Here is a 280,955-nt window from a genome sequence, read left to right on the forward strand (position 1 = left end):
TTAAGAGTCGATGCAAAGATACCAAGATGAAGGCCAGGTTATGTATGAATTCTCCGTAATAATTCACTATCCCAAAGAAAGACCTCAGCTCTAGGACAGACGTGGGAAACAGGCACCTTTGTCACCCTCACTTTGTATTGGAAAATGTGCACACAGTTTTTTCTATCATTTGACCCTGATCAATGTAAACTTCCAAAGGGTGTAATCTGTTTTTGTTGACTCTGGAGCCAGAGTAGATCACAGGGTGCCTGGAACACACATTTTTCCCTTCTAAGGCAGATGCCCACATGGGAGGAATGTATAAGGACTATGTTCAAGTACTCTAAGTGTTCCTTATTGGTTTTCTCTGTTACTAGCACGTCATCCAGATAAATGGTGAGCTGGGATAGACCCTGTAAAATGTTCTCAGACGTACTGAAAAATTGCACAGGCTGACAGTATCACAAATGACAGTCTCATATCTTGGTACAAACCCTTATGGGTATAAATTGTAGCATACTTCTGGGAATCCACACTTAACCGCAATTGCAGGTTTGCATGGCTCCTGTCCTGCTGCATGAAGGACAGCACCTCCCCCACCCCACCACCACCACCACCACCCCACCTCACCAGGTCTGTGTACAAGCAAGGGATTGGGTAGTTATTCAGTTGTGAAAAGCAGTTTACCTTTTGTTTAGCATCCCCACAAAGACAAACTGACAGTCTACCTTTACAGTTGGTATGACCATTCCACAAATTGTCCTGGATGAGTGCTTTGCTTTCCAGCCTTCTGCCCATAAGACAAATGGCACTGGGTGGGCCTTGCAGAATCATGGAATTGCCTTTGGCTCCTTTGATAGTCCCAAGACCTGCAGATGCTGAAGATCAGAGCTGAAAATGTGTTGCTGGAAAAGCGCAGCAGGTCAGGCAGCATCCAAGGAGCAGGAGAATCGACGTTTCGGGCACGAGCCCTTCTTCAGGAATGAGGAAAGTGTGTCCAGCAGGCTAAGGTAAAAGGTAGGGAGGAGAGCCTTGGGGGAGGGGCGTTGGAAATGCAATAGGTGGAAGGAGGTCAAGGTGAGGGTGATAGGCCAGAGTGGGGTGGGGGCGGAGAGGTCAGGAAGAAGATTGCAGGTTAGGAAGGTGGTGCTGAGTTCGAGGGATTTGACTGACACAAGGTGGAGGGAGGGGAAATGAGGAAACTGGAGAAATCTGAGTTCATCCCTTGTGGTTGGAGGGTTCCTAGGCGGAAGATGAGGCGCTCTTCCTCCAACCGTCGTGTTGCTATGGTCTGGTGATGGAGGAGTCCAAGGACCTGCATGTCCTTGGTGGAGTGGGAGGGGGAGTTGAAGTGTTGAGCCACGGGGTAGCTGGGTTGGTTGGTCCGGGTGTCCCAGAGGTGTTCTCTGAAACGTTCCGCAAGTAGGCAGCCTGTCTCCCCAATATAGAGGAGGCCACATCGGGTGCAGTGGATGCAGTAAATGATGTGTGTGGAGGTGTAGGTGAATTTGTGGCGGATATGGAAGGATCCCTTGGGGCCTTGGAGGGAAGTAAGGGGGGAGGTGTGGGCGCACATTTTGTATTTCTTGCGGTTGCAGGGGAAGGTGCCAGGAGTGGAGGTTGGGTTGGTGGGGGGGGTGTGGACCTGACAAGGGAGTCACAGAGGGAGTGGTCTTTTCGGAATGCTGATAGGGGAGGGGAGGGGAGGGAAATATATCCCTGGTGGTGGGGTCCGTTTGGAGGTGGCGGAAATGACGATGGATGATACGATGTAAATGGAGGTTGGTGGGGTGGTAGGTGAGGACCAGTGGGGTTCTGTCCTGGTGGCAATTGGAGGGGCGGGGGTCAAGTGCGGAGGAGCGGGAAGTGGAGGAGATGCGGTGGAGGGCATTGTCGATCACGTCTGGGGGGAAATTGCGGTCTTTGAAGAAGGAGGCCATCTGGGTTGTACGGTATTGGAACTGATCCTCCTGGGAGCAGATGTGGACTTCACTCAGGTAGTCATTTTCTAATTGAAAAATTGAGCCAATCAAGGTGAATCTTCTTCAATCAATTTTGTCCCATCATACTCGGCCCGAGCCTTTTACTACAATCAATGGTAACTGAACCAGCTTCTCAAAGTTGATTCTGTGAAATTTCACTGGTACAAGTTCTCAGTCTAGCTGAGGTCATGTGTTAACTTAGGGGTCGAATCCCAGAGTATATTAAAGACTGGTTTTTGCGATAGCATCTCAGGATTAGAGGAGGCTTGGGTCACGATATTCTTTACTAAATCCATCAATTCTTGAAAGGTTTTTGCACATGATGCCTCAGGGAGTTAGGCTCCTAATAACCAAAAAAGCTACGGCTCCACATGTTGTCATGAGACTTATTTGTTGCTTTTCATCTAGCTTACTGTCATTTTCCAGAAAAAAAACACATTTTTTCCATGTACTGGGCCCAATCTTCAATTGCAGCATCGAATGAGTCAAGCTTCCCAAATAATGGCATGACGCCAGAAATGCTTCCCCTAAGTCAAAGAAAACTGTTGCCAATGAATTATTTTATTCTTTTCTCTCTCCACTACTGAAATAACTCCACAGAGGCTGGTATCCCATCACCAAGTCACCCTTTATTTACACGTGGAGAGCTCTTGACACTGATCCAGCTCCCTCAGAGCCAGCTCTCAGAATGAACAGAACCCTTGACATTCCTGTTTATGTCTGTCAGTGAGGGCTCCCTGATTGGACCAGGTTAACAGCCCAAATCAGGGAACTCAGATTCTGAGGTCCACCTGGCTGACATCACCGTAATCACTACATGGTTAAAAAGATTTGACTATTGGTGAGGGCTTTTTGAATAGAATAGTTGGTATTTGGAATCAGCTGTCCAATGTGGCAGTGTATACCAGGTTTAATAGTTGCCCTTCAGCAGAGAATCCTTGAAAGTAAGAAAAAATGCTGGTATGGGGGACATGAGGAAATGGGTTGGGAGTTGCCAAGCTACTCTACAAAATAGCTAGGAGGAAGGGATAAACCAGGGAATTACAGGCCAGTCGGTCTAACCTCAGTCTTGGTGTGAAGTAACTAGAAAGAATTGAGGGTTGGAATATATTTGTACTTGGAGAGACAGGGATTAATGAGGGATAGTCAGCATGGATTTGTAATAGGACTGTCATGAATAGAAAGATATTTGGCCTTCTAGTGGTAGTGGTATTATCACTAGACTATTAATCCAGAAACCCAGTTAATGTTCTAGGGATCTGGGTTTGAATCCCAGCACATCAGATGGTGGAATTTGAATTCAATAAAGCAAAATTCAAGAATTAAGAATCTACCAATATTGATTGTCATAAAAACCCAGCTGGTTCGCTAATGTCCTTTAGGGAAGGAAACTGCCATCCCTACCTGGTCTGGCCTACTTGTGACTCCAGACCCACAGCAATATGGTTGACTCTAAACTACCTTCTGTGCAGCTAGGGACGGGCAGTAAATGCCCACATCCTGTGAATGAATAACATTGATTGACAAATCTGAATCATTTAAGGAGGTAACTAGAAGTGTTGTTGAGGGAAATGTATTTGATGGACTTTAACAAGGCTTTTCGTAAAGGTCCTTTTGGCAGACCGGTTAAGAAAGTAAGAGTCCATGGGAAAAGTGACACATTGGATCCAAACTTGGCTGAAAGGCAGGAAGCAGAGGATGATGCTAGAGGGACGTTTCTGTGACTGGAAGTCTGTTTCCAGTGGGGTTTGACAGCGCTTGGTGCTGGGGCTTTTGCTGTTTGTGGTGTATGTTAATTTGAAATCAAATGTAGGGGGTTTTATCAAGTAATTTATGGGTGACATGAAAATTAAGTCAGGTAGTATAAAGTGAGGAGGATAGCTGTGAAGCTGCAGGAGACTGCTCAGCTGGCCAGATCAGTGACTAATAGAAGTCAGTCTGGAAAATGGTGACATTTTGCAGGGGCCGAACAAGGCAAGAGATTACACTATGAGTCATACAGCACTGAAACAGACCATTCGACCCAACTCTTCCAGGCCAACCAAGTTTCCCAAAACTAGTCCCATTTGCCTACATTTGGCCCATATGCCTCTAAACCTTTCCTATTCATGTACCTGCCCAAATGTCTTTTAAATGCTGTCATTGTACAACCCCCTCTAGTCCCGGCAACATCCTTAGAAATCTTTTCTGAGCCCTCTCCAATCTAGTATCTTTTCTATAGCAGGAAACCGTGAGGATGGCTCAGTGGTTAGCACTGCTGCCTCACAGTGCCAGGGACCTGGATTTGATTCCAGCTTCTGTGTGGAGTTTGCACATTCTCCCTGTGTCTGCATGGGTTTCCTCCCACAACCCAAAGATGTGCAGGTTGGGTGGACTGGCCATGCGAAATTGCCCATAGTGTTCAGAGGTGTGTAGGTTAGGTACATTAGTCAGGGGAAATGTAGAATACTAGAGTAGTGGAATGAGTGTGGGTGGGTTACTCTTCGGAGGGTCGGTGTGGACTTATTGGTCCTAATGGCCTGTTCCACACTTGTAGGGATTCTATCTGAAAACCAGACCAGAACTGTACACAGTACCCAAAGTGCATAATATCCTGTACAACCAAAACATGACATCCCAACTCCTCTACTCAATGGTCTGAGCAATGAAGGGAAGAGTGCTAAATACCTTCCTAACCACCCTGTCTACCTGTGACACAACTTTCAAAGAACTATGTACCTGAACCCCAGGTTCCTGTTCAACAACACTACCCCAGGCCTTACCATTAACTGTGTAAGTCCTGCCCTTGTTTGTTTTACCAAAATGCAATAGCTCACATTTATCCAAATTAACCTGCATCTGCCACTCCTCAGCCCATTGGTCCAATTGATCAAGAGTCCTTTGTACTCTTAGATACCTTCTTCATTGTCGACTACACCACCAATTTTGGTGTCATCTGCAAACTTACTAACCATATCTCCTAAATTCTTGTCCAAATTATTTTTATAAATTACAAACAAAAGTGGACCCAGCACCAATCCCTGTAGAACACCACTGGACACAGGTCTCTAGTCCAAACACCTGTCTACCACCATCCTCTGTCTCCTACCATCAAGCTAATTGTGTATACAGTTGGCAAGCTCTCCCTGAATCCCGTGTGATCTAAGTTTACTAATTAGTCTACCATGTTAAACCTTGTCAAAGGCTTTACTACTCTCCATGTGGACAACATATACTGCTCTGCTCTCATCAATTATTTTGGCTATATTCTCAAAAAAATTCAATCAAGATTGTGAGACATGATTTCCCGTTCACAAAGCCATGTTATCCCTAATCAGTCCTTGCCTCACCAAATGCATGTAAATTTCATGTTTCAGAATCCCCTCCAACAACTTACCCACCACTGATGTAGTCTTGAAAAGTTCTAAGATCACAGGGACATTGGTGTGTATATCTGCAGATCTCTGAAGATTGTAGGGCAGGTAGACAAGGTGGATACGAAGGTGTGTGGGATACTTGTCTTGATGAGCTGAGGCATGGAATACAAGAGTGCGTTGGTTATGCTGTAAGTGTATAAAACACTGGTTAGGCCATAACTAGTGCACTGTGTATAGTTATGGTCACCACATTGCAGGATTTCACTGAACAGGGTGCAGAAGAGATTCATCTGGATGCTGCCTGGGCTGGAGGGTCTGTGGTTTGAAGATAGACTGGCGCTGCTTTCCTTACAGCAGCGAGGTTTGAGAGGGAACCAGGCAGAAGTGTATACTATTACGAGGAGCAGATAAGAAGACACTTTTCCAATTAGTAGAGAGTGCAGGAGGTAGATATATGAGGCTAAGAGGAGAACTGAGGTAAATTGTTTTCACGTAGAGGATGGTGGGATCTGGAACTACTGTCTGAAAGGTTGATTGAAACAGCAACTCTTGTAACATTAAAAGCAGTATTTAAGTATTCACTTGCATTGCACCAAGAGATGAAAAATGGGATTAGTCAGATCTTTGTTGACAAGTGCAGATATGACAGGTCAAATGGCCTCCTTCTGTTCTGCAAATGTCGATGACTGCGATAAGGCCTCCTTCTACAAAGCACTATTTAATCCAAATGGAAAATTATTCTGCAGGTGTTCCCACCATAGCAAAGAATTTCAAGAGGGAAATGGCTTTTCAATTTCAAAAATATTCACTCAAAGCATGTATGTGTTGCTCGTTATGCCATGAATTATTGCCCAAGGTACACTTAAGAGTCAACCACATTTCTGTGGTTCTGGAGTCACATGTCACAGCTCCAGGGACCCAGGTTTGATTCCCGCCTCGGACAACTGTCAGTGTGGAGTTTGCACATTCTCCCCGTGTTTGTGTGGGTTTCCTCCGAGTGCTCTGGTTTTCTCCCACAATCCAAAAATGCGCAAGTTAGGTGAATTAGCCATGCTAAATTGCCATAGGTTAGGCGCATTAGTCAGGGGTAAACAAAGGGTAGGGGAATGGGTCTGGGCGGGTACTCTTCAGAGGGTCGGTGTGGACTTGTTGGGCCAAATGGCCTTTTCCACACTGTGGGTATCTAATCTATAGCATAGATGGAGGCTCTTTGGCCCATCAAGTCTGGATAGTTAAAAACAGCCACCTAATATTCTAAACCCATTTTCCAGCACTTACCATAGCCTTGTATGCCTTGGTATCACAAGTGCACACCTAAATATTTGTTCAATGTGATGAAAGTTTCTGCCTCTCCAAGCCTTACAGGCAGGGAGTTCCAGATTCCCAGCACCATCTGGGGGAAAACAAGACTTTCCCTCACCATCCCCCTTTAAACCTCCTGGTCCTTACCTTAAATCTATCATCCCTCCATCAAGGTGAAAAGTTACTTCCTGTCTACTATGTCTCTCATAATTTAATATACCTCAATCATGGCCCTCTCAATCTCCTCTGCTCCAAGGAAAGCTACCTCAGTCTGTCTAGCCTCTTTTCATCACTGAAATTCTCCAGCCCAGGCAACATTCTGGTAAATCTCCTCTACACCCTCGCCAGCGCTGTCACATCCCTCCTATAGTGCAGACCAGACCCGGGAAGGACAGCAGTCTCGTTCCCTAAAGAATGCAGTGAACCAGTTGGGCTTTCATGACAATCGACAATGGCTACATTGTCGACATTAGGTAAGCTTTCCCTTCCCTTCAGACTTACATTGAATTCAAATTCCATCTGCCAAGTGAGATTCAAACCTGAAGCCCCTAGAACAATCATCTGGGTCTCTGGATTAATTGTCTAGCAATTGTCCTCCCATAATATACTCAAAAAGCTGAGCTACACACTGGAGAGGAAATTGCAACCAGTTCTCCTGATCAATATTCATTCCTCAGTCAACATCACAGATTATCCATTTATTATTACATCATTCTTTGTGGGAGCTTGCTGTGCATAGATTGGCCACTGCACTTCCTTCAATCCAACAGTGACTCCACTATAAACTATTTCATTGGCTTGAAAGTGCTTTGAAGCATCTGATGGCTGGTAAAACTAAAGCCCTGATATACTCAATAAATCCAAAAGAAATCTAATCATTACTTGGCTGTACAGAACTTCAACATTGTTAAAAGGAAACAGTGAGTTGCATTGTTTTGGACTAGGACACAAGAAAAGAGATTTGAGGAAAAGTATGCTAATTAATCCACCCCAAAAAGTGGATACTGATTGGTTACCAATTGGGTAATCCCATAGATCATGAGTTTTGTTAGCACATCTGAATGAGTGTTCATTGAACTCATGAACTTAGCAATTAATGTAGTTGAGTTCAGTTTCAATGAAAGCATGTTTGCCTAAATTATACCTGCCGAGTCAAGTTTATCCCAAAGTCTGGTTATTGCATCCTAACACATAACAAAAAGTTTCAGCTTCCTGTCTGTTTTAGTGATGTTTAACATTGATACAAAACACTGAAAGATTCAGGCCTTATTGGAATTGCAAACCTTCGTTTCCAAGTAAGCCAAGTTTTCCATAAAATGAGCCATAGCTACATGAGCACAAAATCCTTTTGGGTAGGGTGGAAGACAAAGAACTGGGTGGGAGACCCACGGGATTGGATGGAGGACTGAATTTCCATGGTTTTTGACAGTTTGTTTTGTTAACCGTTGGTAAGAATGGAATTGAGGGAGTCGTGAAATCAGTGTCATCCCCTGGAAACCCCAACATCACCCCTGTAATTCCAACAATTGGTATACTAAGAGCACGTTCTCATTGTATGTGCCAATGCAGCTTATCCCCCTCTATTTTTTTAATAACTACACAGAGGTTGGTATCCTGCCACCAAGTCTAATCCTCCTCCATCAGGAAATAGCACAATGATGCTCTAATAAAGATCTATATGCATCAACAGCAAAAGACATTTTTTTTTAACAAAAACAATGCAACCTGATAGTATTTAAAAAAAAACTTATTTTCCACGCAGTAAAATTCAATAAACTGGGAGCTGCTATTAGCAAGGAGAGTGCTTCATTGGCCTTGAGCAGTTAAATCTGAGACCTGGATGAAGTCGGTGATATTTTCTCAAGATGACATTTACCCTAGATGTTTCCCTCAGGCACAGAAAGCATTATTAGTACAGCTGTGGAAATAAAACGCACAGGCACACCAGAGATTGGAGCAGGAAGAGGCCATTCAGCTCTATGAGCCTGGCCTGCTACATACTACAATCAAGGCTGATTGGATCACGGCCTCAACTAGCCCTGTTCACTTGAACCTCGCCACGTGACCCATGAATCTTAGACCTGTCCCTGCTTCACATGGGCTGATGCGCCTGTGATTTATTTATCAGTTTTCCTCTCTGCTTGAACACACAGTAACCATATTCCGAAGTTGTCTGAATGACAAAAGAGAAAAATCAAAAGGGAAAAGTTTTGGGAATGAATTGCATCAATGCAAAAGCTTTTGACTTTTTTGGTGGGGCGAGCGCTGGGTGGAGGGACGAGGAGAGAAATGTTGCCAATTCGCTTCCAGGAACAAAAAAAAACCCTCCTTCCAACAAACCAATAAATATTTCGTGGATATTCCACAAGTTTCAAATGTGGATTTAGATGCAGTCTTGGAAAATAGTGCATCACCCAACATTTAGTTCAGGAACCAACAGTCAACATCTTTAACCAAATGCATGGATAATGTGTTTTTTTAAAATGTATTTATTTTTTAAAATTTTTTTAAATTTTTGCTCTCTCTCTCTCTCTCTCGCGACAAGTATGTCAGTTCAGTCCAGGGGTTCCTGTTTTATTCGAATGACAGGTGGTACACGGGATAGTCGCTTGATTTCCCGCCTTAGTACATATTCACTAAACTGGGAGGAGTCAACTCCACCGCCGCTGGATCCGACAATTTCAAATCCCTTCAGCTGTAATCGTTCCAGGACCTAGCAAAGGAAATCAGACAATGTGAAGCATACGAGCACATTAAAGTTTTATGTCCTCATCTCAGCAAGGGCAGCAGAGTGGATCTCATAGTCAGGTTCCACTTGCCAAGACCACCACTGCTGCTTTGGGGCCACCCAAAACGATTCACTTGTGTTTCAACAATTTCTATTATTCATTTCGTGTCTGGGAAGGCTGTCAGCTTTAACTGACTTTTGGCAGCTCACAGAACGTAATGAATCTAATCTGCTGTTTTCTGAAACAGACACTGAAATTTCCCTGTTGAGAAACCACACAAGACTTTGAATGCATTCCCCAGAGATTAACAACAAATGTTACAAACATCAATTTATACAGAAATACTTTGACCAAAATCTCTTAATTGGTGACCGAATATTCTCCTGAATCTATTTAGCATTCTGGTCCTGGTGCCAGTAGATGGGTCATTGTACTATGTTTGAAACATGCTGCCTGAAAGGGCGGGTTCAATAGTAGCCTTCAAATAGGGATTGGATAAATATTCAGTTGTCAGAAAAATTGCAAAAATTGGAAGGGTGCAACTAATTTGATTGAAAGGGTTGGGGCAATCACCACCAACTGAAATGCATCCTTTTAACTCATTCAAGCTACCTATCACTGGCAAGGAAGGATTTCTGACCTATCCATAGATGCAGCCTTGAGAAGGTGCTGGTGAACTACTGCAGCCTATGTATTGTCCATGGACCATGATGGAGAGAGTTCCAGGGTTTTGATTTTTTAAAACTTCATTTGGAATGGATAGCCCAGCATTCACTGCCAATCCCTAATTGCTTGGAAACACAGGAATAGGAGTATGCCATTCAGTCCTTTAAATGTTTCACCATTCAATGAGATCTGTGGCCTAACTTCATAGACTTGCCTTTGCTCCTTATCCCTTAATAGTTTTATTTAGCAAAAAATTATCTACCCTCAGATTTAAAATTAACTACTGTTTGTGGAAGAGAGTTCCAAACTCTACTGGGAGTCACATGTAGGCAAGGCCAGGCAAGCATGGTAGATGTCCTTCCCTAAAGGACATTAATGACTCAGTGCTATTAGACTAGGAGGTTTTTAAAAAAATTATTCCAAATATTTATTGATTCAAATTTTTCTATCCACCATTGGTGGGATGTGAACCCATGACTACAGGCCATTAGGCTGGGTCTCTGGATTACTAGTCCATTGTCAATATCACTATGCTACCATCTGCCCTTTATAAAGCAATGTAACCCAGTGAGTCACATGAGGAAATACTAGGGTAGGTGACCAAAAACTTGGTCAAAGGAAAAGACGATGCAAGGAGGGAGGGGGTAATACCATAATGGGATCGCAGAAGATGGATGAGAATTGTAAAATGAAAGATTCACTTGACTGAGAGCCAGGGTACGTTAGTGAGCAAGGAAGTGGGGTAAAGGACTTCATGCCATTTAAGACAGAGAGTGACAGAGACAGTGTGCCTGAGAGAGGAGAGAAACAGACAGACAATTTTAGAGAGAAGAGAAAGTGAGAGAGAGAAAAAGAGAGTGAGGGTCAATGAGAGAGAAACAGAGGTGGAGAGAAGCAGAGATAGAGAGAGAGAAAGACAGAGACAGAGAGAAAGAGAGTGACAATGAGACAGAGACAGACAGTGGGAGGAAGAGAGATAGACAGCATGTGTGAGAGAGAGAGGAAGACAGAGACAAAAAGAGAGAAATGTGTGTGAAAACTTTAATCTATTACCTGAACAGAGTTGAGGTGGCAGTAGCCATTGAGGGGGAATCGGATGACATGCGTTGAGTCATGATTCCAGCCAGCATTGATTGAGTTACACATCACATCCCCAATTTCTGGGAACACCTCTTCGATCAGGGCCTTGTCTCCGCTCAGAGTGATCCGCTCCCCTAAGTCAGGGGCCACCCGCACCACCAGACACTCGCACGGCCTCGAGACCCGGCCCAGCTCCCTCTCCTGTTTCCAGCGCTCCAGTTCGATCAGCATGGGCTGCAACTGGAAATATTTGGCCTCTTCGAATAACAAGCTGTAATCCTGAACGCAACACAAGCAACAAAAGGCGCTCTCACGTGTTTGTACTACACACAGTGACAGCCTCACAGACACCACAGAAAAACATGCACTGGTGTTACAGTTTGTTATTTGTTTTAGTCTTTCATGGAATGTGGGCATCACTGTCACAACCATCAATTCTTCTATTCAGCCCCTAACTGCCCTTGCATTTATTGCCCATGCCAAACTGCCCATAAATGGCCTCTGCAAACCACCTAAGGGAAATCAAGAGTCAGCCGTATTGCTATGGGTCTGAAGTCACATGTGGGCCAGACCAGGTCAGGGTGGCAGATTTCCCTCCCTGAAGGAACCAGATGGGTTTTTACAACAATTGAAGATGGTCATCATCACCGATACTAACTGTGAAATCCAGATTACAAGTAACCTGTTCAGATTTGTTATGACATACCTCTGTAGTAACTGGGACATGAACTAAGTTTTCCAGGACAGAGGTAGGAATACTACCACTGTGACCCCAAAAGTCTTCTTTTATAAATTAAAAAAATTTATGTTTGTAATCAACCTGCTCAGAGATGTTACTGCACACCTGTGGAGCAGGTGGGACTTGAACCCAGGCCTCCAGGCCCTGGGGTAGGATCACTACCTCTGTGCCATAAAAGCCCACTTTTTTTCACTTCAGTGACAATAATAGTCCAAGCTGACTAGAGGTAATTGGATAATTAAGAGTGAGAAAAGAGAGAGACGTGCATTTATAAATTGTTTTGACATCCTAAAGTGGTCTGCAGCCACTTAGGTCCCGTTGAAGTGTAGTCAATGTAGGAAAAAGGTCAACTGAATGGTGTGCAGCCACAAACAAGAGACTGACAGATCTTTAATCAGGAAGGGAACATAGAACATAGAACATTACAGCATAGTACAGGCCCTTCGGCCCTCGATGTTGCGCTGACCTGTGGAACCAATCTGAAGCCCATCTAACCTTCATGATTCCATTTTCATCCATATGTTTATCCAATGACCATTAAAGTTGGTGAGTCTACTCCTTTTGCAGGCAGTGCATTTCATGCCCTACTACTATTCTGAGTAACGAAGCTATCTCTGACATCTGTCCTATATCTATCACCCCTCAACTTAAAGCTATGTCCCCTCATGCTAGTCATCACCATCCGAGGAAAAAGGCTCTCACTATAATCGAGGGTAATGGGGAAAAGGCAGGAAAGTGGAGTTGAGGATTATCAGAATCAGCCATCATCTCACTGAATGGTCTACTTCTGCTCCTACACAGAATCTTGGAATTTTACAGTGCAGGAAGAGGCCATTCAATCCATTGTGTCTGTACTGGCTCCTGAAAGAGGCTACCAAGCTATTCCCACTCTCCAGCTGTATTTCCAGAATCCTCTAACTCCATCCCTTTCAAATACATACCCAGCTCTCTTTTGAAACCTCCTATGGAATCCGCCTCCGCCACTCTCCAAGGGAGCGCTTTCCAAATCCAAACAACTCTTTGCGTAAGGACTTTTCTCCTCATCTCATTCCTAGCTGTCATGCTGACAGTCTTGAAGTTATGACCTCCAGTTACTGACATACTAGTTAAAGGTAAGAAAACATTTTTCTTTACCTTGTCAAAATTTTTCATAACCATGAATACCTCAATAAGGTCACCTCTTAATCTTCTCTGCTCCAAGGAGGATAAACCCAATCTCTCTAACCTTACTTTGTATCTAAAATCCCTCATTCCTGGGATCTACCTAGTAAATCTCCTTTGTACTGTCTCTAGGGCTTTAGCATCCTTCGTTATATGAAGTTCCCCAGTGCAATGATTGTAACAAGGTCAACCGAGTGGACCTCACCGAATAGGGGTTCCCTGAGTGGGGCTGTTAACCTGGTCCCATCAGGGAGCCCTGGCTAACAGATATAAACAAGACTGTTCGGCAGTAGTGTGGAGGAAAAATTTAAAAAAAACAGGAAAAGGGAGTAGTGTGTTAGGGGTTCTGTTCACTCTGAGGGAGCTGGCTCAGTGTCAGGGACTCTCCACATGTAAATAAAGGGGGACTTGGTGATGCAATACTGTCCTCTGTGGAGTTATTTCACCCAGGAGTGAACACAATACTTCAAATATGGTCTGACAAATGATTTGTAGAGATGTAGCATCTCTTCCTTGCTTTTTACTCTATGCCTCTATTTATACATAATCATCCTATAAATCTTCTTAACAACTGTTTCAACTCCAGAGAATCATGTGCATGAACCTTGAGGTCCTTCTGCTGCTGGACCCCTCTCAGAGTTGTGCCATTGAGTCTGTATTGTGACTCCATTTTTTTTCTACCAAAGTATATTACCTCACATTTCTCTGCATTAAAATTCATCTGCAAGGTGTCTGCCTACTTGTCAATGTCCCTCTGAAATCGCTCAGGTATTAACCTCACAATTTACTGGTCTCCCTACCTTAGTGTCATCTGCAAATTTAGGGATTTTGCCCTCAACACCCACGTCCAAATCATTTCTGTGAATCAGAAAAAACAAGGGTCCCAACATTGATCCTTGGGGAACACCACTTTCAACTCATCTCCAGTCTAAGAAATACCCATCTCTCTCCACCCTCTTTTTCCTATTTTTTAGCCAACATCTAATTGATGCTGTCAAGGATCCATCAATCCAAAATATTTCAAATCTGCCCATCAACCTGCCAAGTGGCCCTGTATCATCTTTTGGTATTATCTGCCTGAGCATTCAGATGGGGTGTGGAGTCATGTTCGACCCAACACATGGTAGCTTCAGTAAGAGTTTAGTGTCAGTGCTGTTGCTGGAATTTGTTGGGAGCTTTATACACTTGTGGAAGTGGTTAAGCCAATCAACTTACTTTGAAATCGTCAGGAATAAGGAGTTTTGAAGTGCGCAGAAAGTTTAAAATGTAACGAAACATCTGACCGTCTCTGTCAATGAAGTAATGTTGCTTCAGGCTGTCCAGGACAATGGGCTCAGTTCCATCAAAGAGACGACCAATTCTGCAACAAGGCAACAGAAAACACAAGTGTCAGGTATCTGGGTAAACAAAAACAAATTTTTGGACTGGAGGCACCACGTAACAGAAACTAGGAGCAGGAGTAGGCTATTCAGCCTTTCAAGCCTGTTCCATCATTCAGTATGATCATGGCAGATCCTTTATCTCAATGCCATCGCTGAATTCTGCATTATCGACATCCTGGGGGTTATCAGTGATCAGAAATTGGTCTAGACCATCCATATAACTATAGTGGCTACAAGGGCAGGTCAGAGGCTCGGAAAACCATGGTGAATAAATCACCTTCTGACTCCCCAAAGCCTGTCTACCATATACAAAGTACAAGTCAGGGGTGTAATGGAATACTCCCCACATGCCTGGATGTGTGCAGCTCCAACAACACTCAAGAAGCTCGACACCATCCAGGACAAAGCAGTCTGTTTGAATGGCACCACATCCACAAACATGGAAAAAAGATTTTATGCAAAATTTTGTGATTTACATCAAACTACCTGAAATGGTTTATTTAAAATAGATCTCTGAAGGTTCATGGAGACTTTTTTTTAAAAACAAGGCTTCCTAGAAATCACATGATTGTCGAGAACTTCTTGAAGACTCTGCTGGGCCTGTCTTGAACACTGACTGGCTTGGACAGGGCCTTGTTTTATCTGGTTGATATGGAAGGCAGCCTCTTAAGAACAAGCTGAGCAGGAGGAAAGCCCGCGAAGAGAAAGCTGCCCAGCTGATCTCTTTCATTACTGAAAAGAAAACTCTCTTGTTGAGTTCAGGATAAGACCTACTTGTTCTTTTGAAAGAGTAATTGAAGAAATACCCCATGGTTTTTTTCTTCTGCCTTCATGAGTAGCCCCAATGGCCAAAGCGTTTTTTTTCAGAAAGTCAATCTTTTCAGAAATCTGATTTGATTCTGTTCTCTTCAAATGTGTAAGTGTGTTTTGGGGATAAACATTTATACTTCCTTATCACTGATTGTGTCTGTTCACCAATTATTGCAACTTTGTTGGGGATCGGTTGGCTCGGTTGGCTGGACAGCTACGTTGCAATGCCAAGAAATGTCACCAGTGGGGGTTCAATTCCTACTCTGGCTGAGGTTACCATGAAGGACTCTCCTTCTCAATGTCTCTGTTCACCTGAAGTATGGTGGCCTTCAGGTTAAACCAACAACAGTCGACTCTCTCCCTAATGAGAGAGGAGCCTGATGGGTCTGGTAGGACTATGGCAACTTTACCTTTTATGGCATCTTTGTGTCATAAATCTGATTGAGAAATTGCTTTTGTAAAATTCATTCACAGGATGAAAATGTCACTGGCTAGGACAGGGTTTATTGCCCATCCCTAGTTTACCAGAGGGCAGTTAAGTGTCAACCACATTGCCATTTGTTTCAAATGTGATTGAGATGAGGTGCTGAATTGGTCACGAGAAGCATTTTAGTTTTGTGCTGTGACCAGGGATGACTGGGATTAGAGACATTATACACTTGTTGGTCAAAACACAGGATGGTACCACAGAATATTCACAGCCACCGGAGAGTGCACTCAGGGTCTTCACTTAAAATCTTAGCAACTCCTTGACAGTGTAACTCTCACTCAGTACCAGCTCTGTGATCGTCTAGAAAACGTCTCTTGAACTCATGACCTAACTCAGAGATTTGGGTACTATCCACTGAGACAAGGCTGACCACTTGCCTGGATGGGGACAGCTCCAACAGCACTCTAGAAGCTTGACACCATCCAGGACAAAGCAGCCCACTTGACTGGCACTGCATTCACAAACATCCACTCCCTCTAATACGGACGTTCAGTAGCAGCAGTGTGTACTATCTAGAAGATGAGTTGCAGAAATTGACAAAGATCTTTAAATAGCACCTTCCAAACCCACAACCACTTCCATCTGGAAGGACAAGGGCAACAGATACATGGAAACACCACCCCCTGCAAGTTCCCCTCCAAGCCATTCACCACCCTGACTTGGAAATATAACACCGTTCCTTCACTGTCACTGGGTTAAATTCCTGGAATTCTCTCCCTAACGGCATGTGGACTGCAGCGGTTCAAGAAGGCAGCTCAACCCAACCTTCTCAAGGGGCAACTAGGGATGGGTAATAAATAGTGGCCAGGATTTAATATGCTACAATAAGGTCACCTGTTACTTATTTCTAAACGGCAATGAGTATAGGCCTAACCTGTTCAACCTATTCTCATTAGAGGTGCTGTATAATAATTGCACCTGTGATGATTTAAAATGTTAAAGGTGCTCTATGAATGCAAGAAGCTGTTGTTGTAAATCCCACACTCAGTGAGAAGAGGAAAATGGTCCTGGGTGTTACAATCACATCGTATTGATACTTCTGGCCTGAAAGAGAGAGAGAGAGAGAGAGAGACAGAGATAGAGAGAGAGAGAGAGAGAGTGTGTGCACATGCGCGAGAGATAATGGGTGTGGGGGGGGGTCGTGTGTGAGAGAGAGAGAGGGTGTGTGCAAGAGAGTGTGTGATAGAGGGTGTGAGACAGAGAGAGTGTGTATGAGGGAGACGGAGGGAGGGCAGGAGAGAGAGGTAGCGAGAGATAGAAAGAGAGAGAGACAGAAAGTGTGTGTGTGTGTGCTTGCGCGAGAGTGTGTGTGTGAGGGTGGGTCTTGTGAGAGAGAGAGGGTATGTGTGTGTGAGAGAGAGTGTGTGTGTGTGTGTGTGTGTGTGTGTGAAAGAGAGAGAGAGAGTGTGCGTGGTATGCGAGAGAGACGGAGGGAGGGAGATAGAGAGAGAGCGAGAGAGAGAGAATCAAAATGATACTGGGACTCGAAGGGTAAAACTACACAAATTAGGGCTGTAGTTCCTAGAATTTAGAAGTTCACAGGATGATTTGATCAAAGTTTACGAGTGGAACTGATGGCCTAGACAAACAGAATCCATTTTGACTGACTGAGGGGAGTCCAGAATTAGGGGTCAGAGCCTAATAGATGGAGCCAGACTTTTCAGCAGTGACATCGGGAAACATTTTGGGCACAAAGAAGGGCAGACAGTTGGAACTCTCTTCCACAACTGAGCACTTATGCAAATTATTTGTCAAGTTTAAAACTGAGATTGATAGGAATTTTGTTAACCAATGGATGGGACAATGGAGTTAGATCACAGATTGGCCATGATCTCATTTAATAGTTAAATGAGTTTAAACTTGTGGATTAGGAGCATGATAGGGCATTCATCCTCTCTAGACTGCTGTGTTATTTAATATAATTGTGGCTGATCTAATTGTCACCTTAACACTACATTCCCACCTGTCCCCGAAAAGCTTTCACCCTTGTGTCCATCCATCTATCCAACTCTGCTTCAAAAATGCTTCCACTGTCATTAAATGACGATAGTCCCAAAGTTCATGATCCTGACAGAAAAAAATTCTCATCTCTGTCTTAAAAGGGCAACCCCTTATTTTTAAAAAGTGACCTCTGGTTTCAGAGTATCTCACAGGAAGAGAGGTAATATGGGGACATGGGTTCGGATCTTACTGTGAAATCTGAACTCAATTAAATCAAAATTTGGAATAAAGAGATGACCCAATGTGATGACTTGTTGTTAATATCCCACCTGGTTCATGAATGTCCTTTAGGGAATCCTTACCTGGTTTGGTCTACATGTTTCACAGAAGATGTGAGGGGCAGGTTTTTTACACAGGGAGTGATGGGTGCCTGGAACGCGCTGTCAGGGTAGTGGTGGAGGCAGGTATGATGGGGCACTTAGGGGATTTTTTAGATAGGCACATGAATAAGCACGAAATGGAGGGATATGAACCATGGGCAGCCAGAAGGGATTAGTTTCATTTGGTGTCATGTTCGGCACAACATCATGGGCTGAATGGCCTGTTCCTGTGCTGTACTGTTCTATGTGACTCCAGACCCAAAGTAATGTTACTGCCCTCTGGGTAATCAGACTTGGACAATAAATGCCAGCCCGGCCAGCACATCCCATGAGTGAAGTTTTAAAAATCTGCAAAATTCTGATAGATACGGGTCCAACATTTCCTCATGAAATAACATCTGCTGTTCCCCTTGAATCCCAGGTATCAGTTGAGCAAATCTCCTTAGCAATACTCTGGCTCTACACTACTGATTGGCTAATCTTAGAAATAAGTTTATGTTATGTCACCAGATTTACCTTGAGTCAGAAAACTTAGTTAGCGTTGCCAAGCTACTGGTATACATGTGACCTCCCACATCAATGTGCACTGGGGCATTGGATTTAGTGAGCTGTGCTGGTGTTGGGATTCCCTGATTAGTCAGCGGAGATACAGGAGACCTGGTCAGCAAGGGTCTTGACATGTTGTGCCAGCTGTCCTGTAAAGAAATGGTCAAATATTAGTCAGCAAAAACCCACTTGACTAAGTCAGAACCACAAACAACAATGAGTCTGTAAAGCATATGAACCCAACATTGGAATTGTTATTTAAACAGAAGGGAAGAATAAACTTGTGAGGTGAACTGTGAAATATTATTCAATACTGCCTAAAACTACTGTTTAGCATTAGGGAACCTTTTAAAATTGTTTTTTTAGAAAGCCTGACTACAGCCATTGACACATTTACTTCTTTAGAATTGTAGAAACTCTTTGAACTGTACACGTGAGCAGGTTTAATCTCATTAAGCAAACAGGCAACTTGAGAAAGGGTAAGTTTTAAAATGGGGAACACAAGTTCACATGCAAAGTTGAGCAACTTTCTGGCAAACGTAAGATGACTGCACTTTTGGCGCTTTTTATTTTGTAAAACAGAAAATTGGGTCAATTAAAAATAACATCCAAGCACATTAATAAAACAAAAACAGAATTATATGGTGCCTTTCACAATCCCCCAAACCTTTTCACAGCCAACGAAGGACTTCTGAAATGCATTCACTGTCATTACAGGAAATGTTGCTGACGTGTGCATAGAAAGATCCCACATTTAGAAGCACGGAAATGACTGGGTACCTAGTAAGAATGCAATCAGGGCCACTGTTTCCCATCTCACCCCAAAATGGCATGTCCAACCAGTGCAGCACACCCTCAGGACTGCACCAGGACTGAATTCATCCTCAAATTTAAAGTATGACTTAAATCCACAACTTTCCAAACTGAGCCAGGAGTTATAACAGAAAAATAGGTGATCTCTTCAGTGAAGTAGATTTACTGAGCCATGGGGCTAGAGTGAACAGTGAGGAGGGTGAGAAGCGAAAAGGACTGACAGGCTGGTGATACACACTGGCCACCATGAGTACTATTAATAAGGTGCACTGTAATAAAGCACTGAGCTGTCACAGCACCTTCTAATCCCATGGTCACTTCCATCAAGAAGGCCATAGGCAACAAATACATGAGTGCACCACCCCCTGCAAGTTCCTCTCCTAGTCACTCACAAACCTGACTTGGAAATATATCACTGGTCTGTCAGTGTCACCATGTCAAAATCTTGGAATTACCTCCTGAACAGCATTGAGTGTCCCTACATGGTTCAAGGCAGCAACACACCACCACCTACTATGGGTAGGTGAAAGATGGTGGCCTAGCCAGCTATGACCATACTTTGTGAATGAATTAGGAAAACGAGACTGACAGAGAGCCAACTTGGATGTGATGGGCTGAACAGCCTCTTCCTCTTCTGTAGAGACTTTATGACTCCACACAGAATTGAGCTCTTTCCCTTAAAGAATATGGACAATGCAACTAAATAGCTGAGGTGACTAAGGTAGATGGCTTTAAAGGGAAGGTACATAAGCACGAGGGAGATGGGGATGGAAGTGAATGCTGATGCAGGTGGGTGAGGAGTCCTTAGGCTTTGTCAGTGTCTATGACACACACATGTGGCTGTTTCTTTGTACACTCAGATTAATTCAATCAATATTACCATGTAGTACCTTGCATTTGCAAAATAGTCACACAACTTGTCTGCACTGATCAGATATCCCAGTTTGACCTTGCACCATTTGCCAGCATTTAGCCCATATCCCTCTAAACCCTTCTTGTTTGTATCACCACCCTGATGCCATTTAAATATTATAATTGTACCAGCCTCCATCACTTCCTCTGGCAGTTCATTCCAGACACTCACCACCTTCTGCATGATGAAGTTGCCCCTTAGGTCCCTTTTAAATCTTTCCAATTTAACCGAAAACCTATACCCTCTAGTTTTGGAGTCTTCCAACCCTAGAAAAATACCTTGGCTACTCAACCCATCCATACTTCTCACAATTTTATAAACCTCTATAAGGTCACCCCTCAGCCTCCAATGCACCAGGGAAAAAAGACCCAGCCTATTCTGCTTCCCCCAATAACTCAAACCCTCCAGTCCTGGCAACACCTTTGGAAACCTTTTCTGCACCGTTTCAGGTTTAACAACATCCTTCCTATAGAAGGGCGACCAGAATTGTACACAGTATTCTAAAATTGGCTTCAGCAATGTCTTGCACAGCTGCAACATGATGTCCCATCTCCGACACAGAATGTACTGACCAATGAAGACAAGCATGGCAAATGCCTTCTTCACCACCTTGTCTTCCTGCGACTGCATTTTCAAGGAACTTTGTACCTGCACCCCTAGGTTTCTTTCCTTGGCAACACTCCCCAGGGTCCTATCATTATCTGTGCAATCCCTACCCCAGCTTGCCTTACTAAAATGCAACATCTCACATTTACTTAAATTCCATCTGCCACTCCTCGACTGATCGGATCAAGGTCCCGTTGTACTCTGAGATAACCTTCTTCGCTGACTACACCACCAGTTTTGGTGTCATCTGTAAACTTACTAATCATTCTTCATGTATTTACATCCAAATCATTTTATAAATGATGAAAAGCAGTGGACCCAGCACTGATCCTTGTGGCACACCACTGGTTGCAGGCCTCCAGTCTGAAAAGCATTCTTTACCACCAACCTCTGTCTCCTACCTTCAAACCAATTTTATATCCAACAGGCTAACTCTCATGTGATCTAAACTTGCTTGCCAATCTAACGTGTGGAACCTTGTTGAAAGCCTTGCTAACGCCCATATAGACAACATCTACCACTCTGTCTTCATTAATCTTCTTTGTCACTTCTTCAAAAAACTCAATCAGTTTGCGAGACCGGATTTCCCATGCACAAAGCCATGTTGACGATCCCTAATCATTTCGGAGAAAGTGAGGACTGCAGATGCTGGAGATCAGAGCTGAAAAATGTGTTGCTGGAAAAGCGCAGCAGGTCAGGCAGCATCCAAGGAGCAGGAGAATCGAGGTTTCGGGCATGAGCCCTTCTTCAGGAATCAACAAGGTAAAAACAATGACTGCAGATGCTGGAAACCAAATACTGGATTAGTGGTGCTGGAAGAGCACAGCAGTTCAGGCAGCATCCAAGGAGCAGCAAAATCGACGTTTCGGGGAAAAGCCTGAAGAAGGGCTCATGCCCGAAATGTCGATTCTCCTGCTCCTTGGATGATCCCTAATCATTACTTGCCTTTCCAAATGGATGTACATCCAACCCTTCAGAATCCCCTCTAACAACTTACTCATCACTGACATAAGGCTCACACATCCATAGTTCCCTGGCTTCCCTAAATATTAACCAACATTAGCCAACCTCCAGTCTTCTGGCACTTCATCTCTGGCTGTCGATGATACAAATATCTCAAAGAGGAGCCCAGCAATCCCTTCTCCAGCTTCCGACAAAGTTCTAGGAAACAGCTGACCAGGTGTTTACCCGATTTATCTACTTCTGTGCATTTTAAGACCTCCAGCACCACCTCCTCTGTAATATGAACTCAAAAGGCAGATGCAAAAGTAGTGTAATCGTAACATTATTTGACTAGTAATCTATGCCAATTCTGGAGGCCTCACCAATACCTATTTAAATCTCACTATGGCAGCTAGTGAAATTTAATTTCAAGTGAAACAATTTGCCTGGATGGGTGCAGCCAACAACACTCAAGAACTCAACACCATCCAGGATAAAGCATCCTGCTTGCCTGACACCCCACATCCACAAACACTCACTCCCTCCAACATGGACACTCAGTGGCAGCAACGTGTACCATCTACAAGATGCCCTGCAGAAATTCACCAAAGATCCTCAGACAGCACCTTCCAAACCCATAGCCACTTCCACCTAGAAGGTCAAGGGCAGCAGATATATGGGAACTGACTAGATGGACAGATGACCACAAGATCCCCTACAAGCCACTCACCAGCCTGACTTGGAAATATATCACCATTCCTTCAGTGTTGCTGGGTCAACAGCCCTCCTTAAGGGCATTGTGGGTGTACCTGCAGCACGTCACTGCAAGAGTTGAAGAAGACAGCTCATCCCCACCAAATGGCAACTAAAGACAGGCAATAAATGCTGGCTGAGCCAGCAACAGCCATGTTCAGTAAGTGAAGAATGAAAAAAACATTTGGAACACAGCTAATATTAATAACAAGGCAACCGCAAGTATTATCCATTGTTGTGAAAAATCATCTAGTTCAATTAATGTCCTTTAGGGAAGGAAATGTGTCGTTCTTACCTGGTCTGACCTACATGTGCCTCCAGATCCCTAGCAATGTGACTGGCCTCAGAAATGGCCTCTCAGCCATTTCTCAGGGTGATTAGGAATGAGCCACAAATGATGGCCATTCCAGTGACACCCACAATTCCAGGAATTAATTTTTAAAAACTCACTGAAGATTTAATATGCCAAGTATTTATTCAGATGGTCTTTTGAAGTGCCATGACATACAAGGGTAGAAATGGGAGTAGAGAAGATAGATATCCGATGACCAGTGTTGTTAACATGATGGGTTGAAGGGCCTCATTCTGCGCTGTAAAAACTCTATGAATCTTCTAAGAAACCAGATGTTTGAAAAATATTAACAAAGGAAGCAAGCTGTCTCGTGCTGCTACTATGCAGTAAATCCACGAACAGGATGTCGTTGTCAAACCAAAACGATGCTTTGCCTCCTACACAAACCAGTTAAGTGTGATATATGAATTTCAATACCAGTGTGATGCCAGCTGTGCAGGCTATATGTCCCAATATCAACATCACATTCACAGTGGGCAGCATTGTAATCATGCTCGACCAGCCTATGTTTACAAGTCTCAGAATATGTCCACCATTAGATGTGATTCTGATTTTAGGTACCATTTGTTAATCTAGACTACGCCAAGAGTTACATCAGAAACCAATTTGAGAGATGCTGGATCCAACATACATTGATAAACAGTTCATGTAGACAAGAAAAATTTGCTAAATACATTGTATATCTTTTTCACTGAGGAAAAAAAAGGATCATGGAGTCTGCCAATTGTGACTGTATTCCCATGCCAACATGTGACCAATCAGAATCTACCTGCCTTGTCTGAGAATTACGATTGACAGTTAACAGCTCTTGACAGTACGATTGACAGTCATCAGTCCTCATTCCTGCTCCTCGGATGCTGCCAGACCAGCTGTGCTTTTCCAGCACCACATTCTCTGCAGTCCTCACTTTCGCCTAGTTAACAGTTCTTGTATCGTTTTTTCAGGCCAGCATTTATAGCCCATTCCAGATGAAAGTTAAGAGCCAACCATTGTGGGCTTGGAGTCACAAACCAGGTAAGGACATTAGCGATCCAGATGGGTTTTTCATTGTACTCTTAATTCCAGATTTTTATTGAATTCAAATTCAACCATCTGCCATGGTGGGATTTGAACCAAGGTCCCCAGAACATTTTCTGCATCCCTGTATTAACAGTTCAGTGACAATACCACCAGGCCATCGCCTCCCCCGGCAATAACAGCCCAACCAATCAGCACCCTCTTCACATTCATAAGAGCCCAAAACCCTGTGGATGCCGGAAATCTAAAATCTATCTCAGTCTTCAATATAATTAATAACCCAGCCTTGACAGCACTCTGCAGTAAAGAATTCAACAGATTCACCTCCCCCACCCCGACAAAATTCTGCCAAACTCAGAATACTGGAGAAACTCAGCAGGTCTGGCAGCATCCGTGGAGACAAAGCAGGGTTAGTGTCATGTCCAATACAACTCTTCCTCAGATTGGTTCTGAATGAGAGACATATGGGTCTCGAAACGTTAACTCTTTTCCTCTCTCCAGTTATACGCAGTTTCTCCAACATTCTCTGTGTTTGTTTCTATCTTCATGTGTTTCTTACACGCTAATCCTGATCAGGGTAAGATAAAAAGCTTTGACCTCAAGTTATCCTTTTAGCTGTGATTTTATGACAATCAGTGTTAGGCTTAGTGATGGTGACCATGAGACCTATCTTTGATTCCCAGATTTATTAACTGGATTTGGGATTTGAGCGCATGTTCCCACAACATTAGTCTGAGCATAGTGACTTGATCAGGGTACCATTGCCTGCTCTTTGTGATAAGACCCATTGTTGATTTCCGTAATGAGAGTTTCAGAAGGAAGCAAGAAAGGCCAGGAAAAGGACTTGAAAACTCCACCCCCACCACTGAACTCGCAACTCACAGCATTTACACCTACCTAGTCACTGACTAGATGGACAGAGCTGACCACAAAGGATCCTTAACTGATTGAGAGCACGAGAAAAACAGAGCAAGAGGAGACATAAGGTGTAAAGAACAAAAACAAATGACATGGTATTTTGAAACATGGTAAATACAGAAACATGCAATGCTGACCCAAAGTAACTACTTCCTAAGCTTTGAAGATGCAAATATTGTCACAATAAAATGGAATGAGCCTCAAGGGGCCTCTGTTGTTTCCAATGATTAGAGCTGAAACGATTAGTATTCTGAAAACCAACTCTCCAGCAAAATGTCTACACACTTGCCAAATCCACCAGGCATGCACTGTCCACATTCAGTGGCATGCTCTGGTGATAGCTGCATCATGACCAATGCATCAGTGACAGCAAGGGTGGAAAGCAAGTGTATCTTGATGATTCTGATGAAAATCCCTTTCTTTTTGGTGCTGGATATATTCCTAATGTGCAAACGTAAGAAATGCTTATCGATGAACAACACTGTCAGTTGTATTGTTGGCACACACGTTTCCCCGTATGATTCATTTCCAATCTCACATCCTAATGGCTGGTAGCTCAGCAACTGAAGACTGCTGAGCAGATAGATAATGTTGGTGAAGCTTTCCATCTCGTGCTCAACAGGAACACAAGGGAATGCCAGCAGTTCAGAAAACAGTTCACAACATTTTTTACTGAGAAAAAGACGCTGATGAGTTGGCAAGTCAGCTTTGACTGGCTGAGGCGTTGCCATGGAGAAAACAATAGGGCTCCAAGGATCTGAGTAAGGGTGTGAGGCTTGAACATACTCCTTTTGTTTGCAGAGAATGGGTGCCTGCGTATGAATGCAAACCATGCCTAGCAAGCCACGTTGAGTCAATAACCCTGATGCACTTTGTGTGGTACAATCTGCCTGTCTAGCACGCACAACACTTTTCACTGCATCTCGGTACACGTGACAACAATAAATAAATCAAATCTAATGTTTGTCTGCTCAACCCATGAGATTTACCAAACAAAAATAAACAGTGGCAGAACAGAGAATGAGGATGCAGAGAGAGAAAGAAACAAGGCAAGGAAAAGCTGATCTAAGAGGGAGAGAAGAGAAATTAAAGAGAACAAAAGTCAATAATTGAAATTTTTAACACCTCTGACAACAATTCACAACCTGAAAGAACACATTCCGTTTTCTGGTCTTTATTGCAAGGAAATGGAATATAGAAGTAGGGAGGCTTTGCTAAAACCATGTAAGACACTAATCAGATGACAGCAGGAATTCAGTAAACAGTTTTGGGTCCTGTATCTAACAAAAAATATACTGGCATCAGAGCCAGTCCACAGAATGTTCACTAGGCTGATACAAGGTAAAAACAATGACTGCAGATGCTGGAAACCAGATTCTGTATTAGTGGTGCTGGAAGAGCACAGCAGTTCAGGCAGCATCCAAGTAGCTTCGAAATCGACGTTTCGGGCAAAAGCCCTTCATCAGGAATAAACAGAGGGACTGTCTTAAGTGGTTGGCTGGTTGGGCCTGTATCCATCGGAGTTCAGACAAATAGAAAGTGGTCTACTGGAAGATGGAAGATTCTTCAGGGATTTGACAGGATAGATGTGGAAAGGTTGTTTTCCCTTGAGGGAGAGTCTAGGACTAGGAGCCAGAATAAGCAGGTCACCTGGTTAGAACGGAAACTAGGAAGAATTTTGTCTTAGAGGGCTATGAATCTGTCAAATTCCTTACCACAGAGGACTACTGAGGCTAGGTTGCTATGTATATTGAGGACAGAGAGAGATTTTTAAGCAGGAAGGAAATCGAGGGTTATGGGGAAAAACCAGGAAAGTGGAGTTGAGGATGATCAGATCAGCCATGATCCCATTGAATGGTGGGGCAGACTCAATGGGTTGAATGGTCTGTTTCTGCTCATGTTGTACTTTCTGAGTCAGAGATTAATTAATAGTCATGAACAATGACCACATCATTCAAAGAATACTTAACACAGTTAATCAGGAAAATAATCAGATTGTGGGCAGCATGGTGGCACAGTGGTTAGCACTGCTGCCTCACAGCGCCAGAGACACGGGTTCAATTCCTGCCTCAGGTGACTCTCTGTGTGGAGTTTGCACATTCTCCCCGTGTCTGCGTGGGTGTGCTCCAGTTTCCTCCCACAATCCAAAAAATGTGCAGGCTAGGTGAATTCGTGTTAGGTGAAGGGATAAATATAGGAGTATGGGTCTGGGTGGTATATGCTTTGGCGGGTCAGTGTGGACTTGTTGGGCCGAAGGGCCTGTTTCCACACTGTAAGAAATCTAAATAAACTTTTCTCTGGCAAATCCTGGAGTTCCATCCCTATCCCGTCTGTCTCTACCTCATTAATGTTGTTTCATAAATTCTATAAACCACTTTCACCAAGCTTTTCTTTGACCTAATACCTCCTTATGTGGCTCAGTGGACTTGTATTACATTAAAAATGCAACATAAACAGAAGTTGTTGTTAAGCAGATAACAATTGAGCAAACGTAGCAGTTCATGAAATTCGTGAAGCGGTTTGTAGTTTTTGAGAGCTGAAATTATCCAGCAACATTCCACACTTCCCCCCCCCCCCCCCCACACACCCCCCACCACACACATGCACACACACAGCCCCTAAACCCCTCTCTATCCCCGTAAATACAATCCCGATAGTCCGCACACCCTTCCCTATCTCCGTAACTCTACCCGAGTCTGTACACCGCTCCCCGTCTCTGTAACTCCAACCCCCAACAGTCCGTACACCGCTCCCCGTCTCTGTAACTCCAACCCCCGACAGTCCGTACACCCCTCCCCGTCTCTGTAACTCCAACCCCCGACAGTCCGTACACCCCTCCCCGTCTCTGTAACTCCAACCCCCGACAGTCCGTACACCGCTCCCCGTCTCTGTAACTCCAACCCCCGACAGTCCGTACACCGCTCCCCGTCTCTGTAACTCCAACCCCCGACAGTCCGTACACCGCTCCCCGTCTCTGTAACTCCAACCCCTGACAGTCCGTACACCGCTCCCTGTCTCTGTAACTCCAACCCCTGACAGTCCCTATACTCTCCAAATCTCCGTACAGCCAACACCTCCCTATCTCTCTAACACCGACCTGCAGCAGTCCCTACACCCCTCCCTATCTCTGTAACTCCACCCCGACAGTCCGTACATCCCTCCCTATCTAACACCGACCTCCGCAGTCCTTACATCCCTATCTTTGTGACTCCACCCGCGACAGTCCATACACCTCTCCCTATCTAACACCGACCTCCAGCAGTCCCTACACCCCTCCTTATCTCTGTAACTCCCCCCCCCGACAGTCCCTACACCCCTCCTTATCTCTGTAACTCCCCCCCCGACAGTCCGTACACCCCTCCCTATCTCTCTAACACCGACCTCCAGCAGTCCCTACATCCCTCCCTATCTCTGTAACTCAACAGTCACTACACCCCTTCCTATCTCTGTAACTCCAACTCCCAACAGTCCCTACACCCCACCCTGTAACTCCAACCCCCGACAGTCCGTACATCCCTCCCTCTCTGTAACTCCAACCCTCAACAATCCCTACACTCCTCCCTATCTCTGTAACTCCATCCCGCCAGTCCTACACTCTTTCGTATTTCTGTAACTCCAACCCCATCCCCCACCCCCACAGCCGCTACAAGGTCTCCATAATGCCTTCCTTCCAACTGTTCCTATCTCTGTATTGCAGTTGTTACAGAATACAGTCTATTCTTTATTCCAGATCTTTACATTTTGCACTTTCACTCTACTGGCCTATGCACTGCAGCTTTCCTCTTGGGTGCCCAATCTCACAAGTGTGATGCTGCCAGACACCAGCAGCCCCATTTAATCCTGTGCACCCATCCCCACTCAGAGACGAAACATCCTCAGTCCTGTAAACCCCTCTCTCAAACTCACATCTCTCCTACACCTGCTCTCTCAATTTTGCCAGTAAACTCCCCCTCTCCCCCCATCCTTCCACTATCCACACCTCCGTCTTACATCTGCCCAATCGTACAGCCCAAGTATCTGGCCTCCATGTCAGTAATGGAAATCTTTATAATGCTCCTGAGGCTAGAGGCCAATTAAAAAAATTCAAAGTAGAGACCAACAAATATTTTGGTAGGTGAGGGTATTGAGGTTTATAGAACCAAAGCAGGTAGGTGGAATTGAGATACTGTGATCAGCTGTGATCTCAATCAATGGTCATTCAGTTTTGAGTTGCACTCTGTCCATGTGATTTCAATCAAGGATCAAAATCCTTTTCATTTCAATTAAATGGAAGTCATATATGCAAGACTAGGTGCATGTAAATCATCTGCTGCCATTATCCCATCAGCATAGGGTGCTTCTTTGTATTTCAATGGAATTTGCTTGCTCAGTTTGAAAGGGTTATGAGTTGGGTATAGGTTTGCTCGCTGAGCTAGAAGGTTTGGTTTCAGATGTTTTGTCACCATACTAGGTAACAAATTAAGTTAGCCTCCAGAACACCACATTGATTTGGATCCCATTTACCAGCCCTAGAAAAAGAACAGGAAATGACATCACCACAGGAAATGATGACACCAACCCAAGCAAACCTAAACACATAAATAAAATGCTAGCCATACCACCAGTGCTTCATCCGGAGGCTCACTGATGATGGTGTAGGGTGACGAAACGTCTGAAACTGAACCTTCCAGCTCAGCGAACAAACCTGCATCCAGAACCTCAATCTGAGCTACAAATCTTCTCAAAACTCACTAGGGTTATTAGTCTTCACAACTCTTTTTTCACAAAAGAATGAATACAGAATTTTTCAATATTTTTAAGCCAATACCATAAAGGATTATGGGGTGTGTGCAGGAATGTAGAGTTGAGGTTAAAATCAGATTAGCTGTGAGCTTATTGAATGGCGGAGCAGACTTCAATGGTTGAGCGGCCTGGTCTAGTCCTTTTCTCATATGTTTGTAACGTTGTTCATAAAGAGCAATCAACATATTTCAATGAGGCAAAGGCTGGGAATTTTGTGAGATTTACCTCCTGACTCCCCAAAGCCTGCCCACCATCTACAAGACACAACTCAGGAGTGTGATAAATTACTCCCCACTTGCCTGGATGGGTGCAGCTCCAATAACACTTAAGAAGCTCGACACCATCCAGGACAAAGCAGTCCAGCTGAATGGCACCACATCCATCAGCTTAGACATTTGCGCTCTCCAGTACCGACACAGTTTCAGATGGACAACAAATACTGGCCTAGCCAGTAATGTGGATGGATAACATAACCTGAGACATGTTCACAATTAACCAGGGGGGTTACAATCTAAGGATACAGGATAGGCCATTTCGGACTGAGATGAGGAGAAAAATCTTCACGCAGAGAGTGGTGAGCCTGTGGAATTGTCTGCTACAGAAAATGGTTGAGGCTAAAACAGAGAAAGTTTTCAAGGAGTTAGATACAGTCCTTAGGGTTAAAGGGATCAAAGAATATGGAGGAGAAAGCAACAACAGAGTGCAGAGTTAGGTGATCTGTCATGATCATACTGAATGGTGATGCAAATCTCAAAGGGCTGAATGGTCTCTTCCTACTCCTATTTTCTCATGTTGAAAATAAACTGGTGATTTTCCTACACACAGAATTCTCCAGCAATTAAATAATTTTATATAGCTAGCTGTTCACAGTAGTGAAAAAAAGTGAAAGTCACCAAAGTCCTAGACTGTCTACAGGTTGCACAGAGAGAGAGAGATGGCGGTGAGTATAATTTGAGGGTCACTATGCTTCAAATAGCAGGTGTGACCTTCGAAGTAACCTCAGCCAGTGTGGGGATGGAATCTGTGCATTTGACAAAACTGCATCGCAAACCAGCCAACTGAACTAACCAAACCCCTAGTTCAGAGAACAATTCAATGGCTGTGAAACAATTTGGAAACCCTGAGGACATGAAGGAAGTTATATCAATGTAACTTTCTTCTTTTAGATTAGATTACTTACAGTGTGGAAACAAGCCCTTCAGCCCATCAAGTCCACGCCGACCCTCTAAAATGCAACCCACCCAGACCCATTCCCCTACACGTAGCCCTTCACCTAACACTACGGGCAATTTAGCATGGCCAATTCACCTAACCTGCACATTTTTTGGATTGTGGGAGGAAACCCACACAGACACGGAGAGAATGTGCAAACTCCACACAGTCAATTGCTTGATGCAGGAATTGAACCCGGGTCTCTGGCGCTGTGAGGCAGCAGTGCTAGCCACTGTGCTGCTCTCTCTTCCATAGACCAGCTGCAGCAAGATCAAAGGGAAGATGAGTTTATGCATATAGGAAGATGGAATGGAGGGAAATGCTGACAGAGTTTGATGAACTAGGGCATGAGACAGCACATGTGAACACTTTCACAGTTCAAGTGCAATGCTGAGAACCTGATGCAATTCAATGTGAGCATGTGTATTGCCCTCGAGAGGAGATGGTGGTGTAGTGGTAATGTCATGGACTAGTAACCCAAAACTAATTTCCTGGGGAATGTAGATTCAAATCCCACTCAAGAGGATGGTAATATTCAAATTTGATAAGGACCTGGAATTAAAAGCTGACCTCACAGTGGCCATTGTTGTAAAAACTCATTTGGGTCACTCATGCCCTTTGGGGAAGAAAATCTGTTATGCTTATATGTCACTCAATAGCAATGTGGTTGACTCTTAACTGCCCTCTGGGCAATAAACGTTGACCCAAACAGCGAACACCCACATCCCATGACAAATAAGAAAAAAAGTGCTATTCTGTACACCTTAAATTATAAACAGTTTAACAGGATCATTTCACTGAAGATAAAGTACCAGGAGTGATGGAAAAGTGTGTCATGAAAAGTTGGTACAGCCATTTTTTCAGAAACAGGAGTCAATTTACTTTGCTTTTGAATCTTCCCAGTTGCAGCATATCTGCATTTGCATTCTCTGTGGTACAGAGACAATGAAGAATATGTGGAAAAACACGCAGTTCAACACACAACAGCCTGTTCAATATTCTCACCATGAGTTACAGTGAACTTCACACAAGGACCTTTCTTTAAAAAAAAATTCATGGTGGCCCCACTTCAGTCAAAATGTTTTGCTGATGCCTAAATATCCCTGAAGTTCAGATATTATTAAGCTCTACATCATGCCTTTATTAATGAAGAGAGAGGCATGCTGCTGAAGCGTTCTGTCTTGCAATCATCAGGACCAATGCAAGAATGCCAAATTTCATTACAGTTTATACTGCAGGGGAAAAGGATGCTGAATGGTTGGCAAGTTGTCTCTGATTGGCTGAAGTGTAGCCATGGAGCAAGGAACAGTGAACTAACCACAGCTCCTCATGTTCCTGGGCGATTTGTAAATATTTTAAGGCTAGAGCATATACCTTTTGCTTGTAGAGGATGGATCCCTTTTTCTAAAGGTAGATATCAATCTTTCCAGAGATATTATTACACACCTCTACAGAAGGTGGGACTTGAATCTGGGTTTTGTAGCTCAGAAGTTGTGATACTGCCTCTATGCCACAAGAACCCCTCTATCACTGAATGTAGATAATTTCAAATCAACCTCCTCAAAGAGTGTGTCACACCCCACTAGAGTAGGTGTGACTTGAACCCAGGCCTTCTGGATGATAGGGAGGGACACTACTGTGCTACAAGAGCCTCTCTACCTATGATTATAAACTGTTTCCAGCAAGCGTAACAGGTGTATTTCTCCATTGGTTTTACCATGGTAACATCTTGACCAATCAGACTTGACCTCCTAACCAATCAGCTTTCTTTGTTCTTGCAATATAAATTGTTGCGATCGTCTGAAATTTGGCATTCTTGCATTTGTCCTGATGAGTGCAAGCTAAGAAACCGAATTGACATGTCTCCTTTTTCAGTAAGGCTCAAGATAGTGCCTTTAATATAACAAAATATTCCCCACGTTGCTTCACAGGAGCATTATCAAAGTGTGATATCAAAACACGTTGAGATATATCAGGAACTGTGATCCAATGTTTGGTTTAGGAGGGAAGTTCTAACAGACATCTTAAACAGAGCATGAGGGAGGGAGCAAGTTTTAGGAGATTAAGAAGCTGGAGTAAATAGTACATTGTATTTTCCAGTGCTGAGCATTAATTGGAGTACATATTCAGAGGCACTTACTAAAACTGTGGGCTGCCCCAGTTAGGTGTATATTTATATAGCTTTGCTCCATAAATAAATGCAAGACCAAATAAAAATGGACTCCAACATATTGTCTGACCAACCGGTTTTCCAGAACAAAATACTGCAGCTATCAGTGGTGAAGAAATGACAAGAGGATTTTGTACAAGAAGCCAGAATTGAGCAAGTCCTGGTATTCCAGAGGACTGTTGGGCTGTTAAAGGTTACAGGTATACGAAGGAGGCGAGGAAAGCTTTTGAAACAAGGATGAGAAATTTTATAATATTTAGATTAGATTAGATTCCCAACAGTGTGGAAACAGGCCCTACGGTCGAACAAGTCCACTTCAACTCTCCAAAGAGCAATCCACCCAGAGCCATTCCCCTACATTTACCCCGACTAATACACCTAACACTAGGGGCAATTTAGCATGGCCAATTCACCTGACCTGCACATCTTTGGACTGGGGGAGGAAACCCACGCAGACACGGGGAGAATGTGCAAACTCCACACAGACAGTTGCCCAAGGCGGGAATTGAACCCGAGTCCCTGGCGCTGTGAGGCAGCAGTGCTAACCACTGAGCCACCACGTAGAACAGGAAATGGTGGTGGTCAAGGATTTCAGGCATACGACTGGGATTGAGAGTAAATTAGGACAACAAGAGAATGGGAGGGGAGGTGGGTGGGGGAAGCAACAAGGAGTACCTCCCCCTACTCCCTCCTCCCGGAGGCCAGCCGTACCCATTGATGGTTTGAAGTGAGTGCAATGAGGATGTCATTCATTCTTAACACTAGAACACTGTCAATGAGACACAATGAGGCCCTGGAAACAGAGAGCACCTGAAATTCACACTAGGAGATAAGTGACCAAAATAAATGAAACCATACACTTGAAACAAAACTTGTTAATTCTTCAAATTCCTCATGTTTGTAAGTCAGGCTGGTTCGTATATTTCTGCTCACACTGATCCATGTCTCTCTTTTAATTTAAAATGTACAAGTTGACAATTTACATTGTGCAGAACAAAGTAAGCCAACATTCATTTACAATAAATTGTACAGACAGGAGGAGGCCCCTGAGCCTATCATGCCTGCAGTTCTTTGGAAGAACTACCTAATTAGTCATACTACCAACAACCCCCCTGCTTTATCCCTGTACACCTTTAAATTATGCATTGAAAATCGCCAGTCATTTTCAATCTTGTTAACAAAGTGCACCCAAGCTCAGTTTAATACTCTGGTGTGCCTCCTCTAGTCTCTTGAATGGAGTCACTGCTGCAATGTACGAAACACAGTAACCAATTTGTACACAGCAAGCTCTCGCAAGCAGTTATGTAATTCAAACTGGATATTCTGCTTTACTGCTGACGACTGAGGTTAGCTGGGATGCCGAGGAACCTCGAACCTGGACCATGAGACCTCTTTTCATCCTTGAAGAGGCAAGCGGCTCCTTTGTTCAGGACACCACCTGAACGACAGCTCCTCCGGCAGTGCAGCACTCCGTCAGCCTGGATTATATGCTCAAGTGGGGGACTTGAACGCACAAACTCCCAACTCAGTAGGCATGGGTGCTACCCAGCAAGTCCCGGCTCACACTAAGACCAAATTTACCCAGCCTCATTAAAAATGCTCCATTTACTTCTCCAGAGATGGTTTAGTGCATCTATTGTGCAGCACTGTAATCCAATTTATGCTCTTATTGCCAAGGGAGCTGAGTTATAAAATGCTGGTTGCTGCGCACATAACCCCATTGGCTTTGTTATTCTGAGCCTCCGAGAACACAGGCACACAGGCTTACTTGGCCTGAAGGGATGAATGCCCTTTGGAAAGAACATTTATGCATTCAGCAATTTATGGGATAATGGAAACAGAATGTTTCTTGCTTTTTCTGTTCAAACTAAAGCTTATCAGGACATTGGAGGTAAACATGTTTATTCTGTTACAGTTTGAACATGGACAGACTGGGAACAGGCTCAGGCTGTTATGGGAATAGTGAACAGTTTTAACTCTGGCTTGATTTCAAGTTTATAAACCAGGCTATTGCAAACAAAAAGCAGGTAAAAGATGCAGAAAGGACTCGCACTGATATTGCATCGTACAACATTTGATGACGAAAGATACAGTAGGCCAAGTGGCCCATCCAACCAGCTCAGCTATCTGCTAAGATTGTGGCAGAGTCAATGGTGGTGTCAATCCTACCCTCCCGTTGGTCCCCATTAAAAACCTTCATGCTCCCCACCCCACCCCTAAATCGAACAAAAATCTGCCTGTTGGCTGTCTGGAGAAGAGAATCACTGGGAACACTGGGATCTACGATGTCCACTTGAAATTGAAGGTGAAGGGGTCAGAGCTCTGCCTGAACGCAGATGCAGCAGTTCTAACAGAAACATAGAAAATAGTAAAAGAGTGGGACCAGAAATGTCCATCTATTAAGGCAAATAGAAAAAAATTTCTAAAATCCAAGAAACTACGAATCTCCCTGAAAACTGAAGTGACAGTAGGCCATTCGGCTCTTCAAGCCTGCTCTGTTATTCAATATAATTTTGGCTGATTATCCAACTCAGTACCCCTACTCCTTCTTTCTCCCCGTTCCCTTTGAACTGTATCTATCTCTTTCTTGAAAAGATTCAGTGTCTTGATCTCAATCGCTTTCTGTATCAGAGAATTCCACAGGCTCTCCACTCTCTGGGTGAAGACATTTCTCCTCATCGCAGACCGAAATGGCTTCCCCATATCCTTAGACTGTGACCCCCTGGTTCGAGACTTCCTGGTCAACCTCTCTCTTCACCTGAAGCAAGTGGGACCCTCCGGTTAAACCACCACCAGTTGTCTCTATCTAATAAGATATGTTTTCCCCTCATGGAGGAGTCTAGGACCAGAAGGCCCAGTCTCATAATAAAGGGGCACCAATTTAAGACTGACATGAGGAGGAATTTTTCTCTCCGAGGGTTGAATGTCTTTGGAAGTCCTTACCACAGAAAGCTATGACGGCAGAGTCCTTGTGTATATTTAAGGCTGAGGTATAGATTCTTGATCAGTAGGAGATCCAAGGCTCACAGGGAAAAGGCAGGAAAGTGGATGTGCGGAATGTTGGATCAGCCATGATCCTCGTGAATGGCACAGCAGGCTCAAGGGGCCAAACGGCCTACTCCTGTTCCTATTTCTAATGATTGTATGGAAACAGCAGCCCTCTAGATGGTTTACCATAGCCAGACCTTCTTTCCTCAGATGACGAGGCCAAAACCACATATAAACCTCCAGGTGTGTGGTCTCACCGAAGCCCTGTACAATTACAGCAAGATATCCCTGGTCCTGGCAGTGCGGCAGTCCTGTCATGCTGAATGTCAGCCTGGATTTCAAACACTCTAAACCCTGGATTGAAACCCAAACCCTTTTAACTTGGGGGTTAAGAGCTCTACTCACTGAGACAAGTTTTAAAGCGAGTGTGTCATGGAGTCATAGAGATGTACAGTATGAAAACAGATCCTTCAGTCCATACTGACCAGATATCCTCGATTGATCAAGTCCTATTTGCCAGCATTTGGCCCATATCCCTCTAAACCCTTCTTATTCATATACCCATCCGGATGCCTTTTAAGCATTTACAGTGGGAGCTACTACAGAACAGGCTTTTTAAAAAAATAAAATCCTATTTTAACTTGTCAGGTTCAAAAATTAAAACATAAATTTGAACAAGTTACTAATGCTGAAAAAGACAGTTTTCTGAATTCTATTTCAGGCCTGCTGTGTGGTGATATTAATTATTGACGTGTTAGGCTTTTTAATTCATCAGGAAACATAATCCGCCCCTGTTGTCATTAAAAGCCTTTATCTCAAACACTAATCTACCTTTCTTTTTCAAATGCTGCTAATTATCTCAACGTATTCGGTTTTCAATTTAGATTTCCAGACTTTACCCTATGTATTTCTCAGCACGTAAGGGAAGACCCCCACATCCTGTCCTATCGAAAAAAAAGGGCTGAACTTTCCTGATATCTTCACCACTCTCCCCTAACCCACCCTTGGGAGATAGAGGCTTTGAAGCAACTAAAATGGGGTTGGAGTGAAGAGGAAAAGTCTTGGGAATTGTTCCCAGATTTGTTCTTGCATGTGGTGAATGGCAAGATGTCAATTTTGCAACAACATAGTAAGTGAGAGCAGGAGCAGACCGTTCATCCTGTAAAATCTGCTCTGTTGTTAAAAGATTGTGGTTGATTTCAGAATTCAACTCTACTTTCTCACTCACTCACTCATATCCCTCATTTTCCCGACAGAGTAGAAATCTACCATTTCACTGATGGAGACTCCATAATCCTCTGGTGTACACGCAGAACAGGCCCTTCGGCCCTCGATGTTGTGCCGACCTGTGAACTATTCTCAGCTCATCCCCCTACACTATCCCATCATCAGCCATGTGTTTATCTAAGGATTGTTTAAATCTCCCTAAAGTGGCTGAGTTGACTACATTGGCAGGTAGGGCGTTCCACGTCCTTACCACTCTCTGAGTAAAGAACCTGCCTCTGACATCTGTCTTAAATCTATCACCCCTCAATTTGTAGTTATGTCCCCTCGTACAAGCTGATGTCATCATCCTAGGAAAAAGAATTTCACTAACTACCCTATCTAATCCTCTGATCATCTTGTATGTCTCTATCAAATCCCCTCTTAGCCTTCTTCTTTCCAATGAGAACAGACACAAGTCTCTCAGCCTTTCCTCATAAGAATTTCCCTCCAGACCAGGCAACATCCTGGTAAATCTCCTCTGCACCTTGTCCAATGCTTCCACATCCATATGGCAACCAGAACTGTACACAATATTCCAAGTGCGGCCACACTAGCATTTGTATAGTTGCATTATGATATTGTGGCTCTGGAACTCAATCCCTCTACGAATGAAACCTAACGCACCGTATGCCTTCTTAACAGCACTATCAACCTGGGTGGCAACTTTCAGGGATCTATTTCATAGACTCCAAGAACCCTCTGCACATCTACACTACCAAGAATCTTCCCATTGACCCAGTACTCTGCCTTCCTGTTATTCTTACCAAAGTGCATCACCTCACATTTAGCTGCATTGAACTCCATTTGCCACCTCTCAGCCCAATTCTGCAGTTTATCCAAGTTCCCCTGCAACCTGTAACATTCTTCCAAACTGTCTACTACTACACCGACTTTAGTGTTGTCTGCAAATTTACTAATCCATCCACCTATACCTGCGTCCAAGTCATTTATAAAAATGTCCACAGGGTCCACAGCAGTGGTCCCAAAACAGATCCTTGTGGTACACCTCTAGTAACCGGACTCCAGGCTGAATATCTTCCATCAACAACCACTCGCTGCCTTTTTTCAGAAAGCCAATTTCTAATCCAAACTGCTAAATCATCCTCAATTCCATGCCTCTGCATTTTCTCCAACAGCCTACCATATGGAACCTTATCAAAGGCTTTACTGAAGTCCATGTATACCATGTCAACTGCCCTATCCTCATCTACATGCTTGGTCACCTTCTCAAAAAACTCAATGAGGTTTGTGAGACACGACCTACCCTTGACGAAACCATGTTGACTATCTGAAATAAAATTGTTGCTTGTTAGATGATTATAAATCTTATCTCTTATAATCCTTTCCAAAACCTTTCCTACAACAGAAGTAAGGCTCACTGGTGTATGTCTCTACTGCCCTTTTGGAACAAGGGCACGACATTTGCAATCCTCCAGTCCTCTAGTACCAATCCTATAGACAATGACGACTCAAATATCAAAGCCAAAGGCTCTGCTATCTCCTCCCTAGCTTCCCAGAGAATCCTCAGATAAATTTCATCCGGCCAAGGGGACTTGTCTACTTTCACTCCTTCTAGAATTGATGACACCTGTTCGTAACTAACCTCGATCCTTTCCAGCCTAATATCTCGTACCTCATTCTTCTCCTATACAATATTCTCCTTTTCCTGAGTGAAAACAAAGGAGAAATGTTCGTTTAGCACCTCTCCGATGTCCACAGGGCCCACACACAACTTCCATTTCTGTCTTTGACTGGCCCTATTCCTACCCTAGTCATCCTTTTATTCCTCACATACCTATGGAAAGCTTTAGGGTTCTCCTTTATTCTATTTGCTAAAGACTGCTCATGTCCTCTTTTTGTCGTCTTAACTCTCTCTTTAAATCCTTCCTAGCTGATCTGTAACTCTCCATCGCCTCATCTGAACCATCTTGCCTCATCAACACATAAGCCTCCTTCTTCTGCTTAATAAGAGTTGAAATTTCTGTCGTAAACCCCGGTTCCCTTACCTTATCACTTCCTCCCTGTCTGACTGGGACATACCTATCAAGGACACGCAATATCTGTTCCTTAAACCAGCTCCACATTTTCATTGTCTGCATCCCATGCATTTTGCTACCCAATTCTATGCATCCTAATTCTTGCCTAATTGCAGTATAATTGCCCTTGCCCCATCGATAACTCCTGACCTGTGGCATGTACCTATCCCTTTCCATCGCTAAACTAAATGTAACTGAATTATGGTCACTCTCTCCAAAGTGCTCACCTACCACTAAATCAAACACCTGGCCTGGTTCATTAGCAAGCACCAGATCCAGTGTAGCCTCCCATCTTGTTGGCTCTTCGACATACTGTGTCAGGAAGCCCTCCTGCACACATTGGACAAAAACTGATCCATTCGACATACGAGAGTTATAGCATTTCCAGTCAATGTTGGGGAAGTTAAAGTCCCTCATAATGACCACCCTGTTCTTTTCACTTCTGTCCAGAATAATTTTGCCAATCCTCTCCTCCACCTCCTTGGAGCTCTGCAGAGGCCTATACAAAACTCCAAGCAGTATGACCTCTCCTCTCCTATTTCTAACCTCAACCCCACTACCTCAGTAGACAAGTCCTTGTCAAAAGTTCTCTCAGCCACTGTTATACTATCCTTGACTAACAAGGCCACACCTGTCCCTCTTCTACCACCTTGCCTGTTCTTAATGAAAGATCTAAACCCTGGAACCTGCAACATCCATTCCTCACCCTGCTCTTTCCAAGTCTCCGAAATGGCAACAACATCGAAGTCCCAGGTACCTATCCATGCTGCAAGCTCACCTACCTTATTTCAGATACTTCTGGCGTTGAAGTAAACACACTTAAAACCACTTCGATGTCTGCCAGCACATTCCTGTGACCCTGAAATCCTGTCCATCCTCCCTACTCTCATCCTCCTGCGCACTACAACTGCACCTCCGGTTCCCATCCCCCTGCTGAGCTAGTTTAAACCTACCCAAATAGCACCAGCAAATTTCCACCCAGGTATAGGTCCCACCTTCCCCAGAATGAGCCCCAATTATCCAAGTATCTGAAACCCTTCCCCCTGCACTATCTTTGCAGCCACATGTTCAGCTGATGGCTCTCCCTATTTTTTGCCTATCACGTGGCACGGGTAACAAACCAGAAATAACAACTCTGTACAGAATTGAAAAGATTTATGACCCCTTTTGAGTCAAAAGGATTTCTCCTTAGAATGGCTGAGTCTAGCATTCAGTTTGAGAAAGAAAAACTCAGGTTATAAATAACTGCTCAACTTAGGGGTAAAGTTGCCACAGTCTCACTAGACCACAGGGCCCATTACAGAGAGACGACTGGCGGTGGTTTAACTTGATGGTCACCACGCCTCAGGTGAGGGGAGACGTTGAGAAGGAGAGTCCTTCATGGTAACCTCAGGCAGTGAGGGAACTGAGCACCTGAAAGTGTTACTCTGTATCAAAACCAGCCATCCGGCCACAAAAACAGAAAACGTTGGAAAAGCTCAGCTGGTCTGGTAGCACAAGTGGAGAGAAATCAGAGTTAATGTTTCAGGTTCAGTGACCCTTCCTCAGAACCATCTAGTTAACTGACCCTCACCTCCCAAATCCCTTCAATTCAAATAAGGATAATTACATAGTGTTGAGGTCTGAGTTGGCTGAAGTGGACTGGGGGAAAAAAGTTCAGCAACACAGATGATTGAAGAACAATTGCAAACATTTAAGACAGTAACTCATGACCGGCAGCAAAGATATGAGTGAAGAAGATAAACAACCACAGTAAATTGTGGAAGTTAAGGATACTATCAAATGAAAATAAAAATCATGCAACATGGCCAGGATTTGTGGTAAACCGGAAGACTGGGAAAGCCTTAAAAGTAACTAGAGATTACCAAAAAAGAAACTGAGAGAAAATAAACTGAGGGTAAACTAGCAGTAATAGAAACCAGATAGTAGGAGCTTCTTTTAATACAGAGGAACCTCAATTATCCTGCATTTGATTATCTGAATATTGGATTATCCAGCAAGATTACAAGGTCATGATGCTTGGTTAAACTATGTTATCCAGAATTCAATTAACCAAACGAGATACTGTCCCCCGTGTCCCTCAGATAATTGAAGTTCCTCTGTACATGAAAAGAAAGAGAGAGCGTAAAGTAAATATAGGCTGAGGAAATAATAAGGGGTACCAGGAAATAGCAGGAGAGTTTAACAAAAAGTTTGCATGTGACTTCACTAGAGGGCATAAAACTAAAGGGGCTAATGGTCAATACATCCTACTTAATGGATTGCATCCTAGGATTTTGATGGGAGTAGCTACAGAGATAGTGGTTCCACTAGTGGTACTTCCAATGATCCATAATTCTGGGAAAGTCCCAGAGAATTGGAGAACTGCCAATCTAACACCTTTATTCAATAAGGCTGGGAGTCAGAAAAAAAACTTGGTCAGTTAACCTAACATTTATTATTGGGAAAATGTTAGAATCTATTATAAAGAATGAAATAGCAGAACATTTAGAAATAAGTAATAAAATCAAGCAGAGTCAGCATGGATCATGAAAGGTAAATTTATTATAGCTCTTTAAAGGATAAAGAGGACTAACAGATGTAATGTATTTGGATTTTGAAAGGTATTTGATAAGGTACTGTATATAAGGCCATTTAATAAGATAAGAGTCCATGTTGTTGGAGGAAGTGTATTAACACGCTTAGAGGATTGGCTAACTAATAGAAAACAGAGGCGAAAATGAGGACTGCAGATGCTAGAGATTAGTGTCAAGATTAGAGTGGTGCTGGAAAAGCACAGTGGGTCAGGCAGCATCCGAGGAGCAGGAAAATTGATTCCTGGACTTTCAAACCTTTATAGAAAACAGAATTCATTTTCAGGACAGCAACCTGTAACTAGTGGAGTGTCACAGGGATCAGTGGTGTAGCAATAAGTATTTACAATATATATGAATGAATTGGATTGCAGAATAAATGTTCTATCGCCGAAGTAATGAGGATGGCATTAACAGTCTAAAGTCATAAAGTCTAAAGCAAATAAAGAGGCCCTTTGGCCCACTGTATCCATGCTGGCCAGCAAGTACCTATCTATTCCAGTCCCAAAGCCTTGTACGCAATGGTGCTTCAAGTCATCATCGGTAATAATATAAAGGAGGATAGTAAAAGTTTTTTTAGGTATGTGAAAGGCAAAAAAATGGTTAAGACTAAAATTAGGCCCTTGAAGACAGAAACAGGGGAATATATTACGGGGAACAAAGAAATGGCAGAAGAATTGAATTGGTACTTCAGATCTGTGTTCACTGGAGAAGACACAAGCAATCTCCCTGAGGTAACAGTGGCTGAAGGACCTGAATTTAAGGGAATTTATATTTGCCAGGAATTGGTGTTGGAGAGACTGTTAGGTCAATAAGTCCTGGGGCCTGATGGTCTACATCCCAGGGTACTGAAGGAGGTGGCTCGAGAAATCGTGGATGCGTTGGTGATTATTTTCCAGAGTTCGATAGATTCGGGATCAGTTCCTGCGGATTAGAGGGTGGCTAATGTTGTGCCACTTTTTAAGAAAGGTGGGAGAGAGAAAGCAGGAAATTATAGACCAGTTAGTCTGACCTCAGTGGTGCGAAAGATGCTGGAGTCTATTATAAAGGATGAAATTACGACACATCTGGATAGTAGTAACACGATAGGTCAGAGTCAGCATGGATTTATGAAGGGGAAATCATGCTTGACTAATCTTCTGGAATTTTTTGAGGATGTAACTCTGAAGATGGACGAGGGAGATCCAGTAGATGTAGTGTACCTGGACTTTCAGAAAGCTTTTGATAAAGTCCCACATAGGAGGTTAGTGAGCAAAGTTAGGGCGCATGGTATTGGGGGCAAAGTACTAACTTGGATTGAAAGTTGGTTGTCTGATTGGAAACAAAGATTTGTGATAAACAGCTCCATTTCGGAATGGCAGGCAGTGACCAGTGGGGTACCGCAGGGATCAGTACTGGGACCGCAGCTTTTTACAATAGATGTTAATGATATAGAAGATGGTATTAGCAATAACATTAGCAAATAAGCTGGGTGGCAGGGTGAAATGTGATGAGGATGTTAGGAAATTACAGGGTGACCTGGACAAGTTAGGTGAGTGGTCAGATGCATGGCAGATGCAGTTTAATGTGGATAAATGTATGTTTATCCACTTTGGTGGCAAGAACAGGAAGGCAGATTACTACCTAAATGGAATCAATTTAGGTAAAGGGGCAGTAGAGAGAGATCTGGGTGTTCTTGTACACCAGTCAATGAAGGTAAGCATGCAGGTACAGCAGGTAGTGAAGAAGGCTAATAGCATGCTGGCCTTCATAACAAGAGGGATTGAGTATAGAAGCAATGAGGTTCTTCTGCAGCTGCACAGGGCCCTGGTGAGACCACACCTGGAGTACTGTGTGCAGTTCTGGTCTCCAAATTTGAGGAAAGACATTCTGGCTATTGAGGGAGTGCAGCGTAGGTTCACGAGGTCAATTCCTGGAATGGCGGGACTACCTTACACTGAAAGACTGGAGCGACTGGGCTTGTATACCCTTGAGTTTAGAAGACTGAGAGGGGATCTGATTGAGACATAAGATTATTAAAGGATTGGACACTCTGGAGGCAGGAAACATGTTTCCGCTGATGGGTGAGTGCCGAACCAGAGGACACAGCTTAAAAATACGGGGTAGACCATTTAGGACAGAGATGAGGAGAAACTTCTTCACCCAGAGTGTGATGGCTGTATGGAATGCTCTGCCCTAGAGGACAGTGGAGGCCCAGTCTCTGGATTAATTTAAGAAAGAGTTGGATAGAGCTCTCAAGGATTGTGGAATCAAGGGTTATGGAGATAAGGCAGGAACAGGATACTGATTAAGGATGATCAGCCATGATCATATTGAATGGTGGCGCAGGCTCGAAGGACAGAATGGCCTGCACCTATTGTCTATTATCTAAGTGAGGGGGATGTGGATAGGTTTTGCCCACTTGCTTAACCTTCACAGATTAAATACAATGTGGGAAAATGTGAGGTTATACACTTTGGCAGGCCGAAGAGCTGAATATTAAACAGGGAAAGAGAGCAGCAAGCTACAGACCACACAATCATAAAAAGCTAAATTCCAAGTTCAGCGGTTAATAAGGAAAGCAAATGGAATGTTGGTCTTTATTTCAAAGGGAATGGAGTATAAAAACAGGGACCAATGTTCTCATCCCAATCAGAGGAACATAGGACCAAGAGTAGGCTATTCAGCCCCTCCAGCCTGTTCCACCATTCAATGAGTTCATGGCTGATCTTTGGCCTAACTCCATATACCTGTCTTGGGCCCACATTCCTTTGCTTAACAAAACTTTGTCTACCTCACATTTAAAATTAACAGCTGATCCAAAATCCACTGCCATTTATGGAAGAGTGTGCCAAACCTCTCCGATCCTTTGTGTGTCGAAGTGTTTAAGAACATCTCTCCTGAACAGTCTGGCCCTAATTCTCAGACTATGTTTCTTAGTTCTAGAATTCGCAGTGGAAATTATTTATCTTTAACAGGAAAAGAGAGAGGAGATAATGTCTTGGAGACTTCAATCAGATTGCCCTTAACCTTCTAAATTCCAGACAGAGCACTCCTAATTTGTATAATCTCTCCTTGCAACATCTAAGAAACCACCAGCACTCCCCCACCCCACCACCCCCTGATAACTGTGATGCCTGCAAGTGTGAACTGTAGACATCCATTTCACCTAGACTTTTTTTTTAAAGGAAAGGATAAAATTCTGCCCTTAGTCTTAATTAAGAGGGACATTTGGAAATACGTTCACAGAATCATTACAGTGCAGGAGGAACAGGTCACTGAGTCTGCATTGATGAATGAGCAATTTATTGAGTGCCCCACTTTTCGTAATGCTGCATGCTACTATAACAGTTTAATTCCCCTTCAAGAACCCATACTGACCCTGCCTCCACCACACACAGGCAGTGCATTCCCCAACCTTACCACTTGGTATGTACAGGTTTTCCCTCATTTTGCTTTTGCTTTTTTTTTTGCCAATGACATTATATCCTTGCCTTATCAATCTTAATCCTTTCACGAATGGGAATGACTTGTCACTGTCTACGCTGTCCAGTCTCGATGTGATGCTCAAGACCTCAATCAGATCTCCTCCCAGTCACGTATTCTCCAGGGAAAGAGTGGGAGGTTGCTGCACATTTCTTTGGAAATCAATTCATAGAAAGAAACTGTCAAAAAGTAATTTAGAATCTCATGCTGGCTCTTTGAAGAGCCATTGAATTAATAAAATGAGCAGACTGGGTCCCTTTTCATTTGAGAAATAAAAATTTTGAGGTGCTTACAGAGTTTTTAAAATGATGAATGCTTCCTCTTATGGAGAACAGCATAACTCGAGGCTGTCGATTGAAGATGGTCACCAAGAAATCCAATAGAGAATTCAGGATAAGATGCTTTACCTAAAGACTGGTGGGAATATGGGACTCATTCTCACAGGATGAGTTTAGTGAGTACTGCTAAAAGATAAAGAAATCACAAAGTCGTTCATTTTGCACTCATTAAGACAGAATGGCAAGAATACCAAAATTTCAAGTGAAACAATTCATACAGTATAAGAAAAGGAAGTTGATTGGTTGGTAAATGGACACTGGCTGTACTATCATGCAAAACAGTTATCCACCAAGCCTTTGTTTTCATTCAATAAGGGTAAGTTGACTCTGATTGGATGAGGTGGGGTCAAGAGGACTGAAACTGGAAAATGGCTTCCAGTCTCTTGTTTAATTTGAAAAGATTCAATGATTGGACATGGTGCACTTGCAGAGGACAGGGCTCCACATAGCTCCTATCATTTGTCAACCGATAATCCTTTGATTATATCATTCTTCGTAGAGTGGGGAGAAATGGCAGCTTCTGCTACATGGAGTGGTTTAGATAAACAGCACAGATATATTTAAGAGGAAGCTAGATATTGCATGAGGGAGAAAGGAACAGAAGGATATCTTGGTTTAATTTGTTCACGGAATGTGCATGTTGCAGGCTGGGCCAGTATTAATTTCCCATTCCCCGGGAATGGAAAGCAGACACTTAATAGGGAGTTAAGAGCCAATCACATTGCTGTGTGTCTGGAGTAATATATCGACCAGACAGGTAAGGAGAGCAGATTTCCTTCCGTAAAGGAAATCCTTGATTCCTGACAATCAGCAGATTGACATCAGGCTAGTATTTCTCTTCGTTCCATATTTTTATTAAATTTGATTTTCAGCATTTGCCATGGTGAGATTGGAACCTATCTCCCCAGAGCATTAATCCTGGGCTTCTGGTTTACTAGGTCAGTGACATTACCATTAGACCACTGCCATCTCCCCCCAGCCCAATTAATCTTGATGGGGTGAGATGGAGTGGGGTGAGAGGAAATGCGGGGCAGCACAACGGCCATCATGGGCCAAATGGTCTGCTTCCGTCGTGTAGACTCCAAGTCTTTGCTCTATAACCAATCTTTGAATATGAGGGAAATGGAGTTAAATCATGTACTTAAAAAGCAGTTAAGTTTAACAGTTAGCCCGAAGAGCAGTTTGTGGTTCACAGTAAGAGCCCAAGTTCAATTCCCGCTGCAGTGGAGGTAGCTGCCCATTCATTCTGCCCCAGAAAAGTGAAAGGCAAAGGAAAACAAAATTATTGCTCAGGAAAACAGCTGAGAGTGAAGTGTCTGCAGATGAGCCAAGGACTTGCCTTCTGGCACAGCATGTGTGAATGAATCAAACAAAACACAGTACATCATAGTAGGAAAACTCCAAAAATAAAATTCTCACACAAGGGCACGGTATGGTTAGGGTAAGGTCCTGTGGTAATGCGTAGCGAGGAATACTGTAAATACTTTAGACTGTTAGCAATGACCTTGGAAGGTGATCTTCAGATAGTTTCCCAGGAGTCAGCTCCAGAGCCTATACATTCAATTAATACACGTGGTTGCTCTGCGTTGGTTTGCCTGGATATGCAGAGACGTGCATTTGTATAATGCTTTTAAGGCTGCAAACCCTCCCAAACTGCACACAGTATCAAGCCAAATGTGCGAGTCACGCAAGGGGTCACTAGGGCAGGTGACCAAAAGTGTGGTCAAAGTGACAGGTATTAAGCACCAGTGGAGAGTTTCAGGGAAAGAATTCCAGAGTACAAGGTTGAGGTGGCTAATGATGCAGCCACCAATAGTGCAGAATAGTAAAGTGCTTGACTGCCTTGGTTATGTAACCCTTCACATCCATTAGTCAAAAGAAATCCATCTGAAATTTGAATGTGTAGGTCTCCCTGGAGAGCAATGGGAATAGCTGACATTCTGCCACCAGGGTCATTTTCCAACCAAGTGATGAAACATGGATCAGTTGCCCAGTTGCAAGAGCCTATTAAAACAATTAAACTGCCCTCTTACGGGAATCCATTCAGGCCACTGGATTGCAAGTAGCATCCTGGTGTCTGGGGAGGCTGGAAGGCAAAGGGAGTACATTGGTAATACCACTGAACTAGGAAACCTGTCCTCAGCTCTCAGTCAGTAGCGTAATGGAATACTCCCCACTTGCTTGGATGGATGCAGCTCCAACTACACTCCAGAGACTTGACACCATCCAGGACAAAAGCAGCCGTTTCATTAGTGCCATACCCACAAACATTCACTCCCTCCACCATAGATGCTCAGTCACAGCAACAGGAGCCACCTACAAGATGCACTGCAGAAATTCACCAAAGATCTTGAGACAGCACCTCCCAAACCCATGATCACTCCCATCTAAAAGGATAAGGGCAGCAGGTACGTAGAAACATCGCCCCCCCCACTGTAACTTCGTCTCCAAGCCCCTCACCATCCTGACTTGGAAACATATCGTCATTCCTTCAGTGTCAGTGGGTTAAAATCCTGGAATTCCCTCCATAAGGGGCATTGAGAGTCTACCTAGAGCACATGGACTGCAGCAGTTCAAGAAGGCAACTCACCCCCACTTTCTCAAGGGCAACTAGAGATGGGCAATAAATGCTGGATAGCCAGCAACACCCTGTCCTGCAAGAGAATTTTTGAAAAAAAATTTCAGAGACCCAAACTAATGTGCTTGAGATCACAGATGGTGGAATTCACATATTTAACTAATGAATCAATTAATAAACCTGGAAGATTGAGTTAGTGTTAATGATCACCATCACGTGTCCCTTTAGAGGAAGGAAACCAGTTATCCTTACCCGGTCTGGTCTACATGTGACTCCAGACCCACAGCATTATGGTTGATTCATAACTGCCCTCAGAAATGGCCGTGCAAGCCACACAGTTCAAAGGCAATTAGGATAGGCATCAAATGTTAGACTTCAAGGGAGTCAATGGCGTAGTGTTATTGTTACTAGACTGGTTATCCAGACATCCAGCTAATGTTCCAGGGATTCAGGTTCAAATCCTGCCACATTGAGATGGTGGAACTTGAATGTAATAAAACTCAGGAATTCAATAAAACTCAAGAAACTACTAATGACTTCAATTATTGGAAAATCCCAACAGTTTTCACAAACTCAAACATCTACTGCAAAAAAGGAGGCCATTTGGCCCATTGTGCTTGTGCTCGTCAACAAAGATGTGAATTCACTAATCTCATTTTTCAGTTCTTAGCCCATAGCCACAGAGTCATGCAGCATGGAAACAGACCCTTAGGTCCAACCAGTCTGTGCTGACCATGTTCCTAAACTAAACCAGTCCCACTTGCCTGTGCTTGGCCCTCATCCCTCCAAACATTTCCTGTACATGGCACTTCTCCAAATATCTTTTAAACATTAACTGTAGCTGCATCCACCAGTTTCTCTGGCAGTTCATTCTACACATTGTACCTCATGCCTTTTTAACATTTTTCTCCTCTCACCTTAAGAATCTAGTTTTGAACTAGCTCAGCCTATGGAAAAGACCCTTGACATTTACCCTATCTATGCCCCTCATGATTTTAAAAACTTCAGTAAGATCACCCCTCAACCTACTATACTCCAGTGAAAAGGTCCCAGCATTCTCAGACTATTTTTATACCTCAAACCCTCCATTCCTGGTAAATCTTTTCTGAAACCAAAGGTTATGGCAATGTAAGTGAATATTTAAATGAATGTTCCTGACTCAACTACTTTGGGGTGGCATGGTGGCTCATTGGTTAGCACTGCTGCCTCACAGCACTAGGGTCCCAGGTTCAATTCCAGCCTTGGGCGACTGTCTGTGTGGAGTTAGCACATTCCCCCAGATTTCCTCCCACATTCCAAAGATGTGCAGGTCACGTGAATTGGCCATGCTAAATTGTCCATTGCGTTAGTCGGGGGTGGGTCCCTCGTCGGAGTGGACTTGTTGGGCTGAAGGGCCTGTAGCCACACTGTAGGGAATGGAATCTAATCTACTCTTCCAAGCAAAAAAATTTCAGTTTCCACCACTTTGAGTGAAAAGACTTCTTAACTCTCCTCCTAATCTCTAACTCTTCCTTTAAATCTATGCTCCCTGGTTACTGACCTCTTGACTAATGGAGAAAGTGCCTTCTTATCTATGCCTCTCAACTTCCCATATCTCTGTTGGGCTCCCTCTCAACCCTCGCTGCACCAAGGAAAGCAACCCCAACCTATTCACTATTTCCTCATTGCTCAGAACTTCCAACCCAGCCAGCATCACCTCTGCACCCTGTCTAGCGCAATCCCATGTGGTGACCAGAACTGCACACAGTATTCCGGTTGTAGTCTACTTAGCATCTTATATTGCTGCTGCATAAACTCCCTGTTCTTGTACTCTATGCCTAAGCTAATTAAAGGAGGTACCCTATATAAAAACAGAATCGCTAGCGGTTCTGAAGAGGAGCCACTGGACTGGAAATGTTAATTCCACTTTCTTTTCACAGATGCTACCAGACCTGCTGAGCCTTACCAGCAATTTCTCTTTTTGTTTCAGATCTCCAGCATCCGTTGTTCTTCAATTCAATTAAATATCTCATTATGCCTTCTGAAACCACCTCGATGACCTGCCCTCCAACCTTCACGGATCAGTGGACAGGAAACCAAGTACTTTCTGGGGTCCTGTCATTCCTAATGTAATCTCTTGTCTTGTTAGCCTTACCCAAGTCTCTCACTTTTCTGGGACAAATTCCATTGGCCACTGCTGTGCCCAGCTGACCAGCCCGTTGATATCCCCCTGCAGCTTCACAGCTCTCCTCCTCACTATTTACCACCCAACCAATCTTTGTGTCACCCTTCAACTTCTTGAATAAACCCCCTACAAATACAGAAAAGAATGCTCAAGGTTTAAGCTTCATCATGTTTAATGTTTAAAGAAAAGAAGCAAAAGGAAAATTATACATCCTGGCTCAATGAGGGTATGAAAGGAGCAGCACCAGACAAACCTAAAACGGAGATGTCAACCTGCTCAAGCTACCTAACAAGACCACTTGCTTGCCAACCAGCATAAGTCAGTCATAGACAAAGCTAAGCAATCCCACAATCATCAGATCAAAGCTGTGCAGTCCTGCTAGATCCATAGTGGTGAATGGTGAGGGACAATTAAACAGCTCAATGGAAGAGCAGGCTCCACAATCATTCCCATCGATGGAAGAGTCCAACAAATCATGGCCAAAAATGTAGCTGAAGTATCTGCAGTAATCTTCAGCCAAAAGTTCGGAATGGAGGATCCATCTCAGCCTCCTCCAGTGGTCTCCTGCTTTACAGATACTAGTCATCAGCCAATTTAATTCACTTCTCATAATATCATCAATTGATTAGAAAGACTATAGGCGCTGACAACATTCTGGCCATAGTACTGAAGATCTGTGCTCCAGAACTTGCCCCTCCCCAAACCAAGCTCTTCCAGTAGTTACAACACTGGCATCTACTTTACAACATGGAAAATTTCTCAGGTATGCCCTGTATAAAAGAGCAGGACAAATCCAACATAGCCAATTGCCACCTCATCAGACTGTTCTCGATCACCAATAAAGTGATGGAAGGTGCTGTCAACAGTGCTATCAAGCAGCACCTGCTCAACAATACCATGCTCAGTGATGCCCAGTTTGGGTTCCGCCAGGGCCACTCAGCTCCTGACCTCATCACAGCCTTGGTTCAGACATGGACATAAGAGCTGGATTCCAGAGGGGAGAGGAGACTGACAGCGAGAGATCATTGAAGAGGATAGCACCGATGCACTTAAGGGAAAACGTTAAGTACATAGAAACAAGTCATTCAGCCTAAATGAGACAAGCCAGTATTTGTGCTCTATAGCAGCCTCCACCCATCCCTTCCTTATTTAGCCTTATCCACATATTCTTTCATTAACTTTCTTTCTTTTCGACTTCTTTAGCTTTCCCTCAAAACATACAGACACCATCATTTCAACCATCAAAAGCAGTCGCAAGTTCCACATTCCCAGCATTCCCTGGCTGTAGAGGCTTCTGACAAAGTCCTTATTGAACGTATTAGCAATTAACTTTGAACTAAGATAAGGCTGGAATGTACATGAGGGAGATAGAAACAGAAGGATATGTTGAGAAAGAAGAGGGTCTCTTGTTCAAGGACCTGCTGCACCCCCAGCCAAACTGTATCAAAACAGCTACAACACCAGCTATCAACTTTGGACAAAGCAGCCTACTAGATTGGCACCCCATCCACAAACATTTACTAGCCAGATGAACACAGAGTATAACAGCAAGTCAGAGGCTAGGAATCCTACAGTGAGTAACCCACCTCCTGTTTTCCTCAAGCCTGTCCACCATCTACATCTGCAAGTCAGGAGTTGTGAAGGAAAACTTCCCACTTACCTGGGATAGGTGCAGCTCCAATAACACTCAAGAAGCTTAACACAATTCAAGACAAAGCAACCTGCTTGATTGGCACTACATTCACAATAACCAACTCCTTCCAGCACCAAAGCTCAGCAGCAGCAGTGTGCACCACTGAGAAAATGCACTGCAGAAATTCACCAAGTATCCTTAGATAGCATTTCTCAAATCTGCAATCTCTACCACCTAGAAGGACAAGGACAGCAAACATTCCTTCAGTGGTGCTGGGTCAAAATCCTGGAGCTCCCTTCCTCAGAGTAATGTGGATCTACTACAATACATGGACTGCAGCAGTTCAAGAAGGCAGCTCACCGCCATCCCCTTGAGGACAATTAGGTATGGGCAATAAATGCTGATTCACCCAGTGATGCACATTTGCCAATCAGGAAAAAGTTTAAGAAGTCACGGGAGTTGCAGGAGGCACATATGGACCAAAAACAATGGCTTTGATAAGCTGGCTGAATGGCCTGTTCCTTTACAGTTTTCTATGTCAATAGTTGGCCTCATTTCCCGCAATGTCTGAAGTCTGGTCTAGGTTTTATTTTTATACAACCAATAGATTACTTGCATGCCTTCGGGCATGTACACAATATGAATGTCAAAACCTGGATGCTGTTTGCTTTTGGTTTTGCTACTGTTATAAATAGCTGGTGTAATGAAAAATAGATGTAATTTTTCACAATTCAAAGAAAACAGTTATTGCAAGGATGAAATAAGTTGAGGCACTGTCTTAAACAAAAAGACTTTCTTGCTGTGTTCTGGCGTCCTTGATCGAGTATTACTTTCACACATAGCCAGGATATGTGAGCACATCCCCAGGAGATAGGAGAGCTGTACATTGTGTACAGTACAATTTCTTGAAAAGTGTGATTTCCCTTTCACAACTCACAGCTGCAGGACAACTCGATAGTCCAAACTGCAACTTACTTCTCTCCCTTGCTTTATTTGAAACCACAGTTACAGTGCCAGATTGTGGCGAACATAATTATTTGAAAATGGCAAACAGCACCATTAAGTTCCTCGAGTCTTATTTGAGTGAGACACTGTAAAACAAATTGCAAACTTTGCAGAACATGAAGTTCACTGTTAAGTACAGACACTGTGCAAATGTACCGCTTTTGAAGAAAACTCTAAAATAAATGAAGGAAGAGCCAGTCAATGGCCAGATATGCCATTGTAGCTCTGACCCACTATTATCGCATGAGATAATAGTTACCACTGAGTATTCCTCACTGCTTTATTTCACCATCCAGGACCATGACTAGAAGTTTCCTGGGGGACTGACAGCCCTTTCAAACAAAAGAATCAAGCTTCCACCCAACCACTCAATAAACCGAAACCAGCAGGACGAGAGAAAACTTTACAAATGTGAGATACGATTGCTTTCGAGTGCACTCTGGCCAGTGCTACCCCTGGGGCACTCATTACCCAGCTGAGCAAAGCAAAGGACAGTAATGAGACTCGAGGATTGAGAGAGATCATAAACACTGCAGCAGCTTGATCTTGCTGTTGTATTATCAATACAGGTGGTCAAACAATGGCTTTGCCCATGCACTGATAAAATATTTCGGGGAGGGAGGAGATCAATAATTTTAAGTGCAGCACGTTTTAATGATTGCTAGAATGCAGAATTTTTATAGTATATGGGAGGGTAAAAACAAATAACATTAATTAATGGGAAAGTTAAGGGCACAAGGGAGAAAAGAATAGAAAAACATGCAAGTGGGGTGACAGTTAAAAGGTTGAGCGAAAACTCATGTGGCCCTCATGTGTATCAGCTGAGCCAAATGGATTCATTTGCGCTTCAGATTCTACATAACATAGGAGATTGTTGGTACAGGGTACTGTCACTGACCTAGTCATCCAGAGGCCTAGGCTACTGCTCTGTGGGTGGGTGTTCAAATCGTACCACAGCAAATAAACTAATGAACCTGGATATGATAAAAGTCCATTTGACACTCTAAAGTCCTTGACGGAAGGAAATGTGCCAGACTTACTCAGCCTGAACTACACGTGACTCCATACCCATATAGCAAGTAACATTTGTGCCAGGCAATGACCATCTCCAACAAGAGAGAATCTAACCATCGCCCCTTTACAGTCAATGGAATTACCTTCAATGAATCCCACACTATCAACATCCTTACCAGAAACTGAACTAGACTTGCCACATAAATACAGCTGCTACAACAGCAGGTCAGAAGCTAAGAACCCTGCAGTGAATAACTTACCTCCTGACTCCCAAAGTTTGTCCATCAGCCACAAGGCACAAGTCAGGTGATAGAATACTCCCTACGTGCTTGGATGGGTACAGCTCCTAAAACATTCAAGAAACTCGACACCGTGCTGGGGCAGAGCAGCCTGCTTGATGAGTGGACTTGATGGACTGATTGGGCTACTTCTGTTTTTAGAGGTCAGAGGTAGACAGATTCTCGATAAGGGTGTGAACCGTTAGTCAGGGTAGATGGGAAGGTGGGATGAGATGAGTCTCAATCTTACTGACTGATGGAACCAGCACAAGTAGAGGAGTGGTCTACTTCTGCTCCTAATTGCTACGTAAGATGGCACTGTTTCTGCCACAACCAGCTGCCATTCATTCTAGTATTAAAAACCTGAGGGAATGGTGGTGACAGAGGCTCCTAAAACAATGCAGTATTCTCCATTACCAATCTTCGTCAAGAAGTGTGCTTAAAAGTACAGGTTAAACATTAATTACACAGAATCCAGACAAATACTGTTTTGGTCTTAGGTATCCTTCCCGATCCTATAGATGATAAAGGTTTAGTTCAAATGCGGACTCAGATTCCCTTTTAAATTAGATCTTTCCCATTCTAATTCTGCTTTATTCCAATCTGCAGGTTGGTGCATTAGCGATGTTTAAATGAAATAATTAACCAGATACAATATAATCAGTTGGAACCATTTCTTACATATTTAGCCAAGCACAAGTTGTATGTTCAAATCATTCTTCCTGGCTTACAAGAATTATAGTACCTCAACACTGGAGAGGTTTACCAGACTGATAACTGGGATGGTAGGACTAATGTATGAAGAGAGATTGGATCAGTTAGGACTAGATTCACTGGAGTTTATAAGAATGATGGAGGAATCTCATAGGAAGCTATACAATTCCAACAGGACTACACAGGGTAAGTGCAGAGAAGGATGGTCCCGATGACCAGATAATCCAGAAGCAAGGGTCACAGTCTGAAGAAATGGGTAGGCCATTTAGGACAGAGATGAGGTGAAATGTCTTCCCCCAGAGAGTGGGGAGCCTACGGAATTCACTATCATGAAAAGAGGTTGAAGCCAAAACATTGAATGCTTTTAAGAAGGAATTGATTTAGTTCTTAGGGCTAAAGGGATCAAATGGGGAGAAAATGGGGAGAAAATGGGAACATGGGGGCTGAGTTGGATGATCAGCCATAATTACACTGAACAGTGGGCCAATGGTGAAGCCTAAATGGCCCACTCCTGCTCCTAGTTTCTACGTTTCTATAAGCGTCGTGGTTCTTGGATTTTCAACATTTTTTTTGCCCCATTTACCTTTGCAGATGGGCACTTCTGGCCCCACTCCACAATAAAAAGGGGCTCGCTTGGCCAATTTCCAAATCAACCATGTTGCTGCGGATCTGAAATCATGTCTAGACCAGCCAGGTGAGGGTGGCAGATTTTGTTTCCTAATGGACATTATGAATCAGATGGGTTTTTAGGAGAATCCATTTGTATAATGGTAATCATGATTGAAACGGAGTTAATGAGAGCGGAATTCAAATTCCTTAACCATCATGAAGGAATTTGAGCTCTAGCTTCCAGAGCGTTAGACCTGGCCACACATTTCTAGTCTGTAGCATAACCCTCCTACTGCAGGAACTCCAAAATATTCTGATGTCCTGTAGGTTGCATGTAGAATTATTTTTAATTAATAAATGCAGCCAAGTGACAGCCTCTGCATTGGCTTAGATCAAGGTGAAACTTCCATCACTTAATCTGCAGTGTGTAATATTGTTTGCATCGCAAACTGGTGGAAGAATTTGTACTGGAGTCCCACTGGTAGAAGCCAGCTGTTCAAAGGGCCCAGTTCATCAAAAACCTGTTTGGCAAGGACCACTCTCACTGCTGTCATTCAAAGCTTGCCACTTGACAGACAAGACGAAGACGTAGGAGCAATAGGCCATTCAGCCTTATCAGGTCTGCTCAGCCATTCAGTGAGATCATGGCGGATTTGATAACCCTCAACTCCACTGTCCTCCTGCCTTTATCCCAAAGATGTAGAATGGATAGCTACATGAATGGTGATATTGCCTTTCTCTCCTTTGAGTGTTGAAGTTGCCTTTGTGTGACATTCTGGAGTGTACCCCCGCCCCCAAACTCTGATATTCTCCCTTCAACAGCACACCCTTCCTTCAACTCTAATTCTGTTACAACTCAGGAGAAAAACTCATTATGGAAAGAGCACAGAATTACAGAATTGTAAGTGAGCAGGTGGTGGCTATTTGGCCCACTGTGACTATTATCTAGTGCCGATTTCTAGTGTATATGTTTGAAGTTCCATGGTTTTTCTCAAGAGTTACCTCATAGCAGTGTCCAGGAGACTGTCATCCATGATTCTTGCAGGATTATTAACAGTGTTGTTACTTTGACAAGTTGCTGCAGTGCATTCTATAATGTATCTTTGACAATGTCTTTTAAACATATGAACTCCAGCATCTTGATGGACAAGAGCAATAAATGCAAGGAAACACTATCTCTAAGCCGCTAATCATCCTGTCTTGGATCTACAACAGCATTCCTTCACATTGTCATTCAATCAAAATATCTGGAACTCCTGCCCTAACAACGCACTGTGTGTACATGTACCTCAAGGAATGCAGTGATGCAAGAAGGCAGTTCACCACCGCTTTTCTAGGTAATTAAAGATGTTCAGCCAATGACCCATCCACCAGCTATGAATGAATTTTAAAAGTTGTATGCATTGTGGAAATTAAAGTGATAAGACAGATATCAGAACTAGGAGGCTACGCCCAGGGATATTGAATAGGCTGGAGCACTTTTCTCTAGAAAGAGGCGGCTATAAGGTCATTAATGCACAAGACTATAAGAAACATGGACAGGAGTAGGCTGTTCTGCTCCTTGGGGTAAAAACAATGACTGCAGATGCTGGAAATCAGATTCTGGATTAGTGGTGCTGGAAGAGCACAGCAGCTCAGGCAGCATCCAAGCAGCTTCGATATCAACGTTTCGGGCAAAAGCCCTTCATAAAGGAATAAAGGCAGTGAGCCTGAAGCGTGGAGAGATAAGCTAGAGCCCTTCTGCTCCTTGCCTGATTTGCCATTCAATAGGATCATGGCTGATCTGACATTCCTCCCGTCCACTTTCCTGCCCTTTCCCCATAACCCTGATCAAGAATTTATCAATCTCAGCCTTAACTATATACAAGGACTTTGCCCCCCCAACTCTGTGGCAAGGAGTTCCAAAGACACTCAACACTCAGAAGAAAGCTCATCTCAGTCTGAAATTGGTGCCCTTGTATTCAGAGACTATGCCCTCTGGTCCTAAACTCTCCCATAAGGGACAACACCCTTTCAGCATTTACTCTGTCAAGCTCCTTACCAGGAAGCAGACTGAGCTGAAGTGTTGCAGCTGTGAAGGGAGCCTAGGTAGACTAGGTTTGTTTCCCTTAAGAGTAGAGAAAGCTGAATTGTGGTGGTGGTGGAGGGGGGCAAAGAGGCAGAAGCTGACTGAAGTGTGCACTTTATGGAGGTGCTACGGATAGGAACCTTTCCCCTTAGTGGAGAGGTCAATACCGGGGCATGGTTTTAAGGGACGGGGCAGGTTTAGTGGGGATTTGAGGAAAAGACTTTTTACCTAGAGGGTTGTGGGTATCTAGACCAAACTGCCTGAAAGGGTGGAATGGACAGGAGCCTGAAAAATATTTTAAGTAGTAGTTTTAGATGAGCACTTGAAGTGCCAAAGCATAACAGACCAAGTGCTAGAAATGGGGTTAGGATTGATGGATGTTTGATGACTGATATGAACACAGACTGAAGGGTTTCTTTTGCACTGTAAAAACACAGACTCTATATCTGTAGCTTGGTTTGTTTGTTTGTTTTCCTTATGTATTAACATTATTTAGCACAATATTTTCAGTGATTTAACCACCATATTAATTAACTGAACAAATGAAAAATATGATCAATCAGGTTTCAGCTTGGAATCTGACCTATTGAGGTCATTAGCTGGGAGCATAACAATTCTAAACCGGAACCACATAATCATTCTTTAATTGTACTGGGTCAAAATCCTGGACTCCCTTCATAACTGAGCTATCCATAGATAGACTGCAGTTCAAGGTAGGTAGGTTACGACAGGAACATTAGTCTTTGGAACACAAGTCTGCTCCTTCCAGCCTGCCTGTACTGCAATTAAAAAAAAACCCCAATCACTTTCTGAAGGGCAATAACTGCTGCTCTTGCCAGCAACAGCCATTCCCCTGAACACATTTTTTAAAAATTGTGTCACAGTTGACAGAAAGACCTAAACTTAAAAAGGAAATGGGTTTCTGAGTCTTGCTTTCTTTTCCTTAATGAAGCCCAAAATGCAATTGCTTGTTAATTTTCCATATATATACACCAGTCCAGCAAGTGCACACACCGCTTATTATTTCATAGGAGGAGAAAGTACTCCAAAGGGAATGTCTAAATTTCAGTAGTAATTTCCTCATCACCACCTTGCATGGTCTGCATTAAATTGGTCAATGACTACATCATGTATCACGCATCAATCAAGCTGTGGTTCACTGGGGATCACTTTTGCCTTTTAGTCAGACATTTCTGGGTTTAAGATACAAAGCAGAGACTTAAGCACAAAATCCAGGTTGACTCATCCAGTACACTACTGAGGGAGAGCTGCACGGTCAGAGATGCTGGCTTCCAAATGTTAAACGGACATCCTGACGGCTCTCTTTCAGATAGCTGGAACAGGGAAGTTCTGCCTGGTATGCCAATATTTATCTCTCATCCAAAAACATCTTTCTAAGTTAAAAAGAAATTACTATCAACACATTGCTATTTGTGGGATCTTGCTGTGTACAAGCCTTGCTATGTTGGTTGCCACACTTCCTGCATTACAACTGTGACCACACTTTTAAGTATTTTCCTGGTTGTGGTGTGTTTTGGAATATCCTGAAGTCATGAAAGGTGCAATAGAAATGCAATTTTTTTTAATTGCCGTTAACAAACAGACACTGATGTGAGTTCATTATTCTCATAATTATACAGGAATGATTTACGGCCACAATAAAGATGTAGAAGATTCTGACCCATTAAAGGAGACCTGAACTGAAGTTATTCATCACCTCCTTCTCAAATCAACTTCCAGTGTAAACATTGGTAAAACTAATTAAATCGTTGCTACAAAATGCTGCTTTTTTTTAAAACAAGTCAATATCTCAATTGTTATTAAAGGTAGATTTCACACTTCGGAATGCTGCAGGTGTTAGTAAAGGCACCAAAATCTTTGTTGATGCAGCAGTACTTACAGAAATTGAGCTTCTGTTGTGGTTCCATTTAATGTTTTCGGGTTCAGATAAGAACAGTAGCCCAGAATAATTGGGGTGAGAGCAGCTATGGACATACAGGTGGTTATGTCTCGTTAGCAGTGACATCTCTCCATTATGTGGCATTCAGCAGAAAAATAGCAACTTTATTTACAAAATCCATTTACAGCAACTGGGTGCAAAATTCTGCAGAATTGTATTTGCAGATACATTCTATTTTGTTCAGAAAGCACACTGTCAATATTTTTTATAATCCATATGACATTTTATAAATTCCGACTTTGAAAACAGAACAAGTCTCACTCAAGATTAGAATACATCGATTCTAACCTCCACCTTCAATGCATTGTCTGAGTGGTGATGTCAGGTTTTATTTTAACCTTAAGTTATCTCAAGATGTGACTTGAAAGAAGTTCTGGGATTTACATATTAATGAACTGAAACCTGCAACCCATTCTAAAAGACTTTACAGCAATCTAGGTTTGTTCAATATTTTGCATCAGTGTAATGATACTATGATCTTTTGCTTTACATTCTGTGACCTCTGATCCTACTCCACTAGCTAACTAACGAAGGAGCAGCACTCCGAAAGCTCGTACTTCCAAATAAACTTGTTGGATCATAACCTGGTGGCGTGTATTTTTAACTTTGTCCACCCCAGTCCAACACCGGCATCTCCACATCTTGTCCTGGATGGTAGGGAGAAAGTTCTCAAAAAGAGATTTTGTTATCTGAAGAGAAGCATTTGCAGGGCTTGAGGAAAGGGCAGGGTAGTTGCACTTTCAGACAGCTGGCAGAAATATGGCCTCCTTCCGTTCTACAAACAGTCTATGACTCTAAGAACACTCTTCAAAATAGTGGCTTTGGTTATGCCTTATCTGAAAGTTGGCAGCGCCTACAGTACAGAGGTTCCTCAGTCCTTCGCTAGGATTAAATGCTCACATCTCTGGAGTGGGACGCGAACCCACAAACTTGGAGTCTGAGATCAGTGTCTGTCAGATCAGTGTCTGTCAGACAGTGGCTCTCCCCATACTGTTTGACAATGGACAACTTATGATTCCATTTCAAGGTACCTGATCAATAGCAAATGTCTTGGAATGCTATGATCTGCCTATACTGCATACAAAACAAAACTTTTCACCGTACCTAGGTAGCATCAACAATAAATCAAATCATTAACACTGTCTTTGATGAAACTTGTGAATCAATTGGGAGGGCAAAGAAGCAGTAGCTTCCTTCGATACTCAGAGAAGCAACAATCTCATGTCAGCAGAGATGGAGGAAATATGTCTAACCAGAGACTGAATGATCAGATGCTCTACTCAGAGCTACGGAAGGGAGCCTGTTGCCATGAGGCTCAAAGGAAGTGTGTCTCAGAGCCTCCATGAAGGTCTGCCTTGTCAACACCAATACAAGGGAAACAGATGTCCAAGCACCAACAAAATGGTGATCCATCAACAAAAAGTGTCAACAAGAGCAGCCACAGAGGAAGATGGAAAGAGAGGACAGTTTCTCAGGCAAACAATTCACCGTTACCTCTCCTACCATCAACCCAATGTGGAGTGCCAAGATAGGGATCAGAAACTAACACAGACATCCCTCAGTTAAACCCAACCATCCACAAGGAAGAACTTGCTCAACCACAGCTAACATTAAATTGGCCCAACATTAGAGATAAAGCTGTCAGATCACATATTGCATAACATGTTCAGAAGTGGTTATAACAAAGTATCATAAATTAGAACTGTCTTTCATCAGCTCTCAATCTCAATGATGGAGCATTTCTTGCAACACGTAATTGAGTTTAACCAGAGACTCTCTGGAGTTCAACCATTAATTAGTAAAGATTTATTTTAAAACCAATTTCATACAAAATGCTCAAAGTGGAATAGAAGCACAGAATTAGATTAGATTCCCTACAATGTGGAAACAGGCCCTTCGGCCCAACAAGTCCACACCCTCTGCAGAGTAACCCACCCAGACCCATTTCCCTCTGACCAGTGAGCCTAACACTATGGGCAATTTAACATGGCTAATTCACCTGACCTGCACATCTTTGGACTGTGGGAGGAAACAGGAGCACCCGGAGGAAACCCACGCAGACACAGGGAGAATGTGCAAACTCCACACAGTCACTCAAGGCTGAAATCGAACCCAGATCCCTGGCGCTGTGAGACTGTAGTGCTAACCACTGAGCCTCCGAGATGTTCTTTGAAACAATCCACAAGGTGTCCTGTCTCCCCGACGTACAGCAGACCACACGGGTGCAACGGATGTAGAAGATGACATTGGTAGAGGTGCAGGTAAATTTCTGATGGATCACAGTAACAGCCAATTTTCAGCTTTCAATCAGAAGCATCTATACCGATAAAGAAAAGGCTTCATGTTCTTAATGCGTAAAAAAAAAAAAGGCCATGGCCCAGGCACTGTTCATTACTCTAAAGGGAAACTGAATGATGTTGAATGAAACATGATAAATATTTTCTAATCGACTTGTTCCGATGTGTTTTGATCGGCCACTCTGGTGCAGGTTAGACTTAAACCTGGGCCTTCTAACTCAGCCCCCTAAGGATGCAGTATGGGCATGTGTCAACTACAGAAAATGCTGTGATTTAGGCAGTAGTATTCAGGCCCAGTAAACCTGCTTCTGTAAACAACTAAGGTGTACATGTAAGTCCTCTGTTCCATCACTCCTGTACATGAATACCCAACCATTCCAAAGCGATTCAGTTTGAAATGCCTACCCTCGACAAGCTGCTACATGTGACATAAACCCCAGGACCACTCACCTCAACTGCACCAAGCGCAACATCGACCACTTCCCCCACACACAAATCAAGCTGTGGGTCTCACTCTTCCCTTCTTCAAATCACTAATAGCCTTGAACCCCTTCCAAAATGCTGGCTGCTAGCTGCACCTTCAACCATCTCAGCTCCAGGCTCAAGGGAATCCTTAAATCTCCCTCAAGACATTCACATGAGCAAGTTGCAAGAGAGGGGCACTCAGTTCATTCAACAGACCATGGCTGATCTGACTTTAACCTCAATTCTACATTCCTACATATCCCTGATAATCTTTCTTCTCATTGGTAATCTAGTTACTTCTGACTTAAAAATATTTATAGTTTAGGTATCCACTCCCTTTCCAGGAAGAGAATTCTTATGATTCAAAACTCTAAGAAAGCTTCCTCATGCCTATTTTAAGTGAGTGAGTGGTTATTTTTCTAATTATGATCCTGAGTTTAGATTCTCCCATAATTAAAACATCTTTTCCCCATCCAGCCAGTCAAGAAGTAAGCCAACATGTCTGGATCTAGCACAGAATTATGTAATGGATGCTTTTCAAATAGTCATTTTTGAACAAGTTTTCAGACTTGTGCTCATCAGAACAATGCGCAAGAAATGCCAAAGTAAACTGAAACAACATTCGCACTTAATGACAGGACAGTGTTAATATGGTGTCAAGTGGACTCTAACTGATGGAGTCACTGCCTTGGATAACGCAGTTAGATGACGACTGACAATTAACTGTCAAGCTTTATTTACATTTTAAACTAGATAGATCGACTTTGCATGGTCGAGGCACAGCTATTTTCTGGTTCATTATACAGGATGGTCATCAACATTGAGGAGCTGAAACACTGCGTTTCCTCTGTCTGGAAAGAATAGAGACCTGCGTGTCAATGTATGTAGCTTCCAGTACATGCAATTTCCCACCAGTGGGAGCTCAACTGATAATACTAAATTGGTTAAAAATGCAATTCTTCACACACACAGGATAATGTAGCCCAATCTCAGAATCACATCTAATATTGGGCACAGCCAAAGTGATATGCTAGTTGATATTCTGCCAGCTGTTTTAATCTAACATACTTGGCATCACACTGGCACTGAAACTCCCACTACATTATTCTTTTGAGATATTGCCAGAACATCTAGTACCATGCACCTGTCTTCCCCAATAACCCTTCAAATTATTTCCTAAAATAAAGAACACACAAATCAGGAGCAGAATTTGGTCATTCAGCTTCCAAGTTTGCTCCGCCATTCACAGATCATACGGGATCTCATCTTGGCCTCAACTCAATGTTCCTGCAGGCTCCCCATAACCACTGACACACCAACAATACGAGAACCTGATGGTCTCAGCCTTGACTTAGCCCCCACTGCTCTCAGGGTTAGAGAATTTCAAAGATTCATGACTCCAAAACAGAAGCAATTCTTTCTCAAAAATTCCATGATCTTCGCCTTCATAAAGCAATATTGAATACAACAGCAGGGAAGTTATATTGAATCATTATAGAGCTGTGGTAAGGCCCCAGAGAGAGTACTAGCCACAGCTCTATGTATCATACTTTGGGAAGGATGCGATTTATTTTTTGTTCGTGGGATGTGGGTGTTGGTGACTTGGCCAGAACTCATTCCCCTCCCAGTTGCATTTGAGAAGGTGTTGATTATCTGCTTCTTCAAACACAGCAATTATTGGAATGTAGGGACACCCATAATACTGTTAGGGAGGGAGTTCCAGGTTTTGACCCAGCGGTACTAAAGGAATGGCTATATATTTCCAAGTCAGGATGGTGAGTGGCTTGGGAGGGGAACTTCCAAGTGGGTGTGTTCCAATGTATCTGCTGCCCTTGCCCTTCTAAATGCTAGTGGTTGTGGTATGGGCTTTCAAAGATCTTTGATGGAATTCTGCAGTGCATCTTGTAGTTGGCATACACTTGCTACTGAGTGTTGGTAGAAGGAATGGATTTTTGTGGATGTGGTCGCAGTCAAATTTTGGTGTCAAGCTTCTTGAGTGCTTTTAGAGCTGCACATATCCATGGAATTGAGGTACGTTTCATCACACTCCAGACTTGTGCCTTGTAAATGGCAGACAGGCTTTGGGAGTCAGGAAGGGAGTTATTCATTGCAGCATACCTAATTCCTGACTTGCTCTTGCAGCCACAATATTCATATAGTGTGTCCAGGGTCAATGGTAACCCCAGGATCTTGACAGTGGGAGATTCAGCGATGGCAATGCCATGAAATGTCAAAGGATAATGACTAAATTCTCTCTTTGTGCAAGTGCTCATAGCCCAGCTTGTGGTGCAAATGTTACTTGCCAAATATCAGTCTAAGCCTGATATCGTCCAGATCTTGCTGCATTTGGACATGGACTGTTTCACTACGAGGAGTTGTGAATAGCGCTGAACACTTTGCAACCATCCGTGAATATCCCCATTTCTCATCTTATGATGGTGGGAAGGTCATTTATAAAGCGACTGAAGACAGTTGGGCCAAGGTCACTACCTTGAACTCCTGCAGAAATGTCCTGGAGCTGAGATGACTGACCTCCAAAAACCACAACCATCTTCTTTTGTATCAGATATGACTCCAACCAGCAGAGTTTCCCTCTGATCCCAGTTTTGCTAACCTCGTTGATGCCACACTCTGTCAAATGTGGCTTTGATTTCAAGGGCTGTCACCCTCACCTAGCCTCTAGAATTCAGTTCTTTTGCCTGTGTTTGAACCAAGGCTGTAATGAAGTCAGGAGCTGAGTGACTTTGGCAGAACTTAAACTGAGCATCACTGAGTAGGTGCTGCTTGTTAGCACTGTTAATGACACCTTCCATCACTTTACTGATGATAAAGAGCAGACGGATGGGACAGTAATTCTCTGGTTTGGTTTTCCATGCGCCAGGACAATTTTACAAATTCCTGGATAGATGCCAGTGTTGTAACTGTAGTGGAACCATTGGCTAGGGGTGCAGCAAGTCCTGGAGGACAAGTCTTCAACGCTACTGCTAGAATTTTGTCAAAATTCAATGTCTTCAACTATTTCTTGATATCATGTGAAGTGAATCAAATTGGCTGAAGACTGGAGTATGTGATGCTGGGGACCACTGGAGGGAGGTTGAGATGGATCATTGGCAGTTCTGACTAAAGATTGTTTTAAATACTTCAGCTGGTCTTTTCCACCGATTTGCTGAGCTCCCCAACACAAGAGGATGGGGATATTTGTGGATCCCCCTGCTCCAACGAGTTCTCAAATTGTTCATTCCTCATCTACGACTGGATGTAACATTTACCAGAATGATTCTGAGGATCTTAGTTCCAAGGACATTTTAAATATTTGCTGTTTGCCTTGAAGCAGAGTGTACAAGATTACAACATGTCAGGGCAAGACAGACAAGAAAAAAAACTCTTCCCATGAGCTGTTGGCACAAAGTCATGGGGATACAGATTTAAGGTTTCAGCCAGGCATACAGGGCCAATTGAAGAACAGCTTTTTAAGCAGCAAGTAGTGATGACATGGTCCTTTTCCCCAGCTTAAAGTGGGGAAAATGTTGGCATAACATTGTGGGCTGAAGGGCCTGTTCTGTGCTGTACTGTTCTATGTTCTATGAACTGTTTTCAATGCAAGTAGATCCTTCCTTTAATAGATTATAAATATAGATTGCAAATTAGCTGTGGGCAACCAGCATGGTACTGAGTCAACCAGGAAGTGCTTACATAACTTGCAGTGTCCAATGTTAAATGTAATTACACAACTGGACAACATTTGTTGGGTAATCCCGAGTGTGTGAAGAATCATACTAATAACCAATTGAGAATTCCCAACCAGGCTCGTGCACTTGCATAACCAGGAGTTGTGTCTATGAGCCTGCCCTTTGCAGACAGAAGGAAAATGCAGATACTTGTTACAAACTAAATAGGTGACAAACATTTACTTTTTTGGATTTTTTTCAGGGCAATGCCTTGGCCAAGTAGAGTCAATCTGCCTGGTTTAAAATTTGATCAAAATCTGCCAGTTAACTGTCAGTCATCACTTGGTGCTGCCTTCTAAACGTCAATGCCTGTACAAATCTCAGTCCACTTGCCTCCCACAGTATATAGCTTAATTTCCCCATTAAATTGATATCTCTTGCAAACTGTCCTGATGAGTGCAAGACAAAAAGCTTTGAGAAAATGCATTTTCTCAGCAATACTAAAGACTAAAACATTTTAGCCCCACTGCTGGTCCGGGCACCACTTGTCTAATTTCAGTTCATCCTGATATAACGTGAATCTATCCGAAACCTTGTTTCCCTACAACAAAACTACTGAATCGGCTTCAGACAAGCCACTGCAAGTTACAACAAATACCTCATCTCACCCTGGCATAAACAATAATCTGCACTGCTGTGAAGTGATTTTTCAGAACATTCCTTTAAACAATAATTCTCTAATCCTTGTTGAGCTAGGATGCAGATACTGCTGCCTTTACAGGTGGTGGATACCAGCCATTGTTTCAGCTATTCCATTTTATCCAACTCAGCTTCCTCCTCGGGACGTCCACAGTATCAAAGATATCAGTCTTCACCTCATTCAATTTGCTCTATGTGATAAGAAGAAATATTGGAGACACTGGACACTGTGAAGGTTATAGGCCCTGACGATACTCCAGAAATAGCATGGAAGACTTCTTAGAATCACTGAGTTCCTACAGTGTGGAAGCAGGCCACTCAACCTAAGGATTCCACACTGATCCTCCGAAGAACATAGCAGCATAGAAAATAGGTGGAGTAGGCCATTCGGCCCTTCAAGCTTGCACCAACCATTCAATATAGAACATAGAACAGTACAGCACAGAACAGGCCCTTCAGCCCACGATGTTGTACCGACCATTGATCCTCATGTAAGGTAAACCTAATGTACGAACCCTAAAATTTCTGTGACCATATGCATGTCTAGCAGTCTCTTAAATATCCCCAATGACCTCGCTTCCACAACTGCTGCTGGCAACGCATTCCATGCTCTCTCAACTCTGTGTAAAGAACCCACCTCTGACATCCCCTCTATGCCTTCCGCCAAACAGCTTAAAATTATGACCCCTCGTATTAACAATTTCTGCCCTGGGAAAAAGTCTCTGGCTATCAACTCTATCTATGACTCTCATTGCCTTGTACACCTCAATTAAGTCCCCTCTCTTCCTTCTTTTTTCCAATGAAAATAGTCCGAGCTCAGTTAACCTCTCTTCGTAAGATAAGCCCTCCATTCCAGGCAGCATCCTGATAAACCTCCTCTGAACCATCTCAAAGCATCCACATCTTTCCTATGATAGGGCGACTAGAACTGGACACAGTATTCCAAGTACGGTCTAACCAAAGTTTTATAGAGCTGCAACAAGATCTCACAGCTCCTAAACTCAATCCTCCTGTCAATGAAAGGCAAAAGACCATATGCTTTCTTAACAACCCTGTCCACTTGGGTGGCAATTTTAAGGGATCTATGTACCTGCATACCAAGATCCCACTGTTCCTCTACACTGCCAAGAATCCTGTCTTTAACCCTGTACTCAACTTTCAAGTTCGACCTTCCAAAATGCATCACTTTGCATTTATCCAGGTTGAACTCCATCTGCCACCTCTCAGCCCATCTCTGCATCCTGTCAAGTCACACTGCAGCCTACAACAGTCCTCTATACTGTCAACACCTCCAACCTTTGTGTCATCTGCAAACTTGCTGACCCATCCTTCAATTTCCTCATCAAAGTCATTAATAAAAATTACAAAGAGTAGAGGCCCAAGGACAGAGCCCTGAGGAACACCATTCACCACTGACTTCCAGTTAGAATTCTTTCCTTCCACTACCACTCGCTGTCATCTGAAAACCAGCCAATTCTGTATCCAGACAGCTAAATTGCCCTGTATCCCATTCCTCCTGACCGAGCCTACCATGGGGAACCTTATCAAATGCCTTGCTGAAGTTTATATACACCACATCCACAGCTCGACCCTCATGAACTTGTCTAGTAACATCCTCAAAGAACTCAATAAGATTTGTGAGGCATGACCTGCCCCTCACAAAGCCGTGCTGACTGCCTTTAATCAAGCCATGCTCTTCCAGATGGTCATAAATCCTATCCCTCAGAATCCTAACACCTTGCAGACAACAGACGTGAGACTGACTGGTCTGTAATTGCCAGGGATCTCCCTATTTCCTTTCTTGAAGAGAGGAATTACACTTGCCTCCCTCCAGTCCTCAGGTATGACTCCGGTGGAGAGCGAGGATGCAAAGATCTTCGCAAGCGGTGAAGCAATCACATTTCTCGCTTCCCAAAGCAGCCGAGGACAAATCTGGTCTGGCCCTAGCGACTTGTCAATCTTAATGTTTGTCAAAATTTTCAGCACATCAGCTTCCTCAATCTCTATCCATTCCAGCATGCACACCTGCTCCTCAATGGTTTCAGTCACTACAAGGTCCTTTTCTTTAGTAAAGACAGAAGCAAAAAACCATTTAGGGCTTCCCCTACCTCCTCAGACCCTATACACAAGTTCCCTATGCTATCCCTGATCGGCCCTACTCTTTCCTTGATCATTCTCTTATTCTTCACATACTTGTAAAATGCCTTTGAATTCTCCCTAATCCTTCCTGCCAAGCATTTTTCGTGCCCCCTCTTGGCTCGCCTCAGACCATTTTCGAGCTCCTTCCTCACCTGCCTGTAATCCTCTAGAGCTGAGCAAGACCCTTGCTTCCTCCACCTTACATAAGCTACCTTCTTCCTTTTGACGAGAAGCTCCTCCGTTCTTGGCATCCAAGGTTCCTTTATCTTACCCCTTCTTGCCTGTCTCAGAGGAACACATTTATGCATCACTCGCAACAACTGCTCTTTAAACAGTCTCAACATGTCTATAGTGCCCCCCTCCCCCACCATACTAGTTTAAACCCTCCTGAACCACTCGAGCAAACCTTCCACCCAGGACATTGGTCCCCTTCCAGTTCAGGTGCAACCCGTCGTTCATGTACAGGTCCCACCTTCCCCAGAAGGCATCCCAATTATCAACATATCTGAAGCCCTCCCTCCTACACCAGCTGCGCAGCCACATGTTAAGCTGCGCCCGCTCCCTGTTCCTCACCTCACTATCTCGTGGCACCGGTAGTAAACCCGAGAACACTACTCTGTTCATCCTGCTCTGCAGCTTCCACCCTAACTCCCTAAAATCACTTTTTATATCCTCAATCCTTTTCCTGGCTATATCATTGGTGCCAATATGTAACACGATTTCTGGCTGTTCGCCCTCCCCCTTTCAGAATCTTATACACCCGATCGGAGACTTCCAGGACCCTGGCACCAGGGAGGCAACATACCTTCCGGGAATCCCGATCCTGACCACAAAATCTCCCGTCGCTTCCCCTAACTATCGAGTCCCCTACCACGAGTACTCTTCTATTCTGCCCCCTTCCCTTCTTTGTCACAGTGTCAGGCTCAGTGCCAGAGAACTGACTACTATGGCTTTCCTCTGGTAGGTCATCCCCCCCAGCAGTATCCAAAACAATATACTTATTGCTGGAGGGGAATGTCCACAAGGGATCTCTGCACTGTCTGGCTGTCCCCTTTCCTCCCCCTAACTGTAACCTATCTATCCTTATCCTGACCCTCAGGAGTGACCAACTGCCAGTAACTCCTCTCAATTACCCCCTCAGCCTCCCGAATGATCCGTAGTTCATCCAGCTCCAGCTCCAATTCCCTAACACGGTTGGTACACTTCCTGCAGATGTAGCCAGCGGAGACATGTGTCATGTCTCTCACCTGCCACATTCTGCAGGAGGAGCAAGCAACTGCCCTAGCATCCATACCCCACTTATCTGAACGCCCACACAATACTAAACAAGAAAGCTTAATTCAATTGCTATAAAATCATTCACTTTCAGTATCCCACTCCTGCGTTCTATCCACACTCCTTGTTCTATTTAGCCGCAAGGGCCACGCCCAGCTCTCTCTTGAATCTATCCAATGAACCGTGGTAAAGTTTTCTGTGGTGGAGAATTCCACCGGTTTACAACTGAATGAAGAAATTCTTCATCTCAGTTCTGAATGGCTTACCTCTTATTCTTAGACTGTGACCCCTAGGTCTGGACTTCCTCAATACCAGGAACTTACATCCCACATCTAGCCTGTGCAGTCCCATCAGAATTTTATGTTTCTATGAGATCCCACCCACCTACACTATTCCCGTCACCCTGCATTTCCCATGGCTAATCCACTTGGTTTGCACATTCCTGGACACTATGGCTAGGTGGATGACTAGACTATGGCTAAATGTTTACTCCACAACTTTCCACACCCCTAATAAAGCTGTTCCAACACAGCTATAATATTGGCATCTACCAAACAAAGCAGAAACTTGCTCAAGTATGTCCTGGACTTTACGCTAATAATATCTAAACTGGTCCATTACTGTCCTATCAGACTATTCTGTTTTAAAGTGATGAGTGGGTCATCAATAGTGCTGTCAAATGGACTTGCTTCTAATTTTGAAAGAATTCTTAAAACCGTGCAAGAACTCCTTTGTCCTTGGACTGTAACAGCACTTGGCCTTGCACTGCTGGTAAAATAATTGGAGCGTGTGACTTTTGTTTTTGCTCATGGAATGTGGGCATCATTAGCTTGACCAGCATTTATTACCCATTCCTCATACCTCTAGAAAAAGTGGCGAGCTGTTTTATTCAACCAGTACACACTCAGTTGTAGATGTTCACAGTGCAGATACAAAGGGAGTTTTAGGATTTTGACTCAGCAACACTTAAGGAACGGTAATATATTTCCAAGTCAGGATGGCAAGTGGATTGGAGGAAGCTTGCAGGTGGGATTGTTCCCATGTATCTGCTGCTCATATCCTTCAAGTGTGCAGACATCGCAGGTTTTGAAGTGATGTTAAACGATCCTTGGGAGTTTCTACAGTGCATCTTGTAAATGCTGCCCTTGTCCTTCTAGATGGAACTAGTAATGGATTTGGAAGGTGCTGTCTAAGGATCTTTGGTAAATTTCTGCAGTGTATCTTGTCGAAAGCACACACTGATGATGAGTGTTGGTGGAGGAGAGAGTGAATGTTCGTGGATGCTCTGCCAATCAAGCAGGGGCTTCTTTGTCAAGCTTCTTGTGTTGTTGGAGCCACACTCATCCAGGCAAGTGGGGAGTATTCCAACACACTCCTGGCTTGTGCCTTGTCGATGGTAGACAGGCTTTGAAGTGAGATGAACTGGCTTGCCCACTTCATAATTCTTAACTGGCTCTCTTTGTTTTTAAATTCACTCATAGGACATGGGCAACATTGGCTGGACACCTGGTCAGTGGTAAGCAGGACATGAACCATCCAGTCTAATCACAGTTCTCAGTGTTTGGTCTGTGGCCTTACAATTACTGTACTTGAGATGCAATCTCAGAGACCCGTGAATGAATAAAAAGAAATGTTTTCAGCATAAAAATTCCAAAGGTGAGTGTCTTCCTTTGACATCAGGGCTGTATTTGACCAAGTTGGGCATTGTCCTAGTAAAAAATGGGCAAAGCAGCTCGCTTGACTGGCACCATAATCCACAAACGTCCACTCCCTCCACCACCGATGCTCTGCAGCAGCATCTATTTTAAAAATACGCTGAAGAAAACACTTTCCAAATCCACACCCACTTCCATCGAGAAAAAAAGCAGCTGATACACTTTTCGTCTCCAAACCACACTCAATTCTGACTTTGAAATAAATCACATTCCTTCAGTATCGCTGGGTCAAAATCCTGGAATTCCTGCTGTAAGGACATTGTGAATCAACTTACAATACACGGACTGCAGCAGTTCAAGAAAGCAGCTCACCCTCACCTTCTCAAGGGGCAACTAGAGATTAGCTAACCATACTCTCAATCCCTCGAATTAAAACAAAAATTGGAAATACCAGTAACACAAAGTCTTTGCTCTTTCCTGGGATGTGGACGTCCTTGGGAGGGTCAGCATTTGATGCCCATCTCCAATTCTTGAACAGAGTGTCTTGTTCAGCCATTTTTGAGGGCAGTTAGGAGTTACTGTAGGCCTGGTGTCACACCTCAGGCAGACCAGGTAAGGATGACAGAGTGCTCTCACTAAACGATAGCAGTGAAGCAGAAAGGTTTTGACAACAATCCGACAATTACCCCTTTCTGACTATCACCAGGACAACTGTTCAATTCCAGCTCCACTTATTAATTGAATTCAAATTCCACCAGGTGCCGAAGTGGGATTCAAACTCATGTTTCCAGAGGATTAACCTGGGCTTCTGGATTACTGCAGCAGAGACATTATTGTTCTGTCACTGCCTCCCCTAAAGTGACATTGAAAAGGCAGGTGCAACAGAGATGGAGAACCTGGGAGAATGGGACAGAAATCAGGATGTGGAGAAGTGCAGTCAGGGTAGCTGTGGGAGGTCATGGGTTTACAGAATCTAACTTAATGAAGAATGTTTTCAGAACAACTGCATAGCTTCTTTTTCTGCATTAACGCCTGCACATTTAACGAGCTCCTGGCGAATGAGGTGCATGAATACATTCTTGATGTTATATTTTGCTCTCCAAAACACAGAATTCCTCACAAAGTGAAGGGGACTGGGTTGTGAAATGGGTATGCACTGCCAGAGGAAATGACACTTCCCATTGATAATTACTTTCATTAATCTGTGGCTGGTGCATCCAAGTGGGCATTGGATGATTATTTAGATATAAATAGTGTGCAAGTGTATTGGGAGAAAGTAGGAGATTGGGATGAGGTAATGATGCTTATTTGAAGAGCGGTTGGAGGCATGATTGACCAAAAGTCCTCTTCAGTGCACTAAGAGTTCTGTGACAAGGACAGCAAATTCTACCTGCAAATTCTCTCACCAGCACCACTCTCCCCTGAGTATTTATGAGAGTTTAGAAGAATGAGGGGCCACCTTATTCTAAAAAAGATTCCCTTGACAGGGTAAATGTGGAAAGGTTATTTCCCCTTGTGGAGAGCCTAGGACCAGAAGGCATAATCTCAGAGTAAGGTTCACACATTTAAGACAGGAATGCCTTCTCTCAAAGGGGACTGAATATGTGGAATTCTTTACTGCAGAGGGCTGCTGAGGCTGACACAGACAAATTTTTAATTAGAAATGGAATCAAGGGTTATGGGGAAAAGGCAGGGAAGTGGAGCTGAGGATTATCAGATCAGACATGATCTTGATGAATGGCAGAGCAGACTTGATGGGTTGAACAGCCAACTTATGCTCCTCCATTTTCCAGGTGCTGGATCGTTTGAAGTTTTCAGGATTAAAATTTGCATCAGGATGAGGACTGCTGCTGATATGGACCAAAAGCCAGTAAACACAATCAAGATGCCTAAAAGAAAATCTGATTGACTGGCAGAGTGGACTCGAAAGGCTGAATGAACAACTTCGACTACAATGCAAAATTCTCTCAGAATTTAAAGATTTCTCCTCGACTACAAGCTGGAAAAATAGCCCCTCATCAAAATTCAACTGACAATAGGTTTGTGCGATCGAGTTACTGACATCACAAAACTTAGGTATTTTCCAATCAACCTGTTCAGGGATTTATTACACACCTCTGGAGGAGGAGTTCTGGATCCTGAACCCAGATCCCTGGCTCAGAGGCAGGGACACTGCCACAATAGCCCTCTTCACCACAAAACGTAACATGGATCTACGACATTCTCAGACCTGCTGAAAAAAAATCATTCTTCAAACTTCCAATGGCCAAAGACCCAACCCACTCAATCTGCTCTTGTAAGATGAGCAGGGAACTGAGTCGGGTAAAACTTCTCTGAACTGCTTCCAGGAAAATTCCACACACGGATCATATAATTAGGATGTTGTGGTATGCTCCTCAGAGCAGGGGAAAATAGAGGCTATCCCAGGAAATCAGTTTTGCTTCATAGGAACTGCTCTCCACTCTGAACTCATTCTCATATTGTGTGTTTTAGACACAGTGGAAAAAAGGACTTTTAAGATAGAGAAGAAGAAAGATTATTTTCTCTAAAATGGTCATGTGACTACGGAACTTTCCTCCCTGGTGAGCAGTGGAGGTTGGGCCATTGAATATATTCAAGTCTGAATTGGACAGATCTTTGATAGACAAAGAAGGTTGGCGGGGTGCTCAACAGCGTGGGTTCAATTCCCACACAGGCTGAGGTTACCATGAAGGACTCTCCTTATCAATCTCTCCCCTCACCCAAGGGGTAGTGATCCTTAGGTTAAACCACGACCAATCATCTGTCTCTCTATTCTAGTAGGACTATGGCAACTTGATAAGAGACACGAACGGGCAGGCAGGGGGGAATCACGACCAGATTAGTCATGAAAAGAGAAGCAGTATGGATGGGCTGAAAGGCCTACTCTTTTGCCCAAGTCCCATGCTCCTATTTATGAAAAGAGGCTTCAAAATCGCATCTCACTGCCTGTCAGGTGCTTTGAGCTTCCTAGGGGCTGTGCAAGGAGAATATATTAAATTTAATTAGGGCAGAGGATGGAATAAAGCAATAACACACTTAAAACTAACACTTCAAAAAGTGATTGCCCTAAAATAAATAGACATGGTAATTTCCTAAATGCTTTTAAACTGACAGCGACTTTGACAAAGCACAAGTCATATCACAGGTGTTTTTTTCTTAAATTCAAAAGTTGGTTGTCGAACTCGGTGATGAACTTATCAACCTATGATTGCAAAGCATTACCTGGTTTGTTGAAATGGTTATTGATGGAGTGGTCTCAAGCTGATCAGCAGATTCCTGAACCAAGGATTCCTGAAAATCGGTTCTATGCAGAATCACAGTCTGGGAACCTACAGGATTAGAGGAGCGAACACAGAGTCTTTTTGATGATGGAGGAACCGTTTCATCCGGGTGCAAATGTTCACAAAGACTGGAGTTGACGACTTGCTCCACTTTCACCCCCACAATCTCTTTGTCATGGTGTTGCAGTGCGTACGGGCATGATTGCTGCTGGCGTGGCCCGTTAGCATCTTGGGGAGATCGGTGAGGAGCCAGCCTGCTGCCAATACCTGCAACGCTGCTGAGTGTGGCTATGGAAACTGCCCCTATGCAGTGATTGGTGTACGTCTTAGAGAGCTTGGCAGCCTTGGACAGCATCTGCATACGAGTGCCCAACAAGTTCTTGCCGATAGCTTTGTTCTCATACCAAGTCACGTCAACTTCACTGCAATGATCTCTGGGTCTTTGAAAGAAAGCCTTACAGAGGGGGTTGCGTTTCGAAACATACTTGACAAAACTCGCATAAGGGCAAAACTCTGTGCCTGTTTCATACATCCTAGGGAAGTTCTCCTCATCGTTCACCATTCTCTTCTTGCTCCAGGTTATGGAGCGAGATTTATGGTATGGTCCACAAGCTTTGTAATAGACAAATCTTCGCCCATCCTCATCAGTGGCCAAGCCAAAGGAATCCTCCTCCAATTCTCTCTGGTTCTCCCTCCCCCTTGTGCAGAAGTACATGCAGATCTCGAACCAGACTTTATTGAGCAACCCAAACGGGGTGTTGGTATCGAAGGCGCTGGATGTGTAGAGTTTCCTCAGATCGGACCTGGTGATAGGGATTTCACGACATGATTGGTCTTGATGACATGATACAGTAATTGTTGGGAAAAAGATAAGAGTTCTTTTTTTCTAAAAAAAGATAATCACTAGGTGCTAATCAATACTTGTGCTACACCATCTCACTTTCCTGCACAGGTCCATGTAGTGTGCTTGTAAATAGGTGCCTACAGGAGGGAACATTACAACGCTTTAGGTACACTATTGCAGATTGCAGTTTGATTCTGACAGAACCACTCAATGTACAACAAAGGCACCCATTAGCATCCAAAATGGCCATCGTAGACTGACACCCATCCCAGTTTCCCTTGAACATCCATAAACCTGCGCATTTATTATAGAGAAGCAGTATTTGGCCAGGTGCTAATGGGTTAAGGAGAAAGAATACTTTGAAATCATGGTACTTCACGCATTGTCATGTGTTGATCTGGCATGATAATCACATCTTATGATTATCACAAAACAGAAACAAAGGTTGACCTTGGCTGGCGTATCACGGTATTGGAATACTTGGATTTTACAGGGACGTTTATAAAAGAATAAAAATCAGCCAATTATGGATGCATCTCTGGAACAGTTTTAATATCAAAATTTCTGTAACTATTCCATGATTAATCTCAATGTTACTTCCCACAAACTCTGGGGTTTTTATCTTGCACATTTCCACCAGGACTCAAAAGGTATCAGTTGTCTATTTTTCCCCTTGACACCATTTTTGGGAGGGAAGGGAATTAATACTTTTGACAATTTGAAGACTCATTATAAAACTTTGTAGGTGGTCAGAGATTCTCGTATACATTAATGCTAAAACTATTCAAAATATTTAAACCCCATCTATTAAATGCTTGTTTCTCGCCTGCAGACAAAGAGTAATCCAATATTTCTCATTTCAATAATAGTAGCAAACTGCGTTGATTCAATACCGAGAAAAAAAAAGAAACCTTCAAATTTCAATCCCACTCAAACGACTTTATTAGAAGTGAATTGGACAGACGGTTAGAGGTTGTGTCTCCTTCATGTAACAAAAGATTTTTTTTAAATTGTCTAAAAAAGGGCAGAACAAAAGAAAACCATTAGCTCACAAATCGTATCATGATGGAACACCGAATGATTAGCACTAATTTGCACTGAGGGCGAGGATTGGCAATCAAGTACTGGCATAAAATCAATAAGGTTCACCACAACAGAGAATGGTCAGGGTTAAAGTTAGGGAGTCAGTGCACAGGCTGAACTTAGCAGTTGGAATTTATTGTCTGCACGTGTGTTATTATTAATCTGTGCGCCCACAATTAACTCAGGGCAATTTAAAAAAGAAAAAAAAAACATGCAGACAGAGCCAAAGGTTCAACTGCTTAATAGTACCACAGAATCCTAGGAGGCCATTTGTCCCATCAAGTGAAATGTGTGGCCAGACAAGTAAGCATCCAAACCAATCCTACGTTCCAGCTCTCTGTCCACCATCAAAGGTTTTTTGAACCACCAGGAGGGTACCTGTCTTCATTACCACCTGCAGGCAGTAGTGTTCTAGAACCTGCTAGGTGGGGGAGGGGAGAGAAACAAAACTCCACTCAAAACCTGTCATCGTTAATCCATGCAGCCCTCAAAACCCTTTACCCTGAGATTTATACCAATGGCTCTGAGCTCACGCAAAGAGTGACCCTTCCCAATTTGACGTCAACTACTTTTCTTTTGTGACTACTTTGCAGGGGCAATAACAAAAGCAAAAGCTTTCCAGAATCATCCCTAGATGTGTGAAGTACACATGAAAAAGAAAGAAGTGTCGCATGTTCCCTTTTTAAGATTGGGGAGGGGGGAAATAAGCAGCTCTCAATATTTAATAAAGCCAGGCGGCAAGGGTTAATCACCCTGAGGGAGATTTGGACCCAAAAATGAGGAAGGGATTGGAGGGGATAACCAAGGGGCTTGGTTGAAAAGGGATGGTGGAGGTGGGGAATGGATGGGGTGGGCGATTAGATGGAGAGGGTGACAGGGAGTGAGGGGGGGAATGGGATTAGGATGAATGGGTCGCACGGGGGGGTGGGGGAATGAGGGGGTGTACCTGCCGATGGCCTGTTTCTCGAAGTTTCTGTGGGTGAGGGAGTGCCACTATGGGGGAGGTTCCTCGCTGTGTGTGCACGAGATTTTTTTCCCGCGGGGAGAGTGTGTGTGGGTGTGGGTGTGGGTGTGGGTGTGGGTGTGGGTGTGGGTGTGGGTGTGGGTGGGGGGGCCAGGGGGTGTGAGAGAGGCGGGGGTCTGTGCTAGGGGGGGACGGGCAGCCTGTGTGGGGGCGCGGGGGTCTGCATGGGGGGACAGGGGGTGGGGAGACAGGGGTCTGCGGTCGGTGTCTGATGTTGGGTGGTTGTGTACCTGCTGATCGCCTGCACCTGGAAGTTTCCGGGGGGGTTCTCACTATGGGGGATGTCAGTGTGAGGGAGGGGTGTCTCTGTGTGAGGGTGGGAGGTGCGTACCAGCTGATAGCCTATTTCTGGAAGTTTCTGTGGGTGAGAGAGTGGCACAATGGGGGATACTCCTCTCTGAGTGTGCACGAGGGGGTTTTTCCCTCTCTGTGTGGGCGGGGGTGTGGGGGAGACCGTGTACCTGCCGATCTGTGTGTGTGTGATCTGTGCGGGCGAGGGTCTATGTGAGGGGTCCGGGGGGGGGCTGGGGTCCATGGGGGGAGGTGGGGGTATCTGTGTAGGGGGGAAAGGGGATCGGGGGGAGGGGGGGCAGGGTGCGCGAGCATGTTGGGGGGGGGGGGGGGGAGAAAGTGAGTGGGGGCAGTGAGTGCGTGGGGGGGGGGCGGTCGTGCGTGGGGGGGAGGGGGGCGAGTGTGTGGCGGGGGGCGAGTGCGTGGGGGGGGGGGCGAGTGCGTGGGGGGGGGGGGCGAGTGCGTGGGGGGGGGGCGAGTGCGTGGGGGGGGGGGCGAGTGCGTGGGGGGGGGGGGCGAGTGCGTGGGGGGGGGGCGAGTGCGTGGGGGGGGGGGGGCGAGTGCGTGGGGGGGGGGCGAGTGCGTGGGGGGGGCGAGTGCGTGGGGGGGGGGCGAGTGCGTGGGGGGGGGGGCGAGTGCGTGGGGGGGGGGGCGAGTGCGTGGGGGGGGGGGCGAGTGCGTGGGGGGGGGGGCGAGTGCGTGGGGGGGGGGCGAGTGCGTGGGGGGGGGGCGAGTGCGTGGGGGGGGGGCGAGTGCGTGGGGGGGGGGCGAGTGCGTGGGGGGGGGGCGAGTGCGTGGGGGGGGGGCGAGTGCGTGGGGGGGGGGGCGAGTGCGTGGGGGGGGGCGAGTGCGTGGGGGGGGGCGAGTGCGTGGGGGGGGGCGAGTGCGTGGGGGGGGGGGCGAGTGCGTGGGGGGGGGGGCGAGTGCGTGGGGGGGGGGGCGAGTGCGTGGGGGGGGGGGCGAGTGCGTGGGGGGGGGCGAGTGCGTGGGGGGGGGGCGAGTGCGTGGGGGGGGGGCGAGTGCGTGGGGGGGGGGCGAGTGCGTGGGGGGGGGGAGTGCGTGGGGGGGGGGGGAGGGTGCGTGGGGGGGGGGAGTGCGTGCGGGGGGGGGGGGGGAGTGCGTGGGGGGGGGGGGGAGTGCGTGGGGGGGGGCGAGTGCGTGGGGGGGGGGCGAGTGCGTGGGGGGGGGGCGAGTGCGTGGGGGGAGGCGAGTGCGTGGGGGGGGGCGAGTGCGTGGGGGGGGGCGAGTGCGTGGGGGGGGGCGAGTGCGTGGGGGGGGGCGAGTGCGTGGGGGGGGGCGAGTGCGTGGGGGGGGGCGAGTGCGTGGGGGGGGGCGAGTGCGTGGGGGGGGGCGAGTGCGTGGGGTGGTGGCGAGTGCGTGGGGTGGTGGTGCGTGGGTGGGGTGGTGGTGCGTGGGTGGGGTGGTGCATGTGTGTGGGTGGGTGTGCGCGTGCGTGCGGGGGTGAGGGTGTGTGTGTGTTTCTCTGTCTGTGTGTGTGTGTGTGTTTCTCTGTCTGTGTGTGTGGGTGTGTATGTGTGGCGGGGGGTGTTTTGTGGGTGTGTGTGGGGGGGTGTGTGTGGGGGGGTGTGTGTGGGGGGGTGTGTGTGGGGGGGTGTGTGTGGGGGGGTGTGTGTGGGGGGGTGTGTGTGGGGGGGTGTGTGTGGGGGGGTGTGTGTGGGGGGGTGTGTGTGGGGGGGTGTGTGTGGGGGGGTGTGTGTGGGGGGGTGTGTGGGGGGGGGTGTGTGGGGGGGGGGTGTGTGGGGGGGGGTGTGTGGGGGGGGGTGTGTGGGGGGGGGTGTGTGGGGGGGGGTGTGTGGGGGGGGGTGTGTGGGGGGGGGTGTGTGGGGGGGGGTGTGTGGGGGGGGGTGTGTGGGGGGGGGGTGTGTGGGGGGGGGTGTGTGGGGGGGGGTGTGTGGGGGGGGGTGTGTGGGGGGGGGTGTGTGTGGGGGGGTGTGTGTGGGGGGGTGTGTGTGGGGGGGTGTGTGTGGGGGGGTGTGTGTGGGGGGGTGTGTGTGGGGGGGTGTGTGTCGGGGGGTGTGTGTCTGGGGGTGTGTGTCTGGGGGTGTGTGTCTGGGGGTGTGTGTCTGGGGGTGTGTGTCTGGGGGTGTGTGTGTGTCTGGGGGTGTGTGTGTGTCTGGGGGTGTGTGTGGGGGTGTGTCTGGGGGTGGGTGTGGGGGTGGGTGTGGGGGTGGGGGTGGGGGTGGGGGTGGGGGTGGGGGTGGGGGTGGGGGTGGGTGTGGGGGTGGGTGTGGGGGTGGGTGTGGGGGTGGGTGTGGGGGTGGGGGTGGGGGTGGGGGTGGGGGTGGGGGTGGGGGTGGGGGTGGGTGTGGGGGTGGGGGTGGGTGTGGGGGTGGGTGTGTCTGGGTGTGGGGGGGGTGTGTGTGTGTGTCTGGGTGTGGGGGTGTGTGTGTGGGTGTGTGTCTGGGGGGGGTGTCTGGGTGTGGGGGGGTGGGTGTGGGGGTGGGTGTGGAGGTGGGTGTGTCTGGGTGTGGGTCTGGGTGTGGGTCTGGGTGTGGGTCTGGGGGGGGGTGTGTGTCTGGGGTGTGTGTGTGTCTGGGGTGTGTGTGTGTCTGGGGTGTGTGTGCGTCTGGGTGTATGTGCGTCTGGGGGGGGGTGCGTCTGGGGGGGGGTGCGTCTGGGGGGGGGTGCGTCTGGGGGGGGGTGCGTCTGGGGGGGGGTGCGTCTGGGGGGGGGTGCGTCTGGGGGGGGTGCGTCTGGGGGGGGTGCGTCTGGGGGGGGTGCGTCTGGGGGGGGTGCGTCTGGGGGGGGTGCGTCTGGGGGGGGGTGCGTCTGGGGGGGGTGCGTCTGGGGGGGGTGCGTCTGGGGGGGGTGCGTCTGGGGGGGGTGCGTCTGGGGGGGGTGCGTCTGGGGGGGGTGCGTCTGGGGGGGGTGCGTCTGGGGGGGGTGCGTCTGGGGGGGGTGCGTCTGGGGGGGGTGCGTCTGGGGGGGGTGCGTCTGGGGGGGGTGCGTCTGGGGGGGGTGCGTCTGGGGGGGGTGCGTCTGGGGGGGTGCGTCTGGGGGGGTGCGTCTGGGGGGGTGCGTCTGGGGGGGGTGCGTCTGGGGGGGGTGCGTCTGGGGGGGGTGTGTACGGGGTGTGTGTGTGTGTGTGTGCGGGGTTGTGTGTGGGTGTGTGTCTGGGGGGGGGTGTGTGTCTGGGGGGGGTGTGTGTCTGGGGGGGGTGTGTCTGGGGGGGGTGTGTGTCTGGGGGGGGTGTGTCTGGGGGGGGGGGTGTCTGGGGGGGGGTGTCTGGGGGGGGGGTGTCTGGGGGGGGGGTGTCTGGGGGGGGTGTGTCTGGGGGGGGTGTGTCTGGGGGGGGTGTGTCTGGGGGGGTGTGTCTGGGGGGGTGTGTGTCTGGGGGGGGTGTCTGGGGGGGGGGGTGTCTGGGGGGGGGTGTCTGGGGGGGGGGTGTCTGGGGGGGGGGTGTCTGGGGGGGGGGTGTCTGGGGGGGGGGTGTCTGGGGGGGGGGTGTCTGGGGGGGGGTGTGTCTGGGGGGGGTGTGTCTGGGGGGGTGTGTCTGGGGGTGTGTCTGGGGGGGGGTGTGTGTGGGGTTGTGTGTGGGTGTGTGTCTGGGTGTGTGTCTGGGTGTGTGTGTGGGGTTGTGTCTGGGGGGTGCGTGTCGGGGGGGGTGTGTGTCTGGGGGGGGTGTGTCTGGGGGGGGTGTGTCTGGGGGGGGGTGTGTCTGGGGGGGGTGTGTCTGGGGGGGGTGTGTCTGGGGGGGGTGTGTCTGGGGGGGGGTGTCTGGGGGGGGGGGTGTCTGGGGGGGGGGTGTCTGGGGGGGGGTGTCTGGGGGGGGGTGTCTGGGGGGGGGTGTCTGGGGGGGGTGGGTCTGGGGGGGTGGGTCTGGGGGGTGGGTCTGGGGGGGGTGGGTCGGGGGGGGTGGGTCTGGGGGGGTGGGTCTGGGGGGGGTGTGTCTGGGGGTGTGTCTGGGGGTGTGTCTGGGGGGTTGTGTGTGGGGGTGTGTCTGGGTGTGTGTCTGGGGGGGGTGTGTGTGGGGTTGTGTGTGGGTGTGGGGGATGTGTCTGGGTGTGTGTCTGGGGGGGGTGTGTGTCTGGGGGGGGTGTGTGGGGGGTTGTGTGTGGGGTTGTGTCTGGGTGTGTGTGTGTGTGTGTGTGTGTCTCGGTGTGTGTGGGTGTGTGTCTGGGGGGGTGTGTGGGGTTGTGTGTGGGTGTGTGTCTGGGGGGGGTGTGTGGGGTTGTGTGTGGGGTTGTGTCTGGGTGTGTGTCTGGGTGTGTGTCTGGGTGTGTGTCTGGGTGTGTGTCTGGGTGTGTGTCTGGGGGGGTGTGTGTGGGGTTGTGTGTGGGTGTGTGTCTGGGGGGGGGGTGTGTGGGGTTGTGTGTGGGGTTGTGTGTGGGTGTGTGTCTGGGTGTGTGTCTGGGGGGGTGTGTGGGGTTGTGTGTGGGTGTGTGTCTGGGGGGGGTGTGTGGGGTTGTGTGTGGGGTTGTGTGTGGGGTTGTGTCTGGGTGTGTGTCTGGGTGTGTGTCTGGGTGTGTGTCTGGGTGTGTGTCTGGGTGTGTGTCTGGGGGGGGTGTGTGTGGGGTTGTGTGTGGGGTTGTGTGTGGGTGTGTGTCTGGGGGGGGGGTGTGTGGGGTTGTGTGTGGGGTTGTGTGTGGGGTTGTGTGTGGGTGTGTGTGTGTCTGGGTGTGTGTGGGTGTGTGTGGGTGTGTGTGTGTGTCTGGGTGTGTGTGGGTGTGTGTCTGGGGGGGGTGTGTGTGGGGTTGTGTGTGGGTGTGTGTCTGGGGTTGTGTCTGGGGTTGTGTCTGGGGTTGTGTGTGGGGGTGTGTGTGTGGGGTTGTGTGTGGGGTTGTGTGTGGGGTTGTGTGTGGGGTTGTGTGTGGGGTTGTGTGTGGGGTTGTGTGTGGGGTTGTGTGTGGGTGTGTGTCTGGGGGGGGGGGTGTACCTGCCGATGGCCTGTTTCTGGATGACGGGCCCCGCTCCCCGCTCCTCGAGTTTCCTGATGACCGAGGCGAGTGTGAGGTTGGCGCTCCTCAGCTCCGGGTCCTTGCTCAGGTCCAGGGTGCGGCTGTACGGAGGTTCATTGAGATAGCGGTTCAGGGATGAGCGGATACTGATCAGGGACGACTTGCTGTAGACCTGGCCGCTCTTGGAGCGGGCCTCGGCGTAGAAGGAGCGCAGCGCCCGGCACAGCTCCTCTTTACCCAGCAGCTCGAAGTCGGCCGGCTGCTCCTTCTCGCTCAGGTACTCCCGGAAAATCTTCACCGCGTACCGGGTGGCCAGCCGGGTGTTCTCACTCAGACCCAGGGTCAGACCCAGAGCCGCCCCGGGCACCCGGGCAGCCGCCAGCTCCGACACCATCTCCCCCTCCCCCTCCTCCCCCACCGCCGCCCGCTCCCCTCTCCGCCCCGGACCCCGCCGCCGCCGCCGCCGCCGCCGCCGCCCTAACTCAGGGAGACCGGCCAGGCCGCCCGCCGACACCGGGACCGCCGCCGCCGCCGCCTCCTGCCCGCTCGCCGGCATCACACCATCATCACCGGCTCAGGGAGGGAGGGAGCATGCGCGGGATTGGGGGCGGGAGAGTATGGGGAGAGTATGGGGAGGGTGGAGGGGGGGAGAGTATGGGGAGGGTGGGGGGGGGGGGGGAGAGTATGGGGAGGGTGGGGGGGGGGGAGAGTATGGGGAGGGTGGAGGGGGGGAGAGTATGGGGAGGGTGGGGGGGGGGGGAGAGTATGGGGAGGGGGGGGGGGGGGAGAGTATGGGGAGGGTGGGGGGGGGGGGGAGAGTATGGGGAGGGTGGGGGGGGGGGGGAGAGTATGGGGAGGGTGGGGGGGGGGGGAGAGTATGGGGAGGGTGGGGGGGGGGGAGAGTATGGGGAGGGTGGGGGGGGGGAGAGTATGGGGAGGGTGGGGGGGGGGGGGAGAGTATGGGGAGGGTGGGGGGGGGGGGAGAGTATGGGGAGGGTGGGGGGGGGGGGAGAGTATGGGGAGGGTGGGGGGGGGGGAGAGTATGGGGAGGGGGGGGGGGGGAGAGTATGGGGAGGGGGGGGGGAGAGAATGTGGGGTGGGAGAGAATGTGGGGTGGGAGAGAATGTGGGGGGGGGAGAATGTGGGGGGGGGGAGAATGTGGGGGGGGGGGGGAGAATGTGGGGAGGGGGGGAGAATGTGGGGGGGGCGGGGAGAATGGGGGGGAAGAATGTGGTGGGGGGGAGAATGTGGGGGGGGGCGGGGAGAATGGGGGGGAAGAATGTGGTGGGGGGGAAGAATGTGGTGGGGGGGGAATGTGGGGGGGGAGGGGAAATGTGGGGGGGGGGTAGTGTGGGGAATGTGGGGGGGGGGAGAATGTGGGGGGGGAAGTATGGGGAATGGGGTAGTGTGGGGAATGTGGGGGGGGGTAGTGTGGGGAATGTGTGGGGGGGGTAGTGTGGGGAATGTGGGGGGGGGGTAGTGTGGGGAATGTGGGGGGGGGGTAGTGTGGGGAATGTGGGGGGGGGGGTAGTGTGGGGAATGTGGGGGGGGGGGAGTGAGGGGAATGTGGGGGGGTGGGGGGAGGGGAATGTGGGGGGGTGGGGGGAGGGGAATGTGGGGGGGTGGGGGGCGGGGAATGTGGGGGGTGGGGGCGGGGAAGGTGGGGGGTGGGGGGGTGGGGAATGTGGGGGGTGGGGGGTGGGGAATGTGGGGGGTGGGGGGGGGAATGTGGGTGGGGGGGAGAATGTGGGTGGGGGGAGAATGTGGGGGGGGGAGAATGTGGGGGGGGCGGGGAGAATGTGGGGGGGGAAGAATGTGGGGGGGAAGAATGTGGTGGGGGGGGGAGAATGTGGGGGGGGGGGGAGAATGTGGGGGGGGGGGGAGAATGTGGGGAGGGGGGGAGAATGTGGGGAGGGGGGGAGAATGTGGGGGGGGCGGGGAGAATGGGGGGGAAGAATGTGGTGGGGGGGAAGAATGTGGTGGGGGGGAGAATGTGGGGGGGGGGCGGGGAGAATGGGGGGGAAGAATGTGGTGGGGGGGAAGAATGTGGTGGGGGGGGAATGTGGGGGGGGAGGGGAAATGTGGGGGGGGGGTAGTGTGGGGAATGTGGGGGGGGGGGAGTAATGTGGGGGGGGGGAGAATGTGGGGGGGGGAAGTATGGGGAATGGGGTAGTGTGGGGAATGTGGGGGGGGGTAGTGTGGGGAATGTGTGGGGGGGGTAGTGTGGGGAATGTGGGGGGGGGGGTAGTGTGGGGAATGTGGGGGGGGGTAGTGTGGGGAATGTGTGGGGGGGGTAGTGTGGGGAATGTGGGGGGGGGGGTAGTGTGGGGAATGTGGGGGGGGGGGTAGTGTGGGGAATGTGGGGGGGGGGAGTGAGGGGAATGTGGGGGGGTGGGGGGAGGGGAATGTGGGGGGGTGGGGGGCGGGGAATGTGGGGGGTGGGGGCGGGGAAGGTGGGGGGTGGGGGGTGGGGAATGTGGGGGGTGGGGGGTGGGGAATGTGGGGGGTGGGGGGGGAATGTGGGTGGGGGGGAGAATGTGGGTGGGGGGAGAATGTGGGGGGGGGAGAATGTGGGGGGGGCGGGGAGAATGTGGGGGGGGGGAATGTGGGGGGGGGAGGAATGTGGGGGGGGAAGAATGTGGGGGGGGAAGAATGTGGGGGGGGAAGAATGTGGTGGGGGGGGAGAATGTGGGGGGGGGAATGTGGGGCGGGGGAGGGGAAATGTGGGGGGGGGGGGTAGTGTGGGGAATGTGGGGGGGGGGAGTAATGTGGGGGGGGGAGAATGTGGGGGGGGGGGGGGAGTATGGGGAATGGGGTAGTGTGGGGAATGTGTGGGGGGGGGTAGTGTGGGGAATGTGGGGGGGGGTAGTGTGGGGAATGTGGGGGGGGGGGAGTGTGGGGAATGGGGGGGGGGAGTGTGGGGAATGTGGGGGGGGGGGAGTGTGGGGAATGTGGGGTGGGGGGGAGTGTGGGGATGTGGGGGGGGGGGGAGTGTGGGGAATGGGGGGGGGGGAGTGTGGGGAATGTGGGGGGGAGTGTGGGGAATGTGGGGGGGGGGGGGAGTGTGGGGAATGGGGATGGGGGTGGGGGGCGGAGTGTGGGGAATGGGGGTGGGGGGGCGGAGTGTGAGGAATGTGGGGGGGGGAAGGAAGGGAGTGTGGGGAATATGGCGGGGGGAGTGTGGGGGAGGGGGGGGAGTGTGGGGGAGGGGGGGGAGTGTGTGGGGGGGGAGTGTGGGGGAGGGGGGGGGAAGTGTGGGGTATGGGGAGGGGAGTGTGTGGGAGGGGGGAGGGGAGTGTGGGTGTGGGGTGTGTGGGGGAGGGGGAGTGTGGGTTGTGTGGGGGGGTAGGGAGTGTGGGGGGGTAGGGAGTGTGGGGGGGAGGGGAGTGTGGGAGGGAGGGGAGTGTGGGGGTGGGCAGTATGGGGGAGGGGAGTATGGGGGGGTGTATGGGGAGTGGGGGGTGTATGGAGAGTGTTGAGGGAGTATGGGGGAGGGGAGTATGGGTATATGGGAGTGGGGTTGGGGAGTATGGGGGGGGGGTGTTGGGGGGGGGAGGGGGCTGTGGGGAGTGTGGAGGAGGGGAGTGGAGGGGAGGGGAGTGGAGGAGTGTGGGGGAGGGGGCTGTGGGGGAGTGTGGGGTAGGGGAGTGTGGGTAGTGGGGGAAGTATGGGGTGTGTGTGTAGGGGGGGGAGTATGGGGAATGTTGGGGAGGGAATATGGGGAGTGTGGGGGTGGGGAGATGGGAGAGAGAGTGGGTTGGGGAGGGGTGATGAGGAAAGGTGGGAGGGGAGGGAGGATATGAGAGTGGCAGGAGGGAATGGGAGGGGAGGGGGCAGGTGAGAGGAGTGTGGGGGGAGTATGAATGTGGCGGAGGGGAGTATGGGGAATGTGGGGAGTGGAATATGGGGAATGTGGGAAGTATGGGGGGGGGGGGGGGAGTGTGGGGAATGTGGGGGAGGGGAGTATAGGGAATGTGGGGAGTGTGGGGGAATGTGGGGGGGGGAGTATGGGGAATGTGGGGGAGGGGAGTATAGGGAATGTGGGGAGTGTGGGGGAATGTGGGGGGGGGGAGTATGGGGAATGTGGGGGAGGGGAGTATAGGGAATGTGGGGGGGGGAGTATGGGGAATGTGGGGGGGGGGGAGTATGGGGAATGTGGGGGGGGGTAGTGTGGGGAATGTGGGGGGGGGGGTATGGGGAATGTGGGTGGGGGGGGGGGAGTGTGGGGAATGTGGGGGGGGGTGTGTGGGGAATGTGGGGGGGGGGGTGTGGGGAGTGTGGGGAATGTGGGGGGGGGTGTGGGGAATGTGGGGGGGGGTGGGGAACGTGGGGGGGGAGTGTGGGGAATGTGGGGGGGGGGGGAGTGTGGGGAATGTGGGGGGGGGATTGGGGAATGTGGGGGGGGCGGATTGGGGAATGTGGGGGGGGGGATTGGGGAATGTGGGGGGGGGATTGGGGAATGTGGGGGGGGGGGGGGAGTGTGGGGAATGTGGGCGGGGGGGGAGTGTGGGGAATGTGGGGGGGGGAGTATGGGGAATGTGGGGGGGGGGGAGTGTGGGGAATGTGGGGGGGGGGGGGGGAGTGTGGGGAATGTGGGGGGGGGAGTGTGGGGAAGGTGTGGAGGGGGGGGGAGTGTGGGGGGGGGAGTGTGGGGGGGGGGGGAGTGTGGGGAATGTGGGGGGGGGGGGGGGAGTGTGGGGAATGTGGGGGGGGGGGGGAGTGTGGGGAATGTGGGGGGGGGGGAGTGTGGGGAATGTGGGGGGGGGAGTGTGGGGAAGGTGTGGAGGGGGGGGAGTGTGGGGGGGGGAGTGTGGGGAGTGTGGGGAATGTGGGGGGGGGGAGTGTGGGGAATGTGGGGGGGGGGGGAGTGTGGGGAATGTGGGGGGGGGGGGAGTGTGGGGAATGTGGGGGGGGGGGGGGAGTGTGGGGAATGTGGGGGGGGGAAGAGTGTGGGGAATGTGGGGGGGGGGGGGAAGTGTGGGGAACGTGGGTGGGTGTGGGGGGAGTGAGGGGAACGTGGGTGGGTGGGTGGGTGTGGGGGGAGTGAGGGGAACGTGGGTGGGTGGGTGGGTGTGGGGGGAGTGAGGGGAACGTGGGTGAGTGTGGGGGGAGTGTTGGGAATGTGGGGGTGGGGGAGTATGGGGAATGTGGGGGGGGTGTGGGGAATGTGGGGGGGGGGTGTGGGGAATGTGGGGGGGGGGGGGAGTGTGGGGAATGTGGGGGGGGGGGGGGGAGTGTGGGGAATGTGGGGGGGGGGGAGTGTGGGGAATGTGGGGGGGGGGGGGGGAGTATGGGGAACGTGGGGGGGGGGGGGAGTATGGGGAACGTGGGGGGGGGGAGTATGGGGAACGTGGGGGGGGGGGGAGTGTGGGGAACGTGGGGGGGTGTGGGGGGGAACGTGGGGGGGTGTGGGGGGGAGTGTGGGGAACGTGGGTGGGTGTGGGGGGAGTGTGGGGAACGTGGGTGGATGGGGGGGGAGTGTGGGGGGTGGGGGTGGGGGGGGGGGGAGTGTGGGGAATGTGGGGGGGGGTGTGGGGGGGGGGGAGTGTGGGGGGGGAGTGTGGGGAATGTGGGGAATGTGGGTGGGTGGGGGAGGGAAATGTCGGGGGGGGGGGATGTGGGGAATGTGGGGGGAGGTCGGGAAGGTGGGGGGTGGGGGGAGTGTGGGGAATGGGGGTGGGGGGAGTGTGGGGAATGGGGGTGGGGGGAGTGTGGGGAATGGGGGTGGGGGGCGGCGTGTGAGGAATGTTGGGGGGGGGAAGGGAGTGTGGGGAATGTGACGGGGGAGTGTGGGGGAGGGGGGAGGGGGAGTGTGGGTGTGGGGAGTGTGGGGGAGGGGGGGAGTGTGGGGGAGGGGGGAGGGGAATGTGGGTGTGGGGAGTGTGGGTGTGGGGAGTGTGGGGGAGGGGAGTGTGGGGAGTAAGGGGAGTGTGGACGTGGGGGAGGGGAGTGTGGGGAGTGTGGACGTGGGGGAGGGGAGTGTGGGGAGTGTGGGGAGTGTGGGGGGGGAGGGGAGTGTGAGGTGTAAGGGGAGTGGGGGTGTGGGTGGGGGGGAGGGGAGTGTGGGGTGGGTGGGGGGGAGGGGAGTGTGTGGGGGGGGAAAGGGAGTGTGGGGGGGGGAGGGGAGTGTGGGGGGGGGAGGGGGAGTGTGGGGGGGGGAGGGGAGTGTGGGGGGGGGAGGGGGAGTGTGGGGGGGGAGGGGCGTGGGGGGGGAGGGGAGTGTGGGGAACGTGGGTGGGTGTGGGGGGAGTGTGGGGAATGTGGGGGGGGGGGGGGGAGTATGGGGAATGTGGGGGGGGGGGGGAGTATGGGGAATGTGGGGGGGGGGAGTATGGGGAATGTGGGGGGGGGGGGAGTATGGGGAATGTGGGGGGGGGGAGTATGGGGAATGTGGGGGGGGAGTATGGGGAATGTGGGGGGGGTATGGGGAATGTGGGGGGAATGGGGGTGGGGGGCGGAGTGTGAGGAATGTGGGGGGGGGGAGAAGGGAGTGTGGGGAATGTGACGGGGGAGTGTGGGGGAGGGGGGAGGGGAGTGTGGGTGTGGGGAGTGTGGGGGAGGGGAGTGTGGGTGTGGGGAGTGTGGGGGAGGGGAGTGTGGGGAGTAAGGGGAGTGTGGGGGGGAAGGGGAGTGTGGGGGGGAAGGGGAGTATGGGGGGGAGGGGAGTGTGGGGGGGAGGGGAGTGTGGGGGGGAGTGGGGGGGGGAGTGTGGGGGGGAGGGGAGTGGGGGGGGGAGGGGAGTGTGGGGAGGGAGGGGGGAGGGGAGTGTGGGGGGGGAGGGGAGTGTGGGTGTGGGGGAGGGGAGTGTGGGGGGGGAGGGGAGTGTGGGGGGGGAGGGGAGTGTGGGGGGGAGGGGAGTGTGGGGGGGAGGGGAGTGTGGGGGGGAGGGCAGTGTGGGGGGGGGAGGGCAGTGTGGGGGGGAGGGCAGTGTGGGGAGTGTGGGGGGGGAGGGCAGTGTGGGGAGTGTGGGGGGGGGGGGGAAGTGTGGGGGGGGGGGAGTGTGGGGAGTGTGGGGCGGAGAGTGGAGTGTGGGGAGTGTGGGGGGGGGAGGTGAGTGTGGGGAGTGTGGGGGGGGGGAGGTGAGTGTGGGGGGGGGAGGTGAGTGTGGGGAGTATGGGGGAGGGGAGTTTTGGGGGGGTGTATGGGAATTGGGGGGAGTATGGGGAGTGGGGGGGGGAGTATGGGGAGTGGGGGGGAGTATGGGGAGTGGGGGGGAGTATGGAGAGTGTTGAGGGAGTATGGGGGAGGGGAGTATGGGTATGTGGGAGTGTGGGAGGGGGGTTGGGGAGTATGGGGGGTGTTGGGGAGTATGAGGGGTGTGGGGGGGGAGTGTGGGGGAGGGGAATGCGGGGAGTGTGGGGGAGGGGAGTGTGGGTAGTGGGGGCAGTATGGGGTGTGTGTGTGGGGGGGGAGTATGGGGAATGTTGGGGAGGGAATATGGGGAGTGTGGGGGTGGGGACATGGGAGAGAGTGGGTTGGGGAGGGGTGATGAGGAAAGGTGGGAGGAAAGGTGGGAGGGGAGGGAGGATATGAGAGTGGCAGGAGGGAATGGGAGGGGAGGGGGCAGGTGAGAGGAGTGTGGGGGGAGTATGAATGTGGGGGAGGGGAGTATGGGGAATGTGGGGGAGGGGAATGTGGGGGCGGGTAGTATGGGGAGTGTAGGGAATGTGGGGGAGGGGAATGTGGGGGAGGGAAGTATGGAGAGTGTAGGGAATGTGGGGGAGGGGAATGTGGGGGCGGGTAGTATGGGGAATGTAGGGAATGTGGGGGAGGGGGTATGGGGAATGTGGGGGCGGAAAGTATGGGGAGTGTAGGGAATGTGGGGGAGGGGAATGTGGGGGAGGGAAGTATGGGGAGTGTAGGGAATGTGGGGGAGGGGAGTATGGGGAATATGGGGGAAGGGGTGTAAGGGGAATGTAGCGGAGGGGAATGTGGGGAATGTGGCGGTGGGGAGTGTGGGGTAGGGGAGTGTGTGGGGTAGGGGAGTGTGGGGGTGGGGAGTACGGGGGGTATGGGGGTGAGGAGTATGGGGGAGAGGAGTATGGGGAGTGGGGGAGGGGGGGGAGAGGAGTATGGGGAGTGGGGGAGGGGAGGGAGGGGAGTGTGGGGAATGTGGAGGAGGGGAGTATTGGGAAGGGGAGTATGGGGAATGTGGGGAGTGTGGGGGTAGGGAAGGGGAAGTGGGGAGATGGGAGAGAGTGGGTTGGGGGAGAGGTGATGAGGAAAGGTGGGGGGGATGATGAGAGTGGCAGGAGGAGATGGGAGGGGAGGGAGGTGGGGGAGGGGAGGGGGGAGGTGAGAGGAGATGGGGGTTGTGGGGGGGAGGGGGAGAGGAGATGGTGGGATGGGGTAGATGGGGGAAATGTGGGGGAGAGACGGGATATGGGGAGAGGGGGAGTGGAAAGGGGGGGATGGGTGAGAGGAGGTGGTGAGATGGGGAGGGAGGAGGGTGGGGGGAATGGGAAGGGAAGGTGGGTTGAGAGGTGGGAAGGGGGAAAATGGAGGAGTAAGGTGGAGGGGGAAACGGTTGATGGGATGGGAGTGGAGGGGAGGGGGATTGATGGAGATGGGGAGGCGGAAATGAGATGGGGTTGGTTGGATATGGGGAAGGGAGATGGGAGGGGTAGGGTGAGGGGAGATGAAGGGTGGGTAAGGGAGGAAGGTGAGGCCAAGTGAGGGGGAGGGGTTTGAGGGGAGGGTGAAGGGAGTGGAGGGGGGGATAAACGGGAGAGGGTGGAGATAGGATGGATGGGGGAGGAAGGGAGATGGGGGTAGGAGGAGAGTTGGGGGTAGGTATGGGAGGGGAGATGTGGGGAGGAGGGGGAGGTGGGAATTTGGGGGAAATGCGGGAAGCCGGGGGAAATGGGAGGAAAAGGGGAGATGGCAGAGCTGGGGAAATCAGGGGAGGAGGAAAGATGGGGGTTGATGGAGGGAGGGAGAGAAGGGAGATGGGGAGATGAGGGAAGATGGGAGGTAAGGAGGTAGGGGTGATGGAGGGGGGGGTAAGGAGGGAGGGGAGGATGAGGGAGAGAGGAGACGGGAGGGAAGGGGTGATTGGGAGGAAAGGTAGGGTAGGCAAGATGGGAAGGAGGGAAATGGGGAGATGGTGGGAGGTAAGGAGGAGGGAAGATGTGGTGTGAAAGGAAGGAAGGAGGAAAGATGGGGAGGGAAGAGTGAGGGAAGATGAGGGTAAGGGGAGGGGAAATGTGGGGTGGAAAGGGGTGGGGAGATGGGGGCAGGGGTGGGGAGATGGGGGAGGGAAGAGGAGGGAAGATGGGGGAGGGGAGATGGGGGTGGGGGAGGGGAGATGGGGGGAGGTAAGAGGAGATGGGGTGAGGGAAGAGATGGGGAGATGGGGGAGGGAAGATCGGGGAAGGGGAGGGTGAGATGGGGGGGAAAACAGGAGATGGGGGAGGGAAGGGTGAGGAGAGATGGGGGGAGGGAAGGGGAGGGGAGATGGTGGGATGGAAGGATGGAAGGGGGAGGGGAGATGGGCAGAGGGAAGGGGAGGGGAGATGGGCGGAGGGAAGGGGAGGGGAGATGGGCGGAGGGAAGGGGAGTGGAGATGGGGGAATGGAAGGGGGAGTGGAGATGGGCGGAGGGAAGGGGAGGGGAGATGGGGGAATGGAAGGGGGAGTGGAGATGGGCGGAGGGAAGGGGAGGGGAGATGGGCGGAGGGAAGGGGAGGGGAGATGGGCGGAGGGAAGGGGAGGGGAGATGGGGGAATGGAAGGGGAGGGGAGATGGGCGGAGGGAAGGGGAGGGGAGATGGGGGAATGGAAGGGGAGGGGAGATGGGCGGAGGGAAGGGGAGGGGAGATGGGCGGAGGGAAGGGGAGGGGAGATGGGCGGAGGGAAGGGGAGGGGAGATGGGCGGAGGGAAGGGGAGGGGAGATGGGCGGAGGGAAGGGGAGGGGAGATGGGCGGAGGGAAGGGGAGGGGAGATGGGCGGAGGGAAGGGGAGGGGAGATGGGGGAATGGAAGGGGAGTGGAGATGAGGGAAGGAAGGGGAGTGGGGGTGGGGGTGGAGGTGGGGGAATGGAAGGAGAGAAGGGAGATTTGTCGGCTGGAGGGGAAATGATGGGAACTGGAAAGGAGATTGTGGGGAAGAGGTGTATTGGAGATGGAGGAGGGTAGGAGCGAGGGGAACTAGGGGAAGGAAGGGGTGGCGGGAAGTTGGGGAGGGGAGATATGGAGAAGGGGATGTGGGGGAGGGGAGGGGAGAGGAGGGAAGGGGGGATGGGATACCATCATGGACAGATGCATCTGCATCTGACAGATTGGTAATGATGAGCTCAAGTCTGTATTTGCCTCTTGTTGGTCCTCTCACCTAATATAGAGACAGTCGAGCAGCTGTGTCCTTTAGGACTTGACCAGCTTAGTCAGTAATTCCACCGCCAAGCCACTCTTGGTGGTGAACATTCAAATGCCCCGTCCAGATTACATTCTGTGCCTTTGCCCCAATCAGTGCTTCCTCCAGTTGTTCAACATGCAGGAGTATGGTTTCATCAGCTGAGGGAGGATGGCACATGGTAATCAGCAGGAAGTTTCCTTGCCCTTGTTTAACCTGGAGCCATGAGACCTCATGGTTTCTGGACTTATATTAACAACTGGACCTGTATTAACAACTCAGGAATGGTGGTACCATTCTCTGGGATGTAGTCATAGTGATCTTCCACACAAGGACAGTTTGTTACTTGACTAGACTAAGAGACAGCTGTCCTAGTTTGGCATTAGACTTTGCAGGTTTGACAGGGCTGTTTCTGTCATTGACTAAGACACCAGAAACAACAATGCCAAATGGTTCCTTTGTTGAGACTTTTTGAATTGTTTGATTCAACCACTATAAACTGAATGTTGGTAGGCCATTAGAGAAGGTATTTCAGAATACATGATCAAAAAAATGATATATTTCATTGCAACAGTGAGCCATTTAACATTCAGTCACATTGAGGGTCCGGAGTCACATGTAGACCAGACCGGGTAAGGACGGCAGATTTCCTTCCCTAAAGGACATTAGTGAACCAGATGGGATTTTATGTTATATAGAGGTATAAAATCATGAGGGGCATGGATAGGATAAATAGGCAAAGATTCGTTCCTGGGGTGGGGGAGTCCAGAACGTAAGGGCATAGGTTTAGTGTGAGAGGGGAAAGATATAAAAGGGACCTAAGGGGCAACTTTTTCACGCAAATGGTGGTATATGTGTGGAATGAGCTGCCAGAGGAAATGGTGGAGGCTGGTACAATTGCAACATTTAAGAGGCATTTGGATGGGTAAATGAATAGGAAGGGTTTGGAGGGATATGGGCCGGGTGCTGGCAGGTGGGACTAGATTGGGTTGGGATATCTAGGCAAAAGTGAGGACTGCAGATGCTGGAAACCAGAGTCTAGATTAGAGTGGTGCTGGAAAAGCACAGCAGGTCAAACAGCATCCTGATGAAGGGCTTTTGCCCGAAACGTCGATTTTCCTGCTCTTCAGATGCTGCATGACCTGCTGTGCTTTTCCAACACCACTCTAATCTAGACTCTGGGTTGGGATATCTGGTCGGCATGGATGGGTTGGACCGAAGGGTCTGTTTCCAGGCTGTACATCTCTATGACTCTAATTGGCAATGAATTAATGGTGATCATTAGAATGTTTATCCGGGATTTTTTTAGTTGAATTTATATTCTGCTATCTGCTGTGGTGGGATTCGAACCAGCAACTCCAGAACATTTCACTGTTTTTTGTTGTGTTTCTAATCCAATAACAATGCTACTAGGCCATCATTGCCTCTATAATGACAGTATGAATAATAAAGATGTAAGAATGTAAGTACTTGTTACAAATTTGGATCTATTACAGATACCTTTTCAGTAGTGTGTTTAATTCTTATTGGCTTTATATTCTTCCTCTTGTGGGCACTAATATGTACTGCTCATGATGTACTTACAAAGTCCAACCAATATTTGAAAAAAAATTAATTGAGTGACAATAATAGAATCGTCATTCAAAGCCAACAAGTTGCATTCATAGAACATGTTTGACACAGTAAAACATCCCAAGCTGTTTAATATCATCGCAACAAAATCCAGGCCAACCAAGAATCCAGAAGATACCACATAACAGCCAAGAACTGTTTGTATCATGCCACAGCAATAAAACATGTCAAAAATAATACAATTGCCTCCTCCACCACATCTTGAACAGCTGAAAATGCATCGCTATTGTATGTTATCAATCTAAAAGCAGATATGACATTATGATATATTGGTTCTGTAATGATACATGACTCCATAGACAGCCACTTAACACATAGCATGCAGCAATAGTGAATGTGGAAACTAATGACAAGGATGCAATGATTGACAGGTGAATAAACCATTGCAATGTTTCCACATTAATATCCATACTTATGGCCCTGCAATAGTTATGGTGTCATAGTATTAACAAAAAGTCATATTAGTCATAAAAAAAGGTATAATTCATTGCAATAGAGAATTTAATGTATTTCATATAATTTACAGAACAGAAACAAACATGTTCACCCCACTGCTCTGAATTAGTGTTTATGTCCCACAAATATCGTCCCATTATTTAATTTTATTAACATAATCCTCTCCTGGAAGCAACTATCCAACCTGGCCTTAAATTCATCCACACCCATTCACCTCAACCAGTGGGAGTTAAATCTATATACTAACCGCTCTATTTATAACAGTTTCATTTGAATTGTATACTGGATTTCTTAGTGGCTATTGTTAGTGATGGTTTTTAGACTTCTTTTAGATCAATCTTTTAGATTAGTTTAGGTTGAACCTGCACTCATTGGAGTTAAGAAGAATGAGGCCATCTTATTGAATCACAAGTCTTAGGGTAGATGTGGAGAGATTGTTTCCCCTTGTGGGAGAGCTGAGGATTGGAAGGTATAATCTCAGCATAAGGGGTCACACAATTATGAGAGATGAGCAATTTCTTCTCTCAGAATCTGGGGAACTTTTTATTCCACAGAAAAGGCTGTTGAGGGTGGGTCATTAAGTATATTCAAGGCTGAAATAGATTTTTATTCAGTAAAGGGAATTAAGGGTTATGGGGAAAATGCAGGAAAGTGGACTTAAAGATCATCAGATGAGCCATCATCATTGAATGATGGAACAAACCTGAAGGGCTGAATGGCCTACTTCAATATCTTATGCTATTAAAACCTTTCTTCTTTCTACTTCGCAGTCCTGGAATTATATTTGTAAATCTTATTTTTCAGTCTTTCCTGTGCCTCAGTATTAGCATGATAATGTAAATAATTGTTACAAATTTGGATCTACCGCAGATACATTTTCAATGATATGAGTCATTTTCTAATGTAGACTAATCATTCTTGCTCTCATGAACAGAAACTTCCCCAGAAGTACTTAAAAAAAATCAGATTAATTATCCAAAACTTTTTCACTTTATTATTTCATAGGATGTAACCATGGCTGGCCATTTATTAGCTAGCCCTAATTGCCCTTGAATGGATTAGTCTGCTTATCCATTTCAGAGGGTAGTTAAGAGCCAGCCACATTTCCATGGGTCTGGAGTCACATGTGGGCTGCCACTAGATAAGGACGCCAGACTTCCTTCTCTGAATGACATTTAGTGAACTAAATGAGTTTATATGACAATCGACACGTGTAATATTCCAGAAATGAGCTCTCAGTTCCAAATTTTTAATCATTAAGTTTAACTTGCACCATCTGCCTTTGGAGGATTTGAATCCATGTCCCCAGATGGTAGTGTCCATGTGGACACATGGGAACATCACCCACCACGTACACGCCAGATATTCATGTGACTCGGCCAATGTGGTCTACCTCATACGCTGCAGGCAAGGATGCCTGAAGGCATGGTATAATGGTGGGACCATGCAGACACTATGGCAACAGATGAATAGACACCGCACAACAATTGCCAGACAGGGATGTTCCTTCCCAGATGGGGAGCCTTTCAGCAGTCAAGGGCATTCAGTCTTGGATCTTTGGGTAAACACCCTCCAAGGCAACCTTCGAGATATACAACAATGCAGAATCACCTAGCAGAAACTAAAAGCCAAGTTCCGTAACCCATGAAGCTGGACTCAACTGTGATCTTGGGTTCATGTCGTGATACATGTGACCCCACCACACTCTCCTGGATCTGTAAAATTTTCCTTAGTGTCCTGTTTTGACACCATCACCTTCATAACTTGCTATGATCTTTCTACCTTAATCGGCTTGTACAGTTTTGGATTACTTGTTACTTTGGTTAGAACCTCTTATACCTATCATGCAACTGTTATACCTATCTTGTTATTCCAGCCATTTGGTGTGTCTTCAGCACAACCTTGTTTTTAATTTTTGTAATTATCTGCCTTAATTAATTTGATCATAGGTCATCCCTTCGCTTGCTATTCAGCTGTTGACAGTTTACTCACACTGACACTTTTGATCACCCACAGAGATTTGTTATTCAGCGTGTCGACACTCCACACACCATTTGTACAATCGTTTGATCTCTCTGCCTATAAATTCTGTGCCTATGTGCTCCTTTTCGCTTCACCGAATGAAGGAGCAGTGCTCCAAAAGCTTGTGATTTCAAATGAACTATTGGACAACAACCCTGTGTCTTGTGACTTCTGACCGTGTCTGCCCCAGTCCAACACCAGCACCTCCACCTTGTGAAAAAATTAAGATATAGAAGGTAATATATTGGAATGGATTAAGGATTAACTGACAGGTAGAGGGTGGAAGGAAACAGGTCATTATCATGTTGGCAGGTTGTGGGATACTGCAAGGATCAGTAAGACCATAAACTGTGGGAGCAGAAGTAGGCCATTCAGCCCATTGAATCTACTCACCATTCGATGAGATCATGGTTGATCTGATAAATCTCAACTCCACTTTCATGCCTTTTCCCCATAACCCTCGACTCTCCTCACTGACTAAAAACCTGTCTGACTCAGTCTTGACTATACTTAATGACTAGCCTCGACATCCCTCTGCAGTAAAGAATTCACTCCCCTCTGGGAGAAGAAATTCCTCCTCATGTCTGTCTTAAATCAGTCCATGAATAAGTACTTAGGTCCTAGATGTTTGTTATGAAGGTTCTTTGTGATTAATATTGCTTAGAGGATTTAAGTTTTGAAGGAGTGTGGAAACAGGAATTTATTTCAAATTTTTTGGACGTATCTTTATGAAAGGTCCGTGATCTTTCACTGTACGTATCGGAGAACATAGAACATAGAACATAGAACATAGAAGAATACAGCGCAGTACAGGCCCTTCGGCCCTCGATGTTGCGCCGATCAAAGCCCACCTAACCTACACTAACCCACTATCCTCCATATACCTATCCAATGCCCGCTTAAATACCCATAAAGAGGGAGAGTCCACTACTGCTACTGGCAGGGCATTCCATGAAGGAGACTTTTATTTTAAATAAGGCTTCCTATAAATAAGGCTTCCAATAAATCACATGAATGGTGATAACTGCTTGCTTTACTGTAAATGTCACTGGACTTAGTTTTGAACTGTGACTGGCTAGGATATGTCTTGTTTGACCCGGATCAGTTAGAGTAAAGCCAAATTAGATTGGGTGGGTTGGCCGTGCTAAATTACTCAGTGTCCAGAGAAACTAGATGGATTAGCCGTGGGAAATGCAGGGTTACAGGGTAGGCTGGGTCTGGGTACAATGCTCTTTGGAAGAGCAATGTAGACTCAATGGGCTGAATGGCCTGCTTCCACACTGTGGGGATTCAATATCCAACTGAGTTAGAGGGAACCCTGCTCAGAACAAGCTGAATTGGAGGAAATCTTTGTCTGAACAAGCAGACTAGCTGATCTCTCCTGTTTCTGAAATGAACCTTTGTTGAGCTCTGGGTAAAAAATCATTCTTTCAATGATTTTGAAAGAATAATTGAAGGAACATCTCAAAATTGTACTTCTTGAGCAAGTATGTCTTCAAGTTTTGAGATACATTTGGGCATGATTACCAACTCGATATATGCCTGAACATCCTACATTATTGTTTTGCCTTCAAGACTAACTCTTTAACCAAAGTATTTTTTTTCTGAAAACCATCTCTGCTGAGAAACTTTTTATTGCTCTGGAGACATTTAGAGGAATAAACATTTATACTTCTATATTACTGACTGTGTATGATCCCCAATTATTGCACTTTTATTGAATATATCTTCTCTGATAGTAAACTCTTAATTGTGTTTATTAAGAAGCTTGATAGATTATTTATATGAAGTTTAAAATAAAATAAAGCTACTTAATTGCACATCTTGGTAACTGGAAAAAGCATTTTGTTTTATGTTGTGACCTAGAGAGTAGTGGGAATTGAGTGGTGGAGCACTCCCCAGCCTCAGTCAAAAAATATCCAATGACGAGGATGTAATATTCCCAAACAGGAAGGTGATAAAAAGCTAGGTAGGAACGTTTGTTCTGTGGAACATGCAAAATAACTGCAAGAGTATTGAGACAGACCTGAGTGGGTGAGTGGACAAGAACATGGCAGATGGAATATAACGTGGAAAAACCTGAGATTATCCACTTTGATAGAAAAAGCAAATGTGTAGATTATTTCTAAAATGCTAAGAGGTTAGAAAGTATAGATTTACAAAGTGATTTATGTGTCCTACGAAGAGAGATTGGGGAAACTGGGCCTGTATCCAGAGTAAAAACAATGACTGCAGATGCTGAAAACCAAATACTGGATTAGTGGTGCTGGAAGAGCACAGCAGTTCAGGCAGCATCCAACGAGCAGCGAAATCGACGTTTCAGGCAAAAGCCCTTCATCAGGAATGATCCAGAGTGTTGAAGGATGAGAGGTGATCTCAATAAAATCTACAAAATACTTAAAGGGATAGACAGGATGGATGTAAGTCAGATGTTTCCATTGGTTGGGGAGTCTAGAACGAGGAGACACAACTTAAAAATAAAGGTACATGTCACTTAGGACTGAGGTGAGGGAAGATTTGCTTTACTCAGAGGGTTGTGAACCTTTGAAATTCTCTGCCCCAGGAACCTTTGGAAGCTCAGTTTTTGAATATGTTTAAAGTAGAGATTGTTAGATTCCTAAATACCAATGACATGAAAGGATATGGGGCGATTGGAGGAAAAAGATATTCAAGGGGATGATCAGCCATGACCATATTGACTGGTGGGGCAGGCTTGATGGACTGAATGGCCTATTCCTGCTCCTATACTCCAATGTTAAAGTGACTAATTTTCTGAATCCTTTTATGAAAACACACTGAAAGGATACTAAAAGTGACAATAGAAACATCCCAAAGGAAAGGAAAATTTTAATGAAAATGTAAATTAATATAAGTATTTGCTATAAAAAAAGTCTTACATTCAAGCATTGGCTACATTGCCTTATAAAGAAATACTTAGTTGGGTATAAAGTACTTTGAGGCATTCTTAGCTGGTGAAAGATATTATGTAAATAAGACCATAAGATATAGGAGTGGAAGTAAGGCTATTTGGCCCATCGAGTCCACTCCGCCATTCAATCATGGCTGATGGGCATTTCAACTCCACTTACCCGCATTCTCCCCGTAGCCCTTAATTTCTTGTGACATCAAGAATTTATCAATCTCTGCCTTGAAGACATTTAGCGTCCCGGCCTCCACTGCACTCTGCGGCAATGAATTCCACAGGCCCACCACTCTCTGGCTGAAGAAATGTCTCCGCATTTCTGTTCTGAATTTACCCCCTCTAATTTTAATGCTGTGTCCACAGGTCCTAGTCTCCTCACCTAACGGAAACAATTTCCTAGCAACCACCCTTTCCAAGCAATGTATTATCTTGTAAGTTTCTATTAGATCTCCCCTTAATCTTCTAAGCTCCAATGAATACAATCCCAGGATCCTCAGCCGTTCCTCGTATGTTAGACCTACCATTCCAGGGATCATCCGTGTGAATCTCCGCTGGACACGCTCCAGTGCCAGTATGTCCTTCCTGAGGTGTGGGGACCAAAACTGGACACAGTACTCCAAATGGGGCCTAACCAGAGCTTTATAAAAAGTCTCAGTAACACAACGGTGCTTTTATATTCCAACCCTCTTGAGATAAATGACAACATTGCATTCGCTTTCTTAATCACGGACTCAACCTGCATGTTTACCTTTAGAGAATCCTCGACTAGCACTCCCAGATCCCTTTGTACTTTGGCTTTATGAATTTTCTCACCGTTTAGAAAGTAGTCTGTGCTTTTATTCTTTTTTCCAAAGTGCAAGACCTCGCACTTGCTCACGTTAAATTCCATCAGCCATTTCCTGGACCACTCTCCCAAACTGTCTAGATCCTTCTGCAGTCTCCCCACTTCCTCAGTACTACCTGCCTGTCCACCTAACTTCGTATCATCAGCAAACTTCGCTAGAATGCCCCCAGTCCCTTCATCCAGATCATTAATATGTAACGTGAACAGCTGCGGCCCCAACACTGAACCCTGTGGGACACCGCTTGTCACTGGCTGCCATTCTGAAAAAGAACCTTTTATCCCAACTCTCTGCCTTCTGTCAGACAGCCAATCCTCAATCCATACCAGTAGCTCACCTCGAACATCATGGGCCCTCACCTTGCTCAGCAGCCTCCCGTGTGGCACCTTATCAAAGGCCTTTTGGAAGTCTAGATAGACCACATCCACTGGGTTTCCCTGGTCTAACCTACTTGTCACCTCTTCAAAAGAATTCCAACAGGTTTGTCAGGCACAACCTCCCCTTACTAAATCCATGTTGACTTGTTCTAATCCGACCCTGCTCTTCCAAGAATTTAGAAACCTCATCCTTAATGATGGATTCTAGAATTTTACCAACAACCGAGGTTAGGCTAATTGGCCTATAATTTTCCATCTTTTGTCTTGATCCTTTCTTGAACAAGGAGGTTACAACAGTGATCTTCCAAATCATCCGGGACTTTCCCTGACTCCAGTGACTTTTGAAAGATCTCAACCAACGCCTCCGCTATTTCCTCAGCCACCTCCCTCAGAACTCTAGGATGTAGCCCATTGGGGCCAGGAGATTTGTCAATTTTAAGACCTTTTAGCTTTTATAGCACTTTCTCTTTTGTAATGGCAACCATACTCAACTCAACCCCCTGACTCCCTTTAATTGTTGGGATATTATTCATGTCTTGCACTGTGAAGACTGACGCAAAGTACTTATTAAGTTCTCAAGCTATTTCCTTATCTCCCATCACTAGGCTTCCAGCTAGGCTTTATGTTTAGAGATTTTTGTTTTTAAAAGTACACAAAACTGATGGCAATCTGGATTTTGTCCCCACTTACATCTACGATTAGCAAGGATGGCATTCTTAATTTATGAGGAGAAAGTGAGGACTGCAGATGCTGGAGATCAGAGCTGAAAATGTGTTGCTGGAAAAGCGCAGCAGGTCAGGCAGCATCCAAGGAACAGGAGAATCGACGTTTCGGGCTTCCTGAAGAAGGGCTGATGCCCAAAACGTCGATTCTCCTGTTCCTTGGATGCTGCCTGACCTGCGCTTTTCCAGCAACACATTTTCAATTCTTAATTTATGAACAGAGTGCACTCATTTGAAATTGCTTGATGGCTGCTAATTTTTCTCTGGCTAAAAGAGAAATTTGTAGAGACTCCTTTGATGACAGATTCGATCTTTTAGAGCTGATTTAGTTGACCTCACCTTGGATACTGTCAGGAATGGGACCTTCACTACTAGCCTCAGTACCCATAGGAAATTGTCACCGGATTACAGAGCTGCTTGCTATCCAGTACCCCCTCACGTGAAGCATATATGTATGGATTATAGACAGTACTGCGTTTGACAGCGATTCTTCAGATGTCCAAAAGACTGCTGCCAATTCTTTGACTTGCCATTACCCCACAAGCATGGGTGATGACTGATTTAAAATTAAAACTTGTGACCTTGCAGCTTTCTCTGAATTTTGGGCACTGCTCGATTCTGCCAGACGGAAACTGCAAGCGGCCTCATTAACATGTTTCAATGCCATATTGGGATGTTTTGGTATTCATTAAGAGGTCATAGTTTTAGGAGAAGGGGTATCAGATTTAAAACAGAGATGGGGAGGAATTACTTCTCTCAAAGGGTTGTGAGTCTGTGGAATTCACTCCCCCAGTCCATGGTGGACACTAAACATGTTTGAGGAGGAGGTAAACAGATTTTTAATTTGTAATGAGTTGAAGAATTATGGAGAACGGGCGGGAAAGTGGAGTTGAGACTGAGATGAGATCAGCCATGATTGTATTTAATGGCAGAGCAGACTTGAGAGGCTGGTCAGGCAGCATCCAAGGAGCAGGAAAGTCGATGTTTCGAGCGTAAGACCTTCATCAAGAATGAGGCTTGGGCCCTAGGGGGCTTAGATATGAATTGGGGGGGGGGGCATGGGAGAGAGGCTGGGGGAAAGGTAGCTGGGAATGTGATAAATAGATGAAGGTTGGGGGGGGGGGGGTGAAAGTGATAGGTTGGAGAGGAGGGTGGAGTGGATAGGTGGGAAGGAGGATGGACAGGTAGGACAGTTCAACAGGGCGGTGCCGAGTTGGAAGGTTGGATCTGGGATAAAGTGGGGGGGATGGAGATGAGGAAGCTGGTGAAATCCACATTGATCCAGTGTGGTTGGGGGTCCCAAGGCAGAAGATGAGGCATTCTTCCTCCAGTGGTGAGTGTTTGGCATTGGAGAGGCCCAGGACTTGCATGTCCTTGACGGAGGAGGAAGTTAAAGTGTCCAGCCACAGGGTGGTGGGATTGTTTAGCGCGTGTCCCAGAGATGTTCTCTGAAACGTTCCGCAAGTTGGCGTCCTGTCTTCCCAAAGTAGAGGAGACCACATTAGGAGCAACGGATGCAGTAGATGACTTGTGTGGAAGCACAGGATGTGGAAGGATCGTTTGGGGCCTGGCATGGTGGGAAGCGGGGGTGGGGGGGGGGGAAAAAGTGTGGACGCAGGTTTTGCAATTCCTGCGATAGCAGGGGAAGGTGCCGGGAGGGGTGGGTGGGTTGGGGTGGGTGGGTTGGTGTGGGGCGTGGACCTAACAAGGGAGTCGTGGATGGAATGGTCTCTCCGGAATGCAGATAGGGGTCAGGAGGGAAATACATCCCTGGTGGTGGGGTTTGTTTGTCGGTGGTGGAAATGGCAGAGGATGATGCGATGTTTCCGGAGATTGGTTGGGTGGAGCCTCATTCCTGATGAAAGGCTTATGCTGGAAACATCGACTGTCCTGCTCCTCGGATGCTACCTGACCTGCTGTGCTTTTCCAGCACCTTCACTTATTGACTCCGATCTCCAGCATCTGTAGTCCTCACTTTCTCCTGAGGGGCTGATCAGTTCTCTCTTGCTCTTAGTTCTTATGTTGAGGTTTCTTCAAAACCCATGACCTCCACCATCTCAAAGGACAAGGGCAGCAGTTACATGTGAGCACAAACACCTTCAAGTTCCCCTCTTAGCCACTCACCATCCCGACCTGGGTAAATATTAGAAGTTCCCTCACAGTTATTAGGTTAAAAATTTGAAACTACCCCTTCAAAAGCACAATGAGAGTACCTTCACTCCAAAGATTACAGTTACTCTCGAGGATAGCTCACCACTGCCTTTCTCCTGGGCAATTAGGGACGGGCAATAAATACTGGCTGAGCCAGAGACACCCACATCCCATCAATGAAAAGTAAACAAAAAAGTCATGGTGACCTTAAAGCCACCCTAAGTTTTAAAATATTGATAAACTTACATTAATAAAATCGCATCGTTTAAGAATATATTTGTGAATATTTTCTTGCATCAATACAGGAGAACAAACCAGTGCCACATAAAACAAAAATAAAATTGATGCAATCTTCAAATACAAATAGAAAATAAAACTGGGCATCTTTAAAAACACAAAAATGCCACTAAGTTGATTAAATGCATAATCTAGTCTCAGGGCTATGATTATGGTTCAGGGCTTTTTCTTAAATAAAACGTTCTCATTATAGTTGGTTACCAGAGGACACAGATATAAGATAATAGACAGAAGTTCCAGAGGGGGGAATTCGAGAAGGAATTTTCTTTTTTAATTTAGCAAGTACATTTATTGAGCAGTAACTTTCATCAGAGAATTGGATAAATACTTGAAAAGGAGAAACTTGCAGTGCTGTGGGGAGTGGGCCTATTCACTCTTTCAAAGAGTCAGCATAAACATTATGGGCGGCCCGGGTGTCCTTGGAGAAGGAGCACGCGGTGTCCACCAACACCCTGGAGTTGAAAAAAAGAAGAAGAAAAAAAAAAATTAACAGGAGATTTACGTTAGGGCCCGGGTGTCCTTGGAGAAGGAGCACGCGGGTGTCCACTGACACCCTAGAGTTGTGACTGGCCACTTGAGTAAAAAAAAAAGAAAAAGAAAAAAAAAATAAACATTATGGGCCAAATGGCCTCCTGTGTTGGGTGATTCGGAAGTATTTTATTTCTGTTCAACTGTCCATCTTGGTGTCAGCAAGTAATGTTCCATCAATTGTGCCTCTGGATGGGGCATTCAAGAACAGACCAAGTCAGGTTTATTTTCCTTATTCTTTCACGGCTTGCAATTATGCTGGTCAGGTCAGCGTTTGTTGGCCATCCCTAATTGCCCCTTGAACTGACTGTCTTGCTTAGCCATTTCAGAATCAATCTCATTGCTGGTGTTTGGAGTCACATGTAGATCAGATAATGTAAGGACAACAGATTTCCTTCCCTAAAAGACATTAGTGACCCAGATGGGTTTTTATGACAATCGATGATAGTTTTGCAGTTATCTCTTATCACACATTAACCTGGTTACTGGATTCAAATTTGACCATCTACCATGGCAGGGTTCAAACCCAGAACATTATCTAGATCTGTGGATTAATAGCCTCGTGATAATACCATTTAGATAATACCACTTTTATCAAACCCAGGCAGCTATTATTGGGAGGTAGGAGGGAATGTAGTTTAAAGAGGGAGGTAGGAGGCTATGAGGAGAGTTGAGGAGAAACATGTTCACACAGAGGGTAGTGGGAGGTTGGTTTGTTGATGTCAGAAACTGCCTGGTGGTGGTTGAGTCAGAACCCCTTGTAAAAGTTCAGCCATATACAAATGTTCATTTGTGTTGCCATAGGTTCCAGGACGATGGGCCAAGAGCTGGAAAATGGGATTAGGGTAGTCAGATCTTTGTTGACTGGTGCAGGTATGATCAGCCAAATGACCTTCCTCTGTGCAAAAATATCTGTGAGTCTGTAAGTGTCTTCTGTCTCTGAAAAGCAACAGGGTAAGTGGTGGGAGAGGATGATGAACAGGCACGCTGGAGTTGGGAAGATAGAAGCCAAATTCACAATGCCACAGAAATTACATGGCATGTGGGAAGGACACATTTCAAACCCACTAACAGGTGGAGTCCTTTAGTGGTCACTTCATGACTACTTAAGGGCCTCTTCTAGGTTTTATACCTCTGTTATGTCTGAAGTTCTCCTTTATGCCTTTCTTAATTTCCTTCTTGTTGATACTGTTTCCCAGCTAAGGAACTCTGGGCTACATCAGCCAATATTTAGTATCCAGGAAAATCGCAATTCATCTCTTTAACAAACTTCTAAAAGTCCTTTTCAAATTCCTTTAGAAGTCTAGAGACATTTTTTAAAGGAATTATGAAGTCTAAAACTGCACACAGTATGCCAGGTAGGATTTATTGAGATTCTTATTCCCACTCCCAATGGAAAGAGGAAATGCGCTGGGTGGCACATGGTGGCACACTCTAGGATGGATCAGGACTGGAGGGTTTGCAGCTTCTCAAATGTGGTACTGGAGATCCTGGTAATGGATGGTCATCCTCTATCTGCTGGGATAGAGACATCCCGGCTCGAACCCATCACCTTCACCTTCCTATCTCAAGGAACAACCAATGTTGCTCTGTTTGGCCCCCAGTCACCACACAAACCCCCAGGCCTTCATCCAGACCATGGGGTCTTTATTTACCAATGGGATGTGGGCAAGGATAGCTTTATTGTACACCCCTAACTGTACCTTGAATTGAGTGGCTAGCTTGGCCGTTTCAGAGTTGACCATATTGCCATAGGTCTGGAGTCACATGTAGGCCAGACCAGGTGACGACAGCAGATTTCCTTCCCTGAAGGGCATGGGTGAATCAGATATAGGTTTTTGAGACAATTGGCAGAAGTTACGTTAGACCAGCTATCAATTTCAAGACTTTTTAATTAATTCAAATTTCACTCCCTATCATAGTGGGATTTGAAACTATGTCACGCCATTGTGTGAACATCCTAGCTTCTTAACCTCTCCCTTCACCTGAGGCATGGTGTTCCTCAGGTTAAACCATCACCAGTTGTCTCTCTGTAATGAGACAGTAATCCTATGGTCCTCTGGGACGATGGTGATTTTACCCTATTACCTTTAAAAGTGTCCTGTCGATAGGTATCCCTAGATTCCTTTGCTTTTTTAACACCTTCATACATTTCAACAAATAGGGCATCATAACTGGTGATAGATAGTGCATAGTTTCATTCCTTAACTCACAATACGGTGCTTGGAACGCTTTGTCAATTCACTACCCTGACACACCCCATCCCATAAGAAGGCAATAAAACAAAGCTCTGGGCTTCATTACAACAGGGCTGGAATTGAAAGCACTGAAGTGATGCTATACTTGTATAGTATCTCAGTGCCATGTCGATTGGCTGTGAAATAGCACCTTACATTTGAAACCAGATCTTCTGCAGGACACACCACAGAGACTGAGAGTATCTTTCCCTTTGGTAAGTATTTGTGAAGCTGGAATCTGAAACCTGGGAAAGGATTCATGGAGTAGTTCACACATTGTGTTCAGTACTACTTGAGGTGTCTCCCATGTTTGGAACCATTTTTGTGGCAAGGAATTCCTGTTGGCTTTCTTTGCCAGTGCTTGGCCCTGACATTCCACCTATACAAATACTTTAATATCTTATTTTATGGGATCTGGGCATTGCTGGCAGTATATGTTGAGCATTCCTAATTGCCCTTGAACTGAGTTGTTTGAAAATAGAACATAGAACATAGAACAATACAGCGCAGAACAGGCCCTTCAGCCCTTGATGTTTCGCCGTCCTGTGAACTAATCTTAGCCCATCCCCTTAGACTATCCCATCAACATCCATATGCTTATCCACGGACTGTGGCTGAGTTGACTACATTGGCAGGCAGGGCATTCCAGGCCCTTACCACTCTCTGAGTAGAGAACCTGCCTCTGATATCTGTCTTAAATCTATCACTCCTCAATTTGCAGCTATGCCCCCTCATACAAACAGACATCATCATCCTAGGAAAAAGACTCTCATTGTCCACCCTATCTAATCCTCTGATCACCTTGTATGTCTCTATTTTCTCCCGTCTTAACCTTCTTCCTTCCAATGAGAACAGACCCAAGTCCCTTAGCTTTTCCTCATAAGACCTTCCCTCCAGACCACGCAACATCCTGGTAAATCTCCTTTGCAACTTTTCCAATGCTTACACATCCTTCCTATAATGGAGTGACCAGAACTATACACAATATTCCAAGTGAGGCTGCACTAGCATTTTGTATAGTTGCAGCATGACGTCACAATTCTAGAACTCAATCCCTCTACGAATAAAACATAACAAACCTTATGCCTTCTTAACAGCACTATCCACCTGGGTGGCAACTCTCAGGGATCTATGTACATGGACAACAAGATCCCTCTGCACATTGACACTATCAAGAATCATTCCATTGACCCAGTATTCTGCCTTCCTGTTATTCTTCCTATCAAAAGTGAATCACCTCACATTTAGCTGCATTGATTTCCATTTGCCACCTCTCAGCCCAATTCCACAGTTTATCCAAGTCCCCCTGCAACCTGCAACATTCTTCCACACTGTCCACCACTCCACTGACTTTAGTGTCATCTGCAAATTTACTAATCCATCCACCTATTTATAAAAATGACAAGTGGTCCCAAAACAGACTCTTGTAGCACACCACTAGTAACCGGACTCCAGGCTCAATATTTTCCATCAACCACCACTTGCTGCCTTCTTACAGAAAGCCAGTTTCTAATCCAAACTTCTAAATCACCCTCAATCCTATGCCTTTTCTCCAAAAGCCTACCATATGGAGCCTTATCAAAGGTTTTACTGAAGTCCATGTATATCACGTTAACTGCCCTACCCTCATCTACATGCTTGGTCACCTTCTCCAAAAAACTCAATGAGTTTTGTGAGATACGACCTGCCATCGACAAAACCATGTTGACTATCTCCAATCAAATTGTTGCTTTCTAGATGATTATAAATCCTATCTCTTATAATCCTTTCCAAAACTTTCCTACAACAAATGTAAGGCTCAGTGGTCTATAATTATCTGGGTCATCTCTAGTGCCCTTTGTGAACAAGGGCACAACATTTGCAATCCTCCAGTCCTCTGGTACTAAACCTGTAGACAAAGATCAAGGCCAAATGCTCCGCCATCTCCTCCTAGGTTTCCAGAGAATCCTTGGATAAATCCTATCCAGCCCAGGGGACTTATCTACTTTCACACCTCCTAGAATTGATAACACCTCCCCCCTTATTAACCTTGATCCTTTCAAGTCTAGCAGCCTGTATCTCAGTTCTTCTCCTCTACAATATTCTCCTTTTCCTGAGTGAAAACAGATGAGAAATATTCATTTAGCAACTCTCCAATCTCCATTGGATTCACACACAATTTCCCACTTCTGTCTTTGACTGGCCCTATTCCTATCCTAGCCATCCTTTTATTCCTCACATACCTATAGAAAGCTTTAGGGTTCTCCTTTGTTTTATCTGCTAAAGACTGCAGATGCCCCCTCCTTGTTCTTCTTAACTCTCCTTTCTAGCTAATCTGTAACTCTCCATTTCCTCATCTGAACCATCTTGTCTCAATGTCACATAAGCCTCCCTCTTCCACAAGAAATGCAATTTCATTAGTAAACCACGGTTCCTTTACCTTATCACTTCCTCCCTGCCTGACAGGGACATACCTATCAAGGACACACAAAATCTGTCCCTTTAACCAGCTCCACATTTCGATTGTCCCCATCCCTTACATTTTGATACCCCATTCTCTGCCTCCTAAGTTCTGCCTAATCGCATTATAATTGCCCTTCCTCCATCTTTAACTTGTGCCCTGTGGCATGTACGTATCCCTTTCCATCGCTAAACTAAACGTTACCAAATTACGGTCACTCCCTCCAAAGTGCTCACCTACCACTAAATTAAACACCTGGCCTGGTTCATTACCAAGCACCAGATCCAGTATGGCCTCCCCTCTTGTTGGCCCTTTGACATACTGTGTCACGAAGCCCTCCTGCACACATTGGACAAAAGCTGATCCATCCAACATACAGAAGTTATAGCATTCCAGTCAATGTTGGGGAAGTTAAAGTCCCCCATAATGACCACCCTGTTCCTTTCACTTCCACCCAGAATTGTTTTGCCAATCCTCTCCACATCCCTGGAACTCTGTGGAGGCCTATAAAAAACTCCCAGCAGTGTGACCTCTCCTCTCCTGTTTCTAACCTCAGTCCATACTACCTCAGTAGACAAGTCCTCATCAAAAGTTCTTTCAGCCACTATTATACTGTCCTTAACTAACAAAGCCACACTTAATCCTCTTTTACCACCTTCACTTCTCCTAATGAAAGATCTAAATCCTGGAACCTGCAACATCCATTCCTCACCCTGTTCTATCCAAGTCTCCGAAATGGTCACAACATAGAAGTCCCATGTACCTATCTATGCTGCAAGCTCACCTACCTAATTCTGGATACCCCTGGCGTTGAAGTAGACACACTTCAAACCAGCTTGCTGCCTGCCAGCACACTCCTGTGACCGTGAAATCCTGTCCATGTCCTCCCTACTCTCAGCCTCCCTTGCACAGGAACTACACCACAGATTCCTGGTCCCTTGCTGAGCCGGTTTAAACCCACCCAAATGGCACTAACACGCAATTCAACAGGAAATTTTAGTGGGGAGTTCAGAACCAGCTGCTTTGTTGAGGATTAGGAATTATGTGTGGATTAGACCAGAAACCAGCTCGGCAGAAACACATTAACCTACTTAATAAGTTTGGGAGGTCCAAGGGTAGTGAATTGGCCAACTAGTTGAAGACTGGGAGCTGGGATAAGGGGTGCATTTTCACAACAGCAACTAATAGATTGCCCCAGGGATCAGTGTAGATTAGATTAGATTACTTACCAGTGTGGAAACAGGCCCTTCAGTCCAACAAGTCCACACCGACCCTCCGAAGAGCAACCCACCCTGACCCATTCCCCTACATTTACCCCTTCACCTAACGCTACGGGCAATTTAGCATGGCCAATTCACCTAACCTGCACATCTTTAGACTGTGGGAGGAAACAGGAGCACCCGGAGGAAACCCACGCAGACACGGGGAGAATGTGCACACTCCACCCAGACAGTTGCCCGAAGTGGAATATATAATATATATTAACAAAAGCGAGTGTATTACAGATACATTTGTGGATGACACTAAAGTGGCAAGTGGTGAGGATGACACAGAGTCTGCAGAGAGATATAGACAGGTTAAGCAGGGTAGATGGAATATCATGTGGGGAATGCGAAGTTATGCACCTTGGCAGGAAGAATAGAGGAGCTGACGATTATTTAACTGGAGAAAGACTGCAGAACGTTACAGAACAGAGAGATTTGGGAGGCCATGTGCATAAATCATGAGAAGCTAGTATACAAGTTCAGTGGGTATTAAAGAAGGCAAATGGAACATTTGCCTACAGTTCAAATGGAACAGGAATATAAAAGTGCAGAAGTTTTACTAAAATGATGCAAAGGAACTAATCAGACCACGGCTGGAATACTGCAAACAGCTTTTTGCCCCTTATCTCAGCAAACATATACCAGCATGGTCATCAGTCCAGACAGGGTTCACTGGGCTGATCCTAAGCATGGGCAGCACTTTGTTTCAATGGTTAGCACACCTGTCTCAGACCGTCAGGGACCCAGGTTCGATTCCACCCTTGCATGACTGTCTGTATGGAGTTTGCACTTTCTCCCCGTATCTGTATGAACTTCCTCCGAGTGCTCCAGTTTCCTTCCACAGTCCAAAGATGCATAGGTTAGGTGGATTGTCCATATTGAAATTGTCTAAAGTGTTCAGGAATGTGTAGGTTAAGCAGATTAGCCACTGTAAATGTGGGGATATGGTAGGGGTCTTGGTGGGATACTCTTTGGAGGGTTGTTGTGGGCTTTATGGGCTGAATGGCGTGTTTCCACACCATAGGGATTCTCTGAAGGGATTGTTTTATGAATAGAAGTTGTATAGATTGTGAGATGACCTTATTCAAACACACAAGAAACTTAGAGAAATTGATAGGGTTGTTTCACCTTGTTGGAGAGTTTAGGACCAGAGAGTATAATCTCAGAATAAGGGATTACATATTTAAAATGGTAGAGGATGAATTTCTTGTCTCAAAAAGGAGTAAATCTGTGGATTTCTTCACCACAGAGAGCTGTCAAGGCTTGGTCATTAAGTACATTTAAGGATGAGACAGACAGATTTTTAATCAGTGAGGAGAATCGAGGGTCATTGGGAAAAGGCAGGAAAATGGAATTGAGGATTATCAGATCAGCCATGATCCCAGTGAGTAGTGGAGGAGACTCAATGTGGGCTGATTGGCCTAATTCTCCTGCCTCATCTCATGTTGTAATGGATTTTCTGATGATGTAATGGTTTTCAATGGTTTCCTGATGAAAGGCTTATGCCTGAAACGTCAATCTTCCTGCTCCCTGAATGCTGCCTGACCTGCTGTGCTTTTCCAGCACCACACTCCCTAATCTCCAGCACCTTTAGTCCTCACTTTCTCCTAGTTATAGAGTCATGGAGGCATAGAGATGTACAGCATAGAAACAGACCCTTCAGTCCAACCCTTCCATGCCGACCAGATATCCCAACAATCTTATTCCACCTGCCAGCACCCGACCCATATCTCTCCAAACCCTTCTTATTTATATACCCATCCAAATGCCTCTTAAATGCTGCAATTGTACCAGCCTCCACCACTTCCACTGGCAGCTCATTCTGTACGTGCCACCCTCTGCGTGAAAAAGTTGCCCCTTAGGTCTCTGTTATATCTTTCCCCTCTCACCCTAAACCTATATCCTCTCGTTCTGGACTCCCCAACCCCAGTGAAAAGACTTTGCCTATTTATCCTATCCATGCACCTCATAATTTTGTAAACCTCTATAAGGTCACCCCTTAGCCTCTGATGCTCCAGGGAAAACAGCCCCAGCCTCTTCAGTCTCTCCCTGTAGCTCAAATCCTCCAACCCTGGCAACATCTTGGTAAATCTTTTCTGAACCCTTTCAAGTTTCACAACATCTTTCCGATGGAAGGAGACCAGAATTGCACGCAATATTCCAACAGTGGCCTAACCAATGTCATGTACAGCTGTAACATGACCTCCCAACTCCTGTACTCAACACTCTGACCAATAAAGGAAAGCATACCAAACGCCTTCTTCACTATCCTATCTACTTGCGACTCCACTTTCAAGGAGCTATGAACCTGCACTCCAAGGCCTCTTTGTTCAGCAACACTCTCTAGGACCTTACCATTAAGTGTATAAGTCCTGCTAAGATTTGCTTTCCCAAAATGCAGCACCTCGCATTTATCGGAATTAAACTCCATCTGCCACTTCTCAGCCCATTGGCCCATCTGGTCCAGATCCTGTTGTAGTCTGAGGTAACCCTCTTTGCTGTCCTCTACACCTCCAATTTTGGTGTCATCTGCAAACTTACTAACTGTACCTCTCATGCTCACATCCAAATCATTTATGTAAATGATGAAAAGTAGTGGACCCAGCACCGATCCTTGTGCCACTCCACTGGTTACAGGCCTCCAGTCTAAAAAACATCCCTCCACACCACCCTCTGTCTTCTACTTTTGAGCCAGTTCTGTATCCAAATGGCTAGTTCTCCCTGTATTCCATGAGATCTAACCTTGCTAATCAGTCTCCCATGGGGAACCTTGTCAAACACCTTACTGAAGTCCATATAGATCATATCTACTGCTCTGCCCTCATCAATCTTCTTTGTTACTTCTTCAAAAAACTCAATCAAGTTTGTGAGACATGATTTCCCATGCACAAAGCCATGTTGACTATCCCGAATCAGTCCTTGCCTTTACAAATACATATACATCCTGTCCCTCAGGATTCCCTCCAACAACTTGCCCACCACCGATGTCAGGCTCACTGGTCTATACTTCCCTGGCTTGTCTTTACCGCCCTTCTTAAACAGCGGCACCACATTAGCCAACCTCCAGTCTTCCGCCACTTCACCTGTGACTATCGATGATACAAATATCTCAGCAAGAGGCCCAGCAATCACTTCTCTAGCTTCCCACAGAGTTCCTGGGTACACCTGATCAGGTCCTGTAACGAATTCTCTTCCTCACCCAAAGGAGATTATTGAACCAGTTGCATCTTTACGGCATTGAAAATAGTTTCATGATCACCCTCACTGAGAGTAACTTTCAATACTAAAATTTTTAATTAATACAATTTAAATACACCAGGTGATATGGAAGGATTTGAATCACTTTCTAAAGAACAAATGCAGACTGGATGACTGCTTTGCAGTTCACCTCTGCTTGGTCTGTAGGAATCACCCTGACCATTGGGTTACTTGCCATTTCAATAATCCACCGTGCCCTCACGTTACCATTTCAATAATCCACCGTGCCCACATGTTAACATTTCAATAATCCACCGTGCCCTCACAGTAACATTTCAATAATCCACCGTGCCCACATGTTAACATTTCAATAATCCACCGTGCCCTCACAGTAACATTTCAATAATCCAACAAGCCCACATGTTAACATTTCAATAATCCACCGTGCCCTCACAGTAACATTTCAATAATCCACCGTGCCCTCACGTTACCATTTCAATAAACCACCGTGCCCTCACAGTAACATTTTAATAAACCACCGTGCCCTCACAGTAACATTTCAATAATCCATCGTGCCCTCACGTTACCATTTCAATAAACCACCGTGCCCTCACAGTAACATTTCAATAATCCACCGTGCCCTCACAGTAACATTTCAATAATCCACCGTGCCCTCACAGTAACAGTTCAATAATCCACCGTGCCCTCACAGTAACAGTTCAATAATCCACCGTGCCCTCACAGTAACATTTCAATAATCCACCGTGCTCTCACAGTAACAGTTCAATAAACCACCGTGCCCTCACGTTAACATTTCAATAATCCACCGTGCCCTCACAGTAACATTTCAATAATCGACCGTGCTCTCACAGTAACATTCCAATAAACCACCGTGCCCTCACAGTAATATTTCAATAAACCACTGTGCCCTCACGTTACCATTTCAATAAACCACCGTGCCCTCACGTTACCATTTCAATAAACCACCGTGCCCTCACGTTACCATTTCAATAATCCACCGTGCCCTCACGTTACCATTTCAATAATCCACCGTGCCCTCACGTTACCATTTCAATAATCCACCGTGCCCTCACGTTACCATTTCAATAATCCACCGTGCCCTCACAGTAACATTTCAATAATCCAACAAGCCCACATGTTAACATTTCAATAATCCACCGTGCCCTCACGTTACCATTTCAATAATCCACCGTGCCCACATGTTAACATTTCAATAATCCACCGTGCCCTCACAGTAACATTTCAATAATCCAACAAGCCCACATGTTAACATTTCAATAATCCACCGTGCCCTCACAGTAACATTTCAATAATCCACCGTGCCCTCACAGTAACATTTCAATAAACCACCGTGCCCTCACGTTAACATTTCAATAAACCACCGTGCCCTCACAGTAACATTTCAATAATCCATCGTGCCCTCACGTTACCATTTCAATAAACCACCGTGCCCTCACAGTAACATTTCAATAAACCACCGTGCCCTCACAGTAACAGTTCAATAATCCACCGTGCCCTCACAGTAACAGTTCAATAATCCACCGTGCCCTCACAGTAACAGTTCAATAATCCACCGTGCCCTCACGTTACCATTTCAATAATCCATCGTGCCCTCACGTTACCATTTCAATAATCCATCGTGCCCTCACGTTACCATTTCAATAAACCACCGTGCCCTCATAGTAACATTTCAATAAACCACCGTGCCCTCACAGTAACATTTCAATAATCCATCGTGCCCTCACGTTACCATTTCAATAAACCACCGTGCCCTCACAGTAACATTTCAATAAACCACCGTGCCCTCACAGTAACATTTCAATAATCCACCGTGCCCTCACAGTAACAGTTCAATAATCCACCGTGCTCTCACAGTAACAGTTCAATAAACCACCGTGCCCTCACGTTAACATTTCAATAATCCACCGTGCTCTCACGTTAACATTTCAATAATCCACCGTGCCCTCACAGTAACATTTCAATAATCCACCGTGCTCTCACAGTAACATTCCAATAAACCACCGTGCCCTCACAGTAACATTTCAATAAACCACCGTGCCCTCACAGTAACATTTCAATAAACCACCGTGCCCTCACAGTAACATTTCAATAATCCACCGTGCCCTCACAGTAACAGTTCAATAATCCACCGTGCCCTCACAGTAACATTTCAATAATCCACCGTGCCCTCACAGTAACATTTCAATAATCCACCGTGCTCTCACAGTAACAGTTCAATAAACCACCGTGCCCTCACGTTAACATTTCAATAATCCACCGTGCTCTCACGTTAACATTTCAATAAACCACCGTGCCCTCACAGTAACATTTCAATAATCCATCGTGCCCTCACGTTACCATTTCAATAAACCACCGTGCCCTCACAGTAACATTTCAATAAACCACCGTGCCCTCACAGTAACATTTCAATAAACCACCGTGCCCTCACAGTAACATTTCAATAATCCACCGTGCCCTCACAGTAACAGTTCAATAATCCACCGTGCCCTCACAGTAACAGTTCAATAATCCACCGTGCCCTCACAGTAACATTTCAATAATCCACCGTGCTCTCACAGTAACAGTTCAATAAACCACCGTGCCCTCACGTTAACATTTCAATAATCCATCGTGCCCTCACGTTACCATTTCAATAATCCATCGTGCCCTCACGTTACCATTTCAATAAACCACCGTGCCCTCATAGTAACATTTCAATAAACCACCGTGCCCTCACAGTAACATTTCAATAAACCACCGTGCCCTCACAGTAACATTTCAATAATCCACCGTGCTCTCACGTTAACATTTCAATAATCCACCGTGCCCTCACAGTAACATTTCAATAATCCACCGTGCTCTCACAGTAACATTCCAATAAACCACCTTGCCCTCACAGTAACAGTTCAATAAACCACCGTGCCCTCACGTTAACATTTCAATAATCCACCGTGCCCTCACGTTAACATTCCAATAATCCACCGTGCTCTCACAGTAACATTTCAATAAACCACCGTGCCCTCACAGTAACATTTCAATAATCCACCGTGCTCTCACAGTAACATTTCAATAATCCACCGTGCCCTCACGTTACCATTTCAATAAACCACCGTGCCCTCACGTTACCATTTCAATAATCCACCGTGCCCTCACGTTACCATTTCAATAAACCACCGTGCCCTCACAGTAACATTTCAATAATCCACAGTGCCCTCACAGTAGAACATAGAACATAGAAAAATACAGCGCAGTACAGGCCCTTCGGCCCTCGATGTTGCACCGACCCAAGCCTACCTAACCTACACTAGCCCAATAACCTCCATATGCTTGTCCAATGCCCGCTTAAAAGACCATAAAAAGAGGGAGAGTCCACCACTGATACTGGCAGGGCATTCCATGAACTCACAACCCGCTGAGTAAAGAATCTACCCCTAACATCTGTCCTATACCTACCACCCCTTAATTTAAAGCTGTGTCCCCTAGTAACAGCTGATTCCATACGCGGAAAAAGGTTCTCACTGTCAACCCTATCTAAACCCCTAATCATCTTGTACACCTCTATCAAATCTCCCCTAAACCTTCTTTTCTCCAATGAAAACAGCCCCAAGTGCCTCAGCCTTTCCTCATACGATCTTCCTACCATACCAGGCAACATCCTGGTAAACCTTCTCTGCACCCGTTCCAGTGCCTCCACATCCTCCCTATAGTATGGTGACCAAAACTGCACACAATACCCCAGATGCGGCTGCACCAGAGTCTTATACAACTGCAACATGACCTCAGAACTCTGGAACTCAATTCCTCTACCAATAAAGCCCAGTACACCATATGCCTTCTTCACAGCACTGTTTACCTGGGTGGCAACTTTCAAAGATCTGTGTACATGGACACCAAGATCCCTCTGCTCATCCACACTACCAAGTAGTCTACCATTAGCCCAGTAATCCATCTTCTTGTTACTCCTACCAAAGTGAATTACTTCACACTTACCTACATTGAATTCCATTTGCCACCTTACTGCCCAGCTCTGCAACTTATCTATATCCCGCTGTAACCTGCCACATCCTTCTTTGCTGTCCACCACTCCCCCGACTTTCGTATCATCCGCAAACTTGCTCACCCGCCTTCAAGCCCCTCCTCCAGGTCATTTATAAAAATGACAAACAGCAATGGTCCCAAAACAGATCCTTGTGGAACACCGCTAGTAACTGCGCTCCAAGATGAACCTATACCATCAACTACTACCCTCTGTCTCCTTCCAGCCAGCCAATTCCTAATCCAAACCTCTAATGCACCCTCAATGCCATACCTCCGTAGTTTTTGCATTAGCCTGCCATGGGGTACCTTATCGAACGCCTTGCTAAAATCCATATACACCACATCTACTGCTTTACCCTCGTCCACTTCCTTGGTCACCTTCTCAAAGAATTCAATAAGGTTTGTGAGACACGACCTGCCCTTCACAAAACCATGCTGACTATCCTTGATCACATTATTCCTATCCAGATGTTCATAAATCCTATCCCTTACAATTCTCTCTAAGACTTTGCCCAGTAACATTTCAATAAACCACCGTGCCCTCACAGTAACATTTCAATAATCCACCATGCTCTCACATTAACATTTGAATAAACCACCATGCTCTCACTTTAACATTTCAATAATCCACTGTGCTCCGAGGTTGACATTTCCATTCTGGGCCTCCTGCAATGTTCCAATGAAGCACAACACAAGTCATAGAGTCATTCAGTATAGAAACAGACCCTTCATCCCAACTCATCCATGCTAGTTCAGGTTAGGAAACCATCCAGGTTTCCTAACCTGAACTAATCTCATTTGCCTTCATTTGGCTTGTGTCCCAATAAATCTTTCCTATTCATGTATCTGTTCAGATCTGTTTTCAATGTTGTAATTGTACCGACCTCTGCCACTTTCTCTGGCATTTCATACACGCACCACCTTATGTGTGAAAGAGTTGCCCTTCAGGTCCCTTTTAAATCTTTCCTTTCTCACCTAAATCTCTGCCTCGAATTTTGGACTCCTCTACCCTGGGGATAAGATCTTGGTTATTACCATATATATGTCCCCCATCATTTTATAAACTTCTAAAATCATGCTTCAACCTCCTACCCTCCAGGGAAAAGAGTCCCAACCAATCCAGCCTCTGCATATAACTCAAACCCTCCAATCTCAGTAACATCCTTATCAATCTTGTTGCACCCCTTCTAGTTTAGTAACATCCTTCCTACAATAAAGGTGACCAGAACTGTATGCAGTACTCCAAACGTTGTCTTATCAATGTCTCACTAAAATGCAGCACCTTACATTTATTTGCATTCAACTTCATCTGCCACATGTGAGTGAGGTGAGGAACAGGGAGCGAGTGCAACTAAACACGCGGCTACAGGGCTGGTGCACGAGGGAGGACTTCAGGTACCTAGATCATTGGGGTACCTTCTGGAGAAGATGGGACCTGTACATGAAGGACGGGTTGCACTTAAACTGGAAGGGCACCAATGATCTGGTTGGGAGATTTGATAGAGCACTTTGGGAGGGTTTAAACTAGTTTGGCAGGAGGATGGGAATCAGAGCTACAGATCAGAGGAGAAGGTAGTTCCTGAATGGGCAGAAATAGAATGCAGAGAGTCTGTCAGGAAGGATACACCGTTGATAGGACAAAGGGATGGATTAAAGCGTGTCTGTTTCAATGCAAGGAGTGTCAGGAATAAGAATGACAAACTCCGAGCATGGGTCAGTACTTGGAACTATGATGTCGTGGCCATAACGGAGATGTGGATTTCCCAGGGGCGGGAATGGTTGCTGGATGTTCCAGGGTTTAGATTTTTTTAAAAAGAACAGGGAGGGGGAGTAGCATTGTTATTGAGGAGGGTTTGTCTACTGAGTCAGTATGGGTGGAAGTCAGTAACAGGAAAGGGGCAGGCACTTTATTGGGTGTTTTCTATCGACTTCCCAATAAGAGTGGAGCGATGGAAGAACAGATTAGACAGCAGATCTTGGAATGGGCAGATGTAACAGAGTTATTGTTATGGGTGACTCCAACTTCCCCAGTATTGATTGGAACCTCCTTAGTGCAGATGGTCTGGATGGAGCCAATTTTGTCAGGTGTGTCCAGGAATGATTCCTGACTTAATTTACCGATAGGATGACTGGGGGAGGCCATATTGGATTTGGTGCTAGGCAACGAGCCAGGCCAAGTGTCAGATCTTTTGGTGGGAGAGCGTTTCGGTGACAGTGACCACAACTGCCTCACCTTTACCATAGCCATGGAGAGGGATAGGAATAGACAGTATGGGAAGGTATTTAATTGGGCGAGGGGAAAGTATAATGCTATTAGACAGGAGCTGTGGAGATAAATTGGGAACAATTATTCTACAGGAAATAAACAACAGCAATGTGGAGGCTGTTTAAGGAGCACTTGTTGGGAGTGTTGAATAACGTTGTCCCACTGAGACAGGCGAGGAATATAAGGTGAAGGAGCCTTGGATGACAAGAGAAGAGGAGCTTCTCATCAAGAGGAAGAAGGAAGCTTACTTAAGGGTGAGGAAGCAAGGATGTGGCACAGCTTTAGAGGGTTACAGGGAGTGAGGAAAGAACTCAAAAATGGACTGAGGAGCACTGGGAGGGGGCATGAGGAAGCCTTGGTGGGAAGGATTAGGGAAAACCCAAAGGTGTTCTACATATACATGAGGAGCAAGAGAATTATCAAAGAGAGGGTAGGGCTGATCAGGGATAGTGGAGGGAACTTGTGCCTGGAGTCTGAAGAGGTAGGGGAGGCCCTAAATGAGTTTTTTGCTTCAGTATTCACAAGAGAGAGGGACCTTTTTGATAGGGAGAACACCGTGGACCAGGTTAATAGGCTTGAACAGATTGATATTACGGAAGTGGATGTGCTGGAAATGCTGGGAAGCATCAAGACAGATAATTCCCCTGGCCCAGATCAAATATATCCAAGGTTACTATGGGAAGCGAGGAATGAGATTGCTGTACCTCTGGTGAGGATCTTTGCATCCTCACTCTCCACAGGAGTACCACATGATTGGAGGGAGGTGAATGTTGTTCCTCTGTTCAAGAAAGGGAATAGGGAAATCCCTGGGAATCACAGACCAGTCAGTCTTACATTGGTGGTAAGCAAAGTACTGGAAAGGATTCTGAGAGATAGGATTTATGATTACTTGGAAAAACATAGTTTGATTAAAGATAGTCAGCATGGCTTTGTGAGGGGCATGCCTCAAACCTTATTGAGTTCTTTGAGGATGTGATAAGACAAGTTAATGAAGGTTGAGCAGTGGATGTGGTGTGTATGGATTTCAGTAAGGCATTTGATAAGATTCCCCACAGTAGGCTCTTTCAGAAACATAGGAAGTATGGGATACAGGGAAATGTATCTGTCTGGATACAGAATTGGCTGGCCGAAAGAAGACAGCGAGCAGTGGTAGATGGAAAATATTCTGCTGGAGGTTGGTGAACAGTGGTGTCCCACAGGGATCTGTTCTTGGGCCTCTGCTGTTTGTAGTTTTTATAAATGACTTGAATGAAGAAGTAGAAGGGTGGGTTAGTAAGTTTGCTGATGACGGTGGTGTTGTAGATAGTGTCGAGGGCTGTTGCAGGCTACAACATTGACAGGATGCAGAGCTGGGCTGAGAAGTGGCAGATGGAGTTCAACCTCGATAAATGTGAAGTGATTCATTTTGGAAGATTGAATTTGAATGCTTAATACAGGGTTATAGACAGGATTCTTGGCAGTGTGGAGGAACAGCAGCATCGTGGGGTCCATGTACACAGATTCCTCAAAGTTGCCACCCAGTTGATACGGTTGTTAAGAAGGCGTATGGTTTACTGGCTTTCATTAACAGAGGATTGAGTTTAAGAGCCGTGAGGTTTTGCTGCAGCTCTAAAAAACCCTGGTTAGACCACACTTGGAATATTGTGTCCAGTTCTGGTCACCTCATTATAGGAAGGATATAAATACTTTAGAGACAGTGCAGAGGGGATTTACTAGGATGCTGCCTGGATTGGAGGGCTTGGCTTATGAAGAAAGGTTCAGGGAACTAGGGCTGTTCACACTGGAGAGAAGAAGGAAGAGAGGTGACTTGATAGAGGTGTACAAGGTAATGAGAGGCCTAGATAGAGTAGATAGCCAGAGAGTTTTCCCCAGGGCAGAAATGACTGTCACAAGGGGTCAAAATTTTATGATAGTTGGAGGAAGGTATAGGGGAGATGTGAGAGGGAAGTTTTTTTACGCAGAGAGTGGTGGGTGTGTGGAATGCACTGCCAGAGGTGGTAGTACAGTCAGAGACATTAGGGACATTTTAGCGACTGCGGGACAAGCACATGGACGGCAGTAAATTGAGGGGTGTGTAGGTTAAGTTGATCTTAGATTAAGATAAATGCATGGCACAACATCGTGGGCCAAAGGGCCTGTACTGTGCTGTACTGTCCTATGGCCCATGTTCCATTTCTGACACCACTGGCCCAGTTGATCAAGATCCTATTGTACTCTCAGAAAAACATCTTCACTACACCACAAATTTTGCTGTCATCTGCCTCATATATTCTCATCCAAATTAGAGTCATAGAGACGTACAGCATGGAAACAGACCCTTCAATCCAACACATCCATGCCGACCAGGTATCCTAAATTAATCTAGTCCCATTTGCCAGCATTTGGCCCATATCCCTCAAATCCCTTCCTATTCATATATCCATACAGATGCCTTTTAAATGTTGCAATTGTACCAGCCTCCATCACTTCCTCTGGCAGCTCCAACTTCTGCATGAATAAATTGCCCCTCAATTCCCTTTCAAATCATTCCCCTCTCACTTTAAACCTATGCTCACTAGTTCTGGACTCCCCCACCCGAGAGAAATACCTTGTCTATTTATCCTATCCATGCCCCTCATGATTTTATAAACCTCTATAAAGGTCACCCCTCAGCCTCCAACGCTTCAGGGAAACAGCCTATTCAACCTCTCCATGTAGCTTAAATCCTCCAACCCTGGAAACATCCTTGTAAGTCTTTTCTGAACCCTCTCAACTTTCACAACATCCTTCCTCTAGCAGGGAGATGAGAATTGAGTGCAGTATTCCAAATGTCTAACCAAAGTTCTGTACAGCAGCAACATGACCTCCCAACTCCTATATCAAGGCACTGACCAATAAAGGAAAGCATAATAAACACTTTTTTCACTATCCTATCTACCTGTGACTCTACTTTCAAAGAACTATGAACCTGGACTCCAAGGTCTCTTAGTTCCTGGAGAGTGGTACTGAACAAACTGTAGAAGTTCTGCCCTGATTTGCTTTTCCAAAATGCAACACCTCTCATTTTTCTAAATTAAGCTCTTTGGCCCATTGGCCAATCTGATCATTTATCCACCTTTATGCATTTTAAGATGTACAGCTCCTCCTCTTCTGTAATATGGACATTTTAAGGTGTTGCTATTTATTTCTCTATGTTCTCTATCTTCTTCTCCACAGTAAACACTGATGCAAAATACCCATTTGGTGAAGTTGAAGTACTGAGATAACCTTCTTTGCTGTCCAGTACACCTCCAATTTTGGTGTCATCTCCAACTTATTAACCATACTTCCTATATTCACATCCAAATCATTTACATAAATGACAAAAAGCAGTGAACCCAGCACTGCTCCTTGTGGCACACGACTGGTCACAGGCCTCTGTAAAGCAGCCCTGACAAAGTGAGGACTGCAGATGCTGGAGATCAGAGTCGAGAGTGTGGTGCTGGTAAAGCGCAGCAGGTCAGGCAACATCCGAGGAGCAGGAGAATCAACGTTTCAGGAGTAAGCCCTTCATCAGGAATGAATCTGATGAAGGGCTTATACCAGGCTTATATCAGGCACTCTGGTTTACAGTTCTCTTCCTTTTCCTTACCACCTTTCTTAAATAGTGGCACCACGTTAGCCAACCTCCAGTCTTCCTGTCGATGATACAAATATCTCAGCAAGGGGCCCAGCATCACTTCCCTACTTTCCCACAGAGTTCTAGGGTACACCTGATTAGATCCGGGGAATTTATCCACCTTTATGCATTTTAAGATGTACAGCTCCTCCTCTTCTGTAATATGGATATTTTAAGGTGTTGCTATTTATTTCTCTATGTTCTCTATCTTATTCTTCTCCACAGTAAACACTGATGCAAAAATACCCATTTGGTGAAGTTGTTTTATCCTTTTCCACATATATTTTAAAACAAATAGAATTATGATCACTGGACCCAAAGTGTTCCCCTACGATCATTTCATATAATCTCAGAGAAGATCAGGTTTTGTTCCTTCTCTAGTATGAACATTTACATTTTGAGAAAGAAAATTTTCTTCAACACATTTAATACATTCTTCATCATCTAAACCTTTAACACCCAGTCAATCTCTAGAAAATTAAAAACAGATACTATTACAACCTTATTATTCTTACACACATCTGAGATCTCTCAACATATTTGTTTTTCAATTTTCCTCAATGGAACTATAGTGCAATCCAATGGAGGTGATCATTCCTTTTTTAATTCTAATTTCAGTCTATATATTTTCACTGGATGATTTTTCAGAAGTATCTTCTGTAGTTGCAACATTAATCAAAAACGCCACTCCACCTCCTTATGCTTCTCTTTGTGTCTACATAGTATTTGCCAGTGATCTACTTGGACATGCAGATACCCCTTTCACCTCAAAACTCCGCAAATTATAGCTATTTAGGTAATAATCGTTTCCTGTTTTTCCTGCCAAAATTAACAATTGCACATTTTCCCACATTATAGTCCGTCTACAAAACATTTGCCCACTCACTTAATCTATTGTCAACTATTCTAATGTAGTGTTAGCACAGATTTGTCTAAACTTTTAATGGGAGGAGCCACCTTTCAAGACTTTTCCCACTCAAGGGACTAGTGCTTAAATTTCAGAAAGTTTCAGCACAATATGCAAGTTAAATTTCAAAATAAAAGTTGGGAAAAAAAAATAAATAAACAGGAGGTGAGTTTCAGGGAGAGGTGGGCACCACAGGGAGTGGACTGTATTATTTCCCCCTCCAATTCTATTTTGATTTAATCCCTGCCCTCCCCTTCACTGTTTGATCACACAGCAATGCCCATTGTTAAGGAGACCACTGCTTGTCACTGGACACTCGGGTGTTTCTTTTCTTCCTGATGGTGAAATATAAATAAAGATTTACACACTTGTTGTTCTTCACTGTGTCTTACACCTGCACACACACAACATGGGTGCTGGGGAAAAATAAGCACTACCACTATTTGACAGTAGTGTGGGGGAAGGAAAAGAAAGAAGATAGGAGGTGCTTGCATCAAATTGGAGGCCGAAAATATCAAAACCGACTGAAGTTTGCACATGCAGGCCTTGGAACAATGCTTGAGAGCAGTCATTTTCCTTCAGCAGGGCTTTGGAGTTGTATTGTCAAAATTATTAAACAGCTGTTTCCTTAATTGTAAAAAATATATAAATAGGGGGTTGCACACACACGACATGGATGCTGGGGTATAAATGAGCACTATCACTGTTAGGCGATAGTGTGGGGATTTATATATAAAACATAACCAGGAGATTCGCTCTACCGCTATGTGGCAATAGTGTGGGAATGGGATTATAAAAGAAAAATATCAATAGGAGGTTAGAATCTCCTCAGTTCAAGGACTGATTCTGAGCTGATTGACCACAGACAGTGTATTGTGAGAAAAAGAAATTCCCTATTGGAGAATTTCTCTTTTGGCTGTGTTAAGCTGCCACCACTGAAAAGAAAGAAGGAGAAAAGTCATAACTAGGAGATTAGAATCCCCTTGGTTCAGGGGACTGACTCTGAGCCGGCTGGTCACAGCCAGTGTACTGTGCACTAGTAAGTAAAGGGTAACTTGGTGACAGGGTACCAGCCTCTGTGCAGTTATTTCACTTTCCTAAGATGTGATGCTCAGAACTGCGCAGAGCCACTCTAGAGGTGGTCAAACTAGGGCATTGTATCTCTGAAGCAAAACTTCTACCAAAACTTTGGGTCATTAAGATATAAAGGTCAGCACTTTAAAAATGCCTTTCACTGAGAGCCTGTACATTATTGAAACTTGATCTGTTTGTCTGATTCCTCTTGCTTCAGTATAACTGTTCTCAGATTCCTTAGTGTCTCTTTGGAATTCTGCAATGTTACAGCTTTAATGTCTTATGTCAGCCCAGTTATGGTCCATTACATTTCTTCAAAAGCCAGGGATGATGCTGAGTGCTTGCAGAGTTAAGGTGTTACAAAAATAAAGGACTGCAGATGCTGGAAATCCAAAATAAAAACACAAAGTGTGAAAGAAACTCAGTGTTTCTCTCTCCATAGATGCTGCTAGACCTGCTGAGTTTCTCCAGCACTTGGTGTGTTTTATGTGAGTCATAGGGATGTACAGCATGGAAACAGACCCTTTGGTCCAACCCATCCACGCTGACCAGATATCCCAACCCAATCTAATCCCACCTGCCAGCACCCGGCCCACATCCCTCCAAACCCTTCCTATTCATATACCCATCCAAATGCCTCTTAAATGTTGCAATTGTACCAGCCTTTGCCACTTCGTCTGGCAGCTCATTCCTCTGTGTGAAAAAGTTGCCCATAGGTCTCTTTTATATCTTTCCCCTCTCACCCTCAACGAGGGTATAATGAATACGTATATGACTCTCTGAGGCATCTGTGAGGTAGCTGTGACCTCAGTCATGATGCGTTAGGACTCTACTAGGACATTGGAGCCTTCACAGCTCAGAACAAACTGCTCTGTAACCTTACCACCATGTATAGTCCATTGATAAATGTAGCTTGACAGTAACCTGAAAAGTTGAACTGAGCTTGTAAAGGCCAAAGAACCCACATTGGAATGAGTTATAACAGTGCCCATGCCTCTAGTTATTTTTGTTTAATGCATTTACTGCAAAGATTTAGAGGGTTTAGAGGGGTATGGGCTAAATGCTGGCAAATGGGACTAGACTGATTTAGGAATCTGGTTGGCATAGACAAGTTGGGCCGAAAGGTCGATTTCATTGCTATGACTCTTAATTAATAGCACTGTGGGATACCTACATCTCACCCCATGAGCAGCAGAAGGTGGCTCATCACCAACTTCTCAAGGATAGTTAGGGATGGACAATAAATGTTGGCTAATGGTATTCACATCCTGTGGTCAAATAAAAGCAAAAGCTGGTTTAAAAACTGACAGGAGGAGGGGAAAGCCATTCACACAAACGTAGAATATAAGAGCAGGATTAGGCCATTCAACTCCTCAAGCCTGTTCCACCATTCATTATGATCATGGCTGCTCATTGAGTTCAATACCTAATCCCACCCTCACTCCATTACCTCTTGATCCCTTTAGCCATGAGAGCTTTATCTAACTCCTTCTTGAAAACATTCAATGTTGTGGCCTCAACCACTTCCCGTGGCACTGAGTTCCACAGGCTCCCCACTCTGATTCTCCATTCGGTCAGGTCATGGATGATCTCTTGTCTATCTGCCTTGGTTACAATGCCTCTTTTATTCTCCCCTCCTAACAAAATAAACAACCAAAATGTGTAGGTGACTGCATGCACATTCACAGCTTTCTGGCCAGGGAAGAGAGAGAGAGAGAGAGAGAGAGAGAGAGAGAGTTCCAGATTACCATTACAAGGTATGTCAGATAAAGACATTTTGTGAAATGAAATAAAATCCCACAGCCACAAATTGATTGAGTTGCATTTTGTTTCAAGCACACTGAAGACTCTGAATCTCCAAGCTATGAGATTGAAACCTGGCTGTGTCAAGCACTCATCAAAGTAAATTAAATCATTGGAGTAAATGATGCAGAAGATCCAGTTCTGAGACTGATGGACTGAATTAATATGTCACTGAACAATTACAGCTATGTTTTATTGCGAGGAATGCTTGTTGAGAAACATTTAACATTAACCAAATTTAAACTATTCTACCGTACAACACAAAAGGACATTTCATCTATCCTGTCTGCACATAGGAACAGGAGTGGACTATTCAGCTCAACAGGCCCGAGCCACTATTCAATACATTCATGACTAATTGAACACTGCTTTTAACCCACGCTATCTCCATTTCCCGTTGATAATCAAACATTTATCAAACTTTACTTTAAATGCTAAGGTAGCAGGGCAAGGGTATAAAGTGGTTAACAAGACATACGGGATACTTGCCTTTATTATTAAAGGCATAGAGTTTAAGAGCAAGGAGGTGATACTGGAACTGCATAAAACATTGATTGGCCACAGCACAAGTGTTGCGTACAGTTCTGGAATCCACATTCTAGGAGGGATGTGATAACACCGGGAGAGGGTGCAGAGGGAGATTTACCAGGATGGTACCTGGGATGGAAAGTCTCAGTGATGAAGAGAGAGATTGGACGGACTGGGATTGAGCAGTGGAGACTTGGGGCACATGATTGAGATGTATAAAATTGTGAGGACATAGACAAGGTGGATAGGAATTTGTTTTCAGACTTTATTTTAAAAAAGTGAAAATGTAGTTGGTACACTTATAACATTTAAAAGGCATATGGCTGAGTACAAGTTTAGAGGGATATGGGCCAAATGATGGCAAATGGGACTAGTTCAGTTTAGGATATCTGGTCGGCATAGACAAGTTGAACTGAAGGGTCTGTTTCCATGTTATACATTTCTATGATGCTTTGCTCTGCTTTTTTTTCACACGTTCCACAAACTCCTGACTATGAGCGAGAGTGCTGTGATAAAGCCATGAGGGTGTGGGTTCTGTTGCATGGTCAATGCTCACCATGTTGCCCCAGGGCAGTGAGTTGTTTGGTGCGTGTGTCCCAGAGATGTTCTCTGAAACATTCCATGACTTGGCGTCCTATCTCCCCAATGTAAAGGAGTCCACATTGAGAGCAGTGGACCCTGTAGATGAGGTAAAAACAATGACTGCAGATGCTGGAAACCAGATTCTGGATTAGTGGTGCTGGAAGAGCACAGCAGTTCAGGCAGCATCCAAGGAGCTTCGAAATCGATGTTTCGGGCAAAAGCCCTTCATCAGGAATAAAGGCAGTGAGCCTGAAGCGTGGAGAGATAAGCTGGAGGAGGGTGGGGGTGGGGAGAAAGTAGCATAGAGTACAATGGATTAGTGGGGGAGGGGATGAAGGTGATAGGTCAGGGAGGTGAGGGTGGAGTGGATAGGTGGAAAAGGAGATAGGCAGGTAGGACAAGTCCGGACAAGTCATGGGTTCGGTTACTGAGCTGGAAGTTTAGAACTAGGGTGAGGTGGGGGAAGGGGAAATGAGGAAACCCTGGGGTTGAAGTGTTCCGAGGCGGAAGATGAGGCATTTTTCCTCCAGGCGTCTGGTGGTGAGGGAGCGGCGGTGAAGGAGGCCCAGGATCTCCATGTCCTCGGCAGAGTGGGAGGGGGAGTTGAAATGTTGGGTCACGGGGCGGTGTGGTTGATTGGTGCGGGTGTCCCGGAGATGTTCTCAAAAGCGCTCCCAATGTAGAGGAGAGCGCATCGGGAGCAACGGATACAATAAATGATATTAGTGGATGTGCAAGTAAAACTTTGATGGATGTGGAAGGCTCCTTTAGGGCCTTGGATAGAGGTGAGGGAGGAGGTGTGGGCGCAGGTTTTACAGTTCCTGCGGTGGCAGGAGAAAGTACCAGGATGGGAGGGTGGGTCGTAGGGGGTGTGGACCTGACCAGGTAGTCACGGAGGGAACGGTCTTTGCGGAAGGTGGAAAGGGGTGGGGAAGGAAATATATTCCTGGTGGTGGGGTCTGTTTGGAGGTGGCGGAAATGTCGGCGGATGATTTGGTTTATGCGAAGGTTGGTAGGGTGGAAGGTGAGCACCAGGGGCGTTCTGTCCTTGTTACGGTTGGAGGGGTGGGGTCTGAGGGTGGAGGTGCGGGATGTGGACGAGATGCGTTGGAGGGCATCTTTAACCACGTGGGAAGGGAAATTGCAGTCTCTAAAGAAGGAGGCCATCTGGTGTGTTCTGTGGTGGAACTGGTCCTCCTGGGAGCAGATCCGGCGGAGGCGGAGGAATTGGGAATACGGGATGGCATTTTTGCAAGAGGTAGGGTGGGAAGAGGCGTAATCCAGGTAGCTGTGGGAGTCGGTGGGTTTGTAAAAAATGTCAGTGTCAAGTCGGTCGTCATTAATGGTGATGGAGAGGTCCAGGAAGGGGAGGGAGGTGTCAGAGATGGTCCAGGTAAATTTAAGGTCATGGTGGAATGTGTTGGTGAAGTTGATGAATTGCTCAACCTCCTCGCGGAAGCACGAGGTGGCACCAATGCAGTCATCAATGTAGTGGAGGAAGAGGTGGGGAGTGGTGCCAGTGTAATTACGGAAGATCAACTGCTCTACTTAGCCAACAAAGATACAGGCATAGCTGGGGCCCATATGTGTGCCCATGGCTACCCCTTTGGTCTGGAGGACGTGGGAGGATTCAAAGGAGAAATTGTTAAGGGTGAGGACCAGTTCGGCCAAACGAATGAGAGTGAGTGTCAGTGGAAGGGTACTGTTGGGGACGTCTGGAGAGGAAAAAAACGGAGGGCTTGGAGGCCCTTGTCATGGCGGATGGAGGTGTAGAGGGATTGGATATCCATGGTGAAGATGAGGCGTTGGGGTCCGGGGAAACGGAAGTCTTGGAGGAGGTGGAGGGCGTGGGTGGTGTCTCGAACATATGTGGGGAGTTCCTGGACTAGGGGGGATAGGACAGTGTTGAGGTAGGTAGAGATGAGTTCAGTGGGGCAGGAGCATGCTGAGACAATGGGTCGGCCAGGGTGGTCAGGCTTGTGGATCTTGGGAAGGAGGTAGAACCAGGCAGTGCGGGGTTCCCGGACTAGGAGGTTGGAAGCTGTGGGTGGGAGATCTCCTGAGGTGATGAGGTTCTGTATGGTCTGGGGGATGATGGTTTGGTGATGGGGGTGGGGTCACGGTCGAGGGGGCAGTAGGAAGAGGTGTCCTCAAGTTAGCGTTTGGCTTCAGCGGTGGTCAGTGCGCCAGACTACCACTGGCCCCCTTTATCCGCTGGCTTGATGGCGAGGTTGGGATTGGAGCAGAAGGATTGGAGGGCTGTGCATTGTGAGGGTGAGAGGTTGGAGTGGGGGAGGGAGGTAGACAGGTTGAGGCGGTTAATATCCCGGCGGCAGTTGGAAATGAAGAGGTCGAGGGCAGGTAATAGGTCAGTGCGGGGTGTCCAGGTGGATGCAGTGTGTTGGAGGTGGGCGAAGGGGTCCTCAGAAGGTGGGCGGGAGTCCTGATTGTGAAAGTAAGCTCGGAGGCGGAGGCAACAGAAGAATTGTTTGATGTCACGGCATTCATTGATGCGTGGACGGAGGGGGATGAAGGGGAGTCCTTTGCTGAGGACTGATCGTTCGTCCTCAGTGAGGGGGAGGTCTGGGGGGATGGTGAAAACTCGGCAGGGCCGGGAGCTGGGATCTGGTGTTGGTATGGAGCTGGGAGTGGGGGTGGAACCTGTAACTGGAGTGGGTGTGATGGTGGGGGGAATGGGGGTGGAGTCATGAGCAGGGGTAGTGTTCCCCTTGGGGTTTTGGGGGGTGGGGATAGTGACAATGGGGTCTGCAGGGGGGCATGTCAGCAGAATGCAGGTGAGTGGCGCTGGTGGGGGCGGAAGTGGTGGTGACCATGGCAGTAGGGGTGGCGGGAGTCACTGAGCATGTGGCATCAGCGATGATGTGAAGGGCGGAAGTGATGTCACGTGTGATGCATGAGGAATTGTGAGGGGTGGAAGTGGTTGTGGGAGTGGCCAAGATGGGGGCGGAAGTGACATCATCAGTGTGGGGGTGACAGCTGCATCAGCCGCATGGCTAATGGCGGAATAGATTCTGAGGCCAGGGGAATCTTCTGGAATGTTTGAGGAGCGCTGGTTATGGAGGTGGGTGGATAAAAGTTTGTTGTACTTACAGTTTTTGATGTTTGAGATGGAATTGAAATACTGTTTGTTGAGAGTATGAATTCTCTTGAGGATGTAGTACAGAGTGGGTCCTTTGCAATTCTGAGAGAGTGTGGCCCTCAGCTGAGGCAGGGCTGACTGTAGATGAGGTGTTTGGATGTGCAGGAAAATCTCTGTCAGATGTGAAAGGATCCACTGCCACATGCAAGTTTTGGGCCTCCTCCACCACCAAATCCAAGCCACCCAATCACTGGAGGAAGAACGCCTTGGGACCCTTCAGCCACACAGCATTAACATTGAATTCACTAGTTTCATAATCTCCTCTCCCCCCACCTCATCCCAGATCCAACCCTCCAACTCGGCACCGCCCTCTTGAACTGTCCCACCTGTCTGCTCCACTCTCCCCTCCGACCTATCAACTTCACCCCTCCCCTACTGCATCTACCTATCACCTTCCCAGCTACCTTCCCCCCACAAACCTCCTCCCTCCCATTTATCTCTCAGCCCCTTTTCCCCCTCCCACATGCCTAATGAAGGGCTTATGCCCGAAACATCGATTCTCCTGCTCCTCTGATGCTGCCTGACCTGCTGTGCTTTTCCAACACCACACTTTTCGATTCTGATCTCCATCTGCAGTCCTCACTTTTTCCTATATAATTGGTTTGCTTTTAAAGTCTTACAACATACACTTACGAATTGTGATGGAAGATATGTGATTTATATATATAAAATTTTTATTATAAAAGTTTTGATTTCAAACTAGAGGCATGTGGATGTTGGTCTATTTTCTTGAGAAGGGGTTTAATAATTGAGTAGGACAACCTTTTCAGAATCATGACGGTAAACCAGTATGTGTCAGAGAGTATTTGAATTGAGGTCTCCTGGAGTGTTGGATGTTTGTTTAAATTGTGAAGTTTTTATGACATGAAATTAGAGAAAATGAAGAACCATTAGATTAGCAGAAGCTACGATGAGGAAGTTGTTAAAAATAACTGGTTAAAAGGGTCTGATGTTAGTTTGAGGAACACCTGAATGATGCAAGGATTTTTTTCCTAGAAAAAGGAAGCTGTTCAGAGAAATTAATGGAATAAATTACCTCAGTGTAAGCAATTCAGTTTTTTGAAAATGTCCAGACCAGGGGTGCTTGGTTAGAAGTCTGCAATTGGTTATTCAAAACTGAGAAAGTCTGTTCTGTTGTGGGAGTCAAATAAAAAAGGCTTCACAACCCAGATGACTGGAACAGAAAAGAAGCAGTGAAGTCAATCCATTCACTGTAAAGCTGAATGGATGGGATTTTGTAATTCTAGGTGTTTAAACTATGTTATATTTACACAGCTTGGTTTGTTTTAATTTTAATTTTCTTTCTGTTCCATAATAAACTTCTGTTTTATTTTTGAAACAAGTCTGCACCCTAGTATACACATGTTCCAGTGAAAGACTGAATGCTAAAATTTCAAAAGTTATCTATCAAGCCAGGTTTCTTTCTGGGATGTGAACTGTACAGTAGTGTCATCAGCTGGGACAATAACAATACATAGAAGGATATAATGTGACTGACACTTAAAAATTTCAGAATCGGACATTGGGAAGTGTTTTTGGAGTGAAAAGACCTGTTCTAACCAATCCCTTGTCACTTAATACAGTATAGAGAGAGACTATTCAGCAGGGGGTGGTGTTCCCATGTATCTGCCATCCTGGTCCTTCTAGATGGAAATAGTTGTAGGTTTGGAAGGTGCAATTTAAGTCAAAATACTTTTTGATTGCTTTTCTATAAGTCTCCCTCTCTCTTCTGAAATCACACAATGTCGAACCACTCAAAGCCTCAACTTATCTTTTCACCTTTTCGAGCACAGAAATTGTTTTCCATTATCTATTTGGATGATTATAGTATGGGACGGTAAATAAAACACTTTCCTTGGTGAATTTCTGCAGTGCATTTGTAAATCATACACACTGCTGCTACTAAGTATCAGTGGTGGAGGGAGTGGACGTTTGTGGATGTGGTGCCAATCATGCGGGCTGCTTTGTCCTGGATGGTGTCAAGCTTCTTGAGTGTAGTTGGAGCTGCCCCCATCCAGGGCAAGTGGGGAGTATTCCATCACACTCCTGACTTGTGCCTTGTAGATGGTGGACAGGCTTTGGGGAGTCAGGAGGTGAGTTACTAATCTGAAGGATTGCTAGCTTTTGTCTAGCTCTTGTCGCCGCTGTATTTATATGGCTAGTCCATTTCAGTTTCTGGTCAACGGTAATGAGAGTTATCAGTCTGATGTAGGCACTTATCCCAGACAATTTAATTTAAAATACCTCTTAATTGCTTTCCTATAAATCTCACCCCTCTCTGAAATCACACAAAGCCTAACCGCTTCAAAAGCCTAAATGATCTTTTATAGTCTAGGAACTATTTCCCATTTTCTTGGTGGTCAATTACAGCATAGGGCAGTGAATAAAAACAGAGTCGTCCGACAGCATTAGCAGAAAGAAAAGGTTGTAAAACTATTGATTCTTTAAAAATGAAGAACATGATTTCAGCAGCGCTAAGGGGAATATATTGATCTTTCATTATTAATGATACAAATGCTTTTGGGTGATCATTTTGTGAGGAAACTAGTGTGCAACAAGAAAGACACAATAACAAACGTAAACTGGCCATTTCCAGCCAAAATGGCTACAGAAGTGCACAAACATTAGCACACACGCGCTCGTGCGGACAAAACATACTTGTTGAAATGTTGATAGGAATTTTGGAACAGGAGTAGGCTATTCACGACTGTGCATTGTGCAAAACAAACAAAATAAAAATCGCACACAAGTATTCTTTCATTAGCTGCCCATAGACCGCTGGAAGCAAGTAACAAAAGGTTTAGGAAACCACAGCAAATGGTAATGCCTTGCAGTTGTGTGTGAATCTATTATTAGCAGTGATCCCTGAGCTCCAACCTGAGGCATTAAACCTTCATTTAGACTGGCAGTAAATCGCTCACCTATCTCTCAAATAATCTCAACCAGACTCACCCCCACCCTCTCTGTGGGTCCCCTCAGGTGACCTCCAACAGCTTTCACAAAGACTGTACTACAGGGGAACGTTTCCCACAGGCACCCTTCCAGGTAAACGGCAAAAGGCTTTTAGACTCACAGCAGGTGGTTGGGATCTGGAAAGTGCTGTTTGAAACTATGGAGGAGGTAGATTCAGTAGAGGCTTTTGAGAGAGTGAGAGAGTTGGGGGTTATTAGGAAGGAAAGGCTTCAGGATGAAACGCTCATTCAGTAAGGCAGTGCTGACAGGATGGACTGACTGGCCCCCTTCTATGCTGTAACTATTCTGGAATTTGGAGGGATTTTCCTTCTGCAGTCCAAAGATGTGCAGGTCAGCTAGATAGCCCATAGGAAATGCAGGATGAGGGGGACTGGGTCTGGATGGAGTGCTCTTTGGAGGGTCAGTATGGACACAATGGGCTGAATGGCCTGTTTCCACACTGTAGGGTTCTATGATTTTATGATACACCAGTGAGCTGTTATGATATGGAATGTACTGGCTGCAAAAGTGATGGAAACAAGTTCAATAATAAGCCAATAATTCAATAATAATTCAGTAAATTCTGGAAAAGGAAATTTGCAGAACTCTGGAGGAGGAGGGGGATTAATTGAAATGCATTTTCAACATTCTAGTTCAACCGCAATAGGCTGAATGGCCTCTTTCAGTGCGATATCATTCTTTGATTCCTTAACATAGCAGCTATATTTTATAAAAAGAATAGAAAAGAAAGAAGGATTGGCCTTTATACATCAACTTACAGGACATCCCAGAATGCTTTACAACCAGGGAGAGGTATTGTTTAGAGTGATGTCATTGTTGTTTCGTACTCTCCGGTTTTAATTCAGAAACCCACGCTATGGTATTTGGTGTTACAGTCCTCGAATCATAGAGATGTACAGCACAGAAACAGACTCTTCGGTCCAACTCGTCCATGCCGACTAGATATCCTAAATTAATCTAGACCCATTTGCCAACATTTGGCCCACATCCCTCTAAACCCTTCCTATTCATATACCCATCCTTTTAAATGTTATTGACCAGCCTCCACCACTTCCTCTGGCAGCTCATTTTATGAACACACCCCCATTTGTGTGAAGAGCTTGCCCCTTAAGTCCCTTTTAAATTCTTCCCCCCCCCCCCTCACCCTAAACCTAGAGTGGACTCCCAACCCCAGGGAAAAGATCTTGTCTATTTACCCTATCCATGCCCCTCATGATTTTATAGACCTCTATAAGGTCACCCCTCAGCCTCCAACACTCCAGGGAATATAGTCCTAGCCTATTCAACCTCTCCCTATGCTCAAATCCTCCAACCTTGGCATGAGTTATCATCTGATAAAATTGAATTTGCCGAAAGCGAGGACTGCGGATGCTGGAGATCAGAGTCGAGAGTGTGGTGCTGGAAAAGCACAGCAGGTCAGGCAGCATCCGAGGAGCAGGAGAATCAACGATTTGGGCAAAAGCCCTTCATCAGGAATGAGGCTATGAGCCGAGGGAGTGGAAAGATAAATGGGAGGGGGTGGGGCCAGGGGGAAGGTTGTCTGCCTTACACTTACCAGTAAATTGAAAAATGCAATACAAAACATGGTAATGATAACCATTTTATTGCATGCAATTTGTACCATCTCAATCAGGAATCCATGAAAATAGTAACATCCAGGCAACAGGAAGTTGCTACATTTGACTGTCCCAAAATAGTAGTTACATTCAACACGAGCTAACAATAAGGTCAGGATTTGTTGTAAGGTTTTCAATAGATCATTCAAAACAGTTTAAGGGCTGCCAATCAAACAGTTTAGACAGTTGGACAGTAGCAGTCAGAGGAGGAAGTGATTATCTTTGCTCTGCTAGTGAGTCAGATACTTCAGAACAGGGAAGGGATGTTCCATCGTGATGCTGGAGCTGACTGAGTCATAGAGTCAGCGAGATGTACAGCATGGAAACAGACCCTATGGTCCAACTCGTCCATGCTGACCAGATATCCTAAATTAATTTAGTCCCATTTGCCAGCACTTGGCCAATACCCCTCTAAACCATTCCTATCAATGTACCCATCCAGATGCCTTTTAAATGTTGTCATTGTACTAGCCACCATCACTTCCTCTGGCAGCTCATTGCAAACACGCATCACCCTTTGTGTGAAAAAATTACCCCTTAGGTCCCTTCTTTCCCCTCTCTTTCTTTTCTCACCTTAAACCTATGCCCTCTAGTTCTGGAATCCCTTACCCTAGAGAAAAGACTTTGTTTATTTACCCTATCCATGCTCCCTATTATTTTATGAACTTCTATAAGATCACCTCTCAACCTCTGGTGCTCTAGGAAAAATAGCCTCAGCGTTTTCAACCTCTCTCAGTAGGTCAAATCATCCAACCCTGGCAACATTTCACAACATCCTTCCAATAGCAGGGAGATGAGAATTGAGTGCAGTATTCCAAATGTCTAATCGATGTCCTGTATAGCTGCAATATGACCTCCCAATCCTATACTCAATGCACTGACCAATAAAGGAAAGCATATCAAACATCTTCTTCACTCACTATCCTGTCTACTTGCAACTTCACTTTCAAGGAGCCATGAACTTGCACTCCAAGGTCTCTTTGTTCAGCAACATTCCCCTGCCCCAATTTGCCTTTTCAAAATGCAGGACCTCACATTTATCTAAATTGAACTCCACCTGCCACTTCTTGGCCCATTGGCCCATCTGATAAAGATCCCATGTACTCTGAGGTAACCTTCTTCACTGTCCACTACACCTCCAATTTTGGTGCAAACTTACTAACCATACCTCCTATGTTCACATCTAACTCATTTATATAAATGATGAAGAGTAGTGGGCCCAGCACTGATCCTTGTGGCACTCCACTGGTCACAGGCCTCCAGTCTGAAAAACAACCCTCCACCACCACCCTCTGTTTTTTTAAGTTCGAGCCAGTTCTGTTTTCAAATGGCTAAAATCACTTCCCTAGCTTCCCACAGAATTCTAGGGTACACCAGGATTTATCCATCTTTGTGCATTTTGTGATGTCCAGCACCTACTCCTCTATAATATGGACATTTTTCAAGATGTCGTTAGTTATTTCCCCAAGTTCTGTCTTCCATATTTTTTTCCACAGTAAACACTGATGCAAAATACTGCATCTCCCCCATCTCCTGTGGTTCCACACACAGGCAGCCTTGCTGATCTTTGAGAGGTCCTGTTCTCTCCCTAGTTACTCTTTTGTCCTTAATGTATTTGTAGAATCATATTCTAACCCTATTTGCCAATGTATCTCCATGTCCCCTTTTTGCCCTCCTGATTTCCCTCTTAAGTATACTCCTACTGCCTTTATACTCTAAGGATTCACTCGATTCACACACCTGACATATGCCATTTGGACACAGAAGTCTGGGATGTCAGAAGGTGCAGGTAAATGTTGGAGTCAGAAAAGATCTCGAGTGCTGTGGTGGCTCAGAATAAGGCGTGTGCCATTAATAGTTCAGCATAGCCGAGAGTGAATGTGAAAGAAGCCCAAAAGCAGGATTTGCTTTGTGCAACTGGAGAAGATTAAGGTTTGGAGAAATACAGGGGCAGAAATGGCTTGGTGAAGCTAACTGTCTGTAAAAAGCTGCAATTCTGTCTGTGAGTAGTGGCTAATATTGCAGTTCCCAGAACTGAGGGGAACGCAGCACTGATTGAGAGAGTAAACTATCAGACTAATGAGATTATGGAATTCCTTTTAATTTTAATGAGATTTGATGATCCACAATGTTACAAACATCTGTTGGCTTGCTGAGAAATCCACATGTATTGATATGTAATTATTTGCTATTTGCTGTGCTCTGTGGGGTGTTTGACACAATGTGCCTGTTATTTGCCTCAGGTTAATTCTGAATGTTTGAATATAAGTTTTTATACATATATATGTAGAATTGTTTACTATACTAACTTCTAACTTAGTAAAGTTTATTGTTTGATCAAAATTATGGAGTATTGTGGTTTTATTCTCTTAGCAGTCCCTTGGATCTCTTGCTCTGTCTATTTAAAAAAAAACTACTGCTCCCTAGCTAGATTATAATCTAAATGTGGCACTCGAGTTTGGGATTGTAACACTGTGTATTGAGAGTATTTTATTTCAGTAAAAGGAAGGGAAAACCGAGATGGTTAAATATGGAACTGCACTCTCCTCTATCTTGAGGTAAAAACAATGACTGCAGATGCTGGAAAGCAAATAATGGATTAGTGGTGCTGGAAGAGCACAGCAGTTCAGGCAGCATCCAGGGAGCAGCTGCTCTTCCAGCACCACTAATCCAGTACTCTCCTGTATCTTGCAAAGTTAAACTGACTCATCAACTTCATATTTGGTTCTACATCTATGCTGATGTATGCTATATAAAGTACTGCTGCTGCATCCTAATGTACACCAAGCTTCATTCACCCATCACCCTCCCTGTGCCCACTGACCTACATTGGCCTCTGGTCTCACACTTTCAAATTCTCAGCCTTATTTTCAAACTTTGCCTTAAACTAGGGGGGGGGGTTTAAACTAGTTTTGCAAGGGGGTGGGAACCAGACCGACATATCTGAGAGGAGGGTAGTTGTAGATGGGGCAGTGACAGGATGTAGTGAATCTATTGAGAAGGTTTTTCACGTGATGAAACAAAGGGATTGGTTAAAGTGTGTCTGCTTTAACGCAAGGAGTGTCTGAAATAAGAGTGACGAACTTAGAGCATGGATCAGTACTTGGGACTATGATGTTATGGCCATAATGGAGACGTGGGTTTCACAGCGACAGGAATGGTTGCGAGATGTTCCAGTGTTTAGAACATTTAAAAAGAACAGGGAGGGTGGAAAAAGAGGAGGGGGTGTAGCATTGCTAATCAGAGAGTGCATCACAGCTACAGAAAAGAAGGTAGTTGAGGAAGGTTTGTCTATTGAGTCAGTATGGGTGGAAGTTAGGAACAGCAAGGGAGCAGCCACCTCATTGGGGGTTTTCTACAGACCCCCTAATAGCAATGGAGAGATTGAAGAACTCATAGGCAGGCAGAGTTGGAAAAATACAGATGTAGCAGGGTTGTTGTTATGGGTGACTTCAACTTTCTCAATATTGACTGGTACCTCCTTAGTGCAGATGGTTTGGATGGAGCTGTTTTTGTCAGGTGTGTTCAGGACAGTTTCCTTACTCAGTATGTAGACAGATCGACGAGGGGAGAGGCCATTTTGGGATTCGGTGCTTGGCAATGAGCCAGAACAGGTGTCAGATGAAGATAAAATCCCACCCATCCATCTTCTGAAGTGTTTGTGTGCACACACCAGAAGGCAAGGTATCAAAACAGAGGTGCCGTTGTTCGAGGGCTATTGCAGGCTGCAGCGCGACATAGACAGGATGCAGAGCTGGGCTGAGAAATGGCAGATGGAGTTCAACCTGGATAAATGCGAAGTGATGCATTTTGGAAGGTTGAACTTGAATGCTAAAGACAGGATTAAAGACAGGATTCTTGGCAGCGTGGAGGAACAGAGGGATTTTGGTGTTCAAGTACATAGATCCCTCAAAGTTGCCACCCAAATGGATAGGGTTGTTAAGAAAGCATATTGTGTTTTGGCTTTCATTAACAGGGGGATCGAGTTTAAGAGCCGTGAGGTTTTGCTGCAGCTCTACAAGACCCTGGTGAGACCACACTTGGAATATTGTGTCCAGTTCTGGTCACCCTATTATAGGAAAGATACGAAGGCTTTGGAGGGCATTCAAGGAAGGTTTATTAGGATGCTGCCTGGACTGGAAGGCTTGCCTTACAAAGAGAGGTTGACTAAGCTTGGACTTTTCTCTCTGGAGAGAAGGAGGAAGAGAGGTGACCTGATCGAGGTTTACAAGGTAATGAGAGGCATGGATAGAGTCAATAGCCAGAGACCTTTCCCAGGGCAGGATTGATTAGCATGAGGGGTCATAGTTTTAAGATATTAGGAGGAAGGTATAAAGGAGACGTCAGAGGAAGGTTCTTTACGCAGAGAATTGTGAATGCATGGAATGCGTTACCAGCGATGGTGGTGGAAGCAGAGTCATTGGGGACATTTAAGCGACTGCTGGACATGCACATGGAGAGCAGAGAGCTGAGGGGTGTGTAGGTTAGGTTATTTTATTTTAGATTAGGAATAATCCTCAGCACAACATTGTGGGCTAAAGGGCCTGTTCTGTGCTATACTTTTCTATGTTCTATGTTCTATTTTGCACCACCCTGTCTTTGTAATGTCCTCCAATCCCTCATCCCTCCAAGATCTTGCACTCCTGCAGTACTGGGCTGTTTTAACCGCTATTGGCCTGATTGCCCATCTCGATGATTTAAGGGTCTGTTCAAATTGTTTTCAAAACGTGTTCCCTTTTAAAGGACTTGACATAAATCTCAACGTAAAGGAAACTTGCAACTTATTTACGTGTTACACAGAAAGGAATGGAGCTGTCAGAGGTTTTTCTTGCATGTATCAGGACAGATGAGAGCATGCCAACTTTCTAAGGGAGCTGTCATTAAACACTGGCAGCTGTGACTTCAGTAGTCAGGACCATAAACTATGGAATTCCCTCCCTAAAACTCTTCACTTCTCTCTCTGTCTCCTCTCCTAATATGCTTGTTAAACTCACCTCTTTAACCAAGCTTTTGTTGTCTGCCTTTCACGCTGCAAGTTTTATCTGCTGATGCTCCAAAGTGCCTTGTAATGTTTTCCTCCTTCCAGGTAGTCAGGCAGGAGGCTGGGAGAACACAGCAAGCCAGGCAGCATCAGGAGGTGGAGAAGTCAACGTTTCGGGTGCAACCCTTCTTCGGGACTGGGGTGGGGGGGAGGGAGGGAGGTGGGAGGGGAGCTGCAGAGCTGGGGGAGTTGGGGGAGTGGTGTTTGGGGTGGCGAGGTAGGGATAGGTGAAGACAGGTAGAGGGTATGACCTGGTTGGTCGATGGGAGGAATGAATCCGGTTGGTAGCTGGAAGAAAGGGTCAGTTAGAGGAATGAAAAGGAGGGGGAGGGGCTGGGAAGGGAGTTGGGTGATGAGAAGGGAGGTTATTTGAAACTGGAGAACTCAATGTTGAATCCTTCTGGTTGTAGATCGAAGATGAGGTTTTGTTCCTCCAATTTGCGGTCTGATTTGCTGTGGCAATGGAGGAGGCTAAGGATGGTCAAGTCAGAGGGGGAGTGAGAAGGGGAATTAAAATGCACGGTGACTGGGAGGTCAGGTTGGCTGTATAAATGCAATTATTGTTGAGTGTATGGTGGACATGGGACACATATCTGCTTGGCAGTACAGAAGTTGAGTAAAACTGGGTGTATTTGCCAATAAATCAGAATCCTTTTCTCACCAGTATAAATTGTTGTTCTCTTAAAAATCTGGCATTCCTTCATCTGTCCTGATGCATACAAAAATGTCAACAGCTGTTTTCCTTCCTCTGCAATACACCTATAAGTTGCTAATTCCTTTATGTCAGGATTTAATTTTGCCTCAGTTGCAGTCCTTTCAAAGGAAATAAAGTTTAAAAAAAACACTCAAACAAACCCATAAATCTTGCAAACATATACTCAGGCCAGAAAGACGACAAAGCATGGGGAATTGTAACCTACAGTGCTGCCTTGGGCCCCTGAGAATTTATTCTATCTACAGGCTCAAAATTCCTCAAGTTAAAGCAAAATATTGCAGCTGCAGGAGATATGACATTTTAAAAAGTAAGTGCTGGAGAAACTCAGCAGGTCTAGCAGCATCGGTGGAGTCATAAAGCCATACAGCACAGAAACAGACCCTTTGGTCCAACTTGTCCATGCTGACCAGATTTCTCAAACTTAACTAGGCCCACCTACCTGCATTTGGCCCATATCCCTCTAAACCTTTCCTATTCATGTATGACTTTGTAACTGTACCTACATCTACACTTCATCAGAGTCCAGCATCACTCTCCTTTGCAATTCTCTAAAGTTCATATAACTTATCACTGGACTGGAAACATTAACTCTTTATGTGCCTCACAGCACCAGGGACCCAGGTTTGATTCCATCCTTGGGTGCCTGTGTGGAGTTTGCACACTCTCCCAGTGTCTACGTGGGTTTCCTCCCACAATACGTAGATGTGCAGGTTAGGGCAGATTGGCCATGGGAAATTGCCCCATAGTGTTCAGGGATGTGTAGGCAAGTTGGGTTAGCCATGGGGAATGCTGGGTTGCAGGGGTAGAGGGGTGAGTTGACCTGCTCTTTGGAGAGTCAGTGTGGACTCAATGGGCCGAGTGGTCTGCTTCCACACTGCAGTGATTCTATGTTTCTCTCTCCACAGATGCTGCCCGACCTGCTGAGTTTCTCCAGCCATTTCTACCTGCATCATTTTCAATTGTTGTTGTAACTAAAATATTTGGGTCTGTTGTACTGTCCACCCAGGAGCAAAACAAAATTAAGTTTACTAACTGCTTACTGTATGAGGATTGAGTGTTTACATCACTTGCTCTGATTAATCATGCGGATGAAGATAAAACCCCATCCCTCCATCCTCTGAAGTGGTTTTGTGCGCACACACCCATTTTTCTCTACCCGAGGGGCGAGGTATCAAAACAGACCAGAGACTGCAACGAGTGTACCAACTCCTGACTCTGTCTCTCGCCTGGCCTGGAACAGGAGGAGGCCATTCGGCCCATCGGAGCCGCTGCAACATTCGCTCAAATCACAGCTGATCCACAACGGGAGGCTCACAGGGTCGCTTGGATCTTTGGACGGATGTGTCCACTTGTGCCTGTATTCCTACTGGATGGCGCTGCTCAAAAGGGCCAGTATGGATACGGTGGGGCCGAATAGTCGACTGTCCACACGCTCAAGGCGAGTTATATAAATAATATATTTAAAATAAATCACAAGCAGCGATATGGAAGAAGCTCAGGATTAATAAAGAAAGCGAAACTGCAGAAGATGGTAATTCTGCAAATACACACACAGTCAGCAGTTTTTAGATAAAGTGGTCTTTCTAAAATCTGTATTAGATAGACACCGGAGAGTAAATGAAATATTTCAGGCGATATGGTAAATACAAAGAGATTATTGAGTGGATGGGTATCGACATGCGTGGAAAAGTACTCCTGTTAACAATTAACCCCACAGGCAGTAAATCTGCTTCTACAATGGCCTCTTTTATCAAACAGGATCTGGGGCAGTTTGCAATGCAGAGCGGCAGGACTGACATCAATCCCATAGCCCCAGCTCGCTCACTCCCCAAAGGGCAGTCAGCGCTGGGGGAGGCTTTCCCAGCCTCAGAGAGAGGGAGGGAAAGAAAAGAATGGGGGGGGGGGGTGAGAGAGAGGGAGAGAAGCCAGCACAGGAAAGGATACAGAGGATGGAGGGAAGGGAAGCAGGAGGGAAAAGGAGAGAAAAAGAGGGGAGAGTTCGATAAAGTAAAGGCAGGTTGGGAAGTCAGTGAGTAACTCCCTGGGTGTGGAAAGTCCGGGGGGGGGGGGGGGGGGATGCTGAAGCAGCTAGTGCTTATTCCTCCTCCCCCCTGGCCTGGCTCTGTGTCAGTGTGGGAGGGCATCTCCCTGAGGGCGTTGTGGAACTGGGGTATTAGTTAGAAATTATCAATAGCAGGTTCTCTCTCTCTCTCCCCTCTCTGCCCCCACCCTCACACCCTCAAGGATCTAATCCTTGACACGCTGTCTTTCTCTCTCTCTCTTCTGCATTTCTGTCTTCTACCTCTCGCTTTTCGCGCTCTCTCCTGTCTTTGACTCTTTTCCTCTCCTATCGCTCTCTCTCTCTTTCCTTTCAATCTCTCATCTATCTCGATTTCTCTCCCTCCCGTCTATCGTTCCTTCTCCTGTCTATCTCTATCTCTCTCCCCATCTCTCTCCTTTCAATCTCTCTCTCTCTTTCCTGTCTATCCCTCTCTCCTCAATCTCTTCCCCCACCTCTCTCGTTCTCTCTTTTTCTGCTGTCTATCTCTGACTCCCTCCTGTCTATCCACCTCTGGTTTCTCTCTTGTCTGTCTGACTCTCCCCAGTCTCCTCTCTCTCTCTCTCTCTCTCTCGTCTATCTGACTCTCTCCTGTCTATCTCCCTCTCCCTCCCTTCTCCTACTCTCCTATCTGACTCTCTCCTGTCTATTTCTCTCTCTCTCTCTCTCTCTCTGTCTTCCCCCTTCTCTTTCTCTCCTGTCTGCCTGACTCTGTCCTGTCTTTTCTAGCTGTGTCTGGTGCTCAGATCCCTACTGCTTGGCACATGCGTAAAAGCAGCAGCGTCCCCCAAAGTCCCAGCAACACACAAATCAAAACACACACACATACACACATATACACAGAGAGAGAGAGACACTGAGAGAGGCTTTGTGGAACCCTCTCCGCCTGAAGACACCATTACTGCTTACCTGGAACATGGAACATCAGGGAGCAATGCAGCCGGCCTCTTGCTCAGACAGTTCTGGTGTGCTGTGCTCACCAACACCGGAGAAACTGCAAACAGCCGTCTTCCAATAGCTGGCTTAAGGTAGGCAAAAAGAGAGAGAGAGAGAAATAGTTGCTCTAGGGCTTCTAAACCCCCCAAGGCAAGGATCAGGGTACAATTAGCTCATTGCGGCTTCTCGCGTCTAAACCAATCTGCAAAGTTACATTTAATTAACTGTGCACCCAGGTGCAGCACGGATTTTTCTGCATTTCTTTTGTTCTGTGTGTATTTTTTTGTGTTCCTGTTCTTTTTTATTTCCATTTCACAATCGTGCTGGTTAATTTTCAGTTCCAGTATTTTTTTTCTCCTCCTCTCCCTGTGCAACAGTCAGCGCCAACTTGCTCATTACTCTCTCCCTCCCTCCCCGGCTCTCTACAGAAAGCTGATTTTAATCGTTATGATTAGTTTTGATGTGATATATCCTGCGGGCGAATTCTCTGCAAATGGATCGAGCGTTTTCTTTGCCAGGAGAGAAGGAGGGAGAGGCAGGAGAGGGACAAAGCAGAGGGAGGGAAGGGGGAGACAGACAGAGAGAGAGAGAGAGAGGAAAAGGAGTAAGAGAGGGGGTAGGAAGGGAGGGAAGAGAGTGGAAACGGAGAGAGTAAGGAGGGAACAGAGAAAGGAGAAGGGGCAAAGAAAGGAAGAGGAGGAGGAGGAGAGAGGGTAGACAGTAAGGAGAGGGTTGGAGGGGAAGAAAAGATGATTGGATGGTCGGGGATAAGAGGAGGAGGAGGAGGCGGCAGAGTTCCTAGCTGTGATTCTCAGTTCTGATGGAGAGCTTGCCAAGGTGTGGTGTGTTTCCTGATTGTGGGCCTGTCAGAACAGGGCTGTGCACTTCCTTCATTGCCCATATATCTCAGTGAGGCTCATTCCTGCAGCCCTCTTCCTGAAGGGTCCCGCCTGGTATATCCACACACTCACACTCACTGCAGGGTTAGGAAACCTTGTCATGGCCTGTGCAATGTGTTCCCACCTGGTGGTTGAAGGTGAGCAGAGGGTTGGGGGAGGGTTGGCCTACTCTTCATTGCCCTCTGACAGGAAGTAAAGAACATTGCCACAGGCAACACTGCAATTAAACAAATGTAAGATGTGGGAGCCTAGCCTTGTTTAAAGTATCAGATCTCAAGGCTGGAAGTCTTGTTGGTGGGGGCTGGCTTTGCAAGCCATTAGTCACATGGTGCAAGAAAAAAACTGAGCTGGATTGAAGTGAAATTGTATAGGCAAGAGTCCTCTTATGAAACAGCTTCCAGTTAAAGTCATCCTATAATAAAAATGAGAATGGCAAATGTTACTGCCCCATAACCCTGGTAATTATAGACCAGTGAGCCTTACTTTGGTTGTGGGTAAAGTGTTGGAAAAGGTTATAAGAAATAGGATTTATAATCATCTAGAGAGGAATAAGTTGATTAGGGATAGTTTTGTGAATGATAGGTCGTGCCTCCCAAACCTTATTGAGTTCTTTGAGATGGTGACCAAAGAGGTGGATGAGGGTAAAGAGGTTGATGTGGTGTATATGGATTTCAGTAAGGTGTTTGATAAGGTTCCCTATGGTAGGCTATTGCACAAAATACAGAGGCATGGGATTGAAGGTGATTTAGCGGTTTGGTTCAGAAATTGGCAAGCTGAAAGAACAGAGGGTGGGTGGTTGATGAGAAATATTCATCCTGGAGTTCAGTTACTAGTGGTATACCGCAAGGATCTGTTTTGGGGCCATTGCTGTTTGTCATTTTTATAAATGACCTGGATGAGGATGTGGAAGGATGAGTTAGTAAATTTACAGACGATACTAAGGTCAGTGGAGTTGGGGATAGTGCCAAAGGATGTTAGAAGATATAGGGATATTAGATTACTTAGAGTGTGGAAACAGGCCCTTCGGCCCAACAAGTCCACACCGACCCTCCAAAGAGCAACCCACTCAGATGCCTTCACCTAAGACTACGGGCAATTTAGCATGGCCAATTCACCTAACCTGAACATTTTTGGACTGTGGGAGGAAATCGGAACACCCGGAGGAAATCCATGCAGATGTGGGGAGGATGTGCAAACTCCACACAGACAGTTGCCTAAGGCTGCAGGTTACAGAGGGACATAGATAAGCTGCAGAGCTGGGCTGAGATGTGGCAAATGGAGTTTAATGCAGACAAGTGTGAGGTGATTCATTTAGGAAGGAGTAACAGGAATGTACAGTACTGGGCTAATGGTAAGATTCTTGGTAGTGTGGATGAGCAGAGAGATCTCAGTGTCCAGGTACATAGATTCCTGAAGGTTGCCACCAGGTTGAGAGAGTTGTTAAGAAGGCATATGGTGTGTTAGCTTTTATTTGTAGAGGGATTGAGTTTTGGAGCCAAAAGGTCATGCTGCAGCTGTACAAAACTCTGGTGCGGCCGCACTTTGGAGTATTGTGTACAGTTCTGGTCAGTGCATTATAGGAAGGATGTCGAAGCTTTGGAAAGGGTTCAGAGGAGCTTTACTAAGACGTAGCCTGGTATGGAGGGAAAGTCCTATGAGAAAGACTGAGGGACTTGAGGCTGTTTTCATTAGAGAGAAGGTTGAGAGGTGACTTAATAGAGACATATAAGATAATCAGAGTGTTAGATAGGGTGGACAGGGAGAGCCTTTTTTCCTTGGATGGTGATGGGTAACACAAGGGGACACGGCTTTAAATTGAGGGGTGATAGATATAGGACAGATGTCAGAGGTAGTTTCTTTACTCAGAGAGTAGTAAGGGTGTGGAATGCACTGCCTGTAACAGTAGTAGACTCACCAACTTTAAGGGTATTTAAATAGTCTTTGAATAGACATGAATGAAAATGGAACAGTGTAAGTTAGATGGGCTTCAGATTGGTTCCACAGGTCAGTGTAACATTGAGGGCCGAAGGGCCTGTACTGTGCTGTAATGTTCTATGTTGTACAAGCCTTCTCCAACCACTTCATTTCACCTCATATAGAGTCACACAGCATGGAAACAGACTCTTCTGCCCAACTCGTCCATGCTGACCAAGTTTCCTAATCTAAACTAGTCCCACTTGCCTACATTTGACCCATAAGCCTCTAAACTTTTCCCACCCCATGTACCTGTCCAGATGTATTTTAAATTTTGTAACTGTACTCCCCTCTACCACTTCCTCTGGCGGTTCATTCCATATATGCACCATCTTCTCTGTGAAAAAGTTGCCCCTTAGGTCCCTTTTAAACCTTTCATTGGTTTGTGAAACAGTGTGACACCAACAGTCGTTGGTTCAATTCCCACACTGGTTGAGGAGATGATGAAGGACTGTCCTTCCCAACCTCTCTCCTCGTCTGAGACATGGTGACCCTCAGGTTAAAACATCATCAGTTATCAGTAGATTGGACGGGGCGGTGTTTGTGCAGTGTGTCCAGGAAGCTTTCCTAACTCAGTATGTAGATTGTCCAACCAGAGGGGAGGCCATATTGGATTTGGTACTTGGTAACGAACCGGGACAAGTGATGGGCTTGTTAGTGGGTGAGCATTTTGATGATGGTGACCACAATTCTGTGACTTTCACCTTGGTTATGGAGAGAGATAGGTGCGTGCAACAGGGCAGGTTTTACAATTGGGGGAAGGGTAAATACGGTGCTGCAAGACAGAATCTGAGGAGGATAAACTGGGAGCATAGGCTGTCAGGGAAGGATGTCGTTGAAACGTGGAACTTTTTCAAGGAACAGATACGACGTGTCCTTGATATGTATGTACCTGTCAGGCAGGAAAGAGATGGTCGTGTGAGGGAACCTTGGTTGACAAGGGAGGTTGAATGTCTGTAAGGAGGAAGAAGGAGGCTTACATAAGGTTGAGGAAACAAGGTTCAGATAGCATTGGAGGGATACAGGATAGCCAGGAGGGTGCTGAAGAAAGGGATTAGGAGAGCTAAGAGAGGGCATGAAAAATCTTTGGCGGGCAGGATCAAGGATAACCCCAAGGCCTTTTATGCGTATGTGAGAAACATGAGAATGACGAGAATGAGGACAGGTCCGATCAAGGACAGTAGTGGGAGACTGTGTATTGAGTCGGAAGAGATAGGAGAGGTCTTGAATGAGTACTTTTCTTCAGTATTTACAAATGAGAGGGACTGTATTGTTGAAGAGGAGAGTATGAAACGAACCGGTAAACTAGAGGAGATACTAGAGGAAGGAAGATGTGTTGGACATTTTGAAAAACTTGAGGATAGACATGTCCCCCGGGCCTGACGGGATATATCCTAGGATTATGTGGGAAGCAAGAGAGGAAATTGCAGAACCGTTGGCAATGATCTTTTCATCTTCACTGTCAATGGGGGTGGTGCCAGGGGACTGGAGAGTGGCGAATGTTGTGCCCCTGTACAAAAAAGGGAATAGGGATAACCCCGGGAATTACAGGCCAGTTATTCTTACTTCGGTGGTAGGCAAAGTAATGGAAAGGGTACTGAGGGATAGGATTTATGAGTATCTAGAAAGACACTGCTTGATTAGGAACAGCCAGCACAGATTTGCGAGGGGTAGGTCTTGCCTTACAAGTCTTATTGAATTCTTTGAGGAGGTGACCAAGCATGTGGATGAGGGTAGAGCAGTGGATGTAGTGTACATGGATTTTAGTAAGGCTTTTGATAAGGTTCCACATGGTAGGCCTTTGCGGAAAGTCAGGAGGCATGGGATAGTGGGAAGTTTGGCCAGTTGGATAGAGAACTGGCTAACCGGTCAAAGTCAGAGAGTGGTGGTAGATGGTAAATATTCAGCCTGGAGCCCCATTACAAGTGGAGTTCCGCAGGGATCAGTTCTGGGTCCTCTGCTGTTTGTAATTTTTATTAATGACTTGGAAGAGGGAGTCGAAGGGTGGGTCAGTAAATTTGCAGATGATACGAAGATTGGTGGAGTGGTGGATAGTGAGGAGGGCTGTTGTCGGCTGCAAAGGGACTTAGATATGATGCAGAGCTGGGCTGAGGAGTGGCAGATGGAGTTCAACCCTGTCAATTGTGAGGTTGTCCATTTTGGAAGGACAAATAAGAATGCGGAATACAGGGTTAATGGTAGGGTTCTTAGTAAGGTGGAGGAGCAGAGGGATCTTGGGGTCTATGTTCATAGATCTTTGAAAGTTGCCACTCAGATGGATAGAGCTTGTAAGAAGGCCTATGGTGTATTATCGTTCATTAGCAGAGGGATTGAATTCGAGTCGTGAGGTGATGTTGCATCTGTATAGGACCTTGGTTTAGCCACATTTGGAGTACTGCATGCAGTTCTGGTCGCCTTATTTTAGCAAAGATGTGGAAGCTTTGGAGAGGGTGCAGAGGAGACTTACCAGGATGTTGCCTGGAATGGAGAATAGGTCGTACGAGGACAGGTTGAGAGTGCTAGGCCTTTTCTCATTGGAACGGCGAAGGATGAGGGGTGACTTGATAGAGGTTTATAAGATGATCAGGGGAATAGATAGAGTAGGCAGACTTTTTCCCCGGATACAACAGAGTGTTACAAGTGGACATAAATTTAAGGTGAAGGGTGGAAGATATAGGGGGGATGTCAGGGGTAGGTTCTTTACCCAGAAAGTGGTGGGGGCATGGAATGCGCTGCCTGTGGGAGTGGCAGAGTCAGAATCATTGGTGACCTTTAAGCGGCAATTGGATAGGTACATGGATTGGTGCTTAAGCTAGGCCAAATGTTCGGCACAACATCGTGGACCGAAGGGCCTGTTCTGTGCTGTATTGTTCTATGTTCTATCTCTCTCTCGGTCTCTCACTCTCATTCTCTAATGAGAGAATAAGCCCAATAGTCTGGTAGGACTATGGCGAGATTATCTTTAATCTTCTATTCCCTCTCCCTCCTCTACCGATCCAACTTTTCCTCAAGCATATCTCAGCTGTTCACCTCAACTGCTCCCTGTGGTATAATAATGAGTTCTACATTTTCACATCTGCTCATCCTGAATTTTTTCTATCGGAGAAAATATCACTTTCAAAGGTGATTCTTGGAGTGTTTTAAAAAATTCTGTCATGGGGTGAGGGTGTTGCTGGCAAGGCCAATGTTTGTCGCCCGTTACTAATTTATCCTTGAACTGAATAGTTTGCTAAGGCCACTTCAGGGGGCAGTCAAAAATTAACCACATTGGCTGTGGGCCTGGAGTCACATGTAGGCCAGACCGGGTAAGGATGGCAGATTTCCCTCCCTAAAGGACATTAATGAGCCAGATGGATTTTTACAGCAATCGATGATAATTTCAGTGTCACCCATCACTGAGGTCACTTTATTGAATCTAAATTCCACAAGGCGCTGCGATGGTATTTGACCCCATGTTCCCAGAGCATTCAAAAATGAGGAATGTCAGATCAGCCATGACCCGACTGAATGGTGGATCAGACAAGAGGGGCTGAATGGCCTACTCCTGTTCCTATTTGTTATGGTTTTATGGTCTTATCCAGGCCTGTGGATTACTAGCTCATTGACTCTAACATTATGCTTTCACTTGTTTACTAGTACAGTTGAACTGTACGTTATTAGATTAGTACCCAAGAGTATAACTGAGAGAATCCGATCTCATCATTACAGTTTGAGAATTTAGAATTAAAGATTTTAGAGTTCTGAGGTGTGAGTGAGAAATGTGGAGTTTGGGTCATAATCAAATTAGCTGTGATTGTATTGAATGGTGGGGCTAGGCTTGATGGGCTGAAGAGCCTGCTTTTATTTATTGTGCTTAAGGTCTCTCTGTTCTGGGACCCTCCTCTAGATTCCCTTGGTCCAATAATTTCATCTACCCACCCCACCCCACCCCCCCCTCCCCCCACCCCACCCCATTATGTTTCTTCCATTCTGGCTCCATTCACGTTCCCAACCTTCATTCATGTTCCTGCCTTTAGGAGTGTGGGCCCCAAGCCCTGAATCTCCATCACCGAACCTCACGTCTTCTATAAAGGGCTCCTTAAAACCTGCCTCTTTGACCAGGCTTTCGATCACCTCACTTGTTTTGGATGATGACAATGCCTCTGAGTGGAAGGTGGTACAGAGATAAATGTTATCGCCAAAACAACCTGAATTTTGAAGACTTCAAAGGTGGGAGGAGAGGTGTCAATCTGATTGGATCCCTCTCAATCCTCAGAAAAGAAGGAAAATTTGTTTTTAAATACATTTTTTTTAAAAAGAAAAGAAACCTTCACCTAATTTGCTGCTGGAATATAGCAAAAGATGCAAGATGATTCTTTCGAACGTTGCTGGGAGCTGTGCCTTGAGGAATCTCCCAGCCAGCGTATCACAGCTACCTATAAATAAACCTCATGGTAACAAGGGGATTAGGCAGTGAGGAGACTGAGCGCAGAGCTGACAACAGGCACCTCCAGTGCATCAGACTGGAGTTTGATGAGGGATGAGAGTCCCCATAATTTCAAATCGACTGCAGAAAGTGCCGTTTTTATGTTACATTATTGAGCTTTCAGTCCTTTCATTCCTTTTCAAATCAGTGCAGCATTATCCAGGGCATTGTTTTGTGGAGGGTTATGGCAATTGTACAGGCCTCGTAATTCAGTAGGCCCAGGCTCATCCTCTGGGGACGTGGGTTCAATTCCCCCTGTGGCAGCTTGTGGAGATTAATTCTGATCAAACGACATGGTAGCTCAGGGGCCAGCACTGCTGCCTCAGTGTTTGATTCCAGCCTCGTGTGACTGTCTGCGTGGAGTTTGCACATTCTCTCCATGTCTGCGTGGGTTTCCTCCGGGTGCTCCAGTTTCCTCCCACAATCCAAAGATGTGCAGGGTCAGCTGAACTGGCCATGCTAAATTGCCTGTAGTGTTCAGGAATGTGTAGGTTAGGTGCATTAGCCATGGGAAATGTAGACTAATAGAGTAGAGGAATGGGTCTGGGTGGGTTACTCTTCGGAGGGTTGGTGTGGACTTGTTGGGCCAAATGGCCTGTTTCCACATTGTAGGGATTCTATGATTCTATTCTATGAACATTAAATCTGGAGCAAGAAACTGGTATTTGTAAAGTTGGCAGTGAAACTGCAGTTTACAAAAAAAAGGTCCATCTAGTTCACTAATGAGCTTTTGGGGAAGGGAATCGATCCTCCCTTACTGGGTCTGGTCTGTATGTGACTCGAGGCTCACAGCAATGTACAGTCATCTCCCCAGTATCCCACAAACATGGGGAAAGGGAGGGGGTGAGTTGGGGATTCCCCGTTAGTGAAACCTGCCGGTTCCATGAGGAGTATTCGTGGTGTCTGGGTGAACATGACTCGTCACTGCCACGAGGTGGAGGTATGTTTTAAAATGGAGCACCTCTTGTGGTGCATTGGTAGTGTCCCTACCCCTAGACTGAGAGGCCCTCGTTAAAGTACCGCCTGTTCCCAAGGTATGTAATAACATCCCTGAATGGGTTGGTTAGAAGAGTGTGTTAAGTAAAAACAAATGTGTGCCCAAGACCGCTGGTAAATACCTGGTGATGAGCAGTAGCCCTGTCTTTATCCATAAGCTCAGTGTTGAACTTGGTTTAACAAAAATTCCAATCCGCTATTCCCTTCCAGTCCCTACCAGTAACGTCTCAGTCCCAAGCATCTGGAATTCCTCACAGGAATCTGGTTCCGTGGATGCTTCTGATCTGACAACCGGGTCTTGACTATAATTTGTTCCTTGACACCCTCTGAGTGAGTTCAGGGAACAATTAACGATTGGCCACAAATGCGTGTAACATACATGTACTGTGAACTGGGAAAGAACTGACAGCCAGGCCTTCTGGGCCTAGTCAGTGAAGGCTGTGGGTTCAAATTCAGTTGAGACACAGGAGTACAAAGTCTACATTGAGCTGAGGAGAACTTTACTCACCTAGAGGATGGTGAATCTTTGGAATTCTGTACCCTAGAGGGCAGTAACTGAGTCTGTTCCAAGGCAGGGATCTATATATTATTAGATAATAAAGACCCCTAGAGATATGGGGATAGTGTGAGGAAGTGGCATTGAGCTGGATGGTCAGCCATGATCTAATTACATGGCAGACCAGGCTAAATAAAACAAACAGAATTCTGGAGAATCTCAGCAGGTCTGGCTGTGGAGAGAAAAATAATAGAGTTAAGGTTCCAAAGAAGAGTCATATCAGACTCAAAACATTAACTCCTTTTTTTTCTCTCTCTCTCGCTCCCCACAGATGCTGCTAGACCCTTAGCAGGACTTATACACTTAATGGTAAGGTCCGAGGGAGTGTGGCTGAACAAAGAGACCTTGGAGTGCAGCTTCATAGCTCCTTGAAAGTGGAGTCACAGGTAGATAGGATAGTGAAGAAGGCATTTGGTATGCTTTCCTTTATTGGTCAGAGTATTGAGTACAGGAGTTGGGAGGTCATGTTGTGGCTGTACAGAACATTGGTTAGGCCACTGTTGGAATATTGCGTGCAATTCTGGTCTCCTTCCTATTGGAAAGATGTTGTGAAACTTGAAAGGGTTCAGAAAAGATTTACAAGGATGTTGTTGCCAGGGTTGGAGGATCTGAGCTGCAGAGAGAGGCTGAACAGGCTGGGGCTGTTTTCCCTGGAGCGTCGGAGGCTGAGGGGTGACCTCATAGAGGTTTACAAAATTGAGGGGCATGGATAGGATAAATAGACAAAGTCTTTTCCCTGGGGTCGGGGAGTTCAGAACTAGAGGGCATAGGTTTAAGGTCAGAGAGGGGAAAGATATAAAAGAGACCTAAGGGGCAACTTTTTCACGCAGAGGGTGGTACATGTATGGAATGAGCTGCAAGAGGATTTGGTGGAGGCTGGTACAATTGCAACATTTGAGAGGCATCTGGGTGAGTATATGAATAGGAAGGGTTTAGAGGGATATGGGCCAGGTGCTGGCAGGTGGGACTAGATTGGGTTGGGATATCTGGTCGGTATGGACAAGTTGGACCGAAGAGTCTGTTTCCATGCTGTACACCTCTCTGACTCTATGATCTGCTGAGTTTCTCCAGCATTCTCTGTGTTTATTTCAGATTTCCAGCATCAGCAGGATTTTGCTTTCTTTTTTCCTACTTCCTGTTTCCTGCGTTCTTTTCATGAGGGAAGTGGGGGTGGGGAGGGGGAAATCACACTCCCTTCTGCTGTTTTGAAGCCCCTCCTGGTCTGTTGAGGTAAGAGCATTATAATTTTTTATCATGTTGGCATGTAGCTGCCTCACATCAAAGGTAACCAGATCAAAAATGAACAAGAGCCAATTTTAAGCTTTCCTTAAGTGGCAGAGGGTGGAAGATTTATCATCTGACAAAGAAAACGAAGAACAAATTATAGTGATTGGAACGAGGTCAGCCAAGTCGACCTCATAGAATCTGAGTTCCCTGATTTGGGCTGTTAATCTGGTCCAATCGGGGAGCCCTGGCTGACGTATAGAAACAGGAGTGTCTGCCCCTTTCCCCTGTAAATTGCTGTTTCTTGTATACAGCTGTTAATGTTGACTGTTTGTTTGTAATTTGTACTGGTTAGTAAAATATATAAACAGGAGGGTCAGTGGCTCTGTTCACTCTGCGAGCTGGCTCTGAGGGAGCTGGATCAGTATCAAGGGGCATAGACTGAGGGTAAGGAGCAGGAGGTTAAGAGGGGATTCAAGGAAGACTGTTTTCACACAGTGGCATTGGGAGTCTGGAACTGATTGTCTGAAGAGGTGTTTGAGATGGGAACAATTGCAATTTTTAAGAAATATCTAGATAAGTACTTGAAACACTGTTTCATACAAGGTGCTGGAAAATGGGACTTGTGAAGTTAGGTACTTGTTGACCAGCCAAGTATGATGACCATGAGTATGATGGGCCAAAAGGCCTGTTTCCATGTTGTAAAATCTCTATGACTCTAACAGTAATGCTGAGGTAGCCAGTTATTTTGATAGCCCATGTGGGTTGCCTGAACTGTGATCAGGTGATCACAGCAGCCATTTTAGGTCCTTTTGAAAACCATTTGTAGTCCACCAAAGTCTCGGGGATTAAAGTCAACTGATGTAAGATAAATATTGATTGATTTCCACCATGATTGTAACACTGTGCTCTGATAGAAGTGAAGATATTGGGCCAGTTCTATTGTACAGTGGGTTGACAGCATAATGATTCTCATTGACACGTTTAAATTAGATTCCCTAGAGTGTGGAAACAGGCCCTTCGGCCCACCAAGTCCACACCGACCCTCCAAAGAGTAACCCACCCAGACCCATTTCCCTCTGACTAATGCACCTAACACTATGGGCAATTTATCATGGCCAATTCACCCTAACCTGCACACCTTTGGATTGTGGGAGGAAACCAGACGATCGGGGGAAACCCATGAGAATCTGCAAACTCCACACAGACAGTTACCTAAGGCTAGAATTGATCGCGGGTCCCTGGTGCTGAACGAAGTGCTAATCGCTGAGCCACCGTGCTGCCCCAAAGGGTTTCCTAGAGGGTTATAGGGATAGGGAGTTCAAATCTAATTACAGCAAGTAATTTGATTGGGATAACTAGTGGATAAACTGCGCAGGAACATTTGCGCTTTGTCTATTTATCTTCAAAGGAACAATGTCGTCACAAGCCATTAGCATTTTATTGCTAATTCCTTTCATTCAGGACCTTTCATGTCTAGCCAACCTCATCTGGTCTGGTCTCCACATGGCTCCAGATCCATAGCAACGTGGTGACTCTCAACCACCATCTGAGAAGACTTGAGTAACCAACTCCAGTCACAGACAGGATTCCTGAGAATGGCTCAAGGGATGAGGAACTTGAGTTTCAAAGACAGATTGGAGACTTTTCTCCATCAAGAAGGGAAGGCTATGAAGAGATTTGATTATAATGTTCAAAATCTTGAGGGTCCTGGATAGAGTAAATAGGGAGAAACCTGATATCAAGGCAGCATTCGGCCCTCAGTAGTGAGAGAGGCAGGGTAGTTGTCATGGGGGTCTTCAACTATCCAAATATTGACTGGGATCACTACAGTACGAATACTATAGATGGGTTGGTTTTTGTCTAGTGTGTGCAGGGGTCTTCCTGACACAGTATGTAGACAGGCTTGCAAGGGGCGAAGCCACTTTAGATTTAGTACTGGGTAACGAGTCTGGCCAGGTGTTAGACTTGGAAGTAGGTGAGCACTTTGGGGATAGCGATCACAATTCTGTCAGGTTTACTTTAGTGATGGAAAGGGATAGGTGTATCCCACTGGGCAAGAGTTACAGCTGGGGGAAGGAAAATTAGGAAAGATTTAGGAAATGTAGAATGGGGAAGGAAACTGCAGGGGATGAGCACATTAAAAATGTGGAGCTTATTCAAGGAAACGCTCCTGTGTGTCCTAGATAAGTATGTACCTGTCAGGCAGGGAGGAAGATATAGAACGCATGAGCCATGGTTTACTAAGGAAGTGGAATCCCTGGTCAAGAAGAAGAAGGCAGCTAATGTTAGGACAAAATGTGAAAACTCAGGGCGCTTGAGGGTTACAAGGAAGTCAGGAAAGACCCAAAAAGAGAGCTCAGAAGAGCCAGGAGGGGATATGAGAAGTTGTTGACGGATAGGATCAGGGTTAACCCTAAGACTTTTCGTAGGTATGTCAGGAATAAAAGAATGACGAGAGTTAAATTAGGGCCAATCAAGGATGATAGTGGGAAGTTGTGTGTGGAGTCAGAGGAGATAGGGGAAGCACTGAATAAATATTTTTCGACAGTGTTCACTATAGAAAATGAAAATGTTGGCGAGGAAGATACAGAGATACTTGCATCTAGACTAGAAGAGATTAGGTTCACAAGGAAGAGGTATTAGAAATACTGCAGAGTGTGAAAATAGACAAATCCCCTGGGCCGGATGGCATCTATCCTAGGATCCTCTGGGAAGCAAGGGAAGAGATTGCCGAGCCTTTGGCATTGATCTTCAACTCCTCATTGTCTACAGGAATAGTGCCTGAGGACTGGAGGATAGCAAATGTGGTTCCCTTGTTCAAAAAGGGTAGTAGAGACAACCCTGGTAATTACAGACCAGTGAGTCTCACTTCAGTTGTGGGTAAGGTGTTGGGAAAGGTTATAAGAGATAGGATTTATAACCATCTAGAAAAGAATAATCTGATCAGAGACAGTCAACATGGTTTTGTGAAGGGTAGGTCGTGCCTAACAAATCTTATTGTGTTTTTTGACAAAGTGACCAAACAGGTAGATGAGAGTAAACCGGTTGATGTGGTGTATATGGATTTCAGCAAGGCATTCGATAAGGTTCCCCACAGTAGGCTATTATTCAAAATGCAGAGGAATGGGATTGTGGGAGACAGCAGTTTGGATCAGTAATTGGCTTGCTGAAAGAAAACAGAGGGTTGTAGTTGATGGAACATGTTCATCTTGGTGTCCAGTTACTAGCGGCGTACCGCAAGGGTCAGTGTTGGGTCCACTGCTGTTCGTCATTTTTATAAATGACCTGGATGAGGGCTTAGAAGGGTGGGTTAGTAAATTTGCGGACGACACTAAGGTCAGTGGAGTTGTGGATAGTGACGAAGTATGTAGTAGATTGCAGAGAGACATTGATAGGATGCAGAGCTGGGCTGAGAGGTGGCAAATAGAGTTTAATGTGGACAAGTGTGAGGTTGCCGGAGTAATCAGAATGCAAAGTACTGGGCTAATGGTAGGATTCTTAGGAGTGCAGATGAGCAGAGAGATCTCGGTGTCCATGTACTCAGATCCCTGAAAGTTGCCACCCAGATTTACAGGGTTGTTAAGGAGGCATACAGTGTTTTGGCCTTTATTAATAGAGGGATTGAGTTCCGGAACCAGGTGGTTATGCTACAGCTGTACAAAGCTCTGGTACGGCCACACTTGGAGTATTGTGTACAGTTCTGGTCACCGCATTATAAGAAGGATGTGGAAGCTTTGGAAAGGGTGCAGAGGAGATTTACTAGGATGTTGCCTGGTATGGAAGGAATATCTTACGAGGCTGTTCTCGTTAGAGAGAAGGTGGTTGAGAAGTGACTTAATAGAGACATACAAGATAATCAGAGGGTTAGATAGGGTGGACAGGGAGAACATTTTTCCAAGTATGGGGACGGCAAACATGAGGGGACACAACTTTAAAGTGAGGGGAGATAGGTATAAGACAGATGTCAGAGGTAGTTTCTTTACTCGGAGAGTAGTAAGGGTAAGGAATGCTTTGCCTGCATCGGTAGTAGATTCGCCAAGTTTAAGTGCATATAAGTCGTCATTGGACAGGCAAATGGACGTAAGTAGACTAGTGTAGGTGGGATGGGCTTCAGATTAGTATGACAGGGCAGCGCAACATCGAGGGCCGAAGGGCCTGTACTGCGCTGTAATGTTCTATATTCTATATCTAGGTGCCCTAGGAAAAAAAACTGACAATGCTAGGAGGAAAATTCTCTGCTGGATAGAGTCAATTGTGGCACATTGGAAGATGGTTGTGGTTGTTGGAGGTCAGTCACCTCAGCTCCAGGACGCGTCTGCAGGAGTTCCTCAGGAAGGTGTCATAGACCCAACCATCTTCAACTGCTTCACCCAGATAACTAGAAGTGGGGATGTTCACTGATGATTGCACCATGTTCAGTACCATTCATGACTCCTCAGATACTGAAGCAGTCCATGTTCAACTGCAACAAGACCTAGAAAATATCCAGGCTTAGACTGACATGTAGCAAGCAACATTCGCACAAATGCCAGTCAATGACCATCTCCAATAAGAGAGAAGCTAACTCTTGTCCTTTGACATGGCATTGCCATCATTCAGTCCCCTAATATCAACATCTTGGAGCTCCCTTCGATCAGAAACTGAACTGGACGAGCTATATTAATACTGTGGCTAAAAGAGTAGGTGAATGGGTAGGAATACTGTGGCAAGTAACTCACCTCCTGACTCCCCAAAGCCTGTCCATCATCTCTAAGGCACAGGTCAGGACTGTGATGGAATACCCCCCACCTGCCTGGATGGGTGCAGCTCCAGCAACACTTAAGATGCTTGACATGATTGAGGACAAAGTAGCCCCTGCTTGATTGACACCACATTCAGAAACATACACTCCCTCGATCACCGACTCTCAGCAGCAGCAGTGTGTACCATCTACAAGATCCATTGCAGAAATTCACCAAAGACCCTTAGACAGCACCTTCCAAACCCACGACCACTTCCATTTAGAAAGATAAGGGCAGCAGAGACATGGGAATACCAGCCCCTGCAAGTTCCCCTCCAAGCTCCTCACCATCCTGACTTGGAAATATATCACCGTTCCTTCAGTGTTGTTGGGTCACAATCCAGGAATTCCCTCCTGAAAGGCATTTTGGGTCTACCCACAGCACAGTATCACAGAGATGTACAGCTCAGAAATAGACCGTTTGATCCAACTTGTCCATGCTGACCAGATATCCTAACCTAATCTCGTCCCATTTGCCAGCACTTGACTCATATCCCTCTAAACCCTTCCTATTCATATACCCATCCAGATGCCTTTTAAAATGTTGTAATTGTACCAGCCTCCACCACTTCCTCTGGCAGCTCATTCCATACATGCACCCCCTCTGTGCACAAAGGTTGCCCCTTAGGTCCCTTTTATATCTTTCTCCTCTCACCCTAAACCTATGCCCCTAGTTCTGGAGTAGCACCCTACCTCCTCAGGGAACAGACCTTGTCTATTTACCCTATCCATACCCCTCATGATTTCATAAACCTCTGTAAGGTCACCCCTCAGCCTCTGACACTCCAGGGAAAACAGCCCCAGCCTATTCAGCCTTTCCCTGTAGCTTAGATCCTCCAACCCTGGCAACAATATGTAAATCTGGACTGCAGCGGTTCAAGAAGGCAGCTCTCCCCCACCTTTTCAAGGGCAAATAGGGATGGGCAATAAATGCTGGCCCAATCAGCGATGGCTGTGCTCAACGAATGCATTTTTCAAAAGTACTGTTTCATAACAGGATGGAGAATAAGAGAGCACAGATTTAAGGTAATCGGCAAGTAGAAACAAAAATGATATTGTTTTCCTGCAGTGAGTGGCTCGTGCCTGGAATGCACTGCCTGAGAGTGTGGTGGGAGCAGCTTCAAAAGGGACCTTGAAAAAGGGAGAAAGGCAGTTATTTGAAAAGGAAGAATGTGAAGGGTCATGAGGAGAAGGTGGGAGAATGGCACTGGGTGAGTTCCTCAGTTAGAGAGCCAGTATTGACATGGTGGGCTGAAGGGCTGTGCTGTTATGGTTCTATGATTCTGCAGTTGCCCAGAAGGTGGTGCTAAAGGACAGTTAAGTCATGAGCAACAAGTGGTCACTGCATCATCAAGTGGTCTGCAGGGTCCTAAACTCGCCCTGCCCCGCCTGTCTGCATTGTGCCCCGCCTGTCTGCATTGTGATGTGTGATAGTGGTGTCACAAAGCTGGGTGGGAGGGTGAGCTGTGAGAAGGAAGCAGAGATTTGGACAAATTCAGTGAATGGGCAAATGCATGGCAGGTACAGTATAACGTGGATAAATGTGAGCTTATCACTTTGGTAGCAAAAAATAAGGGTAGATTATTATTTGAATGGGAAATTATGACATGTAACAAGAGCTGGTGTCCTTGTAGACCAACTGCTGAAAGTAAGTAGGTGCAGCAGGCAGTGAAGAAGGCAAATGGTAAGTTGGCCTTCATAGCGAGAGCATTTAAGTTTAGCAGAAGGGTTAGCTACCTGCAATTGTACAGAGCCGTGGTGAGGCCACAGCTGGAGTATTGTGCGTTCTGGTCTCCTTATCTTAAGGATGTTCTGGCTATGGAGGGAGTGCAGTGAAGCTGTATCAGACATGGCGGATGTGGCATGGTTGTCCACTGTCATAGCAAAAGCAGGAAGGCAGGTTATTCTCTGAATGGTGATTGTTTGGAAAAGGGGAAAGTGCAGCAAGCCCTGGGTCGTCTTGTACACCAGTCACAGAGATGTCCAGCAGACCCTTCGGTCTAACTCGTCCATGCCAAGCTGATATCCTAAATTAATCTAGTCCTATTTGCCAGCACTTGGCCCATATCCCTCTAAACCCTTCCTATTCATATACCCGTCCAGATGCCTTCCAAATGTTGCAATTGTACCAGCCTCCACCACTTCCTCTGGAAGCTCATTCCATACACGCTCTGTATGAAAAAGTTGCCCCTTACATCCCTTTTAAAACTTTCCCCTCTAAATTTAAAGCTATGCCCCTAGTTCTGGAGCAGCACTCTACATCCTCAGGGGACAGACCTTGTCTATTTACCCTATGCATGCCCCTCATGATTTTATGAACCTCTATAAGGTCACCCCTCAGCCTCCGATGCTCCAGGGAAAACAGTCCCAGCCTGTTCAGCCTCTCCCTGTAGCTCAAATCACTGAAAGTAAGCATGCAGCGTATGGTTTGTTGCCATTCGTGGTGACAGGAGTCAAGTACAGGAGCAGGGATGTCTCCCTGCAATTGTACAGGGCCTTGGTGTCATCACAGTTTGGGTCTCCTTATCTGAGGAAGGATGTTCTGGTGATGTAGAGAGTGCAGTGAAAGTTTACCAGACTGACCCCTGGGACGGTGGAATCGACGTAAGGAGAGGGACTGGATTGGTTAGGACGATATTCACTGGAGTTCTGAAGAACGAGGGCGATCTCATGGACAAATATAAAATCCTAACCAGATTAGACAGGGTAAACTCAGGAAGGATGTTCCCGGTGACCGGGGAGTCCAGGCCCAGGGGTGCATGGTCTAAGGATACAGGGTGGGCTATTTCGGACTGAGATGAGAAGAAATGTCTTCACCTAGAGAGTGGGGAGCCTGTGGGATTCTCTGACACCGAGAGCGGTTGGGGCCAAAACATTGAATGTTTTCAAGAGGGAGTGAGATATAGTTCTTAGGGATTAAAGGGTCTGGGGAGAATGTGGGAACAGGGTACTGAGTTAAATGATCAACCATAATCATATTGAATAGTGGAGCAGGCTTGAAGGGCCGAATGGCCTACTCCTGCTCCTGGTTTCTATGTGTCTAAATAGAGATGTTAAAGTATTCGATTCCCTACAGTGTGGAAACAGGCCCTTCAGCCCAACAAGTCCACACTGACCCTCTGAAGAGTAACCCACCCAGACCAATTTCTCTCTGACTAATGTACCTAACACTACGGGCAATTTAGCATGGCCAATTCACCTGACCTGCACATCCTTGGACTGTGGGAGGAAATTGGAGCACCCGGAGGAAACCCACGCAGACACTGGGAGAATGTGCAAACTCCACACAGGCAGTCGCCTGAGGCTAGAATCGAACCTGGGGCCCTGGTGCTGTGAGGCAGCAGTGCTAACCACTGAGCCACCATGCCACCCCCATGTATGTATCAATGAGTTAAAATTCAATAGAATTTTTAATGGTGTTATTTGTTCTTACTGAACCGGACTGGATGCAGCTGAATACTGTCCTTGGAATGTGGAGAGGCGGTTGTTTCATGCAAGGAGTCTACTTGGGTGGTGCAGGGCAGTAAACCAGTCATGGTCATCATTTAGAAAATTAGATTAAAGTAAATGGACTGTATTATAGCAACTTGAAAGAACATTACATAAAGAACAGCAATGGCTGGCAGAAAATAACATTTTTTTGGCTTCCTGTTTAAAAGCTCCAGAAACATTTTCACAGAAAGGAAACACTGAAAACATTTGTTTGAAATTATTTTCTTCACTATGTTAATGAAGGCACTATGCTGTTTGAAACAAGGGGATTAATGACTTTTAATGTTTTGGACAAACATGAGAAAGCACTTCATTCCTACTGTTTAGATTTGTTTTCCCATTAAAGGAATTTGGGAGAATTTTAAAATTGAGGTTTGGAAAATACTTTTGTAACAGGGCCCAGCAGGGAATTCCAGGCTCATCAGACTGACCTCCGTGGTTAGGAGAATGTCAGGGTGTGTAGTTAAACGCACGACTACGAAGCACTTGGAAAATCACAGTTTGATCAGACAGAGTCAACACGGTTTTATAAGAGGAAAGGTGTGATTGACAGATCTGTGTGTATTTCTAAAATTCCAAACTGCAGGATAGATAGGAGGAGGAGCAGTGCACGCGATACACACTAGGGGTGGGAGTTAATGGCATAGTGGTACTGTCACTGGACTTCCTTTTCATCCATTTACAGGATGTGGGCATCGTTGCCCAGCCTAGCATTTATTGCCCAGAGGACATCTAGAAATCAACTACATCGCTGTGGGGCTGAAGTCATTTGTAGGCCAGACTGGGTGAGGATGGCAGTTTCCTTCCTTTGTGAGCCAGATTGGTTTTTCTGACAATCAACATCATCCAGAGTCCAGATTTTTAACAAATTCCAATTCCACCATCTGCACTAGTAGGTTTCGAACCTGGGTCCACACCTCGGTCTCTAGAGTAACAGTCCAGCAGTAATATCACTGGGCCAATGCCTCCCCTTTGTAATCCAGAGGTTCTGATTGTGGGTTCAAATCTAAATATGGTAATGAACAAAAGCTGGTAACAGTCAGTGTGAAACAATCCCATACTGTAAAAGCCCATCTGGTTCATTAACGTCCTTTAGGGAAGGAAACTGCTATCCTTACATGGTCTGGCCTACATGTGACTCCAGACCCACAGCAATGGGATTGACTCCTAACTGCCCTCTGGGCAATAAGTATTGGCCCAGCCAGCGATACCTACATTCAATACTTATGATTTGGAGATGCCGGTGTTGGACTGGGGTGTACAAAGTTAAAAATCACACAACACCAGGTTATAGTCCAACAGGTTTAATTGGAAGCACGCTCCTTCACTATCACCTGATGAAGGAGCGTCGCTCCGAAAGCTAGTGCGCTTCCAATTAAACCTGTTGGACTATAACCTGGTGTTGTGTGATTTTTAACTTCAATACTTATGGAGGATTCCTATTTAATAATATTATGGACATTTTTCTTTTCACTAAACTTTCAATAAAAGGACATGCTTTTCACAAGGTCTTTCTTGTGTTAACTTCTTGATTACTAGAGAGCCCATTTTCTGGATTAGTGGTGCTGGAAGAGCACAGCAGTTCAGGCAGCATCCCTGTTCTGGACTCCCCGACCCCAGGGAAAAGACTTTGTCTATTTATCCTTTCCATGCCCCTCATTATTTTATAAACCTCTATAAGGTCACCCCTCAGCCTCTGACACTCCAGGGAAAACAGCCCCAGCCTGTTCAGCCTCTCCCTACAGCTCAAATCCTCCAACCCTGGCAACATCCTTGTAAATCTTTTCTGAACCCTTTCAAGTAATCAATTCTTACCTGCTCTGTGGGCACTATGGGCAATAGGTGCTGAAGCAGCCAGCAATGCCCTTGAATGTGCTTTATTTAAAAAATGAACATTGTGGAAGAATACTCCTGCTTATGTAAGTGGGAAGCTGAGCCATTTAACATTCAGGAGGACAACCAGCTTTCACACTGGATTTGGAACAAGAATATGTATTAGAGACCAGAGAGCTGAGCTGGGATTCTCCTTTCCGACAGCAGTTACTCACAAACTATTTCAAACAATATCCATCAACGACACTGAAACCTGACTGGGCTCTCTAGTAGGTAAAAGCAATGACTGCAGATGCTGGAAACCAGATTCTGGATTAGTGGTGCTGGAAGAGCACAGCAGTTCAGGCAGCATCCAAGTAGCTTCGAAATCGACGTTTCGGGCAAAAGCCCTTCATCAGGAATAAACAGAGGGACTGTCTTAAGTGGTTGGCTGGTTGGGCCTGTATCCATCGGAGTTCAGACAAATAGAAAGTGGTCTACTGGAAGATGGAAGATTCTTCAGGGATTTGACAGGATAGATGTGGAAAGGTTGTTTTATAAAATAATGAGGGGCATGGAAAGGATAAATAGACAAAGTCTTTTCCCTGGAGTCGGGGAGTCCAGAACAGGGGGGCATAGGTAAAAATAATGACTGCAGATGCTGGAAACCAGAGTCTAGATTAGAGTGGTGCTGGAAAAGCACAGCAGTTCAGGCAGCATCGAAGGAGCAGAAAAATCGACGTTTCGGGCAAAAGCCCTTCATCAGGAATACAGGAATCTGGGGGCATAGGTGTAGGGTAGAGGGGAAAGATATATAAGAGACCTAAGGGGCAACCTTTTCACGCAGAGGGTGGTACGTGTATGGAATGAGCTGCCAGAGGAAGTGGTGGAGGCTGGTACAATTGCAACATTTAAGAGGCATTTGGATGGGTATATGAATGGGAAGGGTTTGGAGGGATATGGGCCGGCTGCTGGCAGGTGGGACTAGATTGGGTTGGGATATCTGGTCGGCCTGGACAGGTTGGACTGGAGGGTCTGTTTCCAAGCTGTACATCTCTATGACTTATGATATTGCTGTGGGTCTGGAGTCACCCGTAGACCAGACCAGGTAAGGACAGCGGCTTCCTTTCCCAAACAGCATTTGTGAAGCAGGTGGGTTTTTACAACAACTGATGATTGATTAATTCCAGGTATTTATTGAATTTAAATTCCACTGTCCCCTGTGGTGAGATTTGAATCTGGGTCCCCAAAGCATTATAGAGTCATACAGCAAGGAAACAGATCCGCTGGTCCAATTTGCCCATGCCAACCAAGTTTCCCAAACTAAATTAGTCCCACTGCTAGCATTTGGCTCAGATCCCATTAAACCTTCATCAACCTTCCTGATGAAGAGCTTACACTCGAAGTGTCAATTTTCCTGCTCCTCGGATGCTGCCTGACCTGCTGTGCTTTTCAGCACCACACCTTTTGACTCTGATCTCCAGCGTCTGCAGTCCTCACTTTCTCCCTTTCAACCTTTCCTATCCATATGCCTGTCCAAATGTCTTTTAAATGTTGCATCTGTATCTGCCACTAACACTGGCAATTCATTCCACATATGCAGCACCCTCTGTGTGGAAAAAGTTGCCCCCCAGGTCCCTTTTACATCTTTCTCCTCTCACCTTAAAATTATTCCTTCTAGTTTTGAACTGCCTACCATCAGGAAAAGGCCTTTGCTAGTCACCTTGTCTATGTCCCTGATCTGTGCTTCTAGATTTATCGTCTAGCAATAATACCACTAGGTAATTGTTTCCTTCTAAACTATTTTATAGTTTTACACATTTGCAGTTCACAATTCAATACAAACTCCAGTCTGCTCTATCACTTCCTGAGCAACTCCACTAACTGGGAAAACCAGCCTTTTGGTTCTGGAAATGTATCACCAGATGACCAAAGTAAACAATTAACAATTAGCACACACTGCCACCAGGGTCAGCAAAAATAGGGGGAGGTTAAAGAGAGCGAGAGCACTAAATTTAAATGGTGTTGGTGGGGGAAACGATGCACTCCAGCCCCCGCAGTATCAGCACGAAAACCAGCCTTTTTAAAAAAAACCTTTTCTTTACATCCAGAAGTGCTCTAATACACAATTGAACAGTCTTATTTCCCATCACCAAATCATCCATTGTGTATTCTTTCATCTATTAACCACCATCAGAAAATAACCCATGTTCTCCACTTGGTTAATTTGCCTGTTAAGGTCAATGTAGAAAACCAGCCCTTTAGTATGTATTTAATGAGCATCAACCATTCCCTATTAACTCTGAAGCATATCTTAATTCATTTTTAAAGAGACTATAATTTCCAACATTGTCAGTGAAGTGTATCTGGTAGAATCTGAGGGTTCCAAGTTGGCAAAGTTCCCAGAACCTGGGCTTGGTGACACCCCTGTACACATACCAGGGCATCAGGCCAACAGCTATTGGAACATCCCACACCTTATCCTCATATTCCTTTCTAGTACTTATCATTGTTGGCTACATGTGTTTTTCTTGCTAAAGTGAATCCTTGCAGAAAGAGAGATCCTTCCCCTTACCCCCTTCCATTGGTGTGAGTGTGTGTGTATGTATGTGTGTGTATGTATGTGTGTGTGTGTGTGTGTGTGTGTGTGTGTGTGTGTATACGCACTTGTGCGATTGTATGTGTGTGTGAGATTGTGTGTGGGATTTGTATGCATGTGTATGAATATGTGTGCACCTGTGAATGTGCATGTGAGACTGGAATGTGTGTGTGTATGTGTGCGTGTGAATGTGAGTACAATGTGTGCGTCAATGTGAATGTGTGTGTGTGTTTGTGAGTGGTGTGTTTAGAAGGTTAGAATTTGTACTTTCATATTTCAAACTTCAGGTTGATTAACTCTATATTGTTATCAAACAAACTTTGTTTTCTCAATAAATCAATAATTTGTTTCTTAAAGAAACCTGTTTAATGGATTTTTATTTTAAACCTAATATTGATAGCCTATCTAATTGGACATATCAGTAAACATTCATATTTATGTTGTGGAAAGTGGAGTAGTGGGGCTAAAGATAGATATAGTACACTCCTCCAGCCTCCATTGTAACGGGTTAAAAATCCATTTCCAGACTCATTCACCTAGCTGCACACTATTGGTTGTTAAAAGGTTAGGCACATAGGATTGAGAGTAATTTATTAGCATGCACTGAGGATTAATGATAGGACAGGATAGAAAAAAGGTCACATCAAACTGGAAGACCATGAGAGACTAGAGCAGAAATAGTTATTTTCTAATCAACTTGTTATTACGCACCTCCAGAAAGTAGGCCATTCAATAGATCATGTCTACTCTGCTATTCAACAAGCTGGTGGCTAGTCTGATAATCCTCAGTGTTCCTGATGAAGGGCTTAGAGTCATAGAGATGTACATCACGGAAACAGACCCTCCGGTCCAACCCGTCCATGCTGACCAGATATCACAACCCAATCTAGTCCCACCTGCCAGCACTCGGCCCATATCCCTCCAAACCCTTCCTATTCATATGCCCATCCAAATGCCTCTTAAATGTTGCAATTGTACCAGCCTCCACCACATCCTCTGGCAGCTCATTCCATACACGTACTACCCTCTGCATGAAAAAGATGCCCCTTAGGTGTCTTTTATATCTTTCCCCTCTCACCCTAAGCCTATGCCCTCTAGTTCTGGACACCCCAACCCCAGGGAAAAGACTTTGTCTATTTATCCTATCCATGCCCCTCATAATTTTGTAAACCTCTATAAGGTCACCCCTCAGCCTCCGACTCTCGAGGGAAAACAGCCCCAGCCTGTTCGGCCTCTCCCTGTAGCTCAAATCCTCCAACCCTGGCAACATCCTTGTAAATCTTTTCTGAACCCTTTCAAGTTTCACAACATCTTTCTGATAGGAACGAGACCAGAATTGCACACAATATTCCAACAGTGGCCTAACCAATGTTCTGTACAGCCGCAACATGACCTCCCAACTCCTGTACTCAATTCTCTTACCAATAAAGGAAAGCATACCAAATGCCTTCTTCACTATCCTATCTACCTGCGACTCCACTTTCAAGGAGCTATGAACCTGCACTCCTAGGTCTCTTTGTTCAGCAACACTCTCTAGGACCTTACCATTAAGTGTATAAGTTCTGCTAAGGTTTGCTTTCCCAAAATGCAGCACCTCGCGTTTATCTGAATTAAACTCTATTTGCCACTTCTCAGCCGATTGGCCATCTGGTTCAGATCCTGTTGTAATCTGAGGTAACCCTCTTCTCTGTCCACTACACCTCCATCTGCAAACTTACTAACTCTACCTCTTATGCTCGCATCCAAATCATTTATATAAATGACAAAAAGTAGAGGGCCCAGCACCGATCCTTGTGGTACTCCACTGGTCACAGGCCTCCAGCCTGAAAAACAACCCTCCACCATCACCCTCTGTCTTCTACCTTTGAGCCAGTTCTGTATCCAAATGTCTAGTTCTTCCTGTATTCTGTGAGATCTAACCTTGCTAATCAGTCTCCCATGGGGAACCTTGTCGAACGCCTTACTGAAGTCCATATAGATCACATCTTCTGCTCTGCCCTCATCAATCTTCTTTGTTACTTCTTCAAAAAACTCAATCAAGTTTGTGAGATATGATTTCCCATGCACAAAGCCATGTTGACTATCCCGAATCAGTCCTTGCCTTTCCAAATACAGGTACATCCTGACCCTCAGGATTCCCTCTAACAACTTGCCCACCACAGAGTTCAGGCTAACTAGTCTATAGTTCCCTGGCTTGTCTTTACTGCCCTTCTTAAACAGTGGCACCATGTTTGCCAACCTCCAGTCTTCCGGCACCTCACCTGTGACTATTGATGATACAAATATTACAGCACGAGGCCCAGCAATCACTTCTCTAGCTTCCCACAGTTCTCGGGTACACCTGATCAGGTCCTGGGGATTTATCCACCTTTATCCATTTCAAGACATCCAGCACTTCCTCCTCTGTAATTTGGACATTTTGCAAGATGTCACCATCTATTTTCCTACAGTCTATATTTTCCATATCCTTTTCCACAGTAAATACTGATACTGAATGAATATTTTGCATCTCCCCCATTTTCTGCGGCTCCACACAAAGGATGCCAAAGGCTTATGCTTGAAACATCGATAATCTTGCTCCTCAGATGCTGCCTGACCTGCTGTGCTTTTCTAGCACCACACTCTCGACTCTGATAATCCTCAGTGCCACTTTCCTGCCTTTTCATGTCGTGGGCTGTAATTAGTCAGGCATGACTGGGATCAGAGCTGGTACTTATATAAAAAACTAATTGGGGGATTAGTGTGCAATATACAGATGCTGTAAAAGGAATATTGACAGGTAAAGTCCTTGCTATACAGAGGGGCCTGAGTGTTCTTTCACATGAATGTTAACATGTAATGACAGAAGGCGACTGACTGTGTGGAGTTTGCACATTCTCCCCGTGTCTGCGTGGGTTTCCTCCGGGTGCTCCGGTTTCCTCCCACAGTCCAAAGATGTGCAGGTTAGGTGAATTGGCCATGCTAAATTGCCTGTCATGTTAGGTGAAGGGGTAAATGTAGGGGAATGGGTCTGGGTGGGTTTGCGTGTCGGTGTGGACTTGTTGGGCCGAAGGGCCTATTTCCACATTGTAAGTAATCTAACCTAAATGATAAATGGTATGTTAGCCTTTATCACGGGTGTTGGACCTTAAGAGCAAAGAAGCCTTGTTACTATTAATCCCAAGACCCACATAATGTTCAGGGAATCTGGAATCCTGCCACAGCAGATGGTAGAATTCAATAACAACTGAAATTAAGAGTCTAATGGTTTCCATTGTCAGTTGTTGTAAAATCCAATTGGCTTCTCAAATGTTCTTTAGGAGAGGAAATCTGCCATGCTTACCTGGTCTGGCCTACATGTGACTCCACACTCTCAGCAACGTGACTAATTCTTAACTGCCTTCTGGGTAATTAAGGGTGGGCAATAAATACTGGCCTGACCAGTGCTACATCCTCTGAATGAATGATACAAGATTACCGAGTATTTTGGTGAGCCTACGCCCAAGGTCATGTAAGTTGGTTTTGTCTCTATAGCTAAGGAAGGTTCCACAATTCTGGACCAACTAGACAAAGAGAGAGATCCAGGGGACGTACTAAAGAGAATTTAAGCAAGAAAACAGCACCAAACTTTACTTCAACGTTAGAGCAGTGATGCAATCTACAAAGCATATACAACATATTTCTAATGCTCAGAATTAACACGTGGTAAGCATGGATAATAGATTGTGCTTGAGCACCTTACAGTGTACCTCAAATAGAAAATACTTATAAAGACTGCACACCCTTGGGGAGGGAATCCTTAGACCTATCCCACTGGCAGAATGGACTGTTATGTCCAGAGAATGGGGTGGGCAGATTTTAACATGCTGCAGTGGACTCCGATTCTGTGTGCACACGAGAAGAATGAGCGGGCAACTTTGTAGAAACCTATAAAATTCTAACAGGGCTAGACAGGGTGAGTGCAAAGAGGATGTCCCTGATGACCGGGGAGTTCAGAACCAGGGGTCCCAGTCCACAAGGATGGAGATAGGCCATTTAGGACTGATGTGTGATTCCGAGTGATTAGTCTGATGGAATACACCCCATTTATCTGGATGGGTGTGGCTCCAAGAAGCTTGACACCATCCTGGACAAAGCAGCCGCTTGATTGGCACCACATCCACAAACATCCACTCCCTCCACCACTGGCCCTCAGTACACTCTGCTGCTACTATCTACAAGATGCATTGCAGAAATTCTCCAAAGAACTTCAGACAGCACCTTCCAAACTGACAGCCACTTCCATTCAGAAGGACAAGGGCAACAGATACTTAGGAATACCACCCCAGCATGTTCTCCTCCAAGCCACTCACCATTCTGACTTGGAAATATATCGCTGTTCCTTCAGTGTCGCTGGGTCAAAATCCTGCAATTCCCTCCCTAAGGGCATTGTGGGTCTACCTGCAGCGGTTCAAGAAAGCAGCTCACCCCCACCTTCTCAAGGGGCAGCTAGGGACGGATTATAGATGTGGGCCCAGCCAGTGACACCCATGTCCCATGAATGAATAAGAGGAAAGGGTCCAAGGACTAGATGGATTATGTTAACGTCTCAAATGGAAAACATCTAATTCCTGATATTTGTTTCCCCACAGGTCATACTTTAATGCCTGATGTTTGACCAATTAAAAACTCAGCAGCTGGAGTAGCATTCTGAGGTTCTAAAGGAGGAGATGGTCAGAAGGAATGGCCAGTGCCAACAGATGCAGAGACTCGATGGTCAAGGGCTGCAGCTGAGAAGGAATCAGCTGTGTTTGAAGATGGGGACCAGTGTGTCCAGAGCCATTGGGCTGTGACCCAAGAGAGAGAGAGCGTACTGAAGGCATTGTAGATTCCTACTGATGAGTAAAAGGTGAAGTGTCCTCCCATGATTCAGGAAGCAGTTACCAAATCTGCCACCTCTTGGATCTGCAGCCATTTGGCATAGAGGCATCACTATGTTTGTAGCAATGAAGATCATACTAGCTTTGAACTTCTTAGTCAAGGGAGGCAATGGCCTAGTGGTCTAATTGCTGGACTATTAATCCATGAGACACAGGTAATGTTCTTGGGACCTGGGTTCAAAACTTGCAATGGCAGGTGATGGAATTTGAATTCAATAAAATTCTGAAATGGTGACCATGAAATGTTGTCGATTGTTGGAAAACAAATGTGGTTCATTTTAGGGATAGAAATCTGCCCACTTTACCTGGTCTGACCAGCATGTGACTCCAGACCCACAGCAATATAGTTGACTCTTAACTGCCCTCTGGGCAATTAGGGATGGGCAATAAATGCTGGCCTGGTCAGCGATGCCCACATCCTGTGAATGAATTTTTTAAAAACTGTGAGCAGTTGTTCCACTGTCAATCCTTGTGTGATCACCATCTACACCATCGCCTTTCTGATGACCTACCCTTTAACTTCACTCTGTGCACCTGAGTTACAGGCAGCTCGTTGTCCCAGTCTGTTTCTTATACTCTGCCCACACACACCGACCTTAGTTATTGCAGTGTGTCTTGTAGATAGTACACACACTGTGTCGGTGGTGGAGGGAATGAGTGTAAGTGGTGCATGTGGTGCCAATCTATTCAGTGTCAAGATCAGAGTGGTGCTGGCAAAGCACAGCAGGTCAGGCAGCATCCGAGGAGCAGGAAATTCGACATTTTGGGCAAAAGCCCTTCATTCCTGGAATGAAGGGCTTTTGCCAGAAACGTCAATTTTCCTGCTCCTCGGATGCTGCCTGACCTGCTGTACTTTTCCAGCACCACTCTGATCTTGACACTGATCTCCAGCATCTGCAGTCCTCACTTTCGCCCAATCTAGTCAGTACCTGCTTTTTCCTAGATGGTGCCAGGCTTCTTGTGTGTATTTGGACTTGTACTCATCCAGGCAAGTGGGGAGTATTCCATTACCTTGTTTGATGACAGGGAGTCTTCATTGTAAACTGACATGGACTTTCTTTTGAAATGGACACTTACTGTGTTTTTGCATAGAATTACAGCACACAAAACAAGCCTGAATGCTCATCACCAGTGTTAAACTTCGTGCGTTCTCCCTAATGCATCTCAGCTCGCTACTGTTTCCTTCTGTCCTCCCACAGGTATTTATCTTTCTTCCCATTTAAACACGTATGTAATTTGTGTCTCGCTTACGCCACGTGGTAAGTTTTGTTACAAGTTTCTTTTAAAATTCTTTCAAGGGATGTGGGTGTTTCTTGCTGATCTCTAACTACACTTGGACTGAGCGTCTTGCTCAGCTATTCATAGGGCAACTAGATTGCTGTGTGTCTGGAGTCACACGCTGGCCAGACCAGGTAAGGACAGCAGATTTTCTTCCCTGAAGGTCATTAGTGAGACAGATGGGTTTGTACAACAATTGCTGAAACCATCTTTTCAATTCCAGATCTATTAATTGAACTTAAGATCCAGCAGTGGCCGAGATTTGAACCCCTGTCTCTAGCGCATTAGCCTGGGCCTCTGGATACATAGTCCAGTGATATTGTCATCAGGTTCCCAGATAGTGCTGGTTCTCACCTGCACACACCTCCTGCAGATGTTCATTCTGGGATCCTGGAGACGACTGTAGCTTTGACAAATTAAAATTCTTAAAGTTCTTTCACTGGTGGGTCAGCATTGTTGCTCACCCCTTAATGGTTTGGAGAAGGTAGTTGGTGTTGGATTATAGGATCATGAAATATGGAGCAGGAATAGGCCATTTGGCCCTTCAAACCTATTCTGCCATTCCATATGATCGTGGCTGACCATCCAACTCAGCCGCTTGTACCTGCTTTCTCTACCAGAGTCTTTGATCCCTTCAGCCTTCAGAACCATATCTAACCCCTTCTTGAAAATATTCAAGGTTTTAGCCTTAACTGCTTTCTTTGGCAGAGAATTCCTTGAAGAGGCTCAAGAGAGGCTTCCCACTCTTTGGGTGAAGACATTTCTCCTCATCTCAGTTCTCAATAACCTACCACTTATCCTTAGACTGTGACTCCTGGTTCCAGACTTCAGTTCATCAGGAATGTTCTTCCTATGTTCACCCCACATTGTCCTTGTTCGGGTTTTAAAGGTTTCTATGATACTCAACCACCCACCCAACCCCCCCCCCCCCCCCCCCCCGCCCCCTCCTATTCTTCTAAACTCCGATGAAAATAATCCTAACCAATTCAGTCTCTCTTCATACAAGTCCATGATGACCTTCAATAATCTCGACCATGTTGGCATTTGATGAAATAGTCCAACACAGTTGTGCTCTAAATGGCTTGGTGGGTTTGTGTTGGGGTGTGTCAATGATGTGCTAACATACTGAGGGACAATGAAGATCACAACAGGTCAGGCAACATTCGTGCAGTGAAAGCAAGCTAATGTTCTGAGTCTAGACACTGTGTTTATATAGCTAGTCCAGACTCAAAGTTTTAGCTTGCTCTCTCTCCATGGATGCTGACTGAGCAGACATGATCTCCAGCATTTGTTGTTTTCAGTACAGATTCCAGCATCGGCAGTAATTAGCTCCTACTGAGAGACAATGATATGTACCACTTCCCATCATGCTGTGACTAATTTATCCTCACTGATCTGTGGGAGACCAGAAAGTACAAAATAAAAAAAGAAGACTTATCTTGATAATGCACCATCCATGATCTCAGGATGTTGTACAGCCAATTAAGTACTTTCTGATTAAAACAAACTACTGCGGGTGCTGGAAATCTGAAACAAACACAGAATGCTGGAGACACTCAGCAAGTCTGGCAGCATCTGTGGGGAGAGAGGGAGACAGAGTTAATGTTCTGAATCCAGTGTGACTCTTCTCCTGAACTATTCTGTAGAAAATTCTGACTGAACTTAATACTTTCGGAAGTGCAGCTACCATTACAGTTTAGGAAGGCTGCTAACTCGGTCATATGTGGCAAGACTAGCTATACAAGCACCCTGGCTGTAAGAGCAGGTTAGAGGTCAGAAATACTGTGGTGAGTAACTCATCTCCTGATTCCCCAAAGCCTGTCCACCATCTGTAAGGCACAAGTCGGGAGTGTGATGGAATACTCCCCACTTGCCTGGCTGGGTGCAGCTCCAAAAACACTCAAGAAGCTCAACACCATTCAGGTCAAAGCAGCCTGCTTCATTGTCACCACATCAACAAACATCCACTCCCTTCACAACCGACGCTCAGTAGCAGCAGTGTGTACCATCAAGACAATGCACCGCAGAAATTCCTCAGTCAACACCTTTGTGCGGATCAAGAACAGAATTTGCTGATGAAACTCAGCAGATCTGGCAGTATCTGTGGGGAGGAAGTTGTCATTTCGGGCCGAAGCCCTTCATCTGTCCTGAAACGTCAATTTTCTTGCTCTTCAGATGCTGCCTGACCAGCTGTGCTTTTCCAGCAACACACTGTCAACTCTGATCTCCAGCATCTGCAGACCTTACTGTCACCTCTGTGGAGAGGAAGTAGAGTTAAAGTTTCAAATGGTAAGAATTTAATTCAGGATTAACAGGCTGCTAGGTGATCTTGTACTGATACCAAGTTGCAGAGAGAGCTTGTTGACTAGTTTGTCTGAAGAGACTGCAGCTGAGAGTCTGAGTATGATGTCTGTGAAGATGAATGCTCAGGGAGGCTGATTGAGTTGGTCATTGCTCCCACACCAATGAAAGCTTTTAGGAAGGATCTTCAGGCAAGACCAAGGGCCTAACCATTGATGAATAAATTAAGGACAGGCTCAAGTATAGCGCCAGGCCAGTACTCTTCCTGCAGTCAGTCAGACTGACAGTGTCTGTAACAGATGTGGTTTGTTACATTGTCCAGCTTTTCCTGGTGTCTGTAAATCATGCTGCACCAAGGAACACTGGCCATGCATGGACTGGAAAGTGTTAAGGAGTCATACAAAGCAATGAAGGTCAGTGTCAACTGGAGGTTGACCAAGCTTTTCATATTGTTAACCTCATGCAGCGCGTTGATGGCATAAGGTAATCTGAAGTTACTTCCCCTCTTGTTATTTTCTCCCTTCTGCTGCGCAGATGTTGACAATCCGTGTGCAGTGGTCAGTGACCCCCTCCCCCCCCCCGGAACCGGAACTCAGTGCTGTGAGTGGCCAACACGCTAAGCACCGTGCACGGACCATCAGAGACTGTTTGGCTGCTCCAATTGGAGGGAACGTTGATCAGAACCTTTTACTGTGTCCTGAAAAGGCAGAACACACGAAAAACTTAAATCAACACAGGAGATGGCGCCAATGTATTCTCAATACATCAGGGTCAGTTAGCTCATTTCTTGGATGGTTGGTTTGTGAAGCAGGTTCAATCCCCGCATGAAGGTCCGACCTTCTCAAATTCACCCTTCACCTTAGGGATAGTGACCCTCAGGTTAAGCCACCACCAATTGTCTCTCTCTCTCTCTCTCTCTCTCTAATGAGAGAGCAGATTCATAGTCCTCTGTAACTATGGTGAATTACTGTATACCCTGGGGATAACCCAGTAGGAGACTGTCTCACAACATATAACAGTGTCAATGCATGGAATTAGTGATCTATCACATTGCAGATTCAAAATGTATAAGCTTAGCTTCTCAGAATCTTCAACCTGACAGGTATCAGTGCTCCGGGAATGACCAGTTTATACTGATTTTCAAATTCAAACCAGACCACATGCAACACAATTGTATGTCAAAATTCCAAATGCTTGATTTGATATAATCAGAAATTAAAGGGCAATGCCATATTGCATCTTCAGGAGGACGCAGCACTCCAAGTGTGTGCATTGTGGGACATTTAGGAAATACTTCAAATGGATTGGAATGAAATGGAGCAAAATAATAATTTGACAGAAGGTCAACCAGGTGCTACAGAAGGTGCGATTGACATAGCACAACCTGCAACTTCCCCTCCAAGCCCCTCACCATCCTGACTTGGAAATATATCGCTGTTCCTTCAGTGTCGCTGGGTTAGAATCCTGGAATTCCCTCCCTAAGGGCATTGTGGGTCTACAATGGACTGCAGCGGGTTCAAGAAGGCAGCTCACCCTTACCTTCTCAAGGGGCAACTAGGGACAGGCAATGAATACTGGGCCCAGACAGTGGCACCTACATCCCACAAGTGAATAAAACAAAACAAAAGGCAGGAGTACACCTTCTAACCTCTCAAGCCTGCTCTGCCATTCACTAAGATCATGGCTGACGTGTTTGTATTTCAAATTCCCTATTCCCATCGACACCTCCGAGGAGAAAGTGAGGACTACAGATGCTGGAGATCAGAGTCGGAAAGTGTGGTGCTGGAAAAATATGGGCCGGTCAGGCAGCATCCGAGAAGCAGGAGAATCAACATTTCAGGAATAAGCCATTCATCAGGAATGTGGAGGCCAGGGAAGGGGGTGTGAGATAGGTCCTAGGTGAAATAAATAGGAGGGTGAGGATGGGTGTGGTATTGGGGGTGAGGTATTTGGAAAGGGGTGATAGGTAGATGCAGATGGGGGTGATGGTGGAGTTGAGGAGGATGGACAGGTAGGACAGGTCAAGAGGGCGGTGCCACATTGGAAGGTTGGATTTGGGATGAGGTGGGGGGAGGGGGAAATTTGTAAACTGGTGAAGTTGACATTGATACCGTGTGGTTGGAGGGTCCCAAGGCAGAAGATGAGGCAACCTGCAGAATGTTTCAGGGAACATCTCTGGGGCACCAAACAGCCCCACTGCCCCATGGCTGAGCGCTTTAACTCCCCCTCCCACTCCGCCAAGGAGAGGCAATTCCTGGGCCGTCTCCACTGCCAAATCCTAGCCACCCAATGGCTGGAGGAAGAATGCGTTAACTCCCGCCTTGCCAATTTTCAAAGATATGCCTTTGAAATGAGTTATCAGCCTGGTGGAAAGATGGTTATGTCTGACAAACTGAGTGGGATTACCCAACCCACACCAAGACCAAGATCTTTCTCCTGATGCTCTACATTATGAAGTCGAAGACCCTTTCAATATTGATGTGTTACACTTTGGCCAGAGCCCGTGTGAGCAGTTGCAATTGGCTTCTGCTGAAGATGTGCACCATGAGACCATGATGCAGGAATGACCGGACACAGTGTTAAAGAAGTATTTGAGAAGATTTGTTCATGTTGACTACAGAGACATGAACTCAGTTCATCACAGTAAGTCAATGTCAAGGGCAAACATATCCTGATACCAAAAATGTTCCACCAGGATATTGAGCCCATGTGACACCAGAGCACCAGAACACGCAGGAGAGTGAGCATGTGAGTCTGTGTACTGACCAGGGATAAATTAGGAAGTTAAATGACTCATGAATACATATGAGATGGTGTGACACACATCAACCCCAACAGCAGAGGGACCTTTGATGTTCTGTTCGTTCCTCAGGCAGTGCACAGGGAAAACTACATCCTCGTGATGGATAATTTCTCCAATGAGGTCAGGAGCTGAATGTTTGATCCTGAATGATGTGTTTATCCTGGAAGTTTTCAAAAGGAGGTGAAGATGTTATTTCTCACTGTGGCTGTGCACAAACACCACGAGTGATGCCCATCACCAATTGATTGAATCCCCTTTATTGGCAAGTGCATCTTAACAGTGAAAAGTGTGTACTGTCACTCATACATAAACACCATTCCAGAATAAACATAGACATCTTAAAGAGAGTCCACTGCTACAGCATACCGCTGCCAGAGTTCCAGCTCCGCCCGATGCCGTCGAGAGTGTCTATTCTGGGCTGCTGTCAGGAGGCTTTGCCTAGCTCATAAATGTGTCATGTGGTATATTAATTTCAGTGCTTGTCCGATGCCAAGTGTGCAGGCTGTATGTCTTCATGATGAAAGGGTTGTATCAAATGGCATATCCCTTTGGTAGTTCACAACGGCAGGACCCTGGTTGTGCCCAAACAGCTCGAGATTGTAAAACGCAGTATACAGATAAATCCAAGATGGCGACAGAGTAGGATGCTTCACCTGGAGCTCATCCATGGTTCTTTATCTTTCTTTCCCTTGAGTCTTTTTTCCCTCTTCTTTTTTTCTGGACGACATCTGAACTTCTGGCCTCAGCACGGACCGGGACTCTGGTCTCAGTGCAGACCCAGAGAGGCATTCTTTTGGCTTGGCATGGTGGTCTTCCAGCCCAGCATGGTGACTCTCAGCCTGGCATGATGGTCTTGCAGCCCAGTGTAGCCTCAGCATGGACTTCTGGCCTCAAGATGATTCCAGAGCGGTCTCCCAACCTCAAGGTGAAGCCTGGCATGCACTAGAGGCCAGGTGCCAGTGTTGGCTGGGTTGAACACTGTTATTCTAAACTTTTTATTTTACTATTTCTAATTCATTCCTACGATCTGTAATACTGAACTGTTTATTTATTTATTTTACTATTTTTTCTTTCCCCTAAGAACTTGTACTGAACAATCTATACTGAGGTACTCTTGTACCTAAGATAGTGCCGTAAGTGGCAACTTGTAAATCTTTCACTGTCCTCATTGAGTACATCTGACAGTAAAGCTCATTCAATTCAATTCAATGACAATGTTCAACATTAGATGTGATTTAATGATCAGGCAACATTTGCTGAGTAAACGTGAGTGTGCAAAGAATTAGACTGAGAACCAATTCAGGATTGTCAGTTAGGCTTGGAATATGGTGCACAAGCAATACAGGGGAAGCTACATTTATTAATATACAGGGCTGTGGCTTTTCCAGACAGAATGAACAGACATGTGCACTACGTCTATTTCAATTCCACAAGATTAGTGACAGTCAGTCTGTGGTTCATTTTTCATGGCAATGCCTTGACCAATCACAGTCAAACTGTCTTGCTTAAAACAATACTTGGCAGTTAACTGTCAATCACCATGTTAACTGGTGCAATCCCCATAGCAGTGCCTCTGCCCATCAGAGTTCACCCACCAATCAGCATTCTCCTCTCATTCATCCTGTTTTCCCTTTGTGTTGGTAGTTCTTGCAAATTGACCTGATGAGTTCAAGATGAAAACCTCTGACAAAATCTGTCTATCACTGTCCAGCACTGTTATCACATCGATAGCTCAGCAATGTCGTTAAAAAGAGATTCCGTAGAATGTAGATGACCAATCATGATCAATTTGAATGGTGGAGCAATCTTGATGGAACAAATCGCCTACTTCCAATGTTTCTATATTTGTGGGAGCTTGCTGTATATAAATTGGCTTTTGTGGTTTGCCAAGTTGCATTAGTGAGTATACTTCAGAAGTGGCTATAAAGCACTTTGAGATAGTGAAAGTTTCTGTAGTCTTTTCTTACATTACTCTCACCCAGAGTCGAGCTGATTGAACATCTGCTTTCAGTTCCTGGGAGTCTTACGATGTAAAGGTACAAAATCCAATTACTAAAGCCAAGATAGATCTTAAAGGCAGATAGAGACAGCCCTTGGTGGTCTTTAATCTTTGAAGAAAGTCACATATTGAAGCTTAAAGAAAACATTTTTCTTCCTAACCTCATTATTGTAACTCATCCTTAACCAAAACACCACAGAATCCATCAGAGGAGGCAGGGTGAAGTGTACATATTTGTACAGCTTTTGTAAGTGTGCTCCCCAAGGCAGGTTCTGGGAGTATACAGCATCACTATCTAACTGTGTAGGCTCCAATCAGCTTCCTTCCAGTAGGAAACTCTCCGAAACTCTAGTTCGACCCACTGTGAGTAGATCTGGGCACCACATCTTCGGAAGGATGTTTTGGCCCTGGAGGGAGTACAATGCAGATTTACGAAGGATGATACCCAGACTTCAGGGCATATGAGGAAGGATTACAGAGGCTGATACATAACAGTCCGCTGCACTGAAGCTAGGTAAAAACAATGACTGCAGATGCTGGAAACCACATTCTGGATTAGTGTTGCTGGAAGAGCACAGCAGTTCAGGCAGCATCCATGGAGCAGCGAAATCGACGTTTCGGGCAAAAGCCCTTCATCAGGAAACTTTCTGCATCAGAACAAGTCCGATTCAACCTAATAACCCATAAACCCATTGTTAACTTCTTATTTATGTATTGATCTCAGATGATGGTGCTACTGGGTAAGTCAGATCCCAGAATGAAATTTGGCCTGATAAAGTCATGTTCTTAAAAATTTATTTTAAGTAGTGTGGTGATCATTCATTGAATCACAGTCAGAAGGGGCTGCAGAGTTTCTTAAACATCAAAATAAAAGTTTATGACACAAAGATTGAAGACTAAACAAAAACTTTTTCAGCTACTAATCACCCTTATCAGTTTTTCTAAAATAATCCCTTCCAGTTTAGAAATCACACAACCTAAAATCTTCTGCTGAGAGTAATAGGTGCTTCTGACTGTTCTACAGTCCATTTCTATGACTTTGCTTCTGACTCTCAGCCATGTCTCTTCCTAATTAACCAAAACTTTCAATCTTTGAGTTTCCCAAGCTAAAATCAATCCTTACTTAACAAAAACAAAATCAATCTCAATGTTTACCTCAACAGTTGTAGACCACCAGAGTAAAAACAATCCTCCATTAACACTCTCGAGGTGTCCCTTCTCTGTTTGGATCCTGGGCTAGGTCAGTGTTCCACAAGGACTTTCTGTGCTAGTTATTTTTTAAGGCCAACAGAGAAGTAACAAATGCCACTATTTTAAAATCCAAAAATGTCACTAAGATATAAATCAGACACCTTTCATCATGACAAATTTCAGAATTGGGCATTTCCACCATCAGACGGAAATGATTGAGAACATTTGGAAAGGTATTGAAGTAGAAGGGAATATATGACAACAGATTAGGATCCCTATCCACTTGTGTACTGCCTAAGGTCATGAATAGTGTGAACTGTTATGTTTCTGACATTACCTTTAATTGCCTGAGCTGCGGAAAGATGTTTAATCACTATTTAGAGTCAACTTAGACTTTAGTTAAATAAAGGAATTGAACCCAAGTCCTTACATACCATGAAATCAAATTTTTCTTTTATAATTGATAATTTCATTTTAAAAAACAAACAAAGTGAAATGCACGTTACTGAACAAAATCTGAGGACAAACATGAAGGTTGTGTTAAAGATTAGTCAGTTAATTATGTACTTCTCATTTCATATATTGTGTTTTTGTACACAACGTCCATGTGTTTCACATTTGTTTGTATAAACTCACTGGCATTGTGTCTATAAGTTAATAGGGCTGAATTGCAGGTTGCCTGTCAGTCCTATATCGTTAAAGGGTGCTGATCTTTATGCAAATTGCTTGATAAGTCTTGTTTGACTTGCTTGTAAATATGCGACAGGATTACATAAATCATGTTCAAAAGTGTCATGACATGATTTTTAGAAATTCTCACCATTGACAAGAATGATGTATGACTCTCTCCAAAGGATTTGTCGTACACCTTTTTTCATAAACTTGTTTTATTTTCAAGGATATTTATTACAGAGCAGAATGTGTTCTTCATTGCTGTGCAATTATTTTTCATTAGCTGAATAAAATTCTAAAATATTACTGAATTCATTTTCAAATATCCTTTTGATAATGCTGATAAAAAAAATTAATTAGACAGCATGGACATTTTCAGAATTTCTTGACCTTGAAACATTAGCTTTGATGTGTTACCACATGGGGTAAACCCCCCCCCCCCCCCCCCCACCCGGCTTAATTTAAACCAGCAACACAGAAAGTATTTATCCCATGCAGTAATCTGTGAAAATTCGAGAGGCCAAGAACTCTTTAAAGTAAAAATTAGCAACTTTATTTCTTAAACAGAGAATAATTTAAACTGATTGGCCTAATTCAAATTTGTTTTTGTCACCAGGCAACCAGCTACCCTAGCTGCTGGTCTACATGTTATATTGTGTCTTATTCAGAACACTTGGTGCTGTCAGGTAGTTCTGCTAGCTTTTACCTCTCCTAAAGGTACAGTACACCCACATCTTCATAACAAATGTGCTTTACTATTTCCTATTGTGTAAATATTGCTTCTTGTAAATTACATGAATAATTAGGTACATATTCTAGCTTTTAATGAAGAAACATTCTGACTTAACACCATCAAAAACTGAAAGGTTCTAGTTGCTCGTTCAATTCTCTTTCTATACTAAAAGATGGGAAAAAGAGAAATGAACTAATAATGAAATTAGTATTTAACTTAGTTGAATTAAAATATAATGAGAACCGCAGATGGTGGAGGGCTTATGCCTGAAACGTCGATTCTCCTGCTCCTTTGATGCTGCCTGACCTGCTGTGCTTTTCCAGCAACACATTTTTAACCTCAGTCACCTGCCCTGCCTTATTTCCATCTTAGAAATGTAAGTAGCTTGTCTCACTTTTTCGATACAGTTCTCCAACCATGGAATTGAATATGCATCAGCCTTTGTACCAGTGTTGACTTTGAGGTAGTCCACACATAACCATTGGGTACTATCTGGCTTTGGCACCATGACTGGGGGTGAGCTCCAGTCACTGTAACTCACTTCAATTATGCCATCTTGGAGCATGCGCTCTATCTCCATTTGAACCTGTGTCAACTTTAGAGGGTTATGGCTATAAGGATGTTGCTTAATTGGAACAGCACCTCCTATATCTATATCATGCACAATTAGGTTAGTACTTCCCAGTTTATTTCCACATATCTTCCCATGTGATAGCAATAACTCTTTCAGGTTATTTTGATTTTCTTGTGAAAGGTAACACAATAATTTATCCCAATTTTTGACAAATTCCTCCTTGTCCAATTTGATTTGAGGAATGTCCAAATCAGAATCCTCTGAACTTGGTTCTTCCTTCTGTGTTGTAATCATTAACACCTTCTCCTCTTGCTTTCCTTCCCGACCAAAATACCTTTTGAGCATATTCACACGACACATTCTGTGAGATTTCTTCCTGTCTGGAGTCCTAATCAAGTAGTTCCCCTCACTCAATTTCCTCTTGATTTGATAAGGTCCACTAAACCTTGCTTTTAAAGGCCCACCTGTTACTGAAAGTAATGCCAATACCTTATCCTCAATTGCAAACTTGTGAATCTGTAATTTCTCATCTGTTTCCTGTTTCACTGTATGCTGTGATACTTTTAAATGCTGTCTAGCCAACTCTCCAGCTCTATTTAATCGTTCTCTAAAATGTGACACATAGTCCAAATGGATGGTCTCTGAATTCTGACTTGTTAATTTCTCCTTAATCAATTTGAACAGTCCTCTTACTTCATGTCCAAAGATTAATTCACACAGACTGAATTTGGTCAATTCATTCAGTGCATCTCTGATTGCAAAAAGTACAAACAGAACTTCCTTATCCCAATCATCTGGATAATCCTGACCGTAAGCCCTTAACATGGTCTTTAGTGTTTGATGCCATCTCTCTAGCGCTCCCTGCGATTCCAGATGGTATGCAATTGCTTTGAATTGCTTTATCCCAAGTTATCCATAACCTCCTTGAATAGTTTAGATGTGAAGATTGATCTTTGATCTGACTGGATCTCTACTGGTAGTCTGTATCTAGTCAAAAATGAAGTAATTCTTCTACAACCCCTTTAGCATTGATGTTGTGTAATGGGATTGTGTCTGGAAATCTAATTGACACATCTATTATTGTTAATAAATACTGATTCCCACTTTTTGTTTGGGGTAGGGAACCTATGCAATAAATGAAGACTCTTGTTAAAGGTTCCTCAAATGCTGGAATTGGTATTAACTGCACAGGTTTTATTACTGCCTGTGGTTTTCCAATTAGCTGACACTTTTGACATGTCTGGCAAAATTCAATTACATCCTTGTGTCATCCAGGCCAGTAAAAATGTCTTTATATTTTAGCCTGTGTTTCCTTCACCCCTAAATGACCTCCAAGTGGTAGCTCACGTGCCACTCACAGCACCTCCTTTTTATACCTTACTGGCAAAACAGTTTGATGAATCTCTGCCCATTTCTCATCTGCTTGAATGTGTGATGGTCTCCATTTCCTCATTAAGACATCGTTTGTTAAGTAATGACAATGCATTCACTTTCCTTCTCTGTAAATACCTTTTGATATAACTTTTAAGTTCTCATCTTTCTGCTGTAATTCAATTGGCATAACAGAGCTAAAAATACTTGCATGTTTTCCTATTTGCTCCTCTCTTCCACTTATCTGATCAAGAAAGTTTCTGATAAAGCTCTGTCAGTTTCCTTATATATGCCTTTTGATCTCTCCTGCTTCATCTTATGCCTCTGTGTTCTTGTGATCATGGCATCAGGGAAAATTCCTGGAAAAACATTCTTCATGTCTTTAGTTGCCTGCTTGTCCATTGGCTTTTCAACTAGAGTAGGCAGCATGCCTACCAGTGTATCAGCTATATTTGCAAGGACAAATTGTATTCCTAGAGCTGAGTTTGTCCAGTACTCCTACCACGAATTCTCCACTCTTCTCTGGACTCTCTAACCTCACTTTACATAATTGAGCACTTTTTGTCTCACCATGGATTCCTGTTACCAGTACCTTTTCTGGCACTAGTCTCTCAGGAGTACATCCTTCAGCATTACAGAGTGAGAGGATCCTGTGTCCCTTAATATTGTAACCTCCTTACCTACTACTCCTGGCCTATGTAAATAAACTTTATCCTTGCATGAATATTTTTTAAGCAGATCTGGCACTTCCTCTTTAAACAACCTCTGATTATCTTGTACACTCTGAAGCAGTTGTCTAACTTCCCTTGTGCTTTTTGTTACTAGTCCAACAAAACTCCCAGGCTTGTCTAGTTTTCCTACATTTGGTTTTCTGCTAGCCCACCAACACTGATTTCGTGTGGCCCACTTTAATATTTTTATTGAGAAAAAAGATTTTGAATTCTTTACAAAATTACAAAATCACTACAAAATAGTGTAACAACCGTGTAATATAATGACAATAACAGAAAACAAATTATTACTCTACTCACAAACCACTGAGAAGAGAGAGAGAAAAAAAACCTGCAAAAACTACAATTCAATAAATAAGTAAGAAAAAAAAACTAAATTAAACCAAGGTAAATTAAGTTATATTCCTTTAAGTTACTACACTGAGTGCAATCCCACCAAAGCTCTCCACCACTGGGATCATTAATAAGCAAATCCATATTTGTTCTGGGTTCTTCCCCTTCAGAGGCTCCCGGGCTGCCAGACATAGCCCTCATGATGACACAAAGGCCCTCATCAATATAGCCGACCAGTCTGCATCAATATAATTCAGAAGGGGCCACCATGTTCAATAAAACAGTTCCGTTTTCTGGTGCACCGTACTCATAAGAAAATCCAGGGGGATGTGCTCCATAACTAATCTACGCCAGCCCAAAAGTCCCGAGGGATTCTCCGAAATCCAGCTCATTAGAATGTTCTTCCTCGTCGCACAGAATGAAAGAATATTAAACAGTTACTTCCCATGCTAGTCCAAAGAGGGGTGATTTGGCAAACCCAAGAGGAGGGACACCTGGTCCAACTTAACCTCAGTTCCCAAGACCCCTTCCAAAACACTCGCTTTGGCGCCCCAATACCTACAAAACTTGTGGCATGACCACAAGCAATGAGTAAGGGTGCCAACATCTGTTTTACATTTGGGGCACAATGGGGACGCTCCTGTCTTAAATTTCGCAAGCTGCTCTGGTCCCAAATGAGTCCTGTGGAGTACCTTCAGTTGCATAGCCTGTGTCCTGTTACAAATCAAAATTTTCCTTACGTTCTCCCAAATATCCTCCCACACCTCTGACGAGATGTCCACCCCCAATTCCCGAGTCCATATAGCCGCTCCATATTCCGCATAGCCGCTCAATGTCCTTCGAAACATTACTTCCTAACAAGTGATAGAGGTTGCTGACCAAGACAGCACCCGTAAACCGGAGCACTCACCTGTCAATATCTGGCTTATTAGGACGAACCATCAATGTCGTCTTTTTCTACATAAAGTCCCTAACCTGAAATTAACGAAAGAGATCCCTCCTGGATAGCTCATATTTCTGACTCAGCTGTTCGAAAGACATCATGACCGCCCCGTCAAACAAATCACCCAAACAGGAGACTCCTGTAGCCACCCAGAGCTTAAAGCCAGAGTCCGTCAAACCCAGCCGAAATCCTAACATTCCCGCTATGGGAGTGAAAGGGGAAGTGTTTTGTAAGTTGCCGCATCATTGTCCATGCTTTAACTGTGTTAATGCAATGGTCCGTAACAGTCCTCATGGGGAGGCATTTTGCCTGGGAGGCCTCGATGTCCAACCAAATTGACTGTGGGTCCTGACAGGCCCAGTCAGCTCATAGGATAGTAAGGAACTCAATTGAAATCCAAACTTCCGAACCCCTGTGGAAGCTGCAATTTGGCAAGCTTATTAAGAGGCCGCCTATGATGCCAGATGAAAGATCCAATCCAGCTGTAAAGCCTCCATTGTGCTTGCCTCGGCAGCAAAGGGAGCATTTGCACGGGATATAATAAACAAGGAAGAACATTCATTTTGACCAGAGTTATTCTACCCAACCAGGATATTGGAAGATCCTCTCAGCACCGAAGGTCCTGTCTTATCTTCTCTAGCAACTGCACAAAGTTAGCTTTATATAATTGATTGAAGGCTGGGGTGATACAAATGCCTAAATATAGGAAACCTCCCAGTGACCATCTGAAAGGGAAACGGGTTCCATCCCCAAAATTGGATATTCTAGTAAGGCCCCCCCCCACAGGCATAGCCTCTGACTTCAGAAAATTAATTTTGTACCCTGAGAACAAACCAAATAGATGAATCGCTTGTATTAAATGGGGCACAGATGCTATCAGATCAGTTATAAAGAGAAGAACATCATCCGCATAGAGGGTGATCTTATGCCTGCCTGACCCTACATCCGGGGCAGTTATATTGGGGTCCCTCTAGATGGCCCCCGCCAATGGCCTAATCACCAATGTAAATAATAGAGGCAAGAGAGGGCACCCTTGATGTCAGCCTCTGCCGATACTAAAATTACCCAACCTAATACCATTAGTGAGAACCAATGCTATAGGGTCACTATATAATACTGCCACCCACTTGGCAAAGACCCCTCCAAGACCAGTGCATAAAAGAGATACGGCCACTCCACTTGGTCAAACGCTTTCTCTGCATCCAAGGAGACTACCAAGCCCGGAATTGACCCTTGCTTGCAAACCTGGATCATGTTTCATTCTCTTCTCATATTATCAGTAGACCTACGACCCTTGATAAAACCTGTCAGGTCTTCCTTATGAAGCAAACCCTCACCAACCTTAACGTCAACATTTTCGACAGAATTTAAAAATCCACGTTCAGTAATGATGTGGGCCTGTACAATGTGCAATCCTCTGGAGCTTTCTCTTTCTTAAGAATAAGAAAAATATGTGTTTCTCAGAGAGGATGGGAGGCAATCCTGACTGTATGAGTTGTTGAACATATCCAAGAGTGGCCCAGCCAGCATGTCTCTAAACTCCTTATAAAATCACTTTGAAATCCATCTGGGCTGGGCGCTTTACCACACTGGAGCTGCCTCACTGCCTTCTGTATTTCCTGCATTGTCAGGTGGGCATTCAGAAAGGACGTCTGCTCTGAAGTTACACCCAGAAGATCCAGGGTTTTAAAAAAGGACTCCATCTTCATTAATCTGTCCTCACAGCCCTCCGACCAGCTCAGCTCAGAGTAGAACTTCCTAAATGCTGCATTAATCTTTTTGGCATTGTAAGTAAGACTACCAGCACACTCTCTGATGGATCTGATAGATTGGGGAGCATTCTTTTTTCTGGCCAAGTACGCTAGATATCTACCCTGTCTATCACTGTACTCAAATAGCCTCTGTTTTACAAAAGAGGTGGCTGTGGGAGCTCAGCATTCAAAGTAGCCCTAAGGGCTGTAATCCGCTACAACTTGGTTACAGACGGTCTGTCATAGTATGCTAACTCAGCTACCTTCAGGCGAGCCTCAAGCAGACGCTCTCCCCACTGCCCCTTCCAGGTCGCTGAGTAAGAAATAGCCAAACCCTGTGCATAGGCCTTGGCAGTCTCCCAGTGCACCGAAGGATTACTGGCCGTACCCGAATTAATGGTCGCAAAAGATTTTAAAATCCCGGGAAAAATACTCTATAAATTTGCTATTTTTCAAGAGGAAAGGATCTATGTGGCAGTGCCGCGAGCCCATCCCATTACCACCGGCCTTGATCTCCATGTACACTGCCACATGATCGGCAATGGCTATGTTCCCTATTCTGCAAGACAGCACCGAATTCAAAAAGGTCGATGGGACAAAAAAAAACATCAATCCTGGTGTAGCATTTATGTGGGTTAGAGAAAAAGGTGAAGTCCCTCCTCTCAGGGTGAAGACATCTCCACACATCCACCAACTCCAGCTCCCTGTTCAGGTCCACCAGCTGCCTGGATAGCAGGGACATACCCGCAAGACCCCATGGCATCCTATCCATTTTGGGGTCAATGAGATGATTAAAGTCTCCCCCTATAATCGTATGACGTGCCCCAAGGGCCATCAACCTGGACAGCGCATCCATTAAAAATTTGAAGGGATGTGCCAGGGGGCAGTATACATTCAGAATCCCATATTCCTCTCCATGTGTTAAAGCTTTAAGAATTATAAACCACCCATATTCATCCTTAATTTGCTCTAACGTTTGAAATGAGAATAGGAACTCCTCTACTTTTCAAATTAAAGGATGAGAAAACCACCTGGCCGAACCCTCCCTGCTGCAACTTCAAGTGCTCCTTATCGGTTAAATGTGTTTCTTGCAGCAAGGCTACATCGAACCTCACTTTTCTAAGGCTTGAAAGTATCTTTATTCTCTTAACATTCCAGGTGCACCATTTAAATGATTGGCTACCCATAGCCATCCGAAACAGTCTGTGACCCCCTGGGAGGAAGAACCCAATCATAGCGTGCTGAGTGGAAACAATAAACAGTTCATATCAATTTAAAAATACAACTTCCAAAATTACCAATCAAAACTTCTAACAGCTACTTCTACAAAAGACCAACAGATGACACAAATGAAAGGAGATTTTCCTTCATCAGAATTCTATTCCTGATGAAGGGCTTTTGCCCAAAATGTCGACTTTCCCGCTCCTCGGATGCTGCCTGACCTGCTGTGTTTTTCCAGCACCACTCTAATCTAAACTCTGGTTTCCAGCATCTGCAGTCCTCCCTTTTGCCAAAGGAGACTTTCCCCCTTGCCCACTAACCCCTCCATGGCTCCTTCTAGCTGAAGCCATCCCCCAGCCCCAGTAAACACAAAGTGAGAAAAAGTTACACACATTTTATAACAAGAAAGTTAAAAGTGGGCACTCAACCCGTCCCCTCCATACTGTAACCCTAGGCAGAACAGAAATATATAACCTCCCCTGCCTCCCCCAACTACAACCCCCTCCATCTCATCCAGAAGAGAAAAACAAAAGGAAATGATAAGAAAAAAAGAACAAAGGATGACGGGAGGGGAGAGAGGGGAGAAGAGAGAGAAAAGAAAAGAATAACAATTATGACCCCCACGTGTATTTAAAAAAATTATGACCCCTGACAACCAAGTAAACCAGGCAAATTACAGAGAAAAACAAAATGAACATTATTGTCCATATTATTTGAGCCAGCCAGTCTATTCTAAAATATCCAGGAAGTCCTTTGCCTTTTCCACTGAATCCAAATTAAACACGGACCCTCCCTGGCTGAAACGTAATATTGTTGGATATCTTACAGAATACTGAATATTCAAGTCCCTCAACTGCCTTTTTACCTCATCAAAAGCCTTCCTCTTACAAATCACGGCCGCAGGAAAGTCTTGGAAAAGCGTAATTCGTGATCCTTTGTATATCAGAGCCTGTGGGTTCTTCCCCAGTGCTCTAGAGGCTTCCAGCATCATTTGCTTATCTCTGTAATGCTGGAGTCGCACTAGGACTAGGCGGGGGTGCTGGTTCGATCCGGGCCTGTGCACTGCGGCCTGGTGGGCCCACTTGACCTGCACTTGGCTCGCTCTGACTTCCAGCTTCAAAAACTGCAGGAGCCATTGCTCCAAGAAGCTGACGAGCTGGCCTTTCTCCTCCCGTTCAGGAAGCCCCACCAGACGGATGTTCTTCCTACAAACTCGATTTGAGGTCATCAACCTGCTCCTCCAAGGCCCATACCTGCCTTTCCAGGGCCTGGACCCCACCCGCCGAGGATTCTGCCTCAGTTTTGGAGGCCGTGGCGCGTTGCTCCAGCTCCACGATACGCTGCCCGAGACGCTGGATCTCCTCGTCACGCTTCTGCAGCCTGACCGAGATCGGTTCAAGCCTGACCTGGGTCTCCTCCATCGCTGAATCACCCTTCTCTTGGAGTTTCACAAACTCAGAGACCAGGGTCTGCTCCATAGGTAAGTCGCCTGGGGCAGTTGCAGAGGCTGACGCTGTGGCCACGAGGGTGTCAGTTGTTGCAGGGGGTCTCTGCTTGCTGTGTCCCTTGCAGTCCCTTCCCTTTGGTCATTTTCCTAACTACTTTAAACTAACACTGAACAATTCTAGGGGTCAAAAAATAACTACTTCCACCACATTGGGTAATAAAGGGAGGGTGAGTGCACTATTTTGTCTGGGTTCTGGTGCAGAGCTCAGTAGGGCAGACCTACTGGGATGCCGCCATCTTGAATCCCCACATCAGAGCTTTTTAACTTCCCTGTCCCCCTCGAGGGTTTCCTTTTTTACCCTGTAATAAGTTCTCCTTATGATCTTCACCGAGATCCACCTTTCCCTTTCCACGTGAGGATTTTTCTTTGCCCCAAATCCTATCCCTCATGGACTGAAATTGATTTTGGAAGCCAAACTGAGTTTTATGAACCAGCTCATACCACTTTCAGGTGCTAATGTTGCCATTTTAACTCTCTGCTGTCCCACATGAGTTCGCACCAGTTCCCCGCTAAGGTTACCTTCAGCCTTTATCTCCAGCCTTTTAACTGACTTTCCTTTTTAAGATCAGTTTTTGAAGTTCAAAAGCTCTCTCTCTTTCTTTCTGTCCTGCTGCTCTCTTTTACTCTTTCTTCTGCTTTTAATTCTAATTCAATTGTTTAATTTCTGCTGCCCTTTCCTTATCTCTTGCCTCTAACTCAAGCTGCTTCATTTGCAATTGAATTCTTGCCATTTCTATAGATTCTGATGGTTTCTCCAACAAGTTTAAATGCTGAGCTACTGCTGTAATGATCTCTCCTTTCCCCCACAGAAGCGGCAGCTCCAATTCCAGCTCCTCTGCTAATTCCTGCAGCTTGGTCTTATTCACTTTTTGCAAAACTTCCAAAGTCCCCGCGTCCACATCCAGAAATCTTTTGGCGACTGAGTCCTCTCCCAAACTTTGTCCACCCAACTAAACCAACACCCGAAATAAAGACACCAGCACCTACCACTTGCTGTTTAAAATCCTGCAAAGAGCCCCCAACCTGTTGTGGACTAGGCCAGACCGCTCAAAACATTCTTAAGCAGGCCATAGCTTTGCGGTTTGTTTCGGGAAGTGTACAGTGAAAATTACCTGGAGTAAGTCAGCTAGGTTGATTACCAGGTTTTAAAACAAACCAAAGTTTATTCACAGAATTACACAATGAAACACAAAGAACAGAGTAAAGAACCTCTGCAGAACTCAGTCTATCCAGACTTAATTATGCTGTTTTGAATATACACAACTGTCCCAATAAGCATACCCTCTTGAAACACAGTTAACAAATGGAACAGATGCTTACAGGTTGAAGTTAGAAGGAAGAAAGAGAGAGAGAGTTTGCTTCCACACAGCACACTGTTGAACTCCCAACTAGTTCTGGACTGAAGGTGAAAGTGAGGACTGCAGATGCTGGAGATCAGAGTCAAGATTACAGTGCTGCTGGAAAAGCACAGCAGGTCAGGCAGCATCCAAGGAGCAGGAAAATCAACATTTCGGCAAAAGCCCTACATCAGCAAATGCCATTCCTGATGAAGGGCTTTTGCGCGAAATGTCAATTTTTCTGCTCCTCAGATGCTGCCTGACCTGCTGTGCTTTTCCAGCACCACTCTAATCTTGACTCTAGTTCTGGACTGAACTACACTGCCTAGCTAGAGAGCTGACCATTCCCCTTTCGTTATACAGGTCACTTCTAAAACATGACCACTTTGGCCTGAAGTCTCATTTGTTTCACATAAACAAAAAAGCCTCTCAATACCACCACCTCACAACATCGTGAGTACTTTTCTATGTTCTATACCCTTTAATCTCTGTGCCAAACCAGTCTAATCAGCACCGAGAGCGGTTTATTACCCCTCTGAAAGAAACCAAGGACATAGTATCTTTGAGAAAAGGAACAGTTTTTAGAAAAAAGAAACCAGATTTGTGACACCATGCTTCTCAATTTCCCACTGACTATTGGGAGTCTATAGTACAATCCCAATAAGACAATCATCCTTTTCTTATTTCTCAGTTCCAATTATATTAATTCACTGGATGTTATCCCAGGAATATGCTCCCTTGGTACAACGGGAATTAGCCTCCACCAAAAACACTAAACGCCCAGCTTTCTTGCTCCCCTGTCTATCCTTCCTATAGCATCTATACCTTGGAACATTAAGCTGCCAGTTCTGCCCCTTCCTGAGCCACGTCTCTGTAATAGCGGTGATATCCTAGTCCCATGTTCCTAACATTGGCCTGAATTCATTTGTCTTACCTGTCCGGCCTCTTGCATTGAAATAAATGCAGTTTAATTTATTAGTTTTATGTTGTTCTCTGCTCTTCTCTTGCCTGCCTTTACTGTTTAACCTGCTCCCTGTCTTTACTGCATCAGCCCCACCACTTATTAGTTTAACTCTAGTTTATTCTCTAGTATTTAGAAGGTTAAGGGGTGATCTAATCAAGGTCTTCAGGATACCAACAGGGAAAGGCAGGGTAGATAAAGATTAACTATTTCCACCAGTTGAAGATTGAAGAACCTGAGAGGCATTGTCTAAAAATTAGGGCCAGGCTATTCAGAAGGGATGTTAGAAAGCACTTCTACACGGAAAGAGAAGTGAAGGTTTGGGACTCTCTCAGTAGTTTTGCGCTGCTATTGTGTGCAGCAACGAATCCTTGTAATGGTTAATAGCTCCATGTGATAACAGTGACAGACCACTTTTACTGGGATTAAACTCACAAGGATGTATCATGGAGATGTAAACTAATGTCATAGTCAGAAGTCACACAATACCAGGTGATAGTCCAGCTGGTTTATTTGAAATTACAAGCTTTCAGAGTGCTGCAACTTCACCTGATGAAGAGCCAATGCTCTGAAAGCTTGTGATTTCAAATAAACCTGTTGGACTATAACCTGGTGTCATGTGGCTTCTGACCTTGTCCGCCCCAGTCCAACACCGGCACCTCCACATCATTACTGATGTCATTGACCATGCTAGAGTTATGTGATTAAACAGAATGTGTTGGAGGGGAGCAGGGACTCTAACCTGGTGCTGAGAGAGTGTAGTCCGAGATCAAGCTCTAAATAAAGACTTCAAGAAAATTCTATGGACTCATGCAGCATTATTTTGGGAGACTTAGACCATAAACGTACCACAAAACAAATCTAGCTGCTACCACAGAATTGTGAAGCTGTTGTGCTCTGCATTGACTATTATCACATGTTGTCTTTATTAAAATAATATGTGCTTTTAATTGTACCATTTCACAAACATTTATCATTCTTGTACATAAAACAGGCAAGCCTTACCAACGACACTGAAGGAACATTCTTGCTTCTCTTGCTTCGTAAGGGGATCAAGGGTTATGTGGAGAAGGGACAAACCCATATCTCATGATGGAGTGGCAGAGCAGACTTGGTGGACCAAATGGCCTAATTCTACTCCTATATCTAATGGTCTTATAGCCCGTTAAGAGTCTACCACGTCACTGTGGTCCTGGAGTCATACGTGGGTCAGACTGGATAAAGACAATAGATTTTGTTCCATGGCAAGTCCCCCAAGTGGGCTGTTGTTAACAATAATCGAATGGTTACCATTCAAAATTTAAATCTACCTGGTTAGTGCACACCTCTGGAGAAGATGGGACTTTAACCATGACCTCCTGGCTCACAGGTTGGGACACTACCATTAAACCACAACAGCCTTTCCCTTCCTCTGATTAAATTCAGGATGGTGTTATAACCAGGATGGTGTTATAACCAGGATGGTGTTATAATCAGGATGGTGTTATAACCAGGATGATGTTATAATCAGGATGGTGTTATAACCAGGATGGTGTTATAACCAGGATGGTGTTATAATCAGGATGGTGTTATAATCAGGATGGTGTTATAATCAGCTACCACTTGCTCATGGAAGATACAGATAGTTCTTCTATAACGTGATGGTTGTATTCTTGTGCAACCCTCTGTTATAGAAAACTCGTGCTTTAGAAACAGTGCTTAAAGTTTGGCGATGTAATCATGTTACAGCAAACACATGTTTTAAAAGTTCACACTTTAGAAACATTGTCCCTAATTCATCAATCCTGTTGTGGCGAATCCGCGTTAATGAAACGCATGTTATTGTAGAATGGCCTATATTTCATCTCTTAAGATTAGTTCGAAAAACACTGCAAAAAAAAATGGCTAATCACTGAAGCTAATTAGCCACCGACCCAATGGAAATTAAATTGTTTTAAAATTAAACTTGCCACTTCGTGAAGTATCAATTTAGGCTCAACCCATGGGGACCCTGCAGAATGCTGATTCTCCTGTTTACCTTCTTTCACATTACTCCCCCTCCGCAGCTTTGCAAGCACCAGGACACTTTGAGTTCTCACCCTCCCTGTGTATCTCCTGTTCTCCACACTCACTGTGTATCTCCTGTTCTCCACACTCCCGGCGTATCTCCTGTTCTCCACACTCACTGTGTATCTTCTGTTCTCACACTCACTGTGTATCTCCTGTTCTCCACACTCACTGTGTATCTCCTGTTCTCCACACTCCCTGTGTATCTCCTGTTCTCCACACTCCCTGTGTATCTCCTGTTCTCCACACTCCCTGTGTATCTCCTGTTCTCACACTCCCTGTGTATCTCCTGTTCTCACCCTCCCTGTGTATCTCCTGTTCTCCACACTCCCTGTGTATCTCCTGTTCTCCACATTCCCTGTGTATCTCCTGTTCTCCACACTCCCTGTGTATCTCCTGTTCTCACACTCCTTGTGTATCTCCTGTTCTCCACACTTCCTGTGTATCTCCTGTTCTCACACTCCCTGTGTATCTCCTATTCTCCACACTCCCTGTGTATCTCCTGTTCTCCACACTTCCTGTGTATCTCCTGTTCTCACACTCCCTGTGTATCTCCTATTCTCCACACTCCCTGTGTATCTCCTGTTCTCACACTCCCTATGTATGTCCTGTTCTCAATCCCTGTGAATCTCCTGTTCTCACCTCACTGTGTATCTCCTATTCTCCACATTCCCTGTGTATCTCCTGTTCTCACACTCCCTGTGTATCTTCTGTTCTCACACTCACTGTGTATCTTCTGTTCTCACACTCCCTGTGTATCTCCTGTTCTCCACACTCCCTGTGTATCTCCTGTTCTCACACTCCCTGTGTATCTCCTATTCTCCACACTCCCTGTGTATCTCCTGTTCTCACACTCCCTATGTATGTCCTGTTCTCAGTCCCTGTGTATCTCCTGTTCTCACAGTCCCTGTGTATCTCCTGTTCTCCACACTCCCTGTGTATCTCCTGTTCTCACACTCACTGTGTATCTCCTATTCTCCACATTCCCTGTGTATCTCCTGTTCTCACACTCCCTGTGTATCTTCTGTTCTCACACTCACTGTGTATCTCCTATTCTCCACATTCCCTGTGTATCTCCTGTTCTCAGTCCCTGTGTATCTCCTGTCCTCACAGTCCTTGTGTATCTGCTGTTCTCACACTCCCTGTGTATCTCCTGTTCTCACACTCCCTGTGTATCTCCTGTTCTCAGTCCCTGTGTATCTCCTGTTCTCACAGTCTCTGTGTATCTCCTGTTCTCCACACTCCCTGTGTATCTCCTGTTCTCACAGTCCCTGTGTATCTCCTGTTCTCCACACTCCCTGTGTATCTTCTGTTCTCACAGTCCCTGTGTATCTCCTGTTCTCACAGTCCCTGTGTATCTCCTGTTCTCCACACTTCCTGTGTATCTCCTGTTCTCCACACTCACTGTGTATCTCCTGTTCTCCACACTTCCTGTGTATCTCCTGTTCTCCACACTTCCTGTGTACCTCCTGTTCTCACAGTCCTTGTGTATCTCCTGTTCTCACAGTCCTTGTGTATCTCCCCAATCACTAATTCCTGGAATTTCTGCAAACCAGTCTACCTTTCTCTAAGAGATACATTTAAAAGTGACATTGTACTATCCCATTTAGTTGTAAAACTCTCTATCTACACTGTCCCCTAGCACTCCCAGGACACAGACAACACTGGGTTTAAGTATAGAGTAAAGGTCCCACTGCTGTTTTAAACTGAAAGGTATCAAAATGGGGGTTAAACAGCCCCTAATGGGGCTAACCAAAAATATCAATGTCTTTGAGCCTTCTTTGGGTATTGGAGTTCACAGCCCCTTTAGCACAGTGTCTATTCCTGTCTCCTTTCCTGATGTTAAATTCAACGTTGTGAGAATATTCTGAAGCAGCACTTGAGTGATATTTACAAACAATAGTGTTACTGTCAGAGAGTGTTTTTTACCCTACACTCAGTTCACTTCTTCTAATTTTTATTTGAAGACTTGTTACAGTTCCAACTGGCGCAAATTAACTATTATTAAAAACGCCCCAGGCTGACAACGAGAGATGTTGAGCAAAATCTGATTACGATAGATTTGGTGGTTTTTTTTGCAGAGTTCATTTAAAATTTTTTTAAAGATGTTTTAGCTGCTGCGAGATGCTGGTGAAAATGCAACAGTGATAAGGAGAAATGAGATATATTTAAACCTATAGGCCATAATGTCTCCACAGCTATTTTTCAGATCTATATTGTTAAGCACATTGGGATACATTAATGCACTTAAAGCACTATATAAAATGTCAGTTGTTTCTGTAGATTCTAGTCATTTTATAATTCTGTCGCGTAAGTATCTGACCGTTCATTGTTGGTTACTAGCAGCTGGTTGAGTGTAAATACTTGGAGTTCACTCCTTTCAACTCCTTAGAACGTCTTTCACAAAATTGTTATGATACAGAAGGAGGTCATTCAACCCATCATAAGTGCACTGACTCTCTGAATGAACAATTCACTCACTGCCAAGATTACAGTGGTGCTGGAAAAGCAAAGCAGGTCAGGCAGCATCCGAGGAGCAGGAAAATCGACGTTTTGGGCAAAAGCCCTTCATCAGGAATGAGGCTGGGAGCCTCGGGAGTGGAGAGATAAATAGGAGAGGGGTGGGGCTGGGGGAAAGGTAGCTGAGAGTGCAATAGGTGGATGGAGGTGGGGAGGTAGAGGTGATAGGTCGGAGAGGAGGGTGGAGCAGATAGGTGGGAAGGAAGATTGGTAGGTGGGACAGGTCATGAGGATGGTGCTGAACTGGCAGGTTGGAACTGGGGTAAGGTGGGAGAAGGGGAAATGAGGAAACTGGTAAAGTCCACATTGATGCTCTGGGGTTGAAGTGTTCCGAGGCCGAAGATGAGGTGTTCTTCCTCCAGGCATCAGGCGGTGAGGGAGCGGCGGTGAAGGAGGCCCAGGACCTGCATGTGCGTGGGCGCTGGTTTTGCAATTCCTGCAGTGGCAGGAGAAGGTGCCAGGATGGGAGGGTAGATTGTTGGGGGGTGTGAACCTGACCAGGTAGTCACGGAGGGAACGGTCTTTACAGAAAGCAGATATGGGTGGGGAGGAAAAAAATCTCTGGTGCTGGAGTCTGTTTGTAGGTGGTAGAAATGTCGGCGGATGACACGGTCTATATGGAGGTTGGTAGGGTGGAAGGTGAGCACCAGGGGGGTTCTGTCCTTGTTTCAGTTGGAGGGGTGGGGTTCGAGGGCGGAGATGCGGGATGTGGACGAGATGCATTGGAGGGCATCTTCAACCATGTGGGAGGGGAAATTACGGTCTCTAAAGAAGGAGGCCATCTGGTGTGTTCTGTGGTGGAACTGGTTCTCCTGGGAGCAGATACGGCAGAGGCAGAGGAATTGGGAATACGGGATGGCATTTTTACAGGAGGTAGAATGGGAAGAGGTGTAATCCAGGTAACTGTGAGAGTCGGTGGGTTTGTAAAAAATGTCAGTGTCAAGTCGGTCATCATTGATGGAGATAGAGAGGTCCAGGAAGGGGAGGGAGGTGTCAGAGATGATCCAGGTGAATTTAAGGTCAGGGTGGAATGTGTTGGTGAAGTTGATGAACTGTTCAATCTCCTCGTGCCAGCACAAGGTGGTGTCGGTGCCCCTTCTCCTGCCTTCTTTTTCAGGTTAGCAGCTCAGTGATGCCCAGTTTGGGCTCTGCCAGGGCCACTCAGCTCCAGACCTCATTACAGCCTTGGCACAAATTGTCACTCCCCTAGCCAAGCTCTTCCAGTACAGTTATAGACTGGCATCAACCCAACAATATGGAAAATTGCCCAGGTATGATCTGTACATTAAAAGCAGGATAAATCCAACCTGGGCCAATTACCGTCCCATCAGTCGACTCTCGATCATCAGTAAAGTGATGGAAGATGTGATCAACAGTGCTATTGAGCAGCAGCTGCTCAGCAATGACCTGCTCAATGATGCCCAGTTTGGGTTCTGCCAGGACCACTCAGCTCCTGACCTCATTACAGCCTTGGGTCAAACATGGACAAAAGAGCTGAATCCTAGAGGAGAGGGGAGAGGGACAGCCCTTGACAGCAAGGCTGTATTTGGTTAACTATGGTGTTAAGGAGCCTGAGCAAAACTGGAATCAATGGGTATTGGGGGCAAACTCTCCGGATGTTGGAGTCAGACCTGGCACATAGGAAAATGGTTGTGGTTATCGGAGGTCAGTCATCTCAGCTCCTGGACATCTTTGAGTTCCTCAGAGTATTGTCCAAGAACCAACCATCTTCATAGAACATAGAACATAGAACGTAGAACATTACAACGCAGTACAGGCCCTTCGGCCCTCGATGTTGCGCCAACCTGTGAAATCAATCTAAAGCCCATCTAACCTACACTATTCCATTATTATACAAATGTTTATCCAATGACCATTTAAATGCCCTTAATGTTGGTGAGTCCACTACTGTTGCAGCAGGGAATTCAACCTACTACTACTACTCTCTGAGTAAAGAACCTGCCTCTGACATCTTTCCTTTATCTATCATCCCTTACTTTAAAGCTATGTCCCCTTGTGCTAGCCACCACCATCTGAGGGAAAAGACACAAACTGTCCATCCTGTCTAATCCTCTGATCATCTTATATGCCTCTATTAAATCATCTGTTAACCTTCTTCTCTCTAACGAAAACAGCCTCAAGTCCTTCAGCCTTTCCTCATAAGACTTTCCCTCCATACCAGGTAACATCCTGGTAAATCCACCCCCCCCCCCCCCCCCCCCCACCCCACTCCCGCCTTCTAGTTTCCACATTTTTGAAGGGCTTATGCCTGAAGTGTCAATTCTTCTGCTCCTCGATGCTGCCTGACCTGCTGTGCTTTTCCAGCATCACACTCTCAACAATGCTTCCACATCCTTCCTAAATGCAGTGCCCAGAACTGTGTGCAATATTCCATGTGCGGCCGCACCAGAGTTTTGTACAGCTGCAGCATGACCTCATGGCTCCAAAACTCAATCCCTCTACCAATGAAACCTAACACACCGTACACCTTCTTAACAACTCTATAGACCTGAGTGGCAACTTTCAGGGATCTATGCACATGGACACTACCAAGAATCTTATCATTAGCTCGGTACTCTGTTTTCCTGTTACTCCTTCCAAAGTGAATCAACTCACACTTTTCACATTCAACTCCATTTGCCACCTCTGCAGCTTATCTATGTCCCTCTGTAACCAACAACATCCTTCTGCACTGTCCACAACTCTACTGACTTTAGAGACATCTACAAATTTACTAACCCATCCTTCTTCCCCCTCATCCAGGTCATTTATAAAAATGATAAACAGCAGTGGCCCCAAAACAGGTCCTTGTGGTACACCACTCGTAATTGAACTCCAGGATGAACATTTCCCATCAACCACCACCCTTTGTCTTCTTGATATACCTATAGAAGGTTTTAGGGTTTTCCTTGATCCTACCTCAGCACATACTACCTCAGTGGACGAGTCCTCATCAAATGTCCTTTCTGCTACCGTAATACTGTCCTTGACTAACAATGCCGCACCTCCCCATCTTTTACCATCTTCTCTGTTCTTACTGAAACATCTAAACCCTGGAACCTGTAACAACCATTTCTGTCCCTGCTCTATCCACATCTCTGAAATGGCCACAGCATCGGAGTCCCAGGTCCCAGGTACCAACCCATGCTGCAAGTTCACCCATCTTATTCTGGATGCTCCTGGCATTGAAGTAGACACACTTCAAACCACCTTCCTGTCTGTCGGTACAATCCTGCAGCCTTGAAACCTTATTCATGACCTCACTACTCTCAACCTTCTGTACACCGGAGCTATAATTCAGGTTCCCATCTCCCTGCTGAATTAATTTAAATCTTCCTGAAGAGCATTAGCACATTTCCCCCCCATGGATATTTGTACCCCTCTGGTTCAGCTGAAGACCATCCTGTTTGTAGAGGTCCCACCGACCCCAGAATGACCCCCAATTATGCAGGAATTCAAAACCCTCCCTCCTGCATCATCCCTGTAGCCACGTGTTCAACTTCTCTCTCTCCCTATTCCTCGTCTCGCGAGCATGTGGCACGGGCAACAAACCAGAGATAACAACTTTGTTTGTTCTAGGTCTAAGCTTCCATCCTAGCACCCTGAATTTCTGCCTCAAGTCCCCATCTCTTTTCCTACCTATGTCATTGGTGGCTATGTGGTCCACGACTTGGGGCTGCTCCCCTCCCCCTTAAGGATCCCAAAACATGATCTGAAACATCACGGAACTTAGTACCTGGGAGGCAACACACCAACTATGAGTCTCTCTCGTTCCGAAGGAACCTCTTATCTGTCCCCCTAACTATGGAATCCCCAATGACTAAAGTTCTGCTCCTCTCCTCACTTCCCCTCTGAGCAACAGGAACAGTCTCTGTGCCAGAGACCTGTACCCCCTTACTAATCCCGGTAAGTTGTCCCCCCCAACAGTATCTAAAATGTTATACTTATTATACAGGGGAACAGCCACAGGGATCCCTGCACTCATTGCTCCTTACCACTTCTAACAGTCACCCAACTACCTTTGTTTCTAGGAGTAACTATGTCTCTGTAGCTTTTACCTATAACTATCTCTGCCTCTCAAATGATCCTGAGTTCATCCAGTTCCAGCTCCAGTTGCCTGACTCGGTCTTCAAGGAGCTGGGGTTGGCTGCACTTCCTGCAGGTGTACTCAGCTGGGACACTAATAGTGCCCCTCACCTTAAACATTCCACAGGAGGAACATTGCCCTGCCTGCACTGTCATCCCTGCTAACGTTCCTAACTAAGAAACAAAAGAGAAAATTACCTGATTTCCCTCTAGTGGTGTAAGGTTAGAGGAGGTGGGAGGGTGGGAGACCCCAACAGGTGTAGAGTCTCGGATTTACCAAATGCCCAATGTATATAGCTGTAGAGGAAAAAAATAAGTCCCAGAAGCCTCTAGACTTTGGTAAGTTTTTAAATGGGGAATTTACCTTCCTGACAGCACCCTTGTTTCCACTCTCACTGTTTCTGCTGCAGGTTTTTTATTCATTCACTGGAGGTGGGTGTTGCTGGCTCGGCCTGATTATCCCCTATCCCTAATTGGCAGTTAAGAGTCAATCACATTGCTGTAGATCTGGAGTCACATGTAGACCAGTTCGGGTAAGGACACAGTTTCCTTAGTAACCAGATGGGCATTTACAGCAATTGACAACAATTTAATGTTCAGCACTGGACTTAATTCCAGATCTCAAATTCAATCTGCCGCGATAGGATTTCAGTTGGAGTCAAAGAACATTACCTGGGTCTTTAGATTAATAGTCTAGCAATAATACTAATGGACTATCACCTCCAGTACATTTCAATGTTTCAATGACCTTCCCCCCATCATAAGGTCTGAAGATGGGATGTTCACTGATGATTGGACAATGTTCAGCACCATTCATGACTCCTCAAATACTGAGTAAAAAAGGTAAAAACAAGGACTGCAGATGCTGGAAACCAGAGTCTAGATCAGAGTGGTGCTGGAAAAGCACAGCAGGTCAGGCAGCATCCGAGGAGCAGGAAAATCGCTGTTTCAGGCAAAAGCTCTTCATCAGGAATACAGGCAGGATGCCTGCAGAGTGTAGAGATAAATGAAAGAGGGGTGGGGGTGGGGAGAAAATAGCAAAAAGTACAATAGGTCAATGGGGGTGGGGATGGAGGTGCTAGGTCAGAGAGGAGGGTGGAGTGGATAGATGGAAAGGAAGATAGGCGGGTAGGACAGGTCATGGGGACAGTGCTGAGCTGGAAGGTTGGAACTGGGGTGAGGTGGGGGAAGGGGAAATGAGGAAACTGATGAAGTCCACAAATACTGAAACAGTCCATGTTCAAATGCAGGATGATCTGGACAATATCCAGGCTTGGACTGACCAGTGGCACATAGCATTCATGCCACACAAATGCCGGGCAATGTCTCTTGTTGGAGATGGTCAATCTAACCTTCACCCCTTGATATTCAATGAATCCCCCACCAACATCCTGGGAGTTACCATGGGCTAGAGACGCAACTGGAGTCATTATATAAACAGTGGCTACAAGAGCAGGTTAGAGGTTGGGAATGTTGCAGCGAGTAACTCACCTCCTGATTCTCCAAAGCCTGTCCACCATCTACAAGGCACATGTCAGGAGTGTGATGGAATACTCCCCACTTGCCTGAATTTGGGGCAGCTCCAGTAACACAAGAAGCTTGACACCATCCAGGACAAAGCACACTTGATTGGCACCACATCTATAAACATACGCTCCCTCTACCACCGATGTACACAATTCTGCTACTACCATCATCACCACCACCACCATCTATAAGATACACTGCAGAAGTTTGCCAAAGATCCTCAAACAGCACCTTCCAAACTGCTAGAGCGAATTATACAATGAACGGAAGAGACTTGGGAAAAGTTGATGGGCAGAGAGATCTGGGAGTACAGGTCCACTGTACCCTGAAGGTTGCTGCACAGGTGGATAGAGTGGTCAAGAAGGCATATAGAATGCTTGCCTTCATTGAATGGGGTTTTGAGTATAAGAGCTGACAAGTCATGTTAAAATTGTACAAGACATTGGTTTGGCTGCATTTAGAATACTGTGTACAGTTCTGGGCGCCACATTACCAAAAGGATATAGAAGCTTTGGAGAGGGTGTAGAGAAGGTTTAGGAAGATGCTGCCTGGTATGGAAGGTGCTGGCTATGAAGAGAGGTTGAGTAGGTTAGGATTATTTTCATTAGAAAAAAGAAGATTGAGAGGGGACTTGATTGAGGTTTGCAAAATCATGAAGGGTATGGACAGGGTGGATAGAGACAAGCTTTTTCCCAAGGTGAAGGATTCAATAATGAGAGGTCATGCTTTCAAGGTGAGAGGCGGAAAGTTTAAGGGGGATACACATGGCAAGTACTTCACACAGAGGATGGTGGGCGTTTGGAACCTGTTGCCAGCAGAGGTGGTAGAGGCAGGCACGGTAGATTAATTTAAGATGTGTCTGGGCAAATGCATGAGTAGGTGGGGAGCAGAGGGGTACGGATGCTTAGGAATTGGTCGACAGGTTTAGGCAATGGATTTGGATTGGCTTGGGCTTGAAGGGCCGAAGGGCCTGTTCCTGGGCTGTAAATTTTCTTTGTTCTTTGTTCTTTGATGATCACTTTCACTAGAAGGATAAGGGCAGCAGATAGAGGAACACCACCCCCTGCAAGTTCCCCTCCAAGACACTAACAATCCTGATTTACACAGAAACATAGAAGATAGGAGGGGCTATTCAGCCCTTCGAGCCTGCTATACCATTCATCATGATCATGGCTAATCATCCAACTCAACACCTAATCCTGCTTTCTCCCCATAACCTTTGACCCCATTCACCCCAATTGCTATATCTAGCTGCCTCTTGAATACAATCAATGTTTTGTCATTGACTACTTCCTGTGGTAATGAATTTCACAGGCTCACCACTGTTTGGGTGAAGAAACGTCTTGGAAATATATCGGCATTCCTTCAGTGTCGCTGGGTCAGAATCCTGGAATTCCATCACTAAGGGTGTTGGGGGTCTACCTACAGCACATGGACTGCAGCGGTTCAAGAAGGCAGCTCACCCCCACCTTCTCAAGGGGCAACTAGGGACAGGCAGTAAATGAGCATCCACATCCTGTGAATGGATAGTGAAAGTCTTGTTCCCAATTGAAAGCCTCATTTGAAATTGCCTCCATGCTTCAAATCATAGAACCCCTACAGTGTGGAAGCAGGCCATTTGGCCCTTCGGGTCTACACCGACCCTCTGAAGAACATCCCATCTAGACCCACCCCCTTACCCTATCGCTGTAACCCTGCGTTTCTCAAGGCTAACCCACCCAGTCTGCATATCCCTGGACACCATGGGGTAATTTCCCAAGGCCAATCCGCTCTAACCTGCACATCTTTGGACTGCGGGAGGAAATTGCATCACCCAAAGGAAACCCACTGTGGCAGTGCTTTCCAGAGTCCCATTGCTGTGTTTGCAAATTGCCTCAAATCTGTGCCTTCTTGTTCTCAGTGCCCCCCCCCCCCCTCCGAATGTGAAACAGTTTCACCCTCTAGTCTGCATTTGCCCCTTTGGAGGAGGGCATTAAAACTGCTGTTCAAAGAAAAGAACGTTGTTGTCACTATGCAGCACATTCTCCCTGTGTTAAAGCCAGCTGCTGGTAAATGAAACAAATTTCACGAGAGAGAGAGACAGTGAAAGACTCAGCACTCACCTCTCCCCGAGAAACATATTTTAATAAACTTGATAATTGTCTTAACAAAGATCATTTTTGGCATCTATAATGAAAATCTGACCGTGGTCTTTTTTTAAAAAAATAGCCTCCCTGGCCTACTTCTCAATATAGGAACAAGGTTTATTTTCAGACCATAAATCTTAGTCAAGTTAGGAAGATGATGAAAGGTTTCTGGGTTGTAGATGGACACCACCTAGCTGTTAAACTGCACACACCATCGACACTCAAGTGAAACAGCATTACTTCAAAACATACTTGTTACAACAACACACAAAATTAATTAGTCCCGTAAATGCTAAAGATCTTAGGACAGCGCGGTGGCTCAGTGGTTAGCACTGCTGCCTCACGGTGCCAGGTTCAATCCCACCATCAGGAAAGTGTTTGTGTGGAGTTTGCACATTCTCCCCGTGTCTGCCTGGGTTTGCTCCAGTTTCCTCCCATATTCAGAAATGTACCAGTTAGGGGGAGATCTAATAGAGACGTACAAAATAATACATGGCTTTGAAAAGGTGGATGCTAGAAAATTGTTTCTGTTAGGCGAGGAGACTAGGACCCGTGGACACAGCCTTAGAATTAGAGGGGGTCATTTCAGAACAGAAATGCGGAGACATTTCTTCAGCCAGAGAGTGGTGGGCCTGTGGAATTCATTGCCACGGAGTGCAGTGGAAGCCGGGACGCTAAATGTCTTCAAGGCCGAGATTGATAGGTTCTTGTTGTCTAGAGGAATTAAGGGCTACGGGGAGAATGCTGGCAAGTGGAGCTGAAATGCGCATCAGCCATGATTGAATGGCGGAGTGGACTCGATGGGCCGAATGGCCTTACTTCCACTCCTATGTCTTATGGTCTTATGGGCCATACTAAATTCCTCACAGTGTCCAGTGGTATACAAGCTACGTGGATTAGCCATGGGAAATGCAGGGTTATGGGAATAGATGAGGTGGGAAAATCAGTGTGGACTTGATAAGTCAAATGGCTGCTTCCGCACTCTGGGATTTCCATAGGCATGATCCCACCTTTTCAGTCTTATTATCCGAATGAGGACAATTTCCATTTCTTTCACACTGTTAATGTAGTAAAGCAAGATGGGATCGAGTGATGCAAGACTTGCTGTAGTGGTCATATCATTGGACTATGACCCCACAGACCCTGGTTAAAGCACTGCAGACAACAGTCCATATCCCACCACTGGCAGCTGGTTGGAATTCAAGTTCTGTTCATGAGAGTGGAGTAAAAAGCTAGTGTCCACTCTAGTGACCACAAGTCCATTAGAAAAGAAAAGGCTGTTGTGGTGTTTTCTGGAAGGAAATTCCCTGTCCTCACCTGGGTTCTCCTCTTCATTGTTTCATGTAAGTTGGGCTCTTCCATCGTTGAGGATGGGAATATTGGAGGAGTCCTCTCCACCAGTGAGCTGTTTAATTGTCCACCAACTTTGTTGACTGGATGTGGCAGGACTGCAGAGATCAGGAATGATCTGTTAGTTGTGGAATCAGATCTGTAGCGGTTCAAGAAGGCAGCTCACTGTCACCTTCTCATTGGCAATTAGGGATGGGCAATTCACGCTGAGAATTACTCACATCGGATGAAAAATTAACCAAATGTTTCAAAATCTTATAACATAATAGGAGACCATTCGATCTGTCATACTTGCACTGGCTCTTTGAAAGTGCTCTCTTTAGCTCCTCCCGCCACACTCCTTGTTTTCCCGTAACCCTGCATCTTTTTCCCTTCTTTACAGGTGCACCATAGAAAGCATCCTATCCGGATGTATCACAGTGTGGTACGGCAACTGCTCTGCCCAAGATCACAAGAAACTGCAGAGAGTTGTGAACACAGCCCAGTCCATCACACAAACCAGCCTCCCATCCACTGACTCCATCTACACTGCCCACTGCCTCGGGAAAGCAGCCAAAATCATCGAAGACCCCTCCCACCCCAGTTATACTCTCTCCCACCCTCTTCCATGGGGCAGAAGATACAGAAACACGTACCAGCAGATTCAAGAACAGCTTCTTCTCTGCTGTTATCAGACTTCTGAATAGATGTCTCAATTTTCAAATTTAATGTTGATCTTGCTCTTTGTGTACCTTCTCTGCTGCCGTAATATTGTATTCCCCGCTCTGTTCAATCACCCTATGATCTTTGTATGGCATGATCTGCCTGTACTGCAGGCAAGACAAAACTTTTCACAGTGTCTAAGTTCATGTGGTGTTAATAACCATCAAGCAGAAGACACAGAAACCTGAATACACGCACCAGCAGGTTCAGGAACAGCTTCTTCCTGCTGTTGTGAGACTGATGAATGGACTCCCTAGCCTCAAATAATGCTCCTGTTGCTATGTTGATCTCACCCATGCCCTGTGCAATGTAACCTGTATGCCTCTGTCTAACTCTCTCGAAGTCTGTACATTCTTGCTGATTATGATCTGTCTGTACTGCTCGTAAACAAAGCTTTTCACTGTCCTTTGGTAATCTTTAGGTGTTTCTCCAATTCTTGAATCTTTTGACTGAATTTTATCTCATTCAAATGAGTTAGTACAAGTCACAAGATGCAAACTCAAACTTGTCCCCAAGACGATTTTCAGGGACTCCAAATGCCAGGATATCAGCTCTGCTGCTGTGTGAGTGGTGCAATGGACAGATGAAAATTCTGAACCAACCTGACCCACCAATCATCTCCTCCCAGACTGCATCAGAGAAAAATCAGGCTGTCACTATGTGAAAACCCCAGTGCACATTTGGATATTGACTCAGGACATGTACAGCACAGAAACAGAACTTTTGGTCCAACTTATCCATGCTGACAAGATATCCTAAATTCATCTAGTCCCATTTGCCAGCAATTGGCCCATATCCGTCTCATCCCTTTCTATTCATATACCCATCCAGACGCCTTTTAAATGCAGTACCAGCCTCCACCACTTCCTCTGGCAGCTCAGTCCTTACATGCACCACCCTCTGTGTGAAAAAGTTGTCCCTTAGGTCCCTTTCCCCTCTCACCTTAAACCAATGCCCTCAAGGTCTCCCCTACCCAGAGAAAAAGACCTTGGCTATTCACCCTATCCATGATTTTATAAACCATGATAAGTTCACCCTGCTCCTCAGCCTCCAATGCTCCAGGGAAAATAGCCCCAGTCTATTCAGCCTCTCCAACCTCACCCCATAGCTCCAACCCCAGTAACATCCTTGTAAATCTTTTCTGCATCCTTTCGAGTTTAACAACATCTTTTCTAAGTTTGTGAGAAGATTTGTAGCTCGGGTGCTCGTTGTTGTTCGCCGAGCTGGGAATTTGTGTTGCAGACGTTTCGTCCCCTGTCTAGGTGACATCCTCAGTGTTTGGGAGCCTCCTGTGAAGCGATTCTGTGATCTTCCCTCCGGATCATCAACGCCACACTCACAGGAATCCGATTCACTAGAGAGGAAGAAAAGGACAACCAACTCCCATTCCTAGACGTGATGGTACAGAGAACACCGAACGGAGAATTCACCACAAAGGTTTACAGGAAAGCCACACACACAGACCAAGTCCTAAACTACGAAAGCAACCACCCCAACACACACAAACGAAGTTGCATCAAGACACTATTCAAAAGGGCCACAACACACCGCAGTACACCAGAACTGCAAAAAGAGGAAGAGGAACACCTATACAATGTATTCGCCAAAAACGGATACCCCCGCAATTTCATCAACAGATGCCTAAGGGAAAGACAACAGAACGAGGACATGCCACAACCCAAAGGACTAGCCACACTACCATACATCAGGAGCATTTCTGAACTGACAGCCAGACTACTGCGACCACTAGGACTCATAACAGCACACAAACCAACAGCCACGCTCAGACAACAACTCACCAGAACGAAGGACCCGATACCCAACATGAACAAAACTAATGTAGTGTACAAAATCCCATGCAGGGACTGCACAACACACTACATAGGACAAACAGGAAGACAGCTAACGATCCGCATCCATGAACACCAACTAGCCACGAAACGACACGACCAGCTATCCTTAGTAGCCACACACGCAGATGACAAGCAACATGAGTTCGACTGTAACAACACTACTATTATAGGACAAGCCAAACAGAGAACAGCCAGGGAATTCCTAGAGACATGGCACTCATCCACAGATTCAATCAATAAGCACATCGACCTGGACCCAATATACCGACCACTGCAGCGGACAGCTGGAACTGATAACTGGAAGCGGCAGATTCAAACCACTACAAATGCCGGAGGAAAGATCACAGAAACGTTTCACAGGAGGCTCCCAAGCACTGAGGATGTCACCTAGACTGGGGACGAAACATCTGCAACACAAATTCCCAGCTCAGCGAACAGAACCACAATAACGTCTTTTCTATAGTGGGGAAACTAGAATTGGACGCAGAATTCCAAAAGTGCACATTGTGAATCAAAGGTGGTGAGTTTTAGTCCTTCAGGAGCAGGATGTCTCTTCTTCTAGAAAATAGCCAGGGAATAGGTCATCAATCCCAGTTGTGCACCCATGAGTGTGGTCTCTGCTGGGAATGAGACAGTTTCTGGTGCAGTGGGATGGCTGTCACTCATGGGTGTGGTCTCTGCTGGGAATGGGTCAGCCTCTGGTGCAGCAGGATGGCTCTCACCCATGGGTGTGGTCTCTGCTCGGAATAGGTCAGTCTCTGGTGCAGTGGGATGGCCTTCAACCATGAGTATGGTCTCTGATGGGAATGGGTCAGCCTCTGGTGCAGTGGGATGACCCTCACCAACCTTCCTATCATTTCGGACCCTCCCAAGTTACCAAACATAAGCCCGACAGGGGGTCAGAGAAAACAGGATTTTGGTTGAGATCAGTCATAACTCTGAAGTCTATACCTGAAAACCAACTGCAATGTGAGATGAGATTTATACCTTCATTAATAAGAGTTACTTCTGGATTTTGAACAAGTGGCATAAAGATTATGCGTCTGAAGGGGTTTTATGATAACTTAAGTATTTCTGTGACATATTTTAAATCAGTATTAGAGACAGACTTGCTGGAGAGTCTTGGGGCTTTGTTTACATCAGGAGAGTTAATGAATGGACAAAGTAAACAACGGGGTGCATTAAGCTTTCAGAATGAAGATTTGTTTTATGACTTTAGAGAAACACTCAGCTTGTCCTGTACAATCTCAACATGACAGTCCCAACTCGTAAACTCAATGGGCTGAGCAATGAAGGCAAGTGTGCTTAATGTCATCACCACCCTGTCTACTTGTGACGTAACTTTCAAAGAACTATGTACCTAAACCCCTCAGCCTCTCTGTTCTATGACACTACCCAGGGCCCTTCCATTAACTGTATAAGTCCTGCCTTTGTTTGTTTTTACCAAAATGCAATACCTCGCATTTATCCAAATTAAACTCCATCTGCTACTCCTCAGCCCATTGGCCCAACTGATCAAGCTCCTCTTGTAATCTTAGATGACCTTCTTCAACAATTTTGGTGTCATTCACAAACTTACTAACCATTCCTCCTAAATTCTCATCCAAGTCATCTATGTAAGTGACAAACACTACTGGACACAGGTCTCTAGTCAGAAGAACAACTCTCCACCACCACCCTCTGTCTCCTAACTTCAAGCCAATTTTGAAATCAATTGACAAGCTCACCTTGAATCCTTTGAGATCCAACTTTACTGACCAGTCTACCGTATGGAACCTTGTGAAAGGCTTTACTAAAATCCATGTAGACAATGTGTCTGCCCTCAATTTTGTTTCTGGTTACGCCTTAAAGAAAATTCAATTGAGAGACTTAGCAAGATGGTGGAGATTCAGTAGAACTGCTGTGGTCAGCTCTGCCTAACAGCCAAGGCATATTGGTGTTTTTTCACCATCCCTGGCCAACTTATATAGATGAATTGTTAATTTAAAAACTTGATGAAGACATATTCGTTGACAATTTGGAGTGGGAAGGATGCCAAAGGGAAAGGGAGCAAGCAAACAGCGGTAGGGAGGACACTCCCCTGAAGCACCGGGCACACCAAAGGATGCAGCAACGGCCTCTCCCAAGCCCCCAAGGGACATGACGGACTCATAGGAATTGGCAGTGGCAATGGCGAGACTTACCACGAAGGTTGAGACTGCGATTGACGAGACCCATGCCCAGGTCCAACCCATCGCGTCCATGCTGCAGGGCCTTGGAGAATGGATGGAGGGTTGAATCACAGCCTCGGAAGAGGCGATGGAGTCCTCATCCGGTTGGATCCAGGTGCTGGAGCAGGAGGTGCCGGCCTTGCGAGACCAGGTCGACAACCTCGGAAATCGAGGTCTGACGACGAATCTACGGATTGTTGGGCTGCCGGAGGGTGAAGAAGGTGGGCAGCCTGTCAGCCTCTTTAAAACCTGGCTGCTGCAGTTCCTGGGCCTTCAAATCGAGTCCAGCCGGCTGCAGATTGGAAGTGTGAAAGTGAGGACTGCAGATGCAGTCAAGATTAGAGTGGTGCTGGAAAAGCACAGCATCCGAGAAGCAGGAAAATCAACATTTTGGGCAAAAGCCCTCCATCAGGAATGAGGCTGGGAGCTTCGAGGGTGGAGAGATAAATGGGAGGGGGTGAGGCTGGGGGAAAGGTAGCTGAGAGTGCGATAGGTGGATGGAGGTGGGGGTAAAGGTGATAGATTGGAGAGGAGGGTGGAGTGGATAGGTGGGAAGGAAGATTGACAGGTAGAACAGGTCATGATGACGGTGCTGAGCTGGAAGGTTGGAATGTGGTAAGATGGGAGATGGGGAAACTGGTGAAGTCCACATTGATGTCCTGGGGTTGGAGAGTCCCGAGGTGGAAGATGAGGCGTTCTTCCTCTAGGCGTCGGGTGGTGAGGGAGCAGTGATGGAGGAGGCCCAGGAGCTGCATGTCCTTGGCAGAGTGGGAGGGGGAGTTGAAATGTTGGGCCACAGGGCGGTGTGGTTGATTGGTGCAGGTGTCCCGGAGATGTTTCCTAAAGCGCTCTGTGTGCTCTGTGCGCTCTGTGAGTAGGCGTCCTATCTCCCCAGTGTAAAGGAGACCGCATCAGAAGCAATGAATACAGTAATTGACATGTATGGAAGTGCAAGTGAAACTTTGATGGATGTAGAAGGCTTCTTTGGGGGGAAAGGGAGTGAGCGGAGAGGTATGGACACAGCTTTTGCAATTCCTGTGGTGGCAGGGGATGGTGCCAGAAGGGGAGGGTGGGTTGTTAGGAGGCGTGGACCTGGTGAAGCTTTAAAAAGGGGCATTGCCAATGTGCCTCAAATGTAAAGTAAGTGTAGGTACTCTTACCCATTGCTTCTGGACATGCCACAGGCTCCGTGTTTATTGGAGCGCGGTAGCTGGAGAGATAGGAATGGTATTGAGGACTGAAGTCAAAATAGACCTGATATCTCACCTCTTAGGTCTACTGAATTTATCATCTGTAGACTGGCATGGGAAGAAACTATTTAATATTCTTACTTACTGTGCACGGAAGAATATTCTGATGAACTTGGTGTCCGAGAACTCACCGGGCTTGTTGGGATGGCGGAAATTGATTATGGAGCACATTCCCTTGGATTCTTTCACAAATATGGTACACCACACAACAGACCTTTTTTATAAGACATGGCAGCCCTTTCTGAGTTACTTGGACACAGTTCTGTCAGCTATCTTAACTAGGGCATGCGTTTAACCAGGATGGTTAGGTTTGCTTAGCCCTGGGCCCTGGAGGGAGGACTCCTGAGTGAATACGGGAATATATACAACGTTCCCATTTCTTGTTTGGGAGCTTTGTGCCAAGTGATGTTATTTTATGTTCTTGTGTGCTCTTTTATTGTTTTTTTGTGGTTTTATTAGTCACTTATTTATTTATTGGTGTTACTTTACACAGTGTTTGGTACTGTTTTGTATTATAGGATAGGTTAGTGGTTAGTAGACATTTGTTGTACTGTAATTTGCATTTTTTTCATTATACTGGTATTTGTTATATTTTCAATAACTTTACATTTTTGTAAAGTCAAAAAAAGATTTGTTTGCTAATAAATATATTAACAAAAAAAAAGAAAACTCAATCAAATTTGTGAGACATGATTTCCCACACACAAAGCTATGCTGACTATCCTGAATCAGTACTTGCCTTCCCAAATGCATGTAAATCCTGTCCCTCAGAATCCCCTCGAACAATTGACCCACAACAGATGTCACACTCACCAGTCTATCAGCTGTAAGGAGAACCCTGGGAGCTTTCTTAAGTAAAGGCACACATAGGCCACCCTCCAGCTCTGCAGCATCCTATGGCTATAGATGGTACAAATATCTCTGCTCGGGGTCCCTACAATTGCTTCTCTAACTCCCCACAACATCCTGGGATACACTTGATCAGATCCCGGAGATTTTCCACCTTTATGTCTTAAGTCTTCTAGCACCTCCTCTTCTGTAACGTGAACTGTTTTCAAGACATCAATATTCATTTCCAAGTCTCCTCATCTTTATGTCTTTCTCCACAGTAAATACTGACACTAAATATTCATTTAGTATCTCTCACATCGCCTATGGTTCCACACATAGATGGCCTCATTGATCTTAAAGGTGTTTTATTCTCTTTCTAGTTGCTCTTTTGCCCTGAATGTACTTGTAGAATCTCTTTGGATTCTCCTTAACCTTATCTCCTGAGGCTATCTCATATCCCCTTTTTGCCCTCCTGATCTCCCTCTTAAGAATGTCCCTACTCCCCTTACATCCAGAACCTCAACTTGAGCTACAAATCTTCTCAAAACTCGCTAACCCCTTATACTGTTCAAGATATTCATTTGATTCCCAGTTGTACCTAACATATGCCTCCTTCTTATTCTTGATCAGAATCTCAATCTCTTTATTCATCCAGCATTCCCTGCTCCTACCCTTCACTCTAACAGGAACATAGTGCCTCTAAACTGTCGTTGTCACAGTTTTAACTCATTCTGACTTGCTCTTGTCTGTCTTGTCTAATCAACTTACTCATTTTAACTCCAGAACCATCCCCATCTTTCTTTGTATTCTCACTATTACTTAGAATACCCCATTCCCCTCTCAAGGCTCCCCAGCAGCACTAGCAATTTCCCTGCCCGGATATTAGTCCCTCTCCAGTTCAGATGAAATCAAATCCCTTTTGAATAGTTCTCTTCCACCCCAGAGGAGATTCCAATGATGCAAAAATCCGTATCCTTGCCCACTACACCATCTCCTCAGCCATTGAATGACCTGCCCTATCTTCTTATTCCTATTTTCACCAACAAATGGCTCCCTTTGAGGTTCTGGTTTTTAATTACCAACATAACTTCCTATATTAACTCTCAAAGCCTCAACCCTAAGCCTAACTATGTCATTCTTACCAACGTTTCCAACAATTTCCAGCTTCTCACTCTCATGAATGGTCTGGCCCCGAGTTCTAGAATCCCCAGTGGAAATAGCTTCTCTTTATATACCCTGGCTTAGAGTCATAGAATCATAGGGATGTACAGTACGGAAACAGACCCTTCGGTACAACTTGTCCATGCCGATCAGATATCCCAACCCAATCTAGTCCCACTTGCCAGCACCCGGCCCATATCCCTCCAAACCCTTCCTATTCACATACCCATCCAAAAGCCTTTTAAATGTTGCAATTGTACCAGCCTCCACCACATCCTCTGGCATCTCATTCCATACACGTACCACACTCTGCATGAAAATGTTGCCCCTTAGGTCCCTGTTAAATCTTTCCCCTCTCACCCTAAACCTATGTTCTCTAGTTCCAGACTCCACAGGGAAAAGACTTTTGTCTATTTATCCTATCCATGCCCCTCATGATTTTATAAACCTCAATAAGGTCATCCCTCAGCCCCAGCCTGTTCAGCCTCTCCCTGTAGCTCAAATCCTCCAACCCTGGCAACATCCTTGTAAATCTTTTCTGAACCCTTTCAAGTTTCACATCTTTCCGATAGGAAGGAGACTAGAATTGCACACAATATTCCACCAGTGGCCTAATCAATGTCTTGTACAGCTGTAACGTGATCTTCCAACTCCTGTGCTTAATACTCTGACCAATAAACTCTTGTTAATATCTTGAAGACGGTGATCAGATTACCCTTGACCTTCTAAAAGTTCCAGAGAAGACCGGCCTACTTTGTATCATCTCTCCTTACACTGGAATTCGTGGGTTAAGTTATCACTCTTGCAAACCTATGTTGTACTCCCTCCAAGATCAAAATATTCTTCCTAAGGTGTAGTGCCCAGAGCTGCTCAGAGTATTCCAAGTGTGATCCTACCACAGTTTTGTATAAAATAGGCTATCTCCGTGTAAGGAGCTTAGTTTTATAAGGTTTCATACCAGAATTGTTTGGGTAAAATCCTGAAGGGCTTATTTGAAGCTGAGAAAATTTAAGCTCAGAGGCATAAAGGAAGAGGATGACAGATTCTTGACAGGGGGGCAAAGTGTGTTGAAGCTCCATTTAAATTAAGCCTTATAGATGTGAAAGAGAAGAAACAATTCTCCCTAGTGCGTGAGGTTTTAAATGGGTGTTGGTCAGACTGTATTTTACAGTGCATTAAAATCTTTAATTTAGTGTTATTTGATTTATTCTATTTTATCATTCTACAGCAGCAGCTCAAGGTGGCAGTTCACCTTCTGAAGGGTAGCATGTGCTGACAAAGACAGCAACACCCACATCTCCATGGAACAAAAATGTAGTGATGGGCAAGGAAGATAATCCAGGTAATCAATTCTACCGACAAGACAGCATAGCAGTGAAATTTCAAAACTTCAATGCAATTTTTCCAGTTTCTGTTGACGTGACCCTGAAGACTATAGATTAGAAGACAATTCTTGCCCCAAGCAAAATACAGCCAAGTGCCGATACATCTGTTTGTAAAATAAAACAACATTCAGGAGAATTAACTAGCTCTTTCATATGCCATTGATTTTATGATTCAGTGTATTGCTATCTGAAAGTTGATCAATTTCTTGAATAAGAATAAAGACTGACTATTCTCCTAGTGAAATTTCACAACAAAAGTCTAATCATTTACCACATACTCAGAAACAAACAAACAAACAGTCTGAAAAATTAACCCTTTAAGAATTTAACACTCAAAATCACATTATATTTGTGGCAGAGGGCTAAAGTTTTGGATAATGTAAAGTTGTTGAATGCAAACAGGACAAAAACAGGTCATTTGGCCCAACAGATCCCTGCTGGTGCATGAACAGCTACCCACTGTATGTTATCAAACTCCTTCAACATATTCCTTATGTACATATCCGGCTCCTTAATGGCGGCTATCGTATTCACCTCAACCAGCCTATATGGGAGCAAGTTCCACATTCTCACCACTATCTGGGAAATTGCTTCTCCTGAATTTGTTACTTTGTAAGTGACTCCCTTATATTCATGGCTCCTGCTGGTGACTGGTTGAGTGCTTGATTTATTGTTGTCGTGTGCACCTAACCACTGTGAAAAGCTTTGTATTGTGAGCAGTACAAGCAGACCATACCAAACAAGGACATTGTTATGGACTAGGCCAGACCACTCAAAACATTCTCAAGCAGGCAGTCCCAGACCATAACTTTGCAATTTGTTTCGCTAAGTGTACAGTGAAAATTACCCGGATTACGTTAGTTTGACTACCAGGTTCTAAAACAGACAACAATGTATTCACAAAATTACACCATGCAACACAAAGAACAGAATAAAGAATGACTACAGAACTCAACCTATCCCACTAGACTTAAGTATGCTGTTCTGGCCGCCTTCCTAACCTGCAATCTTCTTCCTGACCTCTCCGCCCCCACCCCACTCCGGCCTATCACCCTCACCTTGACCTCCCTCCACCTATCGCATTCCCAACGCCCCTCCCCCAAGTCCCTCCTCCCTATCTTTTATCTTAGCCTGCTGGACACACTTTCCTCATTCCTGAAGAAGGGCTGATGCCCGAAACGTCGATTCTCCTGTTCCTTGGATGCTGCCTGACCTGCTGCGCTTTTCCAGCAACACATTTTCAACAGTCCCAATAAGCAAACTTTAAAAACCAGTGTCAATGGAACACATGCTTACAGGTTGATGTTGAAGGGCAGAAAGAGAGAGAGTTTCCACACAGCTCCCTGTTGAACTTCCAACCAAGTAAGACTGAACTAAAACTGCTCAGCTCAGCTGACCACTCCCCTCTCTTTATACAGGTCACTTCTAAAGCAAGTCCACTTTGGCCTGAAGTCTCATCTGTTTACATATAAACAAAAGGCCTCTCAAAATCCTTTTCATCTCTGTACCAAACCAGACTGATCGGAGCCCGGCCCAGTTTATTACCCCACTGAAAAAAAAATCAAGGACAGAGTCTCCTTGAACCAAGGAACAGCTTTTAGATAAAAAAAAGGGACTAGCTTTGTGATACATACAGATCATAGATTGCTCAGACAGAGTGATGCAAACAGGGTTACACTGCACAAGAGTTACACAAAGCAGGATCAACATCATTTGAAGTTAGAGAGTCCATTCATCGATTTAATAACAGCCAAGAAGAAACTGTTCTTGAACCTGCTAGTACACATGTTCAGGCTTCTGTATCTTCTGCCTGATGGAGATCATTTTTGGGGTGGGAAGGGTCTTTGATGAATTTGACAGCCATTCTGTGGCAATGGGAAGTGTAAGTGGAGTCCATGGATGGGAGATTGGTGTTGGTCTACTCCACATGTTGGAAGCATATTTGTTAATCATTTTATTAAATGCCCTCAAGCTTGAAGATATCTATTAGGTGATCTCTCAGTCTTTGAGTAAGGAAACCCAAACTATTCCTGAACCACAATGAGTGTTTGAAGTGTATTGTGCATATGTGTTATGTTCTGTCTCGCAGCAGGTATGTGACATACTCATGTTACCAGCGTTGTAACACCATAAATGATCTTAGTTGTCTAAAGCTTTCGTTCTCCATCTTACTGAGCTCTGTCCTTTTGCAGGAGAAAGTGAGGACTGCAGATGCTGGGGATCAGAGCTTAAAAATGTGTTGCTGGAAAAGCGCAGCAGGTCAGGCAGCATCAAAGCAACAGGAGAATCGACATTTCGGGCATAAGCCCTTCTTCAGGAATGAGGAGGGTGTGCCAAGTAGGCTAAGATAAAAGGTAGGGAGGAGGGACTTGGGGGAGGGGCGTTGGGAATGTGATAAGTGGAAGGAGGTTAAGGTGAGGGTGATAGGCCAGAGAGGGGGTGGGGGCGGAGAGGTCAGGAAGAAGATTGCACGTTAGGAAGGTGGTGCTGAGTTTGAGGGTTGGGACTGAGATAACGTGGGGGGAGGGGAAATGAGGAAACTGGAGAAATCTACATTCATCCCATGTGGCTGGAGGGTTCCTAGGCGGAAGATGAGTCACTCTTCCTCCAGGTGTCGTGTTGCCATGGTCTGGCAATGGAGGAGGCCAAGGACCTGCATGTCCTTGGTGGAGTGGGAGGGGGAATTAAAGTGTTGAGCCACGGGGCAGTTGGGTTGGTTGGTGCGGGTGTCCCAGAGGTGTTCTCTGAAACGTTCCGCAAGTAGGCAGCCTGTCTCCCCAATGTATAGGAGGCCACATCGGGTGCAGCGGATGCAGTAAATGATGTGTGTGGAGGTGCAGGTGAATTTCTGATGGATATTGAAGGATCCCTTGGGGCCTTGGAGGGAAGTGAGGGGACCTCCAAACGGATCATCCTTCTTCATTTCCGCCACTTCCAAATGGATCATCCTTCGTCATTTCTACCACTTCCAAACAGACCCCACCACCAGGGATATATTTCCCTCCCCACCCCTATCAGCGTTCCGGAAAGACCACTCCCTCCGTGACTCCCTCGTCAGGACCACACCCCGCACCAACCCAACCTCCACCTCCGGCACCTTCCCCTGCAACCGCAAAAAATGCAAAACTTGCGCCCACACCTCCCCCCTCACTTCCATCCAAGGCCCCAAGGGATCCTTCAATAGCCCATTCCTGCTTTTACCATCTTTGATCCCTTCAGCTGTGTCCAAATGCCTTGAAAACATTCAGTGTTTTGGCCTCAATCGCTCTCTGTAGCAGAGAATCCCACAGGCTCCCCACTCTCTGGGTGAAGACATTTCTCCTCAGCCCAGTCCGAAGCGGCCCATCCCGTATCCTTAGAGCATTCCAAAGACTCACAATCCTCCTCCGAAGAAAAAAAAATCCTCCTTATCTGGGCCTTAAACTCCGTAATTTATGAACAGTGAGCCCTATTTCCAGATTCTCCCACAAGAGGGAATTTTCCCTCCACATCCACCTGGTCAAGACCCCTCAGGATCTTATGCTTCAGTCAAGTCACCACTTGCTTCTCTCAACTCCAGCAGATACAACTCCAGCCTGTTCCAACATTCCCTCTAAAGACCACCTGGCCATTCCAGAGGCCAGTTCAGTGAATCCCTACCTGATGTGCTTCCAATGCATTTATATCCCTTCTGAGGAAACTGCACACAGATGTTCCAGAATGAGAATTAGGTTTTCCTCCACATTTACTCACAGGAGTACAGCGAGAAATTTACAAGTTGCCAATTATTGCACCATCTTAGGTTCCTAGGTGCAGATTCTGGAGTACAAATTCTTAGGACAAAATTTTTTTAAAAAGAAGTAACAAGTTCAGAATAAACAGTCCTCCCAGCATCAGGCTGCACCATCATCCAGCCTCCAAACTGCACAGGGCTTCACCTCAAGGCCAGGAGTCCACGCTGAGGCTGGGAGTCTCTACTGAGGCTGGGAGTCAGCACTGGGTTCAAGGGTGGGAGGTAACAGGAAAGAGAGAGAATAGGAAACAAAAAAAAAGAGAAAATAGGAAAAGAAAAGGACAGTGTTGACGAGCTCTGGCTGAGGAGTCTAACTTGCTGCCATCTTGGAATGTTTGACTAGTCTGAAATTTAACTCATAGGATCCCTACAATGTGGAAGCAGGCCATTCAGCCCATCGAGTCCACACCAGCCCTCCGAAGAACATCCCACCCAGACTCACCCCTGTACCCCATTCCTGCAACTTGACATTTCCCATGGCTAACCCCTCCCCCTTCACGGGCACATCCCTGGACACTATGGCCAATCCACCCTGACCTGTACACCTTTGGACTGTCTGAGGAAACCGGAGCACCCGAAGGAAACCCACGCAGACACGGGGAGAATGTGCAAACTCCACACAATATCTATTTCTGGATACTGAAATCTATGGAATGATCCAGACTGATATTGCTATTTAAATATGAGCACAAGACCATTGTAATGAGGTCAGCCAGGTGGAATACAAGTTCCCTGATTGGACCAGATTAACAGCCCCAATTAGGGAGCCCTGGCTGACAGATAGAAACAGGAGTGTCAGAGGTTCCATTCACTCTGAGAGCTGGGTCTGAGGGAGCTGGCTCACATGTAAATAAAGGGTGACCTTGTAATGGGATACCGACCTCTGTGGAGGCATGTCAGCCTGCATTTATTGACCATTTCAGCTGCTCTTGAGGTGAACCACCTTCTCTAATACAACTGAGTATCTTGCTGGGTCAGTTCCAAGGGCAAAATCAGTCAGTCTGTAGTGGGCCTGCAGTCACATAGAAATGCTGGCCAGGATAGAACAGATTTCCTTCCCTCAAAGATAGGTTTTGGAACACACTCCAGTAACTTAATGGTCATGATTAAGGTGAGGTTTTTTAAATTCAGATTTTGGGTTTAGTTTAAATTTCCCAAATAGTGTGGACTGATCTCACTTGTGGGCTTCTAGCTCCATCTGCTGGTCACAAGAGAGATCATTTGGATGTTAGAAGAGAGAAATTGTTGTTTCTGGATATCGGCAGTATAATCTCCACCAGCCCAGAGATATCGGAGGGGTCGACAACACCATTCAGTTTTTAAACTCTTTTTTAAAAAGTTCAAAGCTTTCTTCAAACAAGTATTCATCTAACTTTTGAAAGTTCCCATTGACTCTGCTTCCACTACCTTCTCAGTCAGCATGTTCCAGGTCACAGCTTGCTGTGAAAATGTTGCTCCCCCCTCATGTACCTGAAATAATGAAGTGGCTACAGGAGAGAAAAAGGCCATTCAGCCCACTGTCTGTGCTAGCTTCCAACAAGACAATTTCATTGAGTCCCACCCTGTTGCCTTCTCCCTGTACCCAGCCCAAAGCTGCTTGCAATATTCCAGCTGGGATCTGATTGATACTTTGCATAGTTTAAGCGAGACCTCTCTCTTTTTTATATCCCATTCCCTTTGAAATAAAGGCCAACATTTCATTTGCTTTCCTTATTACATCTGAATTTGGATGCTGGCTTTGTGATTTACAAACAAGAACTCCCAAATCCCTCTACTCTATAATGTTCTACAGTCTTTCTCGATATAGGATTCAACTCTTTTATCCTTCCTGTCGAAGTGCATAACCTCACATTTCCCCATGAGACTCCATCTGCTACATTTTTACCCACTCACTTCACTTGTCCATACCCTTCTGCCCACTCTGATCCTCACCACTTGCCTTCCCATTTCCTTTTGTCATGCTCAAACTACATTAACCTTCCTCACCCAAGTTATTAACATATCGTAAATAATTATGGCCCCAGTGCTGAACCCTGTGGCACTACGTCTCGTTACAGATGGCCACCCTGAAAATGCCACACGCCCTCACCCACCTACCTCATCCCAGCTGGGGCTTCTAATCAAAAGGCAGCCCTCAACCCAGGTTTTACCTCCAAACACCATGGGGCTCTTATCTTGCAAAGAACAAAAACAAGACACAAGTATTGTGGACCTGGAAGAAGACAATGTCAAGAGTGTGATGCTGAAAAAGCTCAACCGGTCAGGCAGCTTCCGAGGAGCGGGAGAATCAACATTTCGGGCAGGAGCTGTTCATCAGGACAGTCCTGATGAAGGGCATGTGCCCGAAACGTCGATTCTCCTGCTCCTCGGATGCTGCCTGACCTGCTGTGCTTTTCCAGCATCTCCAGCATCTGCAGTCCCCACTTTCTCATGGAAGAAAACAATGCCAGGTACACACAGTCCTGGCACCAGTCTGGATCAGAGACTGAGATTAATTGTTTTCTTTTGGATTCCTTCATATTCTTTGCTAATGGTACCAGGTTATGGATTCATGGATTCCCAGTCTGAGGAAAGACTGGTTGAGGAGTTGCCCATTTAATGCCTCTAGAAGGTTGTTTCCCCCCCCTTTTCCTTTCCACAGGAGATTTGAAGGGATAACAACCTCACGACTCAAGTCCTATTTTGCTTCTGGTCCTAAACTCTCTCACAAGGAGTCAAAAGGTCGAACGAGAGAGCAATGCTCTCTCTATGTATGCTGGCTATTTCTGTTATACTGTCCACATGCAAGGTCTAACCACTGGCCCAGAATCCAATCATGTGGTTGTTATTATGTTGAGCCCTCCTCAACCCACAATTGAAAATCCAAATCAAAAGACACAGCGTTATGGACAGGCCAGAGCCCCTCAAAATATTTCAAGAATGTAGCCCAGACAGTAACTTTGTTAGTTGTTTTAAGCAGGTGTAACGTGGATATTCCAAGAGGGATGCAGTTGGTCAACAAAACAGAATTTATTTCCAAGATTACCGAATGAAATACCAACAACATAAATCACAATACCGAATAACCTAACCTCTCTGAAAACCCAACAGAACTTCATGGTGCTGTTCCAAATACTTGAAATAATCCCCATAAACACCCCTTGGCACAATAGGAGAAATCAAATGCAGGGTCTTCCAGGAGAGAGATCTCAGAGAAAGGGAGGACCAGCCTGGACCTGCATCTCTGGGTCTAGCAGCTTCAAAACACAACTCTGCTCATACTCAAACCAAACCAGAGAAAAGCTGAGCTGGAAGAACTGACCACTCCCCTTTCATTGTACAAGTGCTTTTTTTTTTCTTAAACTTGAAAACCTTCTGCCTGAGGCAGTATCTGTTAGCTTAAATCAAACTAGCCCTAAAATCCTTCAGCCCCAGATGTTTTGGAGTACGTGTTGTTTGTGACCTCTCTGGGGGAAACAAAAAAGCCAAGAAACCCTAACCTTGTTAAAGGAGCAGTATCATCACGCCTCCCCCCGTAAAAGAAATGAACCATCAATATTTAAAGATGGCTTCATTTTAAAACTCCTTAATCTGAAACAGTCAGCACTCTATAACAGACATTGACTATAAAACATGTACGACTACATTCCGTTTCAGTCTATTGTGTTCCTGCCACTGAGCACCTCTGTATCTCATTCGAGTCTGGACAATGTGTCAGCGATCACGTTTTCTCGTTCTGCCACCTGCACAACTTCATAATTGAATGGCTGTAACAACAAGCTCCATCTAAACAGTCTGGGACTTTTATCCTTAAATTTCTCCACAAATTTCGGTGGGTTATAATCAGTGAATATGATTGCCTCAGATGCATTACTGGGAACATAAACACTGAAATGTTTTGATGCCAACATCATGCTCAAAGTCTCCTTCTCAATGGTCGAATATTTCTGTTGATGAGTGTTCAGTCACCTGGAGAAATACCCAATGGGTCTTTCTATTTTCTTGTCGTGTTCCTACAGGAGGACAGCACCAACACCCACATCACTTCCATCGACAGCCACCTTGAATGGTTTTGCATAATTAAGTGTGGCTAATACTGGGGCAGTGGTTAACACAGCTTTCAGGATGTTAAATGCCTCTGATCGTCTGCTGTCCACTGAAACCTCTTGCCTTTCCTTAGTAATTCAGTAAGTGGAGCAGCACAGTACTAAAATTTGGTGTGAATTTTCAATAAAATCCACTCAGTCCCAGGAACTGCAGTACTGCTCTTTTCGACAACGATGTGGGAAATGTCCCAATTACCTTTGTTTTTGCCTTCCATGGGGCCATTTATTCGTGTCCAATAACATGGCCCAGGAAGGTGGCCTGGGCTTTGGCACATTCACGTTTAGCCAGGTTTATCACCAAACCTGCCTTCTGAAGTCAATCAAACAAGCCTGATAAAATGTTGTAAATGTTCCTTCCACGTGTGACTAAAAATCACCAGGTCATCGATATATATGGCACAGTTGGGTAATCCAGCAATAACCTCTGAAATGTAGCTAGCACATTTTCATACCAATAGCATGACTTTAAACTGATACAGTTCATTCGGCATTACAAAAACCGAAATTGTCTTCCCTCTTTCAGACAAAGGTACCTGCCAGTATCCTCTGAGCAAGTCCAACTTGGAAATAGAAGTTGCTTGTCCCACCTTCTCAACACAGTCTTCCAAATGCAGAATTGGATATGCATCAGTCTTTGTAACTGCATTGACTTTGCGATAATCCACACATAACCATCTAGTTTTGGCTCCATTACTATGGGTGAGCTCCAGTCATTGTAACTCACTTTGATTCTGTCGTCTGGGAGCATGTGTTCAATCTCCTTTTGGACCTGTGCCAACTTTAGAGAGTTATGCCTGTAAAGATGTTGCTTAATCGGAACAGTATCTCCTCAGTCTACATCATGCACAATTAGGTTAGCACTTCCCAGCTTATTCCCGCATATTACCCCATGTGACAGTAATAAATCTTTCAGGTCACTTCAATTTTCCTCTGGAAGATAATTCAATAAGTTATCCCAATTTTTGACAACTTCTCCATTTGAGGAATGTCTAATTCAGAATCCTCTGAGCTTGGTTCTTCTGTCTGTGCTGTAACCAATAATGCAGTCTCCTTTGGCCTTCCTTCCCTTTTCAGCATATTCACATGACACACTCTGTGAGATTTCTTCCTGTCTGGAGACTTTATCAAATAGTTCACCTCATTCAATTTCCTTTCAACTTGATAAGGTCCACTAAACCTTGCTTTTCAAGGTTCACCTATCACTGGAAGTAACAAAATTGTGAGTTTTTGATCTCTTGCTTGCTTCCTGTTTCATTGTATGCTGTGATACTTTTAAATGCTGTCTAGCCGACTCCCCCGCTCTATTTAATAATTCCGGAAAATTTGACACATAGCCCAAATATGTGGTCCCTGAATTCTGACGTAGCAATTTCTCCTTAATCAATTTTAACGGTCCTCTCACTTCATACCCAAAAGCAAATTCAATTGGATTGAATTTGGTCGATTCATTTGGTGCATCTCTGATCACAAAAAGCACAAATGGAATTCCCTTATCCCAACCATCAGGATATCTTGACTATAAGCCCTCAACATGGTCTTTCATGTCTGATACCACCTTTCCAGTGCTCTCTGTGATTCTGGATGGTACGCGGTAGATTTGAATTGTTTTATTCCTCAGTTGTCCATAACTTCCCTGAATAATTTTGATATGAAGTTTGACCATTGATCTGATTGTATCTCTGTCAGAAGTCTGTATCTAGTGAAATAGTTGTGTAACTCCTCTGCAATCCTTTTAGCTGTGATATTGCAGAATGGAACAGCCTCAGGAAATCTAGTCAACACATCCATTATTGTTCACAAATACTGATTCCCACTTTTTGTTTGAGGTAGGGGATCTACACAATCAATTAAGACTCCTGTAAAAGTTTCCTCAAATGCAGGAATAGTATTAAAGGTGTGGGTTTTATTACTGAATGTGGTTTTCCAATCACCTGACACATCTGGCAAAATTCAACTACATCCTTGTGTAGTCCAGGCCAGTAAAAATATTTTTGTATTTCAGCTTGAGTTTTCCTCACTCCTAAATGATTCCCTAGAGGTAACTCATGCACCACTCACAAACCCTCCTTTCCATTACCCCAATGGCAATACAACTTGATGAACATCTGCCCATTTCTCATCTGCCTGAAATGTGCAATGTCTCTAATTCCTCATTAAGATGTTATTTTTGAGATAATAACATTCAGGGATACATTCAGATTCTTTTTCTCTGTATGCCTTTTGAGATAATCGCTTTCAATTTTTATCTTTCTACTGTAACTCAGTAAATTAATCTGAGCTAAAGATGTCTGCTGTGCCATTTATCTGCTCCTGGCTTGTCCCAACCATCTGATCAAACAAGTTCACTGCTAATTCCATTTCAACTTTCTTATCTATACTCTTTGATCTCTCCTGTTTTAGCTGGTGACTTTGTGACCTCGTTACCACACAGTCAGGAAAAATCCCAGGATATGTGTCCTGCAATGATTCAGTTGTCTGAGTTTCCACTGGCTTTTCAACCACAGTATGCAGCACTCCTACCAGGGAATTAGCTCTATCATTAGTAAGGGCAAATTATATTCTTGGAGCTGAGAGTTTGTCTGGTACTCCTACCATGATTTCCCCATTCTTCACTGGACACTATACCCTCACTCTACATAATTGACCACTTCTTGTCTCACTGTAAATCCCTGTAACTAGCACCTTTTCTGGGAATAATCCTTCTGAGGTACATTTGTTTCCCATTTATCTCACCACAGCTTCGGCTCACAGCTTTATTCCTGATGAAGGGCTTTTGCCCGAAACATCAATTCTCCTGCGCCTCCAATGCTGCCTGACCTGCTTTTCCAGCACCACACTCTCAACTCTGATCTCCAGCATCTGCAGTCCTCACTTTCGCCTTCTGCGGTACATATCTCCTCATTTTTCAACATCACAGAATGAGAGGATCCTATATGTCTTAATATTGTAACCTGTTTACCTGCTGCTCCTGGCCTATGCAAGTAAACTTTTCCTTCGCATGTATATGGCCTAAGAAGATTTGGCACTTCCTCCTTAACCAACTTCTGACCAGTTTGTACATTCTGCTGCAGTTTTCCAGACTCCACTGTGCTTTTCATTACCACTCCAACAACATTCACTGGCTGATCCTGTTTTCCTACATCTGGCTTCCCACCAACACTGTGATTCCATGTGGCCTACTCTATTGCAGTGTAAACACCAGAGCTTTGTAACTTCTCTGTCCCCTTCAAGGGTTTCCTGTTTTACCCTGTGGTAAGTTCTTCTTATGATCTTCATCATGATCTACCTTTCCCTTTCCATGTGAGGATTTCTCTTTTCCCCACTTTCTATCCCTCACAGATTGAAACTGATTTTTGAAGACCCACTTTGATTTATGAATCAACTCATAACAATCAGCTAGTTCAGCTGCTAATCTTGCTGTTTTAACTCTCTGCTCTTCCGTGAGTTCTCATTATGTCAGAAAGTAAATTTTTGAACTCCTGTTGAAGTGCCATTTTCAGAAGTTCAAACACCCGCGCTTCCTTCCTTTCCTCTCTCTTTATCTCTCTTCTCTCTCTTTTTGTTCTGCTAAAGCAATTTGTTCTTTTTCACTTTCCTCTGCTTGTATTAGTAATTCAAGCTGTTTCATTTCTGTTGCCCGTTCCTTGTCTTTCACCTCGAACTCAAGCTGCATCATTTCCAATTGAATTCTAGCCATCTCTAAAATTTCTGATGGCTTTTCCAGTAAATTTAAATGTTGAGCTATTGCTGTAATTATCTCTCCTTTCCTCACAGCAGGAGGCAGCTCCAACCCCAGCGTGTCTGCTAATTCCTGCAGCTTGTCCTCAATCACCTTTTGTAAAACCCCCAAGGTCACTTCCTCCACCCCCAGAAAGCCCTTGGTGACTGAAAGAGCCATTTCTATCCCAAGCACTGTTTATTCCGACCAAATTCAACACCCAGAACAAAAGACACCAACACCTACCACTCGCTGTAATTGAGTCCGACCCACCCGAATCCCAAATCGGAACTATAGAACAATTCCCACAAAGAGCCCCCAATCTGCTGTGGACCAGGCCAGACCCCCTCAAAACATTCCAAGAAAGTAGCCCAGATTGTGACTTTGCTCGTTGATTTAAGCCAATGAAATGCAGATATTCCAGGAGGGATGCAGTTGGTCAAACCATGTAGTTTTAAACAAAAGAACAAAGAAACTTTCAGCACAGGAGCAGGTCCTTCGGTCCTCTAAGCCTGCGCTGATCCAGATCCTCTATCTAAATCTGTCACCTATTTTCTAAGGGTCTATGTCCCTCTGCTCCCTGGCCATGCATGCATCTATCTAGATACATCTCAAATGGTGCTAACCTGCCCATCTCTACCACCTCGGTTGGCAACACGTTCCAGGCACCCAGCAACCTCTGCGTAAAGAACTTTCTACACATATCTCCCCTAAACTATTTCCCGCTCAACTTGAACTCGTGACCCCTAGTAATTGAGTCCCCCAATCTGGGAAAAAGCTTCTTGCTATCCTCCCTGTCTATACCCCTCATGATTTTGTAGACCTCAATCAGGATCCCCCCTCAATCGCTGTCTTTCTAATGAAAATAATCTTAATCTACTCAACCTCTCTTCCTAGCTAGCACCCTCCATACCAGGCAACATCCTCGTAAACCTTCTGTACACCCTCTCCAAAGCATCCACATCCTTTTGGTAATGGGGTGACCAGAACTGTACACAGTATTCTAAATGTGGCCGAACCAAAGGCTTATACAACTGTAACATGACCTGCCAACTCTTGTGCTCAATACCCTGTCTGATGAAGGAAAGCATGCCGTATGCCTTCTTGACCACTCTATCAATCTGCATTGCCACCTTCAGGGTACAATGGACCTGAACACCCAAAACAGAATTTTATTTACAAGATTACCGAATGAAACACAAACAAAAGAGAACAGAATGACACATAATTTAAACTCTCCAAAAACCCAACTGATCATCCCAATTTAATGATACTGTTCCAAGTACTTGCAACAATCCCCATGAACAGCCCTTGGCACAAAAGGAAAAGTCAAACACAGGGTCTCTGGGAGAGAAGTCAGAGAGAGAACCAGCTTGGACCTGCTTCTTTGGGTTCAGCAGCTGCAAAACACTAAAACCAAACCAAACCAGAGAAAAACTGAGCTGGGAGAACTGGCCATTCCCCTTTCATTGTACAAGTGTTCTTATTTAAAATCTTGAAAGCCTTCCGCCTGAGACAGTATCTGTTATCCATTATCAAACTGGTCCTTTGGGTCTGTGTCTTTTATGACCTCTCTGAAGAAAAAGACACCCTAACCTTGTTAAAGGAGCAGCATCGTCACAACAGTCTCTGGGCAACATTGTCCTCAACACATCCAGGCGGATTGGAATCTTCCCTCACTGCTCGAATAATATAACACCGTCAGTGCAGCTCAATATCTTCCAGTGACTTGTTTTAGAAACTGCAAATATTGTTAAACAGAGTCTCCTGGGTTTAAAGCAGGATCCCATTCTTAGTCCACTGTCCAAACAAACAAAAAAAAATCATTTTCACCTTACTGCTATACCTTTTTTTCCATGATATTCAGTGAGACTCCAGTTCAAATAAATTGTTCCCGGGTTATGGGCAATGTTGGTAAACCCTCAGTTATTGGTTTGATTCCAGGATGTTATTAAGAATTTGCTGGTTAATTTGTTTGCCAGACCAAACCTTGCCCTTGCCAGTTCCTCACTGGGGTGTTTTAAAGACATCTTTTGGAGCGATGTTAGGAGAGATAAGATACTGGCGATTTAATTAGGTGAAGACTCAGGTTAATAGAATTCCTACAGTGTGGAAACAGACCCTTCAGCACAGCAAATCCACACTGACCCTCTGAAGAATATCCCACCCAGACCCATTCCTCTATTACTCTAAATTTACCTCTGACTAATGCATCTAACCTACATATGCTTGAACACCATGGACAATTTAGCACAGCCAATTCACCTAACCCGCACACCTTTGGTTTGTGGGAGGAAACCAGAGAACCCAGAGGAAACCCACGCAGACACTGGGAGAATGTGTAAACTCCACACAGACAGTTGCCCGAGTCTGGAATTGAACCCAGGTCCCTGGCGCTGTGAGATATGGGCTCAAATCCCATCACTGAAACTCTTGATATTTAAATTCAATGAATACATTGGGAATTATCAGCTAAGTCTTGACCATGACAAGTACCAGCATTTGTCAAAAACCTATCTGGTTCATGACTGTCCTTTAGGGAAGGAAGTCTAACCTGGTCTGGGTCAGATGTAACTACAGATCCAAGAAAGATGGCTGATTCTTAGCTGCCCTCTGAAATGACCAAACAAACCATTTCAATGGAAATAAAGGATGGGCAATCAATGCTGTCACCTGCAATGCCCGTGTCCCAGTTACTAAAGGAACATCACTGTTGAGTGATTGGATTTTTCAACTCTGGTCTTTCAGATGAGATGTCAAACCAGCCTGGCCATGGAAAAGCCAAGGACACAATTACAGAGAATGTATTGCTGAGGTCAAAGCTGAAAAACGAAAAAGATTATCTGAATCATTTATCAGGTTGTTGCTGGGGAAGCTTGCTGACCATAAACTGGTCAACTTGTTTTTTGCATTATGGCATTGACAAGTCCATTTTATTGACTGTGATGTCTGATAGTTGTAAAACTCCCAAGTCAAAATGAACTCTGCCTCTCTCTTAACTGGCCTCCTATATAATAACCCCACGTTGCCACTTGTTGGTTTCTCTGTTAAAATAAATCACATGTGCCTTCAGGTCCTGAGTAATTTCCTGCACACACACACACACACCCCTCCATACACACACGCGCACACATACATACATACGCACACACACACAGGCCTCCACTTGGAATGTTAAAAAAAGGGAGCACCACTTATGAAAGCTGGGCAATCCTTCAGTTAGCAGAAGCTCATTGCAGTGTTGAAGATGTAGTCGAGATGTTTTGATTGCTCCCATAGCAATATCCAGCAGTAATTCCACTCATTAGTGTCAGCTTTGCTGCAAGTTGTATTCTTTGCAATCCCGTTGCTTCCTATAGAGAGAGGGATCAACCTGAATGAATTTAATGAGGCAGCCCCGTTCAATTAGTCCACAGAGGAAGCTGATGTACTGAAAGTATTTCTTGCTGCTTAATTAACAGAGCAACGTTTCATAAAAATGGAAGTAGATTGCAACATCCCAGTCTAATCACAGACGCACTGGGGATCAGATTGGGAGGGGATTTTATTTCTAAAACCACATGATCATCATTTAGACTACGCTCATTTGGAAAATCACAAGCTTTCATCAGGTTGAATGGGTCAGGTTCTGTAATGGGCTGCATGGGCTATTAGTTAAGCTTGCTTCACATCTTTGAAACTGCAAACCAATAGTGTGTCCAGACATGACCAAAGATTCAACACTTGGTACGCTGTTATATGCAGAAAGAGGCCATTTCACCCCTCATATCCAAGCTCAGTTATGACAAACAGATCTCAGCTCATCCAATCATTCCTAGCGTTGAAAAAACTTAATCTCACGTCATCTCTGACCTTTCCTGGGTCTTTTTTTCTCAAACTTATTTTCTAAATCAACCTGTACATATTGACGAAACATGTACATGGAGGTACTGTTCCAGCATCACCTCCTTTCTCTTAAACTCTATGCTTTGACCAGTAAAGGTAGGTATCCCATATGCCTTGTTACCCACTTTATCCACCTGCTGCGATACCCTTAAGGGACCCAGTGTATGTGCTTTCTGACTTCAAAGGTTCTAACTCTGGATGGAACCTGCAGCTAGTTGGCTGGAAACCTGGATTCAAGGAGGTCAACGGGAGACACCCTGCAATCATGGATGATCCCTGTAGGACCAGTAACTTCTCAAGCCCCCCCCCTAACTTTGAGTTTCCACAAACGGGTTTACTGTGAGGGAAAAGCTCTGTGTGTTACTCTGCAAGACATATGAAGAGTCAACGATGTGTGCGAGGTATTTTTTAAGAGCGCACTCTATGGTATCTTGGTTTCCTGAGTTAGGAGTTGAGATGAAGGTGAAGATGTGTTTGTTAACATATTAGCTCGTTCAAAATGACGTTGTGAGCGTTTCTTCTGCTGGTTTTTTTAACCATCGTTCATGGGATGAGGGCATCACTGGTTGGACCAATATTTATTCCCCAAAGGGCAGCTATGAGTCACACAGAGGCCAGACCTCTTTGCTTAAAGGACTCTAGTGAAGCAGATGTATTCTTTTTTTTATATAACAATGGCTTTATGGTCAGCGCTAGGCTAACATTTAATGAATTTAAATCGCACCATCTACTATGGTCGGATTTGAACCCATATCCCCAGAACATTGACCTGGGTACCTGGATTTCTAGTCCCATGACATCATTCCTGCACCACTGCCTCCCCCATGTATCACTTAACAACACTTGCATGATTACTGCCTCTGAAATAAAAACAGAAATTGCTGGAAAACTCGGCAGGTTCGGCAGCATCTGTGGAGCGGCAAACAGAGTTAACATTTTGAGTCCGATATGATTTTTTTTCAATTCTGAGAAAAATCCACCGAGTTTCTCCAGTGCTTTCTGTTCTTATTTCTGCTATCTAACAGTACTTTGCTTTTACCCTGCCCTGGGCTGTCTTCTTGCGAATTATCGATGTTGTTTTAACCACTAGATGAGCGTATAGCTGCACATTCATAATCTCACAAGCATTGAATGGGATTATGGGAATGGGAATAGGGGTCATTGAATGGGAACAGCTAAGTCATCTGAAACTACCTTTATAAAAGTAATTTCATCCTGCCTTTTCCATTCACCATTGATACAAAGAAATTGAAATAACTCCACAGAGGCTGGTATCTATTACCATGTCATCCTTTATTTACACATGACCAACCCTTGACTATGTACTGCCTCACACACAGTCAGGCACCAGAGTGTCAGTACCTCTGACACTTATCCCTTTTCTATGTCAGTCAAGACTCCCAGCTTGAACCAGATTAACAGCCCCAATCAGGGAACTGATATTCTGAGGTCCAGTTGGCTGATCTCTCCACAATCCTATGAAGTGATCTAGAAACTCGCCATCTTCCCCCTTCCCTACCTCATTTCCAGAATATTCCAGGCTCTGTAAAGGAGAAAGTATTAATCTCAGGTGAGCTTGGCTCCACAGGCTTTCCATAGAATGCGTTGTGAGTTCATCTTGGGATCTCTGTGCTCTGCTCCTGACCTTAGTTCAGCCTTGGTTTGAACATGAGTGAAAGAGCTGAATTCCAGAGATGTCGTGAGATTGGCCAAGTGTAGCATTGAGAAACCCTGACAAAATATAGGAAGATGGTTGTGGTTGTTGGAGGTTAGTCATGTTAGCTCCGGGACTCCCCTGCAGAAGTCCCTCAGGGTAGTGTCCTGGATCCAACCATCCTCAGCTGCTTCATCAATGACATTCCCTCCATCATTTGATCAGATTTGGGGATATTCACCGATGATTGCACAGTGTTCAGCACCATTCACAACTCCTCAGATACTAGAGCGGTCCATGTTCATGTGCAACAAGATCTGGACAATATCCAGGCTTGGGCCAACAAGTGGCAAGCAGCATTTGTGCCACACAAATGCCAGGCAATGACCGTCTCCAGGAAGAGAGAATCTAACCATTGCCTCTTGAAAGTCAATGCCATTGTCATCATTGAATCCCCCACCATACACCTCCTGAGGGTGAAGAGGAGAGGGTAGGGAGGTGGGGCAGCAGTTATCATTGATCAGAAACTGATACAGCACTGTGCCTACAAAAGGAGCGCAACAGCTAGAAACTCTGCAGCGAGCAACTCCCCTCCTGACTCCCCAAAACCTGTCCACCATCTACAAGGCACAAGTCAGGAGGGTGATGGAGTACTCCACCTTTGCTTGGATGGGTGCAGCTCCAACAACACTCAAGAAGCTCAACACCATCCAGGTCAAAGTAGCCCATTTTATTGGTTCTCTGTCCACCACCTTCAATATTCACTCCCTCTAATACTGATGCTCAGTAGCAGCAGTGTGTACTATCTACAAGACGCACTGCAAACATTTGGGAAGGTTTCTCAGACAGCACCTTCCAAACCCACGACCACTTCCATCTGGAAGGACAAGGGCAGCAGGTACATGGGAACACCACCCCCTGCAAGTTCCCCTCCAAGCCACTCACCATCCTGACTTGGAAATATATCACTGTTCCTTCAGTGTCGCTGAGTCAGAATCCTGGAATTCCCTCCCTAAGGGCATTGTGGGTCTACTTGCAGCACATGGACTGCAGCGTTTAACGAAGGCAGCTCGTCCCCAATTTCTCAAGGGGCAACTAGGGACGGGCAATAAATGCTGGGCCAATGCAATAGACAGTGCACCTTGCTTCTCTAAATAATCTTTTTTAAAAAGCTGACACTTTACCCAATAATTTGCAAAGGAAGTGGGAATATAGCATTGAGTTGGATGATCAGACATGATTCAACTGAATGGTGGAGCAGGCTCGAAGGGCTGAATGGCCTCCTCCTAGTTTCAATGTTGATGATGGTGTAGGGAAACATGCATCACAAGACTTTCTGTATTTTTGGCCCTTGGAAGAAGATTTAATTAGCCTACCTGAAGTAAAGTCTTACAAACATTTCAAAACAACAACACATTAGGTTAAAGTGCAAAGAGTTTAAGAAAATAAAACTCAGGCAGCTACATCTCCGATAATTCAGAAATGAAATCCAGAGATCATAGTTCATTCAAACTATGCCTGGTTTTTTTTTCAAATCTACAGAGTGAGACCATTTTAAACTTGGCTACCAACCTATTCAAATGGCAGAAAGGCTGAACATATCTATTAGATACAAAGAACAGTATACGTCTCCTTTTAATGAAACATGAATTGAGATAAACTAGAAAAAAATGACTAGTAATAAAGCCTCACTTGGTATAACAACAACAGCAGGCATCTACATAACAGCTTAAAAAAGGATGAGCCTTCAAAGGTGCGGCACAGCGATGTTGTCAGTGAATCTCTGGAGGAGATATTATGGCAGGTGACCAAAAGCTTTGTCAAGGAGGTAAAGGCAGAAAACAGTTGGTTTTATATAGCGCCTTTAGGACTTCAGTGGATCCTAAAGTGATTGATACAGTCACTGAAGTAATTTAATATAGTCATTGAAGTGTGATCAGTGCTGTAATATGAGGAACATAGTAACCAATTTTTGCACAGCCAGCTCCCACAAAGGGGAATGTTCTAATGACCAGGTAGTCTGTTAATGTGATGGTCAGGAAACCCAAATCGACTCCCCTGCATGGGATATTTAACACGTTCAAAATCACACAACACCAGGTTCTAGTCCAACAGGCTTATTTGGAAGTACAAGCTTTTGGAGCGCTGCTCCGTCTTCAGGAAGCTATGGATTGCTGAGATAACCAATTCACAATTAGTGTTGTGGCTACCTGACGAAGGGGCAACGCTCTGAAAGCTAGTGCTTCCAAGTAAACTTGGAGGACTATAACCTGATTTTGTGAGATTTTTGTCTTGGCCACCCCAGTCCAACACTGGCACCTCCAAATCATAACACACATGTGACAGGGTCAGTCTAAGGTCCTCTCCCCCAGGGTTCCCTCACAAAACTACATGGCAGCATCAGCTTTTGTTTCTTTATAACCTGGATCCCCTGGAGCAGGATTGAAACCCCTGATCTTGCAATTCATTCAAGTTGATAGTGCTACCAACTGAGGCGCAGCTGAAACCAATGACTATCGGTTAAATTGATACTGAAGAGAGAAACAACTTGTCGAAACTGTGCAGCATGCATCAGGGACTCGTGCAAGAATGTTGATTCAACATTGCATGGCCTGCTGATTGTCTGTGGTGTCATGGAGAATGGCTCAGAGAATTATTATCCTCTTTGCTTTCCCCTGATTGATAAAAGGAAGAATATGCTTGGACATGTTCCTCTTGCCTGCAGGGTGCAGGTGAATATCTGTAAGTGCATCTGAGCCCCAGTGTGAGCATCAACGCTAATTGTGAATTGGCTATTTCAGCAAGGCACAGTTAGTTGCATGGTTACATTCCCAGCAGCAGTGTCATCGGAAAACATTCAGCAGAAACATAACCACCCTTGCATCTTACGTTGTGAAAGACTTTCAATGGTAACTGGTTCAATCCAAAATGATTCATCACCATCCGTAAAGTTTCACTGGTAACGAGGCACTTGGAAGGGCATTGGGTCAAGGAACCTTTCCATCACTACATAATATAATCACATTCTTCAAAATAAACTTCCGTATAAATATCTGAGTGAACTGGATAAAAGGGGATCCACCAACCAACTGACTCAAATATGACCTGGAGGAGATGACTCCTGCCGCACAGCACCAGGCACCCAGGTTCCTGGTGAAGGGCTTAGATGCCTGAAACATCAACTCTCCAGCTCCTCAAGTGCTGCCTGACCTGTTGTGCTTTTCCAGCACCACACTTTTCGACCCAAGTTCAATTCCAGCCTCAGGTGGCTGTCTGTGTAGAGTTTGCACGTTCTCCCCGGGTCTGTGTAGATTTCCTCCAGGTGCTCCAGTTTCCTCCCACAGTCCAAAGATGAGCAGGTTAGGGTGGATTGGCCATGGGAAATTGCCCAGAGTGCAGACTAGATGGATTAGCCATGGGAAATGCAGGGTTAGAGATTGGGTGGGGTGCTCTTCAGTGTGGACTCGATGAGCCAATTGGCCTGCTTCCACACTGTCAGGATTCAATGACTTCATCCTTTTGTGTCACCTTCCTGAAATATTCTAAAAATAATTGTATCATTTTTACAACAGATTTGATAGAGATTTTTTAAACCATGAGGGGACTGGATAGAGTTGATAGGGAGAAGTCATTCCAACTCATAAAGGAAACAAGACTTAAAGTGAGCTGTAGCTGAAGCAAGGGTGAATCCTTCCTCACCCAGCTAGCAGTTAGGGTGTGGAATGCACTGCCTGGGAATGTGAGGGAGGCAGATTCACTTGAGGCATTGAAGAGGGGCATTGGACAGTTATTTGGATAGAAATAGTGAGCAGGGACATGGGGAAAAGGCAGGAACCTGGCACTAGGGGATTGAACTGGTGCAGGCATGATCGGCTGAATGGTTCCTCCTGCACCATTCTGAGATTCGGTGAATGAATAATTTCTCTAACAGTTGTCAAAGAGGTACACGGTACCACGTATTTACAACAGATCTGTTTCCTTTAGAGAAATGACACTCACACTCAAGAGTTTGCAATCCTCGTCTCTGCTTTCCACGCCCTTTGCTAGTCATACAGATGACAGAAGTTCTTTTGTGACATCTTTTTCCATCTTATCCTCATTTTTATCCATGGCAATGATTTCAGAACCTCCAGGTTTGATGACCAAGTCCTCGTATTCAACAGCTTGGCTCCTGTTGTCCTCTGCCTCAATGCATTTGTCGCCGGGAGGTTGTATAGGCTTAAGAATATCCTTAAGATAGTTCTTCAGTTCTTTGTCTGGGCAGAAGAGATATTCATACAAGGCGGCAGCAATGATTCCACCCATCATAGGGCCCACCCAGTAAACCTGTAGGTAAGGAGGGAAGTGGAATAACACAATGAGAAAGGTAGAGACATTGAACCTCAAACATAGGGGTGGGTCATTGGGCTTGGGTTGGATTATAAGACTGAAGAGTGATTGGAATTGAAACATATGGAAGAGACTCAGTGGTTAGCACTGCTGCCTCACGGCGCCAGGGATCGAGGGTTGATTCCACCCTCGGTCGACTGTCTGTGTGGAGTTTGCACATTCTCCCCGTGTCTGTGTGGGTTTCTTCCGGGTGCTCCGGTTTCCTCCCACAGTCCAAAGATGTGCAGGTTAGGGTGGATTGGCCATGGGAAGTTGCCCCATAGTGTCCAGGCATGTGCAGGCTAGGTGGGTTAGCCATGGGGAATGTGGGGTTATTGGGTGGGTCTGGGTGGGATACTCCTCTTCGGAGGGTCAGTGCAGACTTGATGAGCTGAATCGCCTCTTTCTGTACTGTGGGGATTCTATGAAGGCTTAAGAGAGTCAACAAATACTACAAGAAAGGAGACCCCCCCAGGCTGGAGAATCTTGAACATGGGCTCAGTCTCTGAAGAAGAGTCCAGCCTTTTAGCACTGAGATGAGGAGGATCCTTTTCACTCAGAAGGTGTTGAGTTTTTGAAATTCTCTGTCCCAGAGGGCTGTGGATGCTTGATTCTGGAATCACTAGATGTTTATGTGTAAAAGTAAAATCACCACAGCCCTGCTCTCTCATTAGACAGAGGCAACTGGCAGTATTTTATACTGAGACTCACCATGCCTCAGGGCAAGGAGAGACATTGGGACCTACACAGGATATTCAGCCAGTGCAGGAATTGAATCAATGTTGTTAGCATCTCTTGTGTGTTGGAGAATCCAGCCAACTGAGCTAACTGCAGATTTTAAGGGAATTAAGACATAAGATGGAAATGGAGAAAGTCAGATTGAGGACAATGTTTAGCCATGCTTATTGAATGGTGGAGTTGGTAAGACTAAACTGCCTGCTCCAACTCATTGTTGTCTTAAGTCGATAGATGTGGAGCTGGGCGTGCACAGCAGGTCAGACAGCATCTGAGGAGCAAGAAGGTCAAAGTTTTGAGCTGAAACCCTTCATCAGGACTGCTCCCCATCTGCTGTGCTCTCCCAGCCTCACATCCATTGACTCTGACCTCCAACATCTGCAGTCCTTCCTGTCTTGTATTGTTTTAAGCTCCAACAGGTTTAGGCCACACTGCCTACTGGAAACCTTTGGCAGCTGGTAGTGTCTAATGTGGGAGGGAAGTGGATGTCATTCTGTTCATTGCTCGCTATGACACTCGATGGACAAAAAAAAAGGAGGAATTTATTTACAAAGCGACTTGTTGCGATCTGAAGTGCATTGTCTGAAACGACAGTGGAAGCACATTTAGGAACCATTATGGAGAAGATAGAAATTGAATGGGAAAATATGTAAGGCTAGGGAGTGGCCAGAACATGGTTTACAGCCCCTTTGACCCATGACCACTTCCATCTAGAAGGACAAGGGCAGCAGGTAGACGGGAACATCACCACATGCAAGTTCCCCTCCAAGCCACTCACCATCCTGGCTTGGAAATTTAACTCCATTCCTTCAGAGTCACTGGGTCAAAATCCTGGAAATCCCTCCCTCAGGGGCATTGTGGACTGCAGTGGTTCTAGAAGTTGTCTCACCACCGCCTTCTCAAAGGGCAATAGAGATACCTGGCCCAGCCCACCATATCCCATGAGTGAATAACTTTTTAAAAATCTTGGTATCAATACATCACTGAAGGAGGCCGTTCAGCACATTGAGTCTGGGCAATGTGCCAATTTGACCACATAACCTGCAATTGGAAAAATTTGTAATTGCATTATTGCTGCTAATGACGAGTGACTGATAATTACCCAATGGTTTTCCCATTTCCCTGTAATAACTGCAGGTCCAAATGATCGAGCAGGGTTCATACTCGCTCCCGTGTAGTTAACCTGGAGCACAGGAAGACAAGTCAGCAGGAACTCTGAGGTATATAAGCAGCTTGCAATCAATCCCAATTGATTAAAAGGTGGTTCAATACACTTACTGCAAACAGGTGCCCAATGACCACGGACAGACCAATGGCTAAAGCTGTTGACCCTTTGAGGTCATCGCGCTTAGAATCACATGTAGCAAAGATGGTGAACACCAGCTGGAATGTAATAAACAGCTCGACCAATAGACCGTGTCCTGCCGAAAGCTTCCTGTTTATCTGCAACATCAAGAAGAAGTTTTGTCAGCTGCTCCGGGGTTTAGAGTGTTTTGGTTTTAAGGCTTGGTTTGCTTAATCTAACCATTTTCAGAGACTTTTTAACAAACGCCTGAACTCTGTTGACCTAACAGGGCCAAGAGGTCACTTTGTGGCATTATCTTTGAAGGAAGCTATCTTGGGCTGGCATGCTAATTATCTCAAACACGAACAAACTAAACTCTCAGTCAGAGCCAGCAACAGATGCTTGACTTCAAAGGTACCTCAAGGGGCTTTACTCAAAGGATAAGTAATTAATTGTCAGTAATGAACAAGGATTGTATTGTTAATTCATTTTCAGTAATTACACTAGCTCTGCATTTTCAATATTAGAAGGTAGAAAACAGAAGCAGGAGGAGGCCATTCAGCCCTTCGAGCCTGCAACACCATTCAAGGTGATCACAGCTCATCATCCAACTCAGTCCCCTGTTCCCACTTTCCCCACATTCCCTTTGGTCATTTTAGCTCAAAGAACGATATCTAACTCCTTTTCCGATGTAGAGTTCAATGTGGATGCCCAAAATGGACAGGTATCCTCTTGCTTGTTTGAGACATAACACACTCAGTAATGTTTGTTCAATGTGGGCATCATTGGCCAGGCCAGCATTTAGTGCCCATTCCTAATTGCCCAGAGGACAATGAAGAGTCACCCTACTGCAGTGGGCTTTTACAGTTTTTGTTGAATATGTAAATTCTGATTAGTAATTCAATAAGTGCAGTGTTTTGTATGATTGTATTCAGTGACGTTTGACATTATTCACAAACTCACTGCCCTAGCTTTGCTTGGTGGTTTATTTCTGCTGAGCTTGAAGCAACTAGAGAAAACATTGCTTAAGGGATTAATTCAAAACTTTCAATGAGGAAAGCTCAACCAAGATGAACTAATTTAAATCATCTATGCTCCACTTAAAGTTCACAATCATTGGAGTCATAGAGTGATAGAGTCGCAGACCCTTCAGTCCAACCCGTCTATGCCGACCAGATATCCCAACCCAATCTAGTCCCACCTGCCAGCACCCAGCCCATATCCCTCCAAACCCTTCCTATTCATATACCCATCCAAATGCCTTTATGTCAAATTGCTTGTTCTGTTTTACAGGAATTTGATAAGGATTAGTAATCCAGAGAGCGAAGATATTGCTCTGGGGAAATGGGTTCAAATCCTGTCACAGCAGCAACTGGTGGGCGGCACAGTGGCGCAGTGGTTAGCACTGCTGCCTCACAGCGCCAGAGACCCGGGTTCAATTCCCGCCTCAGGCGACTGACTGTGTGGAGTTTGCACATTCTCCCCGTGTCTGCGTGGGTTTCCTCTGGGTGCTCCGGTTTCCTCCCACAATCCAAAGATGTGTACGTCAGGTGAATTGGCCATGCTAAATTGACCCTAGTGTTAGATTAGATTAGATTAGATTAGATTACTTACAGTGTGGAAACAGGCCCTTCGGCCCAACAAGTCCACACCACCCCGCCGAAGCGTAACCCACCCATACCCCTACATCTACATCTACCCCTTACCTAACACTACGGGCAATTTAGCATAGGTAAGGGGTAAATGTAGGGGTATGGGTGGGTTGCGCTTCAGTGGGGCGGTGTGGACTTGTTGGGCCAAAGGGCCTGTTTCCACACTGTAAGTAATCTAATCTAAATTCAATTCATAAATCCAGAATTGAAAGCTAGTCTCTATGAGCATGAAACGACCATCGATTGTTGGGAAAACTTACTGAAGTCTTTTAGGGGAAGGAAATCTTCCAACTGGACCTACAGGTGATTCCAGAACCTGAGCAATGTGTTTTAACATTGAGAACAGGCTATTCGGCCCTTCAAGTCTGCTTCACCTTTAAACATGATTATGGTTAATCCTCTATCTCAATATCCTAATCCTGTTCCTCTCCAAATCTATTGACGACTTTAAAATCTAAATATTTATCAATCACACTTACTTGTGGCCTCTATTCCTGATGAAGGAAACGTCGATTTTCCTGCTCCTCGGATGCTGCCTGACCTGCTGTGCTTTTCCAGCACCACTCTAATCTAGAATCTGCTTTCCAGTATCTGCAGTCCTTGTTTTTACCTTACTCTTACTGTCCCTAATGATCAAGCAAGATCCTGAAATCAAGGACAATTTGAAATGGGTAGAAAGAGTCAAATCCCAGGGGAAAAAAAGTTACGTTCACACACACTGAACCTCTCATCCAACAATGGACCAGATCTTTTATTTGAGGACCATCGCGGCACATCAGGCTTAGAAATCTTTTCTGCTCTTATTGCCTACTATCAGTGTGTTGGAAGGATTGTCCCTTTGCTGATCAGTTGATTTGGCATGTTAGAAACATCCTATCAACTCTTGAAGTGGTCTTGAGCCTGGAGATATTAGCTCAGGAGCAGGCTCATCACCCAGTGTGCCAAGAGACTCCTCTCTGTACAAATACAACCCATTATAGAAATACCACCAAGGTCACATCTGTCCTGTCAGGAGAGAAATCTGCGCCCTTACCCAGTCTGGCCGATGTATGACTCCAGACCCACCATGATGTGGTTGACTCTTAACAGCCCTCAGAAATGGCTGAGCAAGGACTCAGTTGTTCAACTGCTGGAAATTCTCAAAAAAGCATCAAAAGGAGACTGACCACCTGTCATTGACTAAGGTTCCTGAGAGAATGGAGAACAGTCATGTTGAACCTACACACACCTCATTGCATCAGGGAAAGGGGGTGGAGCAGGTAGGGTAGGGAGGGGAGGGCAGTGGAGTGGAGAGGTGGTGATTGCACAATTGGGATGGCTGTCTCACTGACTAATCAAGCCACAGCCTGACATTGTAAGATATGATTCTGTGAGTATGACTATGTCCCAGACACCACCATCCCCATCACTATCCCTGGATATGCCCCATCCCACCAGCAGGGCAGACCCAGTACTGGTGGTGGCACCGTGGTATGCAGTTGGCAGAGAGTTGCCCTGGGAGTGCTCAGTATTGACTCTGGACCTCATGGCAACAGCTGAAAGACAGGCATGGAAACCTCTACCTGGTTACCCTATACCCTCCTCCATCAGCTGATGAATTGGTCATCCTCTATGTTGAACAATTCTTTATGTTGAAGTGCTGGGGCTGGCAAAAGCACAAAATGTACTCTGAGTGGGAGGATTTCAAAGCCCACCACTAAAATTGGCACAGCAGTAGCACTGCTGATCGAGCTGGTCGGGTCCTAAAGGATATAGCTGCTAGACTGGGTCTGCAGCAGGTGGTGAGGGAACCAACAAGAGGGAAAAATATATTTATGCTCAGAGCTCAGAATATCAGTGCAAAGATAAGGCTGAAGCATTCACAGCAATCTTTAGCCAGAAGTGCTGAGTAGATGATCCATCTCTGCCTCCTCCAGTGCTCCCCAGAGTCACAGATAACCAGTCATTAGCCAACTCGATTCACTCCACACAGTAATGGTTGGAGGCACTGAATACTGCAAAGGATTTGGGCCCTGACAACATTCCAGCAATAGAACTGAAGACACGTGCTCCTGAACTTGCCGCTTCCCTAGCCAACCTCTTCCAGTACAGTTACAACACTGGCATCCATCTGACAATATGGAACATTATCCCGCTCAGTACACAAAAAGCAGAACAAGTCCAACCCAGCCAATTCCTGCCCCATCAATCTCCTCTCCATCATCAGTAAAGTGATGGAAGATGTCACCAACAGTGCTAGATTAGAGGGGTGCTGGAAAATCACAGCAGCTCAGGCAGCATCTGAGGAGCAAAAAGTCAATGTTTCAGGCAAAACCCCTCATCAGGAATATACTCTGATCTCCAGCATCTGCAGTCCTCACTTTCGCTGAGTTGATCCTCATCAACTGTGCTATCAAGCAGCACCTGCTCAGCAATAACCTGCTCAGTGACACCCAGTTTGGGTTCCGCCAGGGTCAGTCAGCTCCTGACCTCATTGCAGCCTTGGGTCAAACATGGACAAAGGAGCTGAATTCCAGAGGGGAGGGGGGAGGGACAGCCCTTGACATCAAGGCTGCATTCGACTGAGTGTGGTGTCACGGAGCCCGAGCAAAACTGGAATCAATGGGTATCAGGGGGCAAACTCTCTTCTCGTTGGAGCCATTCCTGGCACATAGGAAGATGGTTGTGGTTGTTGGAGGTCAGTCATCTCAGCTCCAGGACATCTCTGCAGGAGTTCCTCAGGGGAGTGTCCTCGGCCCAACCACCTTCAGCTGCTTCATCAATGATCTTCCCTCCATCACAAGGTCAGAAGTGGGGATGTTCACCAATGATTGCACAACGCTCAGCACCATTTACAATTCCTCAGATACTGAAGCAGTCCATGTTCAAATGTAGTAAGATCTGGACAATAATTCAGGCTTGGGCCGCTAAGTTGCAAGAAACATTTATGCCACACATTCAGTGCTGTCAACAACCAGCTTGGACAAGAGAGAATCTAACCATTGCCTCTCAATATTCAATGGCATTACCATCACTGAATCCCTTACTATCAACATCATGGGGTTATTATTGACCAGAAACTGAACTGAACTCACCATATAAATAGGTAAAAACAATGACTGCAGATGCTGGAAACCAGAGTTTAGATTAGAGTGGTGCTGGAAAAGCACAGCAGGTCAGGCAGCATCCGAGGGGCAGTAGTAGTAGTGGTATAAATACTACACCATATAAATACAATGGCTACAAGAGCAGGTCAGAGGCTATGAATACTGCAGCGAGTAACTCATCTGACTCCCAAAGGCTGTCCACCATCTCCAAGGCACAAGTCAGGAGTGTGATGGAATACTCCCCATTTGCCTGGATGGGGGCAGCTCCAACAACACTCAAGAAACTCGACACCATCCAGGACAAAGCAGCCACTTCATTGGCCCCACATTCACAAACATCCATTCCCTCCACCACCGATACTCAGTAGCAGCAGTGTGTACCACCTACAAGATGCACTGCAGAAATTCACCAAAGATCCTCAGACAGCACCTTCCAAACCCATGACCACTTCCATCCAGAAGGACAAGGGCAGCAGGTACATGGGAACACCACCCCCTGCAAACTCCCTCCACCACTCACCGTTCCTTCACTGTCACTGGGTCAAAATCCAGGAATTCCCTCCCTAAGGGTATTGTGGGTCCATCTACAGCACATGGACTGCAGCGGTTCAAGAAGGCAGCTCACCCCCACAGTGTAAGAGAGCAGACGATGACACATCCCTCCCAGATCGTCTCAACTCCTTCTATGCTTGCTTTGAGCAGAATTTCAGTGGAGAGGTAACACCTATCCCTGGGGTCGGGGAGTCCAGCACTAGAGGGCATAGGTTTAAGGTGAGAGGGGAAAGATATAAAAGAGACCTAAGGGCCAACTTTTTCACACAGAGGGTGGTACGTGTATGGAATGAGCTACCAGAGGATGTGGTGGAGGCTGGTACAATTGCAACATTTAAGAGGTATTTGGATGGGTATATGAATAGGAAGGGTTTGGAGGGATATGGGCCGGTGCTGGCAGGTGGGACTAGATTGGGTTGGGATATCTGGTCGGCATGGACGGGTTGGACCGAAGGGTCTGTTTCCATGCTGTACATCTCGGTGACTCTAAGTCCTGACAAACCTATCCCAACAGTCACTGCATCAGAGGTCAGATCAGTTTTCCTTCGTGTGACTCCAAGGAAAGTGAGGGGACCAGATGGAGTACCAGACCGTACACTTAGATCATGCGCAGATCAACTGGCAGAGGTCTTCTTGGACATCTCCAACCTCTCCCTGTACAGACCACTGTCCCTGCCTGTTTCAGGAGGGCCAACATCATCCCTGTACCTAAGAAGGCTCATGCAGCATGTCTCAATGACGACCGCCCAGTGGCCCTAACTTCAGTGGTCATGAAGTGCTTTGAAAGGCTGGTCATGGCATTAATCAACTCCAGCCTCCCCACGACTCTTGACTCACTCCAATTTGCCTATCGGACCAACAATTCCACATCAGATGACATACCCCTTGCCCTTCACTCCTCCCTAGAAGATCTTGGCACCAAGAACAGTTACGTAAGAATCCTACTCATTGACTAGAGTTCAGCCTTCAATGCTATTATCCCCTTGAGACTGATTACTAAACTTAGTGATCTCTGTCTCAGCCCCACTCTCTGCAACTGGATCCTCAGTTTCCTGACCCACAGGCCACAATCAGTGAAGATTGGGGACAATATTTCATCCTCACTAACACTCAACACTGGATGCCCAGGGGTGTGTACTCAGCCCCCTGCTGTACTCACTGTATATCCATGACTGCGTCGCCAAATACCAGACTAATGTCATTTACAAGTTCGCTGATGACACCACCATAGTCAGTTGAATCTCAGATGGCGACGAAACAGACTACAGATGGGAGGTGGAAGACCTGGAAAAATGGTGCACTAAGAACAACGTAGCTCTCAATGCCGGCAAAACCAAGGAACTCATTATTGACTTTCAGCGGGATGTTACTCATGCCCCCCTACACATTAACAGCACAGAGGTGGAATGAGTGGAGAGTGTCAAGCACCTGGGAGTGGTCATCCACAACAAGCTTTCTTGGACTCTTCATGTGGACGCACTGGTTACAACAGTGGACCCAACAACATCTCTTCTTCCTCAGGCAGCTGAGGAAATTTGGCATGACGGTGAATACCCTCGCCAACCTTTATAGGTGCGCCATCGAGAGCATTCTGTCTGGATGTATCACTACCTGGTATGGCAACTGCACCATTCAAGATCAGAGACGGTTACAGAGAGTGGTGAACTTGGCCCAGACAATCACAAAGGCCAACCTCCCATCTAGAGAATCCATCTACCAGGCCCACTGTCAAGGAAAGGCCACCAGCATTCTCAAAGATCCATCCCACCCTGGTAATGTTTTTCTACAACCTCTACCATCGGGGAGAAGGTACAGAAGCCTGAACACACACACATCAGTCGGTTTCCAAACAGTTTCTACCCTACTGTTGTTAGAATACTGAATTGACTCACAAACTCTTAGCATTTGCCTGTACCTGTGTTTTTGTTTTTGCTGCTGTTTACCTATTATTTACTATCTACGCTACTTAACTCTGTGATCTGCCTGTATTGCTCACAAGACAAAGCTTGCCTCGGTACCAACTGTGCCTCGGTACACATGACAATCAATTCAATTCAATTCAAGGGGGTAACTAGGGACGGGCAATACACGGTTGCTCAGTTAGCAATGCCCACATTTATGCATCAATATATGAAAAAACAAAGAGCAATTTCAAAGGTTATCTTTCTGGTTTGGAAAATGAAAGTATGAATTAATTGCTGTCATAACCTTAGCAAATCCCAAAGCATCTTGGAGGCAAATATACTCTTGATCAATCAGTGAATCGAGGATTACAGGGAAAAGGCAGGAAAGTGGGTGGTGGATCAGCCAGACTCCATTGAAGAGTTGAACAGGCTTGAGGGGCTGAATGGCCTACCCCTGTTCCTATTTCTTATGGTCACCCTTCTGAAGTACCATCACTGCACTCATTGGATCTAGGAATACCAGAATGTAGGAATTCCACAGTGAGATTCCACAAACAGCATTATGACGCTGAGATAATAGTTTGTTTTACTCATTTTGGTTGGTGGGTGATCCTGGGCCAAGATCCTCGGAGACACTGCTCTGCTTTATAAAACAGAGGCTATTGTTCAATTGAAAGCATGGAGGGTGCAGAGTCAACAATGTGGAATGCTCTCAGTGCTATCCTGCCTGGGGCAAATTGCTTGAGGCTGGGGTGTTCCCCACCGAGTCACAGCTGAGTCTGTTACCAGCATGGTTGGCAATGATGGTGTCCTGATCAACCCCCATTGCTGCCCATTCAGCTGGTTGCCCTCTGAACTTGATTTACCTTGGTTACTCCCAGTTCACCCGCAACACGGGATGGAGTGATCAGGTAGAGGATCCCAGCACCAGATATGGCACCCAGGCACTGCCCGATGATGTAGAAGATTCCCTTGGCCAGGCTTAGCTTCCTTGTGCACACCATGGCAGCAGTTACCACTGGGTTCACGTGACCCCCACTGATGTGACCAAAGCACTGCACCATGGTCGCGATGCTAAGTCCGAAACATAGAGCAATGAGGACAATGTCCAAAGGTGCATTTTCATCTCCCCAAGAGATTGTAGAGCCCAGGCCGAGAAGGACGAAGATGAGAGTCGCCAGAAATTCCCCAGAAACTGCTCTCCAGAACTGTTGCGTCCATATTCCTTTGAAAGCCGCCATAGCTGCCTGACACCTACACAGTGCTGAGGACTTACTGGAAGGAGCAAAGGATAAGGAAAAGTTAGTACTTTGAGAACATCAGACCATATGACCTGGAAACAGAAGTAGGCCATTCAGCCCACAGAGTCTACTATCCCATTCAATGAGATTATGGCTGATTTGATCACCCTCATACCCACCTTCCAGCCTTTTCCCTATTACCCTTCATTCCCTTCCTGATTAAAAATCTGTTTAGCTCAGTCTTGAATGTACTTAATGACCGAGTCTTGAAAGCCTGGTGAAATCTGATTTCAATAAAATCTCAAATAAAAATATGGTCTAATATTGAGCATGTGATCATTGTCAATTGTCATAAAAACCCATCTGGCTCACTAACGTCCTTTAGGAAAGGAAATCCACCACACTTACCTGGCCTGGTCTCTTAGCAAGAACCCCAAACCAGGTGACCAGGAGAATTCATTTTTAACGCAGCAAGTTATGATCTGCAATGCATTGTCTGACCAGAAGGTGGAGGCAGATCCAATTTCCAAAAGTAAAGTTTCAGATTTAGCTTTAGACTTTATTCACACTGACATACAGGAAGGCGGTGAAAAGTTTTCAATATCACCACACACGGCGCAATCTTAGGTACAAGCGCCTAGGTACAAAACCTTCAGAACAAGGTGGAGAGAAATAAGGAGTCAAGTTAAAAGTTAAAGATTATAGTCACTCACTGAAAAAGGGGAAACTTTCAGGACATTGGAGGAGTGGGACCAATTCGATTGCTCCTTCAAACAGGACAAGAAGGGCTGAAAGGCCTCCTGCTGTGCTATATTGTTCTGTGATTCCCTAAAGACGCTAGTGAGTTTCACAGACATCGATTGTGAACTTGTTCCTGTCCAGTGATGAATATCACTCCTTGCCAAACGTAGGTCCCATGAACAATGCTCAATACTGAAGTAAGGCCACAGTACATAACTGAGTTCCAGCCTACACTACCTCCTAACAGTAATCAAAACCTGCATTCCCATAGCACCTTTCAATGTAGTAAAGCCGGATCGTCACAGGAGTGTCATCAGTAAAAATGTGACACCCAGCCTCAAGGGATCAGGTGTCAAAACGTTTGGGCAAAGAGGGAGGTTCTTAGGAGCATTTTAAAGGAGGCAAGCAAGACTACCAGTAAACAGTTAGTGATGCCTAGAAAGGGTTGGCATTATTTAAGTACCTTCAGACAGAGGTGGAAACAATGAAGTTTTATCTTGCACCTTTTGTGAATAATACTTTTCACAAGAGTTAAACTTTTTGAAAAGAGAATGAGACAAAAAATTAGAAAGGGGAACATTTGCTGGACTGCTTGAAATAGCAGGAGCTTTAGAAGTGATTGGATTGCAGCAGAAAGAAAAGGGCTGAAGGGCCTTTGGATGTGCTGCATTATTCTACAAACCATTTGTATTGCTGATTGCTCTGATGTGCTTGTTATTTTTAACTGATGGAATAAGATTCTTGTTACTAAAATGGAGTTAATATTTCTTAACTGAGTCCTTCTATTGTTTGACCATTGAGTAGAGTAGTTGTTGAGGGTGAGGGAGTTCAAAAGTAGAGGACTTTGTTTAAGGTGAGAGGGGAAAGATATAAAAGGGACCTGAGAGGCAACTTTTTCACGCAGAGGGTGATACGTGTATGGAATGAGCTGCTAGAGGATGTGGTGGAGGCTGGTACAATTGCAACATTTAAGAGGCATTTCGATGGGTACATGAATAGGAAGGGTTTGGAGGGATATGGGTCGGGTGCTGGCAAATGGGACTAGATTAGTTTAGGATATCTGGTCGGCATGGACGGGTTGGTTTGATAACTCAATGACTATATTGTTAAATCTTCTCATGCCATCGTCCCCCCCAATCTCACAACCTTGTTCTCAACTGTGGCCTTCTTGAATGGTTCCCGGGATGGGACACTTCTGTGATGAGGACAGATTGAAAACGTTGGGACTCTTCTTCTTGAGAGGAGAAGAGCAAGAGGAGATGTGATAGAGGGTTTCAAAAAACAAGCCCATCAGAACAATCAGCAATACAAATGGGTTTGTAGAATTATGCAGTTTGGCCCATCGTTCTGGTGTTATTCAATCATTCCGGAAGCTCCCTGATATTCCATGCAGTCCAGCAATGTTCCCCTTCCTCAGTCCCTTCTCCAAAGGTTCAACGCTTGTGAAAAAGTTAATCATGAAAGACAAAACGTTAAAGCGTTTTGCAAAAGGAGCAAAATACGAGGTGAGGAATAAGTGCGAATACTTCGGCTCTGGAATGCACTACCGGGAAATGTGGTGGAGGCAGCTTCAGCTGAGGCTTTCAAGAGGGGCATTGGATGGTTATTTAAACACAAACAGCATGTAACATTGCAGGGAAGAGGCAGGGGTTTGGTACTAAGTCAAAATGCTCAGAGAGCCCGTGCAGGCACGATGGACTGAATGGCCTCCTCCTGCAGTATAGCCAATCTATGACTCTGTGATCTCCAGTCCTGGTCTGGTTTGTAAGACCAGTCTTATTGCTCCATTATTGACAGTTGTGTCTTCAGCTGCCTGTAAACTAAGCTCTGGAATTTGCTCTCTCTCTCTCTCCCATTTTCCAACTTTAGCTCCATACCTTAAAACCTGTCTCTTTGATTAAGCTTTTGGTCACCTGCCTTACTGTCTCCTTAAATGGGGTAGTGCCAAATTTTAATCAACTCCCTGTGAGAGCCCTACGATGTTTTATGATATTAAAAACAAGTAGGATCACCGCAGTCCCACTCCCCCATCACAGAGAGATGACTAGTGTTGTTTAACCAGATGGTCATGTCATCTCAGGTAAGGGGAGAACATAAAGATGGGGGAGCCCTTTATAGTAACCTCAGCCAGTACGGGGATTGAACCCATGCTAGTGGCATTACATACCAGCCATTCAACTAACTGAGCTAACCAACCCCAAATGTTCACACTGCTATAAAAATGCAGATTCTTATTGAAAGGAAGTTGGAACAGTCAGGTCTGTTTCTGTGCTGTATGACTGAATGGATGAATTTTAACCAATTGGCAACTGATTTCACTCAAAGACTTCCCAGACTTACATCAATGAACCAGCCATGGACAGACTGTTAATGAGAAGAGGTTGAGTAGGTTGGGCTTGTACTCACTGGAGTTTAGAAGAATGAGAGATGACCTGATTGAAACATATGTGATTCTTAGGCGACTTGACAGGGGAGATGTGGAAAGGTTGTTTCCCCTCAGGGGAGAGTCTAGGACCAGAGAGAATAATCCCAGAATAAAGGGTCACACATTTAAGACAGGAGGAACTTTTTCTCTAAGAGGAGAGTGAATCTGTGGAATCCTATGCCACAGACGTGAAAGAACAACACAGAGACCTGTGTCCCATCACCAAGTCCCCCTTTAATCACACGTGGAGAGTCCCAGACACTGACCCAGCTCCCTCAGAGCCAGCTCTCAGAGTGAACAAAACCTCTGACACTCCTGTTTCTATCTGTCAGTCAGGGTTCCCTGATTGGACCAGATTAACAGCCCTAATCAGGGAACTCAGATTCTATGAGGTCCACCTGGCTGACCTCAATACAATCACTACAAGAGGGGCTGTTGAGGCTGGGACATTAAGTATGTTCAAGGTTGAGACAGACAGGTTGTTAATCAGTGAGGGGAGTCGAGGGTGATGGGGAAAAGGCAGGAAAGTGGAGTTGAGGATTATCAGATTAGTCATGACCCCATTGAATGAAAGAGCAGACTCAATGGGCTGAATGACCTACTTCTACTCCTCGGTCTTATGGTGTGGCAATGAAATCAGGAAACACACAGTTCTGGATATTAACAACACACAACATGCCTCACTGGTCTAACTTCAAACTAATAAATTTCCTAACAAATTTACATTGTAAAATGATTTTGGGATATAAGCTATTATCAATATTTGAGCAACCCACCCACAACCCATTTGCTAAACTTGAACATTAATTCAACATGCCTGCTTTCAGTTTAATATAACTTGCCATTATTCAATCACTGAATAATATCATGTTGCCTTGCCACTTCTGAAAGTTGCTTCCAATTTTAAAACCCATTGAATTTACAGTGACTTATTTCAAAGTTATATTCCTTTCTTTCTCACAAAATCTATTTGCGAGACCTGACAGATCTCAAACTTGATCTGTATTAGGTTTTCAAAGTTCAACTAAATACCTTGCAGTCGATAGATACACAGATGTTACAGGAGGCAGAGATTGGACCGAGTGCTGGGACTGAGATTCCGGCTTGATTCCTGGGTGCGGGCGATGCATTGTACTCAGCAGTCCCAGCAGCTCTCTTTAATAGCAGCCTGACGGTGGGGGAGAGAGAGAAAGAGAGAGAGAGAGAGAGCCGTCCCACGTCTGGAACAGGGTAATACCAGAATAACGAGGGTAGTTCTGCCCCAGGTTCTGTCCAACACAGTCTGACCTAATGCGACTCTGCCTTAAATAACAAATGCTTAAATAACAGACCAGCAAATACCACACACACACACACACATACGTATTTATAGACACAACCTCATAATCACTTACACTCGCATATACAAGCGCCCACACACTCACAGACTCACAAGCTCATACACACACGCTCACATTCACACACAGACATACGAGTTCATACACATGCATTCATGCACAGAAACACACACATTCACACACACACTCACACACATTCACACACACACACACATTCACACACACACACACACTCACACACACATTCACACACACACACACATTCACACACACACACACACATTCACACACGCACACATTCATACACACACTCACACACACACACACACACACACACACAGACTCACAACCACATACATACGCACACGCACACGCACATTCACACAGAGATACGCACTCAGACACACATTCTCGCACACACACACACATTCACACACACACACATTCTCGCACACACACACATTCACACACACACACACACATTCTCGCACACACACACATTCACACACACACACACATTCTCACACACACACACACATTCTCACACACACACACATTCACACACACACACATTCTCGCACACACACATTCACACACACACACACATTCTCACACACACACACATTCACACACACACACACATTCTCGCACACACACACATTCACACACACACACATTCTCACACACACACACATTCACACACACACATTCTCGCACACACACACATTCTCGCACACACACACATTCACACACACACACACATTCTCACACACACACATTCACACACACACACACACATTCACACACACACACACACATTCACACACACACACACACATTCTCACACACACACATTCTCGCACACACACACATTCACACACACACACATTCTCACACACACACACATTCACACACACACACACATTCACACACACACACATTCACACACACACACATTCACACACACACACACATTCTCACACACACACACATTCTCGCACACACACACATTCTCACACACACACACATTCTCGCACACACACACATTCACACACACACACACATTCTCACACACACACATTCTCGCACACACACACATTCACACACACACACACATTCTCGCACACACACACATTCACACACACACACACATTCTCACACACACACACACATTCTCACACACACACACATTCACACACACACACATTCTCACACACACACACATTCACACACACACACACATTCTCGCACACACACACATTCACACACACACACACATTCTCACACACACACACATTCACACACACACACATTCTCACACACACACACATTCACACACACACATTCTCGCACACACACACATTCTCGCACACACACACATTCACACACACACACACATTCTCACACACACACATTCTCGCACACACACACATTCTCACACACACACACATTCTCGCACACACACACATTCACACACACACACACATTCTCACACACACACACACATTCTCACACACACACACATTCACACACACACACATTCTCGCACACACACACATTCACACACACACACACATTCTCACACACACACACATTCACACACACACACACATTCTCGCACACACACACATTCACACACACACATTCTCACACACACACACATTCACACACACACACATTCTCACACACACACACATTCACACACACACATTCTCGCACACACACACACATTCTCGCACACACACACATTCACACACACACACACATTCTCACACACACACATTCACACACACACACACACATTCACACACACACACACACACATTCTCACACACACACACATTCTCGCACACACACACATTCACACACACACACATTCTCACACACACACACATTCACACACACACACACATTCTCACACACACACATTCTCACACACACACACATTCACACACACACACACATTCTCACACACACACACATTCTCGCACACACACACATTCTCACACACACACACATTCTCGCACACACACACATTCACACACACACACACATTCACACACACACACACATTCTCACACACACACATTCTCGCACACACACACATTCACACACACACACACATTCACACACACACACACATTCTCGCACACACACATTCTCGCACACACACACATTCTCACACACACACATTCTCGCACACACACACATTCTCGCACACACACATTCTCGCACACACACATTCTCGCACATACACATTCTCGCACACACACACATTCTCGCACACACACACATTCTCGCACACACAGACTCACAACCACATACATACGCACACGCACATTCACACAGAGATACGCACTCAGACACACATTCACACACACACACACATTCACACACACACACACATTCTCACACACACACATTCTCGCACACACACATTCTCGCACACACACACATTCTCGCACACACACACATTCTCACACACACACATTCTCGCACACACACACATTCTCGCACACACACATTCTCGCACACACACATTCTCGCACATACACATTCTCGCACACACACACATTCTCGCACACACACACATTCTCGCACACACAGACTCACAACCACATACATACGCACACGCACATTCACACAGAGATACGCACTCAGACACACATTCACACACACACACTCACACAGATTCACGAGCTCATAGAAACACATTCACATGCATACACACATACACCCTCCGACACTCATTCTCTCACACACACACATTCACACATATAAACACACAAACTCACAAGCTTATATACACACATTCATGCCTACACACACACATATTCACACACACCTATTCCCACACACAGACTCACAAGCTCATACACACAAATGCACACCCACTCAGACTGATACACAAACAGTGTCACAGATTGTTTCATCGCAGAAGGGAGGCCATTCAGCCCACCACTGCCTGCACTGGCTCTTCAGAGCAGCATCATTACTTAGTGTGGTGAATGTGCGGAATTCACCAGTCCAGAGCGCAGTGGATGCTGGGACAGTGAATACACTTAGGGAGGAATTAGACAGGTTTTTAATTAGTAATAGGTTTAAGGATTATGGGAAATAGGCAGGAAAGTGGAGATGAGATCAGCTATGATCGTATCAAATGGCAGAGCGGCCTTGAGGGGCTGAATGGCCTACTCCTGCTCCTAGTTTTTCTGATCTTTAATGAAAAAGTAAATGGACTAGTTGTGCCTTCTAAACAGCTTACTATGACCACCCATATTCTTTGCTGTCTTGGGAGTTAGGAGATTGGAATCTTGCATTCCCTCACCACTACCAGCTCATACCTCCAGGAGGATAATGATAGCAGATATGGGCAGAGGCATTGGGCTCACATTCCCAAAATCAGGAAGGGAACACAACCCATGTTCCCCTAATCCACTGCGCACTTGCAAGCCCGACAGTGGGACCTCCAGATGCAGGGTTAAAAATGTTACTAACTGAGCCACTGCTGAAGACAGGAGAAAGTGAGGACTGCAGATGCTGGAGGTCAGAGCTGAAAATGTGTTGCTGGAAAAGCGCAGCAGGTCAGGCAGCATCCAAGGAACAGGAGAATCAACGTTTCGGGCATATGTTCCTTGGATGCTGCCTGACCTGCTGCGCTTTTCCAGCAACACATTTTCAGCACTGCTGAAGACACTTCAGATCACTGACTGCAATTGTTTGGGGTGTGGTATTAACCTCAGGACCTATTTACTCTATCAGCTTGTTGCAAATGAAGGGGTGCTATCCCCAGTGTGCAGGTCAATATCTATCCCATAAAATGGCCATGGATGTGCAGGCTAGCCATGGGGAATGCAGGGTTACAGGGATAGGGTGAGGGCGTGGGTCCTGGTGGGATCGGTGTGGACTCGATGGGCTGAATGGCCTGCTTCCACGCAGTAAGGATTCAGTGGTTCCATGTGACTCAGAATCAGGTGATCAGGTTATCACCACATTGTTGTTTGTGAAAGTCACTGTGTGTTCTGTTCCCTAGCTTCCAGCAGGGGCTACCCCTCAATGACTGGGACAGGCTGAATTTACAGAACGCCCTGTCAAAATGAACTTCCTTTTATGTTATTTATCACTTACAGGGGCAAGCCATCAAATCATTGGGTTTTCTTTCTTTCTGTCTTGGAAAATCACCAGTGTATTTCACCTCAGCAATGGAGAGAGGCTGGATACAAGGTAAAAACAATGACTGCAGATGCTGAAAATCAAATACTGGATTAGTGGTGCTGGAAGAGCACAGCAGTTCAGGCAGCATCCAACGTTAGATGCTGCCTGAACTGCTGTGCTCTTCCAGCACCACTAATCCAGAGGCTGGATACACTCAGGCTGTTCTGTTTGGTTGAGGGGGGGACCTGATAGAGGGTTATAAGGTTATGAGGGGCATAGACAGGGTTGGGGGAACAGAACGCAATTGTTCCCGTTAGTCAAAGGGTCAATAACGAGGGGACATGATCTTAAAGTGGAAGGCGGGAAGTTTTAGAGGGGATTTGATGAAAAAGGGTTTCACCCTGGAGCTCTGGAATACTTTGCCTGGGAGGTGAGGAAATCTAACAAACTTTAAAAAGTACTTTGATGAACATTTAAAGTATAAAAACATTTAAGGCTATGGGTTTAATGCGAGTATTGGGATTAGTGTAGGTAGTGGTATATGTTTGTGGGACACACTTGATGGGCCAGAGGGCCTCTTTCTGTACTGATTAGATTACTTACAGTGTGGAAACAGGCCCTTCGGCCCAACAAGTCCACACTGACCCGCCGAAGCGCAACCCACCCATACCCCTACATTTACCCCTTACCTAACACTACGGGCAATTTAGCATGGCCAATTCACCTGACCTGCACATCTTTGGACTGTGGGAGGAAACTGGAGCACCCGGAGGAAACCCACGCAGACACGGGGAGGACGTGCAAACTCCCCACAGTTAGTCGCCTGAGGCGGGAATTGAACCCGGGTCTCTGGCACTGTGAGGCAGCAGTGCTAAACACTGTGCCACCGTGCCGCCCATGTATGCTTTTGTATGTATGTTTTATGGAGAGGATACCTGAAGGATCCTGAGGAGACTCCACTGGGTAGATGCTAAGATGGTGTTTTTTTCTTGCATTAAAAAATTGCTGGAGAAACTCAACAGTTCTGGCAGCATCTGTGGAGAGAAAGTAGAATTAACATTTCGAATCCAGTAACCCATCAATCAACGATGCAGAGATGGTGTGAGGAAAACTCTTATATATTATTGTTGTTTGGAACCCAGTGAGTTTGGGTTTTAGTTTTCCAGTTCTGTGAAGCGTCTGACTTGTTCTTTTTAAAAGATCAGAAAGTCATTTGGACAGTGAGTTCAAAACTGCACTTGCAAGATGACGTGGTTTTAGCTAAATGACCAGCAAACGAACTGGGAGATTATCATGAAAGTTTTTAGATTAGATTAGATTACTTACAGTGTGGAAACAGGCCCTTCGGCCCAACAAGTCCACACCGCCCCGCCGAAGCGCAACCCACCCATACCCCTACATCTACATCTACCCCTTACCTAACACTACGGGCAATTTAGCATGGCTAATTCACTGACTTTAAAGTGTTTGATGACTTGAGATAGATGGATAGATAAATAGATAGACAGATAGATAGATAGAAAGAAAGCAAGCTGGTTAGATAGATGATAGATATTTAGATAGATAGATAGATAGATAGATTGAAAGAAAGCTGGATAAATAGATAGATAGATAGATATGGAGAGAGAGTGGTATGAAGCAAGTTCATGCTTAGAGAAAAGGCCATTGATCAGACGTGCTGTTGTTCACAGTTTACGTGCACCCAAGAGTGGGGAAAACTTCCGAGAGTTTGGAAGCCCATGAGAAGAAAACTCCTGAAGCAGAAAATTGTGGGTGGGCCGAAGAGGAAGACACCCATAAAGCTGTTGAACACATGTGCTGAGGGAACCCATGTTAAGTAATAGTGAGCTGAATTAGCAGCTGATTAAAGGGTTTCAGGGAGATACAGTAACTAAAGAAAGCAGCTTTTCCTGAATGCACAATAGACGTTTGCTGTAAGGAAGCTGATTGCAGCCATGCCTTGCTGAGCAAGAAGAATTACCATGGAGATGGGGCTGAATACTTATTGAGTCTGAGTATTTGTAAAGTCATTGCTGGGGTAAAGGAGATTAACCCCTTCCTTCTGATGTTTGCAATGAGATAATTCCAATAGTTCTTGCATAATGTAGATTGTGGAGCTGGAGAAGACTACAGAGGTGGGGAAAGAGGTGATGGGAACATGGAGGGATTTGGAAACAAAAGGGTGGGAATTTCGAAATGGAGGCGTTGCTAGTTTGGGAGCTAGTGTAAGTCAGCGAGCATTGGGATGATTGAAGAATGGGTCTTGGTGTGAGTTAAATTCAGTCAGGTGAAAGTGAGGACTGCAGATGCTGGAGATTAGAGTCAAGATTAGAGTGGTGCTGGAAAAGCACAGCAGGTCAGGCAGCATCCGAGGAGCAGGAGAATCGATGTTTTGGACAAGAGCCTCTCATCAGGAATCCGTCAGATTCAGTCAGCAGAGTTTTAGATGAGGTCAAGTTGAATAAATGAGTACTATTAATGTCAAACTTCAAAACCTTAAATAGATATTCCTTCTGGATATTGAAACAGAAGGAAACTATGACTTGCTGGTGGTTCAGGTTAGACCCAACATATGGAGAAAGTGAGGACTGCAGATGCTGGAGATCAGAGTCGAGAGAGTGGTGCTGGAAAAGCACAGCAGGTCAGGCAGCATCTGAGGAGCATGAAAATCGACATCTCGAGCATAAGCCCTTCATCAGGAAATCTAACACATGGTTATTCAATTCTAACAAGGCAAGGGGATCAGATCATGCAGAAGCCCGGGACAAAAGGGGTGGTGAATACGGTTGAGAGGGAAACTGAAATGTAAAATGGGGTGCAAGTTATGATATAGAGGGGTGAAAATGGGTCATCTCAGCTCAGATGCAAGTAAAATGGAGGACAAACATCATGGCAATGTCAAAAACCTATTAATTATCATTTAAAACAGATAAGAGACCTTCCCTCAGAAGCCATGTGTTTCAATGTCACCGACTGCCCACGATTTGTTTTAAATGTTCTATTCATTCACGGGACGTGGGCGTCACTGATAAGGTTGGCATTTGATGTCCTTCCTGAGTTGACTTTGAGAAAGTGGTGGTGAGCTGTCTGCTCAAACCGCTGCTGTCCGTGTGGAGAACAGATCATTGTTTGATATAAAATATACCAGACCGTTTCACAAGACTATGTTGTAAAAGCTAATGGGAAGGCTCAATGCTGGAGACTGCATTAAGCTCCACCCATCATGGTGATATCATTCAGACTTGGGTGGGAACGACACAGAATATTTTAGAATCTGAATTAAAAACAGAAAGGGCTGGAGAAGCTCGACAGGTTGGCAGCATTTGTGGATAGAGACAGAGACAGAGTTAATGTTTTGAGTGCTATCTTTTTGAGATTTTAGGATCCTGTAAGTTGAAGACCTCTGACCACAGTTCTCCTCATAGTCTTAGTAACAATGTAAATATCGTCTTATATTTTATTAGGAATGAAATAAATGCATTGGACGCAGGATAGAGAAGGATTAACCAGACTATTACCTAGAATGACAAGCAGGAGGCTGGGAGAACACAGCAAGCCAGGCTGCATCGGTACCTGGAATCAGCAATTTATCTTGTGAGACAGGTTGGACAGACTAGGCTTTTCACTGAAACCCTGCATTTCCCATCAGTAATCCAGCGAGCTGGCACATTCCTTGACACTATGGGCTAATTCCCCATGGCCAATCCATTTAACTGCACATCTGTGGACTATGGGAAGAAACCAGAGAACCCAAAGGAATCTGCTGACATTTCACTGGGTACCTAGTGATGTTATCACCTGACTATTAATCCAAAGACAAAGGTAATTTTCTGGGGACCTGGATTCAAATCTCTTATGGCAGATGGTGGAATTTGAATTCTATATAGAAAGACTCTCTTGATGACCAATAAACCATGTGTGAATATCGGGAGAAACCTGATTCATTCACTAATAGCCTTTACTTGGTCTGGCCTCCATGTGACTCCAGACCCACAGCAATGTGGTTGACTCTTTATTGTTCTCTGGGCAGTTAGGGATGGGCAATAACTACTGGTCCAGCCAGGGGCACACATATCATGTGAATGAATAAAGAATCAAAATGAGTTGGCTCAGTGGTGAGCACTGCTGCCTCATCATTCCTGGGTTCAATTCCAGCCTCAGTCAACTGCCTGTGTGGAGTTTGCATGTTCTCCCCGTGTCTGTGTAGGTTTCCTCCCACAATCCAAAGATGTACATGTTAGGTGAATTGGCCATGCTAAATTGTCCTTGTGTTCAGGGGTGTATAGGTTAGGTGCATGAGTTGGGGTAAATATAGGGGAATGGGTCTGGGTGGAGTACTCATTAGAGGGTTGGTGTGGACTTGTTGGGCTGAAGGGTCTGTTTCCACACTGTAGAGATTCTAATTCTAGGTGTTTGAAACATTTCCAGGCAGCGGGCATTCCTTACCCTGATTACGCACTGTGAGAAAAAGCTTTTCCATGCCTCATTCACACATCACTTTAAATCCATGACCTCTCAACCTTATTTCTTTTACAAGCGGGAACAGTTTTACCCAGCTTCAGGACACAGTGGCTCAGTGGTTAGCACTGCTGCCTCACAGCGCCAGGGATCTGGGTTCAATTCCACCCTCAGGTGTTGGTCTATGCAGAGTTTGCACGTTCTCCCTGTGTCTGTATGGGTTTCCTCTGGGCTCTCTGGTTTCCTCCCATGGTCCACAGATGTGCAGTAAAATAGGTTGGCCATGCGGATTTAGCCCATAATGTCAAGGAATGTGCAGGCTCACTGGATTAGTGATGGGAAATGCAGGGTTACAGGGATGGGCTGGGTTTGGGTGTGATGTTGTTTGGAGAGTTGGTGGAGCTAAATGACCTGCTTCCACGCTGTAGGGATAATATGATTCTATTGACTCTGTCAAACCCTGCTCATGATTTTAAAAACCTCCACCATAGAGTCATCGAGATGTACAGCATGGAAACAGACCCTTCGGTCCAACCTGTCCATGCTGACCAGATATCCCAACCCAATCTAGTCCCACCTGCCAGCACCCGGCCCATATCCCTCCAAACCCTTCCTATTCATATACCCATCCAAATACCTCTTAAATGTTGCAATTGTACCAGCCTCCACCACTTCCTCTGGCAGCTCATTCCATACACGTACCACCCTCTGCATGAAAAGGTTGCCCCTTAGGTCTCTTTTATATCTTTCCCCCCTCACCCTAAACCTATGCCCTCTAGTTCTGGACTCCCCGACCCCAGGGAAAAGACTGTGCCTATTTACCCTATCCATGCCCCTCATAATTTTGTAAACCTCTATAAGGTCATCCCTCAGCCTCTGACGCTCCAGGGAAACAGCCCCAGCCTGTTCAGCCTCTCCCTGTAGCTCAAATCCTCCAACCCTGGCAACATCCTTGTAAATCTTTTCTGAACCCTTTCAAGTTTCACAACATCTTTCCGATAGGAAGGAGACCAGAATTGCATGCAAGTTTCCAACAGTGGCCTAACCAATATCCTGTACAGCCGCAACATGACCTCCCAACTCCTGTACTCAATACTCTTACCAATAAAGGAAAGCATACCAAACGCCTTCTTCACTATCCTATCTACCTGCGACTCCACTTTCAAGGAGCTATGAACCTGCACTCCAAGGTCTCTTTGTTGAGCAACACTCTCTAGGACCTTACCATTAAGTATATAGGTCCTGCTAAGATTTGCTTTCCCAAAATGCAGCACCTCACATTTATCTGAATTAAACTCCATCTGCTACTTCTCAGCCCATTGGCCCATCTGGTCCAGATCCTGTTGTAATCTGAGGTAACCCTCTTCGCTGTCCACTACACCTCCAATTTTGGTGTCACCTGCAAACTTACTAACTGTACCTCTTATGCTCACATCCAAATCATTTATGTAAATGACAAAAAGTAGAGGACCCAGCACTGATCCTTGTGGCATTCCACTGGTCACAGGCCTCCAGTCTGAAAAACAACCCTCCACCACCATCCTCTGTCTTCTACCTTTGAGCCAGTTCTGTATCCAAATGGCTAGTTCTCCCTGTATTCCATGAGATCTAACCTTGCTAATCAGTCTCCCATGGGGAACCTTGTCGAATGCCTTACTGAAGTCCATATCTACTGCTCTGCCCTCATCAATCTTCTTTGTTACTTCTTCAAAAAACTCAATCAAGTTTGTGAGACATGATTTCCCATGCACAAAGCCGTGTTGACTATCCCTAATCAGTCCTTGCCTTTCCAAATACATGTACATCCTGTCCCTCAGGATTCCCTCCAACAACTTACCCACCACCGAGGTCAGGCTCACTGGTCTACAGTTCCCTGGCTTGTCTTTACCACCCTTCTTAAACAGTGGCACCACGTTTGCCAACCTCCAGTCTTCCGGCACCTCACCTGTGACTATCGATGATACAAATATCTCAGCAAGAGGCCCAGCAATCACTTCTCTAGCTTCCCACAGAGTTCTCAGGTACACCTGATCAGGTCCTGGGGATTTATCCACCTTTAACTGTTTCAAGACATCCAGCACTTCCTCCTCTGTAATCTGGACATTTTGCAAGATGTCACCACCTATTTCCCTACAGTCTATATCTTCCATATCCTTTTCCACAGTAAATACTGATGCAAAATATTCATTTAGTATCTCCCCCATTTTCTGTGGCTCCACACAAAGACCACCTTGCTGATCTTTGAGGGGCCCTATTCTCTCCCTAGTTACGCTTTTGTCCTTAATATATTTGTAAAAACCCTTTGGGTTCTCCTTAATTCTATTTGCCAAAGCCATGCATTCATCTGCTCTATCCTCCTATTCCTGCCCTCACTAGCTCGTCGCACTGGGAGTAATCCAGATATTACTACCCTTGAGGACCTCTTTTTTAAAATTTCTGCCTAACTTTCTGTCATCTCCCTTCAGAGTCTCAACCTTTTCCCTTCCAATGTCGTTGGTTCCAATGTGGACAATGACCTCCTGCTGGACCCTCTCCCCTGTGAGAACATTCTGCACCTTCTCTGAGACATCCTTGATCCTGGCACCAGGGAAACAACACACCATTCTGCTTTTTCTCTGCTGGCCACAGAAACGTCTGTCTGTACCTTGGACTACAGAATCCCCTAACACAATTGATCTCTTGGAAGCCGACATACCCCTCATTGCATTAGAACCAGTCTCAATACCAGAAACTTGGCTGTTCGTGCTACGTTCCCCTGAGAATCCATCACCCCCTACATTTTCCAAAACAGCATACCTGTTTGAAATGGATATATCCACAAAAGACTCCTGCCTTTGTGCCGATCTCTCTCACCCTTCCTGGAGTTAACCCATTTACGTGACTGTATCTGAGACTTTCCCCCCTTCCTATAACTGCCATCCACCACATACTGTTGCTGTTGCAAATTCCTCATCGCTTCTATCTGTCTCTCCAACCGATCCACTCGATCTGATAAGATTCGCATCCAACAGCATTTATGGTAGATATAATCCGCAGTAACCCTTAAACTCCCTTTAAACTCCCACATCTGACAAGAAGTACATGTCACTGCAAAGCCTATTTTTGCTTCTTCACAATCTACAGACCCAGAAAATAACACCATCTTATTCCTCTACAAAACACTGCGCCAGGTTAAATTAATAGCTATGAAGTTTAATCAAGACACATCTCCAAAAACATAAAATCAAGAAAGAACCCACTGTACTCACTAATACAGCCTTTCTCTTGGACAGACTTAAAACAATAATTAGCTTATCTGATTCTGTGCTGTGAACTTCGCCCAAACCAGTTCCTCCAAGATTAGTTGTGAAATTCACTGTTTATTAATTTTCCCAGATGCACTCCGATGTCCAGCGATGCATGAATTCAAAAACAGCAAAGGCAGTAACTATGCAGTTTCTCTCTCTCTCTCTCTCTCTCCTGCATTGTCCTCACCATGTGCTTCCTTTGTCTGCTCTTCTGTCTTTTAATACTGCTGTTATTTTGACTTCCTTTTCCAAAGTTCCAAAACAATGCAACAGCATATAAAACAGTAATTGCTGCTCCTGGAATTCGAGGAAATCACCTCCAAACCTTAAAATACCTCAAAAAAAGGAGCAGCACTTACAGCCAGAAATTTTTCCCATCCTTCATCTTGGATTACCCAGGTCTCCTCTCAGATGAAGGGCTTATATCCAAATTGGTGATTCTCCTCAGATGCTGCCTGACCTGCTGTACTTTTCCAGTGCCAAACTTTTTGACTCTCCTCTCAGATGCCTTTTCTCCAGGGAGAACAGTCCCAACTTCTTAAATCTATCCTCCTCACTGTAGTGTCTGATTCCTGGAATGATTCTTGTGAACCATTTCTTCAGTCTCTCCAATGTGTTCACATCTTGCCTATAACGTGGCACCCATAATCGTACGCAATACTCCAGCTGAGCAGAAGTGGATACTGCAGTTGTTGGAGATCAGAGACATGATTAGAGTGGTGCTGGAAAAGCACAGCAAGTCAGGCAGCATCCGAGGAGCAGGAAAATCGATGTTTCAGGCAAAAGCCCTTCATCAGCTACACCAGCTGAGGTTTAACAAGTGTCTCCTTGTCCCTATTAATAAAGCAGAGGACATTGTATACTTTATTAACTGCTCTCTCCACCTGTTCTACCACCTTCAATGACCTTCAATATGCACCCAGCTCCCTCTGCTCTTCCATCCCCTTTGGAATTGTACCCCCTGTTTTATATTCAATGCTCTTCTGACCAAAGGACGTCATCTCATACTTTCCTATAGTGACCCTCATCTGCCATTTATCCTCTCACTCCACCAACTTGTCAATGTCCTTTTGGAGTTACACACTATGTCCCTTGCAGTTTACAATTCCTCCAAACTTTGTGTCATCTGCACACTTTGAAATTTCCCCCTGCATTTCAAGATCCAGAAAAACCAATCGAATCCCAATCGGATTCCTGGGAAACCTTCCTCCAGCCTGGAAGACATCCAGTGATCTAACGATCTTTGTTCCCTTTTGCTCAGCTAGCTTTAAATAGCACCCCGCCAGACTCACAGAGACGAAACCATGCCAAAGGAAATTTAAAACTAGAATTTTCCAATACTCTGGGATTGCCCCAGAACCTTAAGAATTTAAAAGTTAGATTTGGGCCTGCTACTACAAGCATCCACTCACCAGGAACATTGGAGAAGCACTCTGCTTTCTTAAATATCTTGAATGATTTAATGAGCTTGTTGTAAAAATATCGGAACTGGGTTCAACCGTCTGTCACACTGAGTGAGGCTGTGAAGAGGCAGCGTGTTTTCTGGAATGTATCCAACCAGAGCCGGGGGATCCTGACCAATGAAGGACTGAGCTTCATGGGGAGAACAAGAATGTATGAAGAGCTGATAAAGTACACAGAGTGAGATGATCCTGCACTGAGCTCAGACACACTGTTATGTAAGTATCGGGTCCTACATAAATTAAATGACGTGATAGTTTAAACAGTGACCTTAAACAGGGCTCTGGGTTCAAATGTAGTCCAGAAGGATGGAATATCATGCTTAGCCTCTTGAGTAACCCCAAATGTCATCACTCCACCATTGCCATCCATAACTTTGGCTGCCTAGGTGCAAAGTCCAGAAATAACCTCACAGCCTCCTTTTCCTTCAACATCTTCAAAGATGTTGGCCTCTGTCCCAATAAGACCAGGAGATGTAGCAGCAGAAGAAGGCTAGTCAGCCCACTAAGTCTGCTATGCCATTCATTGAGATCATGGCTAATCTGATAATTCTCAACTCCACCTTCCCGCCTTGTCGCCATTACACACAATTCCCCTTCCTGATTAAAAATCTGTCTATCTCAGGCTTGAATATACTCAATGACCCAGCCCTAACAGCCATCTGTGGGAAAGAATTCACTCCCCTCTGAGAGAAGAAATTCCTCCTCATCTCCGTCTTAAATGGATAACCCCTTCTTCTGAGATTATTCCCTTTAGTCCCCACAAGGAGAACTGTATCAAGTCCCATGGAATCTTTTATTTCAATAAGTTCCCCACTCATTTTTTTAAACTCCAATGAATACAAGCCCAATTTACCCAACCTCTCCTCACAAGACAGAGGCACGATGACTCAGTGGTAAGCACTGCTGCCTCACAGAACCAGGGACCCGGGTTCGATTCCAGCCTTGGGTAGCTGTCTCTGTGGAGTTTGCACATTTTGCACTTGCCTGCGTGGGTTTCCTCTGGTTCCAGTTCCCTCCCACAGTCCAGAGATGTGCAGGTTAGGTGGATTGGCCATGCTAAATTGCACACAGTGTTCAGGGATGTGTGGGTCAAGTGCATTAGTTAGGGGCAAATGTAGAGTAGTAGATTTTGGGAATGGGTTTGGGTGGGTTACTCTTCGGAGGGTCAGTGTGGACTTGTTGGGCTGAAGGGCCTTTTTTCACACTGTAGGGATACTACGATGAGACAGTTCCTCCACACCCAGGATCAGCTGACCTTCTCTGGACTGCCTCCAACATCAGTCCATCTTTCCTTCGATAAGGGGCCCCAAAGCTGTTCACAGTATTCGAGCTGAGTTCTGACTAGTACCTTGTTAATTTTAGCAAAACATCTCTCCTTTTCTACTCCATTACCTTTGAAGTAAAGAGCTACAGTTCATTTGCTTTCCCGATTACCCAGTGAACTTGGATGCTAGCTTTTGCTGGTTTATGGACAAGGACTCATAAATCTCTCTGTTCTGTAGCTGTCTGCACTTTTTCTTCACTCGCATAATATTTAGCTCCTCCATTCTTCCTGACAAAACACATAACTTTTCATTATCCCACGTTATATTCCAGCTGCCAGGTTTTTGCCTACTCACTCAACCCGTTTATACCCCAAAGCCTTTGTGTCACTCTTCCCTTCCCACGTATTTTGTGTCATGGCTCAGACTAGTTTGACAATCACTCCTGGGAAAGGGATTGTTTTACAATCTTCAAGGTGCTAGATAAGTGCAAGTTGTTGTTTTATTTGCTGAAGTATATTAACGCACACACATCAGTCCTGCAAATGGCGACTGAAAAGACGCTGTGTATGCATCATCATCTCCCACAGAGTACGGTTCAAGAAGGCAGTTCACCACCACTTTCTCAAGGGCAACCAGGGATGAACAACAGATGCTGGCCCGTGCTTGAATTGGAAGGACGTGGATAAACTGTGGAGTTGGAAAAAGCACAGCAGTCAAGCAGCGTCAATGGGGGAGAGGAGTCAACGTCTCAGGTCGGAACCTTTCATCAGGACTGGGGGAGGGGGAAGGGGGATGAGAGGGACGGAGTGTGGCTGGGGGAAAGGTGGGTAGGACGGCCATAGGTGGATGCAGGTAGGAGGTGGCTGTGATTGGTCTGTGGGAAGGGTGGGAAGGAAGATGGACAGTTAGGGTCAGGTAAAAGGGGCGCGGTGGAGGGGAAGGGGCTGGACCTGGGATGAGGTGGGGAGTGGGGAGATTTGGATGCTGGTGAATTCTATGTTAAGGCCGTATGGTTGTAGGGTTCTGAGGCAGAAGATGAGGTGTTCTGAATTTAATGGGTGACAAGAGTTGTGAGAAAGTGAATATAAACATCATCAGCCTTATTACTAGCCATTCTATTCCTTCATGTGACAAAGGGTCGACTATAAAATAATTGTAAGTGTAATATTCCTCAGAGAGCCTCTAGTCCGATGACATGAGAATGCGGCTCTTTGCACCTCGAATTCAAATATATTAGAATCAGAATCACAGAATTGTGATCAAACTGGTTGTATTATCTAGTGTTAATCTCTTGTCTTATAAGACTGTAAGACGATAAGAAATAGGAACAGCAGTAGGCCATTCAGCCCCTTGAGCCAGATCCTCCATTCAATAGGATCACGGTCGATCCGACATTCCTCACACCCACCTTCCTGCTCTTTCCCGATTCCTCGACTGATCAAATATGTATTGACCTCAGCCTTAAATATACTCAAGGACTCTGCCCCCACAGCTCTCTGGGGCAAAGGGAGTTCCAAAGACCCCCAACCCTCAGAGAGAAGTAATTCCTCCTCATCTCCGTCTGAAATTGGTGCTCCTTTATTCTGAGACTGTACCCTCTGCTCCTAGACTCTCCAATGGGGGGAAACATCCTCTCAGCATTGACCCTGTCAAGCCCCTTAAGAATCCGATATGTTTCAATGTGATCACCCTCATTCTGCTCGACTCCAGGGAGTAGAGTCCCAACCTGTTTAACCATTGCTCATGAGACAATCCCTCCATCCCGGGGATCATTTGAGTGAGCTTTCTCTGAACTGCCTCCAATAACATCTTCCTTTAAAGGAACCAAAATTGCTCTCAGTGCTCCAGATGTGGTCTCCCCAGCACCCTGTACAGTTACTACTCTTACACTCCAACCCTACCACCCCTCTCACCCTGTTGGGCAGCATGGTGGTCAGCACTACTGCCTCACAGCGCCAGAGCCCGGGTTCAATTCACCGCCTCAGACAATTGTCTGTGTGGAGTTTGCACATTCTCCCCGTGTCTGCGTGGGTTTCCTCCGGGTGCTCCGGTTTCCTCCCACAGTCCAAAAATGTGCAGGTTAGGTGAATTGGCCATGCTAAATTGCCCATAGTGTTAGGTAAGGGGTAAATGTAGGGGAAGGTCTGGGCGGGTTGCTCTTTGGAGGGTTGGTATGGACTTGTTGGGCCGAAGGGCCTGTTTCCACACTGTAAGTAATCTAATCTAAACCTATCCAATGCCTCAGTTGAATCTGCCCAGCCCACATTTCCAAGGTAGTACGTTCCAGAGCCTAACTACTCGCTGGATGAAAAAGATTTTTCTTGTATCACCCTTACTTCATTTACACATCATTTCAAATCTACACCCTCTCATTCCTGCTCCTTTTGCAAGCTTCACCCTATCGAGTCTGTCTAGCATTCTCTTGATTTTGAAAATCTGTCTCAAATCTCCTCTCAGCCTTCTTCTTCCCAGGGTGAGCAATCTCTACTTCTTCAATCTGAAGTTCCTCATCCCTGGAACCATTCTTGTAAGTTGCTTCACACTCTCTCCAATGTGTTCACATCCTTCCCACAATGTGGTCCACAACTGTCACAATACTCCAGCTGAGGTCTAACAAGTGTGTTGTACAAGTTCAACATCAACTCTGTGCTCTGTAATGTATGCCCTGAATAATAAAGTTGGGGACATTGCATGCTTTATTAACTGTTCCCTCTCCACCTATCCTGCCACCCTTAATGATGTGTACACTATCTGTAGTAATAACAACATATATACCTATCTGGAAATAACATTAAGAGTTTGTTCAATAATTGAGCTGGAATCATCTTTTGTTTATAATGAGCAATAGAAAATAGATTTTTAAAAATGTTATCTAGGGACAGGGACGTCACTGGCTGGTTTAGCATTTCCTGCACGTCTCTAGTTGCCCCTTGAGAAGGTGGGGGTGAGCTGCCTTCTTGAACCGCTGCAGTCCATGTGCTGTAGGTAGACCCACAATGCCCTTGGGAAGGGAATTCCAGGATTTTGACCCAGTGACAATGAAGGAATGGCGATGTATTTCCCAAGTCAGGATGGCGAGTGGCTTGGAGAGGAATTTGCAGGGGGTGGTGTTCCCATGTATCTGCTGCCCTTGTCCTTTGAGGTGATGGTGGCTAGGGGTTTGGAAGGTGCTGTTGAAGGAGCCTTAGTGAATGTTTGAAGTACATCTTGTCCATGGTACACACTGCTGCTACCGAGAATTGATGATGAAGAGAATGGATGTTGAATGTGATGGATGGTATTATTTATCTTGAGTGTTGTTGGAGCTGCCCCCATCCATGCAAAAGGGGAATATTCCATCACACTCCTGAGTTGTGCCTTGTCGATGGTGGATAGGCTTTTGGGAATCACAAGGTTAGTTACTTGCTGCAGGAATACCAGCCTCCGATCTGCTCTTGTAGCCACATTTATATGGCTCATCCAATTCAGGTTTTGTGAATGTTAACCCCCAGGATGTTGATCATGAGGGATTCACTGATGGCATTACCACTGAATGTCAAGGGTTGATGGTTAGATTCTCTTTTGTTGGAGATGGTCGTTGCATGGCAATTGTGTGATGCATATGCTACTTGCCACTGTCAATGCACAACTGGAAATTGTTCAGGTATTGTTGCATTCGTTGATATTGGAGGAGTCGTGAATGGTGCTGAACATGGTGCAATCATTGGCGAATATCCCTACTTCTGAGCTTATGATGAAGCAGATGAAGATGGTTAGGCTCAGGATACTACCCTGAGGAACTCCTGCAGAGATGTCCTGGAGCTGAGATGACTGACCTTCAACAACCACAACCATTTTCCTATGTGTTAGGTATGACTCCAATCTGCAGAGAGTTTGCCCCCTGATACTCATTGATTCCAGTTTTTGCTCAGGCTCCTTGATGCCACACTCGGTAGAATTTGGCCTTGATGTCAAGGGCTGTCCCTCTCCCCTCCCCTCTGGGATTCAGCTCTTTTGTCCATGTTTGAACCAAGGCTGTAATGAGGTCAGGAGCTGAGTGGCCCTGGCAGAACCCAAACTGGGCATCACTGAGCAGGTTATTGCTGAGCAGCTGCTGCTTGATAGCACTGTTCCATTACTTTATTGATGATTGAAAGAAGATTGATGGGGTGATAATTGGTAAAGGAAAACACATAACATATTTTTTATTACCAGAAATGTGATTTATCCTTGAACAAGGTATCTCGCACACTCATTAAGAATCTTGTTTCTGATTTTATTGAGATAAATACATTCCTTTCGACTCAGTTGGCTTTATTCCATGATTGTTCCTTGTAATATATTGGCTTGATTCTGTCCCTAAACTGTTATGGTAAAGATGAAAAGTGACTCCTGTTGACCTTTCTTTAGCCTCAGTCTGTTTGGATCAGATTTCAACATGTGTTCCTGACTGTAGCACCTGCCATGACACATTTCTGGTTGCTCTGCATTATCATCATTAGACAAGGAATTTGATGACATGTCATTTCACACAGGGTTAAACATGGGACGTTACTATCGAGTTCCTGGCTTTTTCACCTTAAACTCAAGCTTACAGGCAGTGAAATTCCACTGAGGATTTCTCATTTATCCCAACATTACTTTTCCACCAAATTAATCAACAGATGCGTAACAAAATCTTGACAGAAATTGATCCTCCTTTGTCATCCTTTCTGTCTCATGTACCTCATTGCTCTCAAATGCCAATTTGCTTCGACTACTACCTGTAACACCATAGGACACAGGAACAGAAGTAGGCCATTCAACCCATCGAGGTAAAAACAATGACTGCAGATGCTGGAAAGCAAATACTGGATTACTGGTGCTGGAAGAGCACAGCAGTTCAGGCAGCATCCAACGAGCAGCGAAATCGACGTTTTGGGCAAAAGCCCTTCATCAGGAGTAAAGGCAGTGAGCCTGAAGGATGGAGAGATACGCTAGAGGAGGGTGGGGGTGGGGAGAGAGTAGCATAGAGTACAATGGGTGAGTGGGGGAGGAGATGAAGGTGATAGGTCAAGGAGGAGAGGGTGGAGTGGATAGGTGGAAAAGGAGATAGGCAGGTTCGACAAGTCAGGACAAGTCAAGGAGACAGTGCTGAACTGAAAGTTTGAAACTAGGATGAGGTGGGGAAGGGGAAATGAGGAAGCTGTTGAAGTCCACATTGATGCCCTGGGGTTGAAGTGTTCCGAGGTGGAAGATGAGGCGTTCTTCGTCCAGGCATCTGGTGGTGAGGGAGCGGCGGTGAAGGAGGCCCAGGACCTCCATGTCCTCGGCAGAGTGGGAGGGGGAGTTGAAATGTTGGGCCACGGGGCGGTTTGGTTGATTGGTGCGGGTGTCTCGGAGATGTTCCCTAAAGCGCTCTGCTAGGAGGCGCCCAGACTCCCCAATGTAGAGGAGACCACATCGGGAGCAACGGATACAATAAATGATATTAGTGGATGTGCAGGTAAAACTTTGATGGATGTGGAAGGCTCCTTTGGGGCCTCGGTTAGAGGTGAGGGAGGAGGTGTGGGCGCAGGTTTTACAGTTCCTGTGGTGGCAGGGGAAAGTGCCAGAATGGGAGGGTGGGTCGTAGGGGGGGTGTGGACCTGACCAGGTAGTCCCGGAGGGAATGGTCTTTGCGGAAGGCGGAAAGGGGTGGGGAGGGAAATATATCCCTGGTGGTGGGGTCTTTTTGGAGGTGGCAGAAATGTCGGCGGATGATTTGGTTTATGCGAAGGTTGGTAGGGTGGAAGGTGAGCACCAGGGGTGTTCTGTCCTTGTTACGGTTGGAGGGGTGGGGTTTGAGGGCAGAGGTGCGGGATGTGGGCGAGATGCGTTGGAGGGCATCTTTAACCACGTGGGAAGGGAAATTGCGGTCTCTAAAGAAGGAGGCCATCTGGTGTGTTCTGTGGTGGAACTGGTCCTCCTGGGAGCAGATACGGTGGAGGCGGAGAAATTGGGAATACGGGATGGCATTTTTGCAAGAGATAGGGTGGGAAGAGGTGTAATCCAGGTAGCTGTGGGAGTCGGTGGGTTTGTAAAAAATGTCAGTGTCAAGTCGGTCGTCACTAATGGAGATGGAGAGGTCCAGGAAGGGGAGCGAGGTGTCAGAGATGGTCCAGGTAAATTTAAGGTCATGGTGGAATGTGTTGGTGAAGTTGATGAATTGCTCAACCTCCTCGCGGGAGCACGAGGTGGCGCCAATGCAGTCATCAATGTAGCGGAGGAAGAGGTGGGGAGTGGTGCCGGTGTAATTACGGAAGATCAACTGCTCTACGTAGCCAACAAAGAGACAGGCATAGCTGGGCCCCATACGTGTGCCCATGGCTACGCCTTTGGTCTGGAGGAAGTGGGAGGATTCAAAGGTGAAATTGTTAAGGGTGAGGACCAGTTCGGCCAAACGAATGAGAGTGTCAGTGGAAGGGTACTGTTGGGGACATCTGGAGAGGAAAAAACGGAGGGCTTGGAGGCCCTGGTCATGGCAGATGGAGGTGTAGAGGGATTGGATATCCATGGTGAAGATGAGGCGTTGGGGGCCAGGGAAACGGAAGTCTTGGAGGAGGTGGAGGGCGTGGGTGGTGTCCCGAACGTATGTGGGGAGTTCCTGGACTAGGGGGGATAGGACAGTGTCGAGGTAGGTAGAGATGAGTTCAGTGGGGCAGGAGCATGCTGAGACAATGGGTCGGCCAGGGTGGTCAGGCTTGTGGATCTTGGAAGGAGGTAGAACCGGGCAGTGCGGGGTTCCCGGACTATGAGGTTAGAAGCTGTGGGTGGGACATGGAGGTCCTGGGCCTCCTTCACCATCGCTCCTTCAGCACCAGACACCTGGAGGAAGAACGCCTCATCTTCCGCCTCAGAACACTTCAACCCCAGGGCATCAATGTGGACTTCAACAGCTTCCTCATTTCCCCTTCACCCACCTCATCCTAGTTTCAAACTTCCAGCTCAGCACTGTCCCCATGACTTGTCCGGACTTGTCCTACCTGCCTATCTCCTTTTCCACCTATCCACTCCACCCTCTCCTCCTTGACCTATCACCTTCATCCCCTCCCCCACTCACCCATTGTACTCTATGCTACTTTCTCCCCACCCCCACCCTCCTCTAGCTTATCTCTCCACGCTTCAGGCTCACTGCCTTTATTCCTGAAGGGCTTTTGCCCGAAACGTCGATTTTGCTGCTCGTTGGATGCTGCCTGAACTGCTGTGCTCTTCCAGCACCACTAATCCAGTACATTCAACCCATCGAGTCTGCTCCACCATTCGATGGGATCATGGATGATCTGATCATTCTCAACTCCACTTTCCCAGTTTTTCCCTATTACCCTCAATTCCCCTTCCTGATTAAAAACCTGTCTATCTCAGCCTTGCACACACTTCATGATCCAGCCTCGACAGCTCTCTGTGGTAAAGAATCCCCTCTGAGAGAAGAAATTCTTTCTCATCTTTGTTTTAAATGGGTAACCCCTTATTCTGAGGTGATTCCCTCTGGTCCTAGACTCTCCCACAGGGGGAAACAACTTTTCCACACCTACCCTGCCAAGTACCCCTGAGAATCTTATATGTTTCAATAAGGTTGGCTCTCATTTTTCAAAACACCAACAAGTACAGGCCAAATCTACTCAACCTCTCTTCATGAGATAGTCCCTGGGCTATTGAGACTGGGTCATTAAATATAATCAAGGCTGAGATAGTCAGATTATTAGTCAGGAAGGGGAATCGAGGCTTACAGGGCAAAAGCAGGAGAGTGGAGTTGAGGATTATCAGATGACCCATGACCTCATCGAATGGTGGAACAGACTCGATGGGCTGAATGACCTACTTTAGTTCATATTGAAAAGTGCGGTACTGGAAAAGCACAGCTGGTTGGGCAGCATCCTTGGAGGAGAATCGACGTTTCAGGCAGATGTTTGATGCTCCTTGGATGCTGCCTGACCTGCTGTGTTTTTCCAACACCATACTCTCAGTTTGTATGTTTTTATGATTGAGTTCTTACCTCTGTCTCCCTGTTTTTACTATCTGAAATACTGCTTGTCACATCAACCCCTAGTCATCTCTTTTCTAGAGACAGTAGTCCAGTCTGTATGTTGAATTCAATTTGGAGTAGTAAAAGAAAGGATTTCATTGTCACATAGCACCTTTCACAGTCACTGGACGCCCAAGAATTCTTTACGGTCAATGAAGTATGGTTGAAATGTCATTGTTGTTGTAATGTTGTCAATTTTGCAGCAGACAATTTATACACAGCAAGTGCTTGCAAACAGCAGTTTGATAAGGATAATCTGCTTTTACAATGATTAAAAACTGAGCTGGACATCAAGGCTGAATCCCTCCTTCGAAAATACCTCCATTTTACAACAATTCAGTGAAGATTGAGACCTTGCTTTAATGACACAAATAAAAGGCGGTCTTTCTGTCTCTGCATTGCCATCTCACAATCTTCACTGAAGCAGCGTCCAAGACTTGTGACACTACAATGCCTTTATTAAGAGGTGCATTTTGTCTTAGTTTTTTTTAATGAAGGAAGGTTGAGGTCTGAGGCGATGATCAGTCTGCTTCAAAGCCAATAAACCAAACAGTTTGTGATGCCTTGGTGCTTTTTTCTAAGGTCAGAACAATAGAAGGAGCCTGAATGGGTGAGGGAAGCTCCCACAGAACCAGGATTTTTAGTTTAGTTTTTTTAAGTTGCTGGGGACTTGAAGCAGTGTTTGGAAGCTGCATGTACAAGTCTCTCTGCTGCTCTCTTTCACTCTCTCAGTTTTCTTTTGATGTTTTTTGCCTTGTGGACTAGAGAATTGCCTGTGGGACAATCTATTTCACTGAACTTGCCCTTGTCAAGGATGTGTTTATAGGTTGTTACTATGTTGGAACAGTTACTGTTTAGTACTTAACTAATCTATTATTCTCTTAAGTTAGCAGGTTTTGAGAAGATTTGAAGCTCAGGTTGAGGTTCTGGATGTAGGTTTGCTCACTGAGCTGGAAGGTTCATTTTCAGATGTTTCGTCACCATACTAGGTAACATCTTCAGTGAGCATTGGTGATGATTCCTGCTTTCTATTTATAGGTTTGGGATTTTTGGGTTGGTGATGTCATTTCCTATGTGAAATCATTTCCTACGGTGATGTAATTTCCAGTTCTTTTTCTCAGGGCTAGTAAATCGGGTCCAAACGGTCAGTTAGACTCAAAACGTCAGCTCTTTTCTCTCCTTACAGATGCTGCCAGACCTGCTGAGATTTCCAGCAATTTCTCTTGATTCTAAGTCAATGTGTTTGTTGATAGAGTTCCGGTTGGAATGCCATGCTTCTAGGAATTCTCATGATTGTCTTTGTTTGGCTTGTCCTAGGATGGATGTGTTGTCCCAGTCGAGTGGTGTCCCAGTCGAAATCTCAGCAATAAGTCTCAGTAGAGTGAACAGCCAATGGGGAATTTCAAACCAGCGTCTACAGGAAAACAACACATACTGACCAAATACTGAACTACAGAAACAATCATCCCAACATCCACAAACGAAGCTGCATCAGAACATTATTCCAACGAGCCAACACACACTGCAGCACAGAGGAACTACGCAGAGCAGAGGAAAATCACCTATACCATTTATTCAAAAAGAACGGGTACCCAATGAACACAGTCTGCAGATTTCTCAGCAACAATCCCAAACAAACAGGCAAAACACGTCCAGAAACCCTAGCCACTCTCCCCTATGTCAAAGACATCTCAGAAATGACTGCCAGACTACTCAGACCCCTTGGCATCATGGTAGCCCACAAACCCACCAACACACTAAAATAGCAGCTAATGAACTTGAACGACTCTATACAGACACCAAGCAAAACCAATGTCAATTGCAAAATACCGTGCAAGGACTGTAACAAACACTACATTGGACAAACAGGCAGTAAACTGGCCACCAGGACACATGAACATCAACTAGGCACAAAATGACATGACCCTCTCTCACTACATACAGATGAGGAAGGACACCACTTCGACTGGGACAACACATCCATCCTAGGACAAGCCAGAGACATACACGACAATTCCTAGAAGCATGGCATTCCAACCAGAATCCTATCAACAAACACATTGACTTGGACCCGATTTACCACCCCATCAGAAAAAGAACAGGAAATGACATCACCATAGGAAACGACATAATCACAGGAAATGTCATCACCAACCCAAAAAAAGCCAAATATATAAATAGAAAGCAGGAATAATCACCAATGCTTTCATCCGGAGGCTCACCGAAGACATTACCTAGTATGGTGACGAAACGTCTGAAATTGAACCTTCCAACTCAGCGAGCAAACCAAATCCATTCTGTTAAGTATTCCAATAGAGTTAAGTTATTCCAATTTCTTCTTTCTTTTGTTGTATTTTAACTAATAGTGTACAAATAAAGTGTGTTTTGCTTCAAATCTGGTAGTTTGACCAATCAAGTTACCTCTAGAACACACCATCTGGCATTTATCTTTAAAATAGAGTACAGTCTTAATATATTTTGAGAGGGCTTGATCTGTTCCATAACAGACTTTTGTTCTGAACTGGGACTCAAAGTTACAACTGTTACCAAATTGTAGCAAGTTCTGTCAGCTTGTAAAAGGCCCTCGCTCTGATGGAATTAGTTAAAGTTGACTCAGTGATGTTGAACATTGATACCCACCATATAGATTTTGTAAGACAAACACTCCCACCATGAGACTTGGCAGAGTTACAGTTCAGGTATTTACACACTCACTTCCTTTGCTGACGCATGGTACTTGCTGTGATAACCATGGTCCACTTCACCTTGAAAGGCAACATGAATGGAGGATTGCCAATTCCCGCAGGACTGTAGGCTGCTCTCACTCATCAGAGAGAAAGAGAGAGAGAGAGAGAGAGAGAGAGACAATGGCATTGAGGCGAATCTGAAGGTCGCCACATCACAGGAAGGATCGAGAATGTGGGTCCTACTTGGTGACCATGGAATGAGGATTGAACCCACCTTGTTGGCATCACGCTACGTTACAAAATGAACTGAGCTGGGTGACCCCAAACAGAATGAATCCAATGGCATCGTATGAAAATATAAGTCATTTTATTTCATTACCACCATTACAATGGAAACCAAACAAAACTGAAATAAATTCCACATTTGTGATTAGGTTTAAACCCCAAGAAAATTGTTCATTATTAGTTATTTTTATGATCAGGATTGTAACTCAGAAACAATGAAATCAATCCTACTTTTAGTAACTTTTAAGACTAAGACTTTTCTCCTCCATTATCTG

At 45.7% G+C, this 280,955-nt stretch overlaps 2 protein-coding genes and 1 long non-coding RNA gene across 7 annotated transcripts; 1 reads left to right on the top strand and 2 right to left on the bottom strand.

Annotated features, from left to right (window-relative positions):
* Window positions 1-9,131: 9,131 nt before the first annotated feature.
* kctd1 (potassium channel tetramerization domain containing 1) lies at window positions 9,132-146,281 on the bottom strand. Of its 4 annotated transcripts, none has more exons than XM_072569720.1 (6): window positions 146,140-146,264; window positions 75,152-76,013; window positions 18,514-18,692; window positions 14,210-14,354; window positions 11,068-11,373; window positions 9,132-9,332 (listed from the first exon to the last, which is right to left on the bottom strand). In XM_072569720.1, the coding sequence occupies exons 2-6, from the start codon at window positions 75,923-75,925 to the stop codon at window positions 9,174-9,176; spliced, it is 1,563 nt and encodes a 520-aa protein (XP_072425821.1). In that variant the 5' UTR covers window positions 75,926-76,013; window positions 146,140-146,264; the 3' UTR covers window positions 9,132-9,173. The 4 variants fall into 4 exon arrangements, with proteins under 4 accessions (XP_072425821.1, XP_072425820.1, XP_072425822.1 ...); XM_072569719.1 differs by lacking the exon at window positions 146,140-146,264 and adding an exon at window positions 83,350-83,777; XM_072569721.1 differs by lacking the exon at window positions 75,152-76,013 and having other exon boundaries at window positions 146,140-146,281.
* On the top strand, window positions 146,109-174,107 carry LOC140476857 (uncharacterized). The gene is made up of 2 exons (XR_011960614.1): window positions 146,109-146,258; window positions 173,577-174,107. It is a non-coding gene; the product is annotated as an uncharacterized lncRNA (long non-coding RNA).
* Window positions 174,108-233,227: 59,120 nt separating this feature from the next.
* Window positions 233,228-254,971, bottom strand: aqp4 (aquaporin 4). Of its 2 annotated transcripts, XM_072569724.1 has the most exons (6): window positions 254,753-254,971; window positions 250,180-250,588; window positions 242,113-242,277; window positions 241,937-242,017; window positions 239,731-240,057; window positions 233,228-233,545 (listed from the first exon to the last, which is right to left on the bottom strand). In XM_072569724.1, exons 1-5 carry the CDS (start codon window positions 254,848-254,850, stop codon window positions 239,779-239,781), a joined length of 1,032 nt encoding a protein of 343 aa, XP_072425825.1. In that variant the 5' UTR covers window positions 254,851-254,971; the 3' UTR covers window positions 233,228-233,545; window positions 239,731-239,778. The 2 variants fall into 2 exon arrangements, with proteins under 2 accessions (XP_072425825.1, XP_072425824.1); XM_072569723.1 differs by lacking the exon at window positions 233,228-233,545 and having other exon boundaries at window positions 235,025-240,057; window positions 254,753-254,970.
* Between the last annotated feature and the right edge of the window lie 25,984 nt (window positions 254,972-280,955).

The sequence above is a fragment of the Chiloscyllium punctatum genome, chromosome 5 (assembly GCF_047496795.1).
Source record: "Chiloscyllium punctatum isolate Juve2018m chromosome 5, sChiPun1.3, whole genome shotgun sequence".
Lineage (NCBI taxonomy): Eukaryota > Metazoa > Chordata > Chondrichthyes > Orectolobiformes > Hemiscylliidae > Chiloscyllium > Chiloscyllium punctatum.

Bases quoted from the DNA above. Each gene is read 5' to 3' on its own strand.
- kctd1 (XM_072569719.1), bottom strand. From the start codon at position 83,765: ATGGTGTCGGAGCTGGCGGCTGCCCGGGTGCCCGGGGCGGCTCTGGGT. The intron at 76,014-83,349 runs GTACACCCCCCC...CCCTATCACCAG, and splicing joins CAGAAACAGGCCATCGGCAG to GTCCGATCTGAGGAAACTCT. The intron at 14,355-18,513 runs GTAAATCTGGTG...GCCTTGTTGCAG, and splicing joins ACTAAGTTTTCTGACTCAAG to AATTGGTCGTCTCTTTGATG.
- aqp4 (XM_072569724.1), bottom strand. From the start codon at position 254,850: ATGCATCGCCCGCACCCAGGAATCAAGCCGGAATCTCAGTCCCAGCAC. The intron at 250,589-254,752 runs GTATTTAGTTGA...TGCTCCTTCCAG, and splicing joins GTGTATCTATCGACTGCAAG to TAAGTCCTCAGCACTGTGTA. The intron at 240,058-241,936 runs GTAATTATCAGT...CCTTACCTACAG, and splicing joins GGAAATGGGAAAACCATTGG to GTTTACTGGGTGGGCCCTAT.